The 288,358-nt window shown below is 39.0% G+C and overlaps 7 protein-coding genes across 19 annotated transcripts; 1 reads left to right on the top strand and 6 right to left on the bottom strand.

Moving 5' to 3' along the window:
* Positions 1-3,662: 3,662 nt before the first annotated feature.
* Positions 3,663-51,158, bottom strand: PPEF2 (protein phosphatase with EF-hand domain 2). Of its 3 annotated transcripts, XM_053217236.1 has the most exons (19): positions 51,018-51,158; positions 44,366-44,507; positions 37,646-37,747; positions 32,816-32,932; positions 28,003-28,130; positions 27,779-27,836; positions 26,416-26,585; positions 25,000-25,114; positions 22,458-22,504; positions 21,290-21,456; positions 20,773-20,809; positions 20,531-20,680; positions 16,606-16,989; positions 14,669-14,854; positions 13,422-13,564; positions 10,018-10,124; positions 8,514-8,677; positions 7,700-7,787; positions 3,663-5,018 (listed from the first exon to the last, which is right to left on the bottom strand). In XM_053217236.1, the coding sequence occupies exons 4-19, from the start codon at positions 32,868-32,870 to the stop codon at positions 4,795-4,797; spliced, it is 2,223 nt and encodes a 740-aa protein (XP_053073211.1). In that variant the 5' UTR covers positions 32,871-32,932; positions 37,646-37,747; positions 44,366-44,507; positions 51,018-51,158; the 3' UTR covers positions 3,663-4,794. The 3 variants fall into 3 exon arrangements, with proteins under 3 accessions (XP_053073211.1, XP_053073212.1, XP_053073213.1); XM_053217237.1 differs by lacking the exons at positions 44,366-44,507; positions 51,018-51,158 and adding an exon at positions 38,280-39,596; XM_053217238.1 differs by lacking the exons at positions 32,816-32,932; positions 44,366-44,507; positions 51,018-51,158 and adding an exon at positions 38,280-39,596.
* NAAA (N-acylethanolamine acid amidase) lies at positions 51,124-74,194 on the bottom strand. 2 transcript variants are annotated; one of them, XM_027058486.2, is made up of 11 exons: positions 73,905-74,194; positions 73,095-73,259; positions 70,768-70,894; positions 66,235-66,325; positions 62,911-62,987; positions 58,333-58,505; positions 58,128-58,190; positions 56,850-56,916; positions 56,195-56,223; positions 52,399-52,476; positions 51,124-51,802 (listed from the first exon to the last, which is right to left on the bottom strand). In XM_027058486.2, exons 1-10 carry the CDS (start codon positions 74,105-74,107, stop codon positions 52,401-52,403), a joined length of 1,071 nt encoding a protein of 356 aa, XP_026914287.2. In that variant the 5' UTR covers positions 74,108-74,194; the 3' UTR covers positions 51,124-51,802; positions 52,399-52,400. The 2 variants fall into 2 exon arrangements, with proteins under 2 accessions (XP_026914287.2, XP_053073215.1); XM_053217240.1 differs by lacking the exons at positions 51,124-51,802; positions 52,399-52,476 and adding an exon at positions 52,529-53,104.
* A 7,744-nt stretch (positions 74,195-81,938) lies between these two features.
* Positions 81,939-106,720, bottom strand: SDAD1 (SDA1 domain containing 1). 2 transcript variants are annotated; one of them, XM_027058489.2, is made up of 22 exons: positions 106,467-106,720; positions 104,685-104,789; positions 104,079-104,177; positions 101,308-101,418; positions 99,638-99,709; positions 99,458-99,558; positions 97,739-97,796; positions 97,062-97,136; positions 95,590-95,691; positions 94,963-95,032; positions 94,238-94,341; positions 92,178-92,235; positions 91,037-91,095; positions 90,364-90,440; positions 90,096-90,193; positions 89,709-89,785; positions 89,120-89,246; positions 87,751-87,845; positions 87,425-87,615; positions 87,231-87,315; positions 86,232-86,393; positions 81,939-82,126 (listed from the first exon to the last, which is right to left on the bottom strand). In XM_027058489.2, the coding sequence occupies exons 1-22, from the start codon at positions 106,554-106,556 to the stop codon at positions 82,079-82,081; spliced, it is 2,064 nt and encodes a 687-aa protein (XP_026914290.1). In that variant the 5' UTR covers positions 106,557-106,720; the 3' UTR covers positions 81,939-82,078. The 2 variants fall into 2 exon arrangements, with proteins under 2 accessions (XP_026914290.1, XP_053073210.1); XM_053217235.1 differs by lacking the exon at positions 106,467-106,720 and having other exon boundaries at positions 104,079-104,250; positions 104,685-104,774.
* Positions 106,721-122,925: 16,205 nt separating this feature from the next.
* Positions 122,926-128,120, bottom strand: CXCL9 (C-X-C motif chemokine ligand 9). The gene is made up of 4 exons (XM_015079801.3): positions 127,966-128,120; positions 125,703-125,829; positions 124,270-124,354; positions 122,926-123,214 (listed from the first exon to the last, which is right to left on the bottom strand). Exons 1-4 carry the CDS (start codon positions 128,114-128,116, stop codon positions 123,110-123,112), a joined length of 468 nt encoding a protein of 155 aa, XP_014935287.3. The 5' UTR covers positions 128,117-128,120; the 3' UTR covers positions 122,926-123,109.
* Positions 128,121-132,124: 4,004 nt separating this feature from the next.
* On the top strand, positions 132,125-271,706 carry ART3 (ADP-ribosyltransferase 3 (inactive)). Of its 9 annotated transcripts, XM_053217228.1 has the most exons (13): positions 132,150-132,280; positions 213,378-213,536; positions 237,933-238,010; positions 243,300-244,011; positions 261,658-261,690; positions 262,628-262,660; positions 263,641-263,670; positions 265,599-265,631; positions 266,716-266,748; positions 267,364-267,396; positions 268,288-268,320; positions 269,641-269,673; positions 271,301-271,706. In XM_053217228.1, exons 2-13 carry the CDS (start codon positions 213,492-213,494, stop codon positions 271,438-271,440), a joined length of 1,236 nt encoding a protein of 411 aa, XP_053073203.1. In that variant the 5' UTR covers positions 132,150-132,280; positions 213,378-213,491; the 3' UTR covers positions 271,441-271,706. The 9 variants fall into 9 exon arrangements, with proteins under 9 accessions (XP_026914304.1, XP_053073209.1, XP_053073207.1 ...); XM_027058503.2 differs by lacking the exon at positions 213,378-213,536 and having other exon boundaries at positions 132,125-132,280; XM_053217230.1 differs by lacking the exon at positions 267,364-267,396 and having other exon boundaries at positions 132,140-132,280.
* On the bottom strand, positions 151,761-154,048 carry CXCL10 (C-X-C motif chemokine ligand 10). The gene is made up of 4 exons (XM_015080280.3): positions 153,906-154,048; positions 153,272-153,398; positions 152,964-153,053; positions 151,761-152,508 (listed from the first exon to the last, which is right to left on the bottom strand). Exons 1-4 carry the CDS (start codon positions 153,964-153,966, stop codon positions 152,490-152,492), a joined length of 297 nt encoding a protein of 98 aa, XP_014935766.1. The 5' UTR covers positions 153,967-154,048; the 3' UTR covers positions 151,761-152,489.
* CXCL11 (C-X-C motif chemokine ligand 11) lies at positions 183,867-185,872 on the bottom strand. The gene is made up of 4 exons (XM_027058558.2): positions 185,719-185,872; positions 185,015-185,141; positions 184,827-184,899; positions 183,867-184,595 (listed from the first exon to the last, which is right to left on the bottom strand). Exons 1-4 carry the CDS (start codon positions 185,777-185,779, stop codon positions 184,554-184,556), a joined length of 303 nt encoding a protein of 100 aa, XP_026914359.1. The 5' UTR covers positions 185,780-185,872; the 3' UTR covers positions 183,867-184,553.
* Positions 271,707-288,358: the final 16,652 nt, after the last annotated feature.

The raw sequence follows: 288,358 nt of genomic DNA, 5'->3' as shown, positions 1-288,358 counted from the left end.
ATTGGTAGGATGAAACTGACACGTAATCAGATCGCAAAGATCATATAAGAGGAACAGATTTTGGGGGTAATACAAAGAGCTTGTTTTGTAAATGTTAAGTGTTGAATGCCCATTAAGCCTCCAAGTGAATTATCTGTTTGGTCTGTCTCCATCTGTCTGTGAATACTACGTGGGGATATTTGCAATTTCCTCATCTTAGATCTAAATTGTTAGGTTTCTGAATTGGCCTCTCATACTTACAGTTAATGTAAAAAGCAGGTAAAGTCTTACCAAGTAATCACCCTTCACTATTGCAGGATAAACCAGTTAGTTCAGCAGGACTCAAGCCTGGCTGCAGGTAGAATCACCTAGGGGAACATTTATAACATACCCATAGCATGGCCTCTTAACCCAGAGATTTTGATTTAACCCATCTGGAGCAGGGCCACAGGAATCCTATGTTTTAAAAGCTCCCTAAATGATTTTAATTAGCAGTTAAGGCCACATCACTGGATAAGAGGCATGATTTTGCTATTTCTTCCTAGCACAATTTAAAAATTCCTTTTAAATTGAAACTCCCTTGAAACCAACTCCCTATTAATCCACTATGCTAATCAAGAAAGGAAATTTTTAGCAGCACTATCAACAATAGCCAAAGTATGGAAAGAGCCCAAATGTCCATTGATGGATGAATGGGTAAAGAAGATGTGGTATATATATATATATATATATATATATATATATATATATATATATATACAATGGAGTATTACTCAGCAATCAAAAAGAATGAAATCTTGCCATTTGCAACTAGGTGGATTGAACTGGAGGGTATTATGCTAAGTGAAATTAGAGAAAGACAAAAATCATATGACTTCACTCATGAGGACTTTAAGAGACAAAACAGATGAACATAAGGGAAGGGAAACAAAAATAATATAAAAACAGGGAGGGGGACAAAACATAAGAGACTCTTAAATATGGAGAACAAACAGAGGGTTGCTGGAGGGGTTGGGGGAGGATGGGCTAAGTGGGTAAGGGGCATTAAGGAATCTACTCCTAAGATCGTTGTTGCACTGTATGCTAACTTGGATGTAAATTTAAAAAAACAAAAACAAAAAACAGTCGCATCTTAAACTCACCAAGTTGTGCACATTAAATGTGTACAGCTTTTTGTATGTCAATCATTCGTCAATAAAGTGGTTTAAAAAAAAAAAGGAAATTTTTTTCTGAGCCTTGAGTGTGCGCATAAGACTTGCCCACTGAGACAGCGCACCAGAAGGGTGTAAGGCAGCAAATAGTTAGCACCCCTGAAGAAGGAGCCAGGGCAACTGCTTCCCAGAAAACTGGTTAGAATGAGAATAGCCTGATAGGACTCTGTGACTGCTATCTATACTCAAGAAAGGACTTTCGGGTTTAGCAATCAACCCATTTTGGATCAACAAGCCAAGGACTTGTCTAAACTGACCCATCACTTGTGAAACTTTTTGGCTTTTGCCTTCATAAGCCCCTTTGTTTGGAGAGTGATCATCTCCACGGGCCATTCTCTGGCATATATCCCTATATACGAGCAAATCCCCAAAGCTCTATTTCGTTGTCGCTGAGTTAGTCTTTGCTTCTTTTCTGAGTTATTCTCTTGAAGCCTCAGAATATTTGAAGTGGGGGATGTCATGAAATGACACGAAGATAGCAAACCCTTGATTTGCTGATTCGAACTGTTTGCACAAACGTGTCAGACAGATATAAACATGAATTCACTAGTATGCTGGATCTCTTAGTTACTAATTCACACAAGATAAATGAATGGGTCATATGTATTCACTAAACTATGTTAACTTTTCTCTGGACTGGACTCACTAATGGAAATGCAGACTTTTCTAGAGTAGTGGAATAAGAAAATACAAAGTTTTCCAAGAAGCAAGTTATGTTAATTTTCTATGGTGTGCAGCAAATGACCATAAACTTCATGGCTTAAAACAACACACACGTATTATATAATGGTTTTCGTGGGCCAGGAGTCTGGGTGTGGCCTCACTGCATCCTTAGCTCAAGGTCTCACATGCGTGCCACCAAGGTGTTGGCCAGCTGCATTTCCATCTGGAGGGTCAATTACATTTGGAAGAATCTCCTCCCAAGCTAAAATTTGTTTCCTTAGAGCTCCGTGTTTGAATACCCTGGCTTTTTGTAGTCACTGGTTGGAAGCCACCTGTAGGTCCTATAAGCCACGTGTAGTTCCTCACCATGCGGGTTCCTTCAATATAGCCAGTTACTTCATCAGGCCAGCAAGGAGAATCTTTTGTTCCAGTCTACTGACAAAAAATTTTATAGAATGTACTATAATCACAGGATTAACTCTCATCATATTTGCCATATTCTCTTGGTTAGAAGCAAGTCACAGGTCCTGCCTGCATTCACTGGGAAGCATTACACAAAGGCATGAACACTAGGAGGCAGGAAATCATTGAGGGCAGGGATCACTGTAGACAGTTTGCTACACACAAAAAAGGACAGGAGAACCAGGACTTGCTTACAGTCAAACCAAACAGACGATATGGTCCTGGGAAAACTGGAAAGAACGCTGGGTGGAGCAGGGATCATGGGTTCTAGTCCTGGCTGTGTCATTAACTAGATCATTTATCCAGCTAATCTTTTGGACTCAGTTTCCTTACTTTAAAAATAAAATGAGGTGGGGGAGATACTATATAAGAAATGTAGATTAAAATAGCATTGAAATACCATCATTCGCCTTTAGCAAAAATTACAAATGATCACACTCAAAGCTCGTGAGTTTATGGGTATGCTCAGTCCTAAAAAGCAAGATGCCATTAAAATGTTCACATCTGGGGACACCTGGTGGCTCAACCAGTTAAGCATCTGACTCTTGATTTTGGCTCAGGTCAAGGATCTCACAGTTCGTGATCTAAGCTGAGCCAGCTCAGGATTCTCGCTCTCCCTCTCTCTCTGCCCCTTCCCGGCTCTCACTTGCTCTCAAAATAAATAAATAAAACTTAAAAAAAAATGTTCAAACCTGTGTCAGCATGGGGCAACCAGCTATTTGTTTAAACGTTATTTCTCAGTATACCTGATAAGGTTAACATCTGAATTGGTAGACTGAGTAAAGCAGATTGCCCCCCCTAATGTGGGTGGACCTCATCTTACTCATTGTAGGCCTGGATAGAATAAAAGGCTGAATAAAAGAGAATTCTCTCTCTCTGCTTGACTTTTTTTTAAGCTGAAACATCTTTCCTCTCCTGCCTTTGGATTCAGACTCAGACTGTTACTTAAATCATTGGCCCTCCTGGTACTGAGGCTGTTGGACTTGGGCTGGAACCACACCATCAGCTCTCCCCATCTCCAGCTTGCCGACTGCAGGTCTTGGGATTTGTCAGCCTCCATAATCAAGTGAGCCAACTCCTTAGGGTAAATCTAAGACAATACAATGCCCTTTGACAAAGTAATCCATTCCTGGGATTTTATCTTAAGAAAATGTAGAATTCAAAAGACTTTTGTAAAACAAGCTATACGCGGAAAGTTATTAACCATGGTGTTATTTATAATAATGGAAAACTAAAAACAATGCACATGATTAACAATTGGAAAATGGCTATAGTTCACCCATCTGGAAGAAAATTATGCAGCCATTAAACTAATAATCATGAGTACTATGTAGCAACACAGGTAAGTATTTACAATTAGGTATGAATTTATTTTTAAAAAAAGCAAAACATTAAATTATATAAAAACTATAGTTACAACAAGAAAAAGTAATAATGAAAACAGTCCATATGTTTCAGTCATGGGATTACATAAACAATTTTTCATAATTTTCCTTTATCAATGAGACATTTTTCGGTGGCCTGAGTGGCTCAATCAGTTAAGCGTCCAACTCTTGGCTCAGGTAGTGATCATGGTCCCCAGGTTCAGGCCCCACATAGGGTTTCGTGCTGACAGTGCAGAGCCTGCTTAGGATTCTCTCTCCCTTTCTCTCTGCCCCTCTCCCATTTATACTCACTCTCTTTCTCAAAATAAATAAATAAGCATTTAATTAAAAAAAATAAGGGGTACCTGGGTGGCTCAGTCAGTTAAGCATCTGACTTCAGCTCAGGTCATGATTTCCTGGTTCATGAGTTCAGCCCTGCATCAGGCTCTCTGCTGTCAGCATGGAGCCTGCTTGGGGTCCTCTGTCCCCATCACTCCCTGCCCCTCCCCCACTCTCCCTCTCTCAAAAATAAATAAACATTAAAAAAAATAAGACTTCTTCTTCTTCTTCTTCTTCTTCTTCTTCTTCTTCTTCTTCTTCTTCTCCTCCTCCTCCTCCTCCTCCTCCTCCTCTTCCTCCTCCTTCTTCTTTAAAGTAGGCTTCATGCCCAGCGCATTGCCCAATATGGGACTTGAACTCATGACCCTGAGTTGCTTAACTAACTGAGCCACCTGGGTGTCCCTCAATACAACATTTTAAAAACAATAAGTTAAAGGTATAAAATGAAAACAATGAGGGAGTTGAATTATCGGTGGTTCTTAACTGGGGTAGACTTCAGAATTTAAAAATATTTATACATGGGTCTTACCTTGTGAAACTTCTGAGACGAGGATGGGTTACCTATATATTTAAACACACACACACACACCCCACACACACCCAAATAGGTGATTCTGATGCACACTGGTAGGCAAATTCTCAGCATAAAATTCCACATATCTATGGAGAATAAAGGAGCTATTCCAGCGACAAGTGCAGTATTGGTTATGAGGCACCGTGGACGATGAACACCAGGCTGCTCTTAGTGTGTGCCTGGTTTGCTGCAGCCATTGTCATTAATTAGTGTTTGTGGTTTGTGGGCAATCTGAGGCATTGCCTTCTGAGCAGGATTGCTCCACAAGGCGGAAGGCCTCCAGGAATTCATTGATGTCGATGTGGCCATCCTTGTTGAAGTCAATGCTCCGTGCAAGGTCACAGATGCAGTCATCTGTGATGTTGATGTTCATATGAGAGCTGAACAGCTTCCAAGTATGCCTAAATTCGTCCAGTGAGATGAACCCTTACCAAAGAGAGGAAGTCACTTCAGTGAGTCAGTCTAGTTTTCTTCTTTTTTGCCTATTTTTTTTTAAAGTTTACTTATTTTGGGGAGACAGAGACAGAGCGTGGGTGGGGGAGCGGCAGAGAGAGAGGGAGACACAGAATCCAAAGCAGGCTCCAGGCTCTGAGCTGTTAGTGCAGAGCGCGATGCGGGGCTCGAACTCACAAATCATGAGATCATGACCTGAGCTGAAGTCAGAAGTTTAATTGACTGAGCCACTCAGGTGCCTTGCATGAGTCAATTTAGTTTTCAATGTTCATTGCCTCTGACATTCTTACAAGGAAACCTGCTCCTTACTGTTAAACAGGCAAAGATACCCAAGGCCTTGTATCTAGTTTAAATTCCCAAGGGAGTGGCATAAAATCAGTTGATCACCCCTGGGAGCAATTTTGTTTCCCTTCCTCTGGAAACATTTTTGATTGTCATGACTGGGGTGGGGGTGAGTGTTACTGGTATCTAGTAGGTAAATGCCAGGGATGCTGGTAAATATCCTACAGTAGTCAGGATGGACCCCAAAACAAAGAATTACTCAGGTTAACATGTCAGTAGTGCCATTGCTGAGAAACCATGCATTAAATCATCCCAAACATAATTTATTTTGCTTATAAAAAGCTTTTGGACCCATACACCTATGGTCAATTGACTTTTTTTTACAAGGGTTCCAAGATCATTCAGTGGAGAAAGAATTGTTTTTTCAATATCCTCATGTAAAGGAATGAAGCTAGACCCCCTATCTCGCACTACCAGCGGGAATTAACTCAAAAAAGGGGCGGCTGGGTGGCTCAGTTGGTTAAACGTCCTACTTTGGCTCAGGTCATGATCTCATGGTTCATGAGTTCGAGCCCCATGTTGGGCTCTGTGCTGACAGCTCAGAGCCTGGAGTCTGCTTCGGATTCTGTGTCTCCCTCTCTCTGCCCCCGCCCCCCCACTCACACTCTGTCTCTCTCTTAAAAATAAATGAACAATAAAAAAAATTTTCTTTAAATTAACTCAAAATGGATAAAAGACTTAACTGGAAGAGCTAAAACTTTAAAACTCTTAGAAAAAACCATAGGTGTAAATCTTTGTGACCTTGGATTACATAATGGTTTCTTAGATATGACACCGAAAGCACAAACAACAACAACAAATAAATTTGACTTTTTTTAAATTAAAAAAATTTTTGCATCAAAGGGAACTACCAAAAAAGTGAAAGGACAACCTATAAAGTTGGAGAAAATATTTGCAAACCATAGATCTGATAATGGTGTGTGTGTGTGTGTGTGTGTGTGTGTGTGTGTATATATATCAACAACAAAAAGATGAATAATTAAAAAAAATAGGCAAAGGATTTGAGCAGACATTTCTCCAGAGAATATATACAATTTTCCAATAAGCACATGAAAAGATGCTCAATGTCATGGGTAATTGAGGAAATGCAGATCAAAACCATGAGATACTGCACACTCAGTAGTATGGCTATAAAAAAGGGTGGGAAGTAACAAGTCCTGGTGAGGATGTGGGGAAATTGGAACCCTCAAACATTAGCAGGAATGTAAAATGCTTTAGTCACTGTAGAAAACAGTTTGGCAGTTCCCCAAAAAGTAAAACATAGTTTTATGATATGATTCAGCAATTGTACTCTTAGGAACATATTCAAGGGAGTATAAAACCGTATGTTCACATAAAAAGTTGTGCATAAATGTTCACAGTACCATCATGCATAACAGCCCAAAAGTGGAAACAATCTAAATGTCTATCAACTGTTAAATGGATAAACAAAATGTGGCATATCCATACAATGGAATATGGTCCAGCTATAAAGAAGAACGAAGATCTTATATATGCTACAACATGGATGACCCTTGAAAACATTATGCAAAGTGAAAGAAGCCAGACACCAAAGGCCACATATACTGTGTCATTCATTTATACAAAATGTCCAGATGAGGCAAATCCTTAGAGACAGAAAGTGGATTAATGGTTGCCAGGGGCTGGTGTAGAAGGGACAGGGATGGAGAGTGACTGCTAATGGGTATGGGTTTCTTTTTAGGGTGATGAAAGGCTTTATAGTTAGATAGTGATGATGGTTACACAACCTTATAAACATACCAAGAATCAGTGAACTGAATATTTTAAATGGGCACATTATATGGTTTGTGAATTACATCAAAAAACAGGTGGAGAAAGAGTAATGACAATGAAAAAAGCCTTTGGACCACTGGGGGGGAAAGGTGAGGGTATATAAGACCTTCCTATACATTTTTTCATAATTTCTTGTGAATCTGTAATTACCAAAATCAGAAATTTAAAAAGAATACGTTGGGAGTGAGATTGTAAAAAGCCTTTCTGCTCTAGACACTTTTCATTACTTCATGACTATCTTTGATGTGACTATAGGGATATTACATCTTCTAACCACTCTTTTTCCTGAGAAGTTCTCATTCAGTTTGTCTTCATTCTTTTCTGCCCTACCCCTCTTCTATATGGATTGCTCGTATTGTTCAAACACTTTACTAGTTTCTGCCATTTATAAGCATACTAATTATTTACTTTGTTCCCAAAGTGCTTGAGGAGAGAGGTAAATAGCCAGAAAGGAGACTGAGGCTGGGAGGTAAAGATTTGCTATGGGTCAGAAGTGATAGGATAATACATGCCTTTACCTGAATGATCACTGTCTATGATCCTAAAAATGGTCTCCAGGTTGGATCGGTTTCGATACAGTGTTTCCAGCAAACTTGACTGTATGTTCTACAAAAGAAAAGACATTTTTCTTTCTATATCTTATTGTTTAGGCTTGTCCTAATATATAAGGAACACAGAATCAACCCTGACAATAAGATACGGTTGAAAAAACTGAAGATATTTTATCCCCAACCCTTTCAGACTACCAAATAGCCCAAGGGTTTAAGAAGTACCTAGACCATGATGAAACTGTTCTAATATTGACCATGGGGATGGTTGCACATACCAGTGAATATACAAAAAACAAACAAACAATGAATTATATACTTTGAATGGATGAATTATATGGTATGTGACTTATACTGAAATAAAGCCATTTAAAAAAGTACTTAGCTCAAGGCCTCACGTACATTAAACATTCAATATGTATTTATTGAATAAATCCTTCTCTTTATTCTAGTGGGAGAAGCAGCATAATGCCAAGGAAGTCAGCAGACCTGGGTCTGAGTCCCAGTTCTACAATTTAGAAGCTTCGTGAGAGGTGTTCTCATAGGTATAATGGTACTGATAATACTAGCCTCACGGGGTAGGTATTTTGAGGATAAACTGAGGCAGCATATGTAAGTTGCTTAACACAAAACCTGACATATAGAAACCCAACAAATAGTTCCTTTTTCTCATCCATCTTCTTTTTTGGGCTCTCAATATTTGACTATTTCTGATTCAAAGCTCTCCATAAGGAGATTCATGGCCCTCCATAAGGAGATTCATCCACCATTTTCACACCATTACCTCACGGTTCAGTTGTTCTTTGGCCAAATCCTCCAGCCAGGACTTGTACTCCAATGTGTTATCCGTTGAGCTGTTCACCAGCTGTGGCCTCAGCATCCGCCATGGCAGTCCTAGATGCAACACAGACTCCACGGCTTCTGCCCAGTCACTAAGGGTGATTAAACCTACAGGAAAGAGCTAATTTGTTGACTTGTCACTTATAAGTCTAGTGTCCTGCCCAGAGTGCATGCCTTTCTATCCTGACATACTTCTTGCTGTCTGTAGGTAATAGAGATAATAGGCACTCTCACTATTTTTGTTGGTCAAGGTCGAGTACACTGGAAACGAGGGTTGCAAGATAAAATACAGAATGCTCAATTAAATATGAATTTCAGACAGACCACAAAGTATACGGCCCAAATATTGCACGGGACATTATTAGACCTTAAAATTGTTTGTTGCCTATCTATAATTTAAATTTAATTAGTTACCCTGTTTTTATTTGCTAACCCTGGGAAAACAACTGAAAAGTCACACAACACTCCCATAAATAATATCCTAAACTTTACACACAGGCACACACAGCATTGGTTTTTGTTATGTATATGAATAGATATTATACATATATACGTATATCTGTATATACATATACAGATATTATACATGATTATATATATGAACAGATATATACATTATATATACACATATATATGTGTGTGTGTGTATATATATATATATATATACATATACACACAGCATTGGTTGTTGATATGTATATGAACACATATTGCTATGTATTTATGACTGTTACTAATTTTCTAATAAGGCTATGTGTGGTCAATGTATATTAGACATTCCATTAAGTTGAGCAAAGACAAAATTTCTAGCTTTAATAACAGAGCACAGAACAGATACGTACACACTAAATAACAAGAAGCCAAATCACTAACCTTTTGCAAATCTCGGATATGTTCTTCTAACCTTCCAAACCTGTTGCTTTTTGCTTAGTTCTGGCCTTGTCACCCTCCCCTTGACTCCATTTATTTTTACCATCTCCATCTATATTTAGCTACATTCACATTCTGTTAAAAGCTTGGAATTATAAAATTTAGAAAAGATAACTGGAACATTAAGTTGAATAAAATGAAGAAAGTAGTCAAAGAATGTCCTTTGGTTATCTTAGTTCATTATTATTTAATTTTTTTAATGTTTATTTGTTTCTTAGAGAGAGAAGGACAGAGTATGAGTGGAGGAAGGGCAGAGACAGAGAGGGAAACACAGAATCCAAAGCAGGCTCCGGCTGTGAGCTCTCAGCACAGAGCCTGATGAGGGGCTCGAACTCACAAATCAAGAGATCATGACCTAAGCCAAAATCAGGGCTTAACCAACTAAGTCACCCAGGTGCCCCAATTAGTTACCACTAATTCAACAAATATTGATTTGATAACTTCTGCAAGACAGATTTGTTGTTGTTGTTGTTGTTGAGCTTCCTTCTTCTATGAGTATTTTATTTTCTGAGTCTTACCAGTTTTATCTGCATCATGCTTCTTAAATTCACCAAGAAGATCTGAGGAATGAGCAAATAACTTTTCCCGCAGAGCTCTCAGAGCTGACTCCTCTACTCTGCTAATCCTGGGACAGGAGAACAAAAGAAACATTTTAAAAAGTTAACATAGAGGAAATAGTGAGGGGTTTTGTTTTGTTTTTACCACATTCCTCCTCTCTCTTTCTTAATGTCTCAACCTCCCTAGAACTCAGTTTTGGGGAGAAGAGCTCACTTTTTGAACAAAGAGTTTCATCTCTTATTTCTCCCCACTGCCCTCCCACTCCTCCCTGCCATGGACAAATAGGACCTACTGTGTCCTACCCAGTGCAGAAGAGTGGTTACAGCAAAAGTTCCGGAAAAAGACCACCTTTGTGGTAAAGTTAGCTACCTGCACTGCACCTCAGTTTCCTCAAGGGAAAAATAGGGATAAAAATGGTACCTACCTCGGGCCACCTGGGTGGCTCAGTTGGTTAAGCGTCCAACTCTTGATTTCTGCTCAGGTCATGATCTCACTGTTTGTGAGTTTGAGCCCCGCATCAGGCTCTGTGCTGACAGCATGGAGCCTGCTTGGGATTCTCTCTCTCCTTCTCTCTCTGCCCCTCCCCTGCTCTCTCTTTCTCTCTCTCAAAATAAATAAATAAATAAACATTTCTTAAAAATGTACCTACCTCACAGGATTATTGTGAAGATTAAAAAAGTAAATTCATATAAAGCACTTAGAAGAAAGCCCAGCACATTGAAAGCACTCAGTAAATGGTATCTTCTAATATAATCATATGCTTTCCTTACAATTTATTATTATGTTAAATAGGCACAAGGCCAGATTTTGAATAACAAAATAACATTAATTTAGTTTTCTCATTCTTATTGGATCAAAAGGGTAATTCTGGGCATAGCACTTTGCCCAAGTAAGTGTTCAATAAATATCTGTAGTTGAATCAATAAAAAGATACAAAGAGATAAAGGTAAATATATACTTTGTCATGCCTCATTTATAGCCATTCTATAAATTACGACCGGATATCCTGTCTTTTCAATGGCTAAAAGTTACACACACACACATGTGAGCACATACACGTGCACACACACACAGAGTTTTAATCATGCTTGATGAAAATTTTCCTTGCAGTTTAAGGTGGTTAGTATAATAGACCTTAAGTGGACTCTACCAGACCCCTAGCAGAGCGTGAAGTGCCCAAAACTCATCCCAAATCGTATGGGTACGTGAATTTATTTGTTTTTTTCTGGAGGGAGTTCACTGTTTCATCAAAGGTTAAAAGAAGTATGGGACTCCCTTCTCTCCAAAAGTTAACAAACCACTGGTCTGGCAAAGCATTTGCACTATCTTCTACTAACTTGCAGTCATCAATCATTATCATGCAGGGATGTAGTATAGTGATGCTCTCAGGAGCTGTCTAGATGTATAAGGCTCTCGGTTTCTACATCAAGCCAGAAACATTGAACACTAACTAAGTGCAGAGCTCTGCATGGTTATCTCAATCCTCCAACACCCACTGAGGTAGGTCTGATTATTATGCCCATTACAAAGTCAGTAATCCAAGGTCACATAGCTGATACAGGGTAGGACCAGGAATCAATCTTGACCTATTATTGTGAGACATGGGTGTAAACCCAAAGTAAATGGATTCTGAATGAGGGCTCTTCTAAGAAAAAGACATGATCTTGAGTTTATGGACATTGAGACATCAATCATAGATGGTCAGAGACATCTAACGTGTCCACTGCACTCCAGGGAGTTGAAGTTGTCGGACAAGTGACTTCTGGGTAAATTGGATGATGTTTACTTGCTTTAATATAATCAATGAACATTTATTTCAAAGAGCTCTTTTTTTAATATGTTTTAAAATGTTTATTTTAAACATTTAAAACATTTAAACATTTTAATGTTTAAACATTTTAAACATTTAAACATCTGTCTCTGAGAGAGACAGAGAGACAGAGCACAAGCAGGTGAGAGGCAGAGAGACAGGGAGACACAGAATCCGAAGCAGGCTCCAGGCTCTGAGCTGTCAGCACAGAGCCCAACACGGCTTGAACCCACAACCATGAGATCATGACTTGAGTTGAAGCTGGATGCTTAAATGACAGACACTCAGGTGCCCCTCAAAGAGCTCTTTGATTATATTACTAAAACATACTCTCTATAGGATTCCCTACAGTGACTTCATTTGTAGTGATTCCATATGTACCTAAACCATATGGAATTGTGGTATTCCAGTTGCCTGGGGCCCACCCCTGGAGATTCCAATTTGGTGGGGCTGCGGAGGCTAGGGCGGCTGATTTTTTTGTAAAGCTCCACAGATGATTCTGCTGCACAGGGGGTTTGACTATCACTTAATGAGTTTAAATTTTCATATAAAACTTCTTGAGTGAGGCTGGCCTTGATTTTTTTTAATAACTTAAGTGTTTAATAACTCTTCATATTCAGTAACTCAAGAGTGATTTAAAATAATGCACTTTTATAGCACTCACACAAGGCAGATGGTAAATATTAGTATGTTCTCTTTCCAGGGTTTATGTCAAATTTGTTCTGATTTCTAATTAGTTCCTCTGATAATTAGAGAAGCTTGCTCAGTAGCACTAAAACTGTATCTGTTGGCAGCTTATATACTCTGGGGCCATCTTCCTGGTAGGAGGCAATCCTGCGTGTCTGTTAAGTATGTGATTTCTGAAATAAGACTGCCTGTATCAAGGCTTGCCTTCACTGTGTTATTAGCTGTGTGACCATGGGCTAGCTGATTTCATCTGTGTTCTTTAACGATCTCTTCTATAAAACTGAAATTAGTATGAATTTCTTAAGTCCATTGTTAGATACTACATATAACTTCTTTATAATAGCACTTAGTGTGTGGTAAGCTCACAACTAAGGTTAGAATTCAGAAGCATCTCAACAGAAGCCATTTAAGTAATATTATATGCTTCCTTCCCAGGGAGAAAAGGGCATTGCTAACAAATGTGTGAACTGAAACCCATCTGTCAAACCCCTTGAAAGCAAAGAACCTTCGGCTCTGGCTTAGGGAGTAACACAAACCCTTTAAAGATGAGAGAAAACAGAGAGTGGCCCTGGAAAGACTTAGTGGCCTGGTACATGGACTTTACCCAAGATGTGCCCATTGAGAATAACTCCTGCAGGAAACAAATTTGTTACTCCCATTCATGACGGGTCGGTACAGATCTTCAAGTGTATGGAGGAGAAGGAAGAGGCCCCTGCTAGAATGTCTATTGTAGACCTTACTGCTAACAGGGCTACATTTTGAATTTTCACTTAGAATGTGGATAAATGTAATGATGTTTGACATTTCAAAGGCTCCACAAACACCGTCATTCTGGTTTTCGGAAAATCATTCATTAAAAAGTCTTGCCTTTGCCTCATGGTCAGCATGTGGGTCACCTTGTTAGCTTGATACTGCACGATGTACGGGGTCAGGGCTGGCCCCAGTTTGACATAGGCCCCTCTGTTGCTGCCAACTTCATAGTAGTTGGAGGCAGAAAAGATTGTTAACACCTAAATCAAAACAGAGAGAGAAAGGCGTTCAGGTTCGCTGAAGAACTCTTGACTCTCAATCTGATAGGGCCCAACCCAATTTCAGGAGCTGCTCTTCTTTCTTGACCTCACCTACAGATCTTTTAAATTTTTTTTAAAGTCATCAATGCTGGTAGGGCAGGAGTGGTGGCTCCAGTAATAACAACTTGGATTCTGATAGGACATCCACAACATGTTTTCTTCACATTTTTATCCCAAGTACAATAGCAGGGGTAACAGAAAACACTTCATTTGGTTCAACTTAGAGGCAAGCTGGAACCGATAAATTAGGAAGGGTCGTTACAATTGGCAAGCCAGTTATCAAAGCTGGTGTGAGGCCTCAAAGTAGAGTTTCCTACAGAGTACTGTGCCTCCTGAGATGCTCTGTGGAAAAAGTTTCCATTGTCAATACATTGGGAAATAGTAGACAGTGTATCTCTTCTTGGAGATTTACAAGGAATATAGGAAACTAATGGTTCTCAGAAGTCCTGCAGTAGAGAAACTTGTATAACTGTTTAACCAAACATTTCTCAGATTAGTTGATCTTTTTTTTTCCCCACACGGAAAGCTGTTATTCTCCTGCAGAGTTAGTTTTTGTGGGAATACTCTCATCCTAGTGGCATTGGGCTAGGCTAACATTGTAGGATTAAGATGTCCAAAGATCAGACAGGACATTAAGTACACTCCTGAGAAGACAAACAATCCTGAATCCCTGCCTGGGGCACAGTGCAGAAATCCTGTTACCCTGTACTGTTGTTTGAAATATGTGCCAGTGAGCAACGTGACTTACAGAATAGAGATGTGCCTGGGAAAGCACCAGGCCATATTTCTAGCCACAAGATGGGACAATATCTGCCCCTTTTTCTCCTCTCAGGGTATTGGTGAGTGGTGGTAGCAATCGAATTTTGAGGTTTAAAGAGGCGATGAGAGCCAAGGATAAATAACAGTAAAGGACCTAGTCGCTTTGAGCAAGTGGCTAACAAATACAAGACACAGTGGATTGTGGGAAAGCAGGAGCCTGAGCTCATCCAGGCCTGGGAGGAGCAATATGGACCACTCGTGGGCTTCTGCAGATGGCCCACCCACCTTGCGGCTGTGGCAGAACTCATAGCCTTCAGGTTTGCACTCGTGTGAGCGGATCAGGAATTGCAGGTTGTATTTCTGTAGCAACCGTTCTGTCACATTGGGTCCAAAATAACAGCCTCCTCCTCGAACAGTGTTGGCCTTACAGCCCTCCTGAGCCATGGGATCACTCCACAGTATATCTACCACCTGGAGAGACCAAGAGATGGTTTCTTTCCTAAAATCTAGACAGAGATTCAGAGTCATTCCTATGAGAAGAGGAGGAGGAAGAGGAAGAGAAGGAAAAGGAGTAACAGGAGGAGGAGGAAAGGAAGAGGATACAGATATTTGAATAAAAATAAGGGAATAATTTTTTGCATAATCAATGTTTGACATATGCTTATATTTTGAATCCCTGAGGTTTCAGAATCTTTTTATTATTCATGGAATGAGCGTGGGTATGTGCATATTGTTTGACAAGCTTGTACCCACTTTCTTGGAAGTAAGTCTCACATGAAAGCTCAACACGTAAAACAGATTAAAAGGGAACTGCTCTGGTAGATGCTTTGATCAGAGTCAGTTGTCTTCAGTGAGCCCCAGTGCTCCAGGCTCCTGGACATTTGCCCCAAAGAGAAGGCAGACATCTGGGCCTGGCAACACAATCTCTCCTCCAGCATCAGGTGTGGTCCTGAGAATGTGCAATCAAATGCTTCATTTCTTAAAGTAATGTCAGCATTAAAAAAAATTTTTGTTTGATGTTTATTTTTGAGAGAAAGAGAGCACAAGTGGGGGAGAGGCAGAGAGAGAGGGAGACACAGAATCCGAAGCAGGCTCCAGCCTCTGAGCTGTCAGCACAGGGCCCGACGCGGGGCTCGAACTCACGGACCAGGAGATCATGGCCTGAGCGGAATTCGGATGCTCAACCAACTGAACCACCCAGGCGCCCCTCAGCATTTGCAAATAAAAAATTAAAAAAAAAAAAAATATATATATATATATTTAAATTTCCATTCTAAGTTGATGTTGAAGCCCAGATCGATAGTGAAGGGAGAACGTAGCCTAAACTCACCATCTCTCTCTCTGAGGTTTCCAGCCTCAGAGTCAGCTGTGACTCCTCTTTCTCGCCACCCTCCATCTGGTCAATCAGCCCGTTCTGCTAATTTTAGCTCTAAAATAATTCTGAATTCCTTTTCTTTACTGGATGAACCATTAAAAAAAAAAAAAACTGCCATTTTTATAGGTCAAAAATGGTCGAACACCAGCAAGTTCACATCGTTCTACTAACACTACTACACAAACTCACCACATGGATTACAAGCTTCCCTGCCACAGTCTTGCCCCAGTGAAATGTGCCCTGCATTTGGCTGCCAGAGTCATAGTTAGGCAAACACCATGAGTGCCTACTCTGTATTTGTTTTCCTTCTTCTTCCTTGCTAACAGAACTCTGATGAGGTGTTTGAGGTGGCACTGTGCCTAGAAAATATGTGCTTTCCCAGCGTCCCTTGCAGCGAGGGGTGGCCATAGGACACATCTCTGGAGATCTTGGAAAAGCCTTTATTTACCTGATAACAGAGAAAGACAGAAGTTGCTGACCTAACCCTTTTGGCCTTGAGCTGCAATGGCCATCTTTCTGACACACGCAACACAAAACATCATATAATAGCACCCAGTAAATCATGGCTTACCTTCCTATCCCAACGATGCTAGGTCACTAAACCAAATTTGCTCAGGCAATAGAGCCCATCGGCCACATCACCCTGTGCTCTCTCAAACTCTAAAACATATGAGCCATTAAGCAAATACTAATGTTCTTCTGGGGGTGTTCTAACCCCAGGGGGAGAGTGAAGGGGGTGGGAAAAAATACCCCGAATTTACATTGAGGGAAGAGGCTTGTTCTGTTTTTTAAAAGCCCCTCCGGAAGACGGCCACATTCCAGGGGGCAGCACCCGGTCACAACCCACCTGCCTCCACTCCTCCTGCGTGGGCTCCAGCGGCTCCTCTGCTCCTGAATCCGCTTCTGGCGTGCACAGCGAGGCCTCCTCCGTCCCCCGGCTCACCGGGAAGCCTGCTTGCTGCCGGCACCTGTCCAGCTCCAGGTCCACGGAGTGCCGCACCTGCCGGGCTAGCTCCTTCGCGTCCCGGGGGGCGCCGCAGGGAATGCTGGACGAGCGGCCGGCTCTGTGAGCCTGGAGGGAGCCCAGGCGAAGGGGCGAAGCGGGGAGAGAGCGGCTCTGGGGGAGAAACCACGGGGTGGGTCTCCCTGCGGAGCTCTTCTGGTTGGCTTCCCCCTTCTTCATCTGTTTCCCGTTCTCCTTTCTCGTTTTGTGCCTCATGGTGGAAACAATCTAAAAATGTCCAGAGAAGACAAAGATGTTGAGTTGTTCTTGGGGCAAGAACAGGGAAGGACACTCAGAGAGGGTCAGCAGGACCTGAATGATATTTCGAGAGGCATCCAGATTGAGTAGAACGGAACAGAGGTGTTCTCTAACTTTGGACAAGCACTGGATGACTTCCCAGGCAGCCCCAGCCCCTGGCCATAGAGAGTGAAAGGCCACCAAATGTAAACAGAGTCATAATCCCCTCTCCTTCTCATCGTGTTGCAACTCATAGTGAGGGCCAGACCGTCAGTCCCTTTTTGACCCCCAGATAACTTTATTTCAAGGAAGTTATTAATCTATCCCCCAGAGGCATCCCTAACTTTGATTATTAAGGAGAATAATCGTGTTACTATGTATCGGGCCCTTGGTAAATAGGTGCTATCCTGGGTACTTATCATGAATTCACTGATTAGCTCTCAGGTCGCCACCATGAGATTGCATCCTCATTTTTAGTTTTACGTGAATTAACCGATTAGCCCTCACACTCCTGTGAGATAGCATCCTCATTTATAGTACAGATAAGAAAACTGAGGTGCAGAGATACTAAAACATTACCAGGACTGAACCCAGAAATCTGACTCCAGAGCTCCTACTTTGTGTTTTCCTCCCAAGTGGTTCCTGGACTTGGTACAAATGGCTACGTCACCCCTCCCCAGAGCTTTGCAAACTACTGCGAAGTCAGCTTTTTGCTAAGCTCCAGAAGGCAAACTGTTCTTTAGCATTCTTTCCCCCAAAGTTCCTACTTCTCCTGTTTACATCATTAAATGTGATTCTTCCCATGAGATCATCTGCTTTATTGTGACTTGCTGTCTCTACCTCCATACATAGACATAGATGCAGCAGAACAGAATATTTGAATTAAAAAAAAAATAAGGTGCCAGACATCACGCAGACTAAGAGCTGGTTTTAGGTCCCTTGGGCACCTTCTCTTCCACAAAGAACACGAAAGGGTTGAGATTACGGAGAAGCAGAAAGGGGATTTATAATGAAGGTTTTGGAGGAAGCTGTTGAAAACGTTGCAGGCGTCCCCTCCCCCACCTCTCTAAGGAGTTATCCTTTCCCCCTTCCAACACTGAGTTTTTGGGAGCAGGGACACAGAAATCATCTTTTAGTCACCAGACCCCAAAGGGCCATAGGCAGACCTTGACAAATAGGACTTGAATCCAGAAACCTTGGGCTTTGAACTGGATGCAATCATTGGATGAGACCTGAGTGTAGACTCCATTGGGGAGGGGATGAGCGGGGTGTGCATGAAAATGTGGGGAGCAACAGGGGCAGACTAAGGTAGTGTGTGGCGACCCTACCATCTGTCTACTCTTCTTCCTTAGCAATAGAAACCCAGATTCTTACAGATACCACCTAGAATGAGGACTACACTTGCCAACCTGCCTTTCAGCTAGATGTTAACATATGACAAAATTCTGAACAGAAATATGAACAAAAATTCTGTATACAACTGAATGTCCTTAGAGGGAAGAAACATGCCTTTCTTCTACTTTCTAAGTTATGCTGCTAGAATATGGTTGTGATGGCTGGAGCTCAAGTAGCCACGTTGGGCCATGATGTAGCATGGTAGAGCAACAAGAGAGCAGAACACTGGGCCTCTAGTGACTTTGTGGTATTACTACCAGCCCTGGACTGCTTGCTTCCAGTGTTTATTTACAGAAGGAAGAAATAATCACAAGGCATTGTTGTCTGAAGTTTTCTGTCACTTCAGCCAAATGTAGTTAATACTATTTCCACTTATTGAGTACAAATTTTGTAAGGCACATGCACATATATTTTCATTTAATCCTCACAACATCTATGATACAATCATTCACTCTCCTATTGTATAGATTCAGAAACTGAGGTTACAGTAAGTTAAATAACTTTTTCAAGGTATTATAACTATAAGTAGCAGGAAAAGAATTTTTATCCATTTCTAGCCTATCCAACCACTCACCATACCTACTCAAGGGAAAAAGAACACAGTTCCATACTTCAGTATCTGTGTGTCAGAGACTACCATTCTCCCCCATCTCTTTTCCCCTTCTTTGTCATAGGAATGGAAACCCTAACTTTTGTGCTAGGCATGTGGCCAGCCAGACAGAAGACTGCATTTCCAGCCTCCCTTCCAGCAAGGAGTAGTCATGTAACTACTTTCTGAACAATGGGATGAGAGCAGAAGAGATGTATACAACTTCTTTCCTGTGTCTTTAAAGAGCAGGGATATTCTTCCCCTCTTCCTCCCCCTATCCTATTGCTTGGAATACAGATGTGGTGGCAGGCTATCTTGGCCTACAAGATGAGGGCTCAGGAAAGACACGCTAAGGACAGCAGAATAACAAGACATAAGAAGGCTTGGTTCTTGGATAACCTGGTAAAACACAGCTGCCATATCAGCCAAGTGCTGCATGTTCCCAGATTCAAATCCAGTCTGTCTGATTCCAAAGCCATGCTCTTTCATTTATGTTCTCATTTCGCAAAGACTTGTATATTAATTAGAGTTGCCCAGAGCACACTAGCTTGTGTAGTAATTGCTTAGGCAAATGTTGTCAAAGATGTCGTAGTAGGGATTCCTGTGTTTTGGAAAGGGCAGCTGGGAGTTCAGAAGCCATAAGACACCATTCAAGTGTTAAAAGTCTATGATTAAAAGAAAATAGAATTGTTGTTTTCTAAATTTTTACTTCCAAAGTGAAACAGAAAATAGAGACGTATTAATATGGGAGTATAATGCATTCTGTCTCTCACTCCCTCCTCCTGCTGATTATTGTAAATTTCTTTAGGGCAGGCACCATCTCTGGTCATCTTTGTATCACCCCTACCACTTCCTTTGCACATAGTAAACACTTTAACCATAGTTGTTGAGTTTAATTCGAAATTGATCATCATTTTTCTGTCTGCCAATAGCATCCTCCCTGAATGAAGTACTCACTTAAAACATTTGTTGAGTTTAACTGAGTTATTTGGGAGGTAGAGGCTCTTCAGGTACATTGAATGGGGGTGTTTATTAGAATTGTCTAGGTCAGGGATAGCAAACAGATGGCTCTAGCTGCCACTCCCCACTATCATGTCCATAGAAACATCACTAATGGATCATAGCACACTTGCTCCTTGAGCCCAGATGTATATTCCTTGTTTGTTTGTTTGTTTAATCTTTTAATGTTTATTGATTTTTTAGAGAGAAAGAGAGAGAGACAGAGTGCAAGTGGGAGAGGGGCAGAGAGAGAGGGAGAACAGAATTTGAAGCTGGCTTCAGGCTCTGAGCTGTCAGCACAGAGCTCGAACCCACGAACCTTGAGATCATGACCAGAGCTGAAGTCAGACACTTAACCAACTGCGCCACTGAGGTGCCCCTCATGGCTTCCTTAACAGCCCTTATTAAGTCACCTGGAGTCAGCATGCAAAATGACATTGACTTTATGTAGGCAGTGACTGGGTTAAATTATTATGAACTGGGTTGTTATTATTATGAACTGGGTTAAATTATGGTGAAATATGCACTATTTCATTACTTGGCCAATACCTTGTGCCTGTCTAGTTTAGCCAAGAGTTCCAGGTCGGTCATGTCTGACACTCCGCCATGAAGAATCAGGACCTTTTCATCAACCAGAGTGGCCAGAGGAAGCCAACAGAAAACATCTTTCAGTATTTTTAGTATTTTCTTGCCATGTGTCTGAAAAATGATATTAAGAAGATAATAATTTTCAAGTGATACACTTAACTTATCTGAACTAAGAAAAACTTTTGCTTTTAAAGGCAGCATACCTTATATTTATGCATCACTTCCTTGGTAAAGCCGTATCTAGATTTAGAAGCAAAACTAGATATTAAATTTAATGACAACACTTATGGTATAATTGAATTTTTATAAGAATTCATATACTATATACATATACTCAAATATATAGAAAAGAGACTCAAATATATAGAAAAGAGGAATAATTGCTAAATGTTTACAATTATAGCATTAACTCTGGGTCAAGAAATTAGGGGATATTTTAACGTTCTTCCTTCTGTTTATCTGTATTTCTTAGTTTTTCTACAGTGAGTTTTATCGTTCATATGATAAAGAGTATGGATATGTGGAAAAACGTTTAATGGTTTTATTAAAGGTAGGATAATATGTAGGTTTGTAAGAAATATTTTAATGTTACATATTGTGTATTCCTTTAAAAAATTGGAAAACTACTTGAAAAGGTATCTAACAAATAAGAAGTTCTGACAAAGTAACTTTTCAATCACAAGTAAACATCAAATACCCAAGTGTGTTTGAGTTTGTTACCGTAAGTTCACCAAATGGTCCTCATGGTTTCCTCGATTAAGATGGAACTCTTTTGGGTAAACCAACATGAAGGCAAAAAGAACCATCAGGATCTCTACTGAATCCTTGCCTCGATCAACGAAGTCACCATTGAAGACGTAGGCCCTCTCTGGTGACGGGAGGCCATTCTTCCCAAAAAGAAGACAAGTCCAAGAAGTGGCAACAAAGGAAGGGAATAGGAAATCAGGTCAAGCCAATGGGCGTTTGACAGTTATGTCAGATCGAACACCAATTCTGTGCTTTCTGGCTCTTCTCCAAATGTGAATTGTCAATAAAAGATGGAAGTATTTTTTTATTGGTCTTATATTTTCTTTCTAGCGTGCTCATCAAAATAAGTGCTTTATACAAAGCCAGAGTGTTGCCATATGGTATTGCGCAAAGGACACCAAGCTTGTGATCCAAAAGCCAGTTTTAAATTCTGGCCACAATATCTTCAGTAATAATAACAATAGCTGTCAGTTTCCTCAGGATTAAAGGATACAATAAGTGGGAAAATGCTTTGGGAAGCACAGTATATATGTAAAGTAATATTACATTAATAGGACATTCATGTATGCTGTTACATGTTCTACATTTTATAACTAAAAATGGATAGGAAAATAGCTTTCAGTTGCTTTGATAATCAACAATTTTCTTTATTTGGAAAAAAATCAATCACTAAGTAAGGATTCTTTCTCTTTGTTAACCTCAGACTTTTAAAACAGTTTACAAAAATATACTAAAATATAATATAGTACTGACTTTTATATTATATATTTGCTCCTATGTATTATTTTTTAATGACTTAAAGTAATATTTTTGAGCGCCTGGGTGGCTCAGTCAGTTAAGCATCCGACTTCGGCTCAGGTCATGATCTCATGGTTCGTGGGTTTGAGCCCCACATCGGGCTCTGTGCTAACAGCTCAGAGCCTGGAGCCTACTTCAGATTCTGCATCTCCCTCTCTCTCTGCCTCTCCTCTACTCACACTCTGTCTCTCTCTCTCTCAAAAATAAATAAAAATAAAAGAAAAATTTTTAAAAATAAAAAGATAAAGTAATATTTAAAAAATCCAAGCAATACTTAAGCATTTTGTTAATAGATACTTCCAAAATAAGCCTCAGAGCAAGACAGGATCTTAAACATTCATACCTTATGAAATATAAATATTAGGTCATCCAACTGGCCATGTAAATCTCCTAACAAAGACAGAAAAAGAATATCAGTTTTTACTGGTCCTTACCACTGTGTCTCATTTTTACTATAAAAAGGAAAATACCCAGAAAAATCTGACAAAGTTATGGTTACTTTTTTCCATATGTAAGACTGGAATAAATATTAACTTCCCTTGTTGTAGGGATAGCTAATATTGAAAGAAGAAAACACAGTATATTTTCTCTACATGATTATCATAAATAAACAGTAAATGAAGCAAAAATAGGACAGAACAGTGCAGGGATGCAAACTCAAGTGAGAACTGAAGAGATTTTGTCCCATCTGAAGTAGGAAGCCGCTATTTATGGGCCAGTGTTAGGAGATTTTTCAAGAGGTGTTGGAAATCTCAATTTTAATATGAATTCTCCAATTTTCAAATGTTGGAAATTTATTAAAAAAATATTTTTCTGGGGCACCTGGGTGGCTCAGTCGTTTAAGCATCCAACTTCAGCTCAGGTCATGATCTCATGGTTCATGGGTTCGAGCCCCACATCAGGCTCTGTGCTAACAGCTCAGAGCCTAGAGCCTGCTTCAGATTCTGTGTCTCCCTCTGTCTCTATCCCTCCCCTGCTTGCACACACATGTGCTCTCTCTCTCTCTCAAAAATAAAATAAAAACATTAAAAATTTTTTTTTTAATTTTTTCTGTCAGAATGGCTAGAATTAACAACTCAAGAAAACAACAGATGTTGGTGAGGATGCGGAAAAAGAGGAACCCTCTTTTGCACTGCTGGTGGGAATGCAAACTGGTGCAACCACTCTGGAAAACAGTATGGAAGTTCCTCAAAAAATTAAAAATAGAACTACCCTACGAGACAGCAATTGCACTACTAGGCATCTATCCAAAGAATACAAAAATACTGTTTTGAAGGGGCACCCCATGCACCCCAATGTTTATAGCAGCACTATCAACAATAGCCAAATTATGGAAAGAGCCCAAATGTCTACTGACTGATGAACGGATAAAGAAGAGGTGGTACACACACACACACACACACACGCACACACACGCATACAATGAAATACTACCTGGTGATGAAAAAGAATGAAATCTTGCCATTTGCAACAATGTGGATAGAACTAGAGTGTATAATGCTAAGCAAAATAAGTCAGAGTAAGACAGATAGCATATGATTTAAATCGTATGTGTAATTTGAGAAACACAACAGATGAACATAGGAGAACGGAAGCAAAAATAAGATAAAAACAGGGAGGGAGGCAAATCATAAGAGACTCTTAAATACAAAGAACAAACTGAGGGTTGCTGGAGGGGGGTGGGGCGATGGGCTGAATGGGTGATGGGCATTAAGGAGGGCACTTTTTGGGATGACCACTGGGTGTCATAGGTAAGAGATAAATCACTGGGTTCTACTCCTGAAGCCAAGACTACACTGTATGTTAACTGACTTGAATTTTTAAAAAAATATTTTAATAAAAAAATAATAATAATTTAAAAAATTTAAGGGGCACCTTGGTGGCTCAGTTGGTTAAGCATCTGACTCTTAATTTTGGCTCAGGTCGTGATCTCATGGTTTGTGAGATTGAGCCCCATGTCGGGGTCTGCACTGATGGCTTGGAGCCTGCTTGGAATTCTCTCTCTCTCTCTCTCTCTCTCTCTCTCTCTCTCTCAAAATAAGTAAATAAACTTTCAAAAATAATTAAAAAATAAAATAAATAAAAATTTAAGAATATTTCAGGGCAAACAAGACCTAGCTGCAGGTTGCACGTGGCCCTCGAGGTGCCAGTTTACAATCCCGGCTGTGCGACAGTCTGCACCCCCTAAGTGAAGATGTGGGACCTCAGTCTGTAACAGATGTCTATTTTTTTAAATTAAATTTAATTAATTTATTTTGAAAGAGAGAGAGCAGGGGAGGGGCAGAGAGAGAGAGGGAGAGAGACAGAGAGAGAAAGAGAGAGACAATCCCAAGCAGGCTCCACGCTGTCAGCACAGAGCCTGATGCAAGGCTTGAATTCACAAACCATGAGATCATGACGTGAGCTGAACTCAGGAGTCAGACGCTTAACTGACTGAGCCACCCAGGTACCCCTGTAACAGGTGTTTAAACTTTACCGAAAACATAAGGATATGGAAAGAATCATCATGGACAGTATTTCTCTCTGGAAGAAGAATACATGTGGCTGGAAGGAATAATTTGCTAGGCATTAGGGCCTGCTGCTCAAGGCACAAGAAGTAAACTGTCTTTTGACAAGGGAGGATCTGGCTATTTGCAGGGATTGTGTTCTGAGTGAAAGCAGGAGTTTGGAGTCAAATCTGAATTGTTTGGGGAAATAAAGCAGAGTCTGGGCCCTCTTGCCCCATAATCCTTCACTGCACTGCCTCTACTCCAGTAAGCATGGAGCGAATAAGCAAGCTCTCAGCGAGAATCACATCTCCCGCCAGCCCCGCCCTTCCTCTTCCCCATCACAAGCGTTTTCTTCTTTGTGTCTAGCGTGGGAAGCCATTTCTGACTGACTCTCACCGCACACTGTGATCTCCTCACTGTAACAGGTGGAGACCCGGTTGATGTTTGGCAGTTGTATCAGGTGTTTCCTGGTTTCATGCAAAAGATTCAAGACATAGCGAGCATGGAGCTGCTACTAGGAGGAAGAGGGGAGAGGGAACAAAACAACACTGATATTCATGCAGCAAAATGGGCCTCACCTTTACTGCCTAATGATCCCAATCACCCAAGACCCCAAGACCCTGGTAAAGTGCCCCTGCGACCCTATGCATGGATCCTTTCTTTTTCACCCATCTTCTGCCCTTGTTTCTGCTTTTCAACATCCCCCAATATTGAACTAATTTCCTCTTTCCTTCCTTGCCTTCCGCTTGGGAGAAATGCTTGCTTGTCTCAGAGAGGTGTGAAGAAGTGCACGCATGTCAATGGTACTAAGTGATCCTGACATCCTGGGGGAAACCACCCCAACGTCTCCTGCGGTGAATTATCTTCTTATGAAAGAGACGAAGAGCTGGAGTCTGGCAGAGAACCAGAATGTGACCACTTCTTACCACCTCTGCCTCTACCACCAGGGTTTCGAGCCACTCTCATGTTCTGCCTGGACTGTTGCAGGACCTTAACTGATCATCCTGCTTCAGCCCTTGCTCCCTATGTTCCATTCAGAAAACGGAAGGATTATTTTAAAAAGCAAGCCTATGCCCAATGTCTCCCCATCTCTTTGAGAAGGTTAAAAGTCCACCCACCCTCCCCTCTGCCTCCATCCCCTAACACTCTTCCCTGACCTCCTCCTCACCAGCCACAATGGCCTTCCTGAGGTCCCTGAGCCATCCAGGCAAGGTCCTGCCTCCTGGCCTTTCCATTTGTTCCCTCTGCCTGGAACATTTTTCTGGAGGCATCCACATGGTGCGTTTCTTCACCATCTTCAACCTTTGCTCAGAAATCACCTTACCCATCGTGCTTTCCAAGACTACTCCATAAATTGCCATCTCTCCTACCCAGAACTTAGTTTATTCTCTTACATAGCTCTTATCTCCTTCTAATATACTGCAGAATCTGCTTATTTGTTGTCATTTATTATCTACTGTCTGTCTCTCCCTTAGAATGTTAGCCCTGTGAAAGCAGGAATTGGTGTCTGTCTTGCTCATTGCTATATCCCCAGTGCCCAGAACAGTGTCTGTACATAGCAGTGCTCAGTAATTATCAGTGAGATGAATGAACAAAGAAATATTACATGATGAGGAGGAGAAGTTTTCAGTGCATAAAAACTGGCTTATTGACTACAAGGTCCTGGCTAAGCAAAGGGGGCATGGAATCTCTCTGGTGGATCCATGACACTAACACCCTAAATCCAGGGCTATTCCTTCTGTGTTGGGTCTGGTCTCCCTCTCCATATTCCACAAAGTTGGTCGTGACCCAGGTTTCCCAGGGTGAGCTTACCTGTTTCAGTCTGAAAGCTTCTACCAGGGCAGTTGCGTGGTCAGGAAGGAGTGGGAAGGAGAGGCGTGGTCCCGTGTAATTGTCAGGGACTTCTATAGATTCATAGTCACCGAATTTCTCAGAGTCCTGGGGGAATCTGTCCTCGGTGAACATGCGGTCCAGGAAGTCCCCTGGTTAGGACAGAAAGGGTAGGACAGCTTATGTTCAGATGTGCAGTCCATGGGCAATACAAAACAGCCTTTCTCTGGACCATACTTTTTTGAGAGAGAGAGAGAGAGAGAAAGAGAGAATTCTAAGCAGGCTCCACCCTGTCAGCACAGAGCCTGATTCAGGGCTTGAACTCATGAATTGTGAGATCAAGACCTGAGCTGAGATCAAGAGTCAGATGCTTAACTGACTGAGCCACCCAGGTGCCCCAATTTTACTTTTATTTTAAAAGACCGAGATTTGGGGTGCCTGGGTGGCTCAGTCTGTTAAGCGACTGACTTCGGCTCAGGTCATGATCTCACAGTCCGTGAGTTCGAGCCCCGCGTCGGGCTCTGTGCTGACAGCTCAGAGCCTGGAGCCTGCTTCGGATTCTGCGTCTCCCTCTCTCTCTGCCCCTCCCCTGCTCGTGCTCTCTCCCTCTGTCTCTCAAAAAATAAATAAATGTTAAAAAAATTTTAAAAGGCTGAGATTTGTCAGACTTAGAACAGAAATTTAGCAGCTGAGGCTTGTAAGCAGAAGGAAAGGGAAAAACCTTGGTGAAACAAAAAAGCCCACAGGCATTTCTGGTGCTGTCAGTCAGTGTGCCAGAAGCCATCAGATCTTTCAAGGTCCTTCAGGCAAGGGCCAACCATCAGCCTCTGCATCTCTGGCCTGGGAGCTTTCTTCCTGGGTCCACAGAGGGCCCTGCTTGGCAGGCCAGAAATGCTGTGGAATTAACCACGCTTCCTATCATCCCTCCCAGCAGCCTTCAACTAATGAGTCTCAGGAGTTGACACAGGAAGACTCTAGTTCTCTCTGCCTTCAGGTGGGATCATTCCAGGGCAAGTGTTCTGCACTATTTCCCAGGCACCTTTTGTTGCTGGCTTAGTAGCCCCCACCCCTGCCTCTGCCTCTTTATAAGCTGCCTTCCCTTCCCTGAATTCCTTCCCCAGTCCCTCCCCACTGCCCAACTGTTTTCCCGTATTTAACAAACAAACTCCTTGCACACAAATTCTTGTCTCCAGGTGTGATTCTGGGTGAACCCAGAAGCTGCCATTTATCTGTCAGCCTCCTTACTCATTCCCTGGCCATCACGGGATCTATGCCCCCTGTGTCTCCCCCGCTCAGTCTGATATCTACAACCCTGAGGCCCTCCTGTATGGCAGCTCATACTCACTCTCATGGTTGCTGCTGGGGGTGAAGTGATCCACAAGGTAGCTGAAGAAATCATGGAGCTGCAGAAGAGTCGAAGACTTGGCTTTAGAGATGGGCGCAAAGAGAACCAGGAGGGGTCCGGGTCAGCTGCACCCTCTGGGCACCTGGCCCTTGCTGCCCAGAGGGTGCAGCCTGCCCTTGCTGGAAGGCAGAGCACGAGTGACTGGGGCCCACATCCCACCGCACCTTGACCTGATCTTGCTGTCCCGCATACTCTATAGACTGGAAGATGCGCCAGGTGCAGTGCCGCCTCATCTCCAGGCGCGCCATGTAGCGTCGGTACCATCTCTGGATTAGGGCTGCCGCCTTGAAGGCTGTGACACAGATGGAGAAGACAGCCTGTGAGCTGGGACTCCCTGGGCCAGGGCGGAGGTGAAGGGCACCGCTCCTGTTGTAATCTGGGGACAGGATGGTGGGGAAAGCACTACCCATTGCCCCTGGGAGGAAGGATTTGCCTCACCGCTGGCTGGGGTGCTCTCTTCCCCACTCCCTCCCCCACCCCACCTTCATTCTCACCTAGTGGTTATACTAATATCACTGTAGGTTTACTGGAACTCCTACTGTCTGCTGAAAACTCTTATGTGTGAGAGGTGGAAAGGTTGGATTGCCAGGATCATCGAGAGATCTAAACTGGACAGGTTGCAAGCATGAGGCATACTTGACGGGTGGGATAATACAGGGGTAGAGGGTGGGGAGGACATTTTGACATTCTAACAACAGACTGGATATCAAAAGATGTGGGTTCTAGGCCGGGAAATGCCCTGACCAGCTATGTGGCCTCAGGAGAATTACCTTCCTGGGACTCAATGTCCTCATCTGAAAAGGGAATGGGCTCTCTATGACCAGGGAAAACAAACAATGGGCAAACACACAAATTACTACATACAATGTCAAGTGGCAGTAAGTGCTTGCTGGGTTCTATGCTTGTGATCTCACCCCCCTCACCCACTATCAAATCTGCAGGCCGCCTTTCGGCTTCTCTTTTTGCCAGGGCCCGTGCTAGGTGACCGTGTTCCACAGGGTGGCATGAGTAGGTTTACTTCCTCCTAAGAGCTTTAGGACCCACGGTCAAGTCCTACTGCCAGAGAACAGCTGTTCACATAAATAACTAGATTCTTCTTAAGCTCCTGGGCCTGAATGTGCCACTGGTGATGAATGGAGTATTCATGGATAAAGCAGGATTAAAAAGGAAACCCTGCAGGTTAATTCAGGTCAACCTCGTGAACAGTAGACAGGTTGATTTAATATATTTAGCTTGCATTAGAGAGCTAGTAGAATTCTGGCTGATTTCCTTACAAGGAAGGTTGATGGTAGAGTGAGAAAAGAGAACCAGGGGGAAACTTAAGCAAAGCTGAATTTGATTTCCTCTGATAAAAAATGTCAAACTGTAGCTACTTCTCAAAGGCCCTTACCAAATGCTAAGGCTGAAGCTCTACCTATTGAATTCTGTAAATCCATGCTCAGAACCATGAATGAAATGTCTGGAGTAAGAGCTACAGACCCTCAAGGAACTAATGGGAAGCACAGATACATGGGCCTCGCTCACCCTAAACCTACAGCATTAGAATTTCTACAGGGATCTTCAGGTTTAACCAGCCCCACATGTGGTTCTTACATGCAGTGAAGTGTAAGCAATACTGAGGGGTATCGTGGCCACCAACGTTCTGTGAAAATGTTGTTTGCTAACACGTTGCTTCAACATTTAAAGGCAAAGGCTGCCAACTAGATTTTTCTCCCTCTCAGTCCTGGCAGGGATCTGGGTTAACTGAGATAGGGGCTGAGAGGTGCAGGATAGTCTAAGTCCCTCTGCCCTCTCCTTTCCAACAGCACAATACAACATGCTTGGGCTCCTCTTACTCCAGCTTTGTGTAGACTAGATCTGAGGGTACAAGACACCTACCTGTTAAAACCCCCTATTAACAACAAGGCAACTACATGAAGAGAGACAGAGGTCAAAGGTCACCAAGGCACCAGTGAGTGAATCAAAAGCTGACTTAGAAGTAGAACCTCCTTGGGGCACCTGGGTGGCTTAGTCAGTTAAGCATCTGGATCTTGATCTCAGCTCAGGTCACCATCTCATGGTTTGTGAGCTAGAGCCCTGCATCAGTCCCTGTGCTGAACGGGTGGAGCCTGCTTGGGATCCTCTCTCTCCCTCTTTCTCTGCCCCTCCAATGCTCTCTCTCTCTCTCTCTCCCCAAATAAATACATTGACGAAGAAAGAAAGAAAGAAAGAAAGAAAGAAAGAAAGAAAGAAAGGAAGGAAGGAAGAAGGAAGGAAGGAAGGAAGGAAGAAGGAAGGAAGGAAGGAAGGAAGGAAGAAAGAAAAAGAAAGAAAGAAAGGAAGGAAGGAAGGAAAGGAAAGATAGAACCATCAGGTGTCTGGCTGGCTCAGTCAGTACAGCATGCACAGTACAGCATGCAACTTTTGATCTTGGGGTTGTGAGTTCAAGCCCTACATTGGGTGTAGTGACTACTTTAAAAATAAAATTTTGAAAAAAATTCAAAAAGAAGTAGAGCTTCCAGCTCCAGCTGCCCACAGAATCATGGGCAAACCACCCAACTGGGCCCTCTGCAAATTCCTGACCCACAAAACTATGAGCAGATAAAATGATTGTCTCCAGCCACCAAGTTCTCCGATAGTTTGTTATGCTGCAACAGATAATTGGGACAGGAATTGTATAAATGCTTTACAAAGTTATAAACCAAATTTAAAACAAAATGAAAACAAAATGAAAAAAAATGAAACAAAATGAAAAAAAATAAAAAAATAAAAAAATAAATACATAAAATAAAACAAAATGAAAAACAAATCAATCTCCAAAGATTAAAAGCAAAAATTAAACAAGTGAATCTAACCTTATATAAGTTAGAAACACAGAAAGGAGTTACTTCAAATGACTTAAGAATTCAGTAATTTGTATGTCCTTAGTGGATATATATCCAAAGGACAAAATGAACTACAAAGAAATCTTAAGAAATTTTCAGGGGCACCTGGGTGAATCAGTCATTTGAGCATCTGACTTCGGCTCAGCTCATGACCTCACGGTTCACGAGTTCCAGCCCCACACTGGGCCTGCTGCTGTCAGCACAGAGTGGAAGATCCTCTGTCTCCCTCCTCTCTGACCCACCCCTGCTCACACTCTCTCTCAAAAATAGATAAATATAAAAAAAAAGAATTTTTAGTAATCACATTGTTTATACTAGTATTGTTATTATTCGGAAACTATTATTTATACATGGTAGGATAAAGTAAATAATACTATTTTAATGCTGTTAGGGAAAAAAGATTAAAAAAAATTTTTTTTAATGTTTATTTTGAGAGAGAGAGGTGGGGGGTGGGGTGAGGAGGGGCAGAGAAAGAGGGAGACACAGAACCTGAAGCAGGCTCCAGGCTCTGGACTCTCAGCACAGAGCCCAATGTGGGGATCAGACTCAGAAACCATGAGATCATGACCTGAGCTGAAGTCGGACTTAGTCAGTCTTAACTGACTGAGCTACCCGGACACCCCATGGACAAAAGATTTTTAATAAAGAGCTATATATAAATATAACATCAAGGTTGTTAAGTAAAAATACTGTGTTCCTAAATATAAATTAGTCATGCTGGGGTTTTTTCTAAATAATACATATTTCTGTATCTGTTCATTGAAAAATTATAGAAAGATATAGGCCAACTGGAAGCAAGGGGACACCCCACACCCTAAAGAAGAAGTTACTCCAGGGCCAAAAATGCGCAAGATGAGCCTGGGACATATTGCCAAACTAGAAAGTAAGGAAGCCACGAGCTTACAGACATGCGTCAGCCCATATAAACAAAGTGTTGTCATGATTTCCTTTGCTTCCCTCCTACGTCTTTGGCTGCCTGTCTTCAGTCTCCTTTCTGACTTATCCTCTTCCACCTGGTGGTTAGGCCCTGGAGTCCTTCATGGCTCTGTCCTAAGCCCAGGTCTCTGATCCATCTTTACTCTCCTTCTAGGCTACTTCAGAGACCCCCACGGCCTCAACCACCATGTAACACTCTGAATGTTTTCCAACGTTTATCTCTCCAGCCCAACCTCACCTCCAAAATCCAGATGTGAATACGCAACTGCCTACTCAGTCCTTCCACCTGCATATCTCACGGCCACCTCAACCCCCCGCATAAACTCACCATCTTCTCTCTAGTCAAAGTTGCTTCTCCTCCACTATCTTTACGCCAGTAATTGGCATTATTGACTGCCCGGTTTTGCTGGCCGGAAAACTGGAAGTCATTGTTGATCCACCCTTCTCCCTCACTCCATACATCTACTCAGTTGGGTCCTGTCAGTTCCACCTCCTAACTATTGTTAGAATTCACCTTCTCTCCATCTCTGCTGCCAATAACTCGGGACTAAGGCAGCAGCATCTCTTGCTTAGATGACTTTAGTAGCTTTCAGACTGTTCCTTCTTCTACTTTTACTCTCTCCCTTCTTTCTTCACAGAAGCCAGAGGTCTTTTAATACATAAATCTTAATATGAACTCCCTATTTTGAATTCATCAATGGTTCTTCATGCCCTCAAGATAAGATTTAAAATCCTATAGACCCTGAGTGATCTGGGCTTTGCCTACCTCGGCAGCCTCATGTTATGCTGTTCTCCATCTTGTTCACTTCAGACAATTCAGTTCCCCAAACATGCCTCACTTCTTTCTAGCTCATGATCTTTGTACATACTGAACCCTCTACCTGAAATGCTCTTTCATCTACTTTTTGCCCAACTTTATTTCAATCACTTGTACATGTATAATTTGGGATAAACCCTTGTGGACAACACTGATTCCCTCAGGTCAAATATAGTTCACCAACTCCTAAGATATTCAGCTGACATTCTGGTGATCTTGTCACAAGGAGGAGAAGCTGATTTTCAAGGGTTGCCTGAGGAGAAATAAAATGGTTTCCTTATTCTATTCTGAGAAACCCCTCCCCATGCAATGTAGATTTGGGGATACTCACAGCTAGTCTGGAAGATGGGAAACACATACCTTTCTCTGCATTCTGGAAAGCAAAATGATGTTGGGTTGAGGTACCACTTCCCATACTGTATGTACAAGGTTTCTGCAGGACACAGACAGCAGGTCTGAGGGAGAGTCAATTATTTGCTGACAAAAGGAAGAGGGAATCTGAAATAAGGAAATTCAGGCAGAGTATTAGTTCAGATAGACCAAGTCATCTATGGACCTCATCTCCCACATCGTAAAAAATGTGGGACTATCATATGACAGCACCCTCCCCACCTCTGTGATGTCAGTGCATGAGACGTTCCCCCCTGCAAATTCCCTCCATGTGTCATCTCACGTCTGTCCCATGTTCCCAGCCTTTCTACTAGCTTTTTCCTTTTCAATTTAGAAGCATACTGAAGTCTCTTTTCTTATAATCTCAAAGCACTTCACCACCACAACCACCACCACCGTCATTATCATCATCATCATTATCCTTTGACTCCTATATCCCTCTAGCTATAAGCCAGCCTCCCTTTTCTTCTCATTCAGATTTCTGTTAAGTAGACTACATATTTTCTGCCTAATCCCTCTTGAAACCACTTTTTACATCTTCTCTATTGATCAAAAACTTTCATGCTGGTGCCTCTAATTCCTTTGTCTTTTTAGTCCTTACCTTGCCCAAATAGCAAAGCCATGTGTCTCCACAAGTCCCACCTTGATCAAAATTCTACTCCTTGAGTTGCCACGATGCCAGATTCCCTCGAGTTTGCTCCTTCCTCTTTGACTACTCTTCCTCCTTCTTGAGCTGACTTTCCACTGTCAATCCTTTAAATGTCAATTTTTATTTGTATTCTAGTCTCAAACGTCAGGTCTCCTCACTTGGAACATACTTCCTGGATGATTGAATGAATATTCACACATTCAACTATTACTTCCTACTGCTCAAATCTATATCTCCATCATGGATCATCCATATACATCAGCCCCATATACTCAGCTTCCTGCTAACCTTTCACTGAGGTGCCTCAGACTCCATGTACCACAAACAGAACTCATCTTCCCAAAAGCCTACTCCTCAAGCCTCATCTCTCTTCTCTACTTTCCTCAAACTGCTCTTTGACCACAATGACCTATGTGTTTTTGTTCTGGCCTGGAATGTTCTTCCTCTCCCATCCCTCTTGGCTAACTTGGCTAACTTTACTCATTCCTTAAGGCTCACTTTGGGCATCACTTTAGGGAAGCCAGTTTGACAGGCCCCTCCTGTGAGTTCTTGAATAACCTATTCACATCTCCATTACTGTGGTAAGATATTATACTTCCCTATTTTGTGTCTCTCTACCATTAAACTACCAGTTGCTTGAGAGCAAAGGCTGAGTGTGAGCAAATTCATCATTATATATCTACAAATTAGCATGGGCTTGGCATGTGGCAGAGATTCAATAAATATTAATTGAATAAATTTATTTATTTATTTTTACCATTTATTTATTTATTGACACATTCATTTTTACACAATAAAGATCAATCTTTTCCTAGCTCTTCTTCAGGAAACAATCTGAGATGTACTGACTTAATGTTGAGAGTGGATTCCACTTTTTTTTTTTTTTTTACTGTTTATTTATTTTTGAGAGAGATAGAATGAGTGGGGGAGAGGCAGAGAGAGAGGGACATAGAGAATCCCACACAGGCTCTACACTACCAGCTCAGAGCCCGACACAGGGCTCAAACTCACAAACCATGAGATGATGACCTGAGCCAAAGTCAGACGCTTAACTGACTGAGCCACCCAGATGCCTATGGATTCCATTTCTATATATTTCCCCCTAACCTCACATCTACCCTACTCTACTTCCTCTATTTTTAAAGGTTATTGTCTTGGGGATTGTCAAAGCGTTGTTATCTTTTCCCTTGCAAATCAAAGAAAAGTCTCACCTTGCTTGTGTTGGTTAGCTTACTTTGACTAAATGATCAAAGACAAAAAGCCTATGATCTCTTTTGTGTGTGTGTGCAAAATGATTCCCAGATGTAAGAGATACCATAAAACCAGAACCTGAGTATGGGTCAAAGCGAATAGCCATCATGACCAAATCAACCCAACTTTCTCCAGATAACTTGCAGTTTTAGAGCTAAAAGGGGTATCAGTAATGACTGAGTCCACCAGTGACTCACTTACAACTTGTTTTGATCATTGGTAACTTGCCTGTAGAGCCATGTTGTGTCCTAAAGTGTTTTGGTTTTGGAAGCACACAGGTGCAGGTGAGAATTTCAGATCAGCTTCTCACTAGACCTTGGTCACTTAACCTCTCATAGACTCAGTTTTCTCCTCTGTATATATGAGAGTAATAAATAATGTATTTAAAGTGTTCTCAGTATATGGTAGAATCTCAATACATGTTGATAGATTGGATCTGATATATTTATTTTACAATATCAATAACCAAAAACTTGTCCCTGGCTCAGATTTAGGAAGCAGAAAAAGACATACTATCTCAATACAGCATTGTTATAAACTGTATGTGTCCCCCATAAATTCACAAATTGACTTTCTAACTCCCAGTGTGATGTTATTTGGAGGTGGAGCTTTTGGGAGGTTATTAGGTTTAGGTGAGGTCATGAGGGTGGTAACCACATGATGGGATTAGTGTCCTTATAAAAAAAAAAAAAAAGAGGAAGAAAGATTAGATTTCTCTCTCTCTCTCTCTTTCTCTGTGTGTGTGTGTGTGTGTGTGTGTGTGTGTGTGTCATGTGAACAAGGTGGTGGCCATCTGCAAGCCAAGAAGAGAGCACACAACACAAATCAAATCTGCTGGCATCGTGATCCTGGACTACTCAGCCTCCAGAACTGTGACAAATAAATGTATGTTGTTTAAGCCACTCACCTGTGGTATTTTGTTCCAGCACCCCTAGCTGACCAAGACAAGCAGAAACCGATAGGATGGATACTGATTATTTCTAGGTCAAAGATGGTTATTATTAAATTATTCCTCTTTTGCCCTTCAGGCACCTTGTTTCTTATGAGTTTATAAATCCAAAAATGGTGGCAGAATGAGACAACTTTGTCTATCACCTACCCTATAAAAAAAACGCCATTGAGATAGAAGTATGATGTTGCCATGGTGTGAGAGAGGAATAACTATCAGGGACCAATAAACTATTTGAAATAACCTGCAGGGGTGAAAGAAATGAAGGCTCTCCTCAGGCAGCACATCCAGTTATAATTAATTCTGGTCATCAAGGACAAAAAGGATGTGCCTTCATATATCGTGGAAAGGGACAGGGAGCACCCAGATATCAGGACGGGACTCCGTGATCTCATCTGTTTCTTGTCTGTGAATTGGTGGTAGTAACTCCATTACACGGTTATGACAAGGGGAAGATGAGGTTATATGTGAAGAGAACTTTGCAAATGTTTGTCATCGCCATTAAAAACCATAGATGAGGAACCTTTTTAAATGACACTCTCAGAATCTCTTAAAATATCTCTCTCCCCAAAATAATAAGCACCTTAAATATTTTATCAGCACAGAATTAACAAAATACATCATGGGGCATTAAAAGGGGAATGGAATAGCATTCAGCCATGACAAAGAACACAGCAAATCAGTATGTAATGGCATGAAAACATCCCCAAGATACATCAATGCATGAAGAAAAGCAAATTGCAGAATAGTATACCTAATATGATCTCATCTATATAAAAAAAGTATCAGTAAGTATACAAATTGTTAATAGTGATTGCATACACCAAATTGCATACACCAATTGCATACACCAAATTGTTAATAGTGATTATCTCTGCAGAATGGGCTTGTGTGACAAACTTTCATTTTTAACTTACTCTATTATAACTTTGATAATTAAAAATCAAGAAATCATATTTTTCAAAAAAATGTCCATATAAGAAAGAAATTAAAAAGTGGTTCTGACTAAATAGGTATTACCTATGGCTGTCTTAAGAGAAGAAACTGATATCATTTACAGACCTGTAAAGAGGATTCTAAAAGTAAGGAGTAGAAAGAAGAACTAAAATAATTCTCAAGGGAAAAAAGGAAAGTTTCGTAAAACCAAACATGAAAAATGAGCTTGATGTAGACTCAGACTGTTGAACTGACACCTTTTGGTAATGACTAATTACTTTTCCTGCTGCTGATCCCCCCCCCTCCTCCAGTGAGCCATCTTTTCAGGTAAATAGCACATGTACATCATATGGGTGAGACCCCTGTCCTTCTAGGATTTGCCTTAGTCCCATCCATATTTGACATTATCATTTAAAAAAAAATGTTGGTAATTGTTTATCTTCCCCCAAATGAACCTCAAAATACACGTAGCAAAGACACTCCCTGGGTGAGTTGATAATAGGGGCTTTCTCTTACCTCTATCCTCAAACCAAACCTGTATTATTTCCCGTGTAAAAACATACATTTGTTGCCCTCCTTTCTGTGCTTTAGGTGAGAAAGAAAGCTGTTACCTTCTTTGGTATTCTTTACTACAACACACAAGGAGGCAGAAATCTCTTTAACACACAGGAGTGTGGGGCGCCTGGGTGGTGCAGTGGGTTAAGCGTCCGACTTCAGCCAGGTCACGATCTCGTGGTCTGTGAGTTCGAGCCCCGCGTCAGGCTCTGGGCTGATGGCTCAGAGCCTGGAGCCTGTTTCCGATTCTGAGTCTCCCTCTCTCTCTGCCCCTCCCCCGTTCATGCTCTGTCTCTCTCTGTCCCAAAAATAAATAAATGTTGAAAAAAAAAAAAAACACACAGGTGTGACCCCCGCCCCCCCATCCTGTCTTCTGAGTTGGCTGAGGGATCCCTGGCTGATGTAGTTTCTTCCAGGCCTGTAAGTGTGATAAGTAAGGCCCACGCCCAGCCTGGCATACCTTCTCCCAGAAAGGCAGCGGTGACATCCACATCCGTGGCCAAGCCTTCAGGGCTCCCCACCTCACAGCAGTTGGCACCTCTTGACCTCCATCAGATCAGGCCTGTGAGGAGGATGTGAAGGGAGAGATGGCATAGTCAGGGTGACTCCCTCACACGTAGGCCCCACTCTTGAAGACAGTCTCTCCTCTGCTCTCTCCCGCCCTGGCCCCACGTCTAAGCCTTCTTACTCCCCTGGATTAGGAGGCTGTGTTTCTCAAGCCGCATCTGCGTAGCCTGAGCTCCTTAACCCAGAAACAGAGGAGTTCTGACAGCACGGGGCCTGGGGCTCAGAGCAGGTCTGGCACACGTGGGGGGGGGGGGGGGTCTCTGCTGTCCCACGGGCGTCCCACAGGAGATGGCACTCTTTCTCATGGCTGGCTTTCCTCTGTTCACAAAACATGATGGAAACACCTTGCCTTTTCCTGTTTACTTCTCCTACTCTTGCTGACTTTCCTTAAGATATAACATAAACTATTAATATACTGAAATATTAATCACTATTCCCAGGCAACTTACGTTTTCAATTAATCTAAGATGCTTATGTGTATGCTGGTAGGTACTAACTATGCCATTGGAATCTGCAAAGAAATTTACATTTTGTTTATCTGCATCCATTTTGTAGGTCAAGCTTGTTGTTATGCTATTCAAATCCTCTTTATCCTTATGGATTCTTCCCGATCTGCTCATCTTTGAAAAAAATGTTTCGAAGATTTCTGTGATAAGTACAGAGTTAGCAATTTATCCTTGTATTTCTGAATCTTTGCATTATAGTTTTTGTAGCTCTGTAGTAAAATATATATTGAATCATATAAAATTGCCATTATATATTTATATAATTATAATACATGAAGGCGTATGGATGTTTTATTTTCTTGCTAGAGGGTGGTTTATCAAAATAAAACATCACTCTGCCAAAATCCATTTTGGCTTGAATTCTCTTTTGTCTGATACTGGTATTTTCACATTGATTCACTTTTGTTAGGGATTGACTGCTAACATTTTTTCCCCCAAATTCGCTAAAAGTCAAAAGACTGATAAAATCCTGGGGGTGCCTGAGTGGCTTATTCAGTTAAGTGTCTGGCTCTTGATTTTGGCTCCGATCACGATCCCACAGTTCATAGGATGGAGCCCTGCACTGGGCTCTGTGCTGACAGCATGGAGCCTGCTTGGGATTCTCTCTCTCCCTCTCTGCCCCTCCCCCACTATCTCTCTCTCTCTCAAAATAAATAATTAAAAAAATTAAAAAATAAAGGTAAAATTAAAAAAACTTAAAAAAAGATTGATAAAATCCTGTATTATTGACAGTATGAGAAAAGGAGCCTCTCCATAGACTACTGATGGGAATGTAAATTCACTTTGTTGCAGTTAAGCTAGATTAAATTTTGTGATTTATTAAAGTATGCATTTAAATAATTTATTTTTAGCTGAAAATAGTACATTCTTTTAAAAACATTTTTTATCTGAATACCGTTGACGAACAATGTTAAATTAGTTTTAGGTGTACAACATAGTAGATTCAACTTCTCTATACATTATGTTGTGCTCACCACAAGTGCTGCTACCATCTGTCCCCATACAACACTATTACAATACCGTTGACTATATTCCCTATATTGTGCCTCCTCCTTTCATGACTCATTCATTCCATAACTAGAAACCTGCATCTCTTACTCCCTTTTACCCATTTTGCCCATCTTCCACACCTTTCCTCTCTGGCAACCATCAGTTTGTTCTTAATATTTATAGTCTGATTCTGCTTTTTGTTTATTTGTTTTGTTTTTTATATATGATGGAAATCATATGGTATTTGTCTTTCTCAATGTGACTTATTCCACTTAGTCCAATACCTTTGGTTCATCTATGTTGTTTCAAATGGCACAATCTCATTCTTTTTTTATGGCTCTGTAATATTCTGTCGTGTATATATATATACACACACACACACACACACACACACACACACACACACACTTATCTTCCTTGCCCATTCATCTATCCATAGACACTTAGGTTGCTCCCACATCTTGGTTGTTGTCAATAATATTGCAATAAATACAGGGGTAAATATATCTTTACAAATTAGTGTTTTCATTTTCTTTTGGGTAAATAGCCAACAGTGGAATTATTGGATTATATGGTATTTCTATCTTTTATTTTTTTAGGGACCTCCACAATGTTTTCCACCATGGCTGTACCAATTTACATTCCCAACAACAGGGTACAGGGGCTCCTTTTTCTCTACATTCTCACCAATGCTTGTTATTTCTTCTTTTTGATTTTAGACATTCTGATAGATGTGAGGTCACATCTCATTATGGTTTTGATTTGCAGTTCTCTGATTATTAGTGATGCTGAGCATCATTTCATGTGTCTGTTGCCCATCTGGATGTCCTTTTTGGAAAAATGTCTATTCAGGTCTTCTGCCCATTTTTTTTTAATGGGGGGGGTGGGGGGGAGAGTAAATGCAAGTGGGGGATGGGGCAGAGGTAGAGAGAGAATCTCAAGTAGGGTCCACACCCATCATGGAGCTGGCCACAGGGCTCAATCCCACAATGGTGAGATCATGACCTGAGCCGAAATCAAGAGTCAGACGCTTAACTGAGCTACCTAGGTCCCCCAGGTCTTCTGCCCATTTTTTAATTGGATTGTTTTTTTGGTGTTGAGTTGTATAAGTTATTTTTATATTTTGGATGTTAACCCTTATCAGATATATCATTTGAAAATATCTTCTCCTATTCAGTGAGTTGTTTTTTGTTTTGTTGATCGTTTCCTTTGCTGTGCAGATTTTTATTTTGATGTGGTCCCGATAATTTATTTTTGTTTTTGTTTCCCTTGCTTTGAGAGATAGATCTAGAGAAAAAAAGTTGCTATGGCCAATGTCAAAGCAGTTACTGCCAACGTTGACTTCCAGGATCTTTATAGTTTAGGTCTCACATTAAGGTCTTTAAATCCATTTCGAATTTATTTTTGTGTATGGTGTAAAAAAAGTGGGCCAGTTTCATTCTTTTGCATGTAGCTGTCCAGTTTTCCCAGCACCATTTATGGAAGAGAACGCCTTTTCCCTGTAAGTATATTCTTTTTTTTTTTTAAGTTTTACTTATTTATTTTGAGAGAGAAAGAGACAGTGTGAGTGAGGGAGGGGTAGAGAGAGAGGGAGAGAGAGAGAATTCCAAGCAGACTCTGCACTGTCAGCACAAAGCTTGACACGGGGCTTAAACCCATGAAACCGTGAGATCATGACCTGAGCCGAAACTGAGTCGGACACTTCTGAGTCACCCAGGCGCCCCACCCGTTAGTATATTAGTATATTCTTACCTCCTTTGTCATAGATTAATTGACCAAATAAGTGTGTATTTATTTCTGGGCTCTCTATTCTGTGCCATTGATCTATGTGTCTATTTTTGTGCCAGCACCATACTGTTTTGTTAACTGCAGGTTTGTGGTACATCTTGAAATCTGCAATTGTGATACCTCCAGCTTTGTTCTTCTTTCTCAAGATCACTGTGGCTGTTTGGAGTCTTCTGTGATTCTATAAAAATTCTAGTATTATTTGTTCTAGTTCTGTGAAAGATGCTGTTTTCAATTCATTGACAAATGAATATGTAATGAAATGCTGTTTTCAACTCATTACAAATGTAATATGTAAACCCTTTGATCCAGAAATTCCACTTTTAAGTATTCTATAGAAATATACACCCACACACCTGTTGGGATGAGCACTGGGTGTTGTATGGAAACCAATTTGACAATAAATTTCATATTAAAACAAATACACCCACATAAAAAAGTATATAAGGACTTTCATTACCATATTGTTTATGATCATGAAAAACTGGAAACTTAAAAATCCATAAATTGAAGAATGGGTAAACAAGTTTTTGTATATTCTTACAGGGGAATCCTATGTAGTCATTTAAAAAAATATAGCTCAGTATCCTCTGTCATGAAAAGATGTTCATATGTTTTGTTATGTGAACATGGCAAGTTGCTGAAATATATCATCTAACCTCATTTTGAAAAAAAAATTTGTTTTGTGAATCATGTTTTCTAGTTTCTGGATTGACTTTGACATCTTGGGACCTTGCTGTCCCAAGCAAGGCAATGCCCTTCCCAGGGTCAGCTAATTCCGGCCTATGGCAAAGGACTGTGAACTAGCTTTTCATATGCAGTCCACCCATAACAGAGTCCACATCCCCCAACCATGGCCTTCAAGAGCTTTTACACCCAGGAACACTATTCCCCTGTTCTCAATACCCAGAGCCACTACCCAGACAACTTAGGGTAGTTCCTATACCCTAGAGCTGATGAAATTATTCAAAATGGCCAATCCTAGACCTGTCTAACCTGCTCACCCTGTGTCAACATGCATTCCTTCCCTCAAAACCCACAAAAAGGCTCAACAGTTTCTCCATTCTCTCTGCCTGTGACCAATCTTGTTATTCTTTCCTGTGGCCCTGTAGGCACCTGCTGTGTCCTCTTCTTCTTGGGAACTGTAAGTAACATACTATCTAGTAGCAAATCATCCCCTGATCTGTTAGCCTCACCAGACATGAATAAAATCTACATTTAAAAATATATATGCATTGGGGCGCCTGGGTGGCTCAATCAGTTAAGCGACCGAGTCTTGATTTCAGCCCAGGTCATGATCTCACAGTTCATGAGTTCGAGCCCTGCATCATGCTCTGCACTCACAGTGCAGAGCCTGATTGGGGTTCTTTCTGTCGCTCTCTCTCTGCCTCTCCCCCGCTCATGCTCTCTCAAAAACAAATAAACATTAAAAAAATTAAAATTAAAACTATATATACATTGAGATTGCGATCAAGATGGCGGAGCAACATGGAAATCTTCAGCTTGTCTCGTCCCTAAAACGCAGCTAGATTAGCACCAAACCATTTTGCACACCTCAGAAATTGATCTGAGGATTAACACAACAATCTGCATAACTTGAGCCACAGAATTCAGAAGGTACATGGTGTGGAGAGGTGGACAGGGAAAGAGAAAAACCGTGGAGGGTAGGGGGCTATTTCTGCAGAGAAAGGACAGAGAAAGGGGGAGAGTGTGCTCATCAAGAGAGTGCAGGGAAACACCCCCCCAAAAGTTGCTGGAGAGAAAGAGAGTGAAAACACTTTCAGGGAACTGAACAAGAAATCAGTTCCCCCAAAACACTGATGGGAAGAAAGGAGAGGGTTTCAATACCACCAGGATTCCATAAACAGTGGAGCACAGAGTCTGAAGTTCCAGAGCCCAGTGCCTGCCAGTGCTTTGATGAGAAAGGAGGGTGAAACCCCGGGAGCAGGCAGCAGGTTCTGATGGGTCCATGTGCCACACAGGGAGATACGGTTCCCCTGCTTGGAGTGCATTTGGTGCAGGTCATACGGCCTCCCCACGGGCAAAAGTCCAAGTGGACCCCAGAGCGCAGCCACATTTGCTGGTATTAGGACAAAGACACCAGAGGGTGGTGAAACTTAGTGCTGGCTGTGTGTTGTGATTTGCCATAATCTCTGAATCTCTGCTGCTGTGCTATCACACGAACATTTTCTGGGGCAAGCCAGCACCAGGCCATTGCTCAGTGAGATCCTCCCCCAGAGTTGGTGTGGGTCCAAGCCACATTGGTCTCTGAAGTATGGGGATTTGAAACACAACCCCATCTGAGATGCAACTCTGGAGGGAGGTTGCCTGGCAGGTGACAGCTTGTACCTGGACAAGGCAGAGGCGGGGAGTGGACGGAGGCCTGAGACAAATGAGGAGTGCTTGACTGCAGGTTGGTGACAGCACAAAGTTCCTGTGCCAGAGACTAGGGAGCTGGGTGAGGCCATTTCCACCTGTCATGTTCATGTGCGCTACACTGATCCACCCCAGTAAGCTAAGCAGAGCCCCCTAGTGGAGAATGGAGCCATTACACCAAGCCCTGCCCAACTGCGCCCTCCAAGCACATCCCCTATAAGACCAGCACAAGTCCCTCCACCTGCTTAGTGTACAGACTCTCGAGTGCTTCATAGTTTCAATTATGGGGGAAACTGGATATAACTTCATTTGGGTTTTATTGTTTGCTGGTTCATTTATTAGTTCATTTTTTTTTGCTTCTCTTTTTGTTTAAATTGAAAAGATAAAGTTATTAATAGTAGAAAAAAATAAGGTCATATTTGTTCTATCTAAACTAACACTGAAATAATTCTGTTGCACTTTCACCATGTAACAGGATGCTAAATGAGATTTTTCCCATCTCACTTTTGGCTAGGTTCCTTAGACAACAGGTACCAACTACTCCTAAGGTCCAAGGTGCTGGTATGGTGAAAATATACATATTTGATTTTGTCCCAGGTTCCTGACACAGAGCTTCAAAAACCCTTGGATTTCCTAAGTCTCTGTTTGTCATGCAAGTCCCTTTGGACCATAGCAGAGTTTATACTAGCAAATTTTCTCAGGGGGTGGGAGGGGGGCTGGGCAGTGCAGCTAGCTAGATAGCTTCACGACAGAAAGTCTGGCTGCCAGAGAAACCAACCCCATGACTGGAAGTTAGAATTTTCAGTCCCACTCTCCACAACCTGTAGGGAGGAGAAGGGGACTAGAGATTAAGTTCAATGATGTGGCCAATGAGCTACTCCAGCATGCCTATGGAAAAAAACAAAAAACAAAAACCTTAGATAATAATTCTCAACAGTAAGGCTTAGAGATCTTACCAGTTAATGAACAGACTGATATGCTGGGTAAGTGGCATGCCTGGAGAGGGCATGGAAGCTCTGGGCTCAGGACTCCTCCAGACTCTGCCATCCTAAGTATCAGTCTATTTGACTGTTCATTTGTATCCTAATAAAACTGTCACTGTAAATAAAATAAAATAAAGTAAAAAGTAAATTAAAATAAAAAAGTAATAAAAAATAAATTACAAAAATAAATAAAATAAATTTAAAAATTACACACATATATGTATATATGTATACATATATATGTATGTAATTATACATCTATGTATAATTTTTAATTTATTTTATTTATATTTTATTATATATTTTATTATATTTTATATAATATATTCATATATTATATATTAATGTTTATATTTATTATATATTTATGAATTTTATATTTATATATATTTATAAATAGTATAGATTTATATTTATATTATAATATTTATATATTATATATTTTATATATTATATATAGAGAGAGAGTGAGGGAGAGAGACAGAGAACAGAGAGGGAGATAGGGAGAGTTATCTCTAGGGAATGCTACTGAGAAGAGCGCAATCTATAACTGGGGAAGACAGGTACAGGATTATACTATGTACTGTTTAATTTTTATAGGAGGTATATGTTACTCGTATAATATTTTCAAAATCAACTCTCTCCACCTCCTATGCAACCACTGCAGGCCAAGCCATGTCAATTTTCTAAAAACACTTTTTATTAAAATGTTTTTCAGCATTTAAAAAAAATTATTGTGACAAGGACACTTAATATGAGCTCAACCCTCTTAACAAATTTTTAGGTGTAAAATACAGTATAATTAAGTTACCATAATATAGTATATAGGCACAATGGTGTACATTGGGTCTCTAGAACTTACTCAAATTGCAGAACTTCCCCCTAGCCTTGGCTTGAGTCTATTTTTTAAATCTATCTATCTATCTATCTATCTATCTATCTATCTATCTATCATCTAACATCTTTATTTTTTTAATTTAAATCTAAGCTAGTTAACATATAGTATAATAATGATTTCAGAAATAGAACTTAGTGATTCGTCACTTACACATAACACCAAGTGCTCATCCCAACAAGTGTCTTCCTTAATGCCCATCACCCATTTAGCACATCACCCATCCAACACCCCGCCAGCAACCCTGTTTGTTCTCTGTATTTAAGTGTCTCTTATGGTTTGTCTCCCTCTCTATTTTTATATTATTTTTGCTTCCCTTCCCCTATGTTCATCTATTTTGTTTCTTAAATTCCACATGTGAGTGAAATCATGATATTTCTCTTTCTCTGAGTGACTTATTTAGCTTAGCATAATACTCTATTCCATCCATGTTGTTGCAAATTGCAAGATTTCATTCTTTTTGATTGCCAAGTAATATTCCGTTGTATATATATACCACACCTTCTTTATCCATTCATCTGTCGATGGACATTTGGGCTCTTTCCATACCTTAGCTACTGTCAATAGTGCTGCTATAAACATTGGAGTTCATGTGCCCCTTTGAATCAGCATTTTTATATCCTTTGGATAAATACCCAGTAGTGCAATTGCTGGGTTATAGGGTAGTTCTATTTTTAATTGTTTGAGGAACCTCCATATTGTTTTCCAGATGGCTGCACCAGTTTGCATTCCCACCAGCAGTGCAAAAGTGTTCCTCTTTCTCTGCATCCACGCCAACATCTGTCATTGCCTGAGTTGTTAATGTTAGCCATTCTGATAGGTGTGAGGTGGTATCTCACTGTGGTTTTCATTTGTATTTCCCTGATGATGAGTGATGTTGAGCATCTTTTTATGTGTCTGTTAGCCATCTGGATGTCTTCTTTGGAAAAGTGTCTATTCATGTCTTTTGCCCATTTCTTCACTGAATTATTTGGGGATTTTTGGTGTTGAGTTTGTTAAGTTCTTTATAGATTTTGGATACTATCCCTTTATCTGATATGTCATTTGTAAAATATCTTCTCCCATTCTGTCACTGCCTTTCAGTTTTGTTGTTTCCTTTGCGGTGCAGAAGCTTTTTATCTTGATGAGGTTCCAACAGTTCATCTTTGCTTTTGTTTCCCTTGCCTCTGGAGACATGTCAAGTAAGAAGTTGCTGTGACTGAGGTCAAAGAGGTTGTTGCCTGTTTTCTGCTCTAGGAGATTGTTAATTCTTTCAAGGAACCAGCTCCTGGTTTCATTGATCTGTTCTGTTTTGTTTGTTTGTTGTTTTAAATATCATTGATTTCTGCTCTAATCTTTATTATTTTCCTTCTGCTGGTTTTGGGCTTTATTTGATGTTATTTTTCCAGCTCTTTTAGGTGTAAGGTTAGGTTGTGTATTTAAGGCCTCTCTTCCTTCTTTAGGAAAGCCTGGATTGCTATATACTTCCCTCTTATGACTGCCTTGCTGCATCCCAGAGGTTTTGGGATGTCGTGTTTTCATTTTCATTGCCTTCCATGTAGTTTTTAATTTCCTCATTAATTTCTTGGTTAACCCAATCATTCTTTAGTAAGGTGTTCTTATCTCCAAGTATTCATGGTCTTTCCAAACTTTTTCTTGTGGTTGATTTTGAGTTTCATAGCATTGTGGTCTGAAAATATGCAAGGTATGATCTCAATCTTTTTGCACTTGTTGAGGGCTGATTTGTGACCCAGTATGTGATCTATTCTGGAAAATGTTCCATGTGCACTCAAGAAGAATGTGTATTCTACTGCTTTAGGATGAAATGTTCTGAATGTATCTGTTAAGTCCATCTGGTCCAGTGTGTCATTCAAAGCCACTGTTTCCTTGCTGATTTTATGCTTAGATATTCTGTCCATTGCTATTAGTGGGGTGTTGAAATCCCCCACTATTGTGGTATTATTATCAATGACTTTCTTTATGTTTGTGATTAGTTGATTTATATATTTGGGCATTGCCACGTTGGGAGCATAAATACTTACAATTGTTAGATCTTCTTGGAGGATAGACCCCCTTAATTATGATATAATGCCCTTCTTCATCATTTGTTACAGTCTTTATTTTAAAATCTAGTTTGTCTGATATAAATATGGCTGCTCCAGCTTTCTTTTGACAACCATTAACATGATAGATGGTTCTCTATTACCTTTCTTTCAACCTGCAGGAGTGTTTAGGTCTAAAATGGGTCTCTTGTAAACAGTATATCCATTCTTATACACTATGTCTTTTGATTGGAGCATTGAGCCCATTGACATTTAGAGTGAGTAATGAAAGATATGAATTTAGTGCCATTGTGTTGCCTATAGAGTTGGTGTTGTTCTCTGGCCCTTTCTAGTATTTGTTGCTTTTGGTCTTTTGTTTTGTTTCATTTTCTCTCCACTCAAAGAGTCCCCCTTAAAATTTCTTGCAGGGCTGGTTTAATGGGCCCAAAGTCCTTTAGTTTTTGTTTGTCTGGGAAACTCTTTATCTCTTCTTCTATTTTGCATGACAGCCTTGCTGGATAAAGAATTCTTGGCTGCATATTTTTCTCACTCAGCACACTGAATATATCCCGCCACTCCCTTCTGGCCTGCCAAGTTTCTGTGGAGAGGCCTGCTGTGAACCTGATCTATCTTCCCTTACAGGTTAAGGACTTTTTTCTTTTCCCTTGATGCTTTCATAATTCTTACCTTGTCTGTGTATTTTGTGAATTTGACTATGATATGCCTTGTTGATGGTCGGTTTTTATTGAATCTAATGGGAGTTCTCTGTGCTTCTTGGAGTTTGATGTCTGTGTCCTTTCCCAGATTAGGGAAGTTTTCTACTATAATTTGCTCACATAAACCTTCTGTCTCTTTTTCTCTATAAGTATATTTTAGATCTCTTATAGAGGGGCGCATGGGTGGTTCAGTCAGTTGAGCATCCAACTCTTGGTTTTGGCTCAGGTCATGATCTCATGGTTCAAGAGTTCGAGCCCTGCATCGGGCTCTGTGCAGACAGTGTGGAGCCTGCTTGGGACTCTCTCTCTTTCCCTCTCTCTCTCAAAATAAATAAATAAACTTAAGAAAGAAGGGTACCTTTGGGCACCTGAGTGGCTCAGTTGGTTAAGTGTCCAACTCCTGATTTCAGCTCAGGTCATGATCTCCCAGTTCATGAGTTTGAGCCCTGCTCCAAGCTCTGCACTGACAGGGGAAAGCCTGCTTGGGATTCTCTGTCTCCCTCTCTCTGCCCCTCCCCTGCTTATGTTGTCTCCTTCTCTGAAAAATAAATAAACTTAAATATATATATATCTTATAGAGGAGGAAAAACGTTCTTTTCCTACCCTCTTAGGATCCCTGGGTCTGACAATTAAACTGAGAAAGACAAATTAACAGGAGATAACCATATAAATTTGTTCAATATAATTTCACATGACACGGGAGCTTTCATAAGGAAATGAAGACCCAAAGAGATGGATCTGTGCATTTTTATGGGAGGTTTGATGAAGAGTAGGCAGACGTGGAAGAATACGATAATTCCTCCAAATTAAAATATCCACTATGCCAACATGCCATATTTTGGGGTAGTGTGTCCTGAAACCGTTTGACCTCAGATAAGTGGGATATACAATATTTGTCCTTCTGTGACTAGCTTATTTCACTTAGTGTAATGTCCTTAAGGTTGATCCATCTGTCACAGACAGCAGGATTTCCCTCTTTTTTGAAGGCTGAATAATATTCCATTGTATGTACATATCACATTTTCTTTATCCATTCATCTGTCCATGAACATTAAGGTTGTTTCCACATCTTGCAATCCATCTTAATTTCTTAACTGTTCTAATAAAATGTCAAGCTGATTTTCACCTTTCCATTATCAGCCTCCATCAATGCACTTTCCATAACTACACAGAATGAACTTAAAAAAAAAAAAACTGCTCATCAACTCTTTGATTTCTAGATTCTTTGGAGGGATAAATATCCTGAAAAAACATTCCCACTACAAAACTAAAAATGATAAACAAGCATCTTTCTTAAATGCTGAATACTTAGGTGAGCTAGCAAGTAAAGAGGTAAAATCAGAGGGGATAAAGGGCATATCTAGAGAATGGGAAATAATGAGGAAAATTGCAGGGGGAAAGCAGGCACATTAGTCATGGTAGCCCTAAGGACAGTTTCTGGTCCCAGGAACTTAGAACCTCAGGTTCTTTGACAATTGCCTTGGAAGGTGGGGGATAAAGAACACGGACTTGGATACACACAAGGTACAGTTAGAGTATCAACCTGCACAGGGGCCAGGCTCTCCTGTGTGAATGTGTAACCACAGGTCTGTCTTCATACAATATAAATCGAGCCTTCAATTTATACTGAGTGTTCTAAGAAACCACATGTTGAGAAATTAGCACATCCTCTGTGGGTGGTGCACCATCAACCCCGGCCTTCAGTATTTCCAGAGGAACACAATCCAAAACTAGAGAACACCACAGAAACTTCCATGAGAGAGAGTCAGTGAAAACAAACAGTGAAGCTGGACATCCGAGGACTTGATGATGGAATTGAGAAGCAGAATATAAAATAAGTATGGATTAAGAAGTTTAAAAAAAAAAAAGACCAAAGCAAAGAACAGATACTACTATCCAATAAAGATCCTAGCAGGTTTAAAAAAGTAGCAAATAGCCCATCCAAAATACAAGTATTATCCTTAAGGGGCACCTGGCTAGCTCAGTCCGTAAAGCATGAGACTCTTGATCTCGGGGTTGTGAGTTTGAGCCCCACTCTGGGCCTAGAGATTACTAAAAAATAAAGTATTTTTAAAGTAAATATATTATCCTTGATATTAAAAGCAACAGATCCACTAAAAAATATTTCTGATTTTACAGAAAAAAATAAAGATATTACCTGGACTATGTCATCAAGAGAGAAATCTGCCACCTCACTCTTCTTCCTTCCCCCCCCGCCCCGCCCCAAATACCAGAGGGGTGAGACAGAGGGTAGAAGCCATGATAATACACACACTTGGGACTTAAGGAGAGGAGAGAAGATGCAAAACAATGTAGGAGAGCAACAGAGAGCTGGTAACTGAGCACTTTCCAAAACTGAATAAATTTGAAATTTGAAGAGCATAACAAATCCCAAGTAGGCAAAATAAGAAGAAATCTATATCTAGACACGTTGTAGTGAAACCACACAGCACAAGGAACACAGGTCTTAACACGAACCAGACATTTGGATTACTTAAAACACTTTCCTGCTGAAAAGTCCTCTCTACCTCCATGTTGCCTGGTTAACATTAGGGTATTCGTCAAATTTCCATCCAAAGATCAGAGTCTACAGTTGAGAAAACAAGAACAGAAGTGACTGAGTAGAAACTTGCAGTCTCAATCACAACTTGACATGTCTGGCAAGAAAACTACCCTTGATGTTTGGTTTTAAAAAGGGCACTGGGTGATGGAAATTTAACAACGGTGATGCAACTCTGGCCAAGAAGATACATAAATATTGTGTGCTGCTAACGAGGTGGGCAGTATGGTGACGCAGCGGTGGCCCAAGCCTGGCTAACACTTCCCTGCAGCCATTCCATTTTCCTTCGTTCCTGCTGGAACACTAAACAGGAACATCCAATTGATTCATTGTTCATGCATTTTAACCTTTTCTGACTTCATCCTCAGAGAAGTTTCTTTCTTATACATATGAAAAAAAAAAAAAAGTCAAATTCTACAACACAGCTACGCACCCCTCTCAGTCCTCACGCTTAAATAACATCTCCCAGAGCTGCCTCCTCAGGACAGCTGTCCAGAACCACACAACGTCAGGGGTAAGAATGTAGAGAGAACACAATATTCAGTATCTTGGAAGACAATTTTATTCTTCTTGCTGACATCCCTTGCAACATTTTATTAACTAGTGAAAAGTAACAATCAGACGTAATTTTGTTTTCAAACTGCTTTCAAAAAGCAGTAAGAAAGTAGCTATTTAGAAAAAGGAGGCCCATCAGTCTGCTTAAAGAAACATTAGACAAATTATGAAAAGTGAGAATCCCATCACATTGGAAATACATGATCAAAGCTCAGGCTAACGAACATTCAAACAGGCTCTCTTCAAACCACATTTCTCCATTTCTTTTCGAATAATCTTTTTTTCTCAGACTCTTCCAGAAGCACTTCATAATAAGCAAAGATGTCTTGCCAGCTCATTTCTTCATAAGCTGAGGTATGACAACATTGCCACATGTTGTGCTAAGAAGCTGGAACTAAAGCCCAAGGATAGGGCTTGACCTCTGAGACCAACTATCTTTGAGACAAAGCTTAGAGAGGGTCAAGGCAAATGATGAAGGGAAGTGAATGCAAGCCTATTACCCACTTTACCAAAACCAGCTCCAGAGGGGCCTTCCTGCTCCCCACTTCACAAGATTGAAAACTTTAATGAGGAAAGAACCTGTATTGTTCCTAAAATAATACAATCCTTTTACTTTGTTTTTTAACGTACAGCTCTTCGAGAGTTTCGTTTTTAAAAAATCATCTGTAAGGGAAGAAGAATACATGTACTTAATTCAAACACTGGTTTTTAACACCCCCATGATAAGCAAATGACTAAAACATCAGGCCAGGTTTACAAGCTCCAGGCAACCCTTGCATTAGGGAAAACTGGGTTTGGTTTCAGGGACAGCAGGAAGGACTCCTGCTTTCTCATGTCCCTCCCCTCACCTATGGGCTCACCATTGCCTGAAATAAACTCTGCAGGTGTCCTTTGCCTTCATTATCTGTCTTCTCAGGTTGAAAATGCACTGGGCCTGCCTCACTATCACTCTTCCCAGATACTGTGTAAGTGAAGAGATAACACTTTACCCTGAGAATAGGTTTTAATAAGGGACAAAGGACACCGGGCAAGAGTAGATTAGCTCTCATACAAACAATTCAAAATAAATACCTAAGAGTGACGCGAGTCTGACACAAATGACAATCATTTGCCGGATGTCTGTCAGAACATATTCCGTACGTACAAATGTTAAAGATGTCACCATGTTCTGTGAGAAATACCAGCACACACAGACGTCGCCAACAATAAACTAGCAAAACTTTCACAGCATGGTGGAATCCACTCTTCTGCTTACTTACTTTTAACCCAGGTTTCTGATCCTCGTCGTGTACTTCTCTGGGTTAGCAGCACTCATTACTGTAGTATAAATTGTATAGCTGAAAATGATGAGAGGAATTTTTATATACATATCATTTCCTCTAATATTCCAAAGAGGAAAAAAAAACACCAAGCCCTTCCCTAATTGTCCCCATTGTCCTCAGGACCCAAGACAATAATACAAATAGAAGCCCATATATGTCAGAATATTTAAAATTTATAACGCAAGTGATCACACAGTGTCCTTCCTATTTTGACAATACTATGGAAGGCCAAGTTCAAATTTAAAATGCTCAGACTCCTCAGAGTTCCACACTGTGGCAGTGAGGGATGCCAGCTCTTGTGGCCCTCACCCTTTGCTCTGCCCGATCCCACAAGGCACGTATGTGGACACCTCAGCCTTTGCATTCAGGCTTCAAGCATGACCCCAGGGAAAAACCATCCCTTGGCCACCCACCAAGCACAGATATCCACAGTGGCTGCACACTGCCATCAGGAGAATACCACCCAGGACAGTGGACCACACAGGCCTGGAGCTCTTTGGGCTGAGAATTCCAGGGTACTAGGTAGTTGGGCCAGACTAGCTGGGCAAATGCTCCTGGCCCAGTGGACTCCTTATATCAAGCGACGGTCAGAGGAAGGCCAGAGTGGAGCCTCTAAATCTCAGGGATCACATCTTACCCAGATCTAAGGATGCAAAGTGCAATGTCATTTACTCAACATACTGCACAGCAAGAGACCTGAACAACATGAGCACACACGCATGCATGCACACACACAATAGGACCCCTTTCCCTGACTCCCTTCATCATCTACCTCTTGTCCCAATCACCAGCTGAGATGCATGCTCAAAGCATTTGGAGCTGGGTTGTTGCAGAACTAGTGGCCCTGGGGCCCACAGATAAATTGTACACCTGGCTGAAGACAGCACTATGAGTGCATGCCGAGCTAGTCCAAGGGAATTCAGCAGCTTATTTGCTTTGGCCATAATTCTATTCTCCATCGCTACTTTATTTATTTATTTATTTATTTATTTATTTATTTATTTATTTATAAGTTTATTTATTTGTTTTGAGAGAGACAGAGACAACACAAGTGGGAGAGGGGCAGAGAGGGAGACAGAGAATCCCAAGCAGGCTCTGCACTGTCAGCACAGAGCCCGACGTGGGGCTTGAACTCATGGAACCGTGAGATCATGACAGGAGCTGAAACCAAGAGTCAGATGCTTAACCGGCTGAGCCACCCAGGAGCCCCTCCTTCACTACTTTAATATTTTCTCTGCTTACAGCCACCTCAGAGGATGGAGATCTATTGCAAGTGAGTGTGATTTTGTAGCACAGCACAAGGTGGCAGCATAGAGTTAACGGCTTCTGTTCAGACTTCTTTCTGTTAACTTTACACAGGGAAGAGCTTCCATTGCCAGGAATCATTCTAAGCAAAGGGCCTGAGAGTCAGTGATCTGTGTTAATTCTGGCTCAATGGTGGTTATTCTTTAAATGCAGGTCCTCTCAGGTTTTCAGTTATACAACAGAGAAAAATGTTCCTTGGTTAACTGTTTACAATTTCTAATTCTATTTCGACAAAATATTTCCTAAGCCATTTAAACATTGATAGCCTTTAACTCAGTAACTCTACTCTGAATTCTGGGAATTCAGCCAGGGAAAAGAATCCAAAGGTGGGGCGGTGGGGAAGGGGGATGTACAAATACATGTATTTCAGAATTTTAATAGGGGAAAAACTAACAACTAGAGAATGCTTAACTCAACTACACTATATTCAGTTGGCTATGGAGCACATGTTTAAAATGACCAGGGCTGTTCATGGCATGAGCAATGTTTTTTTAAAAATAAATATAATTTTATTTTTATTTTATTTTATTATAATAGTAATTTTTATTATATTTTATTATCATAATAGTATTTTATTATAATAGTAATTTTTTAAAGATATAGTTATCATTTATATAATTATTTTTAAAACCATAAGAACACCCAAAAAAGAATACCCTATTTTACAAACAAATATTAGAAGGGCAAAATTGTGCCCTACTGGAAGGGATACAGTCAGCTGTATGTTGGAGCTGGCTCCTACAGGCTGGTGAGAGCCAATTGTTAAACATGTAGGAAGTTCAGGAGACCATCATAAGCTTGAAATACGCTATGTGGGAGTATTGACACCAGGAAGTCAATTAATGCTACAATTCATGGGGGTCTTTGGTTTGTTTTTTGGCCCCCCAAACCCGCTCCCACCCAAAAGCTAGTTTACTAGCATAACTCTGGGTATCACCTATTACCCAAATGGTTCATTTACTGGAGTGGTAAATTACTGGCTAATTTGTTTTTCTGTATTGGCTGTTAGAATATTGTTCACAGAATAAATTTTTTAGTGTTAATCTTTTTATCAGGCCCTACTTACAGAAAAAACTTCCAAGGGACAATTTGAAGATATATTCCTATTATGATACAAAATGAACCACCAGTTTTAAAAATATCATCACAGCTAAGGAATCTTAAAAGTACCTGTATACAAAAGTTATTCTAGAGGCCATCAGGAAAACTATTTTGTATTCGTGTAAAGGAGGATCATTTCAAAGAAAAAAAAATCAATTGGGTATTTGAAACTAAAAATCACTTTATAGGTTTTGCCTGTATTAGGCTATTTCCTGAAGAGGACCATTTTGATATTCTTGCCTTGGAGAAAGCAAATAAAATAACGATGGGAGGGTAGGAAATGCTGGGTTTGGGAATTTATTGAAGTAAAAGGAGATAAAACTGTTTTGACTTGCAGATGCTTCCTCTTTCATTTCATTAAATTAAGCCCCACCTCACTAAGCAAAAAAAAAAGTGTCTGCACCCCCATGAGCTAGTCCTGGGTGAGGGTAAGACAATAAAGCATCACCTTGAATGGTGATAAGAAGTAGGCTGTTGGTCTAGCCAGCTTTGCTATGATGGAGACAGTGGACCTTCAGAGTTTCCTGTATAAGCCTTGTGGCTGCCTCTTAGATTTAATGAAGAGCTTCCTGTGACAGTGGCAGCTACGGCCCAGGGTTTCACTTCAGAAGACTATGTGGGTAAAACCCTGGGTTGTTAGACCCAAGAAGCCAGTGCTCACAGGATGCTACTATCAAGGGCACAGGCTAACAAAGAAACAGTAGCATAGATGCTGATTTATCTGTGGACTGAGCATGGTGGTAGCAGAAAGTTTTAGGAAGTTAAAGGGAGGCCAACAGCGTCTACAGTTTAGTTTAGTTTTTTTTTTTTTTTAACTTTTAGTTTATTTATTTTGAGAGAGAGAGAATCCCAAGCAAGCTCCGTGCTGTCAGCACAGAGCCCAAAGCAGGGTTCAATCCCATGAACCATGAGATCATGATCTGAGCAGAGATCAAGAGTCAGATGCTTAACTGACTGACACACCTGGGGCCCCTAAAGTTTAGTTTTAACAGAGTGAAATTACGGCGCTCATAACCAGTGAAGGCAGTCCCAACTACCAGACTGACTTAGGATGAACACATCTCTGCCCTCTTCCTTCCGGATCCCTCTATCCTCTTTACCTTTGTTTTTCTTTATGGACTTCTCACCTGACTTATGATATATTTGTTTATCTCCCCCTCCCCACCTCCTCCCTACTTCCCCCCAGTAAAATGCTAGTTCCATGAGAGCAGACAACTTGTTTGATTCACTGCTGTGTCCACAGCACCTAGAAAGCCTGACTTGTAGAGGCCCCCAGAAACCCCATTCTGGGGTGACGTATGAACAGATGTGTTTAAGTGTCACTTACTTGTTACAAACCGGAAACACTGACAAAACCTGCATAGGAAACAATCATATTACAAAGACTATTAAAAAGGTAGAAGAAATACATGTAGAATATCCCTAGGAAGAATAAAAGCACTTAGCACTCTAGCATGTCTTGGGGTGTACAGAGTTAGACTTTTGAATCCTTTCTCCCTTTAAACAGTGAACATATATACAACTGTGTATTTTTTTAATTTTTATTATTTTTTATTAATTAAAAAAAAATTTTTTAACGTTTATTTATTATTGAGAGACAGAGAGAGACAGAGCGTGAGCAGGGGAAGGGCAGAGGGAGAGGGAGACACAGAATCTGAAGCAGGTTCCAGGCTCTGAGCTGTCAGCACAGAGCCCAGTGTGGGGCTTGAACTCACAAGCTGTGAGATCATGACCTGAGCTGAAGTCAGAGGCACCCCCAACTGTGTCTTTTTTTAACATGCAGAAACACTTGGGTGAAGATGAATACTTTTTAGTCCATACTGACGCAAGTTCACAAAATGTCATCTTTTTTTTTTTTAATTCATCTGGCTCTTAAAAAATGTTTTCAACCAGGTGAAACTGACTCCAACACTTTAATCACTATTAACAAAGACAACAAACATCCAGGGTAAAAGCTGGACATCATGCCCCATGGAAGTTACCTGGAAGAGCGTCTCCAGGCTGAGGTTTTCCTGGCCTGTGGCATTAAGTGCTTTCATGGCAGGCGTCCTGTAAGGAGAATGGTCAGAGGTTACTGGGCACCTCAGGTAACCCTGAATCCCATCAGCTCTCATACCAGGAGGCTCAAGATAAGGCCTGACTGCATGATCTCCTTTCACCAAAAAAAGGTTCCAGCCCTCAAACATGCTTCCTGCCTAATCTCAGACCACCATGGCAAAATTAATTCGACAGCCAGGCCTACTGGCACCATCTGCTCAAGGAAGCTGGGATGGTGGAAATGTGTGGCATAAATAGTTGTCCCAAACACGTGGGGCAGTAAAGCCAGGGGGAAATACATAACTACCTGCTCTTTGGGGATGCAATGACTTACAAAACTTTCGAAATGAAAAGGGCCAAAGAAAGCCCTTAACTGGTTTATTTATTTCATTAAGGGACATGTTTTCCTTCCAAAAAAGGCTTACATAGAAAACCACAAACCTTGTTCTGTTCTTTCCTTTTACACATGAGTAGAGAGAGTCTCAAGAGGCAACCCAGTGAGTCATTAACAGAGCTGGTGATGGAACACAGGCCTCCTGACCCTGAGGCCAGAGCAAGTCTTACCCTCCAACACCCAACCAACCGCTAAGACCCTTCATGACACATTACACTCTCCCATCCTGGCCAAGACACTGGTGAGGGGGCCCAGGTACATGTTCTGGGAGGGGACAGCACCTGCAGTCCTCTCCAGTTCTTGTCATAAAAATGGCATATCTGGGGTGCATGGGTGGCTCAGTCGGTTAAACATCCCACTTCGGCTCAGGTCATGATCTCATGGTTCGTGAGTTCAAACCCCACATTGGGATCTCTGCTGTCAGCAGGGAGCCTGCTGTCCTCCCCACCCCCCACCTCTACCCCTTTCCTGCTCTCTCTCTCAAAAATAATAAACTTTTTTTTTTTAAAGGACACATTCCGTTAAAAAAAATTAAAAAAAAAGAGGCGGGCGCCTGGGTGGCTCAGTCGGTTAAGTGTCCAACTTCCTCTCAGGTCATGATCACGCAGTCTGTGTGTTCGAGCCCCACGTCGGGCTCTGTGCTGACAGCTCAGAGCCTGGAGCCTGTTTCAGATTCTGTGTCTCCCTTTCTCTCTGACCCTCCCCTATTCACACTCTGTCTCTCTCTGTCTCAAAAATAAATAAACGTTAAAAAAAAAAAAAAAAAAAAAGGACACATTCTCCTGACCCCAAGAAAGCACTGTAAAGCAGAAAGTGTATAGATGCCTACCTTCGGTCATCTTTCTTAGGTGCTGGCTTCCAGTGGTCATAATTTGTCTCAACTCGGAACCACCTACAACAAAGCACATCATCTTGTCTTACCCAAGGTCATCTGGCACATAGCTGAAGAAGAAATATATGAAAACAAAAAGAATACCTCTAGTTTCATCAATTAAAAAAATTCTTGATACAAAATGAGTTCTCATTCTACTCACGCTCCATTTAAAGGATCTAGAGGCCAAATGTCTGCGGGGCCATTTCTGTTCCTCGTGATGACCACTCCTTCCCGAGGGGACACACCACCAACAATATAATAAACACCAGCAATAAGGGGTGTCTTGGCCAATTTATAAACAGCTGCGTCAAAGTTTTCCGACTCACTCAGGGTCTGAACAAAGAGACAAACCCACATTAGCATCACCACACACGGCAGTTATCTGCCACACCAGCTGATGGACAAATGGACCAAAGCACATTCTCCTGATATATTAAGCCATGGCTACCATCTTAACCCGCTCTGACCTCCTCCTCCTCCTGTCATCAGGGCTCCTGCGATGTCATCAGTGGGCAGCCAACAGCATCAGGATTTTTTCTCACAACTGGAAAGACCTGCTGACAAGTTCTAGGCCTGGCTCACCAAACATGGGCTGTGTGCTTTCTAGGCAGGTCACCTTCACAAAGGACTCCCCATGTTTCCTCATCCACTTGTTCTTTCAACAGGTACTTCTGAATACCTACTATGTGCTAGCCACAGTGCTGGTGTGGGGAACAGAGCAGTGACTATGACTGACCAAACCTTGTTCACTCCAAACTTCCAAGGATGACAGGAGAGTCAATGGGCAGTGCTGACACAAGATAAGGAGTGTCAACATAGGAGAAGGAGTTGCTACAAAAGCCATAGCAGGGGACCCAGCCTCACCCAGGGCATCAAGGAAGTATTCCAGGGAGGTATTGCACAATCTGAGGCCAAAGGGACAAATGGAAGTCAGGCTGGCGGAAAGTCATAGTTGTGGGGTTGGGCAGCTCTAGCTTGATGGAAGAGTTGGCAAAGTCTTGGAGATGAAAGACAGCATGCTGCATCAGAGCAGGGTGTGCTGATACTCCTACCCCCGGGGGTTCGTGAAGACTTCCAAAGGTCTGTGGCATGGACCATTAAGGGGATCACTTTCCATATCTTCAGCTTCCATAGGTGCTCCTTGCTTAAGCCGATCTGCTCAAGAACGGTCCTGTGGTATGGGGCCTGCCCTTCCCACCTGCATCTTCAAAATCACTCTGTACCACTTTTGGAAAGTACGTTTTCTGCTCACCCATCCCGAATATGGCCAAGGCACTGTGTCAGGGGTGGGGGTGGGGGTAAAGTCAAACAAAAGAACTATTCAAAATATTAGTGTCTGCAAAGGTGCCATCATTCAGCACCATAAACCATCAAGTCACGGCAGGGCTTTGTGGACTTTCCCCTGCCGTACACGCATTCCTGCTAGGGTGAGGTATTTAGGCTTGAACTGGTTTGTTCTGAACTCAGCAAAATTCTAGCGAGGCAGTGATGGAACATTGTTTTATGTTGCCTATACCATCCCACGATTACTATCAAGTAATTCGTTGCCTCTAACAGAGTCCTACGAGAAAAAAAGCAAAGAACGTCAGTAAGAAACGCCGGTGGCAGTGGTGACTTACTTCATTCAGGTGGCAAAAGTCAGGATGAAACATGTACCTCATCTGTTTGGTTCAGGAAATGAAGGAAATGGTCACTGACTGCTAAAGGGTAATGAAAATGTTCTAAAATTGATTGTAGAGATGGTTGCACAACTCTGAATGTACTAAAAACCAGGAAGTTGTATACTTTAAATACTTGAATCATACAGCAGGTGAATTGTATGGCATTGCACCTCAATTAAATACATCTACCTTATGACCCAGCAATTCTACTCTTAAGTACTTACTCAACTGAAATGGACATACGTGTTTACAAAAAGACTTGTACAAGATTTTCTACAGCAGGCTTACTCATAATAGCCCAATACTGGAAACAGCCCAATGCCCATCGACTGGAAAATGAATAAATTGTGTCATATTCACACAACTGAATAATCTTCAGCAATAGAAAGAAATGAGCTAGTGATACAAACAACATGGATGAATTTGAAAAACATTAGGCTAAGTGAAAGAAAGAGTCCCTACTCCAGGATTTCATTTCTATGCGTTCTAGAACAGGCAAACTTGTCTGTGGTGATAGAGGTCAGTGTGGTGTCACCTATAGAGGTCAGTGTGGTGTCATTGAGGGAGGGTGTCAGCGGAGGTTAGGAATTGGCTAGAATGGAGCCGGAGGGAAGTTTCCAGGGACTGGGGGATGTTCTGTACCTTGTTTTGTTGGTACTTACATGGATGGATAAACGAGTATGTACAGCTGTCAAAACACATTGAACCAAACCCTTAAGATCTGTGCATTTCACTGTATGTAAATTACATCTAAAACATTTAAAAATCATTTTGGTGTTTGGATTTCACCAGGTGGATGTAAATTCCAGTTTTATTTTTAAATGGCAACATTTACAATACACTGGATTTTTTGCAGCTTTTTAATCTTATGATGAAAAGTTTTAGAGGCCATCTTAAAAATGTGTGAAGGATGCATAGTTCGTCACCATTTTCAGGAAGCATCCAGGTAAGAAGTTGAGGAGCAATGCAAGTCCAGAGGGGCTAAGGTTATTTAAAGCAAGGGGAAGAAGGGCCAAAAAAGCTAAAGCTGGGCAGGACCAGATCTGTGCACCAGAGATGAGCTCCTGAAAATGTGTTTACTGTAGTGAAATCACAATTTATATGTGACCTGGAACTTTGGGGCTTAATAGGTCTTGTCAAGCAGACTTTCTTTCTGTTGTATGCAGAACTACTTTCTTAATGCCTTTCTTTGCTTTGCTAATTCTGATATTTGCCCTCTAAAAGGAGGGCACATTGTTATCAGCAGAAAAGCATAATGTCATCTTTTATCTCAATCAGCTATTTAGATAAAACTACAGACTAAAACCGTGGCCTACAACAAAGATTCTCTCCTTGACCAAACTAGCTAGGATCCTCTGAGCCCCCTTCTTGATAAGGCCTTAACCTTGGCCTATAAGGACTGAACAAACACTAACATAGTTTCTTTTATTTTTTTTTCATGGTATTATTCTTGGCTTTATTTTATATTTTTATTATTATGTTTTAAAAATATAATTTATTGTCATATATATATATATATATATATATATATATATATATATATATAATTTATTGTCAAGTCAGCTAACATACAGTGTATACAGGGTGCTCTTGGTTTTGGGGGTAGATTCCTGTGATTCATCACTTACATACAACACCCAGTGCTCATCCCAACAAGTGCCCTCCTCAATGCCCATCACCCATTTTCCCCTCTCCCCTGCCCCCCCATCAACCCTCAGTTTGTTCTCTGTATTTAAGAGTCTCCTATAGCTTGCATCTCTGTGTGTTTATAACTGTTTTTTTCTTCCCCTTCCCTTCCCCCATAGTCTTCTGTTCAGTTTCTCAAATTCTACATATGAGTGAAGACATGTGATAACTGTCTTTCTCTGACTGACTTATTTCACTTAGCATAATACCCTCCAGTTCCATCCACATTGTTGCAAATGGCAAGATTTCATTACTTTTCATTGCTGAGTTGTATATATCCCGTTGTATATATACACTACATCTTATTTATCCCCTCATCAGAAAATTAACATAGTTTCTAACAGCTCAAGGCTACATCCCTAAGGTGACCCTAGCCCCTCTTATAGCGCTGCCTGAGAAAATAAGGCTGCCCAAAGAATTTACTATTTGTTCCAGACAACACTTAAAACTAGGGCCCCTGTTTTCCAGTCTCTGCAGGAGGGTAGGAAGCTAACTTTGAAAAGCACCAGTTAGGAATCTCAGACAGGCTTCTCATGGACAACCCCTCTCTTCCACTTTTTGTGTAAAGTTTCACTTCTCTGACTCTACTGAGCCCCTGTTGACACCCCTCTCAATTCCCTTATTTTCCCTTTAAAACACCCAGTCACCTCTGTATAAGTCAAAGTTGAGTTCAGTTCACATTGGACACTTTTCCCTACTGCAACGGTATAGTATACTACTGATTAAAATCTATCTTGATCACTTATTTATGTCTTTAACTGACATATAACATTAAATTTTTTTAATGTTTATTCATTTTTTGAGAGAGAGAGAGAGAGAGAGAGAGAGAGAGAGAGAGACAGAGCGCAAGTGGGAGATGTGCAGAGGGAGAGGGAGACACAGAACCCAAAGAAGGCTCCAGGCTTGGAGCTGTCAACACAGACATATAACATTGTATTTGGTTTCAGGCATACAATGTAATGATTCAATATTTGCATATATTGCAAAATGATCACCACAATAACTAACATCTGTCACTATACATAGTTACCAATTTTTTTTCCCTTGTATGAGGACTTTTAAGATCTACCCTTAACAACTTTCAACTATTCAATACAGTATTATTAACTATAGTGGCCATGCTGCAGGTTGCATGCCCATGACTTATTTTATAATTGGAAATTTATAATTCATAACTACTCCTTTAATTAGTGTCCAGCCCTGTTTATCTTTGATACTTATTATCACAAAGTTTGATACGATTTTGTAATCCTTTTTATTTGCAAACCTTGATTATTCTTTTTAGGAGCTTTCTACATGAAAAATAATATTGTGAAATGACACAGAGCATTACAACACGCACACAGAGGATGAAGTTAGGGTGTGGTGGGCTCAACAGGGGAAGTACTCACAGTGCGGATAAGCCAGCTGATCAGGGAGTGTCTCCGAAAAAGGGCAGCGATCACATTCTCCCACCACCAGCCTTCATCTGCCGAGTTGAAGAAGGAACAATAAGTATATATATGAATTGTTGCCCACGTGCCACATTTTAAAATTCCTTAAGTCTTATTTCTTCCCCATAGTACAAGCTGATGAGAGAGAAAAGTTAGTGGATGAGAGTAATTTTATTGGTATGCAGCTTTCAAAGATAAAGCCCAAATTTCATGACACACATAAAAATATGTAATATATATATTACATATTACACATATTACAAATTTCCAGGGATTTGGAAATGTTCTGTGTGTATGTACATGCATACATGAACATTCTGTATATATATACTTTATATATATATAATCTTTCATGCCTAGAAACAATGATAATTGTGTTAAAGGAAATAATTCTACTAATTATCCCAAGCAAAACAGAATTACGTAGCTATCAAGAGAAGTGGCTCAATAAGGGATTAGAATATATATCTTTCAGAACTTTAAGTTTGATTTGGGCTCACATTTGAAAAAGTATACAAATTTACAATCATTCTCCAAAATTATTTTTTTAACATCTTAAAAAATCATTGAGGATTTATTTCCTAAGAGAGCTCTTCATTCAAGACATAAGCACTGATCATTTGCTATGTGCCATATTGTGATCTAGTCCAGACCCCTGGAATTTAACAGTGAAATTAGTGTGCTGTTAAGCAAACAAGATTTTGATAACTATTATAAAAGAAATAAAACAGAATAATATAATCATGAGTGATGAGGGAGGATTCTTTGAGGAATGTTAAAGATAGCCTCTCTGTGTTGTAGACATTTGCTCCAAGACGGACAGAACATTCCAGATAGAAGGCTTGGTTGGCTGTCAGGGCCCTAAGGCGAGGACAAGCTTGGGAGATATCAGAAAAAGAAAATTGCTGGTGCCGTGAGGGAGAAGGAGACAGGCACAAAATAAGGTGTAGCAGGTGGCCACATAGAGTTTTGAGGGTAAGAGTCGGGACTCTGGATTTGTTATAAGTGAAATGGAAATTCATTATGGGTCTTGAACAGGGGAACAACCTGATCATGCCCTCTGTTGGGAAGAGAAAGAATTATAGGACAGTGAGAAGCAGTGAGACCACACGAACCTCGACTACAGCAGTTCAGGTGTGAACCTGAATGGCTAGCTGAGCAGTGGAGGTGGAGAAAATGGCCAGGGACAATCTACTTTTGTTGGTAGAGCTGACAAGACCCAGAGAGTGAGGGATCAAAAAATCCTCCCGGTACAATCAGTGCAGTACAATTGCCATATCCTGAAGCATGGAAAACCAGGGGAGGAAAAGATTTGGGTGGAGCCAGAGTGAGAGCAAGAAAAGGGGAAAAGAAAAAACAAGAGATTGGCTTAGCAAGTCAAGTGTGAGACACCTCGCACCTCGCCGAGAAGGCGTCTCCAGTCTGGGGCTCAGAGGTCAGACCCAGAGATGTGACAATGACAACAAATGCATCCGTGGCCCTTACTTTGTGCCAAGCATCGCTCTGGGTGCTTCACGTACATGAATCATTTCATCCTCACAGCAGCCACCATCATCCCTGGCTTTCCAGGGGAGGAAACTAAAGCACAGACAGGTTAAGCACCTTGGTTGTGGTCACCAAGCTAGCAAGGGACCGCACCAAGACAAACTGGGCAGGCTGGCTCTGGAGTCAGATCTTAACTGCCAGGTGGTTTGTTAAGCCTCCCCAAACTCTATGCCATTTGTTAGCCCCCCTCCTATCCATACCTTTTCCCATTATGGCACTCTCCATAATGTCCAGAAACCTGAGTATCTCACTTCTATTAACCAAGAGATGTTATCTTATTGTTCAGGAATTTTAACTCAATCTTAGCAGATTAAAATATAACTACTTTTCATTAAAATGATAAAATAAGTTTTGAAAAAGCAGTTTGACAGTAGTTAGTTAAACGTACATGTCACAAGAATAACTCAGTTATTTTTAAACTACTTGTACATTAGGTTCTACCAATCAGTTTGTTAAACAATTTGAGTCACAAGATGATGGAAACAAAGCCCAGCTTTTAAATAAATATACACTTGTTTACAGCCGTTCTTACTAAGGTAGAACCTTAGTAAGTGTCATGCTGTGGTTTGAGTACCACTGATTGAGAACCTGTCTCACTGATAAAAGACTTTTGGGAAAATGCTGAAGAAACCCATTAGGATAAAGAACTAACTACTGAGCATTGATAGACTCAACCAGCATCTTCCTGTTAGAGACTTATGTAAAAAGGTAAGAACAGACCTAACTAAAGGAAACAACAACGTGAAGTCAATCAGGGTTTCATCAGATGACCAACATTAACTTTCTTTCTTCTTAGCTCAGCTGCACGTTCCTGAGGACAGAGACATGAGTTTGTTGAACTGTGGGTTTCCCAGAGAACTGAATGAGATCCCCCAAGCCTTGGGGAACAGCAGTACAGTCATGTAACAAACAGCAACTGGGCAGGACCCAGGCGATCAGTTTGAGAAGCACCTCTCCTGCTTACCAGCTGTCACTTCACATCACAGCCTGTTTCTTCCTCCGCATAATGAATGGGGCTAATAATATCAGCCCTGCCTATCTAACAGGACGGTTGTGAGGTCTACTGAGAAAATGTACAAGAAAATGCACAGTGAACTACAGAGTGCTTTATAGATGTTGCCTGTACAACACCAACACATACCCTCTGGATTACCATGACAGCTTCCTAACAGTCTTCTGCTTCCACGTTAACTCAACACAATCCAGCTTCTAGATATCTAGCAGCCAAAGTGATAGTTAGAAATATAAATCAGATCTGTTCACGTCCTGGCCTAAAATTCTCCTCGGGCTTCCATTACACTTAAAATCCAAGCTCTTCGTCGTGACCCTCACCGCGGCCTCAGCCTTCATCTCCACCTCCAATGTCAGTCCGCCATGCTGTAACTACACTACCCTCTCTTGTTTCTAGAATCCGCCAGGGATGTTTTGTTTCTAGAATTTCCCCAGCTTCTGCAGACCTGGCTCCTGGATCCCATTACCCGTAATAACGGCCCAACCCCCTCCTTTGTTATCTATTACATCTTCTAGTTTTCCTTGCTTTGTAGCACTTAACACTACCTGAAATCATCTTCATTGCTTTTATGCACACTGTCTCTTTCCCCAACTAGAACGGAAGTACCGGTTAGGTAGTGTAGTAGGTGTTTGTCCATACTTTCAGGTGGGGGAGCAAATGAAGCATACTTGGATAGAATTGACCAGGACTATGGCTGAAAACGCTCAGGAATTTGTTTTGATTACCTCGTTCATCGCCAGAAATTGTAAACTTGTGTGGACTCTGACCGGTCCATAATCCTACATAGCCAATAAACGTGGTTCCCGTGAATGCAACCTGAAATCAAGAGGTAAGGTATCACTTTGCCAATCCAGCCAAATACACACTGAAATCATCTGTTTTGTCTCACGCATGGATTTTTTTTCTTATAAGTTCCAACATAATAAAATCTCTCAAAGAGCCTTTCGGAAGGTATAACCTTGGGATTCCATGAATACAAGTCAATGGATCCGTGATCTTGAATATGGGAAAAAAAGGTGCAGCTTTATTTTCACCCATTCCTGAGATTTCCCTCCCTCAGTAAGGGATGCATGCCAACAAATCATGAGGTCATAGCAGTGCCTAGGATTCTGCCAACTGTAGACACTGCAGATATTTTCACATATATAATGGTGTCATACCTATCTTGATATAATTACATATCCTGAAATACCACTCATACCTCTCACTACCCTGAAATTATGGTAGTTATTAGATACACTGCTAACATTTACTAATTAATGTGTTGAGAAAAATTTTTAAATGGCTTAAAAAATTTGTTTTAATGTTAAAATGGCTACATTTTAATGTAACTGGTTTTCTTTGTAATCCATGCATTTTATTTTATGTACTATAAGACATTCTGAGAAGGGATCACAGGCTTCACCAAAGGGGATGATACCCCAAAAAGACTGGGAAACTCCAACCCTGAAATGGCAAATGGGCTCTGATTAAAAACTTGTGTTGATTTGATTATAAGAGATAAATATCATGCATCTTGTAAGCTCTGTGAGGTAAGGGGAAGTGAAACTGTTTGTAATAATCATATTTACATTTTAAATATTAAAAAATTTATTTTATATGTATCTCTCATTTAATCCTCATGATTATCCCATGAATTACAGGGATCACTCCCACTTTAAATTTAGGTAATGAGTTCCAATGATTGCAAGATACCACTCTATTACTATAAGGAGAAAAATCAAACTCTAGCAGTTACTACACATACCAGATTTCATTTTTTTAAGTTTATTTATTTATTTTCAGAGAGAGAGAGAGAGAGAGAGACAGAAAGCATGCAGGAGAGTGGAGGAGGGGCAGAGAGAGAGGGAGAGAGAGAGAATCCCAAGCAGGCTCCATGTTGTCACCATGGAGCCTGATGTGGGGCTGGCCTCCATGAACTGTGAGATCATAAGCTAAGATAAAATCAAGAGTCAGACATCCAACCAACTGAGCCCCCCATCTGTCCTTAACTTCATTTTTAAAAGAGATAGAATAGTACCCGTTCAATAAAGGTTAACTAATATTTTTATATTTTGAGAAACAAACAGGCCTAGGTTAATATTTTTCCTTAGAAAGCTAAATCTTAAGGGGTGCCCAGTGGATCATTTGACTCTTGATCTCAGGATTGTGAGGTCAATCCCCACATTGGGCATGGAGCCTACTTAAAAAAAGAAAAAAAGAAAGAAAGAAAGAAAGCTGAATCTTAAGTCTGTAATTTTTAAAATTTCTTATTTCTATCTCATCTGGTTGGGGTTTTTTGGTTTTGTTTTTATTTTTTAATTATTTTTTAATATTTTATTTTATTTTTGAAACAGAGAGAGACAGAGCATGAACGGGGGAGGGTCAGAGAGAGAGGGAGACACAGAATCTGAAGCAGGCTCCAGGTTTTGAGCTGTCAGCACAGAGCCCGAGGTGGGGCTCGAACTCAAGGACTGTGAGATCATGACCTGAGCCGAAGTAGGAAGTTCAACCGATTGAGTCACCCAGGCACCCCTATTTTTAAATTTTTTTTTAACATTTATTCATTTTTGAGAGACAGAGCGTGAGCGGGGGAGGAGCAGAGAGAGCAAGGGAGAGACAGAATCCAAGGCAGCTCTAGGCTCTGAGCTGTCAGCACGGGGCCCCGGGGGGGGGGGGGGGGGGGGGGGGGAGGGGGCTCGAACTCACTGACTGACCTGACCTGAGCCGAAGTCTGACGGTTAACCAACTGAGCCATCCAGGTGCCCCATCTACCGTCATCTGGTTGTAAAATTAATTTATGATAGCTAAATTGCAAGGGAGAAATGCACTGGCCTTATAAATGACCTTTTCCAGACTCATTGAGGGTTTTCCATGAATTCTCCCCATTTCCATTCATGGCAGTAAAAGGGGAATAATCCTACCTCGCCACTAAAAGCCTTTACAAAACATAATTATATGAAGAAAAAAAGTAATTATATTGTCACTTCATTCACATGATACACTGACTCTCACATTAGTGTCATTCTTGAAGGGCTAAGCAAATTAAAGTTTGAAAATTAAAATCACATTGTAGTTTCCAAGGTATTTTATAATACATGATACACTCATGTAATTAAATGTAATACATTTTCCACTCATCTGGAAAATGAGGATGAAAATGTTGACTGTGGCTGCTCACAGGGCTGTGGTGAGGATCTAATGAGAAACGGTATGTGAAAATGATTTAAAAATTATGGCTTGGTTGATTAAGTGTCCCATTTCCACTCAGGTCACGATCTCACAGTTCATGAGTTCGAGCCCTGTATCAGGCTCTCCACTCTCAGCACAGAGCCTGCTTCAGATCCTCTGTCCTCCCACCTCTCTCTCTGCCCTTCTCCCACTCTCTCTCTCTCAAAAATAAATAAACATTTTTTTAAATTATGAACAGACAAGAATAAGAGATTAATTATTTTGTGGATAACCTGTTCTTAATTTAGCAAAACAATTTCTTGGCCATGAGCCCCTAGCAGAAAGACAATGCTCAAGGGTAAACTGTTTGACTTGGTAATCACAACTTGAGCACTAAGAGTTGAGCCACACCTGTAGGCTAGTTCTCATGGGAGCTCCAGGATACATAGGAACAAACAAAGCAGTAACAGGGTGAATTCTAGAGGGAGCAATTGGAATAATCTATTTTTGCTGCACTTATTCCTTTGTCTAACTAGAATTTTTGCTCACTGTAAATAATGGAGAGAAGCAGAAAGTAGTCAATGAAAAGAATTATGGTCCCATCATCCAGTATTAACTGCTAACATTTTAGGGGCACTTGTTGGATCAATTGGTTAAGCATCCAACTCTTGATTTTGGCTCAGGTCATGATCTCAAGGTTCATGAATTCAAGCCCCACATCAGGCTCTGCACTGACAGCGCTGAGCCTGCTTGGGATTCTCTCTCTCTCCCTCTCTCTCTCTCTGCCCCTCTCCTGCTCTCTCTCTCTCTCTCAAAATAAATAAATAAACCTTAGAAAACATCTTAGTAGATTTGGAATTCAGTATGCATGTATATTGTCATTGTTACAACTTAAAAACATTTTTGAAGTAATTCTTCAGCTATAAATCAAATTGTTAACAGTGGTGAAGGGATGAAATGAAAAAATGAGAAACTTTCGCTTGAAGTATTTCTGCATTTTTTTTGCCTTTTTTTCAGTTTATTCATTTATTTTGAGAGAGAGCACGTGTACATGCGTGTGCATGCAAGCAGGGAAGGGGCAGAGAGAGAGGGAGACACAGAATCCGAAGCAGGCTCCAGGCTCTGAGCTGTCAGCACAGAGCCTGATGTGGGGCTTGAACTCACAGACAGTGAGATCATGACCTGAGCCGAAGTCAGTCGGTTAACAGACTGAGCCACCCAGGCGCCCTGATCCAAGTATAACTTTTAAAGATCATACTTAACAGAGTGCTGTGGAAGTACTTGTAGAGTGAAGGGCCATTTATTATTTGGCCACTATTTATCAATCATTTTCACATGCTTTGCAGACATTACTTCATGTAACCTTTATAACTACCTCCACAAAGTAATCATTAACCTCTCTGAGCTGTGTCTGCAAAATGGGTCTAAATAATTTCCTATGTTCTCAAAGGAAGAAGCAGAATTCAAACCAGATTCAAATTCAGACTTCAAAGTTGGCTGTTTCTAGCCATTACATCACAGAGCCCCTCCCTATTCCAGAAGCAGTCTGAACAAAGAAAGAGCTGACTCAGCAGGGTAAGTGGATGAGGGATCATACCCCAAGAGAGATTTCCCTAAGGAAAACTGGTTGACCTCTTTAAGTAGATGCTCAATAATCATAAATGACCCTTCTTCCTAGGAGCATAATTGACACAAACCTCTTGCGGTTTTGTTTTTCCAGGAGTTTGATGTCTTTTGTGTCTTTGTCTTTTCTTCTTCTTCTTTTTTTTAACATTTATTCATGTTTTTGAGAGCGAGAGAGAGACAGGGCGCAAGCGGGGGGAGGGGGGGGTGCAGAGAGAGAGACACACAGAATCTGAAGCAGGCTCCAGGCTCTGAGCTGTCAGCACAGAGCCTGATGCGGAGGCTCTCATGAGGCTCTCATGAACTCATGAGCAGCGAGATCATGACCCAAGGTGAAGTTGGACAGTTAACAGCCAGCCACCCAGATGCCCCTGATGTCTTTTGTGTCTTACACGTTAACCAGCAGGCCATCCTAATGATTGCTGACTTTGGTTAGCAAGTCTCTCTGACTTCTGAATCTGAATCTTATACTGTACGAACTATACCTGCCCATTCTTTAAGAACTGCACATCCACGGTCAACTTGCGTAAGAAATCTCCAAAAGGATAATCTAGATTCCGGCCATGGTAAATGTGGCCTTTGGAGTCTTGAGCCACAATACTGGTGCAGAATCTGAAAAAATAGAAAAGTACAGTATGAATGAATGAGAAAAATAAGACAAAGGAAAATGAATTTTTCATTAAAAAGATAGATCCTTAAAGTAAAACAACTTTTCTCCTTGTAATAGATACACATGATATATGATCCTTATATAAGAATATGGATCCAGAATTCAAGATGAAAAGCACAACTGGCACAATTCATCAGTGTTCATTTGGTGTTACTAGACCTTTGCCTTCAACACAAATGGCATTGAAAACATACTGAAGGAGAATTTCATCCTAAATCTAAATTTGAAACTGATCCATTCTGGGCTCAGCTGGACCCCTGAACTTCGCTTATTCCTCTGCTTGGCAGTGTGTGATCTATTTAACATACCATTCAAAGCTAGTTCAAACTTACTTCTCTTCTATGAATTTCTCAGAGCAAGTACAATGGTCCTTAAACCATTCTGTGCTTGGTCTTTTTCCTGTCCCCTCGGGGCTCCCAGCACAGAGCTAATAAGAGAAAAGGATCCTTTAAGAACCCCCAGCCAGAGAGAAGTATTCTGAGGAAAAGAGGAACAGCTTTGTTAAGATATCTAAATGTCCAATTCCTCTGAGAATATGTAATGTACCTTAAATTACATACAGTGGAAAATACTTACACACAGCATGCCCAATTCTGGGAAAAGATACGTATATCCACACAAACAAAACTGAGAGGAAGTACTCTGAAGGGCTTTTGGTCATTTCTAAGTAACAGGATTGTAGTTAATTTTCTTTATACTTTTCTGTATGTACTAATTTTCTATATTGATTACATATTACTTTTATAATAGGAGAAAATAAATGTTACTTAATTTTTTTGTTTGTTTAAAAAAGGAAGTGTGGGGGGGCGCCTAGATGGCTCAGTCAGTTAAGTGTCCAATTTTGGCTCAGGTCGTGATCCCGCGGTTCATGGGTTCAAGACCCATGTCCGGCTCTGTGCTGACAGCTCAGAGCCTGGAGCCTGCTTTGGATTCTGTGTCTCCCTCTCTCTTTGCTTCTCCCCGCTCAGCCTCCGTCTCTCTCTCTCTCTCTCTCTCTCTCTCTCTCTCAAAAATAAACATTAAAAAAAATTATGTGGTGCCTGAGGGCTCAGTTGGTTGAGCGTCAGACTCGGGCCCAGGTCATGATCTTGTGGTTCACAAGTTCAAGCCCCAAATTGCACTCTGTACTGACGGTTCAGAGACTGGAACCTGCTTCAGATTCTGTGTCTCCCTCTCTCTCTCTGTCCCTCCTCAGCTCACACTCTGTCTCTCACTCTCTCTCAAATATTAAAAAAAAAAAAAAAAAGCAAAAAAGTGTGTGTCTCATCTGTGTGTTTCCTTAAAGAGGGAGGCACTCAGTGCTTCTTAACCTAACCTGCCTAGGTGTTCAGGGAAGATGCCAGAGGGCGGTAAAGCTTGGTTATCCCAAGAATACACTCCTCCCCACCCCCCGCCCCATCATCTTTTGGCAGTCAGAAGCCATTAAGTATGTTGCTAGATACGGCTGGTCTGGTGGCAAAACAGTAAATCCTGAAGACAGAAACCAGGTCAATTCCAGGACCTCCTACTAATCCAGGAAAGACTTAAGACTCTCCCTGAACTTGGTCTGGGATCAACCACACACTCTTAAGTGCTTTCACTTCTGTGTGCCATTTTATCATGCCCACCCTGTGAACCAAATACTGGATCTCACTATTAGCCAGAACAGTGTTCCCTATGACCCTGACCCTGGAGGGTCCAGCCTCTGACAGAGGAGTCAGGATCTCTAACCATGACCAACACGGAGGGATAAATGCAGAGGGACAAATAAGGACTGGGATGACCCCCTGCATTATAAGGCTGCAGGGTCGCTTGGTTAGACAGTCTGGATGAGAGTGGGGTTAGTTGTAAAAACTTCCTGTTATAGTACCTGTTGAGCAGAGTTTGTAAAGTGGAATAATACCGGTTTGGTGGGGGGTAGGAAACAGGGGCTTCAGTTCGAGGAAAAGTTCAATGCTGATTCAGAGAAGCGGCCTTCCTTCTCGAAGCCCATGATCTGCTGCTCAGATTTATCCAGAGAGGCAAAGAGGAAGCACTGGAGGTTTCAGGACAGCCCAGTCACCACCCTGTTTTTATCGCACTGGAAATATGTCTCCTCCCACCCAGATGTGACAGGAGTCCCCGGTGAATCCCAGTTAACCCACGCTAGCGCGGGACACTCACGCGGTGGTCTCGTAAACCAGGTTGAGAAGCAGGCAGTCGGCCAGGTCGTAGTTCAGGACTTCGCACATGCCCCGGATCTCATCTGTGAAGGGCTGGGGCAGGAAGGCAGCCAGCTCCCCGACCACCTTTCCAATCAACGCGTGGACCCACTTGGGGACCCTATTCCTAAAAACGAAGAGCCGCGAGGGTGTTTGACCTGCTCAGAGGCCGAAGGGGTGTCAGTGTGTGTGTATCGGTGGTGGGGTGCTTCCTAAAGCTCTTATCGTTAGGGGTGAATGCTAGGTTCCTCCCTTTCCCAGAGGGGCCGACGGCCCAGGGTGCACATCACCCAACCCGCAGCATCCCGGAGGGAAAAAGAAAACTCGGAAGGGGAGGTAGGGCGAGAGAGCGTGGTCCCCAAAGGGGCGGACTTGGGGGGCGAGCGAGGCTTGCAAGGAGGGTGTGGGCTGAGCTCTCTACTCTGAGTTGAGCAAACGGGTGACAACCTGAGCACCACCCTGATCCAGAATGGCTGGAGGAAGGGCGTACCACTGGTGACACCAAACTTGAAAGTCAAACCAGCCGCCCCGATCATCCTCAAGCCAACTCAAGCCCGACGCCTCCCAGAACAGCAGCAAATGCCAGTTCTCGTCACCGCTGCCCTTGCACCCTGCTGAGGCCAGTGAGGAGGTTGGGATAGAGGGCAAGACCGTCACGGAGGGGAGGGGTAAAGCGGCTCGGTTTACAGCCTGGTGGGCAGAGCGCGTGTGGGCTTGCGCACGCGGACCGGTGTCCCGAGGGTCCCCCCCGCGCCCGCGCGCCCGTGCTCACCCAAGAATGTGTGCCATCGCGGCGCGCACGAAGTCCAGGTCAAAGTGCCGCAGCACCGGCAGCCAGCGCAGCTCGGGCGCCGCGTCCAGGCTCACGTTGAAGAGCGGCAGGGCTGGGGGCGAAGCAGCCGTCAACATCCCGACCCCGGCCAAAAGTAGAGGCAGCGCCAGCCCCGGGAGCGCACCCAGGCCGGCGACTCGCATGGCTCAGGCTCCGGCGGCCGCCACTAGGACCGCTGCGGCCGGCGTGCCAGGCGCGCCCGGGGAAGAGCTGACGGAGGAGGGGCCGGGGCGGTGCCGAGAGCGCTGGAGGCGGAGTCCGCGCGCGGCCGGGCGGGCCCGGTCCCTCCCGACCGCGAACCGCAAAAGAGCTGTGGGCGCCCCCTAGCATCCGCGCTTCCGGCCCCCCATTCCTCCAGCCGCGGCCCCGAGTCCCGCCCGGCCGGGCGCCAAACGCTGCAGGCTGCCGGCTTCTCACCCCTCTCCCCGCCGCATCCCACCCACGTGGGCCCAGGGAGTGTAAACTCCGGCCTGGAGGGTCTGTAACATGATTTTCAGTAGTGAAGAGGTAGCGGGAAATCCTACGGTTGTAAAAAGGGATCTATCCCTCCCTCTCCGCCTTGCTTGCTTATATTTACATTCTTCAAAAGTTTATCTGGATTTCATAAGGGCTAGGAGAATTATTTTATGTTCAACACTCCCACGTCTTTTCAGTTAAAAATTTTTTTAAAAAGCTTAAAGTCAGTTAACATTTATATGCCAAATGTTTTTGCTGACTCTGTCTGATTTAACCATAACAACAAGCCAGTGATAGGTTCTACTAACTCATCCCCATTTTCCTGATGAGGAATATGAGGCTTGGAGAGGTTAAGTAATTTTTCTGGATGTCACAGCATCGGTGGGCCTCCACTCCAAGCCAAGGTGTCAGAGTCCAAACTCCTTACCTTCATAATCATTAATCTCACCTCTCCATTCCCAATATCTGAGAGACAGAAACCTTGTCTTAGGAAAATCACCTGACTCAGCAAGGCTGGGACATCATTATTATTAAAAATTTTTTTTATTTTAATGTTTTTATTTATTTTTGAGGAGAGACAGAGTGCCAGCAGGGGAGGGGCAGAGAGAGAGGGAGACACAGAATCTGAAGCAGGCTCCAGGCTCTGAGCTGTCAGCACAGAGCCCCCGAGGGGCTCAAACTCATGAACCGTGAGATCGTGACCTGAGCTGAAGTCAGATGTTTAACCCACTGAGCCACCCAGGGACCCCTCAACTTCATGTCACTTTAAGGTTGATATTAAAAAGATAAAAATTAAAAAATATAAGACTTGTAGGGATGCCTGGGTGGCTCAGTCGGTTAAGCATGACTCTTGATTTCTGCCCAGGGTCATGGGATCCAGTCCCGAGTCTGGCTCTGCTCTGAGTGTGGGACCTGCTTGAGATTCTCTCTCTCTCTCTCTCTCTCTCTCTCTCTCTCTCTCTCTCTCTCCCCCTCTCTCTACCTCTTTCTCTCTCAAAATAAGCATATTAACCCTCTTTCTGCTGCTTCTGTACTGTGCAGATTCCAGAGATGGTACACACTGATTTCATGGTTTATCTATGGATCAGAACCTACAGTTTAAAAAATACTTCTGTAGAGAATGAATGAAGGTAAATGATTATATCAGAAACATGAAGTATGATGTCTTTTATAGCTGGCATCTCGTTTTGTTCAGTTTAAAAGCAGTGTGGTAGTTTTCAAAAATAGCCACTTATTCTTCAGTACTCCTCCCTTCTAATGGTGAAGCCTATTTTCCCTCCTGGACTATGGGCTATACTTAATGACCTGCTTCTAATGAATACAGTACAGCTTTAGTGATGGTGTCGGACTCCAAAACTAGATTACAAAACACACTGCTGCTCCTCCTTGCACTGTTAGATTGCTCATTTTGCAGGAAGCCAGCTATCACGCCCTGAGAACACTAAAGCAACTCTGTAAAAGGTTCCTATCTTGAGGAACTGAGACCTTTACCAAGAGCCAGAGAGGAACTGAGTCTTCTTACTAATAACTATGAAAGTGCTATCTTAGAAGTGGATCCTCTAGCCCCCAGCTAAGCCACCCCCACACTCCTAATCCACAGAAACTATGGAACAATGTTCCTTGCTTTAGCTATTAAGTTTTGTGACAAATCGTTATGCAGCAGTAGATAACTAATACAGAGTTGGGTAACACAAGCAGAATGCCACCACCCTAACAACACCTTAAGATGTAGGCATGGCTTTGGAAGTGAGCAGTAGGTGGAAGCTGGAAGGACTGTGAGCAGTGTTAGTGAAAGCCTAAAGTTCCTGCAGTAGGCTATTAGAAGTCTGCTGGCCTTGAAGGAGACTGCCAGTAGTAGCTTCAGGTCAAGTGAGGAACATGTTACTGGCAACTAGAGAAAAGTGTTTGTTATACAGTGGCAGAACATTTAACACTGTCACCTACAGTGATGTGTAAGGTAGAACATGTAACTAAAGAACTGAGTAACCTAGCTAGATTTCTGGTCGGAATGTTGAAGTTGCCACCTACCTTCTTCTTGCTGGTTATAGTAAAATGCGAGAGGAAAGATGCTAGAAAGACTGTTACAGAGGATCCAGCAAAATGGTGCAGCCACTTTGGCAGTTTCTTACAAAACTAAACATACTCCTACCATATGACCCAGCGATGGTTCTTCTTGGTATTTATCCAAAGGAACTGAAAACATATCCATACAAAAACATGCATATAGATGTTTATAGCAGCTTTATTTATAATTGCCTAAACCTAGAAACAATAAAGATGTCCTTCAGTAGGTAAATGGATAAACTGTGGTATACCCAGAAAATGGAATATTATTTAGCACTAAAAAGAAATGAACTATTGAAACCATGAAAAAACATGGCGGAAACATAAATACATATTACTAAATGAAAGAGGCCAATCTGAAAAAGGTATATACTGTTATGACTCCAGCTCTGTGATGTTCTGGAAAAGGCACACTCTAGTAAAAAAATCAGTGGTTGCCAGGGTTAGGAGGAAGAAAGGGATGAATAGGCAGAGATGATTTGGGAGGCAGTGAAACTACCCTCTATAGTACTGTAATGGTGGATAAATGTCATTATACATTTGTCCAAACCCACAGAATATATAAAACTAAGAGCGAATCCTAATGTAAGCTATGACTTGTGGGGATAATGATGCAGGTTCATTAACTGTAACGAATGTACAACTCTGGTGTGTACCAGTTTTGTTGTGAACCTAAAACTGCTCTTAAAAATAGCCTATTTTAAAAAAAGGATCCAGGGGGTGCCTGGGTGGTTCAGTAAGTTAAGCATTGGAATTTAGCTCAGGTCATGATCTCACTGTTTGAGTTCAAGCCCCACATCAAGGTGAGCTTAAGGACTCACCGCTTCTCTCTCTCCCTCTCTGCCCCCTCGCTCACTTGTGCCCTTTCTCAAAGAAAAAAAAATGGTGCTGGAACAACTAGATAATCACATGCAAAAAGAAAAAAAAAAAAAAAAAAGAAAAGAGGATCCATGACTGGTTTTGAAAATTCCCAGACCCAAGGTATATGTGGGAACTTAGTTTATCACAAAGATGACACTGCCTATCTGTGGAGATATGTGTAGCATAAGTAACTGACAAAGAATTGATATCCAGAATATATAAAGATCTCCTGCAAATCAATAATAAAAAACCCAAAAAGTGGGACACCTGGGTGGCTCAGTTGGTTAAGTGTCTGACTTTGGTTCAGGTCATGATCTCATGGTTCATGGGTTCGAGCCCCATGTAGGGCTCTATGCTGACAGCTCGGAGCCTGGAGCCTGCTTCGGATTCTGTGTCTCCCTCTCTCTGCTCCTCCCCTGCTTGCTCTCTCTCTCTCCCTCAAAAACAAATAAACATTAATAATAATAATAATAATAACCAAAGAGCTATAAAAAGAAAGAGCCAAATAGCAAAAATCTACATGAAGCAATCTCAACCTGTCTGGTAATCACTGAAATCTAAATTAAAACAATACCGTTTTATAAACAAGAGTATTTCCTCTTGGGCTTTTATTATTAATTTTCTTACATGTGTAGTTTGATTATGCTATAAATACTTTTGTATTTTGTTCTTTGCATTTATAATAAGCGTTTCCTATTATAAACATTTTTATAGCTTCAAAATATTTCGTCATGTGGATAAATCAGTTTAACCATTTCCACACTGAGATTGGATAACAAAACAATGAAAGCCAAATTTGCAGGGTAAGATTACCATATAAGTAGTGCCTTATACAAATGTTTGGTATTTAAATAGTACAGAATTAGATGTGCCCTGTTCTTATCTACATTTTTTATTTTTAAACTTTATTTCTTTAGAGAGAGACAGAGCACAAGCAGGAGAGGGGCAGAGAGAGAGGAGACAGAGGATCCAAAGCAGGCTCTGTGCTGACAACAGAGACTGATGTGGGGCTTGAACTCATGAATGGTGAGATAATGACCTGAGCTGAAGTCTGACACTCAATTGACTGATCCCCCCAGGCACCCCTATCTACATTTTTAAATAAGTACTGACCAAAGACTGTACTAGGAGAGAAAACTTTATTTCCTTATAAAAGAGAAAAGGCTCCATGTCAGTGCCTTACTTTTCTATTCATTTTCAAGATCTTTAAAAAAAATCTCATAAAATACATTCTAAAAAAAAAAAAAAAGAATTATTTTTGTTTTTATTTTTATACAATGAAAGAATTCACTTGGTAGAACTTTATTATCCTTGGCAACACAGTTTAAATATGCTTAGCTAAAATAGTTTGAAGAACAGAATATTCTAATTAAACATTCTGATTAATTCTGAGTCTCCATGTGACACTTTAAGTAGATTATAAATTCTCAAAGAATTAGAATATGAGGTAATGAAGACAAAGTTTATGTTAACTATAACCTTCAAGAAATTATATACCACTTTTTTTTAATCTTTATTTTTGAGAGAGAGAGAGATACAGAGTGTGAGTGGGGGAGGGGCAGAGAGAGAAGGAGACACAGAATTCGAAGCAAGCTCCAGGCTCTGAGCTGTCAGCACAGAGCCTGACACGGGGCTCAAACCCACGAATCACAAGATCATGACCTGAGCCGAAGTCGGACGCTTAACCAACTGAGCCCAGGCACCCCTATACCACCTTTTAAACTGTAACTTTTCCTTTATGATTCAGTAATTTATTTCCTACTGCTTTCCTGTGTTCATCATAAGCATCAGTTTGTTAGTAAATAGCCTTTCACCCTCCTGCCACCTGAACTTCCCCCTTTTTAGGATGCCCTCAGCCCTATGCTGTGCCTTTTTTGATAGTTCCATAAGCAGCTTGCATTAGATAGTCATTTTGTAAGCCTATTTCCTTAATTGGATCAAAGGTTTCTATATGGCACAAACGTGTTTGCCACCCATACCTCATGCATTTTACATTTTTTATATTTCAAACAAACTCTCCCCAAAATGGATGAATGGTAAAATAAATATTTATAGCAACTGTAATTGTTGTTTCATTTCAAGATTAAGCCAAAAATAAAAATAAAAACTTAATATCTATCTTTGATGAGAAATTTACCGAATGCTTATTTTGTGGCAAATATGCTAAGTGCTTGTAACATTCTCAAAATTGTCAAAACAATGAGGTGGGTGGTATTATACTTAGAGAAAACTGACAGGGAATAAATCACGTATCCAAATATTTGCTTGAGCACCTAACATACTGTGCACTGAACCAGCACTGGGATATGGCAGAGAACAGATTCTGCCTTTCGTGGAACTTGCTGAGATCACATGCAAAATATATCAGTATTCTAGATTTATACATCACTTTATATATATAGTATGAGCTTGGAAATGGGAGTTCATCCCCGAAATGGATCCATTCTTAGTACTGACAAAAAACTGACATTGAAAAGTTGAGGCTCAGACTCTGATGACCTCTTCAAGGTCAAAATGACTCTGGAAGGTCACTCTGCCTTCATGGACAGCATCGAACCTTGTAAGAATCTGATCTTCAGGTTCACAGAAAATATTCTCAAGGTAAAATTTATAAAATAAAAGGAATCAGATAGAATTAAGATACTTTGGGATTAGAGAAATAAGACTTTCACCTTTTTTTTTTAATGTTTATTTATTTTTGAGAGACACAGAGCATCAGCGGGGGAGGGGCAGTGAGGGAGACACAGAATCCGAAGCAGGCTCCAGGCTCTGAGCTGTCAGCACAGAGCCCAACGCGGGGCTCAAACCCACAAACCATGAGATCATGACCTGAGCCGAAGTTGGACGCTTAACCGACTGAGCCACCCAGGCGCCCCCAAGACTTGCACCTTTTTAAACCAGGTATTTTTCTGTCTTGCATATAAACCTCAGTTAAGAGCAGGGTGAAGACACAATAGATAAGAAGTCAGAGCACAGAATGGATGTTTTGGCCTCCCGGCCTCTACGTTGGGTAAGAAAATCCAGAAGGATGAAACTTCCAGGCACAGTCACAAGTCATGCAGCAAAGCTGTGAACCCTGACTGCTATGACAGTTTGAATTTTTTTTTAAGTTTATTTATTTGAGAGAGACAGAGAGAAAGAGAGAATTTCTGCTGACAGCGCAGAGCCTGGGAGGGGCTCAAACTCACAAACCACGAGGCCACGACCTGAGCTGACATCTAGAGTCAGACACTTAACCAACTAAGCCACCCAGGTGACCCAGACATTTTGAATTTTATTTACCTCTCTCTGGAACTAGACACATGAGAAGACACCCAGTTCTAAAGTTCAAAGAAAAAGAAGGAAGGAAGGAAGGAAGGAAGGAAGGAAGGAAGGAAGGAAGGAAGGAAGGAAGGAAGGAGAGTCAGAAAAAAAGAGAAAGAAAAAGAAAGAAAGAGAAAAAGAAAGTGAGAGAGAGAGCAGTTTCAGGTCTGGTATATTCAAATTTGACTGGACACTTCCTGTCAAACACTGAAGCTGCCAAAGTTGACTCCGAGAGCCCCTCTCACCAGGCCAGTACAATTTGATCATTAAACTTCAAGATTTTCACAACTATCTCCAGTTATCTGGGGCATCTTTGGGGAAGGTCATGGAATCTCTTCCAAGAAACCAAAAGTGAACTCGGAAAGTGAACAAGAGAAGTGGTTTTAGAAGCTACTTTCTAATTCTGGGTGGGCAGAAAATTGTCTTTTATTCTAAAGTAACATGGAACAATTTTCTCATCTACCACATCTTCCTATCTAAGAAATCTGAGGCAAAGGCACCAAACTATTTCCAAATGCAACAACTTGCAGAGAGAGACTGACCAGGGCTCTGTGTCCCCTGAAATCTACTCAAACATGCCCAGGGAAGGGAGACCAACATAGCGCTCAACACACACAACGGAACCTATCTGACATTAGGAACTTTTGTTGAGACAAAGCACAGTAGGCTGAAAATATTACAGCATGATGGCAGGCTGAAGAAACCAATCTGATTTCTTTTTCCTCTGTGGCAGCTCAAATGACAAACTAAAAAAAACACTCCCAAGATTACTATTTAGACTTAAGGCAATTTAAAAAGCGAGGTCTTAACCAAAAAGCCTATACCTGGCATTCAAAAAAATACAGTTTTTTGGATGGACTAAAAGAGCTAAATTGTCTACATAAAATCTGTACAGCAAGGACCTGTTTTCAGCAGGTAAGCCTATATACAAGTAAGAATCTCTTACTCTTGTAACATTGTCCTGTTTTAAGAGAAAATGTAACTCCCATGCCCTGCAGAGTCCTCTATGACCCCAGAGAAGCAGGAACCTATCTCTACTAGAGAACTATTTACACTGCGCTATAAATACACATACAACACACATCGGCCCCCTCCTATGTCCCAAATAGGCTGTGAATGCCTTCTGTGAGGGGTTATGGCTCATTCATTTTTATATCTACAATGACAATTAGTAGGCACAAAACATTTTTTTTTTTTGCATGAATGCCAAATGGAAATGAGTTTACAACACCACCACTACTGTTTACATTTCAAACATTCCCACCATTCCCTATCTCCAAAACAATAATGCCAAGTTGCTACCAAGTTTACTGTGTTTTTCACAATACAGTACTTTGGGACTTTTTAATGTAAACAATCATTCTTGATTAATTTTCAAAATAACGATACAAATGTAGCATTTTTCTTGGAATGGAAAACTTGCTTGGAGGTTACTTCATTCTTTTTCTCTTTTTCAAAAGTGCATCTCGTAGTGCCAGCTGGAACATAAGAAAAAATATCTAAACATGGGAACTCTTGGGTACCCCATTATACTAATTTGGTTATATGGAGACGTACAACAATGGACTCCGGTCAACAAATCCTCCTGAGATGATTAAGTGTGTGTGTGTCTTGGGTGTGTGACAGATACTATTTCACGAACTCTCAAGCACTATTCTTTGGTTCCTAGAAATTTTTAAGATGTCTTTTGAATTTCAACAAGGTATGTGTTTTTGTTTGTTTGCTTTGTTAAAGCATGTTTGGGGCGTGGAAGTTACTCTACGTCTTAAATGTTCAAGCTTTTTGGATTTTATGATTTTAAGGTATTGACTCCTTGCCTTTATTTATATCTGGGTCTTGGAATGTCTTTGTAGATAGAAGAGATCAAGGATAGATACTGAAGGTAGAAAAATTAACAAGCTCATTTTAGCCTAACTTTCATGGCTGAGGAGGTATTTCTCAGACTCATCTGTCTTACAGTCTCATCTGTAAAATATAAAATATAAGATTACAGTACCTGCTCATATTGTTGCACACTGACTAACAGAGTTAAAAAATGGAAAGCTCTACAGTAAGAACTGTACATTAGCTAATGATGTTGTTGTAACCCAAGGTTACACGGACTTAATTCTGCTCATTAAACTTTGTAATAAAGCACAGGCTACTCGCTATTCTCACACGTATCTCAGTTTCCTTCTCCCTTCAAATGCCATCATTTGAAAAGTATATTCTGCCTCCTCTTCCTTTACCTTTCCTAAGGCTTCACTGGAAGATCCATCCTCCCCTCTTTCTCTGCCATGTGCTTCACCTGCCTTTTCTAGTCTCACCTCTTTTTTACATATTCTATGAGAATATTCTAAAAATTTACAGGAAGACCTCATGTACACTTTGAAGCCATGTAAGACCCTTTTATTTAGAATAAAATGTCACCGAGGGACAGAAGGGGTATGAAATGTGATGCTCCGTTCCCAGAGGAAGCTTGGGTGTGTAAGATAATAGAATATACATATTGGTCTCTGCCCCTGGTTCCTGGCATAGAGCTCCTCAAACTTTGGTAATTTCCTAAGTGATAAGAGCATCTCGTTTTAATATTTGTTTTTGACCCTCTCCCTGACACACAGCTCCCCAAACCCCTGTAAATTCCCAAGTGATAAGAGCCCTAAGAGCATCTTTTGTTCTAATGAGGCAACTAGGTGGGCTCCTGGATGGGGGCTGGTCCAAGAAAGACCAAGCCATGATTAGAAACTTGGAATTTTCAGGGCTCCTGGGTGGCTCAGTCAGGTAAGCAGCCAACTGCAGCTTGGGTCATGGTCTTGTAGTTTCGTGAGTTTGGGTCCCGCATCAGGCTCTGTGCTGACAGCTCAGAGCCTGGAGCCTGCTTGGATTCTGTGTCTCCCTGTCTCTCTGCCCCTTTCCCACTAATGCTCTGTCTTCTTTCAAAAATAAATAAACATTAAAAAAAAATACCTTGGCATTTTCAGCAATCCCTGCCCCCCAACATACAAACTTCTCCAGAGAAGAGAAAGAGGCTAGGTACAGAATGAATAATCGATCATACCTATGTGGTGAAGTCTAAAAAAAAAAAACCCTGTAGTGTGAGGTTCTGACAGCTTCCAGGCTGGTGAACACATTCACACCAGGAGGGAGATGTACCCCAACTCCACAGGGACAGAAACTTCTGCATTTGGGGCCCTCCCAGACCCTGCCCTATGTATCTCTTCATCTGGCTATTCATCTGTATCCTTTATCATATACTTTAATAAACTGGTAAACTTAAGTAACGGTTTTCCTGAGTCCTGAAAGCAGCTGTAGCAAATTAATCAAACCAAGGAGGAGGTGACTAGTCAGAAACACTGGGCTTGAGACTGGTTTCTGAAGTGTGTGCATGTATGTATGTATGCATGCATGAGGTGGGGGAGGAACACTTGGGGAGGTGGCAAGTATAGTCTCATGGGGCTGAGCCCTTAACCTGTGGGATCTGACACTATTTCTAGGAAAACAATGCCAGAATTGAGTTAAATTGTAGGACACTAGCCAGTACTGCAGAGAACTGCTTGTGTGGGGGAAAAAAATCACCACATATTTGGCGACCGTAAATGTTAGAAGTGTTCTGTGTGAGTAGAAAAAAAACACACACAAAAGGTAAACTGAACTGAGCTTTTCTATTTTAGGGTCACAGGTCAGTTTTGGGGATGCTCTAAAGTTGCACTGCCCAATACAGTAACCCGTAACTGCATGTGGCTTTTGGACATTTGAAAAATAGCCAGTCCAAACTGAGATGTGCCACAAGTGTAAAACACACACTGGATATCAATTAGTTCAAAAACAAGAAGGTATAGTATCTCACTCATAATTTTCATATTGATTACATACTGAAATGATACTATTTCAGATATATTAGGTTAAATAAGATCTATTACTAAAATTAATTTCACCTTTTTCTTTTTACTTTTTTATTTTAAAATTATACATGTGGTCTGTATTGAATTTCTATTGGGCAGTGCTGGTCTAGAGTGAAGGAGAGAATAAGAAAATTAGGAACCTAGAGTTAAGTTTTGTAACAGAGATACCTTGAAGAAAATATAGAGCAAGGACACATAAACAGAAATTCAGATTAATTTTTGGTTCCAAATGGCAAGAAAACGGGAGAACAAGGAAAAAACATTCTTGAACCAACAAGTGCATATGTCCAATGAACTCTTAAATAAAAAATTCTTTAGTCTTTGAGAGAGGAGCTTCATGACTCAAGAGGTGCTGGCAAGGAACAAAACTAAGGCTTCCAAATCAAGGCTTCCAAATCATGCCAAAAAAGGCTCAGTAAAACAACAGAGGAAGTAAGAAGCAGGGGAACACTGTCACAAAATGTAGCAAGGTCACAAAAACTGCATAATGAAAGAAGGAACAAACCATGGTGCAACTCAGTGATTCTATTTCCTCCACCCTCAAATCTTACAAAGGTCTGCTGAAGGATAAGCTAATGGACTGAATCAATTCAACAATGAATTTATTTATTTATTTATTTATTTATTTATTAAAAAAAAATTTTTTTTTTTAACGTTTATTTATTTTTGAGACAGAGAGAGACAGAGCATGAACAGGGGAGGATCAGAGAGAGAGGGAGACACAGAATCTGAAACAGGCTCCAGGCTCTGAGCGGTCAGCACAGAGCCCGACGCGGGGCTCGAACTCACGGACCTTGAGATCATGACCTGAGCCGAAGTCGGACACTTAACCGACTGAGCCACCCAGGTGCCCCGGTTCAACCATGAATTTAAATTGAATTGGCAAAATTCAGGTATTTATAATCTGAAACTGCACCTTTCTTTTCACCTTGATTTCAACAACCTCTGTTCAAAATGCTGGCACTTTGTTATTTACATGATGTTGTTGGACATAGTTTAGAACTAGAAAGATTAAATAAGCAAATAGGTAGATTTTAAATGGCACCTTAATTCAGTTACTACTGCCTGGGTGGCTGCACAAATGAAACACTGCCCTGGAAAGCTGGCCATTAACATGTCTGTCTGGCACACTCATCTTTGGCTAGCAACTTAGGAACACTTGTTTCGTCCTAACTTGATTTCCTGGTGATCCTTCAGAATATATTTAAAATATACTCTGGTACACCCTCCGTAGAGAAAGAGACGAAAACATGAATTTGTTTTATTATAGCAAATAAAATAAGCAAGGCAACCGAGTCACACAGGACTACATATAAAAGACCACAAATGGATAAAATGAAATCCCCAAAACCTGTAAACATAAAAGTTTTGCAAAAGGGCACATTAGGAAGGATCTTGATATTATGTTTCACAGATGCAATGTCAAGAATTTTAGCATAGGGATGATCTTACGGGCCATCTAGCTTCCACTCCTGCAGTTACAGAGGAGGAAAATAGACTCTCCTTTGGTCACACAGCTGAATCTCAGCCAAGTCAGGTGTAGGATTTACATGCCCTGACCACTTGTCACCGCTCCATGTTCTCTAATAATGCTCCCCATTAATCCTAACACAAGGTCCTAAAAGGCACAACTCTGTTTGGAGTAAAGAAGTGTTAAAATGACAACAGTATTCTAACCAATCAAGCTTCAAGTTGAACTCACCTGCTTTTCTCGGAAGGAACGCTTGTTCTTTGACCGGACATTATGGCTATATCGCATCATCATGAAGTTCTTCTGTTTTTTCTTCTCTTTATTTGTGGAACTAGAAAATGGGTTCATTTTGGTTTTCTTCCTCACAAATTCTTTTCGGTCTGTCTTCCCAGCCTATTAGCATACACAAAAAAACACTTCAAGAGTTATCTAATCCACATATGTGTCTCCTCCGTGCCAGGCACTCTCCTGGGTGCCAAGGACAAAAAAAGATTGATGTAACTCAGTCCTTGCTCTCCAGTGACTCAGTCCAGGGGAGAAATGACCATTATATATTGTAATGGGGCAAGGGAAGCTCAGTAGAAGAAAAGGTCATAATTCAGCTGGTCAGGTCAGAGAAGCTTCCTAGAAAGGGAGATGGGTAAACTGTTTATTATAGGATCAAGGCATTCATGGTGGGAGAAAGGAGGGGAAGGGTAGAGCATTTCAGGAAGGAGGGATAGAATACGAAAAGGTGGGGAAGAAAGAACATGGATTTTTAAACTTATCTAATCAGGTTTCAGTACAAATGGGATGAATGCACAGGGTGACGTGGAACCAGTATGGGATGGTGCCTAAAACAAATGTATAGAAAAGAAAGCGGAAATAGTAGGCAGTAGGAAATGTTGGAAATGTGCAATCATAGCCACAGCACTTGCCGGAGGCTTTTCATTAGTGACTATTAAACATTCCCCTGCTTTCCTAATAGCTTGGATGCCTCCCAGATACCAGAACACGTACTATTGCCTTTCTGTGTTCTACATCTTGTTTTTGATGGTGGCTGCATGGTTATCTAGTTGTTAAAACTCATCTAACAGAACACCAAATATCTGTGCATTTTACTCTACGTTAATTATACCTTTATTTAAAACATCAAAATAAAACACTGCCGTTCTGTGGCTATTCACTTTATTTAATTTTTCAGCTTATTTGCTTTTTGTTTGAAGGGAACGATATGTATGCCTCACTTACCATTGCCGTTGCTAGTCTTGTCTCCTTGTCAGACTTTGGTTTTTTATGAAGGCGTTCAATGTCCCGAAGAGAAAGTAACTCACCCCTGAGGTGAAGAACAAATACAATATGAAACAAGGGTGGAACTCCTTTCCGTAACCCTTTCATCGTCACATGAGCTGACTGAAGAAGACTTGGTGTATGTGTCGTTTTACCTGGGCTCCTCATCACTATCTATTTCAATGTGTTTCCTCTTTTGGGCCTTCCCTGGCGCAGCGTCAAGTTCTTTCCTCATTTGGGCCATGCGGATTTTCTGGAAGTCTTCCTGAGTTAAAACTCGGCTAGTGCTAACGGCCGCAGCTTTGGCTCTCCGCTCGTCCATGGGCATGCTGTTGAGCTTCTTGGACTTGAAAACACACAACAAAGGTTTAAAGAGCTACTAGCTCAAGTGAGAGCTTAGAACCCCAACAAGGCCCACCATGAATTAGGTGTTAATAAACATCCAAGTGACGTACTTGCACAAGGTAATTTTAGGACTTACAATTTCTTGCTGTTCTTCATCAGAAGAGTGGTGCACATCAACCCACTCACCATCGGCATCTTCCTCCTCACTGAGACTGGTGGTCTCCCACCCATCTGTGTGAGAAGCAGCACACTGTTAGTACTCAGGGGGAGTTGAAATAAATCAAGCAAAAGTAAGGTAATCAAAGTCAGTGGAGCTCTATTGACCAAGAATCAAGCAATATTTATTGTTAAATAAGCCACATCAATTTAATTACTTTATGGAATGCATAATAAACATTGACCATGATCTACCATGAGCTAAAATCTTATAATCATTTACCTCTCACAACTCAACAGAAGAGGAACAGACCATACAAGTTACCTGCCCCGAGCCACACTGCTAGAAAATGCAGTCTACGATGAAATGAAAATCATGTCTAACTGTAGAGTCCATGATCCTTCCACCAAACCATGTCCATCAAAATTGCACCTGTACATTTATCTTGGCCACACAGCAAGTATCTGACAACTCATCTAAGCATATTTATACATGTTTTTAGAAACTAGTGAGCAACAATCATTCAGACAACTGAAGTCATAGATTCTGGATGTGAAGGAACCTGGTAGATACCTCAATGAAGAGATATTAGTTCTTAATGGAGTCACAGTAAGCTTTCAAAATCACAGACACTTGCAATTTTTCAGTTGTTCCCCATTAGAGTGTCTCAGCTCTTTGGTATAGCATATATACAACCACACCCGATAAGACCCCAATTCTATGTCTAGTCTGGTATCTTGCTATATCCCACCCTGTATCCTACATTAATAATAGTTTCCTAAATACTTCAGGGCTTTGCTCATGCAGAGCTATTTATGAAAAGCCTTCAAGAGCAGGGACCATATCATTCTTCTTCATATTGACAGTGGCTAGCTCACAAGTAACTCTTTAAAAAGTTCTGTTAATATAACAAATGAACTAACAGGAAGAAGATAGGACTCTAGCAACCAAGGTAATAAACACTAACTCTGGAAATTAAGTATTCTTCAAAAAGTTCACCAAGTGTTCTCCTTCACCAAGGAGTCTTGGAGGACTGTTTATGACTAACCTTCATTATTTTTTTCTAGGCAAAAACCCGAAAGCCATTATCGTTCCCAAGTGCCCCGTATGATCTTGATAAGGAGCAGCTTCCCTGGAGGATATGAACAGACATCTACACTACAATGTAAGTTTCCTAAGTGTAGGAACGATGGATGCCCTTTGATCCCCAATGCTTGTAACAGTGCTTAGCACACAGTCCTTGCTCAATAAATATCTGCTGAATGAGTGTTCAATCAACATAAAGATTTCAAGGTCAATAAAGTACAGGAGTGATTTTATCCTGGAAAATGGTAAAATGAAAATGAACCTTCATCATTTTCAGCATTCTCTTCTTTTTCAACTTCTAGAACTTCTGCTCCTGGAATGTAATCTTTAGCATCTAATTCTCCATATTCTTGCACTCTTGCTTCTATGGAGGCCTCTGTAGGCTTACCCTAAAGGAAAGGAAATTGTTTTTAATAAGGTTCTTAGAAGGGCACTCAGGTGGCTTAATCATTTAAGTGTCTGACTCTTAATTTCCGCTCAGGTCATGATCTCACGGTTGTCAGATTGAGTTCCATGTTGGGTTCTGCACTGACTGCACAAGGCCTGCTTGGGCTTCTCTCTCTCTCTCTCTCTCTCTCTCTGCCCTTCTATGCATACATGCTCTCTCTCAAAATAAATAAATAAACTTAAAAATATATATATTTAAAAAAAGAGTCAGCATCAAAGAGCACATGCCAACTACAAAATATTTGAGACAATGGTATTCAATCAATTGTATTCTGAGCTTAAAGAATACAATTAACCAATACTCATAGCCGAAGCATCACAAACACTAAAACTCATCCTGTAGGAAATTATTCTCCCCTTCTAAGACCCTGACCTTTAGATCAACATATGCATATTTCACCTACCCGGAATTTCTTTTGCAACATCTGAGGGTTCAGTGTTCGGAAGAGCTGAATCAAAGTTCTAGCAGACATCATCACATCTGTGAAATAACACCTTTAATTAGAAACTCCAGAGCGGGGTGGCTCAGTCGGTTAAGCATCCGACTCTTAATTTAGGCTTAGGTCACGATCTCATGACTCACAGATTGAGTCCTATGTCAGTGCAGAGCCTGCTTGAGATTCTCTCTCCCTCTCTCTCTGCCCTCCCCCACTCACGTGTGAGCGCATGTGCTCTCTCTCAAAAATAATCATTTTTTAAAAAAGAAAAGAAAAGAAACTCCAGAGCAAAGAGGCTACTGAGAAAAAAGAGTCACTCGATATTTGATCTACAGAGAATAACATGCAACTTACTCTTATCTTTGTGTGTTTTATACTGAGCCAGGTCTTGGAGAAGTTCTTCAGTCATGGCTAGAGGACATCGAGCTGTTATCTCTTTTATAGCATTGATTCTAGAAAAGGAAAATGAATTTAAAAAACCCAAACAGCAATCACAGATGGGTCAGTCTAAGGTTTCCTAAAAAAGACCAAATCAAAGGTACATAAGTTGGGTTTTATAGGGCTTCCAGGGCCAACCGTACATTGAAAACATACCCACTTCCTGCAGGCACGTTCTACATACCCTACTGTCATGACCTCTCCAGAGTTCTTGTCGGTGACAAAATTGTTGGCCACAGTCATGAGCAATGACTGAATGATCTGAATTGGGAAAGAAAGGAAAGATGAGAGCTGATAAAATGTCTCCACCAACTCAAACACTTGAGGATTAAGGGACAACAGACGATTCACAGTGAAAAACCAGCCTTCCATCTTCGTTTTGGGAGTAGGAAGGAATCAAGACTGAGGAAGACAGATAAAAGTACGTTGGGTTGCAGGCTTCTTGGTTATCCTCAGATTAAATTTTGCTCCCCTTCAATATTATTTTCCAATATGGATTTAAAAAATTGTTTTGACCCAGGACAATTCAATGCTATTTTAACCAAAGAAAGGAATGATCAGCTTTGAAAAATATTCACTATAAATTTACCCATAACTCTTGATCTCCCAAGATTTGGCAATTAAAGTGAGAATTCTCAACAACTTCTCTAAACAAACTTTGCTTTTCTATAGTAAAAATTTTTTTTCAGTTTCTATAACTAAACCTCTGTATCTATCTCCTTAAGAGTTAGTGTCTCTTCTTCTCACTTTGAAGAAAAGTGACACAGGGGAGCAGTAATCTCTGTGGGAATAGCCACCATGATATACTTAATAGTGGCACTGCTATGCAGACAGAAATAAGGTTTAAGAGTTCTCACCTCTGGGGGTACTAAGTGATGAGATGCTTGGGCAGCAAACAGAAGAATCTTTGTTACCTCTAAAAATGTAAGAGATCAGAAAGATCATAGTCAGTTTATTGCTCTGCCTCTCAGGACTAAGAGCAAACATGGGAAGCATATTCTGGCTCTTAATCCTATTGCTAAGTCTAGCTGGAACGCCCAACCCTCAGGTGTCTGCATGGCTCACTCTTTCACTTCCGTCAGGTCCCTGCTCAACTGCTGCCTTATCAAAATGTCTTTCCTGACATAATCTAACTAGAATCTACCCCAGTGCTCCCTATCATCTTAACTCTGCTTTCTTTTTACTCAAAAGACTTATCTTCACTTGGACACTGGACACATAGTACTCTCTGGATCTCCCTCTAGAATGCAAGCTCTACAAAGGTGAGGGCACTCTTTCATGCTCACTGTGAAATTCTGAGTGTCTAACTCAGTGCCCAGATTAGAAATCACTAAATGAATGAATGACTACGAACATAAATACATACACACACTCTCTTTGAAAGGGGCAGGCAGTATAAATTAGGCAAAAGAAAGAAGTGAGGTGAATCCTAATTTGCTATTTATTTGCCTGGTCTTTTTTATTTCTATACCTTGCAGGATTGAAGTGAGGATCTGATGAGATGCTGTATGTACAGCACTTTGCACAGTGCGTGGCACGGCACTGAGCTTGGCTCAGGTTAGATGTTTAACAAATGCTGGCTTCCCTCTTATCTTGGTTTAAGTTTAAAGGCAAAACAACCATCTCTTCTTTCCTGCTCTTATGTTGTTTTTATGTGCAAATACACGAGGGCAATGATAACAATAAGACAAAATCCTGATATCTATTACAAAGTTACAGTAGAAGGTCAGATTTCTTTTTTCACAATTTTCTACCTGAGTATTCATGGTATTACAAAAAGACTTGCTTTAAGAATCCAGTTTTTTGTTTTCCAAAAATAACCTTGTTAACTTGATGAGAACAATTAACCCACAGCAGATTGTGGGAAAGAACACATAAGGGTTTCTCTCTCCTTCTCTGAAACACACTCCTAATTCTTTAATAATTACGGAACAAAAGACTGGGATGGCTACTCTAAACCCAAGGCCACCAAAGGAAAATGGCAAGTGGGAGGCTTACCTCTTTGGTGGGGCTGCAGAAATCTTTGCACAAAGGGATAGAAGTTGAAGAGAAAAAGCTGCAGGAAGAATGCACTGACTTTAATATTTACATAACTGCAGCTATAGTGTTTCATTTCTCCCTAACACAATTTTATCATCACGTTCAACTAACTGGGGATCATTTTTTACTTTTGATTTTTCTCAACAAGCATTCATGCCCCAAGATGATTTGATGTGCTGTATTACCCAAGGAAAGGGAGCCTATGCTGCTATCCTCATTATATCAAGAAAGAAGAAAGTATATGCAGAATAAACCAGAGGAGGGGAAAAGTCAACCCAATGTAACAACATTCTTCTACTTTTAAAACTGGTGTGGCTGCAGAACGAATTTTTTTTAAGTCTTCAAAGATAAAAAGGATTACCAGAAGGAAAAGCAATGATATTAAGGCTTCAAAGTAAGGGATAAAAGAGTAATTCAAATCTGAATAGCGCCCCTGGTATAATTTCATCACCCAAACCCTACAGTTCTCATTGTATTACTGGACATCAGTCCAATCACACTGGAGGAATTACTCTGAGATCTATATTTTAGGGAGAAAGCACTAGCACTCTGGAGTCTACCTAAATAAAAGTGACAGGATCTAGTTATTAAAGCAACTGTATTCTTTTTTTAAAAACAGCAGTACAGTTCACGAGCAATATTATATTAGTTTCAGGTGTACAACACAGTGACTTGACATTTAAATATATGACAACATGTTCACCAAACCAGCTGTAATCTTGAACTTCAGGAAGAGAAACTATGGAGATGGACTGCTCTTTCTCAAAGTTCATCATATCAGAACAAATTAATTAATTTTTTCTATTTAGCCACAGAGCAAAACCAAGACCGGACAAGTAACAAGGAAGATTTACGTTCAATATAAAAATGGACGCTCAATTACAGTCAGTTGTGAAACTCTAGTTATCATTTCTAACAAACCATGCTTAAGTTACACATCACTTCTGCTTTCCAATCAAGCTCAAATTCAGGTCTGACAGGAAATTTCTGCACAAACATAACATAAATTGACCTGGTAATCCTGCTGTTGGACTACAGCTCATGGAAAAAAAGCATTCTATTCACTAAAATGTTAAGTCTTAGGAAAAGGGAACAAGTGCTTTCATTCATGGGTACTTTCATCTTTAACAATGTATGTCGACACGGCTAGATTTTCAGTAAACCTGTTTTACTTTTTTTTCCTTAAAAAAAAAAACTTTTTGAAGAAAGTAACACATCCCATGATGTAGAGAGCAGTACATCTCAAGAGCAAAATGATAGGCAACAACCTCAATGGCCATTTCTTCAGTGGTCTAACTTTTTGGAAATCTCTCCTTTTCTACAACAGCAGTCTATGAGTATGTGTGAAGTTTCCATGTGTATACCATATGTATGTATGCATGTGTGTGTGTATATATATATATAATGTGTGTGTACACATATACGTGTGCATATGTATCTATGTGTGTATGTATGTATGTGTGTGTGTATAGATCTACACACACAATATGTGTGTGTGTGTGTGTGTGTGTGTGTGTGTGTGTGTGTGTGTATAGATACACACACACAATACCACCAAGGAGCTCCTGTAATTTAATTCAGTATGAAATAAATGACAAGAGAATTCAACTCTGCAAACATGACAACCTCCTTACCAGAGTGGTCTGAAAGTCAGGAAAGCTATAAAGAGGTAAACAAACTGCAAAATGTAGTAATAATCAATAAAAATATCCAGTTTACATTGGCTCAGAAAAATGTATATGCAAAACAAATAAATAGTAGAAACACAGAACACAAAACAGTCTGTCCATAAACTGAATATATGTACAATTTAACATCCGTACTTACTGATAAGAAAACAAAATTATAAAAACAGCTATTTTCAGAGTGAAAGATTTTATTCTTCTGTAAATTATATGGGTTTAAGTGGTTTTAAGAGATAAAAGTAAGCCACAGTTCTACCTTAATGGCTTTCCTTTTACCATGAATGATTCTACTTCTAATATTCACCAAAATGAGAAACATAATGGAATGCAAACCTCATGAATTCCCACCAATCTGGAGATGAGGTTCATGAGCATCATTTTCACCTCAAACCTCTCCTTAGAGCTCTCTAGCTGCTTTAGTAGTTTTTCTGCAAAATCTGGAAAGGAGAGTATCAGAGAAGTCCACTGTAAGTCCGCAGTCTATACAACATTGTCTAACAGGTGTAGAGAAAGGTAGCGGTTAGATCAGTGACTGGTACAGTTGAACCTGAGAACACTCTGCTAAACCAGGATGGTAAGAACAGCAGCATGACGGAAGGTGAAGAGATTCACACACAGGTGAATATACTGTCAATGGTGCTCAAAGTCAAGTCTTAAGTCCCCCAAATTTTAGCATCAACATCTTGAATGACTGTTTGGAGCTCCACTTAACAGTTCGCTAGAGCGTGCCTCCCAAAGCGTGGTCTGCAGACCAGCAGTAGTGGGTCCACCTGGTAGCTTGCTAGAAACACAGAATCTCAGGCCCCACCCTAGACCTACTAAATCAGAATCTGCACCAACAAAAGACTATCAATTTTTCATTTAGTCAAGTACAATGTCCTAGCGCTATGTTGTTGTTAAAGACATGAAGCAAAGAGCTATTCTTCCACATTGGTTACACCCAACCAGTAACAACTAAACAATTACTGATTGTCTAGTAAGTGTCAGGGATCTTATATTCCCTGGTAACAGGCAGAGATAAGGCCAAAAAGGAACTTGGGAAGTCATAATTATAATACCTTGGGGATCATGAATCAAATGAATAGCTGAAAAGTTAAACACCTCTGGTTTTTTCTTCCTTTTTTGTTTCTGCAATAAAGTGAGAGGAAAAACATTTACATTACATCAGACTATTGGGGGCGGGGAACCCACAACAAATCTGTTCCAAAAACCTTTCTTTCAACTAGAACAAAAGGTGGTTTTTTATCTTTTAACATTAAATCTCAGGAATGTTCCAGCAAATAGCACCTGTTAAGACTTAAAGGAATTTAGAAATATAAACAAAAAAACACAGAAGGGCCAAATTAATGAGTTTTCAGAATAACCAAATATAACAAAATTTAAAATGTATTTTATTTGTGTACTCTCCTGAGAAGGTAAGTTTAGCAAAAATACCCTAATATAGGTCATCTTGCTTAGGACAAGTGAAAAGTGAATTTAAGCAAATTAGTTTATTCAAGGTATAGATTTTGCTAGAGTTGAAAACATTTAGTCACCTAAAAAACTAGTACTTAAAAATTCATCACACATTTCTAAGTCTTTCAGAAATGCTATTTCTTCATTTCAAATTCTTAACAGCTTCCACTAAAAACCCCATATTCTATAGTCTAATCACTCCTACCACATTTTCCAGGTATGAGTCTCACCTTGAGCACTTTCATAGCCTTTTCCAACCTTTTCTTGTTTTTGGAACTTTTTTTCCCTGTGGCATATTGCACTAGCAGGTCTCTTGCTGTTGGTCCTTCATCCTGAAGAAGAGACTACTTTGTAAACAAGGAAAATCTGCACAGAAGCAAATGGTAAACCTTTCAAAGACTTCTGTGTACTTATGCTCTGCAACCACTATAAAAAATGAGCATGACTTAAAATTCAATAAAAAGTATCTGCTCATGTGTACAAACAGGTACATACAAAGATTTTCACTGCAACACGTATTTTTATTTTATATTTTGCTTTCAATTTTATCAAAGTATAGAATACAACTTTGTTTTTAATTGAAAGAAATTGGAAATAATATCATGAGGAAAATGCTTAAGCTATAATACATTCATATTCTGAAATATGTGAAGGTTAAAACAATGAGGTAGATCTGTATGTACTTAGAAGATCTAAATGCATCAGTATATCTATATATATGACACAAAGAAAGCAGTTGCAGAGTAATATATATGTTATTTATGTATATTTCAAAGACCTAATATATACATAAGACAATACACACACATCCGTATATAAATACACAGGAAACAGGATGGTTATCTGTGAAGATGGAACTAGGAAGTGGAAATAAGACAAGGTTAAGAAAACTTTTATTGTATCTAGAATATCTGAAATCTTTTACAATAAGAATATATTGTTCATACATTACTTAATAAAATAATAAAATGAATTAAAAGATCTTAATTATAAATTCCAGTATTCTTATTACCAAAATGCTAAAATGGGAAAGGGTATTTTTTCTTAGAATTTCTCCATTTTGATTTTAATAAAAAAATATTAAGTTTATTTATTCATTTTGAGAGAGCGAGTGCGCAACCAAGTGAGGGAGGGACAGAGAGGGAGAGAGAATCTTAAGCAGCCTCCACTCTGTTAATGCAGAGCCCAATGTGGGGCTGGAACTCACGAACCGTGAGATCATGATCTGAGCAAAAATCAAGAGTTGGACACTTAACCGACTGCACCACTCAGGCACCCCTAAAAAATATTTTTTAATAAAAAAATTTCATGACATCATAAATCTTGATTTTGCCTTTTAAAGATGCCATGATATTATTCCTCTCCTTCTCTGAATTCTCTATAATGTTGACATAATCTCAAAAAATATGCTGGCAGCAATTTCCATTCTAAGTTTATATAGTGAGATAAAGGTTAGCTTTGGAACTAAGAACAAGGCTGAATGAGTCTAACTTTTATTAGTTCTTTAGCCAATCTTAGTGAATGTAAGTGACAAATTCTAAACGATAAAATCTCAGCATGGCAGAACACAATAAAAGATAAAGGCGACATGTAAGTTTCTTTCTAACTTGAGCAGTCATGGATTTTACAATCTGTACTGAGAGCAAAAATGAAATCTGATAGACTGTAAACCTAAGAAAGCATCTACTGTTGAACGTATAACCTCAGACTCTGAGTCGCTGTCCTGTTTCTCCTCTTCATCTTTCCCAAGGAAAAATGTCAAAGCAGCAACTAATATCTAAAGACCAATCAGAACAAAAGTCAGTGACTCACCCCAGCTTACAACAAAGAATAAATACTTTTGTTTACACATTATTCATGCACAGAACTAGGATCTGAAGGAACAAAATCAGACTGGTGGGATATGGGCTCATTTTTCTCAATTAAAACAATGTTTTAATAATGCTATTTGTCCTAAAAATATAAATAATTTTAAAAAATCCAGGCTCTACATAGTTGTTATCTTTCAAGTAGATTGCCAAGAATTTATTTCTATATCCAGCCACCAACCCACCCCCCCCACCACCAAAAAAGTGACATTGTAGCCCTTCTAACAGAAAGTCTAACATATTCTTAAATTTCTTTCAGCTGTGCTTTCGCCCAACAAAAGAACAGTCAAGAATTATAGGATGAAACAAAATAAACACTAAGGCATCATTTAGTACAAAGCATTTAAAGAACTCCTAACTTTATTTGCCGCCTCTAAAGCACAGATGAACCACGGAAGCAGCCCAAGCACAAAGAGAGCATTACTAAATACGAACTGCATGCCCTACGCTACCTCTTCCCCACACAGTCATCTCCTCCACTTTCCATCTGGAAATGACTACAGACACATACCTTAGTGACCTTAGAGAAACACGCGGTTGTTATCACATTGACAGTTTTGGCATCATTCCTGGGGTAAGACAAATGAAGATTTTCAAAGTGAATTTTCATTCTACTGCATTTCATAGCATTGACAATGGCACAAAATAAACAATATGTATTTCTTTCTTTTGTTTTTGAGAGAGAGATAGATCATGTGTGCAAACGCACGTAAGTGGGACAGGGACAGAAGGAAAGAGAGGGAGAATCTTAAGCCAGGGTCCACGCTCAACCCAGAGAATGATGGGTTCAATCCCGTGACCCTGGGATCATGACCTGAGACAAAATCAAGAGCTGGATGCATAACTGAGCCACTCAGGTGCCCCTAAACAATAAAATATATTTCTGACAGGTTAGAATACACAGTTTAAATAGTCATGGGTTACAAAGGAAGAAAAAAAAAGTCATAGATTGCTAAATGCTAAATAGTCAACCACAGGTGAACATTTAAACTTTAGCCCAGTCTTCTGTCAGAAAATTATGCAGCCATTTTTAAGATAGATTTTTTTTTGAAGAAGTTTTAATGATATAGGAAGCTATTTAAGATAAGTGAAATAAAAAAATGAATACAGGGGCGCTTTGGTGGCTCAGTCGGTTAAATGTCCAACTTCGGCTCAGGTCATGATCTCATGGTCCATAAGTTCGAGCCCTGCGTCAGGCTCTGTGCTGACAGCTCAGAGCCTGGAGCCTGCTTCAGATTCTGTGTCTTTCCCGCTCTCTGCCTCTCCCCTGCTTGCACTCTAAGAAATAAAATGAAAACATTTAAAAAAATTAAAAAAAAAAAAAGAATAAAAACTTATTAGTGTAGCAAAATTCCAACCATATTTAAAAATTCACATTAAAGAAAAGACAGGAGACAGTATCATAAACTGTTAACAGTGATCATCTCTGGGTGGTGAAACTATCAAAAAATTAAAAAAAAAACCTTTCTAGCTTCTCCAATTTTTTTTGTTGCAATGAATATTACTTTTATAGTAAAATAAAAATTAGCAAATAAGAAAAGCAAAAAACATGAATCAGGAGCAATGTATCAATAAACCAAAGTTTACAGAACATGGTATTTCATACAGAGGATAAAGTGACTTAAAAATTTTCAGAGTGGCAGAGTAGAAACAGCACAGATTTGAGAGTCTGACATCCAAGTTTTTTTTTTTAATGTTTATTTATTTTGTGTGAGAGAGAGCAAGTGAGTGAGTACAAGGAAGGGGCAGAGAGAGGGAGAGCGAGAATCCCAAGCAGGCTCTGTGCTGTCAGTGCAGGGCCCAACATGGGGTTTGATCTCACAAACCATGAGATCATGACCTGAGCAGAAATCAAAAGTCAGACACTTAACTGACTGAGCCACCCAGGCACCCCCGATATCCAGGTTTTAATTTCAGCTCTGTCCTTGGCTAGCTACTAAGCTTAAACTCTATGAACTTTAGTTTTGTTACCTATAAAATGGGGATAATTCCAGATAAGCTGAATTATGTTATTCTAAAGGTTGAACAAGGTAACATGAGATATAGGTGCTCAAGAAATGGCAGCCAATGTTACTAGTTATTTGGATTGCTCTATATTTTTATTTCCAACTTAATTTATGACAGATATATTAAAGAGCTCAAGATCAAGAAAAATATTTGTGTATGTGCTCTGTAGTAATTCTAAATGAATATGAGTCTATTTCTCAAGAGACAATTACGTATATATTACCAGATGTTTCTTCTGTAGAGTTCAATCATCACATCCAAAGATATCTTGGCTGCAGTTGCATTGCTATCTCTTAACATGGTATACATGAAATTCTGCAACACCTAAAGAAAATGAGGAGAAGGAAGACTCAATACACTGCTGGTACAATGCTGCAAACATGGGAAACAAAAGGGTACTTACTATGTTCACTTTATTATTCTTGTGTTTTGCATTTATATTCTTGATATCCGTGACAATATGTGTGTATAAAGTCTGAGGAAAACAAAAACACATACACGTTAACCAACGTTTCTAGTCTTGCTCATGAGTAATTTGGAAAAAAGTACAAATGTAGGGGAAAGTTTAATTTTATTCACTTTTCATTCTATAGCAAGACACCATAAACAAAACAAAAAGCAACAGCTAAAATGTAAAAGAAAGTTGCCCTGAAAAGTAAACATGGAGTTACCATATAACCCAACAATTACACTCCTAGTTATAAATCCAAGAAAAAATGAAAATATATTTCCACACCTATGTCCACACAAATATTCACAGCAGCAGCATCCACAATAACCAAAAAGTGGAAACAACCCAATAGTCCATTAACTGATGAATGGACAAACAGAATGTGGTATACTCACGTAATGGAATAAATTTGGTAACAAAAAGGAATGAAGTACCGATAAATGCAACAGCATAGATGAACCTTGAAAGCATTATGCTGAGTGAAAGAAGCCATACACATATACTACATATTGTGTGATTCCATTCATATGAAATACTCGGAGTAGGTAAATCTGTAGAGACCGAAAGTAGACTGGTGGCTGCCTAGGCCTGACAGAGATGAGGAAATGGGACGCTACTGCTAATGGGAGGAGTGTTTCTTTTTGAGGGGGGATAAAAATATTCTAAAATTGATTGTGTGATGGTTGCAAACTCTGCCAATATACTAAAAATCATCAAACTGTACACTTTCAATAGATGAATTGTACGTGAATTATATCACAATAAAATTGTTATTTAAAAAAAGGAAAGTTGCTCTACTTACTTAGCCCCTAATGCATGCAAGATGATACTGGCAATACAAATATCACCGACACTTGGAAAAAGTTTATTTATTTGAGAGAGCAAACAGCACAACCAGGAGAGAGGGGCAGAGGTAGAGACAGAAGCTTAAGCAGGCTCCAAGCCCAGTGCAGAGTGAGCCACGGGGCTCAGGGTGCGCCTGGGACCGTGACCTGAGCCGAAATCAAGAGTCATTTGCTCGACCTACTGAGTCACCTAAGGGGCCCTCCAGTTAATAAAATGTAAACTTAAATTCTTCTTTCGTAAATTTCTTTCACAAACCTTCAGCTTCTAGGCTGGCTTATACAAGCAAATACTAGTCATAGGGAAATATTTATAACAAAAAAAAGTAGTGTTTTGGGAGATCCGTTGGGGGTTGTTACAGCTATGAGTGTCCAGTCCATGCTCTGATTTAGCTAGTCAGTATAGTACAGTGGGAAAAGGCTTGGGTTCTGGAGCCATATTGCCTGGGTTTATACTCCTGCTTCCCCACTAACATGTCCCATGATTCTAGGATATTACTCTCTCTTTGTGCGTTAGCCTTTTCATCTGTAAAATAACAGTAATAATGAACCTTCTCTCATTTTGTAAGTAAACAAGTATATAAGAAGCTCTGAATGGTAGCTGGCAAAAAGCAAGCACTCATTAAATGTTAGCTATTACCACCATATTGTATGCACACAAGCATCAATTTTTTTCCTATTAAAATTATTAACTATACCAAGAATTCACTCTACAAGCTTAATGTTACTGCAAGGGAAAATGTGGAGATATAAGGGGGGGGAAGCAATTTTGCCCTTTACCTTTCGCAGAAGCTTATCATGGCAACGCAGAAGTTCAAAGAAGAGTTCTAGCAAACTTGATGGATTGATGAGATTCTTGTTTCTCAGCAAGATCAAAGCTTTGCAAAATGTCTAAGGAAGGAAAAGAAAACATACTATAAAATAATGATGATGACATTAAAATGAGAAAATGGAGTACATATATCCCAAGAAAGTGTGATATCTCCTAACTAGGCACCATTTTGGGCATCAGAATAGTACAGTCAATAGTACAGTCTTTGCCCTCGCGCACCTTACACTGGGAGTGGGACAGACAAGCAAGGAAGCACCTAAACAGTTGTATCTCAGATAATGATACGTGTCATAAATAAAGTAAAACAGGGTAATATAACTCATACAGTGACTGACAGAGGGCTACTTAAGGAAGTGTCAAGATATGACAAACCCTTACGTGATCAATGAATGCACAGAAGTAAGAAAGGTGTGGTAACAAGAACAGAATAATCTGGAATCATCAACCTGATTTGTGACCTTACAAGGCGTTCCTTGGAAGTATCATTAGTACCAAGAATTGCCCAACAGCACTTGCAGCACGGCTGCTTACCACCGACTTTCACGAGTACCCTTATCGCCCAAGGTTTGGTTTCTACCAACTGTTCTCCATTAATGGAACAAGTAATCCTTGGAGAATTATTGATTCCAAGTCTTGGGGCAGGAAAAGCAGTAAAAAGGGATTTGGAACTATTTCTGCCAGAATGTAAGGATGCTTTCAAAAATATCAGGGGCTTTGGTAAAAGGACTGAGAAGCTCCCACTGGCCAGGTGATAACAATTTGGACTAAAAATAATTAAGGCTTAAAAAAAGAAATGAACAAAAGGCATAAAAAGGTTACAGTGTCAAAGAAAGATAAAAAAAATCATTTTACTGATTTTATTAAGTGAAAGTTAATATACATAGATATTTTGTTTCTTCCATTAAGAAACACAGTCAGTTCTAGCTGTGTAAGCGGGAAAGAGTGAACAAAAACTTGGGAATGACTCAAAAAGTCCTGGGGAAGAAACAAACACACTAGGTAGTAAGTCCAGTAATTGATAAGGACTGGTGGTTATCACCATCACCAATTAAAATGAGGATCCACCAGTTTGTTCCAAATGATTCTTTTAAAGAGGAATGCTAATTACACAGACTCAATCCTTTGTGTCCTAGCAAAGGAAATCTCTATTATTTTTTAAGCCTATTAATCATCATAAGAAATGACAAAGAAACATACACACATTACTTATTTAACAACGCCTGCAGACCAGTTTAGTTGGTACTGTTAGACACACAAAACTTAAAGAAAATCTAATTATAGTACTTGGAAAGACACTAGGTCTCTATACTCAAAATCTCAAATCTGTATCATCTATAAGGACTCAAAAAGTTTCATGACATAAGTAAAAGTCTTTTGACTAATAGTTTGAGTTTGAAGTCTCTTGGGCTGTGCTGCCAGGTCCCACAACCCAAGTGAGAGTCATTCAGTTGGCAACCCAGAGCCTGAAACCTTGGCTTGTCTGAATGGTATTCTTTTTCTGTTGGGCCTAATCAAATTAATAAAATCCTAAAGATTTATAAAAATGGTAGAATTAGAAAAATCCTGGGAAAATGTAAGAGTAAGAAACAAAGCTGAATCTCTAGACTTAGCATTGTACAAGTTTTGGCAAAGGATATTAATATGTTTTGTGATCATAATATTTGTGTTAAGTTCTACCTGCTGTAGAGGTATCTGAAAAGCAGATGTATGAAATCTGAAAATGTCTTAGGCTGAGTTCCCTAGCAGCAGAGCCAGATTCATTGCAGTGATTTGTCCAGGGTATGATCTCTTCTAGAAGGGAAGTAAAGGAAGCAGGACAGGGCAGAGAAAAGAAAAGCTGAGGAAGGATATGTCCTTGGCTGAAGACCAGCTTTAGTCCAATCACAGAGAAGCCCTGGAGCACAAACTGCAACATGAAGTTGGACCCATGTTGAGAGAAGAGCCAGGCTTTTGTATCTCTGGGTTAGTCAGGTACAACCTGTAGGCTGGGAGGGCAACCTCCCAGGTGCTAGGGCTCTCATTTAGCTGAAGACAAGACACCAGAGAGAGGGCAGCTGGGGGCCATCGGCGGCCAACATTCACCACCAGTGACGGAAATGGGAGCACTAGGCTGGTAAGGGGGAATCTCAGCCAGGACCCAATAACAACCACTACAGTGACAATGGCTTGAATGCTCCAACTGGCCAGTTAATGAATAAATTTATTACATTCAGCATTACGGGATTGCTCCTAATCAATTCCAGCTTGGCATTGCCCAGTTGGAACTGAATTTTACTCAAACTCTTCCAATTAAAAAATAAGTAAATCAATAAAGCATTGTAAAAACCATAAGTTATAATTAGGGCTCTTAATGCATTTGAGATTTGAATGACTAGACGGAATGAACCACGTGTTCAGAAGAGGGAAAAGAGCTTCCTGGCAGGGTTAGCATGCTGGAAGAATAGAAAGATCACAGAGAGGAGAGCAGCATTCTGCTACAGGAGACGAGGTCAAAAACACTGGCAAGAAGCAGATCATGTAGGGACTTATAGGCCATGTTAATAAGTTTGAGTTTTACTCTAAGTATAAATGAGAAGCCACAGAAAGATTTTAAGGAATTCGTGACACATTCTGATTTATGTTTTAAGAAGATATTTAGCTGAGGCTGTTCTCATTTAAACACATAATACATGCACATATAAACACAACACAATTTATCAAATCCAAATACTAGACCCACCATTCGAAGATCTGGATCCAAGACAGTGTGATTATAGGAAAGAAGATCTTTCAGCTCTTGAGGAAAGTTACTTAAATGTTCTGGATAGCAGTGACCAATCTGTAACAAAGCAAAGGCTCTTCTGAAGTTTCTTTATCTCTCCTACAATTCATATGCACATATTTATGACATTCTGAAAAAGGAGAGTAAAAGGCTATGTTTCATAGAAGTAGCTAGTTCCAAATCATTTCTTTTTTATTCTACATGCTAATCTCTCTGACCTCTTTCATTGTTCTTGCAGTATTAGTAAAATATGTGTGATGTTGTTTAAAATCTGCTCTTATGATGAATTTGAAAAAAAAAAAAAAAACAGTCTGAAAGTTTTGCTTTGGTTGGTTCTGCAAAAAGCTCTAGTGAAATCTTCTAATTCAACTCAGGAAGAAAATAACATTTGTAAGAAACAGAAACAAAAAAATATTTTTTTACAGTAAGTTTCCATTCCTGAATGGAATAAGGTTGGGTACTACTGGAAAGATATTCTGCAAACTGTGAAACAACTGGTCTTTGTTTTAGAAATTGTTTGTTTTCAGAATTATTATTATTTGTTTTCAGAAATTATTATCTTACCTGTGCCATAAACATCACCAGCTCTGCCAGTTCTTTGCTGGGTTTATTTGGTTGTAATTTGAAAATCTCCACATTGGATTTGTAGTGATTATACTGCTGTAGAAACTGTAGGAAAATAAGATATAAGTTAGTCACCTCCTATTATATGACTTTTTCAGTAAAAAATGAGAAATTACTTAGTACTAAGACATCTCTGATAGTGGCACGGAGAAAAAGACATGGCAAAGGTGTCCAGAAACATCTTTTCCTTATCTGCATTCTTCAAAATAAGATTCCAAAAAAACTGATACATCAAATTTTTCTAAAGACCCTTTCCCTTATCATTAGAAATTTAGGTGGTATGGTGTAAAGAACATTAAAGCAAGAGTCAAAAACTCAGATTCTGGATCTATTCTGCCATTTATTATCCAAATGACCCTTACTACATTTTCTGTGTATATGAGCACTCGCAGCAGCAGAAAAATATTGGGTCAGAAAGTGTAAATTATATCACAACTATACAACTCTGCCGTCAAAATTACCATCTTCTTTTAAGGCACAAAAATAATGATAATAGCTTCCACTTACTCAGCAATTGCAATATGCCAAAGTCATTATGTGCATTTTCTCATTTAATTATGTTTAATTCTAACAACACCACAATCTAATGTTGGAACTTACCAGGCCTCAGTTCCATACCCTACATCTACTCATCATTCCTAGACCATAGCTTTAAATTGTGAGTGTATGAGAGCGACACTATGAATATTTCTTTATATTAGCAGTCCTTACTGGTCCAGTGAACTCCAAATCCGTAACTCCAACTGCCTGACATCTGTTGTCTCGATCTCTAATAGACATCTTAAACCTAGCATGGTCAAAAAACCTAACTTTTGATTTCCCCAAACAAAACTCTTAGGTCCCCAGCTTTCTCCAAGAGCAGGAATCAAGAAAAGGAACTACCGCCCCTCCATGCTTCAGATAAGACCCTACTCTCTTGACTCCATACCGCCGTTGTGACAGGAGTATGGAAAGAGCCCCAGAACTCGGTGTGCTGCTGCTAAGATCTTTATCTCACTTCTCCCCCCTTCCTACCCGTGGCTCAGCCACTAATATATGCCTTAAGATGATGAGAACTAATATCATTACACCCTTTATGTTCATCAGTCTCCACAAATATACAAGGCTCCCAGGACATCCCTTATTCCCCTCTAGTCCCCAGACCAAGAACTCTTCGGTGGGGTCAGGGCATTATATTTTTTAAAGTAGCCCAGTCATTCTGATGCTCTATTGAAACCTGTTTCTCTCCTAACACACTGCTACCTCGTTTTCTTCCGCCCAGCATTGCTGAGCCAGTAGGTGTCCTCTCTGCTCCTCGGTGCTACTTCCAGAGCACTGGCATCCCTCCAGACCAGTACCCTTTTCTGCACTTAACTGTCCCCACTGCCAGCTTTGAATCCTATGTCTGGAGGTCCATTTCCGGCTCTCAGAAACAGAAGTTCGACCCAAGACGTTCTAACATACAATGCATCAAGTGTTACAGACTTCCTCAACTTAGGGGTTTCTGAAAGGAAAAGGCTGATAAATCTGCATGGAAGTTGGAGGTTGGGGGGCGGGGCTGTCTGTCTCTCCACCTCTGTGAGGTTGGGAGATAAACCCCTTTTCTTTCCTCCCGAGGGACTCCTGTACCTAGCAGGAGAACTTTGGGCGAACCAGGATCCCAGCTTCACTCCACTCCTTCCCCCTGCTACTGTCTAAACCAGTCACACCCCGGTCTGTAGCGGCGCCGCGTCGCACTCCCACCTCCTCGATGTAGGCCGGCGGATCCCGCTTGATCAGATTCTGTAACTGCGGCAAGTTGCTGGGCAGCTTGTTATTGTTTCTGTTAGACATGCTGGCTACTGACTGGATCCGCCAGGAGCAGTGTTAAGAAACCTCACACCGCCTGCCACCACCAACCGAATCAGCTACAGGTGGGAATCCTGCTTCCGAGTACGACCGGAAATAGCACATGGGACACTCGGTAGGCAACGCCATCTTGGTTCTTAAAAAAAAAAAAAAAAAAAGCCAGACTACGGGAGCCTCCGAGTGTCAAACTTACTCCCAGTCCCGAAATGTGCTGCAGTGGTTTACGCGAGGATTTTGGGGGGCGTGGAGGGGGGTTGGGGGGGACGTTTTCCACCCTTGGCCAAACACTCCTACTTAACGTTTTGAAATATTATGAAATGCAAAGATTTTTTTTTTTACCACACATATTAGTTTATCTCGTCATTCTGACACTCCTATGAGACTGACACATGAGGATTAATCGTTTTTTAAATCCCACAGCCTAAAAAGCTTTTTCCTTTGGGAGTAGATAGCACTATCCTATTTTAGAGTTGCGGGGGTGGTGGGAAGGAGGGATGAGGAGAGACGCCTGGGTGGCTCAGTCGGTTGAGCCTCCGACTTTGGCTCAAGTCAGGATCCAAAGGCCGGTGAGTTACAGCCCCGCCTGGGGCTTTGTGCTGACAGCTCAGAGCCTGAAGCCTGCTACGGATTTTGTCTCCCTCTCTTTGCCCCTCCCCTGCGCGCGCTCTCCCTCCCTCTCTCTCTCTCTCCAAATAAACATAAAAGAAGATTAAAAAAAAAAAAAAGAGCAATGAGGAGCGTAAGTTATTTTTTTGGTATAACTTTAAATACTGTTTTTGTTTTGCTTTTGGTTGTTTCAACTCCCCCCTGAGCTACACAAGGTAAAAGGGCAAGACCTGGATTAATTGTAACATGTTGATTGATTTTAAAATGCAAATTAATTTGTGAGGCGCCTGGGTGGCTCAGTCGGTTAAGCGTCCGACTTCAACTCAGGTCACGATCTCGCGGTCCGTGAGTTCGAGCCCCGCGACGGGCTCTGGGCTGATGGCTCAGAGCCTGGAGCCTGCTTCCGATTCTGTGTCTCCCTTTCTCTCTGCCCCTCCCCCGTTCATGCTCTGTCTCTCTCTGTCTCAAAAATAAATAAACGTTAATAAAAATTTTTTAAAGCAAATTAATTTGTATTTAAAGGACCACCTTTATAATCTTTATAAGTACTCTTCAGTCAGAGTTTTTGCTGGTAATTCGAAGAGAATACATTTGTACAATTTCACTGTGTGCAAAGACAAAAAATGTGGTGAATGAATGAACAAGCTAGGCTGTTAATACAAATATACATGTGATCACTCACTCTGTGCCAGGCACTGTTCCAAGCACTTCACTTGCATTACTCATTTAATCCTCAGAAAATCCCTCTAAATTAGATAATATAATTATCTGCACTTTACAGAGGAGGAAATTGGCTCAGACAAATTGACTGCCCAAATACATAGCTGGTGTGGGAGCTGGGGATTTCAGTCCAGGCAGTTTTGACTGTAACTAGTTGAGAAAGGAAAAAGGAGTTTCACAGTTGTCACCTAGTAAATGGTATAGCATTAATTGAAGGGCAGCGGTATTCTTCTGCTTAATATAAACAGTTTCACAGAACATCAACTTTCAGTCCAAGTCATCACAGAACTCTGTGGAATGAGCCAAAAACCAGATAATTGTGTGATCACACCTGAGCACAAGCAAAATCAAGACTGCTGTGCAAATTACCATTAATTTTTCAGCTATGTTTGGAAAATGACTATTCTATTTATTAATCATTGTGTTGGGTACTTGTGAAGTTATTAAGAAGAAAATGTAAGCAATAAATATTTTTTAAAAATCCATTCATAGGGTCATCAGCTGGCTTAGCCCATGGAGCATGAGATTCTTGATCTCAGAGTTGTGAGTTTGAGCCCCATATTGGGTGTAGAGATTACTTAAATGCGTAAATAAACTTAAAAAATTCATAGATTTAAATTTTTAAAAAATCGGTTAGGTTGTATTAGGAAAAAAATATTTCCAAAATGAAATATATTGAATTTTTTGAAATTATTTAATATAATTCAAACTCATAAGCTTATATACTATGAATATTTATCTTTAAAAACAAAAACATGACACGAATGAAACACTTAGGCCATGTCACAAACTTTTCTTTGCAATCTACATGTCAGGAACTAGGGTAGGTGCTAGGAATACAAAAATAAATGAGGCATAGACATTTGCCCTTAGGAATCTCATAGACTAAAAAGGGAGACAAAGAGACAGACACATTTAAAATGAATAAAAATGGGGGCAACTGGGTGGCTTAGTCAGTTAAGCATCCAACTTTGGCTCAGGTCATGATCTCACGGTTCATAGCTTCAAGGCCTGTGTCCGGCTCTGTGCTGACAGCTTAGAGCCTCGAGCCTACTTCAGATTCTGTGTCTCCCTCTCTCTCTGCCCTTCCCCACCCTCAAAAATAAACATTAAAAAATAATAAAATGAATAAAAATGTCCCTTTAGTAGAGCAGTGGAAGCAATGGGAAGGACAACCCAGCCTAGAGGAACCAGAATGTTTCGGTTATAGTACTACTTGATTGAAATCCTGAAAGATGAGTTTCAATGGAGGAGGGAAAGAAAGGCTTTCTATATAAAGAAAATAACCTGTATAAAGGAATAAAGGCTTGAAAGAGTCTGGTGGACTTAAGGATGGCCAGAATTTTGGTGTAACTCAATGTTGGGAGGGGAGTGTGCAGCAGGGAAGCAGCTGAGAAAAATGAGTTGGCTGAGATTATGCAGTCCTAATGATGCTAGACTTTCTGTGCTCTTCTAAGGAGGACATATAGCTTTGTTCATTTTACCCCCAAACATGCTAAAAGCAGGATTTTTTTTTATCCATGAGAAAACTAAGGCTGAGAGTGGCTGAGTATGTACTTTTAAATATATTAAACAATATATTATGTGTAACATAATCTACATATATTTAATGTATATTAGCCAGATCAATGACAAGAAAACTCCATATTCATTTCTATATTTAGTCTTTAATTGGCAAAAGAACTTTCCATCTTTTTCTGATCCCCAAATAATTTTTAACTGGAAGAGAATTATTCTAAAAATCTCCTTTATACCATTGCAAAAGAGATGCTATAATAATTATAAAATGGATCATATCATCTAGATTCAAATGGAGTAAAAATTTCTTTAAAAACAGTTTTTTACATGCACCCCCATGTTTATAGCAGCACTATCAACAATAGTCAAAGTATGGAAAGAACCCAAATGTCCATCGATGAATGAATGGATAAAGAAAATGTGGTATACACACACACACACACACACACACACATACACACACACACACACACACACAATGGAGTATTACTCAGCAATCAAAAAGAATGAAATCTTGCCATTTGGATGGAAGTGGAGGGTATTATGCTAAGTGAAATTAGTCAGAGAAAGACAAAAATCATATGGCTCCACTCATATGAGGACTTTAAGAGACAAAACAGATGAACATAAGGGAAGGGAAACAAAAATAATATAAAAACAGGGAGGGGGACAAAACGAAAGAGACATAAATATGGAGAACAAACTGAGGGTTGCTGGAGGGGTTGTGGGAGGGGGGATTGGCTAAATGGGTAAGGGGCATTAAGGAATCTACTCCTGAAATCATTGCTTCACTATATACTAATTTGGATGCAAATTTAAAAAAATAAAAAAAATAAAGTTAAATTACAAAAAAACCCCATATTTTTAAATGTTTATTTATTTTTGAGAGACAGAGAGACAAACTAGACAGAGCACGAGTGGGGGAGGGGCAGAAAGAGGAGACAGTTCAAAGCAGGCTCCAAGCTCTGAGCTGTCAGCACAGAGCCCAATGAGGGGCTTGAACACACAAACCATGAGATCATGACCTGAGCCAAAGTCAGACGTTTAACTGAATGAACCACCCAGGTGCCCCTAAAACTCTCTTTATTAAAGGGGCCTAGACTAGAGGCTATTTTAAATCTTGATTGCATAAGATGCACACTCTTATATCTTTATTTGGGTTGCCTTTTGTGTGGAGGAGGGTATGATAGTCCAGACAGCAGCTGAAGCACCAGTCTTGAGCTATTAAGTATTAGAAGCAGTAGGAAGAAGGGAAGTGGGGAAGGGCAAAGGGTGCACCTTCTGCCTGAATTAGCCTTACAAAAAAGTTCCAAACAGTGTAATACTAATGCATTTATCTCCTTCGTTAGAACTTGGTGAGATGGATAGTTTTGGCTGGGTACAATGAAGCTTTGGATAAAGGGAGGAGAAATTATGTTTGTTTTGAAGAATAAGGAAATGTTTCATGAAGATGGATGTACCTGAGAAAGGTCTTGAAAGCTGTGTAAAGTTTTGATATGCGGGTTGGGGGGGGATACATAGAGGACAAAGAAACAATAACTCAGTTGAGACAGGTAGTAACCTCCATGAGGGTTTATTAGTATCATTTATGTAACAGAACTTTGTGGCATTCCTTAGGGAATATTTCCTTCTTTGTAAAATGAGAGTGTTGAACAAAGCCAATTCTCATGCCAACCTCACGACTATTACACTGCCATATCGTATGATCCACATGATGATCAACTGAAATTTTCCGTTAAATTGATGCTAAATATAGCAATAATAGCTGGGAATGATGGGTTTGATGTGCTCATGATATTTTTTAAGCCTATCTAACGCCAACACCCCTGCTTCCACGTGAGATCCCATCCTTGATTTTCTAATAATCATGTATTTATTTTACAAATTTATTAAGATGTAATTAATGTATGAGAAATTGGCCATAAAGTGTATAATTTGATGAGTTTTGATATGTGCATGCACTCATGAAAGCATCATCACCATGAAGATAATGAATATATCCATTATTCCCAACTTCCCTTGTGCTCCACTGTCCCCAGACAAATGTACAGTTTCTTTCTGTCAACACAAGATTTCATTTGCAGAAATGTTATGTAAGAGGAATGGTACATTAGTCTTTTGTGTCAGACTTCTTTCATTTAGCATAATTTTGAGATGCATCCATGTTGTGTATATCAATAGTTTATTCCTTTTATTCTTGAGTAGTATTCCATTGTATGGATATAATGTATTTTGTTTATCCATTTACCTATTGTTAACTATTTGAATTGTTCCCATTTTTGACTATCGATATTTGTGTTCAAGTCTTTATGTAGACATATGTTTTCATTTCTCTTGGTGAATGCCTAGATCAAATGATAAGTTTTATTTACATTTTAAGAAACTTGCCAACCAGTCCTTTGCTTCCACCATTCCACTAAAACTGTTTTTATCAACGTCACCCACTGCTGTGATGTTGCTAAGTCCAATGTTCAGTTTTCATTCTTTATCTTATCTGCAGCATTGGATACAGTTGGTCTCTCCCTCCTTCTGGAAACATATTCAGTCACTGGCCTTTAACTGGTCTCTCTGCTTCTTCCCTTGCCATCCCTCCCCCCGCTTATGTTTGTTATTTTTTTTTAAGTTTATTTATTTATTTTGAAGGGGGCGGACGGGCAGGGAGAGAGAGAATGAGAATTCCAAGCAGGTTCTGCCCTGTCAGCGAGGAGCCCCATGTGGGGCTCAAACTCAGGAACCATGAGATCATGACCTGAGCTGAAATGAAGAGTCAGACGTTTAACCAACTGAACCACCCAGGTGCCCCATGTATGTTCTTATAGTGGTAATCAGAGGGACCCTTAAATGACTCAGGTTATTCCTCCAACCTCCCTTCTCACTCAGATTTAAAGCTGATATCCTTCAGTGGCATAGAAGGCCATACATAATAATCTGACACCACACTACCTCTCTCCTCTCCCATCACATTCCCTTTCCCCACTCTGCCCCAGGCAAAATAGCCTTCTGCCTTCAATGCATCAAGCCTCAGGGTCTTCATACTTGCTGTTTTCCTCTGATGCTCAAGTGACATCTTATTGGGGAGGCCTTCTGTGACTTCCTGCCTCTCCTCCACACTCCCTTCTGCTTTATTTTTCTCCACAGTTCTTATAAGCCTCTGGCCTACTATGTATATACTAGCTTAATTGTTTATTGTCTGTCTTTCTTCCAATAAAATATGAATTTCATGAGGACTTTGTTTTGTTCATTGCTCAAACCTCCACACATGGCACATACTAGGTAATCAGTTAGTATTTGTCGAATGAATAAACCACAATCTCTAGTGTCTTCTGCTTCTTCAATTGTGTGATTTGATTTATTGAAGTAACAACTTAAAATATCTTAGACATCGACAGGCAAAATTTACCTCGAGATCAGTAAGTGACTAACATGTGAATTCTAGTTATTGTCTCTCTTGTTAGAAACCCAGTAATATTGACTATGTTCAGAAAAGCCAGGTATATTTTAGTCCTTTTCTAGTTAAAACAGCTTGTTTTTAAAAACTGTTAGATTAGCCACTGGAGGGAGCTCGTGCTTTTTTTTAAACAAGAAAATTCTATCATTTGACAAAATGACCACATACAAACTCAACAGCAAAGTTCTTTTTAAGGCTAATTTAATTTTTTGTTGTTCTTTATCTCCCTCCCTCCCCCCCCACCCCAGCTTTATTGTTAGTTTTGCCCAGAATTCCATTCATCCTTTCCTCCTTGTGGACAATGAGAACTGTTGGGTCTGCCCTTGGACAAATCAATCAACCCTAGATTCAACAGGGACTATTTCCACCATCATTCTCTGCTATTTTTTTTTTTTCTCTGAAACCACCACAGCCAAGTTCTTATGTCAAAATGTTTCTCAAGAACCATCTGATGGTTTTTACTTTTTATGTCTTTATACTTAACATTTCAAAGGGTTTGTATTTTTTATGTCTTTATACTTTAAACTTCAAAGGGTGATAACATTTTAGTTGGCTTTGAAAGATCTTCAGTGATTTTATGATAGTGGGAAAGTAGCTCCTTTGAAGATAGGCCACTGCACATTTTATCAATATTTAATCTCATAAGGGGTAAAGAAATAAAGGCTTGCTCTTATCCTTTTCCCAGATTTCTTGGGTATGCCAGATGAACCCAATGCAGTTCATTGCCTTATTCTGTAAGATCTGCTTTACTTGCTGGATTAATTTAGACAATGTAAAGACGATTAATGTGGTTTAGTTTGGGTATTCCTGATTTTCATTGTCATGGGAACCCATTAGGAAAATTTCCATTTGGGGGCCCAAGATGTTCTCATACCACTATATAATTTTTCCACCTCATGAGAAATATGATAAACTGGGGCTAGTTTTTTGTTTTTGTTTTGTTTTAGCAAGGTATATAAGGATTTTGGGGTCCCTTTTAAGAAGACAAGTTACAGGGCACCTGGGTGGCTCAGTTAGTTGAGCATTCGGATCTTGATTTTCAGCTCAGATCATGATGTCGCGGTTTGTGAGTTTGAGTCCTGTATCGGGCTCTGTGCTGACAGCTCAGAGCCTGCTTGGGATTCTCTCTCCCTCTCTCTCTGTCCCTCTGCTCATGTGCGTGCTCTCTCAAAATAAATAAATAAACATAAGAAAAAAGAATACAAGTTACAATAGGGGGAGAGAACATGTAATGTGTATAAATTACCCATTTCTTTGCTGATAAATCATCCTTGTTTTTTTTTTCTTTCTATAAATATTAGGAAGAAACATGTTTCTCTGTGGCCCAAATGATATGAAGGTTATGGTGAAATATCCTCAAGCATCCACAACCTCAAGGATCTTATTTATTTCAGGAAATAAATAATATTCAGGAGAAGATTTTTCTCGTTTCCTATTGAGGAGGGTCATTGAAAGATGAAACTGCCAGTGGACCTGTGAGCTGGACCTGGGAGATGGGATGCTCCTCCCCCCTCCCCTGTTCTTGAAATATGGGTTCCACTTGCCTTTCTGGATCCCAGAGGCTGCTGCAAGGACATAGTCTTGAGATAATGATGTGATGTTGGGAACACCTGCACGGTGTATGTGACTGAACTCTGTTAATGCCTCTTGATAAACTTTTAGGATTTGGCAGGTGGGTGCGGGATCCATTCATTTTGTGCCACACAGCACAAGCCTGGGTGTAAGTTCCATTTGCTATTATTAAAACTACCACCTTACCAACCTGGAGTGGCCTGCCTCTTTCTTTGGTCTCTCCCTGACCTCTGCGTGAAGTGGCCAGTTTCAGATTATACCAGGGATGCTCCAGGGAGAGTTGTGAACCTACACCTCCCCCAGAATGTTCTTCTCAGTTATGAAAGGAATAGCATCCCCTCTGTTGTCTACCCCCAAGTTGAGGGACCCACAGAGGGTAATGGACAATTGGAGAATCTCATCTTCAGGCAGAGGAATGGAGCAGTGGAGGAACTACCTGGATATTACTCAGCATTACATTCGATAGGAAATAAAGAAATAATGAAACTCTTTCAGAGTCTTCTAATTCCCATCTCATTGTTATCAGAATAACCTAAGACCAGAGAAGTTGTTTCCTCACATTTTGGCTGCCCTAGATTAGTTCCCTACAGTGCTTTATTTTCAAACATAAACATACTCAAAGGAGTACAGGGAGCGTCATTGTAACATGTGGCCAGGTTTAGTCATCAGGTCTCCATTACACAAAAACTGTGGTGTACTGGACAGAATACTGAACACTGAATGCTTTGCAAGAAACTTAGAGATCGTAGTCCCTTACGCTTCAGTTTACAGATGAGGAAACTGCTACTCAGAGAGGCCATAACACTTGTCAACACTACTCGGCCAATGTGTGACAGACCAGTAATGTCTTTATTTCCAGACTCTTGGATGTATTTCCATCTGTAAGTTTTCTCCCATTGGTAGAAGTCTGTGTTTGTGGCTATGGGAGAGAATAATAAAGATAATAGCAGCTAACACTTAGTGATCAAAATAAAAAGTATAGGGGAGCCTGGGTGGCTTAGTCAGTTAAGTCTGACTCTTGACTTTGGCTCAGGTCACGATCTCATGGTTTGTGAGTCCAAGTCCCACATTGGGCTCTGCACTGACAGCACGAAGCCTGCTTGGGATTTTCTCTCTCCCTCTCTCTCTGCCTCTCCCTTGCTCATCCTCTTTCTCAAAAATAAATAATAAACATTAAAAAAAATAAAAAGTATATGTAACCTGTGTCATTTGGGTTCTCCGGGAAGCAGGCACTGAGGTAGAATCAGATGTGCAAGAAGTTTATTGGAGTTAACCCTTCAAAAATAAAATAGGAAGGGAGCAGAATTGGGCAGAGACTGCTTCAGACTGTGATACAGACTGTGATACAGATTGATAAAGTCTTAGTCAATCTAGTGGGGAGCTCCCAATTAAAGACTGTCCGTAAGGGGAGTCCTGCACTTGGCAGACATGACCAGGTCCTAGTATTCTTTGGAAGCTGCCCAGTAAGACCATGGCCTGAAACCTGAGGGGAGCCAAGCTGCACCAGCTAGAGGCGGTGGCCAACTGCCCTCTTTGTGGCTGACCAGCAAGATCTTTGTTGCAGGGCGATTCGAGCAGCACACCTCCATGGCTGCTACATAACCCAAGTGGCCCCAAAGTTCTCTAGCCTTCTGGAGTTACCTTCAATATCCAAGTAGAGTGACTTAAGCCCCTATTCCATCAATGAGAAATCCAAAACCTTTCCCAATATTTCCAGAGTCTCAAGAAGGCTCACAATTAAAACCAAATGTTACACAGCAATGTTTTAAAGCTGGTCTCCCCACCACAGGAAATTTCCCACTGGCCTTCTTTATCATTTTACTTTGGCATGCTGTCCCCTTTCCCATTTCCCTCTCCTGCCTCTCTTTTTGCTGTTCCAGGATCCCCAACACTCTCCCTAGCTGCCAGAGATAATTCCTGTTTTCTCAGTATTCAGAGAAATTTAGCTCCCTTTTGCCTTTTTAAAAAAATATATTTATTTGAGACAGAGAGAGCGAGAGAGAGCGAGCACAAGCCTGGAAGGGGCAGAGAGAGAGAGGGAGACACAGAATCCAAAGCAGGGTCCAGGCTCCAATTTGTCAGCACAGAGCTGGACATGGGGCTTGAACCTATGAATTGTGAGATCATGACCGAGCTAAAGTGGGACGCTTAACCCACTGAGCCACCCAGGCACCCCTCACTTTTGCTTCAATTTCGATTCCATAAAAACTCCTATGTTAGTCTGGCCCTAATCAAAGGCTCCAAACAAGAGACATCTATCTTCCTTGATAGATGTTTATTTTATCAGATAGATGTAAATTCTGCTGTTTATAACATAAATAAAAATTTGTTTAAATTAATATAAAAATTGATGACACACATGTAACAACACTTTTTTCCTATTATATAGTTTATTTTGACATTTCTCATCTCATACTTACAGGTTTTGATTTTCAGTTCCTCCTTGTGGAGGAAATGCAGGCTGTCTACTCTGATGCTTAAGAAAGGCTGATGATAGGTGGCTGGGCCTAATGGGGCCTATGCTCTACACAAAAGGCAGAGGCCAAGGCCCTGTTCCCTGGAAATGGAGGTACTAGCAACTCTTCCCTTTTTCTTTTTTTTTTAAAGTAAGACAAATTCTTTATGAAAACAGTCAACTTGAAACAGTATAATAAAATACTGTATTTAAAAGATGAAATTTCTTTATTCGTATAGCAAGCTTTTAAAGAAAGCAAATAGTTATGGATACTTTGCTACCTTTCCCTCTAATCTTTTATCAGTTTGGTCCAGTCCATAATGTTATTAACACACTTAGATTTGACAGCTCCTTTGTGATTTACTAACTTCCTTAAAATGTAGGGTCAAACACCCCTGTCCCCTTGGAATTTTAAAATACTGTAATTTGGTATCAAAATGCCTCAAGAGATGTCTCGGCCAGGTGACTACCTAGGAGCTAGCTAACTCCTTATCAGCAAGGAAGGTTGCTGTTTTCTCCTATCACTTAATTTCATCTTCTCTCTACACAGGCCAAAAAAGAAAGTGATAGTATCCTAAAGCTTCTGTAATTGCAATCTCTCCCTGTATCTTCCTTTCTGTTAAGAAAGCAACTTTCTTTTTTCCCTGAAGGGATGAAGAACCCTCAAATAGTTTTCCCGATTAACTCACCTAGAAATCACTGGCATTTAAATTCAAAAGTACAGCTTACAGACTAAATATTTTACTGATCTCCTTAACAGTTGCTCTAATATAAAAAGCTTGTTCAGCTACAGACTGCTTTCTGGTATAGCAAAATAATTTAAATTTTAAATTAGAGAACAATTCTTATGGTTAAAGTTTCTGACAGAGTACTCACAGTGGGAGGATTTCAGTGTGCCCAGGAGCATTCTGGGATGGAGTACTGGGTGGGATGGAAAAGCAAGATTTGAATCATGAATAGGTGGGATTCAGACGGGGTTGAAGAGGGTGGGTGAAGGGAGCAGATGAACAAAAGACCATCAGTGAAATTGAAGGCAGAAGTGAGCATGGTAAGTTTAAATGATTGTGGTAAGAGTGGTTGAGATTGATTTGGGAAAGGCCTGGAAGAAGATTTAGGGTGAAGGATATGTCATTTAACTAAAAAAAAAAAAAAGACATATTAAGTGCTTCCAAAGTGACAGGCACTGCTCTAAGCACTATGGATGCCAAGGTGAAGAGTACTTTCTGCAGTCAAGAAGCTTAATGTTTGTGGTGGAGTGGGGGATAGGAAATAACTACATAAATATTTTCAAAAGACAATTTCAGATTGTGATGAAGTTTGATTGATTTATCAGATTGTGATAAAAGAGAAACAGACTATAGATTTTGTGAATTGTGGGCCTTTCTAGATAAAATTATAATGGGCATCCTCTGTATGTGTGTTTTATTTTGTTAGTTTATGTTTGCATTATTATTATCTTCCATATGAATTTTTTTTAATGTTTATTTATTTTTGAGAGAGCGAGCGAGCAGGGGAGGGGCAGAGAGAGAGGGAGACAGAGGGTCTGAAGCAGGCTCTGCAGAGCCCAATGTGGGGCTCAAACTTAAAACTGTGAGGTCACGATGCAAGCTGAAGTTGGATGCTTAACCAAGTCACCCAGGTGCCCCTCCCCATATGAATTTCTTAATAGGAATCTTTTAAAGTCATTTGCCCATTTTGTGAAGGCTGGCTTGGTTAGCACTCTTTCTTACAATCTTCATAATTTTGATTGTAGTTTAGAGTTAGCCAGAGAAGACTGTGCCCATATAAGGGGCAACCCATTGTTGCAATGCACTGAAAGCCACTGACTGAATGAGGACACGTGTCAATGCCTCCCAGTTGTGTATGTCTCACTTTTTCTGCAGGAAATCTCCATGTGACCCACGACCACCTGACAAATGCATTAAGTGAAGCTGTCAGTATCAACTATTAGGTTCAGATTTATAGTAAATCTTCAGCCCTTTTTATTTTTTTAGACAAAAATATTCATGAATATTCTCATTTCATCCACTCCAGAGGGTGTACACAACTCGACTTTGGAAAGCACTATACTAGAGAGGGTCTGGGGACAAGATGACAATTTCATTACGGAGTCTCTGTGAAGTGACATTTAAGCTGAAACTCAAATAATGAGGTAGGAACAGCCATGCGAAGAAGGTGGCACAGGTGTATCAGTTAGGAAAACAGAGGCTCTCTGAGTATTGTGGGAATAAAGAATTTACTATAGGAATAACATACAGATGAGGAAGGATCTTTGGAAGCAAAAGTCTGGCAGAATATTTAAGGGGTTGGAGAAATATTCACCAATCAATCCTTCAGAAGTACTTCCAAGTATCTGGTGGAGGGTTTGGGACCATTGTTAGTCACAAGGCCAGCAGTCATGAAGATGAGGTAAACATGGAGGACTGCAAGGGCAAGCTGGAATCCCCTGGATATCACTGTGTCTGTCATTATATCTATTCAAGAGTAATGGTCATTCCCTCACTTCTGCCTTCCAAATCTCACGCCTCTTTGGTAAACTCTAACCTAGAACTACACAGGGAAGAGGATTCTGGAAAACAGAGTTCCCAGATTAACCAAGTTGATATAGCACAGCCCAGCACAACAGAGAATAGCATACACAAAGGCCCGGAGAAGGAAATGAACTCAGTGTACTTGACAGACAAAAAGGTGAGGCTGAAGCTAGTATTTGAAGGGGAAGGATGGAGGGAGCATGGTCAGAAAGGCACACAAAGCCTAAACTCATATGGGGCTTTGTAGACCCTGGTATGTTTGACTTAATTCTAAATTACAGGATTTTGAGCAAAGTGGTGGTATTCTATGAGTTATGCTTTGCAAGGATCATTCTAGCTGTCAGAACGGTAAGGAAGCAAGAGAAAAGTTGACCAAGAGAGACAGGAGGTAAAATAGGGAGGCTATTGTCATCTAGGAAATGGACAATGATGGTCTGGAATATGAGTATAAAAAATGTAGATACACAAAACTTGTCAAATGAGCTTTTGGTCTCATTTTTCCAACACATTTTTTTAGTCCTGGGAACATCTTTCCATGTATGAGATGTGGAACCCTCTGTTGCAAGGAAAGTGCAGCAGAGCTAAGAGGTCAGGGAAGGCTGGGACTGACATTGAGTACTTTCTATGCATCAGGTATATGCTGGGCCAGTTCCTCACAATAATCCTGAATAAGGAAACTGGTGTATAGGGAGATTAAACAGTATATTTGAACTGAGGTCACATAGCTAATAAGTGGTAGGCTTCTGATCTTAACCAAGATATCTCAGAATCCAGAATCTTAGCTCTTTTCACAGCATCCTGTAGTTTCTTAGGTTAAGGCCCTTGTGAGTAGTCATGTCCACCATCAGCAGCTGCTACCTGCCCAAACATCATACCTTTCTGGCCTCTCAAGTGTACTTCAAATATACAAGGCTGATATCCATTGTTCATTCTCAACCTTCTTAGTCTACACTGCATAATACCTCCAGCCTAAGTTTCCCGGGCCCTTTAAAGAAGTTATGTTTAGAGCTCCATCATAACTACTTGAGGCTTTATAATATTTCAATATATATACTTTCAGGATATGAAAAAGGGTTAGGACAGTTTTGGTTTCCTGGTTTACATCTCATTGGAATAGCATTAACTTTCAGGACTAGGAAATAAATTGCATTCTACATAACTCTTCAAAGTCAATGTTGTTATAAGGCATTGTTGTCATATTTTCCATAGAAGTTTTTCTTCTGTCTCCAAAGAGCTCTATAAAGGGTTTCCATGTCTTTATCTCAACTATAGCCTGACATGGAAACAAATGAAAAAGGACATCTAATAATTACTGTTAAACATGCAATGATTGAGGTGCATGTCCAAGATATTAAAAAAATCAGTATTTTTTTTAAATGCAGGTCTATTTTGAGAGAGAGAGAGAGAGAGAGCGAGCATGCGCAAAAGCAGGGGAGGGGCAGAGAGAGAGGAAGAGAGAGAATCTGAAGCAGGTTCTGTGCTGTCATGCTGTCCTATGAACTGTGAGATCATAACCTGAGCCAAAACCAAGAGTCAAACGCTTAACTGAGCCACCCAGGTGCCCCAATCAGTATTTGTTTTCTGATCAATGGTCTATTTATTGATGCCCTTGCCTTTAAAGAAAGAAAATATTTCAAAGTACAAGGTATATATGCCAGAACTGCTTTGAACTTAATAATTATTTGCTTAGAGAGTATACATATATATATAAATGATGAATGCTTATCATGTACATATATGTCATAGGTACTTAGTCAAAACATGTTGTCTCTGGTTGTTACACACTGTCCACTTTACCTGTGGGAACTGGGTCACAGACTCTCAAACTATGAAATGTTTAGAGTTTTCAGGGGTTTCATGGAAGGAGCTAAAGAGTTTCACAATTAGATATGATGCTGTTTGGGTGGGATCATCGCTGGGCAACACTAAAAATCACCTGCAGTGTAAGAAGTGACAAAATCTGGCAAAGTAGGTGTAAGTTTAAATTCTGGCCAAAGATGTCCTTTCCTACATAATTCACTGAACCTCCTCTTCAAGAGGGTTTCCAAGCCCTTTTGAGGCTAACTGGGCACCAGCCATGCCACCACTAACAGGATTTGCTACTCTCTCCAGCTCTTGGTTTTTTAATACCTTTCCCCCTTTTTCATGAGAGCTGGCATGGCAATTGATAATCACAATACTTTACAAACTCTGAAATAGGTTAAACTGAGAATGAAATTTATATTTATCTAAAATGAGTTTTCAAAAGGAACTTGGTGGTTTTCTTGTCAGACATAGAGAACTGAGGCTTGTCCCGGGAATAGTATTAAAGGAATTTTTGTATGAGGTGGGTAAAAGTTGGACAGGAAAGCTCCTTCCTATTGTAAGATTCTGTGATACTCAGCATCCTGTATTATTTTATGAAAATAGTTCAGAATATCCGGTGTTTTAAGCATTTTTGTTTGTTCGAGAGGTGAAGTTAACATCCTGTCATAAAACAAGAATGTTGCATCAGTTCCTATTCCTGCAGTGACAATGGCGTAAAGATAATGAGTAGAAGAGGTTACCAGGGGTTAGACATCATGGAGTAGCCAATATAGCCAGATCCTGCCCTGAGGAGGCAGTCTGGTTGCCCTCCTATTTGTAAAATTTGTAATTAAAAAATTATTCAAAACCTAGTTCATAGTATACTAGGCATGGTGACAGAATCAAGGAAATGAACTGTGGTCCCTGCCCGCAAGGGACTGACAATCTGGTTTGAGAAATAAACATGCAAAAAATAATCAGAAAACAATTGAGTGTTCACCTATGTGGTATTGAACACAAGTGAACTTGGAGTTTTAAAATAATCCAAGTGTCCAGAAGATTTTAGTTAAGAGGCAGGATTAAACTGAACCAAAGACTGGGTCAAATGAGGATGAGTGGGGAGGAGAAGGCATTCCTAAGGAGTGCTAGCATAAGAGTGAAAAGGAGTAGACCCAGGTGAATGAGAGCATGACGTTATAGCAGAGATAGGCACTAAATTGTGGTAGAATGGTGAGGACCAGGCTTGACTGAAGCAAAGGTGAACAATAAGGTCAGCGTGGGCAGGCATGATGGAGACTAATGTCCTCAAAAGCTGGGCAGAAGATTCTGAAAGCCAAGTGCTAGTGTTCTTCAGCAGTGGCCCCCAGAAACAACCAGCATGGGTCTGTCAGATACACTGTGAGGCCTGTGGGCAGATTCAAATACAGACGCAGATGGCCACGGCAGCTTGGTGAGGTCCGGCTCGATTCCAAACTGCTAGGCTTATTAGCATGCTGACGGGCTGGGGCTTGCCGACATGTGCCTCAGAATATTCTCTAGAGGCTGGAATTTGTGGCCTGGGAAGTGCAGGGCTGATCTTCTAAGCAGCTGTTGTGTGTGGGATGCGACTGTGTACAGGATGTGATTGTGTGCACATTTGTCCAGATGTGGGTGTTAAGACCGTGGTCTTAAGCATGATGAAATTCAGTTGGCTGGAGGTGGAAGAACAAAGTCAAACTATAGCCTGTAACAATTCTTAATGTTTAGATTTCAAAAGCAACTTTCTAGCTTTAATTACAATTTCATAATAATGCTTGAAAATTTCCAAATAAAAAGCTTATGGATTAAGATGCCATCTCCTTTTGGAATTATTTCATCATAATTAAGAAGAACCTTTTGGGTATAAGGTTGGTAAAGTGGTTGCTCATCTGGTCTTCTTTTGATGAGGATGCTGAGATTTTTTAACTTTAAAAATTTTCCTGCTTTTTTGATTTTTTTCCCCTTTTTTTTGCTTTTTCTTTTGGCTCACCTGTAAGGAGAAGGAAAACAAGGGTAATGTTTCTTTATCTTACCATTTTTCCTTCTTTATATTATATTTGGACTTTCCAGACTGTGGTTTTGTTTTGTTTTTAAGTCTTCAAACCTGGTTTAAAGTTGCTTCACTCTCAGAGGGGCTCCTTTTGCTTCTCTTTACATCACTGACTTTGAGCAGGAGGCCACAGCCTTGTAACTGATCTTCTTTTGTCTATTCTCTTGGCCTATTACTGCCTTTACTCTAATTCTGCTTACAACCCACCTGTCCAAACTACAACCTTCTGAGGCTGGTACTATTATCATCCACTTTTTACAGAGGAGGAGAGGGAGGCCTGGAGAGGGTGGCTTGCCCAAAGTTGCATAGCTAGTATGTGGCAGAACCACCAGACTGTCAGACTCCTGAAGCCAAGTTCCCAGCTACATATTCTGTGGCCCTCTTCAAATTTAACTCCTGAGCACATTACACAGGATTCTTCCCACTTTGTCCTGGTCTACTTTTCTACTTTTCACTCCCTTCATACAACTCCAGCCACATTACTTGAGGCTCCCCGAATACAGCAAGCTCTCTCATGGTCTATGCTTCTTTTTCATGCTGTCCTTACTCTCTTGGTGAACTACTTATTCTTCAAGACCCCAGTCATATGAAAAGTCTTCCTTAACACGTTCTCCCTGCCCCTCCTTCTGGCAAAATTAATTACCCCTTCTATAATCTTCAAGACTCTTGTACATATCTTTATTTCATATTTCTCACATTGTGCTATAACTGTTAGTGCATTTGCTACATCAGGGAGGGCTTATACTTTATTACCTTTCCATCCTCAGTGTCTACCTTTCAATTCAATACACATGTACTTCTAGTGGAGGAGACAGACAAGTGATACTACATGCAAAAATACAATTATACCTCACAGTGATGACATTATTCTAGGAACAAGATAGAAGCGCCATAACATAAATGAAAAACATACCCTTAAAGGAACCACATAAATTCTTTGTCTTCAAAAGTTAATTTCTAAAAGAAAGAAAACTTTGTTCCTCCTAGTCACTAACCTGTTTCTCCCACTCTTTAATCAATTCTTTCACATCTGCTGAATCTGGGTTTAGACACGTTTGATCCCCATTCTTCATTGTCACACTGCCAAGGAAATAGCAACAAGATTTATTTTACCTTCAATAATTTAAATTCCTCATCTTACTCTCAGAATGAAGTCCCCCAATTAGAATGTATTTGTGTTATCACAATAAGCATCTGAGACTTCCAGTCTTCCTTCCTGCCTTTTCGTTTTCTTAGTGAGTGAGGGGACTTGGGCAAATTTCTAGGATAGCACACAGCCCTAAATTAAAAAAATCCAACTGATATATGCAATAAGAGAAACTTAAACTTATATGTAATGACAATATTAGTGCTGCTCTGTTGGAAATAGTTATTTATGTTTAAGTGAAGAAGCAAAATAGAAAAGCTGTCAATATAGCTACTTTTTTTTTTGTAGAAACTGTGAAAATCAACATGAGTTATGCTAAATTTTCTAATGAAACTCCCTAAAACGTAAAATATTTTTCTGAAACACGATTAACAGACTGGTTGAATTTTTTAAATTACAGCAGACTCTCCAGGAACAATTAAAAATTTTTTTCTTTAATTTCTCTGTATAATCTGAGGGTACGAATACCTGTTCTATAGATCAGCCTTGATTTAGGTTTCAAAAGACTGAAACTAGTGATTCTAATCTTTAGAAATGTTATTATTGAGTTTTTATTTAAATTCTAATTAACAGTGTACTATTAGTTTCAGGTGTGCAATATAGTGATTCAACACTTCCATATAACACCCCATGAAAAGTTATTATTAATAGGAAAGAACTAAAGACACAATACTGCCACAGTAACAGTTTGATTTCAATAGCAAAATATTGGAAATAATCTACATTTAAGCATTGCTCATATAAATTATGGTACATCCATAGGATGGAATATAATTTGGCCATTAACAATGACATTATCAGAAAAAATGGTATTATAGAAGATTTACCGACATGAGGAAATGTTCATGATATAGTGTTAATAAAAAGGCAGTCTATAAGAGTACGTACTGTATGATTTTATTTTTGTGTATGTATATATATATATATATATATATATATATGTGGCATCTATATATGCACACAAATGCAAATAAGGGAAATTTGGAAGACAAGGGCAAGGAGTGACTAGCATTTATCACCGGTGGTAGAATTATAAATGATTTTTATTTTCTTCTTTTGGGTTATCTGCATTAAATATTTTCTACATGCTTGATAATATATTATCCTTGGTTCTAATCTCTACCAGAAGTTCCTTATTATTTAGAACTAAAAAAAGAAGTAGCTCAGATTTATGGAGGGGAAACCATCTGAATTTGAACCAGTGTTCTGAGGCTAATATTCACACTAAATTTAACGTTCCTGCCAATATGGTACATGTGTTTTGGATGAGTTGTTACTTACATGATTTCAGTTTTCTCACAAGAAGGGCTTGGGGCAAATTGTTTAAGGTCCTTTAAGGATTTTAGGTGGATTGTCCCTTGGCTGGTGTTGATGCAGAAACAGCGTCTATTCCTCATTATTAGGGTTCCTAAGGGAAAGAAGGTAGAGCATGTTGATTTAAGGCAATGTCTCTATTTATTTATTTGTTTATTTAGAGCATGTGCTAGAGTGAGGGACAGAGGGAGAGAATCTTAAGCAGGTTGTACGCTCAAGTGGAGCCTGATGCAGGGCTCCATCCCATGACCTTAGGATCATGACCTGAGCTGAAACCAGGAGTCAGATGCTCAACAGACTGAGATACCCAGGCACCCCAAGGCAAAGTCTCAATTTAGGTGATCCATCAAAATGATACATTTGACTTAGTCATGATTATTACTGTCACATTAGTGTCTGTCTGTTGGGGAAAGTGATTAAAAAAAAAAAAAAGGTTACTGCTAATTGACCTATGAGCTGGACCTGGGCCCCAGGAGACTCCTCTTCCCCTCTCCTGTCCTTGGAATGTGGGTTCCTCTTGCTTTTCTGGCTCCCAGAGGCTTCTCCAAGCCAAGGACACAGCCTTGAGATAGTGATGTGATGTTGAAAATACCTGCATTGCATACATGACTAAGCCAAGTTAGGGCCCTTTTATAAGTTTTTAGGGGTTGGTGGGCACCCAAGACAAGCCTCCTATGTAAGTTCCCTTTGATATTATTACAACTGCAACCTACCAACTTGGAATGGCCTGCCTCTTTTTTGATCTCTCCCTGCCCTCTGATTAAGGAGGCCCGTTTTAGATCACACCAGAAAGGCTCCCAAGCTGTGAACCCACACTGGTAATCATTTCCATAAACTCTGAAGGAGGTATTATCCTCATTTTATAGATAAAGAAGCTAAGGTTCAAAAAAGTTATGTAAAGAACACAGTAATTTAGCTTTTGGGGGCAGGAGCAGGATTTCAGTTTAGGTTTTTTTGAGTCCAAATGCATTGCTTTTAACTACCATATCTTACAACCTTAAGAAAGGAAATTAAAAAAAAATTTTTAATGTTTATATTTGAGAGGGCATGGGCAGAGAGAGAAAGGGAGACACAGAATCTGAAGCAGGCTCCAGGCTTTGAGCTATCAGTACAGAGCCTGATGTGGGGCTTGGACTCATGAACTGTGAGATCATGACCTGAACTGAAGTTGGACACTTAACCAACTGAGCCACCCAGGCGCCCCTGGAGATTTTTGCAATATTTAACAAATGCCTATCACAGGTCAGACACACACCTGATTCATGTGTGCTATATGGACCACAATTTCTTAAGCAACTCCCAAAGCCATTTATTACTGACATTAGGGGAATGGAGCTGGTTTTAGACAGAAAGCTATACTTATAATAACCAATTACAACCATCATCCTCATCCTCCCCACTGCCTTGCTTTTTGATAGTGCTTTAAACCTTTAGAAACCCTTTTATATACACTATCTTCATTCCTTAATTCTTTCATTCATTCAACATATATTTACTCAGTGCTTACTATATGCCACACATCGAGTGGTAGGTAGTAAAAGCATGACTATAAATCTCCATTTTACAACTGAGGAAACTCAAGCCTAGAAAAGTTCATTAATTTGCCCAATGGTAGTTAGTAAACAGATTAGAGACCTGATTATTGGACCCTTAATTGCTTAACCACAGACATACTTATCAAGAAACAGTATCAAGGGCTATAAAAAATGATTTAGGGGACAAACCTTTTGACCTCATTATCACCCCGTTCAACAGGCATTTATTGAACAGTTACTACATGTCAGGAATTCACACATCCAGACTGAGAAGATCAATGTTTGACTTAGCAGGTCTTAGAAATCAACTTTGTAGGGATGCCTGGGTGGCTCAGTAGGTTAGGCATCTGTCTCTGACTCAGGTCATGATCTCACGGTTTATGAGTTCGAGCCCCGCTCTGGGTGAGCCCAACTTCGTGTGAGCCCTGCTTCTCTCCTTCTCCCTCTCTCTGCCCTTCATGGGATTCTTGCGCTCTCTCTCTGCCTCTTGCTCACCTGCACCCCCTCCTCTCTCCCTCTCTCTCTCAGGAAAAAAAATCAACTTTGGACAATCAACTACATCACTGAGAACCTTTCATGAATGACTTATATCACTATCTGATGCATGTAATCAACTTTATTGGGCAAATCAAGAGACTTCAATAGCAATTTATATCTCTAACTTTACTAACCTAATATAACTCAGAACCCCTTACCTTGACCGCCAAGCAGAGTCAGGAAGATGATACTCAACAAAAGAGGAATACCACTTTTCTTCATAGTGATAGAATGGAGTTCTATTGAATCACTTCTGTATTGGATTTCAAGCCTGAGAATTTCTATAGAGAACACGCTCCTGGGAATCATATTTATTTGGGAAATCCAATTCTCTCCTAAACTCTGATTGGCTGGTATTTTTAGCTGATGTAGCTAAACTGACCACAAACTTAATTGTGCTGGGGGAAACCCTACTCTCATATCCGAGGGAATTTCTGCATGTTTTACTTCCATTTCACATAAATGGGTAGTTTATTATAAGGATATGAAACCAGCATCACCAGCAGCCTTTAGCAAAATCACAGCTACTCACCTGGGTGAAGAATAGGTTACATAATGAATATTACACAACAAGGGTTGGAGATGTGCTTTCCAGACAGAAAATACTAAAGTCCAGATAAATAATACACTTTCCAAATTTTCTTACTATTTATAATATCCTTCTGTATGGCTACATTTATTTTTTCTGTATTGTCTACCCAAAAATCTTAAACAGTCAGCATCTTAATATCCTTAGGGACCAGGTCATTTTCTACTGTGGCAAGCTCATTTTTTTTTTTGTATCACTCCTGCTACAGTTTATTATTTTTTAAAATGGTTAGACTAGTTAGTATAGGGACCAGTTGAAAAAAGATAAATGGGACTACATCAAACTTAGAAACTTTTACAATCAAAGGAAACAATAGAGTAAAAAAGGAACCAATGGAATGAATTCAAATCACATATCTGATAAGGAGTTAAGATCCAAATATATAAGGAACTTCTGTAACACAACAACAACAACAACAAAACTCCAATAACTGGTTTAAAAAGCGGGCAAAGACTTGAATAGACATTTCTGTAAAGAAAATATACAAAAGGCCCAAGCACGTAAAAAGATGCTCAACATCACTAATTGTTAGGGAAATGCAAATCAAAACCACAGTGAAATATCACCTCAAACTCATCAGGATGCCACTATCAAAAACCAGAAAATAACAAGTGTTGGAAAGGATGTAGAGAAGTTGGAACTTCTGTACACGGTTGGTAGGAATATAAAATGGTGTAGCCGTTACGGAAAAAAATATGGAGGTTTCTTAAAAAATGGAAAATGGAATTACCATTTGATCCAGCAATCCCACTTCTGGGAATATGTCCAAAAGAATCCATAGCAGGCTCTCAAAGAGATATTTGCACACCCATGTTCATCTTAGCATTATTTACAATACCCAAGAGGCACAGCAACCCAAATGTCCGTTTACAGTTGAATGGATCAAGAAAATGTAGTATATATACATAATTATGTTGTCTTAAAAAAGGAAATCTTGTCACATGCTACAACATGGATGATCCTTGATATTATGCTAAGTGAAATAAGCCAGTCACAAAAGGACAATATTCATATGAAATATCTAAAGTCAAATCTTAGAAACAGAGAGTGGGAAGGTGGCTGCAAAGGGCTGGGGGAAAGGGTGAGGTGAAATTAGTCTTTAGTGGGTGAAGAGTTTCGGGGTTATAAGATTAAAACCTTCTAGAGATCAGTTGTACAACAATGTGAATACAACTAAAGACTACTGAACTGTACACTTAGAAATGATTAAAATGGTAGATTTGATGTTATGTTTTTTTTAACCATAATAATAAATTAAAAAAGGAACAAGGGATTAGTTGCATATAATGGAGAGCCAAATTAATAGTGACTAATACAGAAGTGTATTTCTCCCTGACAGAGGCAGGTGGACTAGGGCTTGTATGGTGGTTCTGCTGCATTAAGTCTCTCTGAGAGAGACTGATTTCTGAGAGAGAGAGAGAGAGAGAGAGAGAGAAAGACAGACAGAGAGAGAGAGAGAAAGCATGAGCAGAGGAGGAGCAGAGAGAGGGAGACACAGAATCCAAAGCAGGCTTCAGGTTCTGAGCTGTCAGCAGAGAGCCCCATGCAGGGCTTGAACTCACGAACTGCGAGCTCATGACCTGAGCCAAAGTTGGACGCTTAACCGACTGAGCCACCCAGGTGCCCCAACTCAGGCTCCTTCTATCATTTGCTTTATTATCATCTCTAGGTTCATGTCCCCAGTATATGTCTAGGTATATGTTCATGTCTAGGTATATGGCTCAAAGGGGCTTGCCATCATGTCTACTTTCCAGGGACAGAATGGTGGTATGGCAGAAAAAGGGCATGTTTCTCATTTTCAGACCTATCTGGAAGTTTTACTCATCACTTTCCACGGGCCAGAACTTATTCATGTGGTCACACCTAGCTGCACAGGAAGTTAGAAAATGTGATCTGTATTTTGGTTGATCCACTAAAATTTGGAGGTTCCATTACTGCAAAAAAACAGTTCTTTTTTTTTTTAAGTTTTATTTTTTTAATGTTTATTTATGTTTGAGAGAGAACACAAGCAGGAGAGGGGCAGAGAGAGAGCTAGACAGAGAAACCGAAGCAAGCTCCAGGCTCTGAGCTGTTAGCACAGAGCCCGATGTGATGTGGGGCTTGAACTCACCAACTGTGAAATAATGACCTGAGCTGAAGTCGGACACTTAACCGACTGAGCCACCCAGGTGCCCCTAAAGTTTTAATTTAAAGCCCAGTAACATAGAGTGTAATATTAGTTTCAGGTGTACAACATAGTGTCAACAATTGCATACAACATCTGGTGCTCATCACAAGTGCACTCCTTAATCCCCATCACCTATTCAACCCATCCCTCACTCACCTTCCTTCTGGTAACCATCAGTTTGGTCTCCATAGTTAAGAGTCTATTTCTTGATTTGCCTCTCTGTTTTTTTCCCCTTTGCTCATTTGTTTTGTTGTTTAAATTCCACATATGAGTGAAATCATATGGTATTTTCTCTGACTTATTTCACTTAGCATAATACTCTCTGGCTCCATCCGTGTTGTTGCAAATGGCAAGATTTCATTTTTTTTAATGGCCAAATAATATTGCGTTGTCTATACCTCATTGTCTTCATCCATTCATCAATCGATGGATATTTGGGCTCACAACATTTAAGTTTTTTTTTTGTTATTGCCTCTCCTGAGATTAAATTAAAACGAACCCTTAAAAAATAAGATTTTGTTGGGTAGGATTAAATTTGGCTGGGCCACTAAATATGTGTAACATCTAAAATTTTTTCAGTTCCCCCAAGGACCAATTTTTGTTCCCTTGAGGGTAATCTCCTTCCCCATCCCATCCCCAATGCGAATGCATGCTGTAGAATAATGGGGAACATATATTAGGATTTTCTGTAACATGGTGTGCATTTTTTGACCGATTTTTTGATGACTTTTAATGCAGAACTCTTTTCAAAGAAAACTTGTGGTGACCTTTGATACAGCTTATTCACTCGGTAATGCTTAATTCTGGTAATGATTGACCGTGCATAACGTAGAGCTGGGTTTAAGTCCCAGCTTTGCTACTTAATGACTGCAAAATACTTAACTTCTGCAAGCCTCTGTTCCCTCTGCTGATAAAACTATTACTGACCTCACAGGTTGTTAAAGTTAATGGCAACAATTCATTGTTAACCGCAAAGTACCACAAAGCTATAGATCATTCTTTCTAGCAAAGAAAAAGGAGACAAAAATTTCTTAGGATAAACAATAAGATCCAGCATGGTCGGCCCTTGCCCACCTTTCCAGGCTCTGCCTCCAGGACTCTGCTCCCACACCCTTTCTTCCCTCCGTTCTTCAAAGGGACCATGCCTCTTACCCATCGCGCTGTTTTTGCTCGTGGCCTCCCTGCCTGGAATGCTGCGCCTGCGCTGCCTCGCTAGCCTAGTAGTAGTAACCTTACTCACCTTGGATATCCAGGATGGCATGAACTCTGGGAAGATTTCACTGACCCCCAGACTTGCTCAGGGTTCTTACAGATACTCTCACACCACCGAGTGCTGAGATCGAAGGCAATGTCACCTTCACCAGAAATCCTATAGTCCAATCTCCTTCCGCCACAGGAACGAGGAAGGCTTTCGAGCATCCCCGTCCCACCACCATGCCTGGCGCGCAGGACCTAGGGAATACAAGAGTGAACGAAGGCTCCCGGCCTGTCTCGACACTGCGCGTGCGTGCGTGCGTGGCACTGTCTTGTTTCGCGGGAGTTGAGAGGGGGGAGGCGGGAGGCCAGACCAGGTGACCTCCCTAGAGGCTGAGGTGCGAGCACTGCGCATGCCCAGCCAGCCCGCTTCCAGAACTTTCAGTGGAGAGGCTACAGGCGCAGCTCGCTCCCGCCTGTGGTGCCCGTGCTGAGGTCGCTGGAGGAACGCATCGAGAGAAAGGTAGTGGCCGAGCTCCTTGGGAGTTCTCCTCTCTGCCCCGTATCCGGCCCACAGCCCCCCGACCCCGGAGGCCACGTTTCCTTGGGGGACGCCAGGAGCGGGGCCTGTTTTGCAGTTTGCACACGAGGCTTGGGTTGACGCTGGAGGGATCAATGGCCTCCAAAGGGCTTGGTTATCGGGGCTGAGGCGGCCAGGTGAGGCTTGGGAGGGTCCTCCGATCATGGTTTGTAGTGACAGGGACAAGGCGTTTTGGACAAGAGAAAGGAGGCCCTAGGGTCAGGAGCCGCGGAAGGCCAGCCTTGTTTATATTACACAGAAGGGGCTAATTTACGCCGCCGCTAACAAGCCGGATGGGAGGGCTCGTGTGGAGGCCCCGCTGAGGGGTGGGACTGTACCCCCCCAAGCACCTAGGGGTAGGGGTGGCACGTGGAAATGAAGCCTGACGCTGTTGCCCTCAGCCCAGGCCTGTGCTGTCGCCTTTCCGAAGGACGCCTTTCCGAAATTGCCTTGAAAGCTCTGAGAAAAAAACCCCACTTTCCTGCCTGGGCAGAAGGACAGGGAAAATCCCAGCGAAGCGCTGTTTATGGCTAGAGAGGGCTTTTAGGAGAAACAGAAACTCAGCAAGAGGATATTGCAGGCAGTTCTCACAGTCCTGGGAAAAGAGCCAAGGATTATCAGCGCAGTTGAAATCAGCAGATAATTCCACTTTCCCTTTGGACGTGGTTTTAACCTGTTTTGCCCCCCAAAAATCCCCGACCCCCAAGGAACCAAATGCTCGGGTAACCTTCAAGAGCAGGATTGCAGGATTTTGTTTTCGTGTGTGTGTGTGTGTGTGTGTGTGTGGCAGGATTCTGCAGAGGCAGGGTTTTGTTTTCGTGTGCGTGTCCGGACTTCCGCCTTTCTCTTTTTGATTATGGAATCCGTGTGGTCTGTTTCATTATGGACATAGTTTTAGAGTCTGTCACAGTGACAATAAATCTTCCTTTTTGCTTGTGAAAGGGGAAGTTTCTTTTCATAATGAAATCCCCAGGCCTGTTTGAATTTTTGCAGGGTGGACTTCCCCTTCTCTCAGCAGGTATTGCTAGTTTTAAAGGACGCTGACTTGAAAAGGGTTTATTTCTTGAAAGTCTCAGAAGCCCCTACTTAGCATTCTGATTTTTTCTTTTTTCCTCTCCCCCCATGCAGGGAGTCATTTCTTCCTTCCACAATATTCTTGTATGGTAAGGTGACTGCAGGCAAATAATAGTTGTGGGGGGGTTTCAAGTCCTGTCCACTTCTCGGATAACAGAAGGGAACAAGTTTAACCTTTACTGATCTTGATACCTGGCCTCCTGGTTTATATTTTTTAGGTAAAGCTGGAGGATTGGATTAAAGCTATTAACTATTCTGAGAGGGAATGTTAGGACATCATTTAAAGGACAGCTGTGGCTAAATTCTGGCACTGATACATTTTTGCTCTGTGGTAGTCTGATGACCTGTTACCATAAGTATTAAGCTGCCGCCTGATTGAAGAAAAATTATCCTGAAGAGTGAGAAAATATTTTTGTTTAAAAATCAGTATTTATTTAAAGTGATTTACATTCACATTGTTTTGGTAAAATTACAAGAAAAATTCGTATTCTTCATTTACTCTTTATCATTCATTAATTTCATTTATCAAGCTGTTATTCTGTACTTTTAGGACACAAATAGGAAAGAAAATCTGCCCTCAAAGAGCTCGCAGTTTTGTGGGGAGAAAGTGTAGCGAGTCCTGTAGAGGAAGTGGTATGATAAAGGACTGTACTCAATTATTGGAGGCACAGAGAAGGTCACACCTCTGGTTGAATTAGGTGTGGAAGGGAGAGTTGGTTGGAATTTGTTACTAGAAGATGAGTGGGGGAGGCATTTTGAGCAAGAGGCATGAGAAAAAGGATGTCAAAATTTGGAAACTGCAAGAACTTTGGTAGGATGAAGGGTACAGTGATAATAAAATTGGAGTGGTGAGAAAGGAGGCTAGAAATACAGTAGCCACCGGACAATGAAGGGCCTTGTACATCTCTATGTGCTGAGCAAACCTTGAAGAGTTTTAAACAAGGAGTGAGGTGAGGAGATTCACAAAGACCCCTGTTTACTCTTATATCCACATCTGACCCTTGTCATTAAGCAGTATCTTTAAATAATCTTATTTTACATAAACATTTCCTTATATCTACGTAGTTTATATTTTAAAAATGTTTTTTCTATTTGTAGCCTGTTTATTCTGTCATCCCTGAAGTTGTTTCTATTGGAGTTGTTTCTATTTCAGAATTCAAAAAATACCTCTTAATAGTTTTTGAAAGATTTTACTTTCTTGGGATATTTTCCTTTTTGGGAAGTATAGAGACAAGGGTTAAAACACCTTTATATCTTCTATAACATTTTAACAGATTCACATGCCAGAAAGGGTAGATTAATTTTGTAATGCCCCCATCGATATGTACATGTACCAGTTTCCCAATTCTTTTGTCATTTGTATTTATTTTGTTTATTTAATATGTGAGACTTGGCACCTGAGATCAGTGCTTATTTCAGTTTCTTGTTGACCTTTTAGTTTGTGTTGGCTTAATACCTGAATCTGCTACCTTTTCAAGATCCCTTGTCAAGTGGAGTCAGAGTATTGACTTTCTAAATGTATGTCAATTCTTTGCATATTTTATAGGAAACTTTAATCCATTTTTAGTTAAAATATCTGCTTTTTTGTTGCCTTCATTTCTCGCATAATTTTTATTGAAGTGTATCACATGTTCTAAGCAATTCTCTGTCCAGTCAAAATATGATATGTTGAAGTTCTAACCACCAGTACTTCAGAATGTGACTGTGTTTGGGGACAGAGACTTTAAAGAGGTATGAGGTCATTTGGTGGGCCCTAATCCATTATGACTGATGCCCTTATGAGAACATAAGGATGTAGTGATGTACAGAGAAGACCATGTGAGGACACAGGGAAAGGAGGCCTGTCAACAAGCCAAGGAGAGAGGTCTCACAAAGAAACCAACTGAGTTCACTCCTTGATCTTGGAATTCTAGTCTCCAGAGTTGTGAAAAAATAAATTTGTTGCTTAAGCCACTCAGTCTGTGGTATTTTGTGTGACAGCCTCAGCTAATTAATATAACCAATAGACGGGGAAATAGGTATATGTATAGAAAAGTGTATCAGCATTGTGGCTCAGTGGATTTTCACCAAATTTCAGTGGCGTGACAGTACTTTTCTTCTTCCCTAAAGCTATACCGTCAATGAATTTGCCTATTTTTGAACTATATAAATGGTACTGTGTATGTCCTATTTAGAGTCTCATCCCTATCACTAAACGTTTGTGAGATTCATCCGTGTCATGTATGGAAGAGTGTTCATTCACTTTAATTGCCCTGTTATATTCTATTGTATGACTTACCACAAGGTATATATTCAGTGAATGGACATTTTGATTTTTTCCCAATTTTGGGCTAAACTGAATGTTGCAGTTATGAATGTTCTTGTGCATATTTTTTGGCGCATATATGTATGTGTTTGTTGAGTGTATTATTAGGAGTGGAATTGCTGGTTCTTAGAGTGTGTGTATATACAACTTAATTGGTACTGCTTATGCTTCCACCAGCAGTGAAAGAGGGTTTCATTGACCCTATATCCCCATCTATATTTAATATTATCAGGCTCATTGCCTTCTTTTTATCTTAAGTTTTTGCTATTAACTGTTGAGAAGTTTTTCATTTTTACATAATACTGACCTGTGTTCACTTCAGATATATTTTTTCCCCTTTCTTTTTTAAGTAGGCTTCACACCCAGCATGGAGCTTGAATTCACAACTCTGAGATCCAGAGCCACATGCTCTACTCACTGGGCTAGCCAGGTACCCCTGTAGGGTATAGATATTCAATAGTTGATGGTTTCAAGCTATAAATTATTGTCTGATATTGTATAAAGAGTAGATGTAAGTTTCTTTTTTTTTTTAATGGTCACGTTTTTATTTAAATTCCAGTAAGTAGGGGTGCCTGGGTGTCTTGTTAAATGTCTGACTCTTGATTTCAGCTCAGGTCATGGTTTGTGGGATTGAGCTCCACATTGGGCTCTGCACTGACAGTGTGGAGCCTGCTTGAGATTTTCTCTCCCCTCTCTCTCTGCCCCTCCCCCACTCATGCTTGTGTGTTCTCTCTCTCAAAATACATAAATACACTTAAAAAATATTCCAGTTAGCAAATAGTATATTAGTTTCAGTAGTAGAACCCAGTGATTGATCATTTACATGTAATACCCAGTGCTCATTACAACCAGTGCCCTCCTTAATACCTATCATCCATTTAACCCATCTCTCTGCCCACTTCCCCTCCAGCAACCCTCACTTCTCTATAGTTAAGGGTCTATTTTATGGTTTGCCTCTCTTCCCCCTGCCACCATGTTTATCTGTTTTGTTTCTTAAATTCCACATGTGAGTGAAATAATATGGTTTTTGTCTTTCTCTGACTAATTTCACTTAGCATAATACACTCAGGCTTCATCCATGTTGTTACAAATGGCAATATTTCATTCTTTTTTATTGTTGAATAATCTTTCATCACGTGTGTGTATGTGTGTATGCCACAAGTTCTTTGTCCATTCAGTAATTGATGGACATTTGGGCTGTTTCCATAATTTGGCTATTGTCAATAAAACTAAAAGGCAGCCTTTGGAATGGGAGAAGATATTTGTAAATAATGTATCTGATAAAGGATTAGTATCCAAAATCTATAAAGAACTTACCAAACTCAACACCCAAAAAACAAATAATCCAGTTAAGACATGGGAATAAGATATGAATAGACATTTTTGAAAAGGAGACATATAGGTGGCTAGCATAACATGAAAAGATACTCAACATCACTTATCAGGGAAATACAAACCAGAACTACAATGAGATATCACCTCACACCTATCAGAATGGCTAAAATTAACAACACAGGAAACTGATGTTGGCAAGGATGTGGAGAAAGGAGAACCCTCTTACGTTGTTGGTGAAAATGTAAATTGCTGCAGCCACTGTGGAAAACAGTATGGAGGGCCCTCAAAAAGTTAAAAATAGAATTATCCCATAATCCAGCAATTGCACTACTAGATATTTACCCAAAGGATACAAAAATACTGATTAGAAGGGGTACATGCACCCCAATGTTTATAGCAGCATTATCAACAGTAGCCAAATTATGGATTTAAGTTTCTTGATCTCCAAATTAATATCTAATTTTCCCACCAAAGTTTGTTAAATAGTGATTTTTCTCCAGTTGCAATCAAGTAGTAGTGCCTGGGTGTGAAGACATCTGGAGGGTTGGCCAAAATAGCATCATGGACTGCCTCCATGTGGCCTCCTTCCCTAGCAGTATAGCCCAGGGGTTAAATGGCCCCTGAACACTTCACCTTGTGGGCTCTCTCTCCAACAATATAGCCTAGGTAGCTGTAGTTCCTCCTATTCCTCCTCCTCCACTTTTTTCTGCCTTCATCCTTCCTTCTCCTTTTTCTCTTCCTCCTCCTTCACTACGTAGTTACCCACATTGGGCTCTGCACTGACAGTGTGGAGCCTGCTTGAGATTCTCTCTCCCCCTCTCTGCCCCTCCCCCACTCATGCTTGCATGTTCTTTCTCTCACAATACATTTTTCTCTTCCTTCATACTGCTTCAGTTTACTGACTAGTGTTCTTTCATTTTAGCCTGAAGGACTCCTTTTAACATTTTTTTGTAGGGCAAGTCCAATAGTAATGAACTCTCTTAGCTTCTGTTTATCTTGAATTGTCTTCATTTCTCCTTCATTCTTAAAGGGTAGCTTTGCCAGATCTAGAATTCTTGGTTGACAGATTTTTTTACAGCAACTTAAATATGTAATCCTATTCCTTCTGGTCTCTAACATTTGTGAGAAATTGGCTGTTAGTCTTATTGAGGATCCCTTGTATGTGAGGAGTCCCTTCTCTCTTGATGCTTTCAGGAGTCTCTGTGTTTTGACCATTTGACTACCATGTGGATCTCTTTGGGTTTATCCTTCTTGGAGTTCATTTAGATTCTTGGGTGTGTGGATTCATGTAGTCCATCAGATTTGGGAAGTTTTCTGTCATTTATGCATATATTCTCTCTGTTCCTTTTTATTCTCTTTCTGGGCCTTGCATTATGAGTATACTGGTTCATTTGATGCTATTCTAGGTCCCTTAAGCTCCACTTTTTTTTTTTTCCTTTCTGCTTTTCAGACTCAGTATTTTTAGTTGTCCTGTTTTCAAATTGCTGATTCTTTCTTCAGCTGGCTTACAGCTGCTGGTGAATCCCTCTAGTGAATTTTTCATTTCAGTTTTTTACTTACCTGCTCCAGAATTTCTATTTGGTTCCTTTTTATAATTTGTGTCTCTTTATCGATATTCTCATTTTATTCACACATTTTCCCAGTTTCCTCTTATTCTTTGTACATGGGTTCCTTTAGCTCTTTGAGGATACTTAATGCAGTTGACTTAATATATTTATCTAGTAAGTCCACTGAATGTCTGGGCTTCCTCAGGAATGATTTTTTGTCAATTCTTTCTTTTGATTGGGCCATACTTTCTTGTTTACTGTATGCTTTGTGATTTTTTGTTAAAAACTAGACATTGAGTATTGTGCTAACTCTGGAAATCTGATCCTCTCACTCATCAGGGGTTGTTGATTTTGCTTGTTGACTGCTGGAACTATCCATTGGTAACTTTCCAAAATATTTGTGCAAAGTAGATATTTCTTGTGTGTGGTTACTGAAGTTTCCGTTTAATTGTGGTCAGCCAGTGACTTGACATACCTGTATAAATATAGGTCAAGAGAAGTAGAATGACACACAAAGCTTGCTCTTGTGTGATAGGATAAAACTTATTTGAAGTAAATTTCAGGAAGTTATCTGTGAAACCTGAATCAAAGTTGAATTCCGAAAATTACCTTTGTGTATCTTCTCTCAAACTGAGGAAATTACATCTGTCTTTGCAATATATACTTAATGCATACCTTAAGTAAAAATTTTTCCTTTATCTACACATGTATGTTCACAACCTAATAACCATCCCCTCAAATCTTACCACTAACTGGTACTCAATTCAGAATTAAATGGTGTTGTTTTGAAAATGTGCTCATATTCTACCATTCAGAGGACCTGCAAGTCGTGAAATACAGGAAATAGCAACAAAAGCTAGCTTTTGGGAACTAAAAGCCCCTTTTGCATTGTACTCTGGTACCAGAAAAATCAAACTTGAATTTAAAATAAAACATATACTTCTTTTGAAACCAAAAGTGCCTATTAGTGTTTATAGCAAACAAATGTTAATATATCGCATTAACAACAAAGTTTATTCCAAATCTTTCTCTTTTTCTTTTTCTTTTCTTAGAATCTCTGTCAGCCATGAAGATTGTATACGCTTTTTTTTAAAATAATTTTTAATTACAAAAATAATAGTTGCTACTGTTTTTCAGATTATAGAATTGAATGTGTATTTTCAAACCAAACTTGCCACTTACTGCAAGATGCAGTGTGCTTCTGGTAGGAATGGTGGTAGTACTCCCAGCTGAAGTTGTGCTCTAACATTCTTAACTCATGTTATTATGTCCATCATTGTGTATATGTTCTATTTTACTTTTTTCTTTGGTTTTGTGGTATTTGTTACTAGGTTTTGTGGTTTCTTGTATGTCATTGTTGAAAATCCTTTGTTCTTAGTTTGATAGTAAGTTTTTTTTTTAAGTTTATTTTGAAAGAGAGACAGAGCGCACACATGGACAGGTGAGGGAGGGGCAGAGAGAGAGAGGGAGAAAAAGAGAATCCCATGAAGGCTCCACACTGTCATTGCAGAGCCCGATGTGAGGCTTGAACTCATGAACCTTAAGATTAGGACCTGAGCTGAAGTCGGACACTTAACTGACTGAGCCACCCAGGTGCGCTGATTGTAAGTTTTTATTTTGAGTTATTTAGCCAGATGTAGACATATTATTAGTTACATTTGTTCCCTAAAAATGTATAATTCCAATTTAGTTTTTGCTTATTCCAAAAAAATACAGAATATGCTTTTTAAAATATAGTCTCAAATCTGTGACTTGAGATTTTAATGTTTCTAGTATTTGTTTTTCCTCAATCCGGTCTTTCTCTAAATAGCTAAATAATACTATACAAACTAAATAATACGTTTGTGCCATAGGTATGTTTATTTATAGAAGTCTGTATGTGTACATAGACAGTGTATGTCTACAATGCTGATTCTATGATTCTTGCCCCCTGGCTAAGCTGAACTTCTCTGAATGCTCCTTAGTAAGTTTCACTTAGATTACTTTGAGCAGACAACTACAAATTCTGCTTACTTTGTCAAATCTTCCTTGACTATACCACGGCTCTAGGTCATCTATTCCTTTCCTGAATCCTTTACATTTATTTCCAGCATTTATAATATTGAATCATTTGCCCTATTCCCATTAGCATTCCTTGTGAGTAATCATGGGGCATTGACAAGAATAGGTGAGACAACATGTGTCCACACACATTTCATTTATTTGTATTGATAACCCATCATCAGGAGATACAACTGCTCTACAAGATCTAAATTCATGAGCAGTATGCTTAGTATAATTCTTTATAACTGTAATTGAAGATTTCTTTATGAACTGTTGAAATAAATAAGGAGGCTGTTAGATTGAGGTTGCTTGGAAGCCTACGCAAGCAAACCAAAATCTAAGCCATAGTCAATACACTTGAATCTGAGAAAATAAAACTTAGGAACAACCAATCACAGATAGACAAGTAGGCTTTCCCAAATAAGGCACTTATTAAAGTCATAGCCAATCGGATAATTTCCTTGATTCATTTCAATGTCTTTTCTATAAAAACCTCTCCCCTAGCTCCTGTCAGTGGAGTGTTCCTAACCACCTTTCGTTTGGTGCTGCCCATTTTGAATTGATGTATGCTCAAATAAAGTCTTGACAATTTCAGTGTGCCTCAACTCTTCCTTGCACAGAAGCTTTCCAAGCTCCTCCCTAGAACTGCTTTTAAGGTGGAGCTAGCTAGATCATATATTATTCTGCTCCTACTACGGTTGACTTTATTGCTCTGTGAAATTTTTTCTTTTCTTTTTTTTTAAAATTTAATTAATTTAGAGAGAGTGCATGCATGCAGGGGAGGGGCAGAGGGAGAGAGAGAGTCCCAGGCAGGCTCTGTGCTATCAGTGCAGAGCCCATGTGGGGTTCAGTCTCACAAATTGTGAGATCATGATCTGAGCCAAGACCAAGAGTTGGAGGCTTAACTGACTGAGCCACCCACACACCCCTATGTGTGTAATTTGTTTACTATCATTGACAAGATGAGAAGTTCTATTACCTGCATGGTGAGTGGCACATTCATGGTTTAGTCCTGATTTTACTCTTTATTCATTCCATTTTGTCAAGTTATAACTTTGACCTTTGTTCATTTCATTCTCATGATTGCAAGAATATAAGCATTCTCTAATGTTATCTTTAAAACTTTACCTCGTTTTATATCCCTACAGAGCTTTCATTATATTTACATGTTTCTCTGATTTAACACCTATTTCTACTAACTGTATCCAACGCCTTTGTCACTTCCAACATGCTAGATTTCTTTTTTGATCAGTTTTATTTACAAATACCACTTATCTGAGTACTGGTATGCTTATCTTTTGTTGTTGGCGACATTTGAATTACATATGTTTTTTGTTTCCTCAGCTAGATTATTATAATTTTATGGCCAGGCATCATGTGTTGATTGTCCTTGTTTGCGCCATTGGATCTTGAAGTTAGGAGGGGCATAGCAATTATTTATTAAGTTGAACTTGATTGCATTGAGAATATTCTAGGCTTAGTTCCCTTTCACCTCATATAATTAAAGGTCTCTAATTTCTAACAACAGAGCCAAGTTTGTGCCTTAGTGGTTCTAGAGGTAAAAAAAAAAAAAAAGTGTGTGTGTGTGTTATTACTATGATTAATGCAGTAGGTCAGATGGTCTTGCAAATTTTAGGAATACTTGGGAAATAACCATTAATGTCTCCTTTAGGACCCAGATCTCTGAGATGAGCTTAGGTTTGTTAAATCCCCACACTGGCCTAGTATTTCCAGTATTTGAATGTAAGATTACATAGATATGAAGTACATATATCAGTATCCATATGGTCTAAAGTGACTGCTCTACAAAGTGATGTGGTGTGTTGAAGGTCTGTGATGAATTAGGACAGACTTATGAATTTTAACCATTTGAAGGTTGTAGAACTGAGACTCTGGTAAAAAACTATGGATACATGTATGTTTATATATTTTGCTTATAATTTTAGGGAAGTTGCTCAGCCCTAAAAATGACACATCCCAAGATCATCTGCTCTGGGAATAACAGCATTGCAGGTTCAGACTGATGTTGAACTTTTTTCAGCTGTCCTTTTTCTTTTCTCCCCATTTCCCATTCTACAGTTAACTAAGGGGATTTCTTGGATCTGAGTCTAGAGAATGAGATAGCCATGCTATTCTGGCTTTATTTAGATTTGAGTGTCCTGGGAAAATGTTGCATAATATGTAAACAACATGCTCTTCTCTATCTCAAGTGAAAATAACACAAGTTATTTTTTATTTTGAAAGAATCATCTTTCAGGATGAAACTTGGGGTGGAGGGGACTTTCCCCTCCTCTGAACAGCTGTTGCTACTATTAAAACATTAAACTTAGTTTTGAAACATTTTTATTTTTGAAAGTCCTGTAAGCCCCTGCTTAAAACCTTAATTCTCTTCCCACGGGGCTCTCATAGTCTAGTAAACAGTTTGCCAGTGCACATGCTGGATATTGTAATGGGAGAAGGTCATAATTTCTTCTGTGGGTATATGGTGATTCAACAAAACTAGTAAGCTCTTTATTTCTAAGTTTACTTTCTTCTAAGGTTTAAGAACTATCTAATGTCTTTGGAAAGTGGTCCTGTCCTTGGAGTGAATACCAATTTCCAACGGATTCTAGCTATGGCAAATGTCAGTAACTTATTCATTCATTCAGTGAGTATTGAGCATTACTGTGTGTCAGGTACACCGGTAGGTACCAATGATACAGTGGTAAATAAGACAGGTGTAGTTTCTGCTCTCGTAGACCTTTTTGGGGATATGGAATAAACATGAAATAGTATGTAATATATTTACAGATAGTGATAATGGCTATAAAAAGGAGGGTAAAGAGATTGAAAGTGATAGAAGTGATATTATTTTCAATAGATTGGTGAAGAAAGCCGCTTCTGAGAAGGTGATATTTGAGCAGGGACCTGAATAAAGTGAAGGAATCAACTATGGAAATGACGGGAATGTGTTTGCTGTGCTTGAGAAGCAATAAGAGGCTGTGTAGCTGGAATGGAAACATTGAGGGGAGAATGGTAGGAATGAGGTGGAAGAGTTATGTAGAGCTTTACAGACTATAAGGAAACATTTTGGGTATCATTTAAAGTGTGATGGGATGCTTTTGGAAAGATGAAACCAGGGGTATCCATAATCTCATTTATGTTTTAAAACTACATTGGCTGTTGTGTAGAGAGTAAATGGTAGCAGGCAAGAGGGTGAGCAGGGAAACTAATAATGACGTATTATTGTCTGGTGACCTGAAATATATATCTAGTAGTTGTTTAATGATTTTTTAATATAAGCAATTAAATTTTAGTACAGCATTGGACAAAAAAGTTCTGAGGTATATGTGTGTATATGTGTGTATGTATATGTACATATACATGTGTGTATACATACATGCATACAGTGGCAAATTAGGTGTAGTTTCTGCTCTCATAGACCTCATTTTGGGAGACTGTGTTTATTTCAGATCTTTCCCAGAGATGCATCATTTCATGAAGGTCACTAAGAACGTAAATCCTAGTCCTTTAAGATAAGCATGCATATATATAGTGTCTTTGAAAATTGGTTTTCACTTAATTTTTTTTCTCTCTGATTAGAAATGATAGAAATATTCCTTGTAGAAAACTCGTGAAATAAAAGTAAAAAATAAAAATCATCTATAATTTTATCACCTGTAAATAGTATTTGAACTATTAATAATTTATTTTAGTGACATTTAGTAATATTTCTGGAGGATTCCTTTTTTTTTAATTTAAAAAAATTTTAATGTTTATTTTTGAGAGAGAGAGAGAGAAAAGGGGAGGGCAGAGAGAGAGGGAGACACTGAATCTGAAGCAGGCTCCAGGCTCTGAGCTGTCAGCACAGAGCCTGCTGTGGGGGTCAAACTCACAAGCCATGAGATCATGACCTGAGCCAAAGTTGGATGCTTCACCAACTGAGTCACCCAGGTGCCCCTGGAGGATTTCTGTTTCTCCTTATATAAATGAGAAAACAGGCGCAGGAAGGCTTTAATGACTTGTGCGAATCACCAGAGTAATCATTGTCATATTCTTACTGCTTTAGTGAGGTTCTTGACCTGCCCCTGAATGAAGCAAGAATGGTGGTATCAAATTCTAAATATGAACAGTGAATTAACTTAAGTACACTATGACAAAGAAAATTAAGAGACACAATTACAATCACTTTCCCCTTTTCCTTAAGGCCAGTATTCTTAGATCATGTTGCAATATATAGATCATTGTGGGCCATGTATTTTCCTAGAAAAAGGAGATTTCTCTCCCTCGGATTTATAACATGACCATACTACAGTAGACGGGTTCATTTGTTCCCTGTGTATCTCAAATTTTATTTACTTCGGACATTGGTGAACTTTCTACCCAGAAAAGGAATTCTTCTTCACCTCTGATCTAATTTATTTAAGAAAATAGACTTAAAATCTGTTTAGACTTCTTTTTCTGAGCTGGATTTCTGCATGAGCCTTGGTTTTTGTCTTACAATTAAAAAAAAAACTTATTTAAGAAATTACCTACTTATGCAGAGACAAGTGCACTTCCCCTTCCAGTTTCTATCCCTCATTTAGATTAGGGAAGGCAAGACCTTGTTCAGGACAAGGTAATGTGGGCTGTAGCATTTAAGAGCCAGTATGCCACTTCTGCCTTTGTCTTTTCTGTCATGACAATGTTCAGTTGAGACAGGGGGGACTGTATTATTGAGTCAACATAGAGGCATTGCCAAGCTACATGGAACTTTGAGCAAAAAATAAACTTTCATTGTGTTAGATCTTTAGTATTTTGGGAGTTTGGTCTAACAATCTATGTTATTTTTTGTGTATATTTTATAACATGCATACAGCTTATAAATATACATTGATGGTGATGGCATACCTAGCAAAGAAAGGCTCTCATAATGTAATTCTTATCTGTCTCTCCATCATTTTCTACAATATTCATATCTCTAGTTTTATATTTACATTATTCCAGGTTGAAAACACTGTACTATCTCACCCCTATGTCTTTGATCACATTCTTTGCACTAGAATTCACTTTTTTCCTTTTACCTATTCTCTCTCTCTTTTTGGTATTACATTAGGTTTTTTTTCTAAGTTTCTCCCATTGACGTATAGTTGACAAATAACATTATGTTGGTTTCAAGTGTATAACATGATTTGATGTTTGTTATGTTGTGAAATGATTTCCCACAATAAGTCACTGTAGTAAGAATATTTTTCTTTTGATGAGAATTAATTTTTACTTGATTTGACTTTATTTTTTATTTTTTAAAATTTACATCCAAATTAGTTAGTATATAGTGAAGCAATGATTTCAGTAGATTACTTAATGCCCCTTACCCGTTTAGCCCACTCCCCCTTCCCACAACTCCTCCAGCAACCCTCAGTTTGTTCTCCATATATAGGAGTCTTTTTGTTTTGTCCTCCTCCCTGTTTTTATATTATTTTTGTTTCCCTTCCCTTATGTTCATCTGTTTTATCTCTTAAAGTCCTCATATGAGTGAAGTCCTATGATTTTTATCTTTCTCTGACTAATTTCACTTAGCATAATACCCTCCAGTTCCATCCACCTAGTTGCAAATGGCAAGATTTCATTCTTTTTGATTGCTGAGTAATACTCCATTGTGTGTGTGTGTGTGTGTGTGTGTGTGTGTGTGTGTGTGTGTGTGTATAAACCACATTTTCTTTATCCATTCATCCATCGATGGACATTTGGGTTCTTTCCATATTTTGGCTATTGTTGATAGTGCTGCTCTAAACATGGGGGTCTTGTGATGAGAAATTTTAAGATGTATTCTCTTAGTAGCTTTCGGATACTCAGTACAGTATTATAAACTGTAGTCACCATGCTATACTTTACATCCCCAGTGATAGCTCTCTTTATTCTTCTATTTTGCTGTGTAAAGTTGTTTGATATTCATGAAGATATCTCACAATTGGTTATATCCTGGAATTTTTCATTTCTTTGCTGGTTTGTTATGCTCTTTTAATGTAAAACATAGCATTTTTAAAAAGATATATTTATAAAGTTATTTTGAGAGAGAGCAAGCGTGCATGCAAGAGTGAGGGAGGGGCAGAGAGATAGTCCCAAGCAGGTTCCTTGCTGTCAGCACAGAGGCCTAAGTGGGCCTTGATCCCCTAAACGGAGCCCATATCAAGAGTCAGATGCTTAACTGACTGGGCTACTCAGGCACCCCTATATAAGTTTTTGTTTAAATTCCAGTTTGCTAACAGAGTGTAATATTAGTTTCAGGTGTACAGTATAGTAATTCAGCACTTCCATACAACACCTGGTGCTCATCACAAGTGCACTCCTTACTCCCATCACCTATTTAACCCATCCCTCTACCCACCTCCCCTCTGGTAACCATCAGTTTGTTCTTTATAGTTAAGCGTCTGTTTCTTGGTTTGCCTTTTTCCCCGTGCTCCTTTGTTTCTTCAATTCCATATATGAGTGAAATCATGTGGTGTTTGTCTTTCTCTGACTTCACTTAGAATAATATTCTCTAGCTTTGTCCATGTCGTTGCAAATAGCTATATTTCAGTATTTTTTGTGGCTGAATAATAGTCATGTGTGTATATACTTACATCACATTTTCTTTATCCATTCATCTGTCATTGGATCCTTGGGCTTTCCATAATTTGGCTATTGTTGATAATGCAGTTATAAACGTCGGGGTGCATATATCCCTTTTAATTTTTTTGTATTCTTTGGGTAAATACCTAGTAGTGCAATTCCTGGATCCTAGGGTATCTGTTTTTAACTTTTTGAGGAATCTCCATACTGCTTTCCAGAGTGGATGCACCAGTTTGCATTCCCACCAGCCGTGCAAGAGGGTTCCCTTTTTCCACATCCTCACCGACATCCTGATTTGTATTTCCCTGAGGATCAGTGATGTTGAGCATCTTTTCATGTCTGTTTGTCATCTGTATGTCTTATTTGGAAAAATGTCTATTCATGTCTTCTGCCTATTTTTCAATTGGATTGTTTGCTTTTTTGTGTATTAAGTTGCATAAGTTTTTTTTTTTTACATATTTTAGATGTTAATTAACCCTTTATCAGATATATCATTTGCAAATATCTTCTCCCATTCTGTAGGTTGCTTTTTAGTTTTGTTGATTGTTTTCTTTGCTGTGCAAAAGCTTTTTAGTTTCATGAGGTCCCAATAGTTTATTTTTGCTTTTGTTCCCCTTGCCTCAGGAGACATGTCTAGAAAAAAGTTGCTTTGGCTGATGTCAAAGAGGTTACTGTCTGTGTTCTTCTTTAAGATTTTGATGGTTTCATGTCTTACATTTAGGTTTTTAATTAATTTTGAATTTATTTTTTGTGTCTGGTGTGAGGAAGTGGTTTCATTCTTTAGCTTGTTGCTATCCAGTTTTCCCAGCACCATTTGGTTGAAGACACTTTTTTCCATTCGATGTTCTTTCTTGCTTTGTCAAAGATTAATTGACCATATAATTGTAGGTTCATTTCTGGGTTTTCCATTCTGTTGTATTGATTTATGTGTCTGTTTTTGTGCTAGTACTATACTGGTTTGATTACTACAGCTTTGTAATAGAACTTGGAAGTCTGGAATTGTGATGCCTCCAGTTTTGTTCTGCTTTTTCAAGACTGGTTTGGCTATTTGGGGTCTTTTGTGGTTTCATGTAAATTGTAGGATTGTTTGTTCTAACTCTGTGAAAAACGCTGGTGGTATATTGAGGGGGATTGCATTAAATGTGTAGATTGCTTTGGGTAGTATAGACGTTTTAACAATATTTTTTCTTCCCATGCATGAGTATGGAATGTCTTTCCATTTCTTTGTATCATCTTGGATTTTTTTCATCAGTGTTTTATAGTTTTTAGAGTATAGGTCTTTCACCTCTTTGGTTTGGTTTGTTCCTAGGTATCTTATTGTTTTGGTATAGTTATAAATGGGATGGATTCCTTCATTTCTCTTTCTGCTGCTTCATTATTGGCACACAGAAATGAAACCGATTTCTGTATGTTGATTGTTTTTCTGCGACTTTACTGAATTTGTGTATCAGTTTTAGCAGTTTTTTGGTAGTCTTTCTGGTTTTCTGTGTAGAGTATGATGTCATCTGCAAATAGTGGAAGTTTGACATCTTCCTTGCTAATTTGGATGCTTTTTGTTTCTTTTTGTTGTCTGCTGTGGCTAAGACTTACATTACGATGTTGAATAAAAGTGGTGAGAGTGGACATCCCTGTCTTGTTCCTGATTGTAAGGAACCTACTGAAAAACTGAGACCTCTCGGTTTTTCCCCATTGAGGATGATATTAGCTGTGGGTTTTTCATATAAGGCCTTTATTATGTTGAGGTATGTTCCCTCTAACCCTACTTTGTTGGGAGTTTTTATCATGAATGGATGTTGTACTTTGTCAAATGCTTTTTCTGCATCGATCCAAATGATCATATAGTTTTTATCTGTTCTTAATGAGGTGTGTCATGTTGAGTGGTTGATTTGCAAATGTTCAACCATCTTTGCAACCCAGGAATAAATCCCACTTGATTGTGTTGAGTGATTTTTTTTTTTTTTTACTGTACTTGATTTGGTTTGTTAGTATTTTATTTAGAATTTTTGCATCTGTGTTCATCAGGCATATGGGTCTGTAGTTCTCTTTTTTGGTGAGGTCTTTATCTGGTTTTGGCATCAGGGCAATGCTGGCTTCATAGAATGAACTTGGAAGTTTTCCTTTTTTTCTCACTATTTTTTGGAATAGTTTGAGAAGAATAGGTATTAATTCATCTTGAAATGTTTGGTACAATTTGCTTGTGAAGCCATCTGGTCCTTTACTTTTGTTTGTTGGGAGTTTTAAAATTACTGATTTAATTTCTTTGTTGATAATTGGTATGTTCAAGTTTTCTATTTTTTTCTGTTTCAGTGTTGGTAGTTTATGTATTTCTAGGAATTATCCATTTCTTATAGGTTGTTCAGTATGTTGGCATACAGTTTTTCATAATCTCTTATCATTGTATTTCTATAGAGTTGGTCGTTATTTTTTCTGTCTCATTTGTGATGCATTTGGGTCCTTTCTCTTTTTAATAAGTCTGGTTAGAGGTTAATTTTTTCAAAGAACCAGCTTCTGGTTTCATTGATCTGTTCTGTTTTTTAAGTTTCTGTATCATTTATTTCTGCTCTAATCTTTTTTACTTTATTCCTTCTACTGGCTTTAGGCTTCACTTTTAAAAAAATTTATTTAAATTCAAGTTAGTTAACATATAGCAAGTATTGGTTTCAGGAGTAGAACCCAGTGATTCATCACTTACATATAATGTACAGTGCTCATCTCCCTTTCCTCCCCTCCAGCAACCCTCAGGTCTCTGTATTTTTTATTTTTTTCCCCTCGTTTCTTCAGGTGTAAGGTTAGGCTGTCGGATACTTTTCTTCTTGATGTAGGTGTGTATTGCTATACACTTCCCTCTTTGGACCACTTTTGCTGCATCCCAAAGATTTTGTACGTTTGTATTTTCATTTGTTTCTATGTATTTTTTTATTTCTTCTTTGATTTCTTGGTTGACTCATTCATTATTGAGTAGCATGTTGTTTAATCTCCATGTGTTTGTGGTCTTTATGAATTAAAAAAAATGTGTAGGTACAGATTAAAGAACAAATTTTCACGTACTCACTACCTAGGTAAAAAATAGAACTTTACTGTAATTCAGAAGCCTCTTATGTGCCCCTCCCTGATTGCATTCTTTTCTCACTTTCTGAAGTAGTTACCATCCCGAATTTTATGGAAACCATTCCTTTTTTGTGTGTGTGTGTTCATCATATATGTCTTCATTCCTAAATCCAGTGTTAAGTTTGCCTGTTTTAGAATTTCATAGTAAATAGAACTATGCTGTATGTACTATTCTGTGACATGCTTCTTTTGTGCAAGACTGTTTTTGAGATCACCCATGTTGATGTATATAGTTCCATTTTGTGTATTTCTACTGTTGTGTAATACTTCATTGAATTAGTATACCCTTATTTACTTATCCATTCTATTTATGGACATTTGGATTGTGCCCAGAGTTTGCTATTATAAACAATGCTGCTGTAACATTCTTTAATATATGTAATATACAAGAATTTATCCGTGGTGTTTGCATAGTAGCAGAATTGCTAGGACATAGAGTGCACACATGTTAAATTTTACAAGATAATACCAACCTGGTTTTCAAACCAGTTACGGTAGCTCTTTCCTCTTTCACCAGCAGTAGAGGGGCATTCCTCATTGCTCTACTCTTCCTGTCTCTTGGTATTTATCCAACTTAAAGAATTTTGCCAGTCTTGTGGTGTCAAATGGTATCCCAAAATGATTTGAATGTAGATGTCCCTGATTACTAATGATGCAGAACAATTTTATATGTTGAGGACTTGTGCATTTTTTTTTCCTGTGACATTCCTATTCATTTCTATTTCCCATTTTTTGCTTAGTTATCTATCTTTTCCTATTTTTCTTTTTATATATTCTAGATACAATTAATTTGCTGACTAAATGCATTGTAAATACCTCCTTAGTGATTAATTGGATGTGGGAGGTGAGAGAGGAATGTAGAATTACTTCCAGGTTTCTGGTTCGGGGAACTGAGTGGATGATATTGCTGTTAAACTAGGACATTTAAAAGAGGCAGAGAACTAGATCTGGGGAAGAAGAAAATTTGAGATATTTTAGAGTTTTGATATTTCTGTAGGATATTCAGGTGGAGATATCACATAGATCTCTCCCTATAAGGGTCTGAAGCTCAGGCAAAGTCTGTTATGCCACATCAGTCCTGAAGGAATCTTGGATGATGGGTCTTTCAGCAGACCGCAGTTGGAAGGAATATGGTAATTCTCAAAGTCGTTTGTCTTCTACTGTGGGATTCTTTTATGAAATATATATTAGTTATTATTTTAATACCTTTTTGATTTGTTAACAATTGTATAATCTTTCTTAATGTTGCCGAGGGAGGGTGTCTGGGTGGCTCAGTCGTTAAGCATCTGACTTTGGTTCAGGTCATGATCTCATGGTTCATGAGCTTGTGCCCCTCTTCCTCACCTCCCTCCCTCCCCTGCACCCCCTCCCTCTGCCCCTCTTGGGATTCTCTCACTTTCTCTGCCCCTCACTCACTTGCACACATACTCTCTCAAAAAAATTACTGCTAAAGGAGTACAGCATTTTTATTTTGAAAAACATCCAGTGTATGCCTTACATAACATGCATAGTATATATCTAGACTTAAAAATTTTTATTCATTCATGTTTAGTACTTCATTACACAAGTTATTCCATACACACCGAAAACAATATAAGACATATGTACATCTGAGAACTCAACTTTGTGCAGTTTTCATTAAATAATAGTATTTTCACATACATTTTCAGACATTTTTAGGTTCTTTTATGTATTTGGAATTGTGTATATATAACCACTGGAAGAATATGGGCCCCTTGGGAGGATAGCAGTAGAATCCCATGGAGTAAAGATCTTTCTTAAAAAAGCAGATTGTATTATGGCTATTTGTTTTTTTTAAGTTCTGAGAACTTTGATAAACCCAGAGGTGGGAATATCTTTAATAACCTTTAGAAGATATGAAAGGTGAGGAAAGTGTTAGTAGCAGGGCTAGGACCTGGTACATTCACTAAAAATGTAGCGCCTTTAGCTTACAGTGCCAGAGCAGAGTTCGTACTAAATAGCTCAGGGTAATGAACCACCCACCTCCCTCAAGGAGTAGTAGCAGCTTATTTGGTGACAGTGGTTGGTCACCTTTTAGGAGAACTGCAATCCAGGGACAATTAGGGCTTGACAAGTATGTAGGGAAATGATGGCAGAGGTAGTCTCTTTCTGGTCCATCTTTGTCAGTACAGTGATTATGCTTCTGTGTTCAAGGAGATCTTTTAGACCTGTAGGAAGAGAAAGGGGGTGTGAAAGTGTGATATGCTCAACTCTGGCTTCAGCCTGGGTTCTGCTTAGAACATTCTGAGTTCATAGGTAACTGGCAAGTCCCCAGGCAAAGTGTTTGGTGAGCTTTCCTGATGCTACATAGTCATTGTGGATTGCAAGAGCTGCTTTTTTAGGGACAGGAGAGGCTTGGGGAAAATTTGGTAGCTTTGCTTGGATAGTTCTAGCTCTGCCTCAAGGTTAAAATGACCTATTGACACTTCTAGGTAGGTAGCTAACTTTTGATACCACAGACGATGGCAATCTCAGTATAAAAATAAATACAGGTAGTGGCAGGCATGGTGGTAAACACACTTTTAAGCCAAGGGATCCTACAGGAAAGCTCACTGCAAATATTTCTGACTTCCCCAAATTGACATTTCTTAAAGAGAAATTCTGCAAATAACAGCAAACCTACCTTTCCTTGCTAATTGCTTTCACTAAATTCTTGATGGTCTTAGACTCTGGATTCAGGCATGTTTTCTCCCCATTCTTTTTCATTGTAGCACTGTAGAAGTAAGAGGGAAAATATTTAGAATGATGTTGGGCCAATAAAACAGGTGTAATATACAGTTTTTAAGCCAGATGTTTACGTTTCACTCTAGATGTTTCCCTTTGCTATGTAGAAGTCTTAGAATCATACAAAGCATTTATTGATTTTGTGATCATACATATTTAATATATGATTACAACTAGAGAGGTGACTTTCAGAAGGCATTTACTCACATGATTTCAACACGTGGACAAAAGTGACTTGCAGGAATCACTTCAAGTTTTTCTAAGGACCTTAGATTTACAGATAGTTCACTAATCTTGATACAGGTACAGCGTGGTGTTCTAGAGAGAGGTATTCCTGTGGGGAAAAAAGACAAGTACAGTAGGGGAGGTTAGTGCAGTTTTCGTTTTAGTCGTTTAGTGTGGATTGGCTACTACTTAGCAGAACCTATATCCCCATGTTATTTGAGGTAATCTGAGAGGGAATGATCCCATTATAATATAGCTCTGAATGATTGATTAGTTGATTATCTGAAAGAATGGAATTGCAACTTGTGAATTGTAAACTTACCGCTGAGCCCAGTTCTTATGGTTAATTAAGTGAGTTACTTAAGAAGTATATGTCTCATCCTCTCTGTCCTCATTCCCTTACGTTTTCTCTGTCTATCCTCTTACTCTTCTGTTCCCCCATCCTTTTATTCCATTTGCCTTTCTGACCTGTGACCAGAGAGAATCTCTGCTCATTTGGCCTTCATTTATAGGCAGGCTGTAAAACTTTTGCAAATATGCTATTCCTGTAATTATAGAACTTCTACGCAGTCCTATTTCTGACCTTAGAAATTAAATATCCTTTCATGTTCCTTACCTTGAGTTCCACTCAGAGTCAGAAAGATAAGACAGAAAATAAGAACACCTCTTTGGTTCATGGTGCTGTGACTGGAGGTTCCTCTGTGGTAGGCTCAGAATGTCTAAGCAGTTGAGTGTCTCAGAAAACGTGGGGTTGGGATGCAGTATTTATTTGTAAAGGCACTTTCCCTCTCTAACTCTGATTGGATAACATTCTAGTTGACTAAGCAAAACCTGATGCCTGTTTCTTGGGGAAGTCCCATGTTGCAGAATCAAAGGTATTATTAGTATTTATTGTGGTTCAGAGTTATGGAATTTCCCTCCACCCCCATTTTTCACTAAGAGTGAGTTAGGTTTCACTTTCTAAAACATGAACTATTTCTTGAAAAACAGAACTTCATTGCATATGTGGTTATTTTTAATGAAAAAAAATTTAATGAAACTTTTTATTTTTTTTTAACGTTTATTTATTTTTGAGACAGAGAGAGACAGAGCATGAATGGGGGAGGGTCAGAGAGAGGGAGACACAGAATCGGAAACAGGCTCCAGGCTCTGAGCTGTCAGCACAGAGCCTGACGCGGGGCTCGAACTCACAGACCGCAAGATCATGACCTGACCTGAAGTCGGCCGCTTAACCAACTGAGCCACCCAGGCGCCCCTAATGAAACTTTTTAAATGAAACTTTGATTCTCATGTTTTGCCTCCTGCAAAATAAAGATGTCAACTTAATCTTCAAGTCAGAATCCTGCCTACGGGTTTTTTTTCAAGTTTTTATTTAAATTCCAGTTAACATACAGTGTAATATTAGTTTCAGATGTAGAATTTAGTGATTTATCACTTGGCATATGGTGCTCACCACGAGTGTCCTTTTTAATAGCCATCACCTATTTTTCACCACCCCCTCCCCCTTGCCCTCCAATAACCATCAGTTCTCTGTAGTTAAGAGTCTGTTTCTTGGTTTGCCTTTTTTTCCCCCTCCTGTGTTCATTTTTTTAAATGTTGGTTGTTTTCAGCGGGGGGTGGGTACAGAGGAGCTGAAGTGGGCTCTATGCTGACAGTAGACAGCCCTATGTGGGGCTCAAACTCAAGAACCACGAGATTGTGACCTGAGCCACCCAGGCACCCCTCATTTGTTTCTTAAATTCCACATGAGTGAAATCTTACTGTATTTGTCTTTTTTTATTTATTTTGTTTAGTATAATACTACCTTCCTCTATTCCACGCCATTGCAAATGGTAAGATTTTATTCTTTTCTATGGCTGAGGAATACAGTTTTAAAATGAGTATGTCTTAATACTGTGTTTTGAATCTATCTTAATTTGCAGCAGTAAGGCGTGAATATGGATATATTCACTTCATGAGTTTCAGAGATGTCATTTTTTTTTTATTTTTACAATAGCTTGTTTCTAAAAATTTTTTATGTTCATTTATCTTTGAGAGACAGAGAGACAGAGTGAGAGTGGGGGAGGAGCAGAGAGAGAGAGAGTGACACAGAATCTGAGGCAGGCTCCAGGCTCTGGGCAGTCAGCACATTGCCCGACATGGGGCTTGAACCCACAAACTGCGAGATCATGACCTGAGCCGAAGTCAGACACTGAACCGACTGAGCTACCCAGGCGCCCCTATTTTTACAATAACTTGTAAGAAAATAGGAAAGTTATTTTCATTTTGTATGTGGAAAAAGAACCTTAGGGATGAGATAATTGTGTTAGGTCACACAAAGGTTGTCATCTATTTAGTATACCTATAATGCTTTTTCTCAGCATTTATCTTACATTTCTGTAATTACTTTCAGAGGGTAAGAAAAATTTTTTTTTAATTTTTAAAACGTTTTAAATATTTTTTATTTTTTTATTTTTTAAATTTTTTATTTCTTAAAATGTACATCCAAATTAGTTAGCATATAGTGCAATAATGATTTCAGGAGTAGATTCCTTAGTGCCTCTTACCCATTTAGCTCATCCCCCCTCCCACAACCCCTCCAGTAACCCTCAGTTTGTTCTCCATATTTATGAGTCTCTTCTGTTTTGTCTCCCTCCCTGTTTTTATATTATTTTTGTTTCCCTTCCCTTATGTTCATCTGTTTTGTCTCTTAAAGTCCTCATATGAGTGAAGTCATGTGATTTTTTCTTTCTCTGACTGACTAATTTCACTTAGCATAATACCATCCAGTTCCATCCACCTAGTTGCAAATGGCAAGATTTCATTCTTTTTTATTGCTGAGTAATACTCCATTGTATATATATACCACATCTTTATCCATTCATCCATCGATGGACATTTGGGTTCTTCCCATACTTTGGCTATTGTTGATAGTGCTGCTATAAACATGGGGGTGCATGTGTCCCTTCAAACCAGCACACCTGTATCCCATTGATAGATGACTAGTAGTGCAATTGCTGAGTCATAGTGTAGTTCTATTTTTAGTTTTTTGAGGAACCTCCATACTGTTTTCCAGAGCGGCTGCACCAGCTTGCATTCCCACTAACAGTGCAAAAGAGATCATCTTTCTCCAAATCCTCGCCAACATCTGTTGTTGCCTGAGTTGTTAATGTTAGCCATTCTGACAGGTGTAAGGTGGTATCTCATTGTGGTTCTGATTTGTATTTCCCTGATGATGAGTGATTTGAGCATTTTTTCATGTGTCAGCTGGTCATCTGGATGTCTTCTTTGGAGAAGTGTCTATTCATGTCTTTTGTCCATTTCTTCACTGGATTGTTTGTTTTTTGGGTGTTGAGTTTGATAAGTTCTTTATAGATTTTGGATACTAACCCTTTATCTGATGTGTCGTTTGCAGCTATCTTCTCCCATTCTGTCGGTTACCTTTTAGTTTTGTTGATTGTTTCCTTCACTGTGCAGAAGCTTTTTATTTTGATGAGGTCCCAGTAGTTCATTTTTGCTTTTGTTTCCCTTGCCTCCGGAAACGTGTTGAGTAGGAAGTTGATGCAGCCAAGATCAAGGAGGTTTTTGTCTGCTTTCTCCTTGAGGATTTTGATGGCTTCCTGTCTTACATTTAGGACTTTCATCCATTTTGAGTTATTTTTGTGTATGGTGTAAGAAAGTGGTCCAGGTTCATTCTTCTGCATGTCGCTGTCCAGTTTTCCCAGCACCACTTGCTGAAGAGACTGTCTTTATTCCATTGGATCTTCTTTCCTGCTTTGTCAAAGATTAGTTGGCCATAGGTTTGTGGGTCCATTTCTGGACTCACTATGCTGTTCCATTGATCTGAGTATCTGTTCTTGTGCCAGCACCATACTGTGTTGATGATTGCAACATTGTAGTATAGCTTGAAGTCCAGGATTGTGATGCCTCCTGCTTTGGTTTTCTTTTTCAAGATTGCTTTGGCTAATCAGGGTCTTTTCTGGTTCCATACAGATTTTAGGATTGTTTGTTCTAGCTCTGTGAAGAATGCTGGTGTTATTTTGATAGGAATTGCATTGAATATGTAGATCGCTTTGGGTAGTATTGACATTTTAACAATATTTGTTCTTCCTATCCAGGAGCATGGAATCTTTTTCCATTTTTTTGTGTCTTCTTCAGTTTCTTTCATGAGGTTTCTATAGTTTTCAGTGTATAGATTTTTCACCTCTTTGGTTAGATTTATTCCTAGGTATTTTATGGTTTTTTGTGCAACTGTAAATGGAATCGATTCCTTGATTTCCCTTTCTGTTGCTTCATTGTTGGTGTATAGGAATGCAACCAATTTCTGTGTGTTGATTTTATATCCTGAAACTTTGCTGAATTCATGAATCAATTCTAACAGTTTTTTGGTGGAATCTTTTGGGTTTTCCATATAGAGTATCATGTCATTTGCGAAGAGTGAAAGTTTGACCTCCTCCTGGCCAATTTGGATGCCTTTTATTTCTTTGTGTTGTCTGATTGCAGAGGCTAAGACTTCCAATACTATGTTGAATAACAGTGGTGAGAGTGGACATCCTGTCTTGTTCCTGACCTTAGGGGGAAAGCTCTCAGTTTTTCTCCATTGAGGCTGATATTAGCATTGGGTTGTTCATATATGGCTTTTATGATCTTGAGGTATGCTCCTTCTATCCCTGCTTTCTTGAGGGTTTTTATCAAGAAAGGATGCTATATTTTGTCAAATGCTTTCTCTGCATCTATTGAGAGGATCATATGGTTCTTGTCCTTTCTTTCAGTGATGTGATGAATCACATTAATTGTTTTGTGGATATTGAACCAGCCCTGCATCCCAGGTATAAATCCCACTTGGTCGTGGTGAATAATTTTTTTAATGTTTTGTTGGAGCTGGTTGGCTAATATCTTACTGAGGATTTTTACATCCATGTTAATCAGGGAAATTGGTCTGTAGTTCTCCTTTTTAGTGGGGTCTCTGTCTGGTTTTGGAATCAAGGTAATGCTGGCTTCATAGAAAGAGTTTGGAAGTTTTCCTTCCATTTCTATATTTTGGAACAGCTTCAAGAGAATAGGTGTTAACTCTTCCTTAAATGTTTGGTAGAATTCCCCGGAAAGCCATGTGTCCCTGGACTCTTGTTTTTTTGGCAGATTTTTGATTACTAATTCGATTTCCTTACTGGTTATGGGTGTGTTCAAATTTTCTATTTCTTCCTGTTTCAGTTTTGGTAGTGTATATGTTTCTAGGATTTTGTCCATTTCTTACAGATTGCCCATTTTATTGGCATATAATTGCTCATAATATTCTCTTATTGTTTTCATTTCTCCTGTGTTGCTTGTGCTCTTTCATTCATGATTTTATTTATTTGGGTCCTTTCCTTTTTATTTTTGATCAAACTGGCTAGCGGTTTATCAATTTTGTTAATTCTTTCAAAGAACCAGCTTCTGGTTTCATTGATCTGTTCTGTTTTTGTTGTTGTTGTTGTTGTTTCAATAGCATTAATTTCTGCACTAATTTTTATTATTTCCTGTCTTCTGCTGGTTTTGGGTTTTATTTGCTGGTCTTTTTCCAGCTCCATAAGGTGTAAGGTTAGGTTGTGTATCTGAGATCTTTCTTCCTTCTTTAGGAAGGCCTGGATTGCTGTATACTTTCCTCTTATGACCGCCTTTGCTGTGTCCCAGAGGTTTTGGGTTGTGGTGTTATCATTTTCTTTGACTTCCATATACTTTTTAATTTCCTCTTTAACTTCTTGGTTAGCCCATTCTTTCTTTAGTAAGATGTTCTTCAGTCTCCAAGTATTTGTTACCTTTCCAAATTTTTTCTTGTGGTTGATTTTGAGTTTCATAGCGTTGTGGTCTGAAAATATGCCCAGTATGAGCTCGATCTTTTTGTATTTACTTAGGGCTGATTTGTGTCCCAGTATATGGTGTGTTCTGGAGAACGTTCCATGTTCACTGGAGAAGAATGTATATTCTGCTTTAGGATGAAATGTTGTGAATATATCTGTTAAGTCCATCTGGTCCAGTGTGTCATTCAAAGCCATTGTTTCCTTGTTGATTTTTTGATTAGATGATCTGTCCATTGCTGTGAGTGGGGTGTTGAAGTCTTCTACTATTATGGTATTACTATCGATGAGTTTCTTTATGTTTGTGATTAATTGATTTATGTATTTGGGTGCTTTCACATTTGGCACATAAATGTTTACAATTGTTAGGTCTTCTTGGTGGATAGACCCCTTGATTATGATATAATGCCCTTCTGCATCTCTTGATACAGTCTTTATTTTAAAGTCTAGATTGTCTGATATAAGTATGGCTACTCTGGTTTTCTTTTGTTGACCATTAGCATGATAGATGGTTGGTTCTCCATTCCCTTACTTTCAATCTGAAGGTGTCTTTAGGTCTAAAGTGGGTCTCTTGTAAACAGCATATAGATGGATCTTGTTTTCTTACCCATTCTGTTACCTTATATCTTTTGATTGGAGCATTGAGCCCATTGACATTTAGAGTGAGTACTGAAAGATATGAATTTATTGCCATAATGATGCTTGTAAAGTTGGAGTTTCTGGTGGTGTTCTCTGGTCCTTTCTAATCTTTGTTGCTTTTGAGATATATATATATATTCCCCCCCCCCCATATTTTCTCCTCTCAGTCCCCCTTAAAATTTATTGCAGGGCTGGTTTAGTGGTCACAAACTCCTTTAATTTTTGTCTGGGAAACTTTTTATCTCTCCTTCTATTTTGAATGGCAGCCTTGCTGGCTAAAGAATTCTTGGCTGCATATTTTTCTGATTCAGCACACTGAATATATCCTGCCACTCCTTTCTGGCCTGCCAAGTTTCTGTGGATAGGTCTGCTGCCAACCTGATCTGTCTTCCCTTTAGGTTAGGGACTTTTTGTCCCTTGCTGCTTTCATGATTCTCTCCTTGCCTGAGTATGTTGTGAATTTGACTATGATATGCCTTGCTGATGGTTGGTTTTGTTGAATCTCATGGGGGTCCTCTGTGCTTCCTGGATTTTGATGTCTGCGTCTTTCCCCAGGTTAGTAAAGTTTTCCTCTTCTGGGACCCCTATGATTCTGATGTTCCTTTTTAATGAGTCACTGATTTCTCTAATTCTTACATTGTGCTCTTTTGGCCTTAATCTCCCTCTTTTTTTCTGCTTCATTATTCTCTATAAGTTTGTCCTCTGTGTTGCTGATTCTCTGTTCTGCCTCATCCATCCTTGCCACCGTGGCATCCATCCATGATTGAAGCTCAGTTACAACATTTTTAATTTCGTTCTGGCCATTTTTTACTTCTTTTATCTCTGCAGAAAGGGATTCTAATCTATTTTTGACTCCAGCTGGTATTCTTATTATCATGATTCTAAATTCTGGTTCAGACATCTTGTGTGTATCTGTGTTGGTTAAATCCCTGGCTGTTGTTTCTTTGTGCTCTTTCTTTTGGGGTGAATTCCTTTGTTTTGTCATTTTGAAGGGAGAAAAGGAATTAATGAGGTAGAAAAATAGAAATAAAAAAATTTAAAAAATTAAAAACACACACAAATCGAATAAATGATGCTATATCTTAGGTGTGTTTTGGTCTGGGTGTTTGAAAGTGGTTTGACAGATTAGAGAAGAAAAAGGGGGGGCAAGAAAAGAAAAAGGAAATCGTTTGAAAATTTGAAAAAGTGAATACACTGTAGTAGACTAAAATAAAATGATGGAAGTAAAATAGAATTTGAAAAAATTTACATAAAAGCAAAAAATATAGTGAAAAAATTAAAGAAAAATATTTTTAATAGAAATTGAAAGTAAAAATTAAGCTTTTCTCTTTCTGCATTCGAGAAAAAGAAAAGAAACGAAAAGCAGAAAAAGGAAATTGTTTGAAAATTTGAAAAGGTGAATACACTGAAGTAGACTAAAGTGAAATGATGGAAGTAAAATAGAATTTGAAAAAATTTACAGAAAAAAAATATAGTGATAAAAAGAAAAATACTTTTAATAATAATTGAAAATAAAAATGAATTTTTTCTTTCTGTATTCAAGGAAAAGAAAAGTGTAGAAGAGAAAAAAAAAAGAAAAAATTGAATAGATAGACCTGCTAACAGATTGAAGTAGGACTGAAATTACTTCATTTTCCTCTAGAAGTCAGTCGATGTAGTGCTTTATAGTCCATAAACTAAGCTGGCGGTGAGACTTGTGTTCCTGAAGAGCCAAGTTGGCCCAGTTGGGCAGGGCTTGGTGTAATGGCTCTGCTTTCCACTAGATGGCGCTGCTAGCCTCCTGGGGTGGATTGTTGCTGCGCTTGTAGGTGCATATGCGCGGGAGTGGTGAAAATGGTGCCACCCAGCTACCCAGTCTGTTCTCCCAGATCAGCAATCGTGTACCCGTCTTCTGTCTTCAGCTTTCGTCCACTCCCCACATTTTCACTCTCCGTGACCAGGCCCCAGGCAGTACCACTCTCCTGAGTTTTGTCTCAGATGTGGCTGTTTTCCCTGGCCCCTTGTGAAGGACTGCAGCTTTGACCTGTTCCGCCCCTCTGCAGGAGGGTCTCATCAACCAATGGCCAAATGAGCAATGGCTGAATGTCAGCTGCTCCCAGGAACGCTTGCTGGACCCTGCTGCTGCTGGTGCCCCAGACTGCGGCCAGATGCCAGCCGTGCCAGAAAAAGTTCACGAGATAGTGTAGCAGCAGCATTTCAGGGATTATGGAAAATTACAACACACATCTGGCACCAGGCTTCACTCTTAACGACCTTGTTCCAGCACCAGTGAATGTGGCCGTTTTCTGGGGTCTGCTGGGACCAGGTGGCTTCAACAGTTTCCACCAAATGTCCTTCCAGCAGTGGAGCTGCTTTTCCCCATGTGGCCGGAGAACCTCCCGGCCCCCACTCTGTTCCTGGGGATTCGCCCTTCCCACCAGAGCACCGCCAGGTATCGAGCTGCAGGGTTGCAGACTTTGCGCTCCCCTTGTTTACAGTCTTAATGGCATTTAGACCCTCTCCTTTCTCCCTTTTTAGTTTAGTCCCTGCAGCTGTTTCCAATTTTCCACTTTCTCTCCAGCTGCTTTTGGGGAGGGGTGCTTTTCCCATATTCTCATCCCCTCCCCAGTCTCCATCCTCTCTCTGCCCACAAAAGCAGCTCCCTACCCTCTGCAGCTTTTCACTCCCCAAATTCACCTCTTTGTGCCGTGTACCTGCTGAATTCTGTGGTTCAGGTTGTGTTAATCCTCCAATCAGTTTTCTAGGTGTGTTGGTCCGGCTGTATATCATGGACGCAAGACACACAAAAAACTTCCATGCTGTTCCACTATCTTGCCTGCTCCCCTGAGAGTAAGAAAATTTTTAAAATTCTTCAGTAATAGCAATATTTCATCCTTTGTAGGTAAATCCAATTTTTGGAAATAGTTCAGCCAAGCATTGTCTTTTTATCAAATACTGTAAGTAATAGGTTTGCTCTTCTTGGACAAGGTCAAAGTTATGGAACTGGAAAGTTTTAAAGAATTCCAGATACAGGGTAAGCATCTGACTTTGGTTCAGTTATGGTCTTGTGGTCGGTGGGTTTGAGCCCCGTCTCTGTGCTGAGAACTCAGAGCCGGGAGCCTGCTTCAGATTCTGTGTCTCCCTCTCTTTCTCTGCCTCTCCCCCACTTGTGCTCTGTCTCTCTCTCTGTCTTCTCAAAAATAATGTTAAAAAAAAATTAACTCCAGACATGTTTTGAACACTTGTAACATCATTAGAATAAGTGAATAGTCTCCAACATGTAACTATTTTGACAGAAAACATTACTCATTTGGATATCTGATTACTGTTAGTAAACAGAGTCTGATTTTTGTTAGTGTTAGTAAACAGTTTTTGTGTATTACAGGAAAGTCCCTGAATGAAACATTATAAGACAACATCTAGACTGGCATAGGAAAATGATTAATAGCTGTAATAAGGTTATTTCAAAAAACCAAAGGATTTCCTTTTTGAAGAAAACTTGTAAAAGGGTTCATGAATAGAGAGACCTTGGTGGGAGAACAGGATGGAAACAGGTTGACTTGACATTGATACAGCTCTAAGACATTGTCAAATGCAAAGCAAAGGGGAAAAAAGGTATTCAATTAGTAGCAGTAATAACAACTTAGCATAATTTTAACTGGGCAAATAGGGGCAAAAACTGATTTCTTAGTATTCGGTAGCACTTGGCAGATTATTCATAGCAGACAACATCAGTAGGAGGCAGATGATACCCATATAATGTAACATGTTGGGCCTAACAGTGGAAGTTCAGTACCCAACTGATAGAACAGTCTGATTAAGTTCTTTGCAAGTGATTGGCAACAGGGGATCCAAGATGAAATGCTGTTCAAAATACAGGCATTACACTGCAGTGGGAAATCTGTTTAGGTGAATACTTGGAATCTAGGGAAATATCTGGGGAGGTCTTTTCATAGTCAGCTAAGCTACAACAATCTTTAGATAAGCCAGGGAAAGGCAAAACTTCCATCCTAGGATTAAACTAATTTAGCTGGTACATACAGGTTTAAAACTTGGCATAGACACCAAGATAAAGCCTATATCTGCAAACTGGGCACACGTAAAACTTGGAACCTCAAATGTAGGAATTTCGTCATCAGAACTGTGTCTGAGTTGCTTGAGGCAGGCCAAGATTGCTGGAGTGCTGAATCCCAGGTCAGTCTGTTCCAGGGATAAGCTTTCCAGTCAGTAAGTCAGGGGATTTGTGGGAAACTGGAAAGACAAAAGGGAGAGAAATGAGGCAGGAACTGATAGGACCCAGAAGACTTTCACCCAGCAAAGAGACTTTCGTCTGATGAGGAGGGAGAGGCTTATGAGAGACAGGGACAGAAGGGGACCTCCCATAGCTGTTTGTGCAGAATTACAAATTAGACTGTGAGTAAAAATGCCAAAATTTTCAGAGAAATGTCTGACATGAATGGAAGAGGCTTTGAACAGTTCCAACATCAAACAAACAAAAAAGTATGTGGTGATAATTTCACTTTTGTTAGGATCTAAGTTCTCAGATAAGATGCTCTCTGTTTAGCAAAAGTAAAGAGAGTTTGAGGCACATTACATATGAAGTGGACCAAGTATCTCTTATTAATGAGAAAATATTTTTTATTTAATATTTTTTATTTAGTTAAACATTACATAGCAAAAACTGTGGGTCAGGCTATGTTTGAAGTGCTTTATGATTATTGACTCAGTTATTCTTTAAATAATGACTCATTTAACCCAGTAATTCTAACTCTAAAGTCCATGTTCTTAACAGCTCTGTTATGCTACCTCTTTACAGAGAGTATTGTTCTCGATTTTGATTTCTGATTTCCGTTTTCTCTAAATGGCTAAAGCCATCTTTGTAGTTACTTTGGGTGCCTCAGTAATTGAACACTCAGAGAAAAAGTTTAAGATGGATCTTAGACTGGATTTAATATTAAACTGAAAGATGGTATTGTACATATAGGTTATTCATGTAAACATACAGATACACATGAATGTTAGCTAGTAAACCATTAGATAGTGTGTATATACTTCAAAGTACTTTTATTCACTTAATTTTTTAAAGTTTTTAATTTTAATTCCTCTATAGTTAGCATAGTGTTATATTTCAGTACAATATGGTAATTCAACAGTTCTATATATTACTCAGTGCTCATCGTGATTAATATACTCTGTAATCCCTATCACCTATTTCACCCATCTCCCTACCCACCTCTCCTCTGGTAACCGTGAGTTTGTTCTCTATAGCTGAGTCTGTTTCTTAATTTGTCTTTTTTCCTATGCTAGTTTGTTTTATTTCTTAAATTCCACATACAAGTGAAATTGTACACTATTTGTCTTTCTCTGACTTATTTTGCTTAGCATTATACTCTCTAGTTCCATCCATATTATTGGAAATAGTGGAAATGGGTGTACACACACACACACACACACACACACATATGCACACACATACACACCCCCAACATTTTCTTTATCCATTCATTTATTGGTTGATACTTGGCCTGCTTTCATAATTTGACTATTGTAAATAATGCTGTGGTAAACACAGGAGTGCCATGTATCCCTTTGAATTAGTGTTTTTGTATTTTTTGGGTAAATACCCAGTAGCATGATTGCTGAATCCTAGGATAATTCTTTTTTTTTTTAATTCATTTTAATTTTTAAATTTTTTTTGAGAGAGAGCACACAGGCAGGGGAGAGGGGCAGAGGGAAAGAGAGAATCCCAAGCAGACTCCATGCTCAGCACCAAGCCCAATGTCGGGCCTGATCCCATGACCCAGGTGTAAGTCGGGAGTCAGACACTCAGCTGACTGAGCTACCCACGCACCCCCTAAATCTTAGGGGGACTGAATCTTAGGGTAGTTCTCTTCTTAATTTCTTGAGGAATCTCCATATTGTTTTCCACAGTGGCTGTACCACTCTGCATTCCTACCAGTAGTGCATGAGGGTTCCTTTTTCTCCATATCCTCACCAACACTTGTGTTTTTGTTTTTAGCCATTCTGACAGTTATGAGGTGATATCTCATTGTAGTTTTGATTCGCATTTCCCTGATGAATGATGTTGAGTGTCTTTTCATGTGTCTGTTGGCCATTTGTATGTCTTCTTTGGAGAAATGTCTATTCATGTCTTCTGCCCATTTTAATCAGAGTATTTGTGTTTTGTTTGTGGAGTTGTATCAGTTCATTAGGTGTTTTGGATATTAACCTTTATCACATGTGACATTTTCAAATACATACTCTCATTTAGTAGGTTGTTTTTTAGCTTTGTTGATTATTTCCTTCATTATGCAGAAGCTTTTTATTTTGATGTCCCAATGGTTTATTTTTCTTTTATTTCCCTTGCCTCAGGAGATACATCTAGAAAAATGCTGCTATAGCCAATGCCAGAAATTACTGCCTGTGTTCTCTTAAGGATTTTTATGGTTTTACATCTCATACTTAGGTCCTTAATCTGTTTTGAGGATTTTTTTAATGTGGTATAAGAAAGTGGTCTAGTTTCATTCTTTGCATTTGGCTGTCCAGTTTTCCCAGCACCATTTGTTGAAGAAACAGTCTTTTTTCCATTGCATAGTCTTTCCTCCTTTGTTGAAGATGAATTGACCATATATTTGTGTGTTTATTTTTTGGGTTTTCTATTCTGTTCTTTTGATCCATCCGTCTGTTTTTGTGCTAGTACTATACTGTTTTGATTACTGCAGCTTTGTAATACCACTTTGGAAATCTGGGATTGTGATGCCTCCTGTTTTGTTCTGCTTTTCCTTTTTAAAAAATTTTTTTAAATGTTAATTTATTTTTGAGGGTGGGGAGAGGGGGGAGGGACAGAGAGAAATGGAGACCCAGAATCCAAAGCAGGCTCCAGGCTCTGAGCTGTCAGCACAGAGCCCAATGCAGAGCTTGGACCCATGAGCTGTGAGATCATGACCTGAGCCAAAGTCGGATGCTTAATCAACTGAGCCACCCAGGCACCCCTGATTGTTTTTGTTTTTGTTTTTTTTTTTTTACCAGAAATCTAGATCCCTTACAAAAGTTCTTGATATTATTCTTAACTATTGCAGCTTGTTAAATCGTTACAAAATGTCATTCTTTATCTCTAACACTTTTTGTCTCATCTATTAGTGTAGCTACTCAGCTCTCTTTTGGTTACTATTAGCATGATGTTTTTCTGTTCTTTAAACTATTTTGTCTTTGAATCTAAATTATGTCTTGTCTAAAAAGTGTACAGTTGGATCAGGTTTCTTTAAAAATCCATTCTGCCAATGTCTGACTTCTGATTGGAGTGTTTAGTCCATTTACATTTAATGTAATTAATAATAAGGTAGGCTTTACATCTGACATTTTGCTATTTTCTTCCTCTATGTCTTGTCTTTTTTACTTCTCTTTTCTCCTATTACTGCTACCTTTTGTGTTACACAGATATTTTTAGTTCATTATTTGATTTCAATAAAGAAAATGTGTGATTAACTCATTTAAAGTATATAGTTCAAAGGTTTTTAAGTATATTCACAGAGTTGTACAACAGTCATCTCTTTCATTTTGAAATATTGTTTTGCAGGATAATTCTTGGTGATAGTATTTTTCTTTTTATACTATAAAAGCCAGAGGGCAGGAATGTGACATTTTCATAGTTTCTGATGAGACCTTAGTTATTAATCTTTTTTTAAAATTAATTAATTAATTTATTTTGAGAGAGACAGTGTGTGCAAGCAGGGGACGGGCAGAGAGGGAGGAGGAGAGAGAGAATCCCAATTAGGCTCCACACTGTTAGTGCAGAGCCCAGTGTGGGCCTCAAAGTCACAAACTGTGAGATCATGACCTGAGCTGAAATCAAGAGTTGGACACTCAACCAGCTGAGCCACCCAGAAACCCCTACTTGTTAGTCTTATTGAGGCTCCCTTGTGCATGCTAAAGCACTTTTCTCTTGCTGCTTTAAAGATTCAGTCTTTGAATTTTGACAGTTTGACTATAATATTTTAGTTGTAGATCTCTGGAGTTTGTTGAGTTTCTCAGATACTCAGGTTAATGTTTTCATCAAATTTTGGAATATCTTGGCTATTATTTCTTCAGATATTCCTTCTGCCCCTTCTTTCTCTTTCCTCCTATTATGTATATGGTGGTACGCTTTATGGTGTTATGTTCATCTCTGAGTCTCTGTCCATTTTTCTTTATTCTTTTTTTTTTTTCTGAAAATTTCAGTTACCTTGTCTTCAGGTTTACTGATTTTTTTCTTTTGCAAGTTTAAATTATCTGTTGCACCTTTCTAGTGAATTTCTTACATCGGTTATTATACTTTTTAAAGCTGGAGATTCTTTTTTATAATTTTTTACTGATACTCTTTATTCAGTAAGGTGGTGTTCTCATTCTTTCTTTTAATTCTTCAGACATGGGCTTCCTTTAGTTCTTTGAACATGTTTATAATAGCTGGCTTAAAGTCTTTGTCTAGTAGGTCCAGTGAAGAAGTCCCTGGGCTTTTTCTGGAATGGTTTCTATTGAATGCTCTCTAAGTGTGTATGAGTCATACTTTCCTCTTTCTTTGCATGTTTCTTTGTATTTTTTGTTGTTGTTGTTGTTAAAACTGGATATTTTAAATAATGTAGTAACTTGGGAAATCTGGTTTCTCCCCTCCTGGGGATTTGCTGTTGTTGTTGCTGTTTCTTTAGTGATTTTCCTGAACTAATTCTGTAATGTCTTTATCATTTATTGTGTATAGCCACTGACATCTTTGTTTAGTTAGCTTAGTTGTGAGCTAATGATTGGGCTAAGATTTCTTTTTTTTTTTTTTTAATGTTTACTTATTTATTTTGAGAGAGAGAGCACATGCAAGTAGGTGAGGGGCAGAGAGCGGGGAGAGAAAATTCCAAGCAGGCTCAATGCTGTCAGTGTGGAGCCCATCGTGGGGCTCGATCCCACGAACTGTGAGATCATGACCTGAGCTGAAATCAAGTGTCGGACACTTAACGAACTGAACCAACCAGGCACTCTTGAACTAAGATTTCTTTAAATGCCTTGAACCAATAAATCTCCCAGCCTTTAACAAGGGCTCTGTGTATGTGTTGGGTTATGCCTTCAGGGCTCTGAGAGGCTGTCTACAGTTCTGCTTTAGCCTTCATTTCCAGTTTGTGCAGAGCCTCAGGGTCACCTTGAGGTGAAAGATTAGGGCCATTTCAGGTTTCTTCTGAGTGTGCACACAGCCCTGCACTAGTGTGTGAACTTCTAGATTCTTAGGACTATATTGGAGCTTTTCAAAGCCCTCCATAGACCTCTCATTCCCTAGTCTTTCCTTTAAAATAAGTTTCAGTCTTTTATTAGACCCACCTACTTCAGGCATTTAATAATTGTTAAACAATTACTTTTTCACAGTAAGTGAGTCCAGGGTCAAGTTAAATAAAGACAAGCCATGTGAGGTTTTAAGAAAGCTTTTAACCAAGTCACTAGTGATAATCATCTAGGATGGGCTTTTTGAGAGCTCCAAACTGATTCCCCCTCTCCATTGGCGTTGAGGCAGCTTTTCAGAGATACGTAGTTGTGAGGCTGTTATTTTTCAAAGCTACTGGGAGAGGGGAATGAGAATAGGACAGTGAAAAGTGCCAGAAAATTTTCTGTTCTTACTGAGATCAAGCTGTTTCTTAGATATTTTCCCTACTGCTGCAGACTGTTGGTTAATTTCAAGAGTTTTGAAAAATAGGGTTTTGACAATTTTTTCCAGTGCTGTTTTTGCTTTTACAGAGGTCATTACTTCATCCTCCCAGAAGTGCTTTCAATAGTTAGGTTTTATAGTTCTTTTTTTAAAATGTTTATTTTTTTTGAGAGAGAGAAAGAGAATACAAGCAGGGGAGGGGCAGAGAGAGAGAGGGGGACACAGAATCTAAAGCAGGCTCCAGGCTCGGAGCTGTCAGCACAGAGCCTGATGTGGGGCTTGAACTCATGAACTGAGAGATCATGACCTGAGCTGAAGCCAGGCACATAAGTGACTGAGCCACCTAGGTGCCCCTTATGGTTCCTTTTTGAGGTAAAATTCATGTATGTTGAAAAGTTCAGATCTTAAGTGTACCATTAAATCAATCTTAGAATTACACACACTTGTATATCCACGTTATCCAAACCGCTATCAAGTTATAGAACATCACCACCACTCCAGAAAGTTCCTTCACGCTACCTGCCAGTCAGTCCTCACCCCATCTCCTCTACTCTTGACACCACTACTCTTTTGAATTTTTTAGTATATGTGCTGCCGAAGCGAGCACACTTTTGAATTTCTTAAATATAGATTTGTTTGTCTCTTCTAGAACTTCATATAAACAGAACAATTTTAGTATGTATTCTTTGGTTCAAGGCTTTTTCTCAGCATATTTTTAATATTTACTTATATGTTTATGTATTTTATTTTTTCACATTTTAACTTAATTCTAGTTTTAATTAAATTCTAATTTTAAATTCTAGTTAGTTACCCTCTAGTTAACATAGAGGGTACAATTGGTTCCATGGATAGAATTTAGTAATTCATCACTTACATATAAACTCAGCTCATTACAAGTGCCCACCTTAATACCCATCACCCATGTAGCCCATCGCCCACCCACATCCCTTCATCAGCCCTCAGTTCTCTATAGTTAAGAGTCTCTTACAGTTTGCTTTTCTTTCTCTCTCTTTTTTCCCTTACCCTGTGTTTATCTGTATTGTTTCTTAAATTACACATATGAGTGAAATTATGGTATTTGTTTTTCTCTGCCTGACTTATTTCACTCAGCATAATACACTCCAGCTCTGTGTTGTTGCAAAAAGCAAGATTTCTTTCTTTTTTTTTTTTTTAAATTTTCGAGCGACAGAGAGCAGGCAGGGGAGAAGGGCAGAAGGAGAGAGGGAGAATCTTAAGCAGGCTCTGCATTCAGTGTAAAGCCTGACACAGGGCTCAGTCTCATAACTGTGGGACCATGAACTGAGCCAAAATCAAGAGTTGGTGGCTCAACTGACTGAGCCACCCAGGTGCCCCAAGATTTCATTTTTTTGATGGCTGAGTAATATTCCATTGTATATATATACTGCTTGTTCTTTATCCACTTAGCAGTTGGTGGACATTTGGCTCTTTCCATAATTCATCTATTGTTGATAATGCTGCTGTACACATCAGGGTGCATGTGCCCCTCAGAGTCAGTATTTTTGTATCCTTTGGGTAAATACCTAGTAGTATAGTGCAATTGCTGGGTCATAGGGTAGTTGTATATTTAATATTTTTTTCTTTAGAGAGAGGATGTGAGCAAGGGAGAGGAGCAGGGGGGAGGGGGAGCCTCAAACAGGCTCCATGCTGAACATGGCATGATGCAAGGCTTGATCCCACAACCCTGGGATCATGACCTGAGCCAAAATCAAGAGTTGGATGCTCAACCGAGTCATCGAGGCACCTCTATTTTTAACCTTTTGAGAAACCTCCATACTGTTTTCCAGAGTAGCTGCACCAGTTTGCATTTCCACAAACAGTGTTAAGAGTGTTCCCTTTCACCATGTCCTTTCCAAAACCTGTTGTTTTATTTGTTAATTTTAGCTATTCTGACAGGTGTGAGGTGGTATGTCATTGTGGTTTTGATGTGTATTTTCCTAATGATGAGTGATGTTGAGCATCTTTTCATGTGTCTGTTAGCCAGCTGGATGTCTTCTTTGGAAAAATGTTCCTGTATTATGCCCATTACTTAACCAGATTTTTTATTTTTGGGGTGTTGAGTTTGATAAGTTCTTCATTTAAGTATTCATAAGATACTTCATTAAGTAAGATACTTCATTAAGTATGCATTAATTTTGGATACTAACCTTTGATATGTCATTTGCAAATATCTTCTTCCATTTTGTAGATATTCTTTTAGTTTTTTTGATTGTTTCTTTCACTGTACAGAAGCCTTTTATCTTGATGAAGTCACAACAGTTCATTTTTGCTTTTGTTTTCTGTGCCTCCAGAGACATGTCTAGTAAGGAGTTGCTGCAGCCGAGGTCATACGAGTTGCTGCCTGTGTTATCTAAGATTTTGATGGTTTCTTGGGTCACATTTAGGCCTTTCATGTAGTTTGAGTTTATTTTTGTGTACAGTGTAGGAAAAGTGTCCATCTTCATTCTGCATGTTCAGTTTTCCCAACACCATTTGTTGAAGAGACATTTTTTTTTTCCCATTGGGTATTCTTTCTTGGTTTGTCAAAGATTAGTTGGCCTATAGTTGTGGATCCATTTCTGTTTTTTTTATTCTCCTCCACTGATCCAGTTTCATTGGCAGTACTATGGTATCTTAATGATCATAGCCTTTATAATATAGCTTGAAGTCCAGAATTGTGATGCCTCCAGCTTTACTTTGCTTTTTCAAGATTTCTTTGGCTATTTGGGATCTTCTGTGATTCTGAAGATCCCAAATTATGGAATTGTTCTAGCTCTGTGAAACATGATAGTGGTATTTTGGTAGGAATTACATTAAATACATAGTTTGCTTTGGGTATTATAGACATTTTAACAATATTTTTTCTTCCAGTTCATGAGCATGGAATGTTTTTCCATTTATTTGGGTCATCTTCAGTTTCTTTCATAAGTGTTCTATAGTTTTCAGAATGCATATCTTTTGCCTCTTTTGTTAGGTTTATTCCAAGATACCTTATGGATTTTTGGGCACTTGATTTCTCTTCTTGCTGCTTTATTGTTGGTGTATAGAAATGTAACAGATTTCTGTATTTTCATTTTATATCATGAGACTTTGCTGAACTCGCATTGCATATCAGTTCTAGCAATTTTTTGGTGGAGTCTTTTGGATTTTCTATGTAGAGTTATCACATAGTCTGTGAATAGTGAAAGTTTGATTTCTTACTTGCCATTTTGGGTGTCTTTTATTTCTTTATGTTGTCTCATTGCTGAGGCTAGGACTCCCAGCCTAGCCCTCTCAGTGGATATTCCTGTCTTGTTTCTGACTAGAGGAAAAGCTCTCATTTTTTCCCCATTGAGGATGATATTATTTGTGGGTCTTTCCTATGTGGCTTTTATGATCTTGAGGTATGTTCCCTCTATTTCTATTTTGTTGAGGGCTTTTATCAAATGGATGCTGTCTTTTGTCAAATTCTTTTTTGCATCTAGTGAGAGGATCAAATAGTTCTTACTGTTTCTTTTATTAATGTGGTGTATCACGTTGATTGATTTGTAAATATTAGATCACCCTTGCAGCCCAGGAATAAATCTCACTTGATAGTGGTGAATGATTCTTTTAATGTACTATTGGACTTGATTTGCTGATATCTTGCTGAGAATATTTGCATCCATGTTCATCAGGGATATTGGCCTGCAATTCTCCTTTTTAGTGGGGTCTTTGGTTTTGGAATCAAGGTAATGCTGGCCTTGTAGAATGAGTTTGGAAGTTTTCCTTCCATTTGCATTTTTTGGAACAGTTTGATAAGAATAGGTATTCACTCTTCTCTAAATGTCTGGTAGAATTCCCCTGGGAAGCCATCTGGTCCTGGACTTTTGTTTGTTGGGAGATTTTTGATTACTGATTCAATTTCTTTGTTGGTAATGGGTCTGTGCAAATTGTCTATTCCTGTTTCAGTTTTGGTAGTTTGTATGTTCCTTAGAATTTATCCATTTCTTCCAGATTGCCCAATTTGTTAGCATATAGTTTTTCATAATGGTTTATATGATCTCACAATGGTTTGTGTTTCTCTGGTATTGGTTGTGATCTTTAGTCTTTCATTTGTACTTTTATTTGGGTCCTTTCTCTTTTCTTTTTGGTAAGTCTGGCTAAAGGTTTATTAATTTTACTTATTCTTTTAAAGAAGTAGCTCTTATTTTCGTTTAGCTGTTCTACTGGTTTTGTTTTTGTTTTGTTTCTGTATCATTTATTTTTTCTCTGATCTTTATTATTTCTCTTCTCTTGGGCTTAGGCTGTATTTTCTGTTCTTTTTTTAGGTCCTTTAGGTATTAGGTTAGATTGTATATTTGAGAATTTTCTTCATTTTTGAGGTAGACCCATATTGCTATATACTTCCCTCTTAGTACCACCTTTGCTGTATCCCAAATGTTTTGGACTGTCCTGTTTTCATTTTCATTTGCTTCCATGTAAATTTTAATTTCTTTTTTAATTCCTTGGTTAACCCATTCATTCTTTAGTAGGATGTTCTTTAACCTCCATGTATTGGTGGCCTATCCATATTTTTTCTTGTGCTTGACTTTAAGTTTCATAGCATTGTGGTCTGAAAGTATGCATGATATGATCTCAGTCTTTTTATACTTGTTGAGGGTTGATTTGTGTCCCAGTATGTGATCTATTCTGTTCCATGTGCACTTGAGAAGAATATGTATTCTGCTGCTTTAGGATGAAATATTCTGAATGTGTGTGTTAAGTCCATCTGGTCTGGTGTGTCACTCAAAGCCATTGTTTCTTTGTTGATTGTCTGCTTAGATTACTTGTCCATTTCTTAAGTGGGGTGTTAAAGCCCCCTATTATTATTGTAATTATCAATGAGTTTCTTTATATTTGTTATTTATTGATTTATATATTTGGGTGTTTTCAAGTTGGGGGCATAAATGTTTACAATTGTTAGATCCTGTTGGATAGACCCTTAATTATCATATAGTACCCTTCATCTCTTGTTTCAGTCTTTGGCTTAAAATCTAGTTTTTTTGATAGAAGTATGGCTACTCCAGCTTTCCTTTGATGTCCATTGGCATGATAGATGATTCTCCATTCCCTCACTTTAGATCTGCAGGTTCTGTAGGGCTAAATTGAGGCTTCTGGGGAGCCTTGTGGCTCAGTCAATTAAGTGTCCAACTTTGGCTCAGGTCATGATATTGGGGTTCATGGGTTCAAGACCCGTGTTGGGCTTTGTGCTGACAGCTCAGAGCCTGGAGCCTGCTTTGGGTTCTGTGTCTTCCTCTCTCTCTCTGCCCCTCCCCTGCTTGCACTTGGTCTCTCTCTCAAAAATAAAAATTAAAAAAAAATTTTTAAATGAGTCTTCTGTAAGCAGCTTATAGTAGGTCTTGTTTCCTTATCCATTCTGATACCCTTTTTCTTTGGTTTGGAGCAGTTAGTCTATTTACATTCAGGGTAATTATGGCTAGATAAGAATTTAGTGCCATTGTGTTATTTCTAAAGTTGCTGTTTCCAGAGATTTTTTTCTGTTTCCCCCCACCCCCTAGTCTTTGTTGCTTTTGGTCTTTCCCACTCAACATGTCCCCTTTAATATTTCTTGCAGGGCTGGGTTAGTGGTCTCCTTTTTGTTTGGCTGCCAGTGAAACTCTTTATCTCTCCTTTTATTCTGAATGACACCTTTGCTGGATAAAGCATTCATGGCTGCATATTTTTCCCCTTCAACAGGTTGAATATATCATACCACTCTGTTATGGCCTGCCAGGTTTCTGTGGAGAGAGATGCTGTGAACCCTATTTTTCTTCCCTTGTAGTTTAGGGATTTCTTTTCCCTTGTTGTTTAAGGATTCTTATTTCTATATTTAAAAATTTTTACTATGGTGTGTCTTGGCATTGGCTGGGTTTTGTTGAATTTAATGGGAGTTCTCTGTGCCTCCTGGAATTTGATATCTGTTTCCTTCTCCAGATAGGGAGTTTTTTAGCTAATTTGCTCAAATAAACCTTCTGCTCTTCTTCTCCTCTTGCTCCTTTTAAGACTTTTATGATACAAATATTATTATACTTTATGGAGTCGCTGAGTTCCTGAAGTTTGCATTTGTGATCCAATAATTGCCCTTTCCTCTTCTTTTCAGGTTCATATTTTATATAATTTTATCTGTTCTGTTACTAATTTATTCTTCTACTTTGTCTATCTTCATTGTCATTATATCTAGTCATTTTTGTATCTTTGTTATAGCATTTTTTATTTGGCCTGACTAGTTTTTAGTTCTTTTATCTCTGAAGTAAGGGATTCTCTAGTGTCTTTTATGCCTTTCTCAAGTCTATCTAGTATCCTTGATTGTTGTTTTAAATTCTGGTTCAGGAATATTACTTACCTATTTTGGTTAGATCCCTGACTTAGAGCTCTTCCTCGTCTTTCTTTTGGGGTGAATTCATCCATTTTGGCATTTTGTCTGTGTCACTGTTTTTTTGTGTATTAGGAAAGCCTAGTATATTTCATTCTCCTGAGAGTAACGGCCATATTAAGAAAAAGATCTATACTGTCTAGGGCCTTGTGTTTCGGAATTGTTTCAAAGTGTGCACTCTTTTGTTGTGTTTTGGCTGTTCTTTCCCTCAGGTCAGTTCACTGCAGAGTTTCTCCTTGCCTGCACAGGGAGTGTTTGGACCTTGTCCACTGTGTGGCAAGTTTTAATTAGGTGTGTTTTGGTTTGCTTGTTAAAAGAGGCTAGATCCTATTTCCCCTAGAGCTGAAGCTTTGCGGCACTCTATGATCAGTAGCCTTTGTGTGTGCAAGGGGTTTATGCTGGTCTTCTGGTGGAGGGGTTTGCTGAGCTGGTTCTCAGGCCAACTTGCCCTAATAAAGATGCATGCACAGGGTGCAGGGAGATGGGGCTTGGTGTAAGTGCCTCCAGCCTCCACTTGGGGATGCTGTGTTGCTCACTGAGGTCTGTCAGTGCTAGTGGGTGGGAGTGGGGAGGGTGGGGAGTTGGGAAGGGAACGGCATTAGCCCACTCTCCTCCCCAGAGATGGGAGTTTGTACCCACCGCTGTTCAGGAAGCCCTTCATAGAAGAGTGAACAATTTCCCCTTTTGTCTCCCCAGCTTCCATCAGATCCCTGCCTTCACCCAGTGTCCAAGCTATCTGCATGTTAGGAGGCACACTAGTCCCATGTTTTTTTCTTAGGCATGCACCTGGGTTTCAGAACTCCAAATTTTGGGGACCTGGCCAGGTTGGAACAGGCACTGATCCTCGGGGGGGAGTGTCTTACCACTCTGCAGCTGGTGCTGGTTAGTCCAGAAAAGCTGTAGCAGCTTTTGCACAGGTGTTGGGGTTGATGGTAAAGCACAGCAAAGAGCTGGCACCAAGTTTGGTGCTTTCAGCAGGTATCTCTGTTCCTATGCTAATTCGCACATTGGTGCCCATCAGCTCTTTTGTCTCCTGAAAGGCCATGCCACTTCTCCCAGGTGCACTCCAGGAAGAGAAACTGTCTCTCACAGTGTGACTTAGGGGATCCTCAGATCACGTTGTCTGCTCTGGGCCTTTGTCCTCCTTCCCCACAGGAGCACCGCTGTGCCTGCCAGGCTCTACCTAGTGGTGGTGCAGACTTTTAAAACTTCAGACTTTGAGCTTCACTGCTTGTTAAAACTTGGGATAATCAGGCTCTCTAGTTTTCCCAGTCAACAGTTTTTGGGAAATGTTTCTCTTATGCAATCCCTTGTGCTGCTTTCTGTTTCTCTTTCTCTCTCCTCTCTCAGAGAGATCAAGGTTCCTTCCCCTCCACGGTAGCTGCAATTCTTTTATCCCCAGAATCACATCTCCATACCTCCTACCTTCCACGATGTGACTTCTTTTCTCCCTCTAGTTCTTCAGTTTATTCTCACAACATTCTTATCAATTTCTTGGGTGTTGGGAATTATTGGATATTTATCTAGCTGTGTTCAAAAGTTGAGGCAAGCATAGGGTCCCCCTACTGCTCTGCCATCTTAACTCCTCCTCAAACCCTCTCGGCATATTTTTTAGATTCATCTACATAGTTGCATGAGTCAGTATTTTGTATGTCTTTACTGAGGCATAGTATTCCATTGAACAAATACACCAGTTGGTTTATCGATTCTCTTGTCAATGGACACCTCATCTCTTTCCAGATTTTAGTTCTTATATATAAAGCTACCACAAACATTTTTGTAGAAATATTTTTCTAGATGTATGCTTTCATTCTTCTTCATTCCTGTAACAGAGCAGAGTGATTTTTTTTTTCTCATACCCTGAGATCAAGACCTGAGCTGAAATCAAGAGTCAGATGCCTAAGCCACCCAGGCACCCCAAGAGGGATATTTTTAAAACATAAGTCACATGGCACTCCTCTTCTTATGACCCTCTGGCAACTTCTAGTTATGTTTAGAATTAAACCTAATTTTGTAACTGACTTTTTTAACGGAGTTCTCTGTGATCTGTCCCTTACCTATTCATCCGCCTTCATCTCATATTGTTTTCTCTCAGCTACTATACTCCAGTCAGTGATTAGCTGTTTTCTTTATCTGGAATGCTTTTTCCTGTTTATGCATGGGTGATTTCCTTCTTGACATCTGGAGTTTAGTGCCTTTTCTTTTTTAAATTTTTAAAAAATATTTATTTTTGAGAGGCAGACACGCAGAGCATGAACAGGGGAGGGGGCAGAGAGAGAGGGAGACACAGAATCCAAAGCAGGCTCCAGGCTCTGAGCCGTCAGTACAGAGCCTGATGGGGGCTTGAATCCACTAACCATGAGATCATGACCTGAGCTGAAGTTGGAAGCTTAACTGACTGAGCCACCCAGATACCCCTTTAGTGCCTTTTCTTAGCATACGATCTAAAGCAACCATGATCTTACTTTAATTCTCTGCCTGGTATTTCTCTTTATCTGATATTTGGTTAGTTTGTTTTTTATTAGTTTAGTGTCTATTTCTCCACAATAAAATGTAAGGCCCAAAAGAGCAGGTACCTTATCAGTCTTATTCACAACTGCATCCCTAGCCATTTAGAATATCACCTGGCATATGGAAGGTATTCAGTAAACACTGGATAAGAAGATGGATAGATGGATGAATATAAACAGACTTTAAGAAACAACATAAATAAGAATTGTATGTCTTGAAAAAGAATTTCCATTGACTCACATTTCTACATTAGGACATGGGTATTATTGATTTTTCTAGATTGAAGAACGAAGTTTAAGACTGTAATTTCCCCAGAAGTTAGTATGGATTCAAGTAGGTAGAATCAATACAAATATTCTCAGCTAGCTATAGTCCAGAGTCTTCATTCCAAGGACTATGGGGTAAATATACAAAGGGTGATACTCCTAAAAAGCTTCTTAAGTAAATGAAGGAATGCAAACTCTTCCGTGTACATTACATATACGGCCATGGATGGTGTTGGAGGAATAATGAGGAGAGTTGTGCTTGTTCTCATTGTTTGTGTACTTTATGTTAGTAATCAAGCTAATCCCAGGGGATATATCGATCCAGTGTCTATTGTTAATGGTTGAATTCTAATTGCAAAGAGCAAAAATTATGAAACAGTATTAATAAAAGAAACTATGATCAGTACCAATTGAGTGGTTCAGACAATAAATAATATGGAGGTTCATTGAAGAATGTACTCCTTATGATCAGGAGTGTTCACATGAATATTGTATTTATTTAGAAAGATGGCCAGGAAGGGAAAGCAGCATATGCAATTAGAGAAATGTCACAACAAATGGCAGGAAGCCAGCCAACCAGTCAGGCTGGTTGGTAGAATCTCATGGGAATGGTAACACCTTTTCGGGATTCTGTAGGACCTAGTTCTCAGTTTTACAGTCCAGAAACTCCCATTTTTTTTTCTAATCATCCAGAGTAAAGAATTAATTTTGTTGAATAATTAGTTCAGTTGACCAAATCTACAGGAGACCATTTATTTATTTATTTATTTATTTATTTATTTATTTATTTATTTATTTATTTATAATTAGGATCTCCCAGTGACTGGGAATATTCAGTCTGGTATCCATGTCACTCTTTTCCAGTATCACGGTATATAGAAAGTTGAATTAGCAATCAGAGTGTTGTCTGGTGAGCATAGAATCAAAACAAAGGATCCTTCTATTCTTGTTTTGAATGGGGATTTGCCTCAGGGGAGAGAAACTTTGTGTTATCAATATGAAGAAAAATTAGGGGAAAAAAAAATCAACCTTTTAGGGACAATAGCAAGCCAACTCTTCTTGTTACATCCACAGCCAAGACTACATGAATCATTTGAATAAAAATCTAAATTACAATTTTCCTTAAATTCATATTCCAGTTTTTTCAAAGCTTTGGATATGTTCTCTTTCTTTGTATTCATTGATCTGAGTCCAGTTTTTAAAGAAAACAAGAGTTAAGGAAATATTCTGTCTTTAGTTTCAGTTTCAGATGCTGCTGATTGATCTTTAATCCTCTAATTATGGCATCAGGCCAAAAGAAACAGAGCACTCTGACCTATTTGTTGTAGACCAAGAAAAAAAATGCTTTCCGAGAAACCAGTGTGCTTAGAAGAAATTTCCTAAAAAGTGAGCAGGAGTTCAGTGATTTCTGTAGACTTGGGAATTCCCTCACTTGATGTATAATATTCCTTGGACAGTGTGGGAGAGGAGGGCATAGCTTTCCCTTTCATAGTTTTGATTGAACTCCCATAAGATTCTCTTAGCTGATGTTTGGTAATACTGGTTACACACTTTTAAATTATTTATATGTTTCATCATTCATAGCCAGCATGAGCAAAGTGCAAAGTGGGTGGGTAGATCCTTAAAATCATCATGATTGGGAAGGCTGAGAATAACTTCTGTTTAGATGCATTTTAGACCATATGGTGTTTTGCTTTCTTCACACTTGATGGGATGATGAGATGGGCTAGACATTTAGATATATAATATATAAATCTGCCTCTCACTTGCTCTGTTATCTTAGACAAATGTTACATCTGTATGCATTACAATTTTCTTATTCTCAGGTACTCCTTGTAACACCTAACCCATCCACTTTTCAGGCTGTTCTAAAGATGACAGCAGATTAGAAGGGTATTTTAACAAATCTAAATGAGTTTTTCACCAGCCAGCGTTTCACAAATGTAGCCGCTCTCTGACCAGTTTTCAGCTTTTCTCCCATGTGCAACAAATAGTATTTCCTTTCTGGATGATGAAGTTATTTGTGTTGTCAGATGTTTCTGTTAGTCTGCAGCTAAAGGTGTGACTCTCCTGTTAGAACTGGGGGTTGGAATCATGCAGCAGATACACTTAGGAAAGGGCTTATTTAGCTAACTTGTCTTACCTATTATAAAGAATACTGGGAATTTACAAAACAAGACAGATGCCCATTTTCCACTTCTTTTTTATTGTGCTGTAGGTCCTAGCCTGAAAAATTAAACAAAAAAGAGGAATTCATAAGAATTGGGGGGGGGGGGAAGGAAGAAATAAAATTTTGCAGAGAAGATTGTCTGCATAGAATACTCAAATAGAAATTTATTAAGTGTTGGAAGTAATACCAAAGTGGATAGGTAGAAGGTCAGTGCATTATGCTTCCTTTTTCTTTCTTTAAGTTTATTCGTTTTGAGAAAGAGAACCAGTTGGGAGGGGCAGAGATAGAGGGGGACAGAAGATCTAAAGTGGGCTCAGAACCCGATGTGGGGCTTGAACTCACAAACTGTGAGATCATGACCCGAGAGATCATGACCCGAGCTGAAGTTGGACACTTAACCGACTAAGCCACCCAGGCACCCCTAGATCCAAGTCTTAAAACTATCCAGGGAATTGATACAGAGGTCTCATTTCAGTATGGAAATTTATATAAGTTTATGATCTATACTTAAATCTATATGCTGTATATCTATATTATATATTATGTCTTTATACTGTGTATATATTATATATCATAGTGTAAATATGTGATATGGATTATAGAGACTTATATACAAATATCTTGGATAACAGCTGACTTCTCATTATTGCTTGTGGGCACCAGTAAAAAAGCCAGTCATTTAGAGGGCTTGTTTGGTGTCAGGCACCCTGCTCTGCTATTTACTTTTCTGTCCATTCTCTGATCTTCTTTATGGTTGGCTCTTCGATATCAATGGGAAAGATACACAAATGATACATTAAAATCTTTGTTTTTAAATTAACAAATACCTGATGATGATAATTCTGTAACAAATATTTTCATTTTTCAAATGTATAGGTGTCTATATAAAGTGCTGTATCAGCTGAGATTTTTAGTTACATGCAGAGAAACCAACACTGTTTAGCTTCAGGAGAAAACAAATTTAATTGTTAATTGAAGAATCTACAGAAAGACTGAAGAATCAGGCTTGGAAAATAGACAAAAATCTAAAGGGAACTAGGTTGCAGGAGGGACTATCCATAGTCATGCTACAGGAATATGTCTTAGGAAGCCATTATTCTGATTTACACTACTACTACTGTCACTTTAAATACTTTTCTATTGATAGTATCTTTGTGGTGGTAGCTGGAGTTCAGAGTCTGGGATCAGAGTGGTCTGGCTAAGACCTTGCTTTGGTTACTGGAAGGATCTTCGTTTGGTTTTCTCTTGGGCCTCCAACCCAGACTCCAGGGGTTTGAACCTAGGAAGACCCCTTTAAAAAAAGGAGACAGTTGTTTTTCACAACTACCCATTATAATATAGTTGTTAACAATTCTGTGTGATGCCAGGTGACTGTATATTTCTTGAAATACAAGTTAAAAATTTTAAAGGCATTTTAATTTTTGGAAAACATAAGATTGTTTCTGTTTTAAGAAGGGTTGTGGGATTTTGGTAGAAAAAAACTGATTTGGATTCTTTTCAAAGTAAAACTGTGTAGGTATCCCAAAATTTTATGGTGTAAGCATGACTAAAAAAGTAGGTTAGGTGTTTTTCTAAGAAAAAGAATCCCAGATTACAGATCTTTTATCTCTTTTGTTAGGTTTATTCCTAGATATCTTATGTATTTTGGCACAATTGTAAATGGGATTGATTCCTTGTTTTCTTTTTCTGCTGCTTCATTATTGGTGTATAGAAATGCAACGACAGTATGGAGGTTCCTCAAAAAACTAAAAATAGAACTACCCTACAACCCAGCAATTGCACTACTAGGTATTTATCCAAGGGATACAGGTGTGCTGTTTCGAAGGGACACATGCATCCTCATGTTTATAACAGCACTATCAACAATAGCCAAAGTATGGAAAGAGCCCAAATGTCCATCGATGGATGATGAATGGATAAAGAAGATGTGGTGTATATACATATATATATACAATGGGAGTATTACTTGGCAGTCAAAAAGAATGAAATCTTGCCATTTGCAACTAGGTGGATGGAACTGGAGGGTATTATGCTAAGTGAAATTAGAGAAGGACAAAAATCGTATGACTTCACTCATATGTGGACTTTAAGAGACAAAACAGATGAACATAAGAAGGGAAACAAAAATAATATAAAAACAGGGAGGGGGACAAAACATAAGAGACTCATAAATATGGAAAACAAACAGAGGGTTACTGGAGGGGTTGTGGGAGGGGGGGATGGGCTAAATGGGTAAGGGGCACTAAGGAATCTACTCCTGAAATCATTGTTGCACTATATGCTAACTAATTTGGATGTAAATTTTAAAAAATAAAAAATAAAAAGAATGCAACAGATTTCTGTACATTGATTTTGTATCCTGTGACTTTACTGAATTTGTGTATCAGTTCTAGCAGTTTTTTGGTAGAGTCTTTCGTTTTCTATGTAGGGTATCGTGTCATCTGCAGATAGTGAAAGTTTGACTGCCCTCCTTGCTGATTTGGATGCCTTTTCTGGTTGTTGTCTGATTGCTGTGGCTAGAATTTCTAGTACTGTGTTAAATAACAGTGATGAGAGTGGACATCCCTGCCTTGTTCCTGGCCATAGAGAAAAAGCTCTCATTCTTTCCCCATTGAGGATGATATTATCTGTGAGTCTTTTGTATATGGCCTTTAGTATGTTGAGGTATGTTTCCCCCTAACCCTACTTTGTTGAGGATTTTTATCATGAATGAATATTGTACTTTGTGAAATGCCACATTATGGAAAGAGCCCAAATCCATCGACTGATGAATAAAGAAGAAATGGAATTATTTCTCCAGAGGAATGAAATCTTGCCATTTGCAATGGATGGAGCTAGAGAGTATTATGCTAAGCGACATAAGAGAAAGACCAATACCATATGATTTCACTCTTATGTGGAACTTAAGAAAACAAATGAACCTGGGAGGAAAAAAAAAGGCAAAATGAGAAACAGACTCTTAACTCTAGAAAACAAACTGATGGTTACCAGAGGGGAGGTGGGGGGGGAGGCTAAATAGGTGATGGGGAGTAAGGAGGGCACTTGTGATGAGCACTGGGTGTTGTATGAATCACAGAATTCTACACCTGACACTAATACTACACTGTATGTTAATTAATTGGAATTTAAATTAAAAAAGAAAAGAATCCCAAAAAGTAAAGGTGATTGCCAGACATTTGCATATATTTATTTTTCAACATTTTTTTGGTAGACAAAAGTGTTGTATATTTAAAATGTGTCCAAAATATTGCTACAGTTTACAAGAATAGATAAAATACACAATAGACACACACACAGCTTTATTGCATTAAAACATCTCAATGAAAAGTTGCTGAAAAAAATCAAATTAAGACCAAAGCTACTAATTCAGTTATGAAATATTTGCACTCATACCAGTTTTCCTTAGCTTATGTTTTTCATAGTACATTTCATAAATTATAGCCTTTTATAAAATGGAAATATATATAAGGACTTTTTCCCTAGATATATATGTGCTGTATTATTTTAGGGTAAAAAATGGATTTGTATTAAAACTATTTGGGAAATATTTATTACACACATGTATGCTTTTGACTTATAAGGTCTTCTTGAGTCCAGTAATGTTATGTCTCCATTGTAACTAAAGGTTGTAATATGGCAGATAGATCAAGTACAGAGACATAACTTCTAGAGACAGAAATGTTTTCATTGTCCCAGAATAATTATAACCATCAGAACTCTGAGGTTCATTGACGCAGAAATGCATGAATGTACATTGCAACAGGCAGGAGAAAATCACTTTCCTCTTGTGGAATTCTTACCACTTCAGTTGTCACGGTTAAACTTGTTCTAGGTTTTCAAATTTTCTTTCCCAGGACTTCATACATCTTGATATTTTAAAAAATTCATTCTTTTAATTTTCTGAAATGAGAAAATGAGAGTTTTAAAAACATTGTGCTATTCTTGTTTCCAAGTGATAGAGGTGACATGTAAAATATATGGCAGGAGAGGAAAACTAGTTATAACCAAAGACCTCTTATCAAAATGCTTCACATAAAATCATAGCAGAATCCTATTTGCAGCTGTCTGTTTTTTCAAAAGATCTGTCGTGGGTAAAACCAGTTATAAAATGGAAGTAATCTGGTACCCTACCTTGATTATAATGTTTGCTTGCTTCGATTTGGGATTTAGGCATCTTTGTCCTTTATGTGCTTTCAAGGTGATACTGTTAAGGAAGATCCAAAACAGTCTTAAATTTTGGATGGAAAAACATAAGTAAAACAAAAACACAAAACAAAAAAGCTTCTACCACTGTCATCTTTAGCGAGTTCATTACTTACATCACTTCTATTTTGTTACAGTTGTTACTTGGGTAAATTATGGTGGCTTTCTCAATATCTGCCACTTTCACTGCTTTTACTCCAGGGCCTATGCAAAGACAGCGTCCCCCTTTGAACATGGGGAAACCTAGAACAGATCATAGCATCGGTTACTAATACATCTGATTGCAGCAGATCACTGTAGTTTATAATCCTGGTGAAAAACATAAGCAGGGTTTTCATTAAGGATAAAGATAGCAATTTGTCAAATAGCACTTGACACTGCTGTCACTGGGAAAGGAACTAAAGTCAGGTGTTGATTTTTCTCTTTAAATTTGTGAACAAACCATTCAAGAATAAAGGGAAACATGAAGGTTTATTGGAGGTTAAGCTTATTTGCCTCTTGCTTTTAGGCTCAAGAATTTTTCCAGTAAGCTAATAACATTACCTCATATAAATCTTAACAGACATTTAAGATTATTGCTTCAGGCTCTTGGCAGATATTGTAGCCAAATCAAAAATTCCATGAAGTATATCATTTCTAGTTTCAATAATCATCTCTAGTGCCTTACATACTTCAAACATTTTCTGTCAAAGCAGTAGTAACTTCTAATGTATGAGGTTAAATAAAAATTGACTGAATCTTTTAGGAAAAGATGGAAGAAAAGACATTTGAAGCACTAGAAAAGAAATTTATAGGTTAAGAAATAAAAAGTACCATATACCTTGAACACTTGTAGCACACAATATCACAGCCAAGACTATAACCATGCCCTTCACACTCATGTTTGTCTTTCACTGCTGTTGCTGCTGCTTCAGCATTAATACTCTTCTTGGAGGGAATAGAAATGCTGAACATGAAAGGCAGTTCTTTATCAGCATATGAAGGGCATTTTTATACACGTGCATTCCTCTTAGGGCAACAGGAATTCCCCTCCTTGAGTCATGGTGCTTTTTCCTTCCATGAGTTTCTGTTTTGTTATTTTCTAAATATCACTGTCCTTTCCTATATGTTACAGTGCTGCAAGTAATAGGAATGTGAAAGCACTTTTTAAAGAGTAAAGAGCTATATAAATATAGAATAGGGGCACCCAGATGGGAACTAGCCTTCTCAAAGTAGCATTTCCTAGAAATGTATTTCATTATGGAACTAACAACGAACAATGAATTCTGATTGCCATTCAGGAAGATTGTCTTCCTATTTTCAGTCTATTCATCCTCCTTTCTTCACGTAACTGTATAAAAGAACATTTTTTTTTTTTATCACTTTACTTTTGCTTTTAGGTCCAGATTGTCACCTGTAAGGGTACCTTATTTGACATCAAATGACATTTATTTAACCTTATTTATATTTATGCTGACTGTAATTGCACATTTAAACAAGTGTCCTTGTACTTCTGAATTTATATCCATTTCTTTTTGCACATTTAACAGTTTTTACTTTATATATATTTTAGCACTGTTATTTACTGTATAAAGTTGTGGGACTTGTGGATTAAAAAAAATGACCATCTTATGTATCTTTACCTTTTCCACTTAAGCTTTCTAGAGCTTTTTGTTTTAAATGGGTCATATATGCTGGGGTGCCTGGGTGGCTCAGGCAGTTAAGCGTCCAGCTTTGGCTCAGGTCATGATCTCACGGCTTGTGAGTTCGAGCCCTGTGTTGCGCTCTGTGCTGACAGCTCAGAGCCTGGAGCCTGCTTCCGATTCTGTGTCTTCCCTCTCTACCCCTCCCCTGCTCACTCTGTGTGTGTCTCTCTCTCTCTCAAAAATAAATACTAAAAAAAGAATAAATGGATCATATGCAGATACTTTAAAATGTCATACCTAAAGGACTTTTAATGGGTGAATTTAATTATTTAGTGGATAACTGGTTGTCTGTAAACTTTTAAAAATGCTTTCCTGCTATTTTTTGTTTTCTTTTTTCTAAATTACAGTACAGTTAATAGTGTTCTATTAGTTTCTGGTGTACAATATAGTGATTAAAAAATTACTTAACTTTTACTCAGTGTTCCTCATGATAGATGAATTCTTAAGCTTCTTCACCTATTTCACTCATTCCCCCCACTCACCTCCTCTCTGGTAACTGTCAGCTTGTTCTCTATAGTTAAGGGTCGGTTTTTTGGTTTGTGTCTTTTTTTTCATTGTTTTTCGTAAATTCCATATAAAAGTGAGATCATATGGTATTTGTCTTCTCTGAGTGACTTATTTCACTTAGTATTACACTTTTTAGATCTATCCATGTTGTTGCAAATGGCAAGATTAAGATTTCATTCTTTTTTATGGCTGAGTAATATTTCGTGTGTGTGTGTGTGTGTGTGTGTGTGTGTGTGACCTTTATCCATTCATCTCTGGATGGACACTAGGGCTGTTTCTGTGACTATTATAAATAAGGTTGCATATATCCTTTTGAATTAGTGTTTTTGTATTCTTCGGTTAAATACCCAGTAGTGTGATTATTGGATCGTATGGTAGTTCTATTTAAAAATTTTGAGGAATCTCTTATTTTTTCCATAGGCACGGCAGCGGTTTGCATTCACAGATTGCTTTCTCATTTAAATTTCTTTTCTTTAACATTTTTCTTCGTGACTTGAAAAGAATACATTGTTTTACATTTTGCTAGTAATCTTTAAAATTTTTGTTACCTTTTCTATTTACATCAACTGTAAATAGTAGCTTGTAGTTCCTCCTTTTGTAAGATGAGAATATAGCCTAATTTTGTTACATAATCTGGGATATGTAGATAGTTTAGTGTTTTCAGGTGATTATTTTTTATTATTGAGCTTCTTTTTGAGAATTATCATTTACATTTTATCCTGAAATCACATACTTATTTACATATATTCCACATACAAAATTCTTTTAAAAACTAAAAATTTTTAAATTTAATCTTTATTATTTTCACAGTCTAATTTTTATTGAGATATAATTTAGATCTCCCAAAATTTACCTTTTTAAAGTATACAGTTTAGTGGTTTTTAGTAAGGTGGTATATAATATCTGATAATAAAAACTATTTTGTTTTCATTCCATTAGTCTTGGCTTCAGGAGTAGATTTACTGGATTCATCACTTACATACAACACCCAGTGCTCATCCCAACAAGTGCCCTCCTCAATGCCCATCACCTATTTTCCCCACCCCCAACCCTCCACCCTCATAAACCTTCAGTTCTCTGTATTTAAGAGTCTCTTATGGTTTTCCCTCCCTCTCTGTTTGTATCTTATTTTTCCTTCCCTTCCCCTATGGTTTTCTGTTAAGTTTCTCAAATACCACACATGAGTGAAATCATATGGTATCTTTTTCTGACTTATTTCACTTAGCATTAATACCCTCCATTTCCATCCACATTGTTGCAAATGGCAAGGTTGATACTATACATGGAAAACCAGAAAGACTCCACCAAAAAACTGCTAGAACTGATACATGAATTTGGCAGAGTCGCAGGACATAAAATCAGTGTACAGAAATTGGTTGCATTTCTATACACCAATAATGAAGCAACAGAAAGATATCAAGGAATTGATTCCATTTACAATTGCACCAAGAACCATAATATACCTAGGAATAAACCTAACCAAAGAGGTAAAAGAAAACTGAACACTGAAAACTATAGAAAGGTTATAAAAGAAATTGAAGAAGACACAAAGAAATGGAAAAGCATTCCTTGCTCATGGACTGGAAAAACAAATACTGTTAAAATGTCGATACTACCCAAAGAAATCTACACATTCAGTGCAATCCCAATCAAAATAGCACCAGTATTCTTCTCAGAGTTAGAACAAAGAATCCTAAAATTTTTATGGAACCACAAAAGACCCCAAAAAGCCAAAGTAATGTTGAAAAAGACAGCCAATGCTAGAGGCATCACAATCTCAGAATTTAGCCTGTATTACAAATCTGTAATCATCAATACAGTATGGTATTGGCACGAAAACAGACACATAGACCAATGGAATAGAATAAGAGAACCCAGAAATTCCTTGAGGCTTCTAATGTGTCACCTGTTATTTACTGCCTTTGCTTCCAGCTCATGTCTAACTGACTGCCTACTCTGCCAGTCCTTTCTTCTCTTTCTGTCATGGTTTCCTGGCTTTCTTCAGTGTTACATTTGCATTTCTTTTTATTTATTCTTTGCATGTCTATTACTGGATTTTGATTTATTGTTACCATTATGGTTGTATGTAATCTTTTGTGCATATAGCTATCTATATTATGTTGATGATCTTTTAAGTTTGAAACCAGTTTTTAGTCCCTTTATCCCCATGTTTTAGGTATATGGTGTCATATTTTACATCTTTTAATTTTGTGAGTTCCTTGACTGATTTTTTTAATAGAAATATTCATTTTTGCTGCTTTTGTGTTTCTTATTTTCATACTGTCATTTTGGTCTTTCCACTCAGAGTCCTCTTTAATATTTCTTTCAGGTCTAGTTTAGTAGTCCATGAACTCCTTTCATTTTTGTTTTTCTGGAAAACTCTTTCTCTCTCCTTCTATTGTGAATGATAGCCTGGCTAGATAGTGTATTTTTGGCTGTAGATTTTTTCCCATTCAGCACTCCTGTTAGGCTTGCCAGCTTTATGCTGAAAAATCACTGATAGAGTTAGGAGATTTCCCTTGTATGTAATTGTTTTCTTTGGTCTTGATGCTTAATTTTTCAACATTCTGCCATTTTAATTACAATATGTCTTGGTATGGATCTGCTTTTGTTGATTTTGTTGTGGGTTCTTGGTGCCTCCTGGCTCTGGATATTAGTTTCCTTCTCCCAGATTAGTGAAGCTAGTAATTTCTTAAAATAAAATTTTCTGCCCCTTTTACTCTTCTTTTGGAAGAATGTTATTTTATTTACATGTTATACATTTGATGGAATCACTGAGTTGCCTAAGTCTGTTCCACTTTGTAGATGTCTTTCTCCTCTTTTGTTCAGCTTGATTACTTTCCATTACTCTGTTTTCTAGGTCACTAATTCATTCCTGCGCTTCTTCCAGCCTGCTGTTCATTCCATCAAATGTGTTTCTCATTTCATTTAGTAAACCCTTTGTCTCTGTGTTATTCTCAGTAGCCATCATCACCATACTGACCTTCCCATGCTTGAGAGAGCCACTGCTAGCCATTTATCTTTCTTTTCCTTCTCAGAATGCCAGAAATAATGGAATCAGAATCTTGGCACACCTTGTATGAAAGATTACTGAACTCAACCAAAGTTCTGGTTTTAAAGGAAAGACATCTGAAAGATAAACACAAAGAGAAAAAATAAGCTTTAAGTTTCCAGTGATTGAAGATTTGAAAAATAGTTACAGTTCAGTTTACTTTGCTTCTTAACTATGCTTGTTCATCATCAGATACAGGCTATCTATTGTATCTTGTTCCTGGAGTTGAATGGTGGTTTTCCATTGTCTTAATTAAATTTATTGCAAAGGAGAGGGTTTCCAGGAATAGCTAAGCTACAGGTGATTTATTGAACTACAGCTTTTTCATTTTCTTGAAATTAGTCAATTAAGATTTTGATCTACCATTCCTTGTCGGAAAGGAAGGCTAATGTTTACCTTCTTGGAATGAGAGTTATCAAATAACAATCATTATTTGCCTTTTAAAATCTGGCAAAGCATAGCATATAAATATTGTTTGTGTTTTTTAGGGCCAAATTTACTTGCCTTGGCATGTTACTTTTTGCCAGGTTTACTGCCAAGTTATTTTAGTAGGTTATAATTAACAAGTGTCAAAGAAACTACTTGATTTGTTTTTTCAATAATTCAGAAGGAAAAAAAGAATAGGGGTTTACAATGAATTACTTCCCTTTAAAATTAAGGTAAAATTTAAAAACCTCAAATGTTAAAATTTAGAACCCAGAAGAAGAGACAATCAAGTTCTATTATATCATTAAATAGATTAACCCTCTTTCCCATATCTTCTCTACTCCTCACAGAATGCTGCCAGTAGCATGTATTGGGCCAGGAGCAGTAGGTTGTACAGAGCAACTTCAATATCACCATAAACTTCAGAGAAATTATTTTTCTCACAACAAAGGCAGCTTTGTGCGTGGCCTTCAACTGGCCGCCTGGAAAATGACTGCAGTCTACAACTGCCAGGTCAATGTGGATGTTCATGTTAATTTTCCAAGTTGGGAAACAACATGCCCTATTGTTAAGGGATAGAAACATGTGAGAGATTAGCAATGAACAACTACAAACAACTAACTGAAAAGTTTCATTCAGTAAGGGAAAATTGTGCAGTAGCTTTACTTATCATTAGTTTATTTCCATTGCTCTTTAGAAAAGTTGGAAAAGAGAAGAAAATAGATCTGGCTGGTATTATTTCAGGGCTGGTTGGAAAAAGAGTATTGCGCAAAAGGATTGTTCCTGGAGAGATGAGCCCCGCATGTGCATGTTAGAGGAGCTATGTGTGTAAGGTATGAAGCTGCATTGGATTTATTTGTACTGCATATATTTTTTAGTAAGATAAGTAAAATAGCCATTTATAAGGAGCATTTTGGTACATGTGGCTTGCCAGTTGCAGCTAAAGGTTAGTCAGTGTAATGTTTTAAATAGATATAGACAAGACTATAAAAACAGAAGGACTGGAAGGATATTTTTGTTACAAATATTTCTTAGATTATCTTGATACTTAGAATAAATGACTTTCTTTTGGAAAGGAAACAATTGTTTAAGAAAACAATTCTTAAATATTTAGATGGGCTGTGTATTATTTTTATTTTGTATATTATGCTGAATGCCATTTTCCTTTTTTATAAAAAGCCAACAAAACTTTATTCTCATTTCTAAGATTTTCCTAACTTCTTGAAAGGTTCCATCTTAGAAACATATCTATCCTACCTTACTTTCTATGTTTCCTAACTGCCCTATTCTTATTTTTAATGTGGGGGTAGGTGAGCACTCAGAGGTGTGGTTAGGGAAGCATGGCTCACTCATCAGCTCTAGTTCTGCCTTTCACCTTGCATCTGTAGCAGTTATGGGCTGAATAATGGTAACAGGATTGGCGATAGAGACCAAAACTGCCGTCATTTGTTGGATGCCTGCCATATGCTATGTATTGTACATAGTGTCTCACTAGTGCTCACAATAATCCTGCAAGAAAGGGTACTACCGCCTGCTTTTTAAAGAAGAAAATGAGGCTTCAAGAGATTATGTAACCCTCCTTCAAAAAATTTAACACATTTAGTAACACTTTAGTACTAAAGTTGCAGAGTTGAGACAACAGCAGTGATAAAGCACACTTGCGTTCCCTTCTTCTGTGATGGAAGAGGGGAGTGAAAGGCAATCTCAAAGGTCTGACTTTGTAACTCCTAGATACAGGCCACCTTCGAAAATAGAAAACTCCAAAGAAGATTGAAGTAGAAAACTAAGTATGGAACAGTTTTGAATAAATGGAATCTGAGAGTCCTGGTGAGAAAGCAGCTAAGAAAGCTTGAGAATGTCTAGAGCTCCATTTAATTTACACTGTGAGACTTCTTAAAATTTCCCCTTTGTTAATGTTTATCCTCTATTTCTCCATCATGGGTAGCAGTAGTGACCCTTAGAAAACTTCAGTACAACTGATACTCCAAGTATAGAGAAAAAGGAAAGAAGCCTATGTTCTTTTAACAATTAGCTGAGATGGACAGAAACTCTGGTCTTAGGTAGTAAGTAGCTAATGTCAGTGCAGTAGGCCATTCTTCGCCATTTGAACCCTATTTCCGAACCCTCAATTTTGGCAATATGATCAAGGCTCTGAACATATTGACAAAATTGAGGGTTCGGAAATAGGGTTCAAATGGTGAGGAATCCAAGAGTTATGGAAAAGAGGCAGTTTTAGAGTAAGTGGAGAGCAGTCCTGGGAATTGCTAACAACAAGTATTATTACTTAATAGCAGCTGAATAATGAAATGTTGAATGTATTTAGATAGACCAGGAAAGAGACAGAGTTCCTGTTGCCCATCAGGTTGGGGACAGAGTGAATAAGAAAGAAATGTATTCCTGACATTTTAAGTTGAGACCTGTAGTATATTTCTCCCTAGAAAAATAATACATATTAGATTAGTTGGATTTCTAGGCTAGTCTGCTAAAGTAGAGTTACTTCATAAGCCTGCTAAAATAGAATTACCTCTTGACTTGAAATATAGACCCTGTTGTGGGGGAAAAAAATCATCTCGATCGAAAATAATGAGTCTTCAGGGTGCTTGGATGGCTCAGTTGGTTGAGCACCTGACTCTTGATTTTGGTCAGGTCATGCTCTCATGGTCGTGGGATTGAGCTCCTCACCGGGCTCTGTGCTGACAGCCTGGAGCTTGCTTGCGATTCTCTCTTTCCCTGTCTCTGTCCCTCCCCTGCTCATGTGCACACGCTCTCTGAATAAACATAAAAAAGAATAATGGGTCTTCAAATGAATTTTTGAATTAAGTTCCACTGATAAGTGGAGAACTACTTGTAAATTAGAATTAAAGAAAATGTAGTCAAACTTTGGGAAGTTTTCATGGCTTACAGATATTCATTAACATGATAGTTTACTCTTAATTTTTATCAAATCAAAAATAATAGTGACACTTTTGAGTAATACTGGTCAGTTATTTTATAGCATGTTTCACAATTTTGGCTTATTTTTATGTCAATGAGGTTATGCATTTTTTTGGCAAGAAAACTGGAAAATGTGGTTGTGTGTTTCTCAGTGTATCATACAAAGGAATTCATAATGTTAATATGTGTTATTACTATTAATACTCATTTTAATCATTTTGTTAAGTTTGTGTTTGCCAGGAAGAACTGCCACAGACTGGGGCAGATTAAGAAGAAATAATGAAATACTTGGATTTTAGGTCTTGGATAGGATCCTAGCAGAAAGGACATGGGTGGAAAAATCGGTGAAATTATTTCTTCAGTAATGTGTGTAGTTTAGTCACCAATGTTCATTTTCTTTTCCTGATAATTGTACTGAGGTGACATAAGATGTTAACAGTGGGAGAAGAAGAGTGAGGGAGATAAGGATACACTGTACTATTTTTGCAACTTTGTAAAAGTCTAAAATTAACTCAGAAGTTAAAAATAGTACCTAATACTATACATAGTGCCTACTATGTACCAGACTATGCATCTGTTTACTCTTTGATTCCTCTCAACAACCTTGGGAGGGGAGCTATTATTATGCCCAGTTGGCAGATGAGCAAACTGGATACAGAGAGGGGCACCTGGGTGGCTCACTTAGCTGTCTGACTTCTGCTCAGGTCATGATTTCACAGTTTGTGGGTTCAAGTCCTGCATCGGGCTCTGCGCTGACAGCTCAGAGCCTGGAACCTGCTTCAGTTTCTGTGTCTCTGTCTCTCTCTGCCCGTCTCCTGCTCACACTGTGTGTCTCTATCAAAAATAAACATAAAAAAAAAAAAACTCGACACAGAGAAGTAAAAAAGCCCAGTGTTATGTGGTTATTAAGATGTTACATAGTGATTCAAGAGGAAGGGAAGATGGCAGCATAGGAGGACGCTGGGCTCACCGCAGTCCTGCTGATCACTTAGATTCCACCCACACCTGCCTAAATAACCCAGAAAACTGCCAGAAGACTAGCAGAATGCAGTCTCCGGAGCCAAGCGCAGACGAGAGGCCCACGGAAGAGGGTAGGAAGGGCGGAGAGGCAGTGCGCGCTGCACGGATGGCGGGAGGGAGCCGGGGTGGAGGGGCAGCCGGCCAGCAAAGCAGAGCCCCCGAGTCTGACTTGCAAAGGCAGAGGGGCTGGACGGAGTGTGTTCTGACAGCAAGTGGGACTTAACATCTGGAAGGTTATAAGTTAACAGCGCTGCTCAGAGAGTGGGAGGGCTGGAGGACAACGGGAGGGAGAGTTGTTGAGCCCCGGACAGATGACAGAACTCAGCTTGGTGGGGAACAAAGGCGCTTGCCAGCGCCATCTTCCTTGCCCATCCCTCAGCGAAAATCCCAAAGGGAACCAGTTCCTGCCAGGGAACTTGCTTGCACCGAGCAAACACCCAACATTGTGCTTCTGCAGATCCATCCCTCCAGCGACAGGTCTGACTCCCTCCTGGTGCCACAGGGCCCCTCCCGAAGTGGATCTAAAAGGAAAAGCAAGCTGAGCCTGCCCCTCCCGCCCCTGTGCACCTTGCCAATCCACCCCAGCTAATACGCCAGATCCCCAGCACCACAAGCCTGGCAGTGTGCAAGTAGCCCAGACGGGCCACGCCACCCCACAGTGAATCCCACCCCTAGGAGAGGGGAAGAGAAGGTACACACCAGTCTGAGTGTGGTCCCAGCGGTGGGCTGGGGGCAGACATCAGGTCTGACTGCGGCCCCGCCCACCAGCACAGGATACTCCAGACAGCACAGAGGAAGAGCCCTGCAGTTCCGCACCACTCCAGGGACTATCCAAAATGATGAAACAGAAGAATTCCCCTCAAAAGAATCTCCAAGAAATAGCGACAGCTAACAAACTGATCAAAAACGATTTAAACAATATAACAGAAAGTGAATTTAGGATAATAGTCATAAAATTAATCTCTGGGCTTGAAGACAGTATAAATGACAGCAGAGAATCTATTGCTACAGATATCGAGGGACTAAGCAACAGCCAGGAGGAGCTAAAAAATGCTATTAATGAGCTGCAAAATAAAATGGAGATGACCACAGCTTGGATTGAAGAGGCAGAGGAGAGAATAGGTGAACTAGAAGATAAAATTATGGAAAAAGAAGAAGCTGAGAAAAAGATAAAAAAAATCCAGGAGTGTGAGGGGAAAATTAGAGAACTAAGTGATGCACTAAAGAGAAATAATCTATGCATAATTGGTATTCCAGAGGAGGAAGAGAGAGGGAAAGGTGCTGAAGGTGTACTTGAAGAAATAATAGCTGAGAACTTCCCTGATCTGGGGAAGGAAAAAGGCATTGAAATCCAAGAGGCACAGAGAATTTCCTTCAGACATAACTTGAATCGATCTTCTGCACGACATTTCATAGTGACACTGGCAAAATACAAGGATAAAGAGAAAATTCTGAAAGCAGCTAGGGATAAACGTGCTCTAACATATAAAGGGAGACCAATAAGACTCGTGACTGATCTCTCTACTGAAACTTGGCAGGCCAGAAAGGAATGGCAGGAAATCATCAATGTGATGAACAGAAAAAATATGCAGCCGAGAATCCTCTATCCAGCAAATCTGTCATTTAGAATAGAAGGAGAGATAAAGGTCTTCCCAAACAAACAAAAACTGAAGGAATTCATCATCACTAAACCAGCCCTACAAGAGATCCTAAGGGGGATCCTATGAGACAAAGTACCAGAGACATCACTACGAGCACGAAACCTACAGACATCACTCTAAACCCATATCTTTCTATAATAACACTGAACGTAAATGGACTAAATGCGCCAACCAAAAGACATAGGGTATCAGAATGGATAAAAAAACAAGACCCATCTATTTGCTGTCTACAAGAGACTCATTTTAGACCTGAGGACACCTTCAGATTGAAAGTTGAGGGGATGGAGAACTATTTATCATGCTACTGGAAGTCAAAAGAAAGCTGGAGTAGCCATACTTACATCAGATAAACTAGACTTTAAATTGAAGTCTGTAACAAGAGATGAAGAAGGGCATTATATAATAATTACAGGGTTTATCCATCAGGAAGAGCTAACAATTATAAATGTTTATGCACCGAATATGAGAGCCCCCAAATATATAAAACAATTACAAACATAAGCAACCTTATGTTGAGATTGATAAGAATGTGGTATTGATAAGAATTGGTAATTGCAGGAGACTTTAACACTTCACTTACAACAATGGATAGATCATCTAGACACATGATCAATAAAGAAACAAGGGCCCTGAATGATACATTGGATCAGATAGACTTGACCGATATATTTAGAAGTCTGCATCCCAAAGCAACAGAATATACTTTCTTCTCGAGTGCACATGGAACATTCTCCAAGATAGATCACATACTGGGTCATAAAACAGCCCTTCATAAGTATACAAGAATTGAGATCATACCATGCATACTTTCAGACCACAATGCTATGAAGCTTGAAATCAACCACAGGAAAAAGTCTGGAAAACCTCCAAAAGCATGGAGGTTAAAGAGCACCCTACTAAAGAATGAATGGGTCAACCAGGCAATTAGAGAAGAAATTAAAAAATATATGGAAACAAACGAAAATGAAAATACAACAATCCAAACGCTTTGGGATGCAGCGAAGGCAGTCCTGAGAGGAAAATACATTGCAATCCAGGCCTATCTCAAGAAACAAGAAAAATCCCAAACACAAAATCTAACAGCACGCCTAAAGGAAATAGAAGCAGAAGAGCAAAGACAGCCTAAACCCAGCAGAAGAAGAGAAATAATAAAGATCAGAGCAGAAATAAACAATATAGAATCTAAAAGAACTGTAGAGCAGATCAATGAAACCAAGAGTTGGTTTTTTGAAAAAATAAACAAGATTGATAAACCTCTAGCCAGGCTTCTCAAAAAGAAAAGGGAGATGACCCAAATAGATAAAATCATGAGTGAAAATGGAATTATTACAACCAATCCCTCAGAAATACAAGCAATGATCAGGGAATACTATGAAAAATTATATGCCAACAAACTGGAAAACCTGGAAGAAATGGGCAAATTCCGAAACACCCACACACTTCCAAAACTCAATCAGGTGGAAATAGAAAGTTTGAACAGACCCATAACCAATGAAGAAATTGAATCTGTTATCAAAAATCTCCAATCAGGTAAGAGTCCAGGACCAGATGGCTTCCCAGGGGAGTTCTACCAGACATTTAAAGCAGAGATAATACCTATCCTTCTCAAGCTATTCCAAAAAATAGGGAAGGAAAACTTTCAGACTCATTCTATGAAGCCAGTATTACTTTGACCCCTAAACCAGACAGAGACCCAGTAAAAAAAGAGAACTACAGGCCAATATCCCTGATGAATATAGATGGAAAAATTCTCAATAAGATACTAGCAAATCGAATTCAACAGCATACAAAAAGAATTATTCACCATGACCAAGTGGGATTCATTCCTCGGATGCAGGGCTGGTTCAACATTCGCAAATCAATCAATGTGCTAACATCACATTAATAAAAGAAATGATAAGAACCATATATATGATCCTGTCAATCGATGCAGAAAAAGCATTTGACAAAATTCAGCATCCTTTCTTAATAAAAACCCTTGACTAAGTCGGGATAGAAGGAACATACTTAAACATCATAAAAGCCATTTATGAAAAGCCCACAGCTAACTTCATCCTCAATGGGGAAAAACTGAGAGCTTTTTCCCTGAGATCAGGAACACGACAGGGATGTCCACTCTCAATGCTGTTGTTTAACATAGTGTTGGAAGTTCTAGCATCAGCAATCAGACAACAAAAGGAAATCAAAGGCATCAAAATTGGCAAAGATGAAGTGAAGATTTCACTTTTTGCAGATGACATGATATTATACATGGAAAATCCGATAGACTCCACCAAAAGTCTGCTAGAACTGATACATGAATTCAGCAAAGTTGCAGCATACAAAATCAATGTACAGAAATCAGTTGCATTATCATACACTAATAATGAAGCAACAGAAAGACAAAGAAACTGATCCCATTCACAATTGCACCAAAAGGCATAAAATACCTAGGAATAAATCTAACCAGAGATGTAAAAGATCTGTATGCTGAAAACTATAGAAAGCTTATGAAGGAAATTGAAGAAGATATAAATAAATGGAAAAACATTCCGTGCTCATGGATTGGAAGAATAAATATTGTCAAAATGTCAATACTACCCAAAGCTATCTACACATTCAATGCAATCCTAATCAAAATTGCGCCAGCATTCTTCTCGAAGCTAGAACAAGCAATCCTAAATTCATACGGAACCACAAAAGGCCCCGAATAACCAAAGTAATTTTGAAGAAGAAGACCAAAGCAGGAGGCATCACAATCCCAGACTTTAGCCTCTACTACAAAGCTGTCATCATCAAGACAGCATGGTATTGGCACAAAAACAGACACATAGACCAATGGAATAGAATAGAAACCCCAGAACTAGACCCACGAAAGTATGGCCAACTAATCTTAGACAAAGCAGGAAAGAATATCCAGTGGAAAAAAGACAGTTTCTTTAACAAGTGGTGCTGGATAGCAACATGCAGAAGGTTGAAACTAGACCACTTTCTCACACCATTCACAAAAATAAACTCAAAATGGATAAAGGACCTGAATGTGAGACAGGAAACCATCAAAACCCTAGAGGAGAAAGCAGGGAAAGACCTCTCTGACCTCAGCCGTAGCAATTTCTTAATTGACACATCCCCAAAGGCAAGGGAATTAAAAGCAAAAATGAACTATTGGGACCTCATGAAGATAAAAAGCTTCTGAACAGCAAAGGAAACAATCAACAAAACTAAAAGGCAACCAACTGAATGGGAAAAGATATTTGCAAATGACACATCGGACAAAGGGCTAGTATCCAAAATCCATAAAGAGCTCACCAAACTCCACACCTGAAAAACAATCCAGTGAAGAAATGGGCAGAAAACATGAATAGACACTTCTCTAAAGAAGACATCCGGATGGCCAACAGGCACATGAAAAGATGCTCAACGTCGCTCCTCATCAGGGAAATACAAATCAAAACCACACTCAGATATCACCTCACACCAGTCAGAGTGGCCAAAATGAACAAATCAGGAGACTAAAGATGCTGGAGAGGATGTGGATAAACGGGAACCCTCTTGTACTGTTGGTGGGAATGCAAACTGGTGCCGCCACTCTGGAAAACTGTGTGGAGGTTCCTCAGAAAATTAAAAATAGACCTACCCTATGACCCGGCAGTAGCACTGCTAGGAATTTACCCAAGGGATACAGGAGTGCTGATGCATAGGGGCACTTGTACCCCAATGTTTATAGCAGCACTCTCAACAATAGCAAAATTATGGAAAGAGCCTAAATGTCCATCAACTGATGAATGGATAAATAAATTGTGGTTTATATGCACAATGGAGTACTACGTGGCAATGAGAAAGAATGAAATATGGCCCTGTGTAGCAATGTGGATGGAACTGGAGAGTGTGATGCTAAGTGAAATAAGCCATACAGAGAAAGACAGATACCATATGTTTTCACTCTTATATGTGTGGATCCTGAGAAACTTAACAGAAACCCATGGGGGAGGGGAAGGGAAAAAAAAAGAGGTTAGAGTGGGAGACAGCCAAAGCATAAGAGAGTCTTAAAAACTGAGAATGAACTGAAGGTTGATGGGGGGTGTGAGGGGGGGAGGGTGGGTCATGGGTATTGAAGAGGGCATCTTTTGGGATTAGCACTGAGTGTTGTATGGAAACCAATTTGACAATAAATCTCATATATTAAAAAAAAGGTCACATAGCTATAAAATGTCTATGTTGGGGTTTAAACTGAGGCGTTTTGGATCTGGAAATCATTGCATCATACTGGCTTTCACTGTGCGCCTATGCATGTGCACAGATTTCCCCCTACCCTGTTTCTCTTCCCACTCCCCGTATGTATGGTTTAAGACTAATTTATAAAGAGATGGGTTCAAGATGGCCATATAGGAGGATCCTGAACTCACTTCCTCTCATAGACACAACAGATTTACAACTACATATGGAATAATTTCCTCTAAAATAAGACCTAAAAACCAGAGGAACAGAATCTCTACAACAAAGGATAAAAGGTCAGCATTGAAAACAGGTATGAGAGGCAGAGACACAACCTCTCAAAAAAAAAAAAAAAGAAAGAAAAGAAAAGAGAAAACAGACCACAGGCAATCCACAGCCAGGAAGGATCTGAAAAATATGGAACTTTTCCTTGAGAATCAAGGATCTGTGCTGCATATCAGGCACTGTAGCTTTCATAAGAGAGATGAACCCTCAATATGCCTGGCTTTGAAAATCAACACGGATTATGTTCAGGAAAACCACAGAACTTTAGGGAATAGAGAATTTACTCTTAAATAGCTTGTACATAGATTCACTCATCCTTTGACCCAGTGCTAAAACACCAGTTTGGAAAGCACCTAGATTATAGGTGAAGAACATCTACTTAATTAATCTTAAGGTGTCTGCCTGAGATGCAGGAACTTGTTGGGATTCTGCTGACATGGAGACACTTGTAGGTGCCATTTTTGCAATCTTATTCTAATATACTGGTGCTAGCCCTAGTGGTTGCCATTTTGGAACTCTTTCTCTAGCCTGTGGGTCCAGGAGGGTACAACCTGCTGAGGGTACAACCCGCACTGCAGCCTTGCATCACAGCCAGACCAGTGAGAGCTCCAGCCACCTTCATGTTGTCGCCCCACCAAGGTAGGTGGGTGTGCACAGTTCCCACAGGGGGTGTCCCTACAGTGCTTGGCACAGGTGGCCAGAGGATATACCACTTCTGAGTTTCATGGGATATCTCCTACACAAAACTACTTCAGGGCTGGGAGAGTTAGCTGATTTGCCTAATACAAAACACAAAGACAGGCAAAATGAGGAAATGGAGGAATATCCAAATGTGAAAGAATGAGACAGAACTTCAGAAAAAGACCTTAATGAAACAGGTAATAAATCTGCCTAATAAACAGTTCAAAGTAACAGTCATTAATATACTCACTAAACTTGGATAAGAATGGGTGAACACAGTGAGAGCTTCAAAAAAGAGAAAATATAAGAAATTAACAAACAGAACTTACAGGGCTGAAGAATACAATAACTGAAAAATTTACTAAAATTCAACAGCAGATTGTAGTGAAGCAGAACATATCAGTGAGCTAGAAGACAGAGCAGTGGCACTCATCCACACAGAGCAACAAAGAGAAAAAAAGAGTTTTAAAAATAGTGAAGATACCTTAGGGGCTTTTGGGACAATATCTGGAGGAATAACATTTACATTACAGGGATCCCAGAAGAAAAAGAGAGAGAGATAGTAGCCACAAAACTTACTTTAAGAAATAATGGCTGAAAACTTCTCTAATCTGGGGAAGGAGACAGACATTCAAGTTCTGGAAGCCCAGAAAGTTCCAAATAGGATGAATCCAAAAAGATCTACACCAAGATACATTAATAATAAGAATTGAAAAGTTAAATAGAGTCTTAAAAGCAGCAAGAGAAACAACTTGTTGTGTACAAGGGAAATTCCATAAGGCTATCAGCAGATTTTTTTCAGCAGAAACTTTGCAGAGCAGAAAGGAGTGGGATGACATATGAAAAGTGCTACAAGGAAAAAACTTCCAATCAAGAATTCTTTAACTGGCAAAGTTATCATTTAGAATTAAAGAGGAGATCTGATGCGTTTTCCAATAAGCAAAACTAACGGTGTACATCACCATTAACTGGACTTACAAGAAATGTTAGAGACTTCTTTAAACTGAAAAGAGATGACACTAATTAGTAACAAGAAAACATACAAAAGGGTTGGAATGGAAAAGGTAAATATATAGTAAAGATAGTGGAATAACTTATAAAGGAATTATGAAGGTTAAAAGACAATAGTAGTAAAAGTAAAACTGCAATAGTTAAGGGATACATAAAATAAAACGATGTAAAATGTGACATTAAGAATATAAAACATGGGGGGGTGAATAAAAATGTAAAATTCTGGAGTATGTTCAAATTTCAGCTCCTATGAAAACCAACTGTTATATACATAGTATGTTATACATGAACCTCATGGTAATCATAAGCAAAAACTTACTGTAAATACACTAAAGAAAATGAGAAAGAAATCTAAATATAACCCTGAAGAGTACCGTCAAATCACAGTGGAACAGGGGTGTCTGGGTGGCTTAGTTGGTTAAGCATTCGACTCTTGATTTTGGCTCAGGTCATGATCTCACAATTGGTGAGATCGAGCCCCATGCTGGGCTCTGCACTGACAGCATGATGCACATGTGTGCATGTTCTCTCTCAAAATAAATAAATATACTTAAAAAAATCACAAAGTAAGAGAGAGAAGAAGGAAGGAACAGAGAGGAACTACAAAAACAACCAGAAAACAGTTAACAAAATGGCATAATTACATACCTCTCAATAGTTAAGTGTAAATTCTCTAATCAAAAGATAAATAGTGGATGAATGAATTAAAAAAAGAGACCCATTTGTATATGATGCCTATAAGAAACTCTCTTCTGAAGTAAAGACACACAGATTGAAGTGAAGTGATAGAGAAAGATGTTCTATGTAAATGGAAATTTAAAGAAATCTGGCATAGCTATACTTACATCAGACAAAATAGATTTTCTTAAAAAATTCATTTTAGATAAAATAGACTTGAAAACTGTAATAAAAGACAAGGGCATTACATTACAAAACAATAAAGGGGTCAGTCCAGTGAGAAGAGATAATGTAAACATACATGCACCCAGCATAGAAGCACCAAAATATATAAAGCAAATATTTACAGACCTAAAGGGAGATATTGACAATATTGACAGCAATACAAGAATAGTAGGGGATTTTAACACTCCACTTATATCATTGGATAGATCAGCCAGATGGAAAATCAATAAGGAAACATCAGCCTTACGTGGCAAATTAGATCAGATGAACTTACAAGATACATACAGAATACTACATCCAAAAGTAGCAGAATACACATTGTTCTCAAGTGCATATTCTTCAGGATAGATTGTATGTTAGGCCACAAAACAAGTCTTAATAAATTTAGAAGACTGAAATCATGTCAAGCATCTTTTCTCACCACAATGGTATGAAACTAGAAATTGATTAAAAGAAGAAAACTGGAAAAAAAAATCCCACAAAAATCTGTATTTTAAACAACATGCTATTCAACAACCAGTGGATCATGAAGAAGTCAAAGGAGAAATCAAAGAATACCCAGAGACAAATGAAAACAGAAATATGGTATACCAAAATCTGTCAGATGCAACAGAAGGATTTCAAAGGCAGAGGGGTGGGGTGGGGGTAGGGGGGTGAAGTTCATAGTATTACAGGCCTTCCTCAAGAAACAAGAAAAATATCAAATAAATGGGGGCGCCTGGGTGACTCAGTCAGTTAAGCATCCGACTTTGGCTCAGGTCATGATCTCACGGCTTGTGAGTTCAAGCCCTGCGTTGGGCTCTGTGCTGACAGCTCAGAGCCTGGAGCCTGCTTTGGATTCTGTGTCTCCCGCTCTCTCTCTGCCCGTCCCCTGCTCACTCTCTGTCTCTCTCTCTCTCAAAAATAAATAAACATTTAAAAAATTTAAAAAAATCAAATAAAGATCACACTTTACACCTAAAGGAGCTAGAAAAGGAACAAATGAAGCCAAAGATTTAGTAGAAGGAAGTAAATAATAAAGAGCAGAGCAGAAATAAATAATATAGAGACGAAAAAGACAAGATTGAAAAATCAGTAAAATGAAGAGCTAGTTCTTTGCAAAGATTTAAAAAAAAAAAAAAAGACATTCCTTTAGCTGGATGCACCAAGAGAGAAAGAGAAGGTTCAAATAAATAAAATCAGAGATGAAATTAATTAAACTAATGTAACTCTGTATTCTAACTATACTAGAATTAAAACTTTAAAAGTCAGAAAAAAAGGAGAAATTAACACAGAAATACACAAGATCATAACAAAGTACAGTAGACTCTTGAAGAACACCAGAGTTAGGGACACTGACCCCTTGCTTAGTCAGAAATCCACATACAACTTTTGACTCCCCCCATCATTAACTACTAATAGCCTACTGTCAACTGGAAGCCTTATTGATAACATAAGCAGTCAATAAACATACTTCATATGTCGTATCTGTTATATACTGGATTCTTACAATAAAGTAACCTAGAGAAAATAAAACATTATTAGGAAAATTATAAGGAAGAGAAAGTACATTTATAGTACTGTATTTATTGAAAACAAAATTCATGTATAAGTGGACCTGCACAATTCAAACCCATTTTTGTTCAAGGATCAACTGTATTATGAATATTTATGTGCCAACAAATGGAATACCTTGAAGAAATGGATAAATTCCTAGAAACATAATCTTCCAAGACTGAATCATGGAAAAATAGAAAATCTGAATAGACAGAATTCTAGTAGAAGTTTGGGTCATAATAAAAAACCTCCCAGCAAAACCCCAGACTACACAGTTTCACTGGTGAATTCTACTAAACTTTCAAAAAAGATTAATACCTATTCTCAAACACTTCCAAAATTTGAGGAGGGAATGCTTCTAAGGTCATTTTATGAGGCTGGCATTACCTGGACACCAAAACCAGACAAGGAAACCACAAAAAAAGAAAACAAAAGGCCAGTATCCTTAATGAACACAGATGCACAAATTCTCAATAAAATTGTAGCAAACTGAATTCAACAAGACATTAAAAGGATCATATGCCACAATGAAGTATTTATTCCAGGTATGTAATAATGGCTCAACATCCACAGATCAAACTGCAGTACACCACATTAGCTAACCAAATGAAGGATAAAAGTCATATAGGCATCTGAATAGATGTTTAAAAAAACAGTTAACAAAATTCAACATCCATTTATGATAAAAACTCTCAACAATGTGAGTATAGAGGGAACATACCTCAACATCATAAAGGCTATATATGACAACCCCATAGTTCATATCATGCTCAGTGATCAAAAGATGAAAGCTTTTCCTTTAATATCAGGAATAAGACAAGGATATATACTCTTACCACTTTTATTCAGCATAGTATTAGAAGTCTTGGTGACATCAGTACAGCAAGCAAAAAGAAAAAAGCATACAAAGTGGAAAGGAAGAAATAAAGCTGTCACTATTTGCAGATGACATAATACTATATACAGAAAACTTTAAGGTCTCCACTAAAAAACTATTAGAATAAACTAATTCACTAAAGTTGGAGGATACAAAATCAATATACAGAAATCAGTGGCATTTCTTTACACTAATAAACTATTAGGGAAATTAAGAAAGTCCTATTTACAATTGTGTCAAAAAGAGTGAAATACTTTGGACTGAATTTAACCAAGGAGGCAAAAGATCTATAGAGTGGAAGTGTAAGACATTGATGAAGAACACAAATAACTGGAAAGATACTCTGTGCTCATAGATTAGAATTGATGCTGTTAAAATGTCCATATTATCCAAAGCAATGTGCAGTTTCAGTGTAATCCCTATCAGAATTTCAGTGAATAGTATTTTTCATAGAACTAGAACAAGTAATTAAAATTTTATACAGAACCACATAAAATACCAAATAACTAAAACCATGTTGAGAAAGAACAAAGCTGGGAGTATCATGCTCTGTGGCCTCAAAATATACTATAAAGCTATATTAATCAGAACAGTATGGTGTTAGCATAAAAACAGACACAGAGATCAATGAAACAGAATTGAGAACCCAGAAATAAATCTGCATGTATATGGGTAATTAATTTATGACCAAGAAGCCAAGAACATACAACGGAGAAAGGATGTTTCTTCAATATGTGATGCTGGGGAAATTGGACAGCCACATGCAAAAGAATGAAAGTATAGTACTATCTTCATACACAAAAATTAAAATGGATTAAAGAAATGATTTGAAAATATAAAATTCCTAGAAGAAAGCATAGGTGGTAAGCTTTTGGACACTGATTTTAGGGATGTGTTTGTTGGGTCTGACTCCAAAGGCAAGAGAAACAAAAATAAACTAAAAACCTTCTGCACAATGAAGGAAACCATCATCAAAACAAAAAGGCAACCTACCAAATGGAAAAGTTCTTTGCAGATCATATATACAATAAGGGGCTAATATCTGAAATCTATAAAGAACTCCTACAACTCAACAAAAAAATTAGCAGATAACAAAATTGACAGAAGATCTGAATAGATGTTGTTCCAAGGAAGATATACAGGTGGCCAACAGTCACATGAAAAGATGTTCAGCATCACTAGTTATTAGGGAAATGAAAATCAAAACCACAATGAGATAGTACTTCACACCTGTTAGAATGATGGTTATCAAAAAGATAAGAAATAACAAGTTTGGAAGGGATGTGGTGGGACTGTAAATTAGTACAGCTTCTACTTGGAAACAGGATGGAGATTCCTCAAAAAATTAAGAATAGATGTAACTAAATGATCCAGTTATTCCACTTTTTGGGTGTTTATCCAAAGAATGTGAAAAGACTAATTTAAAAGGATATATGTACCCCTGTTTTCATTGCAGCATTATTTCCAATAGCCAAGATATGGAAACAACCCAAATATCCATTGATAGATGAATGGATGAAGAAGCTGTGGTATATGTATAATGGAATATTACTGAGCCTTAAATAAGAATGAAATCTTGTCATTTGCAGACATGAATGAACATTGAGGGTAGTATGCCAAGTGATAAGTCAGATGCAGAAGGACAACAAATACCATATGATTTCATTTGTATAGAATGTAAAGAAAAAAAAACTCCCAACAAAACAACAAAACAAACAGTACAAAAGCAAACTCATAGATACAGAGAACAGATTGTTGTTTATCAGAGGGGAAGGGGAGTGGAGAGTTGATGAAATGGGTGAAGGGGGTCGATTGTATGGTGATAGATGATAACTAGACTTTGTAGTGCATAAAGATATCGAATGTTGTACACCTGAAACTGAAAAATGTTATATATACCTATTTTATCTAATTAAAAAAATGAAGGGGCACCTGGGTTGCTCAGTTAAGCATCCGACTTCGGCTCAGGTCATGATCTCACGGTCCGTGAGTTCGAGCCCCGCGTTGGGCTCTGTTCTGACAGCTCAGAGCCTGGAGTCTGCTTCGGATTCTGTGTCTCCCTCTCTCTCTGCCCCTCCCCTGTTCATGCTCTGTCTCTCTCTGTCTCAAAAATAAATAAACGTTAAAAAAAATGAAAATAATTCATACTTAGTAAAACAGGTCTTTGCTCTCCTGAGGCAATCTCTGTTAACTAGGTTTTTTTAATCCTTCAGAGGATTGAACATTGATAACAACCCACTTTGGTTTTTGTCCATGATATTCAGAGCTATGCTTTGGCATGGTTTTGTTCTCTTTTCAGAAACTTCTTACAGCATGTTGACTAGTATAGATAGCAATTGTGTTGGAAACTAGGGAATCCCATCAGAGATGGTCCAACAAGAAGCCTATCTCAGTACAACTGACCCTTGAATAATAAGGGTTTGAACTGTATGGGTCCACTGATATGTGGATATGTTTGGATAAATATAGTACTGTAAATATATTTTCTCTTCCATATGATTTTCTTAACATTTTTTCTGTAGCTTAAGAATACAATATATAATACATATAACATACAAAATCTGTTAATCAACTGTTTATGTTGCTAATAAGGCTTCTGGCCGACAGCAGGCTATTAACTTTTTGGGAATCAAAAGTTACACATGAATTTTCAACTATCTGGGGATTCAGTGCCCCTAATCCCTGCTTTGTTCAAGGGTCAGTTGTAAAGTGTTCATTGCTCACAAGTTATGGGTGCAGTCTGCACAATAAAATTAAGTAGGATCAAACTTTTTTAGAATTTAGCCAAGAAGTTCTGGCTATTCTCATAAATGTTTCAGTTAATATGAATGCCCATTTCATCTTAATATTGAGGTTACCTATTTCTTTAAAAAACCCAACTTGGTAGCCATGTAACAATGGCTTTGTTTGTATTCTTTAAAATGAAGGGAGGTTATGATGTGTGGAGTACTGTAGATAGGAACTTTGGGAGTTTGAATGAATTACTTGAGTCTGGTTACCAGTTAATGTAGAGACTGAACCTGAGCTGCTTATAACTGCTAGAGCTAGATGTTTCTACAAGGTGTGTATTGCTCTGAAGAAAAGATTCTTCCAGTGAAAGTGAAAGTTGATAAAATGTCTGAGTTGATAACTCAGACAGTTATCTGAGTCAGTAAGCTTTATAATTCGAGGAATTAATCACTACTGATGCATTTGTTTAGAGAAATTCATTTCTTTCTGTCATCTGGGACAAAAAAGAAAAAAGAAACTAGTTATTTAAAAGGTGAGAAAAAGAGCAGAAATTTCCTATTTATGTACATATAGACAAACATAGCAACTATGTAGTCTTTGTTGCAGAAGCAACTTATATTTTTCCTTTCCATAGTTAGGGTATTTTTTCTTGAGTTTCAAATTAAAATTTGTAAACAGCAGCAATAGTGATCTCTCCTGACTTTGGATTCACGGTGCAGGGGAAAAAGCTAATTGCAGACATTTGCTTTAGAAAGTCCAAAGGCCAGAGTTCTTTTAGCTTTCTGCTTCTTTTTCTTTTGCTCCTTTACAAATTTTTAGGGGTGCCTAGGTGGCTTAGTTGATTAAGCGTCTGACTTCAGCTCAGGTCATGATCTTGCGGTTTGTGAGTTCAAGCCCCGTGTTGGGCTCTGTGCCTGCTCAGAGCCTGGAGCCTGCTTCAGATTCTGTGTCTCCCTCTCCCTCTCTGCTCCTCCCCCGCCCATGCTTCTGTTTACCCCTCTTTTTCTCTCTCTGTCTCAAAAGTAAATAAACATAAAAAAATTTTTCAAATTTTTATTCACATCCCCAATTTTTTTCTATTTCTTCATTCTTTCTTTTTAATTGATTATAATATGGAATGGGATTTTTAAAAAATGTCTATAAAATTTATTTTTAAAAGGTTATTTTGTGGTTTTAAGTTTAAAAGATTGTTAGTTGAACCTTTGAACTTTTGTTTCTCTAACTAAAAACTTGAATTAAGTGGCTTTTAGCTTACATTTTCAATTTTTCTCATTTGATGTTTCTCCTTGTAGGTACCTCAGAAGAAAATAAATGTTTTTTACTTGCCATTTACTCCCATTACACATTCAGACAGTCCCTAATTGTGTGGACAACTCAGTTAAACTACCAAATGACTTTGACATTAACAAAAAATGAATTAGTGAAATTCAGTAGCATTAAGGGTAGGAGAATTTACTTGAAGAAAACAAACAAACAAGCAAGGGGTGCTTGGATGTCTCACTCAGTTAAGTATCTGACTCTTGAATTCGGCTCAGGTCATTATGTCGTAGTTCATGGGATTGAGCCCTGCATTGGGCTCTGTGCTGACAGCGTGGAGCCTGCTTGGGATTCTCTCTCTGTCCCCCCACATCTCTGATCATTCTTTCTCTCTTGATATCTAAATAAATAAACATTAAAAAAAACAAGCAAACCACATAAATATGAATTGGAGAACTACCACATTTTTATACATGTCTGACAAAGAGAGTTGAGGGATACCGAATAAACCATTAGCTAAATATGAGTTGGATATGTAGCACTAACACTAATAAAATAAGCAGAAAGGTTGTTGATGGGGATATAGTCAAGAAATCTGTGAGTTATGGGTTATAGATGTTAAAATGATAGTGTAATTGTTAAACTTGAGAGGTCCCTCCAGGACAGGAACTTTGATTTATGTAATTCCTCCTAATTGTCTTATATAACATTTTTTTTCTTTCCATATACACACAGATACATATATATGTATATGTATATGTATCTGTGTGTATATGGAAAGAAAAAAATGTTATATATTCATATATATAAATACATATATACACACAGATACATATATATGTATATGTATATGTATCTGTGTGTATATATGTATTTATATATATGAATATTTCAGTTGAGGTATAATTAACATACAATATTAGTTTTAGGTATACAGCATGAGTTGGTATTTGTAAGTATTGCAAAGTGATCACCACAAGTCTAGTGAATGTCACAATACATATAGCATTTTTTTCTTGTGATAAGAGCTTTTAAGATCTACTCTCAGAAACTTTCATATATGCAATAGTGTATTAACTATAGTTGCCATGGTATGTTTTACATCCCATGACTCATTTTATACTGGAAGCTTGTACTTTTTGACTCCCTTCCTCCATTTCACCAACCTCCCAACCCTCCATCTCTGGCCATCTGATTTCTCTTTGAGCTTGGTTGTTTTTTTTTTTAGGATTCCACATGTAAGTGAGGTCAAGCGAAGTCATTTTTTTTTTAAGTTTACTTAGTTAATGAGGGAGAGAGAGCACGCAAGATAGGGAGGGGCAGAGAAAGAGGGAGAAGAAAGAGAATCCCAGTTAAGCTCCAAGCTCAGTGCAGAGTCCGACTCAGAGCTCGATCTTACAGCTGTGAGATCATGACCTGAGCAAAATCAAGATTTGGATGCTTAACTGACTGAGCCACCCAGGTGCCACACAAGTAAAGTTTTAATAAATATATTACGTGATTCTTGGCTTACAAAATCTAGTTAATTTCTAAGGTACCTGAAATTCAAGCTCAAGAGTACTTTAGAACATAGCCATTAAGTAATAACATCTTACAGAGTTGTTGTAAGGTGTTGCTCAAACTTCCTCACTCCTTTCTTTCTCTTTCTGGCCACTAGCCACTGTAGACCTGTACCTGAATCTGTCCTAGGGCAAGGAAGAGTAGCTTGAGGATGGCTGTGATCTCAGGAAAACCTGGTATTTGCAATGGACAAATGGGGAGGCATGAAGGAACAGGAAACCTCAGAATCTCATGCAGTGCTTCTGGATTGGGAAAGGGTGTCTTTCTGGTTAGTGAACCAGTCTGCTGATGCTGAGCTATAAAGGATATGTAATAATCAGTTATGCTAAATGGTACATTAGGTAAATCATGGGGGACCTGTGAGTTAGAGTCAAATATCTATGTCCAAATTTTATTAGTGTTGTCATATATTCTATTTAAGTCTTTGATACAGGTGTACTTCATTTTATTGAGTTTCACTGTATTGCACTTTGAAGATAATGTGTTGGGTGGTTTTTTTTTGCAGATTGAAGATTTGTGGTAACCCTGTATTGAGCACAATTGTTTCCAACATTTGCTAATTTTGTGTTGTGTAACATTTTGGTAATTCTTGTAATATTTCAAACTTTTTTCATTATTATTATATTTGTTATTGTCATCTGTGATCAGTGATTGATGTTACTATTGTAATTATTTTGGGGGGTCATGAGTTGTGCCTATATAAGATGGTGAACTTAATACATGTTATATGTGTTCTGACTGCTCCACTGTTCTATTTTTCTCCCTCTCCCTCCCTATTCCCTGAGGAATATTGAAATCAGGCCAGTTGCTAAACCTACAATGGCCTCTAAGTGTTCAAGAGAAAAGAAGAGTCACACATCTCTCATTTTAAATCAAAAGCTAGAAATGATTAAGGTTAGTGAGGAAAACATGTTGAAAGCCAAGATACACTACATCTATACCTCTTTCATCAAATAGTCAAGTTTTAAATGCAGAGAAGACGTTCTTGAAGGAAATTAAAAGTGTTACTACAGTGAACATATGAATGATAAGAAAGTGAAATAGCCTTATTGCTGATATGGAGAAAATTTTAGTGGTCTGGATAGAAGATCAAACCAGCTACAACATTTTCTTAAGCCAAAGCTTAATTCAGAGCAAGGCTTTAATTCTCTTCAATTCTGTGAAGGTTGAAAGAGGTGAGGGAGTTGCAAGGATGTGTTTGAAGCTAGCATGTTGGTTTATGAGATTTAACCAGCAAGTGCTGATGTAGAAGCTGCAGCAAGTTTATTTGGAAGGTCTAGCTGTGACAATTAATGAAAATGGCTACACTAAACAGTTTCAGTATAGACAAAATAGCCTTCTATTGGAATAAGATGCCATCTGTGACTTTCATAGCTAGAGAGAAGTCAATACCTGGCTTCAAACTTCAGTGGACAGGCTGACTCTTGTTAGGGGCTGATGCAGCTGGTGATTTTAAGTTGAAGCCAGTGCTCATTTTTACCATTCCAAAAACCTAGGGCTTTTACGAACTATGCTAAATGTACTTAGTTTGTGCCCTGTACAATAAATAAAACAGCAAAGCCTCGGTGACAGCACATCTGTTTACAAAATGGTTTACTGAAGGGGTGCCTGGGTGGCTCAGTTGGTTGAGTGTCTGACTCTTGATTCTGGCTCAGGTCATGATCCCAGGGTTGTGGGATTGAGCCCAACGTCAGGCTCTGCACTGAGCCTGGAACATGCATAAGATTCTCTCCGTCTTTCTCTCTCCCTCTCCCCCACTTGCATGCACTCTCTCTAAAATAAAAAATATTACAAATTAAAAAAAATTCAAAGTGGTTTACTAAATATTTTTTAAGTTTTTATTTAAATTCCAGTTAACATACAGTGTAATATTAGTTTCAAGTGTACCATGTAGTGATTCAGGACTTCCATAGAATATTAAAATATTAGAATATTACATAAACTGAGTTAATATAGCAGCCACAGGGTTTGATAGCATTGACCCCAATTTTGGAAGGCAGCTATGCTAACCACTATACCACCAATGCAGTTGACCCCAATTTTGAAAGAAGTTCTGCTGTGGGTAAAATGTTCTCAGACAACATCAGATGTTACAGAGAAATTGTTGATGAAAGGAAGAGTTGATTGATGCAGCAAACTTTATTGTTGTCTTATTTTAAGAAATTGCTACAGCTACCCCAACCTTCAGCAACTACCACCCTGATCAGCAGCCATCGACATAGAGGCAAGATCCTCTGCCAGCAAAAAGGTTATGACTTTCTTTTAAAAGCTCAGATGATACTTGGCATTCTTTTAGCCACAAAGTATCTTTTAATTAAGGTATGTACATTGAGTTTTAAGACATAATGCTATTTTACACTTAATAGACTACAGTGACTATAGTAGAGTGTAACCATATTTTTCATATGCACTGGGAAACCGAAAAATTTATTTGACTCACTTCTTTGCAACAATTTGTTTTATTGCGGTTGTCTGGAGCTGAACCTGTCATATCTCTGAGGTATGCCTGTACAAGAAGAGTCTTAATTCAAATCCTACAGAAATTAAGAAGGGAAGTGTCTTAAATAAAAAAATCTCAATTAACTATCCACCCCAGAGTGGTGTAGACAGTGTGAAACAACAAGGATGTCTACAGGTATAAAACAAAAACAGAAAACCCAGCAACTGTGTTGAGACCGTGCATTAGTTTGAAATGTGATGGTATTCATACAGAGAATGGAGTTAGAAGCAGGATTTGGGACAGAGACTATGGAGATCTTGTCTTGACAGGATAGTTCCTTATTTTAAAGTATTACGGGTTCCTAGATTATTAAGTCATAAGCCAAACTCAGATGTAAAGATTATTTTCTAGATACCACTACTTCCCCCAACTGAAATAATTTTCCAAAAACAAATTAATTTTGAATTACCCACCATTGGATTGCTTATATATGGAATATGTTTACCTCTGTATAAAAGATAATTTAGAATTGACTATAGGGTGCTCATAATAATTACCTTAATTGCCTCTGCCATGTAAAATTACATAGGAAAAGGAAAGAGACTGTGCCCCATGTTCCTACCTTTCTACCACCTGTCCCTTCCTTCCCACCCACCCCCCTTTTTAAATTTTTTGTTTGTCTGTCATCTCTCTCTGGTGCCGAACTTTTAATACTACCCCAGCGAGAGAGGATAACTGAATATGCCAACTTGACAGTCAAAGAGTTATGTTCCATACCTCTCTTCAAGTTGTTTCTCAGTTAAATAGTCCTTTGAATGAATACAAATAATGTAGGATGCTATTCTGAAACCGTGATGTGTAATAACTTTGGTTAGGGGTGGTGGGGATGGGTGGGGGTAGGGAGTGGGTGGCAACTTATTTTCTTGCTGCAGTTTAATTTAGAGTTGGTGAAGACTTCTCTAGAATGGATTATGATTTAGGACTTGGAGAAGCTTTAGAAATATGACTTTAAAACATTTTTTTAATGTTTATTTTTGAGAGAGAGAGAAGAGACAGTGCAAGCTGGGGAGTGGCAGAGAGAGAGGGAGATACAGAATCTGAAGCAGGCTCCAGGCTCTGAGCTGTCAGCACAGAGCCTGATGCAGGGCTCAGACTCACAGGCCGTAAGATTACTTAACCAACTGAACGACCTAGACACCCCAGCCTTTTGACAGTTTTATGCAAAAGCTAACAAAAGAGCATTTGTATTTGGTATTTGGGTTAGGAATAAATAGGAACTCACTTCTTTCAGAAGAGAAAGCAATTATGGATGAAGAGACACATGTAAGAAAGCTACCAGACTCATTTATGTAATCAACTCCTTTCATCTACAAAAGGAACTACCCCTTTTAGTTTTGCTTCCCTTTTTTTTTTTTAAAGGAAAGATTTCTTGTTCTAGAAAGGAGTAAGCTTAAATTAGCAAGCATTAAATATCTTCAGTTTTCTTTTGAGTTTGAATGGTGTTCTAACCAATTACTTCATGGGGGTTTCCAGCTTTGGGAGAAGAGTTAATAACTAAACTCTTGAATACAACATTAGCCAGGCCCAGGAGCAGAATGTTGCTCTGTCCTTCATGTTATATAAAGTGCTCACCTTTTTAATAGTGTTCTTTATGCATTTAAAAATGAAATGTACAGGGCAAAAATAAAAATTCCTTTTTTCCGCTCTCTTACTTAGAAGGCATAACATCCACAGGGCCTTTCCGGTTAGTAAATCAGATCCTGTTTACTCTTTGTATTCCTTTTTAAAAAAATGTTTACTTACTAATTTTGAGAGAGTTTGCATGCACAAGCATGTGCACGAGCAGGGTAGGGGCAGAGAGAGAGAGGGAGAGAGAGAATTCCAAGCAGGTTTCAAGCTGTCAGCCCTGTGCCTGACCAGTGCTTGATGTCACAAACCATGAGCTCATGATCTGAGCCAAAACCAAGGGTTGGGTTCTTAACTGACTGAGCCACCCAGGTGCCCCTATCCTTGTTTTCTTAATCCACAAGATCGCATGCAATTTTGGACATTTTACAGTTGATGAATGAATGAAAATAGCATATTTTTAATCCCACTTAGAAGCCTTTTTTTTATCCCCAAATCTATGTTAATTAATAAATTTTGTATCATATGGAGAAAAATGAACAGGAAAGTACAGCTATTGTTTCCAACTGCTTTAGAAAAATAAAATATTAACAAAAATACATACAGCTATTGCATAGATGATGGTGATTAATATGGTATAAGAAAGGAAATACAAAGAGCTGTTTCCTAGTTGAGGAGAAGCAGCCTTGGATGAAAGGAGATAATGATGTGGAGAATGAAGGAACGGTGGACTAGGTCTGACCTGACACTACTAGAGTCTCTGTGTCTGTGGGTCTGGGACCATGGGAACTGGGTTAACCTACTTGTTGAAAGCTGTCCAGTCCTGCTCACCGCCAAGATTTTAATAAGGCTTGACTGTTACCCCTTTCTTCTCACCATTGTCCTTTATGTCATGTTACAGTGCATCGGCATGATAGGGACACAAAATGGTTTTATAGAAATTTCTGACACCTGGTTTCAAGTGTCAACTCTGCCTCCAACCTTGCATTTTCAGTCATTGTCATTGTTATCAGAGAAAGGTTTGAAAAGTTTAAGAAGACCTGCACCTCTCTGACCTCATCTTATACTATATTATTCACTCACTCAGTTCAGCAACGTTTACTTTTGAGCTGTCTTGGTTTTCTTCAGACCTAGCAGGAAGGCTTCTTGTTCTAGCTCAGTGTTGTTCAAAAGAAATGTGAAGCAATTCACATGTGTAATTTAAAATTTTCCAGTAGCAATACTAAAAAAGATAAAAATAAACAAATGAAATTAATTTTATTAGTATATCTTATTTAATCCAATATATCTAAATAAGGTGTTTTATATTTTTCTTACTATGTGTTTGAAATCTGAATATCTTACACTGTTCTAGCACATCTCATTTGGGTGCTGAATTTTTATCAGATATTTGACCTTTATTTAGATTTTATAAAATTTATAGTTGAAACAGACTCACATACTTGAGTTGTTGCACACATACTTAAGATTTTTTTGAATAAATCAAGTATCATTTAAAAAACTTAAATAAAATGAAATACAATAAAAATTTAGTTCCTTAGTCGCTAAGTCACATTTTAAGTTCTCAGTAGCCATAGATGTTATTGGACAATGCAGTTCTAGCTATTTTCTCTGTAAAGATTGCTTTGGTACAGATAACCACTTGGCTGACTCCTTCATCTCCTTCAAGTATATACTTATATCTTACCCTCTCTCAGTGAGGCCTTCCTTGGCCACTATTTAATACTACAACCTGCCCCTTCCCACATTTCACACTTCCAATCTGACTTACTCTGGTATGCTTCATCTCTCTTCACTATATAACGGCTAATTTATTTTCGTTTTCACTTGCCTCCCTCCCTTTCTTCCACTGCTTGCTAGACATAGGTTTCCTGAAGGCAGAGATCTTTGTTTTCTTCATTGATACACCCCACACCTAGAATAGTATGTAACCTATAGCAGGTCCTCAGTAAACACTTAGGATAAATTGGTTAAATGAATGAATCATGATAAAAACTTTCTGAAATCATTAATATATATTAGATTCTGGATATAATTCATACAGGATTAAAAGTATCATTTATTAAATCCTTCATAAATGTATCTCAAACTCATTCTGTGTACCTTATACTGTTTTAAACTGAGAGTAGTGGGGAGAGGAATGAGTACAAATGAAATATATAATCTAGTTAGGCAATATTCACAAAAAGAGAAGAGAAAATATGAAAAATGCTGCATTCTGTTGCAAACACTAGAAAAATGACTTAAAATACAGTGCCTTGGAATTGCTGCATGTATTCCTTAGAAAATTTCCCAGTAAATATCTAAGTAGTTACATGTTTGTCATTAACTATTTGGAGACTTGGGGAACACAAAAAATAGGAAAACTAAGTGTATTATGAAACTACACTTGAAAACTAGTTTAAAACCATGCCAATGTTTATAGTGGTGTTATCAACAGTAGCCAAACTATGGGGAGAGCCCAAATGCTCCCCCACAAAGTAGAATATTACTTAGCCATCAAAAAGAATGAAATCTTGTAATTTGCAATAACATGGATGGAGCTAGTGTGTACTATACTAAGCAAAATAAGTCAGAGAAAGACAAATACCATGTGATTTCATTCATGTGGAATTTCAGAAACAAAAACAGATGAACACATGGGAAGGAGGGTCAAAGAAGAGAGGGAAACAAACCATAGGAGACTCTTTTTTTTTTTTTTTTTTTTTTTTAATAATTGCCCCCTAACTTTTTTTTTTTTCAACGTTTATTTATTTTTGGGACAGAGAGAAACAGAGCATGAACGGGGGAGGGGCAGAGAGAGAGGGAGACACAGAATCGGAAACAGGCTCCGAGCCATCAGCCCAGAGCCTGACACGGGGCTCGAACTCACGGACCGCGAGATCATGACCTGAGCCGAAGTCGGCTGCTTAACCGACTGAGCCACCCAGGCGCCCCTAAAATAATCTTTTTAAGATATGGTGCTGGAACAACTGGACATCCACATGCAAAAGAATGAATCTAGTCACAGACCTTACACCCTTCACAAAAATTAACTCAAGATGGATCATAAACCTAAATGTAAAATGCAAAATTCTAAAAGATAAGCCATGTAACTATGTATAGTTTTAGTTATATAAATTAGATAACTATAAAAGACATTCTAGAAGATAACATATGAGAAAGTCCAGATGACTTTGAGTATGGTGATGACTTTTTAGATACAACACTGAAGTACAACCCTTGAAAGAAGTAATAAGCTGGACTTCATTAAAATTAACAACAATTTCTCTGTGGGACACCTGGGTGGCTCAGTTGGCTGGGTGTCCAACTCTTGATTTTACCTCAGGTTACAATCTCATGGTTCATGAGATTGATCCCTGAGTTGGATTCCACACTGAACGTGGAGCCTGCTTGGGATTCTCTCCCTCTCTCTCTCTCTCTCTCTCTCTCTCTCTCTCCCCCCCCCCCTCTCCCCCTCTCTCCCCCTCTCTCCCTCCCTCCCCCCCCCCCGCCCCTTTCCGGCTTGCACATGCTTGCTTGCTCTCTCTCAAAATAAATAAATGTAAAAAAAAAAAACCCCACATGGCAAACTAATCTTTGACAAAGCAGGAAAGAATATCCAGTGGAATAAAGACAGTTTCTTCAGCAAGTGGTGCTAAGAAAACTGGACAGCAACATGCAGAATGAACCTGGACCACTTTCTTACACAATACGCAAAAATAACTCAAAATGGATGAAAGAGCTAAATGTAAGACAGGAAGCCATCAAAATCCTCAAGGAGAAAGCAGGCAAAAACCTCTTTGATCTTGGCTGCATCAGCTTCCTACTCAACACGTTTCCGGAGGCAAGGGAAACAAAAGCAAAAATGAACTACTGGGACCTCATCAAAATAAAAAGCTTCTGCACAGTGAAGGAAACAATCAGCAAAACTAAAAGGCAACCAACAGAATGGGAGAAGATACTTGCAAATGACACATCAGATAAAGGGTTAGTATCCAAAATCTGTAGAGAACTTATCAACCTCAACACCCAAAAACCAAATAATCCAGTGAAGAAATGGACAAAAGACATGAATAGACACTTCTCCAAAGAAGACATCCAGATGGCCAACCGATGCATGATAAAATGCTCAACATCACCCATCATCAGGGAAATACAAATCAAAACCACAAATGAGATACCACCTTACACCTGTCAGAATGGCTGACATTAACATCTCAGGCAACAACAGATGCTGGCGAGGATGCAGAGAAAGAAGATCTTTTTTGCATTGTTGGTGGGAATGCAAGCTGGTACAGCCACTCTGGAAAGGAGTATGGAGGTTCCTCAAAAAAACTAAAAATAGAACTAACCTACAACCCAGCAATTGCACTACTAGGCATTTATCCATGGGATACAAGTGTGCTGGTTTGAAGGAACACATGCACCCCCATGTTTATAGCAGCACTGTCAACAATAGCCAAAGTATGGAAAGAGCCCAAATGTCCATCGATGGATGAATGGATAAAGAAGATGTGGTATATATATACAATGGAGTATTACTCAGCAATCAAAAAGAATGAAATCTTGACATTTGCAACTAGGTGGATGGAACTGGAGGGTATTATGCTAAGTGAAATTAGAGAAAGACAAAAATCATATGACTTCACTCATATGAGGACTTTAAGAGACAAAACAGATGAACATAAGGGAAGGGAAACAAATAATATAAAAACAGGGAGGGGGACAAAACACAAGAGACTCATAAATAAGGAGAACAAACTGAGGGTTACTGGAGGGGTTTTTGGAGGGGGGATGGGCTAAATGGGTAAGGGGCACTAAGGAATCTACTCCTGAAATAATTGTTGCACTATATGCTAACTAATTTGGATGTAAATTTTAAAAAATTAAAAAATTTAAAACCCCACAACTTCTCTGTGAGATACAGTGTTAGAGAATGAGAAGACAAGCCATAGACTGAGAGAAAATATTTACAAAGACACATCTAATAAAGGATTGTTGTTCAAAATATATAAAGAACTCTTAGAAGTCAACAATAAGAAAACAAAAAACCTGATTAAAAAATGGGCCAAAGATCTTAAGATACTTCACCAAAGAAGATATATAGATGGCAAATAAGGTATATGAAAAGGTGCTCCACATCAGATGTCATCATGGAATGCCAATTAAAACAACAATGGGGATGCCTGGGTGGCTCAGTTGGTTAAGCTTCCGACTTCAGCTCAGGTCATGATCTCGCAGTTCATGGGTTCAAGCCTCACATTGGGCTCTGTGCTGACAGCACAGAGCCTGGAGTATAAGCCCTCTGAAATAATTAATGTTTAAGCTGTATGTATTACTTACATAAAAAATTTTAAGATAATATATACTTTTAAATAGATATATTTAGAAGAACGGTAATTATAAGCCAATATTCTTTAGAGGAAAACCAAATTATATATTTGTAAGAAAGAGACTATGCTTCTTATCAGGACTGTTCCTTTCTAACAATATAATGATACCCAAACTTCCTCATGTTAAATCTATTACCATCACCAGACAACATCATGAGGCCAGAAATTCTGTCTTAAAAATGTTAAGATTCCTCACCTGACTTAACCATAGCTCTCAATAAATATTTGTGAATTGTTTGTGTAAACCTTCTGTGCACTTAAGTTTCAGGTCACCCTACTGAAGCAGAGTGAGATATAAAGGTGTCACATTCACATGGCATTAGTTTCCATCCAGCACCTAGGAAAATGCCAGATAACTCAGTGCTTCCTACTTGCAAGTATTCCTATCACAGTAGTGAAGAAAATAAAGTTAATTTACAAGTATTATAACATTGACATTGAGCTCTGGTCTGGCCCATAGTAGACAACTCAAGATTTAGTGGGTTTTTTTTTTTATAGTAAATGAATAAATGAATGAATGACTGCCTTTGCAGAATTATATGGATACAGACAATTCCACTAAAGTCTGTCTTTAGAGTTGCCCATATAACCAGTCAGTCACTTAAGATTGGGCTCTTGTCTAGAGAAGAATTCTGATGTTGTTGACTCCTATGTGCTGTGTATTTGCATCTCCTTTTTAAGTCTCTGTTCCTAGATTTTTTATACTTCTCTTTTTAAGTACTTTGTGAATGCAAGGGATCCCCTAATTTTACTAATGTCCTATTTCAGTTTTTGGTTTTCTTTCTGACTTAGTGTTAACATTGTTCTCAGTAAGAAGTTTCAGTTACACTCCATTGTCCCAGAATTTGATTTGCAAGTTTGGAGTATTCTGAAAGGATGGACTGCAAGTGAGAATGATCATATGCCCTATTTCTTTTCCTCAGAGGTGGTCTGTTATCCAAGTCACTGATGGGTGTATGAGAAACCAAATCCTCAACAATTACCATTGGTCATTCATATTTGTTGAGTGGTGTCTGCCTAGAACATTTGGGGGTTATTTAATAAAATGATTCTCTAGTTTGCTTTTAAAATTTCTGCCACATTACTCTTAGTTCTTCTGTTTCTGTGGTGAATATTTATAGATTGGACTCTGCAGCTTTATTCCACAGAAAAGAGAATTGCTGACTTTGTGGTTCTTGTCTAGATTGCTTGACAAACCAGCCAAATTACCCAATTTAAATAATAACATAATAGATGACTAGATTTCAGTGTAGTAAAAAATTTGTAGGGTGAAATACAGGGCTGAAAAAGAGATTTGTAAGACCATCCAGGTTAGCTAAGAGTGGTCACAATTCACTAGGCTTTAGCCTCCATTCAGCATCAGCACATAGGAAAATACTCATGTGATGACTTAGCGCTTCCCATTTGCAAACACTTCTATTACAGTGGTGAAGAAAATAAAGTTAGTTTACAAATATTAGAGCACTAACGTTGAACTCCATGGTTTGGCATATAGTGTTTGTGAATTTGTGACTGAGTTTGTGTAACATGTTCCAATAGTACAAGATTGCTGAGTCATAGAGGGATATGGTTTCCAGTGGTAGTTCTAATTGTTCACTGAAGCCAAGATTATAAATCCAGGTGAGCAGAAATAGGACACCTTACCACTTTCGCTGAAAGTTCTTATTAATTTCTTCCCAAGGTAGTAGACACATTAGATCTAGTTGGAAAGACTAAATTGTTGCCTCTGGTAACTGAGGATTCTGATACTGTTCTGCTACTGTTTGTCCTGGAAATTTAAGCCTAGTGAGGCTACTGGCCTTCTTTACTCCCTCTTTCCATCCTTTTCTTTGTTCATTTCATAAATATTTATGAAGTGCTCACAGTGTGAAAGACGTAAGTATTATAGGAGATGCAAAGATATGCTGATGACATATATAATGAGGGACATATGAGAAGTTTCTGAAGTTACACTTCTTGCACTCTTACTTACTTGCACTCTTACTTACTTACTCCACACATATACATACACACTTTGAAATCATTGCCATAGAAACCCATTGTCCTTGATAAGAATGTGTTTCTCACTGTGGGAGAAAAAAAGTTGAGAATTAAAGCCTAGAGGCTTAAAATCTACCAAGAGAGTAGTGTCTCTAAATATTACACTGTAATCATTATATGTTGTATGTTATAGGGTAATATTCTGAATTATTTTTAAAATACTAGTAGATTCTATAAAGTTTGTTATCTCTGTATTCTGCTCAACTCATCTTTAAGATTAAGTCATTAATAGTAGTCCAAGAGAAGGAGTAAGTAGATAATGCCAGAAAAAGGAGGTTCATAGGATAGAGGAGGAAATAGCCTATTAAGAAGTACCCCTAACTAATATTGGGATTAGAAGAGTTGGTTCCCAAACAAAAAGAAAAGGAGTCAAGATTAGACTCCTGTGTCTTGGCTTCTCTGGACTGAAACCCTGGAAAAGGTTGATGTAGTTTAAGAAATAACGTGATAAGTTTCAAGGAATGCTTGAACAGCAGGGATTGCCTCTCTTTGAACAAGAGGCAGATGGTCTCTTTGGACCATTTTCAAGGTCTCTTAGAAAAGCACCAAGTCTAACATGGAACCACCTAAGCAGTAATTTGGAAACACCGAAGTAGCAGAATATGTTGAGAACAAAGATTCCTCTCCAGTTTTCTACAAAATCAAGGTTATTGTGATGGAATTCCTAATTCCTAGGTTTGCCTTTGGGCCTAGTTAAGGTAACAGCACAAACCAGTTATAATTTTCTGTAGGAAGATGCCCAACAAAGCCAAGGAAACTCATCTGTGGTAATAGATGAGTAATAATTTAAAGAATAATTTAAAGAAATAAATAATAATAAAAGAAATAAAGTAATAATTTAAAGAAATTAAAGAAAATGTTCTTTAGAATACTCAATGACAACTGGGCCCCCAAAGCAATAGAAAATACTTAGTACTGAACCAGATATTAAATGTCACCAGTGCTAGAGACCAGCCTAACCACTAGAGCTAGCAGAGAACAGACAACAGTTTCCCCTAACAGAAGAGTGCCAACAATGTAGAGGGGAAACCATATGCAACAAGGAAACCAAACCGTATTTCTCTGTATTGGAACTCAACTTAATTCACAAACCCTTGTGTCCACTAATGGTAGAAACGTTAATCTTACCAATTAAAATTTAGTCATTTATAAGTCGAAATAGTCTTCTTTGAGTAAATATTTAGTTCAATTTAGAATTTTTTCCTCCCCTTCTGTCCTTCCTAAGAGCAATTTAAAATCCTGCCATTGGAGGAAAGGTACTTGTTCTGGTGCTGACCTCTAGTGGTCACTGGCCTGCACTGAGGCATCTGATCCTGCTTGGTTTTCTTTGGATGATGGTAATTTGCTTTTACTGCTGTAATGCCCCAGCTTGGCCTCCACTCTCTAATACACATACATATACTTTGCATTATCTGATCACAACCCTGAGCTCCTTTCAGCCTCATCTATGGGCCATTACAATATTACAGATGCTTTCCAGTAGTAGTTTTCAAATTGGGATACAAATAACTCATGGGGTACCAAAGACATTCCAAGGAATATGAAAGAATTTATTTTTATTTTTAAAAAATGTTTATTAATTTTGAGAGAGAATCCCAAGCAGGCTCCATCCATGCTGTCAGTGCAGACCCAGTGTGGGGCTTGATCTTACATATGGTCAGATCATAACCTGAGCTGAAATCAAGAGTCAGATGCTTAACCGACTGAGCCACCCAGGTGCCCCTATTGTTGTCTATTTTTAAAAATCAGTTGCATTTAGGTATGATTTATACAAATTTATATATTGTAAGTGTACAATTCTCTGACTTTTGATAAATGTATATCATCAAGTAACCACTAAAACAATCATGATATAAAACATTTCTTTACCCCCCCAAAAGTTCTCTCATGCCCCTTGTAGTCTTCTCCCTCCATCCAGGTCCCTGGCAATCACAGATCTTTTTTTTTTTTTAATACAACTTATTGTCAAATTGGCTAACATACAGTGTGTAAAGTGTGCTCTTGGCTTTTGTGGTAGATTCCCATGGTTCAGCGCTTACATACAACACCCAGTGCTCATCCCAACAAGTGCCCTCCTCAATGCCCATCACCGATTTTCCCCTCTCCCCAGCCCTCATCCATGCTCAGTTTATTCTCTGTATTTAAGAGTCTCTTAAGGTTTGCCTCCCTCCCTCTCTATTTGTAACGATTTTTTTCCCTTCCCTTCCCCCATGATCTTCTGTTAAGTTTCTCAAGATCCACATGTGGGTGAAAACATATGATATCTGTCTTTTTCTGACTTATTTCGCTTAGCATAATACCTTCCAGTTCCATCCATGTTGCTGCAAGTGACATTATTTCATTCTTTCTCATTGCCAAGTAGTATTTCATTGTATATCTAAACCATATCTTCTTTATCCGTTCATCAGTTGAAGGACATTTAGGCTCTTTTCATAATTTGGCTATTGTTGAAAGCACTGCTAGAAACATTGCGGTACATGTGCCCCTATGAATCAGCCCTTCTGTATCCTTTGGATAAATTCCTAGTAGTGCTATTGCTGGGTCATAGGGTAATTCTGTTTTTATTTTTTTGAGGAACCTCCACACTGTTTTCCAGAGTGGCTGCACCAGTTTGCATTCCCACTGACAGTGCAAGAGGATTCCCATTTCTCCACATCCTCATCAGCATCTGTTGTTTCTCGACTTAATTTTAGCCACTCTGACCAGTATGAGGTGGTATCTGAATGTGGTTTTGATTTGTGTTTCCCTGATGATGAATGACATTGATCATCTTTTCATGTGTCTGTTGGCCATCTGGATGTCTTCTTTGGAGAAGTGTCTATTCATGTCTTTCCATTTCTTCACTGGATTATTTGTTTGGTGATTTCTTTATAGATTTTGGATACTAACTCTTTATCCTATATGTCATTCGCAAATATCTTTTCCCATTCCATCGGTTGCCTTTTAGTTTTGTTGATTGTTTCCTTTGCAGTGCAGAAGCTTTTTTTTTTTTTTTTTTTTTTTTTTTGATGAGATCCCAGTAGTTCATTTTTGCTTTTAATTCCCTTGTTTTGGAGATGTGTCAAGCAAGAAATTGCTGCAGCTGAGGTCAAGAGGTTGTTGCGTGTTTTCTTCTCTAGGGTTTTGATGGTTTCCTATCTCATATTAAGGTCTTTCATCCATTTTGAGTTTATTTTTGTATATGGTGTAAGAAAGTGGTACAGTTTCATTCTTCTGCTTGTTGCCGTCCAGTTCTTTCAGCACCATTTGCTAAGGAGACTTTTTTTCCATTGGATACTGTTTCCTGCTTTGTCAAACATTAGTTGGCCATACATTTGTGGGTCCAATTCTTGGTTCTCTATTCTATCCCACTGGTCTATTGTCTGTTTTTGTGCCAATACCATGCTGTCTTGATGATTACAGCTTTGTAGTAGAGGCTAAAGTCTGGGATTCTGATGCCTCCCTCTTTGGTTTTCTTTTCTTTTTTTTTTTTTTTAATGTTTATTCATATTAGAGACAGAGGGTGAGTGGGGGAGGGGCAGAGAGTGAAGGAGACACAGAATCTGAAGCAGGCTCCAGGTTCTGAGCTGTCAGCACAGAGCCTGATGCGGGGCTCAAACTCACAAACCGTGAGATCATGACATGAGCTAAAGTCGGATGCTTAACCAGCTGAGCCACACAGGGGCCCCTGGTTTTCTTTTTCAATATTGCTTTGGCTATTTGGGGTCTTTTGTGGTTCCATACAAATTTTAGGATTGTTTGTTCTAGCTTTGAGAAGAATGCCAGTGCAATTTTGATTGGGATTGCATTAATGTGTAGATTGCTTTGGGTAGTATTGACATTTGAATATTTATTCTTCCAATCCATGAGCATGGAATGTTTTCCCATTTCTATGTGTCTTCTTCAATTTCCTTCATAAGTTTTCTATAGTTTTCAGTATATGGATCTTTTACATCTTTGGTTAGGTTTATTCCTAGGTATTTTATGGTTCTTGATGCAGTTGTAAATGGGATCCATTTCTTGATTTGTCTTGCTTTTGCTTCATTATTGGTGTATAGAAATGTAACCAGTTTCTGTACATTGATTTTATACAACTTTGCTGTACAACTTTGCTGAATTAGTGTATCAGTTCTAGCAGCCTTTTGGTGGAGTCTTTCGGTTTTTTGATGTAGAATATCATGTCGTCCGCAAAAAAGTGAAAGTTTGGTTTCTTTGCCAATTTTGATGCCTTTCATTTCATTTTGTTGTGTGATTGCTGATGCTAGGACTTCCAACACTATGTTAAACAATGGTGGTGAGAGTGGACATCCCTATCGTGTTCCTGGTCTCGGGCAGAAAGCTCTCAGTTTTTTCCTATTGAGGATATTAGCTGTGGCTCATTATATATAAATGGCTTTTATGATGTTTAGGTATATTTCTTCTATCCCGACTTTCTTGAGGGTTTTTGTTATTAAGAAAGGATGCTGTATTTTGTCAAATGCTTTTTCTGCATCTATTGATAGGATCGTATGGTTCCCATCCTTTCTTTTATTAATGTGATAGGTCACATAGATTTGTGAATATTGAACCAGCCCTACAGCCCAGGGATGAATCCCACTTGATCATGGTGAATAATACTTTTTATATGCTGTTGAATTCGATTTGCTAGTATCTTGTTGAGAATTTTTGCATCCATGTTCATCAGGAATATTGGCCTGTAATTCTCCTTTTTTGGTGGGGTCTCTGTCTGGTTTGGGAATCAAGGTAATGCTGGCTTCATAGAATGAGTCTGGGACTTTTCCTTCCATTTCTGTTTTTTTGGAACAGCTTGAGAAGGATAGGTATTAACTCTGCTTTAAATGTCTGGTAGAATTCCCCTGGGAAGCCATCTGGCCCAGGACTCTAATTTGTTGAGAGATTTTTGGTAACTAATTCAATTTCTTCACTAGTTATGGGTCCCTTCAAATTTTCTATTTCTTCCCATTTGAGTTTTGGTAGCATGTGGGTGTCTAGGAATTTGTCCATTTCTTCCAGGTTGTCCAGTTTGTTGGCATATAATTTTTCATAGTATTTGCTGATAATTGCTTGCATTTCTGAGGGATTAGTTGTGATAAATCCATTTTCATTCGTGATTTTATCTATTTGGGTCCTCTCTCTTTTTGAGAAGTCTGGCTAGGGGTTTATCAGTTTTGTTTATTTTTTCAAAACACCAGCTCTTAGTTTCATTGATCTGTGTTTTTGGATTCTATATTGTTTATTTCTGCTCTGATCTTTATTTCTCTTCTTCTGCTGGCCTTGAGGTTTCTTTGTTGTTCTGTTTCTAGTTCCTTTAGGTGTGCTGTTAGATTTTATATTTGGGATTTTTCTTGTTTCTTGAGATAGGCCTGGATTGCAAGGTATTTTCGTCTTAGGACTGCCTTTGCTGCATCCCATTGGGTTTTGGGCTGTTGTGTTTTCATTTTAATTTGTTTCCTATATTCTTTAATTTCTTCTTTAATTGCCTGGTTGACCCATTCATTCTTTAGTAGGGTGTTCTTTCCAAACTTTTTCCTGTGGTTGATTTCAAGTTTCATAGCGTTGTGATCTGAAAATGTGCATGGTATGATCTCAGTTCTTTTATATTTATTGAGGGATGTTTTGTGACCTAGTATGTGATCTATCTTGGAGAATGTTCCATGTGCGCTTGAGAAGAATGTATATTCTGCTTTAGGATGAAAATATATCTGAATATATCTGTCAAGTCCATCTGGTCCAGTGTATCATTCAGGGCCATTGTTTCTTTATTTACTATATAGATGATCTGTTTATTGCTGTAAGTAGAGTATTAAAGTCCCCTGCAATTACCACATTTTTCCCAATAAGATTGCGTATGTTATTAATTGTTTTATATATTTGGGTGCTCTTGAACTCGGTTCATAGACATTTATAATTGTTAGCTCTTCTTGATGGATAGATCCTGTAATTATGATATAATGCCCTTTTTCATCTCTTGTTACAGCCTTTAGTTTGTCTGATATAAGTATGGCTACTCTAGGTTACTTGTGACTTCCAGTAGCATCATGGATCTCCATCCCCTCACTTTGCAATCTGAAGGTGTCCTCAGGTCTAAAATGGGTCTTTTGTGGACAGCAAATAGATGGGTCTTGTTTTTTAATCCATTCTGATACCCTGTGTCTTTTGATTGGAGCATTTTGTCCATTTACATTCAGTGTTCTTATTGAAAGATATGGATTTAGAGTCATTGTGTTATCTGTAGGTTTCATGCTTGCAGTGGTGTCTTTGGTCCTTTGTGGTCTTTGCAACATTACACTCACAGAGTCCCCCTTAGGATCTCTTGTAGGACTGGTTTAGTGGTGATGAACTCCTTCAGGTTTTTTGTTTGTTTGTTTGTTTGTTTGTTTTGTCTAGGAAAACCTTTATCTCTCCTCCTTTCTGAATGACAGGCTTGCTGGATAAAGGATTCTTGGCTGCGTATTTTTCCTATTCAGCACATTGAAAATTTCTTGCCACTCCTTTCTGGCCTGCCAAGTTTCAGTAGATAGGTCTGCTACTACCCTTATGTGTCTACCCTTGTAGGTTAAGGCCCATTTGTCGCTAGCTGCTTTTAGAATTCTCTCTTTATCTTTGTATTTTGCCAGTTTCACTATGATATGTCATGTAGAAGGTCAATTCCTGTTACATCTGAAGGGAGTTTTCTGTGCCTCCTGGATTTCAATGTCTGTTTCCTTCCCCAGATTGGGGAAGTTCTCAGCTATGATTTGTTCAAGTACACCTTCCACCCCTTTCTTTCTCTCTTCTTCTTCTTACTGGAACTCCTATGATACGGATATTATTACATTTCATTGAATCACTTAGTTCTCTAATTATTCCCTTGTGGTCCAGAATTTTTTTTCTCTCTCTTTTTCTCAGCTTCATCTTTTTCCATAATTTTATCTTCTGTTTCACTTATTCTCCCTGCTTCCTCTTCAGTCCTCACTGTTACTGCCTCTAGTTTATTTTGCACCTCATTTACAACATTTTTTAATTTCATCATGACTATTTTTTTAGTTCCTTGATCTCTGAAGCAGTAGATTCTCTGCTGTCTTATATGCTTTTTTCCAAGCCCAATGGTTAATCTTATGACTATTATTCTAAATTCTTGTTCAGTTATATTGTGTATATCTGTTTTGATCAATTTTTTAGCTGTCATTTCTTCCTGGAGTTTCTTTTGAGGAGAATTCTTCTGTTTCATTGTTTGGGCTAGTTTTCTGTCCTTTATGTGATTTAAAAGCTTGTTATGTGTCCTGCACCTGCAAGCACTACTGTATTAAAGAGGGATTATACACTGTCCAGGGCCTGGCCCTTCAAGAGGTGTTTTTTGGCATGCGTTACTTGCTCTCTGTTGTTGTTTTTTGGAGTTGTTACTTGCTCTCTGTTGGTTTATTTCCCTACTCCTAGTGATGTTTTGGACCCTCAACCAGGTGTGCTTTGATTTGTTCATAGAAGTAGCCCTGGAAAAGAAAACAAACACACAAACAAAAACACCAGCTACAGCAAAACAATGGTGTAGGGGCGTGGTTGATGGAAGAGGCCATACAAAGAGAGAAATGACAGGGGTGGGGAAAAAGAAATGAAAATTCACCAGGCAGAGAAACCAAATGGCTTAATCCAGAGTGAGAGAGAGGAAAATAAAGAAGGAGATATAGAACAGGTGTAAATAAAGAGAATAGATTAAATATGTCTGCTTAAACAAACCAACAACCAGAATAACCAGAGTAGAGGAGGGAAGAAATAAGGAGAATAGGAAGAAGGGGTGGGGAACTAAATATATATAATGTATATATAGTATATATGTGTATATATAATATGTATATATATAGAACATGAATTGTCCAACACTTAAATCAGGAAATGCAAAACCTCTGGGTGCCTTGGAACTGGCGGCCACACTGGTCTGGAGGAGGGGCTGTCTGGTTCATCAGCATCGATCCCATTCCTGTAGATATGCAGGTACCAGGCACGGAGGGGTGTGGTTTGTTGTAGGTGGGTCCCACCTTCACTGTGGGCCCACCTTCTGTTCCCTGAAGCCCTGCCTTGTTGGTGAGGGGGAGAAAAGTGGCCATACCCAGTCTCTCTTCTATGGACCAGGTGTCCCAATCCACTGTGTTCAGGCCATCCTTGCAATGCTTCAGGCATGAACCAGGTGGTCTGTCCCGCTCTGACGACTTCCTTGCTTCCCTGGCACTCAGCTGGGATTTAAACCCTGATGTCTTACAGATTCCTGCTCCATGAGTCCTGGTTTTGGGGAAATGCACTCCGTGCCACTGATCTATGGCCTCTGGCTGGTGGGAGCAGGCAGTGTTTGTCCTCCAAATGGTTATATACCTTCTTCCCACAGCACTCCAGGTTGGGGATTGCTTTCTCCCACTATGGACTGCACCTCTGAACTAGTTAGTCCTGGGCTCCTCTCCTCCCCAGGTGCTTGAACAGGGCAGTTGGCCCCAGTCCAGAGAAAGCCCCACAGTTAGAGATTGATCCGTGGTCCTGGTCCATGGTTTTTCTCTCATCCAGATACAGTCCTGTGCTTCCCCAGCCTCTCTTTCTCTTCCTTTTGTCTCTCCCCAGAAGGGGTCCCTTCCATCTGTGCCTATCTGGCGTGTTTTAACCCTTCCATTCTGCAGTCACACAGCTATGGCCTGCCAAGTTGTCCCCATGGGCCCCTGGAGACATCTTTGTCAGTCTGCAGCCTGGACTCTTGGAATTCAAAGTCCTTTGGCCTCCATACTGCTGTGTTTGAGGGACAAGGGAACCTACTTCTCTGCCTTGTTGGATCTCCCCCACAGATCTGCTTTTTGTCACAACAGTTTTGCCTTTTCTAGAATGTCATTTAAATATTTTCATACCATATATAGTCTGGTCATACCATATAGTCATACCATATAGTCATACCATATAGTCAGTTTGGTAACTGACTTCTTAGCATAATGCTTTTGAGATTCATCTTTGTTGTTGCATATATCAACAAGTCATGCCTTTTTAAAAAACAGCTTTATCGAGATGTAATTCAGATACCATACAACTCATCTGTTTAGAATATACAATTTAATGGTTTTGAGTATATTCACAGAATTGTGCAGCCATCACTGCAGTTTTAGAACTATAGATTAATGCAACAATGTGAATGGATTTCAAAGTATTGTGCTAATCCTTTGGACTCATGGAGCAGGAATCTGTAAGACATCAGGGTTTAAATCCCAGCTGAGTGCCAGGGAAGCGTGGGAGTGGTTGGAGTGGGACAGACCACCTGGTTCACGCCTGAAGCATTGCAAGGATGGCCTGAACACAGTGGCTTGGGACACATGGTCCATAGAAGAGAGACTGGGTATGGCCATTTTTCTCTCCCTCACCAACAAGGTGGGGCTTCAGGGAACAGTAGGCAGGCCCACAGTGGAGGTGGGACCCACCTACAACAAACCACGCCCCTCAGCACTTGGTACCTGCGTATCTACAGAAGCAGGATTGATGCTGATTGAACCAGACAGCCCCTCCTCCAGACCAGTGTGGCCACCAGTTCCAAGGCACCCAGTCAGTCACACCCTGACTACCATTACTGTCACTATCCTGGTTCAAACCACTGTAATCTCTGCTTTCATTATTATAATAACCTGCAAGCTGCTCTTCCTACTTCATCCCTACAGACTCTTCTCCCCATAACAGCCAGAGTGAGCCTCTTGAAAAATAAGTGAGATCATGTCATACCTCTGCTCAAACTTTTTCTCCCTTCCATTTAGCATAAAAGCCAGCATTTTTACAATGGCCTGCAAAGGTTTATATGATCTTTCTACAACCACCCCCCCTTACCTCTGTGACCTTATTATCTCCTACCACTCTGTGGTTACCTATTCTGATGTTCCATATTGACCTTTTGTATTTCCTCTGCCTGACTGCTCTTCCACCATAGTCTTCGTAGCTGACTGCCATACCTTCTCCAAATCTTTGCCCACATATTACCTTTTCAGTGAGTCCTCCCTAATAATTGAATTTAAATTGTAAACTCTTCATGTACTCCCAGTCTCCCTTGTAATACTTTTAAAAAACAGTAGTACTTAATATATTCTAACATACTCATATAATTTGCTTGTTTTGTTATTTGACTCCCTTCTGCCACAAGAATATAAACTTGACAAGAGCAAGGTGTTTATTTATTTTGTTCATTGATCTACCCCCTGTATCTCAGTGCCTGGAACATTGTGAGGACTTCTGGGGAGGTGCAGAGATAGCAGACTAAAACACACACCTAGTGTTTCTGAGAAAGACCTGTTTGTCCAGGAGCTTTGGACTGAGGGGCAGGCTTTCGGTTTGGCACACATGGGCGGGGTGTGCTCCATAACCGCTCTTAGAGAACAGTGGCCAATAGATGCATTCTTTGTTCTCTCCCTTGTTCCAGCTTTCCAGTATCTTCTATAAAGGAGCTTACATTACTCTCTGGTGCCCTGATTTTTGCTACCAGGGGATGCCTCTACATCACCTAGGTTTGGTGGTGGCATTCCCTAGGGCCCATGAGACTATACCTTACAGAGATAGAGTTCTTTTTAAAAAAAAATTTTTTTTTAACGTTTTTATTTATTTTTGAGACAGAGACAGAGCATGAACGGGGGAGGGGCAGAGAGAGAGGGAGACACAGAATCGGAAGCAGGCTCCAGGCTCTGAGCCATCAGCCCAGAGCCCGACGCGGGGCTTGAACTCACGGACCGTGAGATCTTGACCTGAGCTGAAGTCGGACGCTTAACCGACTGAGCCACCCAGGCGCCCCCAGAGATAGAGTTCTTAAATAGCTACTGCCCCACGGACTACCACAGCAAGAGGCAAGTCTTTCTGTGAGAGAGGCTTATTAGCTTACATATATGGTAAATTAAATTATGATAAAGGCACCAAGAATATACAGTGGGGAAAGGACAGTATCTTTAATAGATGGTGTTGGGAAAACTGGATAGCCACATGCAAAAGAATGAAACTGGACCACTTTCTTAGACCATACACAAAAATGCACTGAAAATGGTTTAAAGACTTAAATGTAAGAAAATAAACCATAAAAACTCTGGAAGAAAACCTCGGGAATAAGCTCCTTGATATCGATCTTGGCAGTAAATTTTGGATTTGAGACCAAAAGCAAAGGCAACGAAAGCAAAAGTCCACAATTGGGACTACCTCAAACTAAAAAGTTTCTGCACAGCAAAAGAAACTATTAACAAAAATGAAAAGGCAATGTACTAAATGGGAGAGAATATTTGCAAATCATGTATGTGATAAGGGGTTAATATCCAAAATATATTTAAAAAACTCCTACAACTCAACAGTAAAAAAATAAACAGTTTTAAAAATGAGCAGAGGTTCTGAACATACATTTTTCCAAAGGAGACATACAGAAGGCCAACAGGTAAATGAAAAGACCATCAAAGTCCCTAATCATCAGGGAAATTCAAGTAAAAACCACAGTGAGCTATTGCCTCACATTTGTTAGAATGGCTACAGTCAGAAAGAAGAAAGGGGTCAGGCTACAGGGGGAAAAAAAGAAACATGAAATGTTGGAAAGGATGTGAAAAAAAGAGATCTCTGTGTACTGTTGGTGGTAAGTATATATTGGAGCAGCCACTACGAAAAACAATATGGAGTTCTTCAAAAAACTGAAAATAGAACTATCATATGATCTAGCAATTTCACTTCTGGATATTTATATGAAGAAAACAAAACACTAACTTGGAAAGATACATAGGCACCCCCATGTCATTATAGCATTATTTACAGTAGCCAGGATATGGAAACAAACTATGTGTCCAACAACAGATGAATGGATAGAGAAATTGTGTGTGTGTATACATACACATACATATATACACCTATGTAAATAAAATGGGATATCATCAGCCATTGAAAAGAATGAAACCTGGCCATTTGTGAGAACATGGATAGACCTTGAGGACACTATGCTAGGTGAAATAAGTCAAAGACAAATATCTTATGATCTCACTTATATGTGGAATCTAAAAAAACAAAAAAAACCCACCACAAAACAAAACTAAAAAAACCAAGCTCCCTGATACAGAGAACAGATAGGTAGTTTCCAGAGTTGAGGATTGGGAGTGGTGGGCGAAATGGGTGAAGGGAGTCAAAGGTGCAAGTTTCCAGTTATAAAATAAATGTCCTAGGGATGTAATTTACAGCATGGTGATTGTAGGTAATACTGTATTGCATATTTGAAAGTTGTTGAGAGAGTAAGGCTTAAAAGTTACCGCATACACAAAAATTTATAACTGTATGGTAACATATTAACTAGACTTATCATTTTGTAATATATACAAATATCAAAACATTATGTTGTTATACTTAAATCTAATATATCGTATGTTAATTATATCTTAATTTTAAAAAGGTAATAACTGGAATAAAATAGGAGTGGAGCAAAACCGTATTGGGCATAAACAAGGCCAGTCCTGCCTTGAACTTCCTGTGGTGTTTGTTATGTTCTTTTTGGTGAACTTTGTCTTTTGTGTGATATGTAGATGAATCTGGAAGGTTTCAGCTTCAAAGACAGGAAAACTCCACTACTGCATTTCCCATAGGCTCACATGCCTGAGACTTAAAACAGTGTCAGTGTGAACATAATGCTTGAAACGTGTACAAACCCTCTTTTTTCCTTCTGACCAAACTTTTTTCTTTAATGATGTTATTGCTGGGAGTCCATTCAATGTATTAAATTGTATCTTAAATTGCTTAGGCAGTGGGGTGGGAAGAGGTTAGAGGTTTTGAAGGCTGAAGATTAGAGATGGGTTTTGTAAAAATGGGTGCACTTTATTTAAAATGTTTACTTGAGTAATAATATATGTATACATGTATACGTACAGAGGAAAATACACATAAATGTATAGCTTAGTAATTTTCACAAACTGAATATATCAGCATAGTCAACACCCAGAACTAAAACCAGCATCCTAAATGCTCTCCTTGTTCCTCTTCAAGTTAATACCTCCTACTCAGAGTAACCGTATTCTGACTCTAATGCTATAGATGTGTTTTGCTTGATTTTGTTACTCTGTATGAATTAAGTCATACAGTCACTTAAATGCATAAATGTTAAGATTTATCCACATTTCTTACATATGGTTAGAGTTTATTCATTTTCAGTGCTATACAAAATACCATTGTATGAAATATAACGATGTATCCATTCTACTGTTGTTAGCCATTTGGATGGTTTCCAGGTTGGGGCCATTATACATAGTGTACTATCCCAATACATTCTTTTAATGTATTTTGATTTATATATATGCATTAATTTCCTAGGACATTTCACAGTTTTTTATCTATAGTCCATAAACTCTAAGTGTTCTTTGGCGTTACAGTCAATATATTTACTATGTGTACCATACTCAAATGAGAGCTACAGTTCCAAGTATTACCAAATCCTTCCCTTCTTGGTGTTCTCACTAGACTTTTTCTAAAATTCACTTAGGTTTTTAACATGTATTTTGGTTAAGTTTGCATATTAATGTGTTTTATCGCATCGTGAGTACTTTTTAGTACTTTGTTTTACGTGCTTGTGTATCCCAGCAGCTGGCACAGTATCTGAAAAATAGTAAGCTGGGTGAGTGAATGGTGATAGTCATCATTATTGCCAGAGATTAACACAGCAACTTCCCCTAGTTATGTGAACCATCTTGCTAGGGTAAAATCCTTGCTTTAGTTCGACATCTCAGAGTCAAAGGGTTAGGAATGGGAGGTGATCACACTCTCAGAAGCCTACAGTAGGGTTCAGAACTGAACATGGTGTGTGGTTAGAGGGAATTGCTGTGGCTTTACAAGCCTCTTGGAGATTTCATGTGTTAACAGCAGTGATTCCAAAGGATAGTGTGGGGGCCAGATATAAATAGCAGGACACAAATGGGGTAATGTGCCACTGCCAGGCTACTGCTGGGGGTGTTTATAAAAAGAAAAGTATTCCCTTCTCAGCTCTCACTGTCAACAACCTCCTATCCTGAAGACACGCTTACCACAACTGAAAGAGTGGGGAAACAGTTTGAGACCTAGCATCATTTAAACTTCCTCCACAGGCAGAAAAGCCAGGTAAACATTTTGACTTATTTACACTCAAACTACGGAAGTAAAGAATTTTCAAGAAAACCCTAATTCAGAGCTTGCTTGGCACGTACTGCCTCATGACAATTATCTATCAAGTATTATATTTTGAATCATTTTTAGAAAGTGAAGTTTAACACAAAAGTGACATTTTGGTAGTATATGTTAGTATCTCTAGTGAAAGAAGCTGCTCCTGAATAAAAATAAAAATAGGAATGTGGGGCCAAAGGGAAGACTTTCCTTTCCCCCGTGCTTTTCATTCCCATTTGCAGATGCCAGAATATGGTGAATGGTAGGATAAAATAGAGGTCTCGGTTCAGTTCCAGTAATGTCAACTTTGTTGTAGGTATGTGGAAGGAACTGTAGACCGACCTTTAATTGACTCATTTAATGGCTGTGAGAGAGCTTCAGCTCTTGAGGGCCTCTTACCCTCCTGTTTACCCCCTTTCAGTCTCATAAACATCGGGACAAGGATTGGGCATATGGCCAATAGAGTTGTATAATCTTATTAGAATTGTTGCTTACCAAGTTTTTTCTTATTTTCATTCCCACCATCAGAAATGTATGCAAGACACTTGTTTTATCCTTGAGCTTCTTTTGAATGTAAATATTTGGGGGAAGGAGGACCCCTTGGTAACTCTCTAGTTTGTACCACTACTGGGCTCATCATGCCTTCCATCCTACCCAAATATGTGTGACTTGGCTTGCAAAGACGTTAAGAGAATGCATGATGTGCATGGACAGTAACTACTGGAGACCTTTTGGAAACTGGGAACTTGGAGATCACCAATCTAAAATGGTGATTTTTAGTTTATATTATTTCTTGTGTATGCTGAGGAGAAACTGAGAGACAGGAAGAAATTATGACTACCAGTGACTGACTATGGTAGAAGAGACAACATGACTGGAAATGGATAGATTTAATTTTGAGCAAATTGCTAAAGTTCTTGGAGCTTTTGCTTCCTCATCTGTAGAATGAGAGTGTTAGACCACCAGACAAATTATAATGGCCCTTACATCCATTGGAAACTTACTGATGATCACTTCCTGACCATCATGATACTCTCACCGCGAATGAAAATATATATAGTGTGTCATCCTGCTGTACATACCTAAACCTCTTTTTTAAGACAACTAAATTGGAATTTCTCCCTTTTAATTTAGAAGAGAAAAATGAAGACAGGACATTTTGATATGGTCACCATGCTGCTGGCAGCGGTGATTCTAATGGACATTTTCCAGGTAATGTTTGGAATGGGAAGTATGTGGTCATTGGAATGGGAACTCTTGATATAATGTTGCCTGAGGCATCCATGTGGGTTGATGATGGAAATGAGAGCGGATAGAATAGGTAAACTTGTTTTTTACAAGTAGCTTTTATTTTTTCATTTTACACTTTGATACAGGCTGAATGTAGAAAGTTGAAAAAATTAAAATGAAGCAAACAGAGGAAACTGAAAATCATCCACAGTCCCTCTACTCAGAGGAAAAGAGTCTTAATCTGTTGGTGTATAGTCTTCTTGGTTTTTTTTCTGTGTGTGTGTGTGTGTGTGTGTGTGTGTGTGTGTGTGTGTGTAATTTAGAAAAATGGGTTCACAGTGTGCATACTGTTTTTTTTGCTTTTTAAGTTACTACTGTGCTACAAATGTCTTTGTCATTAAATATTCTTAAAATATGTATTTGGTTCAAATAAGACGACAGTGCAGTGTTTGGTTATGTGTATTTTATTGAACTACGTAATGACCATTTTCTCACATCTAGTGTTCTTTTTTTCTGATAGTACTTTCATGATTTTATTTTTTGCAGTTGAATCTTCAAGCATTCTGTAACATATTTTTATGTATATATGAGACTGATATCTCATTTGATTTCTTTCCCCACCATGCTTGCTTCACATCGCTACTGAATACCTAATGATTTGAAGTCTTTTCTTTAAAATATGTTAAATTATTAAAATGTTATTTTTGAATTTAATATTCTGATCCCTTGTCTGTGGAATCATTGTATATTCTGTTGCCTGTGCTTCAGTATGATTTTTTAAATTGAGGAATAATTCACATGTCATTAAAAAAGCACACTTTTAAAGTGCATAATATATGGTGGTTTTCGTAAATTCACTATGTTGTACAATGATCACCATTATCTCATTACAGAACATTCCCATCACCCCAAAAAGAAGCCCTGTAGCTATTAGCAGTCAGTCCCAATTCCCTCTTCCCAGCATCCACTGGCAGCCATTAATCTACTTTCTGTTTCTTTGGATTTGCCTATTCTGAAAATTTAACCTGAATGGAATCATGCAGTATCTGGCCCTTTGTGGGGCTTCTTTCACCTAGTATATTGTTTTCAAGGTTCATTCATGTTGTAGCATATACTAGACTTCATTACTTTTTAGAGCTGAATTATTCCATTGTGTGATTATGCCACATTTTGTTTCTCCATTTATATATTGATGGACATTTGGGTTCTCACTTTTTGGCTTTTATGAATGAATAATTCTGCTCTGAATTTTCATGAACTTTCATGTGAACATGTTTTCAGTTCTCTTGGATATATACCTGTGAGTAAAATTTCTGGGTCATATGGTAACTTTATGGGGTTTTTTTGTTTGTTTGTTTTAATTTTTTTTTAACGTTTATTTATTTTTGAGACAGAGAGCATGAACGGGGGAGGGTCAGAGAGAGGGAGACACAGAATCTGAAACAGGCTCCAGGCTCTGAGCTGTCAGCACAGAGCCTGACGCAGGGCTCAAACTCACGGACCGTGAGATTATGACCTGAGCCGAAGTCGGCCGCTTAACCGACTGAGCCACCCAGGTGCCCCGGTAACTTTATGTTTTAATATTTGAGAACTGCCAAACTGTTTTCCACTGTGGCTGCACTATTTTATATTCCTACCAGCAATGTATGAGGGTTCAGTTTCTCTACATCTTTGCCAACATTAATTCCCTCCCCCCCCCCATTATTATGGCCATTCTAATGGATGTGAAGTGGTATCTCCCTGGGGTTTTGCTATGCATTTTTAACATTGTGTTGTAACATAATTTTCATGTGTGTTCTGCGAATGTTCTGTAATTTGTTTAACCAATTTCTTTTTGTGAACATTCAGGCCATTTCCACATTTTTAATAATATTTTTGTAGGAAATTTGAGGTAATTAAATTTCCTTAGTTTGGGATTTTGTTTCAGTGGATGAATCAGAGGAAGAAAATATAATCAGTGTGTTCATGTAGCCTTTTGGACATGTCCATTCAGTTGTCCCTGAATGGTGGTGGCACTTGTGAACTTTTTCACTGCTCAAGGCACTCACTGTACAGAACACACAATCAACTGTGGCCTTGGGCCAGAAAGACTGGATGTCTAAAATTAAACCTGTGGAGACTGGTTAGAGGCATGCGGAAAAGACTGGAACATACTGGATATGATATGATGTGCCTCTGATATGATGTGAGGAATGTGGGAAGTCATTTCATGGTGTGCTGTCTTATAATATGTTAAGTCTTGAAGATAAATCAGGCATCGGTGCCCAAGATACCTTGTGGTACGTTCTGTGCTGCAGAGAAAAGTACCTTTCTTGGGTAGGAGATGGCAGTGATTTGATCTCCTGTAGCTCAAATTCCCACATCAGGAAACTGACCTACAGACCCAGGAGTTTAGGGGTCTCAAGGACTTCCCCAGAAGAATATTTTGTAGCTGGTAATAAAGACAGTTTCTGATGCTAGCACAGTCTCTTCATTTGTAAAGTGGTGTTATGAATTGTCTATCCTTTCATAAGAGTTGTTACAAGCAGAAAATTAAAGTCTTCTGAAAGAGCTGCGTCAATGTCAGTGGTTTTTATCACTGGAAACAGGACATTTTGTTTAAAAGGACAGATTCTGGGGCCAGATTTCCTGGCTTCAAATCTCAATTTCAGACAGGTTAATCTGTCTTACTTTCCTCCTCCTTAAGAAGGGACTATAACAGTACCTACCTCACAGGGTTGCCATGAAGATTAAATGAGTTCATTAATATACATGAACACTTCGTGATTGGCATATAGAAAACACTCTGGAGAAGTTTGTTAGGTCTTAGTGATGGAGTGATTCCAGAGGGTGACTGGGAGGAGGATACCTGGGAAAACTAAAAAATGAATAGATGGTTCTGTGTACGGACCAGGTTGTTGTTGGTGGTTGTAGTCAGTAAGATTATAAGTTTGGTCTTAGACTATTAACATTTGAAGGGTCTTTGAGCAATTCAAGTGGAATTACTAAGTAGGCAGTTGATAATACAGGTTTGGCATTTACAAGGACAGGTCAGAGGTATTTAGATGATAATTGAAACTATGGACATGTATACAATTGCCTAAGAGTAGAGTTGAGAGTTAAAAAATAAGTATCCCAGGAGCGCCTGGGTGGCTCAGTCGGTTAAGCATCCGACTTCGGCTTAGGTCATGATCTCACGGTTCATGAGTTCGAGCCCCACATCAGGCTCTGTGCTGACAGCTCGAAGCTTGGAGCCTGCTTCCGATTCTGTGTTTCCCTCTCTCTCTCTCTGTGTGCCCCTCCCCTGCTCATGCTCTCTCTCTGTCTCTCAAAAATAAATAAACATTAAAAAAAAAAAGTATCCCTAAAAAACTGCAGCATTTAATGGCTAGTAGGATATGTTGGGTCTTCAAAAGAATATAAGGGGTGTTCCTTTTTTTTTTCTTCTTTTTTTAATATTTATTTATTTATTTATTTATTTCCAATATATGAAATTTAATGAGAGCTGTTTGGGTGGAGGAATGGGAATGATAAGCCAGATTAGGAAGGATTGAGATATGAGTGGAAATGAAATGGAGATGACAAGGGTAGACATTTCTTTCAAGAAGTTTGTGAGGGAGAGAAGAGTGATGTTAGGAAGCAAATAGCCAACCTGGGTTATCTATTTTGCTTTCTTAAATCGATTATTTCTCTCTCTCTCTCTTCCCCCCCTCCCCCTCTCCCTCTCCCTCTCCCTCTCCCTCCCTGCCCTTAACTCTTTCCCCTCACCCCACCACAAACTTTCATGCACACACACTACTCACACACTTTATAAGACTCATTCACGTGGAGGATGCAGCTTTAACAGCCCCTGGCTAAGGATCTTTTTAACGTTTCAACTGAGGTCTCCAGCTTAGGTTGCAGCTTATGTAGCCAATGTACTATTGCAAGTATAGGATAGTGGAAAGAGAAAATGGTAAGGGCATTATCCTTTTGTTTGTAGATATCCTTAAATGGTGTCCGTGGGCATATTTGTTCATTCTGTGTTTTGATCTATAGGCCAGAGTACAGGGTTTTCATTTAGTTCACTTGAATATTTTGCTAGTTGCTATGCTAGAAGCTTGGAATTGAAAAGGTAAATGTGATACAAATCCTTGAGGAACATATAGTAGTTCATGTATTCCTATCATAAAATAATGAAGATAACCACAGTTTGTTGAAGGCTTAGTATGTGGTAGGCATTGTGGGTAGGGGCTTTGCATATATTCATTTTGTCATTAATTCTTTACACGACAGTCTTGCAGTTAAGATATTATTTCCTTTAGATGAAATAATTGAAGCTCAAAAATATCGAGTAACTTTCTCATATCCAACTAGACCTATTTATGGAATTTGAACTCAGATCTGTCTGGCTCTAGGCCAGTGCTAATTACATTTCACCACCCTGCTTATTATGTTATATGTATCATTTAAAGATATATTAGGCCCTTTTCAATTGTATATGACAGAAACACTATTCAAACTAGCTAAAGCAAATAGGGAATTTATTGATACTTATAACTGAGGTAGAATAAAGTCTTCAGGTACAGCTAGACCCAGGTCCTTAATTAATGTTATCAGGGCCTTGTCTCTCTACCTTTTAGCTCTGCAAACCTTCCTTTGTTGGCTTTATTTATAAACAGGATTCTCCATGGAACTAAAAGGATAACTATTGACTGCCCGAAGCCAATATTATCCTTAGAGCTTATGAATACAGAGGAAGAAAGCTTTTTTCCTCCCCACTGCGAGTGCCCTGGTTTTTAAATCTGCATCATTGCTTATCATTGGAGCCAAAGGTGCAGAATCAGTCCTACTCAAACCACATAGACAAGGGAGAAGGAATATTTACAATTATGTGTTTATCATGTATAGTATTTCACTCGTGATATTTGATTCATTTAGCAGTCTTAAGGGGTTGAGGCAATCTAGCTAAGAATATTGTTCAAAACCAGGACTGCCACTCATTTCTTCGCTTTCACACTCATTCTTTCCTCTGCATCATAAGGTTCAAATGAATGAGTTACAGGCATAATTGTTGCCATACTTCTCACTGCTCACATTTACTATTTAATACAAATAGGTCACAGCTGAGAAGAGTTATCAGTAGCAATGGAATATACTCCCTACATAAAAGTCATGTCCAAAGTTGTTTTCTAAGCAAGGGAGAAATTCTAGGCAGGGCATGAGAGGGTGGGGACAGTAAATGAGCGAAAATGATATGCAGCAAATATCTTCTTTCAAGGGTGTTAATTTCCTTTTCCTTTTTCTTTGAAGGTGAAGGCTGAAATGTTAGACATGGCAGAAAATGCATTTGATGATGAATACCTGAAATGCACTGACAGAATGGAAGTCAAATATGTTCCCCAGCTGCTCAAGGAGGAAAAAGCAAGCCATGCACTCTTGAAGGCTGTGTGGGAAAATTCAGAAGTGAAGTGGGAAGCCAGGAAGACGCAGATCTTTCTCCCTATGAGTTTTAAAGATAACCATGGAATAGCACTGATGGCATATGTTTCGGAAGCTCGAGAGCAGACTGCTTTTTACCGTATGTTCAATGAAGCTGTGAGGATGGCTGGTCTCTCTCGAAAAGAATATGTCTATGACTTCCAGTTCAAAGCTTTTCATTTTTACCTGACAAAAGCCCTGCAGTTGCTGAGAAGACCTTGTGAGGAAAGTTACAAAAATGTGGTGTATAGTGTAAGCCGGGACACCTCATTTAAATTTGGAGGGCTCAACCAAGCCAGATTGGGCCATTTCACTCTGGCATATTCAGCCAAGCCTCAAGCTCCTGATGACCAACACATTCTGTTAACCATCCACGCGTGCTTTGGAGTTGCCATTGAAAATTTTTTTGATAAAGAAAGTGAAAGAATTATTTTAATACCTCTGAATGAGATTTTTAACGTGTCACAGGATGGGACCAGCAATAACCTTATCCTTCAAAGCACAAACAAGACCTGCAGCCATTACGAGTGTGCATTTCTAGGTGGTAAGTATCTCTGTTCTCTCTGTGCTTGTCTGGAAGGGAAGGAGTGGGATTCTTAGCCCCAGGGAAAGGTCAGAAAAGAAACTTTAAGGTATTTTAAAAGAGAAATGATGCTGATGGTCTTCAGTCTACCTCCTTTCGTATAATTAGGTTTTTTTTTCCTGAAATGTAATTTTATCAAAAGAATACATTTCTAGCATTCTAGAAGGTTAAAGAAATAAAATACTGTAGGGCTCCGGTTCTTAACCAGGGGCAGTTTTGCCCTGCTGGGTCATTTGGCAATAACTAGAACTTTTGATTGTCACGGTTATCCCTAGTTGCTACCAGTAGTATCTGATGGGTAGATGCCAAGGACACTGCTAAACAAAATGCACAGAACAGTCCTGCTGACAAAGAAGTACCTGGTCCATACTCCTGCTTGTAAGGCTTACAATGAAAAATAGCAGCTCCCTGCCCCACCACTCCCTGTCCCCAATTTTCACTCCTCAGTGGTATCGATTTTTAATTTTTCCACCAAAGTTTTTAATAACAGGCTTCAGAATGTTATCTCTTGATTGTTAGATTTTTAGACCTCATCAGTTACATCATCAGTAATTCAGACTCTCTTCTGTTCCACCAATCTTAGCATGTTGGGTTTATGGATTCATATTTGCAGTATGACTGTTGCAGCTGTAGGCCTCAATCCATGTTCAAGACAAAAAGAAAGGGAAGGGATCCGGATGGCAGCTAAATCTGCCTGTTTAATAAGGAAAGTAAAAGCTTTCCCAGAAACTGCTAGTAGATTTCTGATTCTGTATCATTAACCAGAATAGCTACTTGGTAATTTATAACTTGAAGAAAAATGTGGAAAGAAGGTAATTAGCTTTTCCTCTCAAGGGTAGGGAGGCAAGAGAGAAGGGAGTTTGAAATAGCTGTTATAGCAGTAAACCAAACATATGTGATAACCACCATCCTCCTCCTCAGTGTTTGTGTATGTCCCCTTTCCAGTCTTCCACTGTAGTAAAGACTGGTACCTTTTGAAATACCTCTTTTACCCAGAGTTATTAGTTTTTTTGTATCCTTAGTTTTTAATATCCCATCAATAATTCATCCCCAAATCCTTAGAAATATAAATCTCTTCTTTTTTTTTGTTATAAAAAAATTTTTTTTAATGTTTATTTTTGAGAGAGAGAGAGTGAGAGAGTGCGAGCAGGGGAGGGGCAGAGAGAGGAAGATACAGAATCCAAAGCAGGCTCTAGGCTCCGAGCTGCCCCAGAGCCAGATGTGGGACTCAAATTCATGAACCATGAGATCATGACTTGAGCTGAAGTCAGACACTTAACTGACTGAGCCACCCAGGTGCCCTGAAATATAAATCTCTTCTTAATACATCAGACATATCAGACACTCTTATGGGTTTTGTTTTTTTTTTTGAATATACTCCTTCTGGATTCTCCCATCAAACTGCTCTGTGGTATACTCTTTAGGCCTGCTATTGAATAGTCTAAAATCTCTCCTCACAATTATTGAGACTTTCTTTTGCTTCTTCCCTGTGAGGAATCCTCTATATCTTAGATTTTTCTCCTCTTTCTTGAATTACTCCTTTGTTTGGCAGGGGTATGGGTTCTCTAAAAGTTTTCTGAGAAAAGGGACATTGAGGGAAATTTTTAAGACTTTACATATTTGTAAAGTCTACTTATAGGCTTGAATAATAGTTTGTGTAGGTTTCTATTTCTGTTTTGGAAATATCTTCCTTGGAATTTTGGAGTTATTCTTCCATTGTCTTCTGGTTTCTGGTGCTGCTGTTAAAAAGTATGAAGCCATTCTAATTACTAAAGCTTTGAATGAGACCTTATTTCTTTTCTCTGGATGGTTTTACAATGTTTTCTTTATCCCCAGCATTCTGAAATTTAATGATGTTGTGGCTTGGTGTATGTGAGTGAAAGGTTAACAAAACCCTTTCTCCATTATCCTGTGGGAATGACCTCCTGTTGCTCTTCTCCTCACACTGTTTCTCTGTAATCTGTTGAAGGTCGAATGGCAGCTGTGTAAACATGGAACACTGTGTAAGGGTAAACATAGCCCTTGATTGGTAAAATGCATCTGAGCTGGGAGGGTTGTGAATAAACTATAAATACTTGGGGGAAGCCATAGTTTTGGGCATTCCTGAATGTGGTATGACATACCCAGGTGTTTTTCTTGCTGAGTCCTGAAACTGCACTCATGGACTGGTCTCAGAGATATCATCGTCTTTATGTGGCATGAGGCTACTAAACTAGAATGGTTCCTCTAACCACTTGTATAAATGTGTTTCCTTGTACCTGAGCTATAATTCTGGGATTAAAGAATAGCCTTGGGCAGCTGTGAGGACTTGCGCCAAAGGTATGTATCTGCTGCTGCCCTGCTGCTAAATAGTGTGCAGTGTTCCTTGCCTTCTATTCTTCTGCCAAACTAAGTAAACAGGTGGGAGGAGAGCCTTTTTGGGTCTTAGCAGTGTGATGGTCTAGCTGAACCCAAAACCAGAACCACTGATGAAGCAGAATGAGTATTACTGTAGGGCTTCAGAAGTGGGATAGACTTTTAGACTTTGATTCAGTATGTTCAAGGCACTATGAGATAAAAAAGAACAGGTAGGGAAGCGCTGATAAGACATCATGCCAGGGTGGGAGGCTGATCTGCTTTTGATTTAATGACAGAAACTGTGTGGTCATTGAGGTGCCTGGGGCACAAAATTTAAGGAAGGTAAAATTCTTCTTATTCTTAGGATCATACACTTGTGCCATCTGCAAACTTGCATGATCCTGAGTAAGTGCCTTTTAAATTTTGCACTCATAGGCACCTCATTTGCCTCACCCTAATCCTGGACCTGAGTTGCAAGTCAGTGAAACTAACTATTCACCTTAAGAGGACAGATGAAGACTAGAGCGAGTAAATTTGCATTGCGGGGAAAAGTACCCATTCCCCTCATCAACCATACAATGGACCTGTCCAAAAACCAAGCCAGTTAGAGCTGGTTCATACCAGCTCTTGGGAGCTGATTGTGGGCATACATCTCTTCCCAGTTCCTCATATATCACAGGAGTTTGAAGTTAACCATGGTTGAGAGTTTTACCATGGAAATCAGTGAATGCTACAAATTAGGACCCCACCACCCACCCCAAAACCTGTTCACCTAAACCACATTATAGCCAAGAAACCCATTTGAAGCTAGGCTGACAAAATGATACCACTTTTGGTGCTCCTGATGCATTCAGCCAAATGCCATTTGTGGAGGCATTGGTTACACAGAAGCCCTGGCTGCATTAGCTATATGCCAAATTAATCACTGATATCTGGTTGATAGACAAAAGATGGGCAGTGGAACCCACAGAGTTGGTTGTGAATTGGATTATAAAGAACAAAATGGGTGGAGCCGTTGGGTTGACTAAGAATGAGCCAGGGCTCAGATCTGCATGTGGAAGTGCAATATGAGCTCCTGTGAGGAGGGAAGAGAGGAATATGCCTGCCACTGTGGGCATCCCCACAAGGTCAGGCAGAGGCTGCACAGCAAGTTAATGTTCAAACCAGCCACAAGGAGAGACATTTGTGGAGGCTCACAGGCACGATTTCTTTGGAGAGCTCTGACAAAGGCCACTGCAAATGATTGTATAGATTTAATGCTAAACTGGAATCTAACCAGCATCCTCTGCTGCTATCTAGAAACAGCTAATGGGATCTCAGGGACAAAACCTCTCAAAGTAATAATTACAGGTAGGCTGTTTTAGAAAAGGTGAAGGCAGGTATCTGATGGAAGCCTGAGACACCAGAAGGGAGATTGTTCGCTCTTCTGTGAGGGCTTCCTGAGCAGCAGCAGGTGCACACTCCCCTCTCTGGTCATGAGAATAGGCTGACACCATTTTTAACCCCTCCTGTCAGCACCAGTGGGCTTCAGAGAGAGGCACAGAAACTAGTGGAGGCTTGAGGTGCTTATACCAAGCCCTTGCCTCCCTGTACTCTGAATGTCTTTTTTTTTTTTTTTAAACTGTGGACTTGAGAGCCAGAGCAGCAGTGGGCCCCTACCCCAGAAGACCAGCACGAGTACCAAGTCTACTAACCATAGAATGCTGCAAAGCTTCAGCTCTAGGGGAAATAGGATCTAGCCTTTTTTTTTTTTTTAAGTATTTTTTTTTAATGTTTATTTACTTTCTGAGAGACAGACAGAGTGTGAGCAGGGCAGGAGCAGAGAGAGAGGGAAACACAGAATCCGAAGCAGGCTCCAGGCTCTGAGCTGTCAGCACAGAGCCCGATGTGGGGCTCGAGCTCACGAACCGTGAGATCATGACTTGAGCCAAAGTCAGACACTCAACCGACTGAGCCACCCAGGTGCCCAAGGATCTAGCCTTTTTAAACAAGCAGATCAAAACACACAGGGTTAAAATTTTCTACACACTAGACAAGGCCAAACACTCCCACTGTAGGCAAGGAGAAGCACTGCAGAGAACTGACCTAAGGAAAAGAACAGCCAAAACACAACAGTGCACACAACATATACCGAAAACACTTCCTGAGGTGTATCCTGAAGCCCTGAACAGCCTATGACTTCTTAATACAGCTATTGCTCTCAGGAGCAGGAAACATAACAGACTTTCCTAACACACAGAAGACTGAGATCTAAACAAAATGACAAGCTGCAGGAATTCTTCCCAATAGAAAGAACAAGAAGAGGTCATGAGCAGGGATCTAATCAAAATAGGTATAAGTAATATGCCTGAACCACAATTTAAAACAGCAGTCATAAGGGTACTACCTGGACTTGAGAAAAGTATAGAAGACACCAGGGAGTCCTTTATCATGGAGATCAAAAGACCTAAAAACTAGCCTAAATAAAAAATGCAGTAACCGAGATGCTAAACAGACTGTAATGACCAGGATGGAGAAGCAGAGGAATGAATAACTGATATAGAAGATAAAATAATTTGGGTGCCTGGGTGGGTCAGTCAGTTAAGTGTTGGACTTTGACTCAGGTCGTGAACTCAAAGTTCGTGAGTTCAAGCCCTGCATTGGGCTGTCTGCTGTCAGCACAGAGCCCACTTGAGATCTTCTGTCTCTCTGTCTCTTTGCTCCTCCCCTACTCATTCCTTCTTTCTCTCTCTCTCTCTCACAAATAAACATTTAAGAAAAGATAAAATTATGAAAAATGATGAAGCTGAAAAGAAAATGAAAAGAAAATTACTGGATCACGAATGTATACATATGGAACTCATTGTCTCCATAAAGCATTATAACGTTTGTATCATAGGAGTCCCAGAAGAAGAGAGGGGGAAAGGGGAAGAAGGTTTATTTGAGCATATTATAGTTGAAAACTTACGACATCTGAGGAGGGAAACAGACATCCAAATCCAGAAGGCACAGAGAACTCCCACCAAAATCAACAAAGGCAGGCCAACACCAGGACATATCATAGTAAAATTTGCAAAATACGGAGATGAGCAAAGAATCCTGAAAGCAGCAAAGGAAAAGAAATCCCTAACCTACAAGAGAAGACAAAAAAGGTTAGCAACAGATCTCGCCACAGAAACTTGGCAAGCCAGAAGGGAGTGGCATGATATATTCAATATACTGACTGGGAAAAATATGAAGCCAAGAATCCTTTATCCAGCAAGGCTGTCATTCAGAATAGAAGGAGAGATAAAGAGTTTCTCAGACAAACAAAAACTAAAGGAGTTCATGACCACTAAACCAGCCCTGCAATAAATAGTAAAGAAGACTCATTGAATAGGATAGAATGGCCAAAAGCAACAAAGACTAGAAAGGAACAGAGAAAATCTCCAGAAACCCTGATTTTAGAGGTAGTACAGTGGCACTAAATTCTTACCTAATAATCACTGAATGTAAATGCACTAAATGCTCCAATCAAAAGACATAGGGTATCAGATTGCATAAAAATATTAAGACCCTCAATATGCTGCCTATGAGAGACTCATTTTAGAACTAAAGACACAGCCAGATGGAAAGTGAGGAGTTGAGAACCATTTCTAATGCTAATAGATGTCAAAAAGAGCCAGAGGAGCCATAGTTACATCAGACCAATTAGATTTTAAACCAAAGACTCTAAAAAGAGAAGAAAAAGGGCACCATATCATAATAAAGGGGTCTATCCAACAAAAAGAGCTAACAATTATAAATACATATGCCCCAAACTTGAAACACCCAAATATAGAAATCAATCAAAACATAAACTCATTGATAATAATACCATAATAGTAGGGGACTTCAACACCCAACTTACAGTAGTGGACAGATCATCTAAGCAGAAAATCAACAAGGAAACGATGGCTTTGACCGACACATTGGACCAGATGGACTTAATATATATTCAGAACATTTTATCCTAAAGCAGCAGGATACACATTCTTCTTGAGTGCACATGGAACATTCTCCAGAGTAGATCACATAGTGGGACACAAATCAACCCTCAACAAGTACAAAAAGATCAAGATCATGACATGTGTATGTTCACACCACAATGCTATGAAACTCAAAATCAACCACAAGAAAAAATTTGGAAGAACCACAAATAGCTTGGAGATTAAAGAACATTAAAGAATGTTAAAGAAACATTAAACAAACATTAAAGAAACATTAAAAGAAACATTAAAGAAACATTAAAGAATGAATGGGTTAACCAAGAAATTAAAGAAGAAATTAAAAAGTACATGGAAGCTAATGAAAATGATAACACAACAGCCCAAAACCTCTGGGATGCAGCAAAGGCAGTCATAAGAGGGAAGTATATAGCAATCCAGGCCTTCCTAAAGAAGAAAGGTCTCAGATACACAACCTAATCCTACACCTTAAAGAGCTGGAAAAAGAAAGCAAGTAAAACCCAAATCCAGAAGAAGATAGGAAATAATAAAGATTAGAGCAGAAATCAATGCTATCGAAATCAAAATAACAGAACAGATCAATGAAACTGGGAGCTGGTTTAAGAATTGACAAAATTGATAAACCCTTAGCCAGTTTGATCAAAAAGAAAAAGGAAAGGACCCAGGGGGTGCCTGGGTGGCTCACTCAGTTAAGTGTCCCAACTTCAGCTCAGGGCATGATCTCCCAGTCCATGAGCTCAAGCCCCGCGTTGGGCTCTGTGCTGACAACTCAGAGCCTGGAGCCTGCTTCCAATTCTGTGTCTCCCTCCCTCTCTGCCCCTCCCCCCCTCAAATAAACATTAAAAAATATATATATTTTTCAAGAAAAAGGAAAGGAGCCAAATAAATCAAGAATGAAAGAGGACAGATCACAACTAACACTGAAGAAATAAAAACATTAATAAGAGATTATTATGAGCAATTATATGTCAATAAATTGGGCAATCTGGAAGAAATGGACAAATTCCTAGAAACATATAAACTACCAAAACACTTGTTGAGATGAGCACAGAATGTTATATGTAGGGGATGAATCACTGGATTCTACTCCTGAAATCATTTTTTCACTATATACTAACTTGGGTGTGTGTGTGTGTGTGTGTGTGTGTGTGTGTGTGTATGTGTATATATATGTGTGTATGTATGTGTATGTATATATATATATGTGTGTGTGTGTGTGTATATGTGTATATATTTAAATCAGTAACAAATACAAAGAAACTCATTGACAATAATACAATAATAGTAAGGGACTTTAATACCCCCTACTATGGGTGTTATAGACAGATCATCTAAGCAGAAAGTCAGCAAGGAAACAATGGCTTTGAATGACACAGTGGACCAGATGGGCTTAACAGAGATTCAGAACATTTCATTCTAAAGCAGCAGAATACACATTCTTTTTGAGTGTATATGGAACATTCTCCAGAGTAGATCACATCCTGGGTCACAAATCAGGCCTCAACTAGTACAAAAAGATTGAGATCATACCATACATATTTTCAGACCACCGTGCTATGAAACTTGAAGTCAACCACAAGGAAAAATTCTGGAAAGACCACAAATACATGGAGGTTAAAGAACATACAACTGGAGAATGAATGGGTTAACCAGGAAATTAAATAAGGAATTTAAAAAGTACATGGAAGCAAATGAAAATGAAAACATGACAGTCCAAAACCTTTGGGATGCAACAAAGGTGATCCTAAGAGGGAAGTATATAGTAATACAGGCCTACATCAAGAAACAAGAAAAGTCCAAAAAACAACCTAATCCTACACTTAAAGGAGGTAGAAAAGGAACAGCAAATTAAAGCCTAGAAAAGCCATCAGATGGGAAATAATAAAGATAAAAAAATGATATAGAAAAAAATCCCAGTAGAACAGATGAATGAAACTAAGAGCTGGGTCTTTGAAAGAATTAATAAAATTGATAAATTCCTAGCCAGACTTATCAAAAAGGAGAGAGAAAGGACCCAAATAGATAAAATCACAAATAAAAAAGGAGAGATCACAACTAACACCATAGAAATACAAACAATCATAAGAGAATGTTATGAAAAATTACATGCCAACAAATTGGGCATTCTGGAGGAAATGGAGAAGTTCCTAAATATACAAACTACCAAAACTGAAACAGGAAGAATAGGAAATTTGAACAGACCCATAACCAGCAAAGAAGGTAAATCAGTAATCAAAAGGCTCCCAACAAACAAGAATCCAGGACCAGATGACTTCCCAGGGGAATTACACCAGACACTTGAAGAAGAGTTAATACCTCTTCTCAAACTATTCCAAAAAAATATAAATGGAAGTAAAACTTCAAAACTCATTCTATGAGGCCACATTTACCTTGATTTCAAAATGAGACCAGAACCCCACTAAAGCAGAATTACAGGGAATTCATCCCTGATAAACCTGTATGAAAAAATTCTCAACAAGATACTAGCAAATTGAGTCCAACAACACATTAAAAGAACCATTTACCACAGTCAATTGGGATTTATTCCTGGGCTGCAGGGGTGGTTCAGTATCCACAAATCAAACAATGTGATACACCACATTAATAAAAGGTAAGAAACACATTATCTTCTCAATAGATGCAGAAAAAGCATTTGACAAAATACAGTGTCCATATTTGATAAAAACTCTGAAGAAAGTAGGGATAGATGGAATGTACCTCAACATCATGAAAGCCATATTGAAAAGACCCACAGCTAATATTATCCTTAATGAGGAAAACCTGAGAGCTTTTTCTCTAAGCCCCATAGTAAGACAGGGATGTCCACTCTCACTCCTGTTATTTAATATCATACTGGAAGTCCCAGCCTTAGCAATCAGACAACAGGAAGAAAGAAAAGGCATCCAAATTAGCAAGTAAGAAGTCAGACTTTGATTTTTCACAATGACATGATATTCTTATGTAGAAAACCCGAAAGACCCTACCAAAAAACTGCTAGAACTGATACACGAATTCAGCAAAGTTGCAGAATATGATATCAACGTACATAAATCTGTTGCATTTCTATCCACCAATAATGAAGCAGCACAAAGGGAAATCAAGCAATCAGTCCCATTCACAATTGTACAGAAAACCATATGATACCTAGGAATAAACCTAACCAAAGAGGTAAAAAGATCTGTACTCTGAAAACTAGAGAGCTTATGAAAGAAATTGAAGATGACAAAATAGAAATGGAAAACATTTCATGATCATGAATTAGAAGAACAGATATTGTTAAAATATCTATACTACCCAAAGCAATCTACACATTTAATGCAATCCCTATCACAATACCACCAGCATGTTTCACAGGGCTAGAACAAATCATAAAATTTGTAGGAGCCAGAAAACACCCTTAGAGTCCAAAGCATTCTTGAAAAAGCAAAGCAAAGCTGGAGGCATAACAATTTCAGACTTCAAGCTGTATTACAAAGCTATAGGTCATCAAGACAGTATGGGATAGGCACAAAAATATACACATGGATCAATGGAATAAAATAGAAAACCTGGAAATGGAGCCATAACTCTATAGTCAACTAATCTTTGACAAAGCTGGAAGGAATATCCACTGGAAATAAGACTGACTCTTCAACAAATGGTGTTGGGAAAATTGGACAGCAACATGTAGAAGAATGAAACTGGACAACTTTCTTACACCATACACAAAAATAAAAATGGATAAAAGACCTAAGTATGAGACAAATCAAAATCCTAGAGGAGAATACAGGCATCAACCTCTTTGACCTTGGCCACAGCAACTTCTTAGTAGACACATCTCTGGAGGCAAGGGAAACAAAAACAAAAATGAACTATTGGGATTTCATCAAGTAAAAAACCTTCTGCACAATGAAGGAAAGAACAAAACTGAAATACTACTTACAGAATGGAAGAGGATATTTGCAAATGACATATCTGATAAAGGATTAGTATCCAAAATCTGTAAAGAACTTACCAAACTCAACACCCCAAGGTAATCCAGTTAAGAAATGGGCAGAAGACATGAACAGGCATTTTCCCAAAGAAGACATTCAGGTAGCTAACAGACACATGAAAAGATGCTCAACTTCACTCATCATCAAGTTAAAACCACAATGAGATACCACCTCACACCTGCCATAATGGCTAAAATTAACACAGGAAACAACAGACGTTGGTGAGAATGTGGAGAAAGGGGAACCCTCTTAACACTGTTTGTGGGAATGCAAACTAGTGCAGCCACTCTGGAAAGCAGTATGGAGGTTCCTCAAGAAGTTAAAAATAGAACTACTCTATGACCCAGCAGTTGTGTTACTATGCATTACCTAAAAGATATAAAAATACTGATTTGAAGGGGTACATGCACCCTGATGTTTATAACAGCATTATCAACAATAGCTAAATTATGGAAAGAGCCCAAATGTCCATCACCTGATGAATGGAGAAAGAAGATGTGGTGTGTGTGCGCGCGCGTGTGTGTGTGTGTATACACACACATATAATAGAACATTACCTATCAAAAAGAATGAAATCTTCCCATTTGCAATTACATGGATTGAGCTAGAGAGTCTTCTGCTAAGTGAAATAAGTCAATCAGGGAAAGAAAGAAATACCATATGATTTCACCTGTATGTGGCATTTAAGAAACAAAACAGATGAACATAGGGGAAGGGGGGAAAAAGGGAGGCAAACCATAAGAGACTCTCAACTATAAAGAACAAACTGAGGGTGGGCTGGTGACGGAGGGTACTTTTTGTGAAGAGCACTGGGTGTTATATGTAAGTGATAAATCGCTAGACTCTACTCCTGAAACCAGTATTACACTACATATTAACTTACCAGAATTTAAATGAAAACTTGAAACAAGAAAATAAGTAAAATAAAAAATAAAAACAGAAATGTGTATAAACTAGTTTGAGCTAAGGAAAAAGAATAATAAAGGTAGGCTCTTTTTTAAGTTTTTTTGTTTTGTTTTTTAATTTTAATGTTTATTCACTTTTTGAGAGAGAGAGAGAGAGTGTGCGCGCACACGTGCGTGGGTGGGGGAGGGGCAGAGAGAGAGGGAGACACAGAATCCAAAGCAGGCCCCAGGCTCTGAGCCATTGGCACAGAGCCCAACGCGGGGCTCAAACTCGGAATAGCGAGATCATGACCTGAGCCAAAGCCGGACACCCAACTGACTGAGCCACCCAGGTGCCCCTTAAGGTTTTTTTAATGTTTATTTATTTTTGAGGGGGGGGCAGAGTCAGAGTGTGAGCAGGGGAGGAGCAGAGAGAGAAGGAGACAGGGAATCTGAAGCAGGCTCCAGGCTTTGAGCTGTCAGTACAGAGCCTGACATGGAGCTCAAACTCATGAATCCTGAGATCATGATCTGAGCCGAAGTCAGATACTTAGGTGACTGAGCCACCTAGGCGCCCCAAAGCTAGGCTTTTTGGATAATAAGCAGGGATTTTAAAAACTCAAGCCAGACAGATATAATCAGAACCTTGTTCCAATGTCACTGAATATAACTCTGGATGAAAAAAATGTATTTCTAGAAGGGATAAAAAATTATACTAAATTTAGCTCTAATATAGTTCTGTGTTAATGGTTTTAAACTTGTGTATGATTTCCAAGGTAAAAATTTATTGTGGGCCTTACAAAAACTAGTTATCCCCCCCCACCCAAAAAATAGGTCAGTTGGTTATGGATTGGAGAAAACATTGGTTTTCTGGTGGTCAAAAGTACTAATTTTGGTTTTAATCAAAGATTGTATGAGTGAACTGTGGGGTAAATGGGAACAAAATCCTTACTCCTTTCTCATGGGGAAATTACTGCAGGCTAACCTTCTTCTGTACCGTTTTCCTAGAAAACTTGATAAAGGTAGAATGTGAATGTGAATGGTACAATCATGCTACATTCCTTATTTTTAAAAATGACCCATTGGAAAATTGTACCTGGATTGAGAAAACTATAGATGAATTATGATACCTGGTAGAAAACCATAGCTTTGGGATTCCCTGTGCCTTATAGTGCAAATATAAGATTTACTGGAAGGAAACTTCCTCGAAGTTTCCTTCCAGTAAATATACATCATACTCTGATCTCTCATACAATATACATCATACTCTGATCTCTCATTATTTTACTGAACAGGCTAGGCATAGATCATCTGGCATTCTGGCCAGTGTTTCTATAGAGAGGGTCAAGATTGTATATATGTAAATATGTTCTACATATTAGTAGAGTCATGGGGGCAGGGAATATATCAAGGTTCTTTAGGTGGAAAAGTAACCCTGTTACTTTTACTCCAGAGGAGCCCCTGGATTCCAGTGACTGGTTTTAGTCTATTTTATTAATCTTACTGAGACCTGTTGAGCCAGTTCTCTGCTAAGCCATCAAAGGAGGGAAGGAAGATAAACCTGTAGGACTGTCCAAATTTAGTTTTCATAAATCCACCCCTAGCCCTTGAGGGCTCATTAAACATAAGTATATTCACTGGTTCTGATTAACACTCCTTTTTAGCCTCCCCTGAGAGGAGTAAAGTTCCAGTAAGTCATAGTCTTTCACAGCCTAATCATGGAAGTAACGTCTCATCACCTTTGCTGTATTCTGTTTGCTAAAAGCAAGTCATTAGGCTCAGTCCACATGCAAGAGGAGAGGATTATATAAGGGCGTGAGTACCAGGAGGCAGGATCACTGGGAACCATGTCAGAAGCTGCCTACCATAATCCCATCCCGTTACAGTTGGTCACTTCCTCTTGAGGATGATCCAGAATGGCTGTCCTTTTTCCACAATAATCAGTTCCATGGTGACCTCTGTGGCAAAGGAGTCTAGCTACAGAACCACTGGAAGCAAAGTCAACCTCCAGTTTCATGTATTCATGGTTTTGACCTAATCAATATGATCTATTTGTTTGCTGAGGTCATATGAAATATGTATTGATTTACTGAAGTAAAAGCAGGTATTGTGTGAATGTCTGTCCATCCACTGAGGTCAGAACAAGCACACCCACACAGTTCACCTCATTCTTTAACACCTAATTCCTTGATACTTGGAAAATTAGCTAACAGAGGTTAGCATGGTTTAATGCAACTTATAAATATCTCAAGACAGCCAACCAGTCAGTCTTGTAGAGATCTTCATTGGAAGGCTAATAGAATTTTTCATTTGAGGTCCTAATCCTTTATAAATGACTTCCTTACTGTGGTAGATTTGCTTAGAGAGCCAGAAGCTATAGTAGATGATGGCCTCACATGCCTGATTTGCTTTGCCAGTCCCCAGGTGCTTTTCTCTAGGTGCATTACTTCATATAAGCATGTACACATGTAGCATAAAGCTTGAGTTCTTGAGTTGTATTTGATGCATTTGTTTATGTAGAGAGGGACTACATATGGCTTTCTCTTTAGTAATCCAGTTCTCAGTGTCTCAGGGGCCTGATCATACAGTCTAGAGCATTAGGATTGGCACATGAATGTATATAAAGGTAGATTTTAGTCAGTCCCAGGGCAGTGTACTTCCTGCCAGGATCACCATTTGAAGTTCAGCTACTCGCAAGAGCATCCAAGAAAATGAATAAGTTCTTATAATGGATGGATGCAGCGCTCCATTGGGTGTGCCCAACCTGGGGGAAGGCTGTTTTCTTAGAGAACTGTGCTGTCTTTTCAGGTGTGAAGTCTTGTAGCTAAGGTCTCTGTTGAGCCAGTAGTTCAGGGTAAAGGAGTACATAAGGCTTTTGTGATGTCTGATGCGGAGGTTCTCAGATTTTCTTGGTTCATGGTGTTCCTAGTGTTGTCATAATTGTTTTGACAGTGTCCATATGCTAAAAGAAATACCTAAAAGGTTCCATTTATAGAGTCAAACAACTTGGTGTTTATGTTCTAACACCTTAGTGTTTGAAAAAGTAATATACATAAACAATTTTCTAAAGATTATTTCATTCTTAGCTACAGTAACTTGCTAATGGGATATATATGCCTGTTTAACACTGCACAGTTTGTCAGACTTTGCAATCCGATTAGACACCACTTATTTCCTGATCCACATTGATTTTTCACATATATTTGCTTTTTGTCATAATTGCTGAAAACCCAGCCTTGCAAATATGTCCATCAAACAGAATATTGACATGGGATGACTTTGCAACTGAGTTCCACTTCAAGTTGTAGTTCTTGCTGTGCCTGACAGATACCAAGTACATCTGCGTTTGTCCTGAAATTTTAAAATATCCTTTGGTAGCCCTGTGAATTTGCTATAGCATTCACGGACACCTCCACCACTGTTTGGAGACTGCAGGTCCCATAGACAGCCACTTGTTTGTGAAAGTGGTCAAGGCCTTAGGAGTCAGGTTTGGCTCTTAATTGGAAGTAAATCTCCATGAACCATGGAACTTCTGGGGTTTTATCTTACTGGTGGAACTTAAATTCAGGGAGAGCCCATCGCATGATAAGATAGTGGGTTGGAGAGACATGACTTTTCTTGCAGTGAGACAGTCTCAGTCCCAGTAACAGGCAAGCAGTAGCAGCTCCCAAAGGGAAGAAATGCTTATGTGCAGAAACCCAGTGATTAACAAATACTGCCTTAGTCTTGTTGCTGGAAATTCCAATCAGCTCTGAGTTTGGTTACAGACATCTGTAATTTCTGGGGATCTGAAGGAGAAAGGGAACTCCGGAGAGGGCTTTATTTACTGTTGTCTGGACTGTTTCTAAGTCTTCTTACTGTAGAGTTCTCTGCTAAAATGGCAGTTTACAAGGTTTTCTAGTGTGACTGGTAGAAATAGGCACCATTTGTGTTCTCATGGACTCTTTCCCTGGCCTCAGGTAGTTTCCCCATACCCGATCACATAAGTTGATCCGTATTTTGCTCAGTATTCAAAGGAAACCCTTTGAAGATCTCTGGGGTTCTCTCTGTACAGCACCCTCCTCTTTAGTACTCTGTAAAAACCAAATTATCTTTGTATTTTTTTTATGGAAAAAATTTAAACTACTTAATGGTTATAGTACCATTCAAGTTTCTATTTATTCTTGAGTTTTAATAAGTTCTGTTTTTCTAGGCATTTGTTCTATATTTCAAATTTATTGATGTAAATCTAGTCACAGTAATCTTGTGGGTTTTTTCACACCTATCAAATCTGTGGCTATAGTCCCTTCTTTAATTCTCTATATATTTGTGCTTTCTCCTGTTTATTTCTGCACCAGTCTCCTCTCTTTTAACCCAAAATAGTTTACTTTTTTGCTGTTGAAAAACTAATGGAAAATTAAGTTCAGTCAAATAGGGAAGAGAAATGCAGTCTTGAATAAATGGATCTGTGTTAAACATTAAAGAAGATACATTCTCTATTACTGGAGGCTCTCAAAAATTTTGTGCTTAAAAATCACTTGGGATTTCTTGTTTAAAATGCAGAATACAAGGCATCACCCCCAGAAATTCTGTATCCGTCCGTAGTCCTAGCTAGGGCCCTGGTGTACTTTTTAATAAGCACCCAGATGATTCTTAAGTATGTGATTAGAAGACTACACTTTGAGAAATATACTCTAATGTGTGGTACAGACGAAAGATAAAAGTTTTAAAATCCCCCAGTGTCTAGTCCCCTGGCTGAATCTTTCTATTATACCAATAGCTTTCTTATCCACATCTTCCCTCACCTTTACCTCACCCTCTGAGGTGAGTAAGGCCTCTGAGTAAGGCTTGCACTTACTCATTTCCTGCTAAAGCAGTATTTTGTATTAGTCTCTAGACTGTTCTTAAAAAATGTCTAGTCTAGGGGCGCCTGGGTGGCTCAGTCGGTTGAGTGTCCGACTTCGGCTCAGGTCATGATCTCGCGGTGTGTGAGTTTGAGCCCCGCGTCGGGCTCTGTGCTGACAGCTCGGAGCCTGGAGCCTGTTTCAGATTCCGTGTCTCCCTCTCTCTCTGACCTTCCCGTGCTCATGCTCTGTCTCTGTCTCAAAAATAAATAAAAACATTAAAAAAAAAATTAAAAAAAAATGTCTAGTCGAAGGGCGCCTGGATGGCTCAGTCTGTTAAGTGTCTGACTCTTGGTTTTGGCTCAGGTCATTATCTCACGGTTTGTGGGTGCGAGTCCCGTGTTGGGCTCTACACTGGCAGTGCAGAGCCTGCTTGGGATTCTCTCTCTCCCTCTCTCTGCTCCTCCCCTGGATGTGTGCACGTGCACGCTCTCTCTCTCTCTCTGCCTCTCTCTCAAAATAAATAGATAAACAAAAATTTCAGTCTAGTCAGACACCTGAGGTTAGCCTCAGGGCACCTTCCAGATTTGAACAGATCCCTACCATTTCCTTGACCAGTGGAAACTGGACCAAGACACCTAGATTCTTGGTTCAAATCCTACACAAGATGGTACAGGATTTGAGAGCAGATTATGGAAAAGTGCATCTCTCATAGTGAAGCCAGACATCTTGGGGATCCCCCCCCCATTTTAGATGGAGAGATTCATCCGCAGGTAGCTGAATATCCAGATTAGATCAGTGAGTTAACCAAACATGGAGAAGAGGCCATGGGACTCTAGATCCTCATGTGACTTTCTAGGAAGCCCTCTGTATTTCATGGTGGCTCTAAATCTAAACATCCTCTCACTGAAGTTCTTGCCATAACCATAGTTGGGCATATCAGAGTTGTTGCTGCAGCACTGGTGACTTTTTCTAGGGCATCACCAAGGAGATGGACTAGGACCTTATAAAGATACACTAGTAGGTGCCATATTCCTGCTCTCCAAAAACTGTAGAATTTTCTTATATATATAGGTCAGTGTTCTGGAACAGACCATAGATTAATGTTTGGGGTAGACCAACTTGTTACCTTATATGAATGTGAAGGATCTTTATTTATATATTCAAGGATCTAGAAGACCTGATTGAGATTCTCTTTCTCCAGTGAATAGGAATTGTCATAGTAAAAGGATAGGTTTGCTGTTGAGGACATTTAGTATCTGAAGAGAAGATTAACTGAACAGATGGGTAAATTTTTTCCTAACTTTTGCAGACTAATCATAAAATAGAATCATAAAATGTTAGCCTTGGATGGGTATTTAGAGGTCATTTGAAGCAAATTCCCAGTAAAAGGTACAGCTAAGGAAACTTAATTCCAGAAGCATTAGATGTTTTATCAAAGATCATACTGTTTGGTGGCTGTAGTATAAATACAAAAATGTAATTGTTCTGCGTTTTGAATCCCACCAAATTATGGATCTGATAGACTAAAGCTGACAAATTAGGTTATCAGTAGCCATAAAACCAATTTGAAATCTTTACTAAGGCAGATTGTGTCTAACAAAGCTGTATCTTCATATTTCAGGACTAAAAGCTGAAAATTGTATTGAGAACATGGGTAAGATATGCTTTTAAAGTATTATCTTTCTAAGGGGAATTTTATCAGTGTTCCTCTCCCAGGCATGCGGCAGAGCCACCCCACCATATTGTCATACCATCAGCCATCATTTTCTTGAGGCTGAGATGTGCTGCTGCTGCTACCACTGCCACCGCCGCCACCACCACCGTGTCAGGTGGAGGGCCCAGGAGCCTTGCTGCTTACTCTCCACCCCTAGCTACGCCTGGGGCTGTGCTCTCAAACACAGCATTTGCCTTGGGTATGCAGGGACCATGCTACTCTCACCGTAGCCTGTCCATGTAGGAGCTTAAGGACTTCTAAATGCCCCTACATGATTCCTATGCACAGAGCTAGATTCATAGTCTTCTATTTTGATATCTTAGGAAATAACATCTGGGAGACTGACAAAGGGAAGAAGTAGAGTGCATTTGGCTTAAGGAGGGAATCGGGGGGGGGGGGGGACAGAATGGTAATATGGTTTGTTTGTCTCTGCTTCTCAGTGAAAAATAAGAGGAGGTAACAAAAATAATCTTTCTCAGAGGACCATAGGAAAGATTGGGAAGAGAAACAGGATTTCTACGAGGAATAGCATTATCAGATAAGCCCAATAGATTTGAACCAAGGTTTCCAGAAAATGCTTTAGGCTAATGCATGCTTTGGGTGGATCCTTTTGAAGATTTCCTTGCTAAAAAGTTTGAGAATAACAGTCTGCTTCTAGCTGTCTTCCTGGCCAGTTTTTCTATGAATTCTTCATGTAATTAAAATAAATCCATATCCATTTGCTTTGAGATTAAAATCTTAAATTTCTCATATTACTGTATTTTTGTAAGCCAACCTAAATCTTTATTATTAACAAGCATTTAAAAATAGAGTGAACCTGACATTTATTTAAATCTGATGATAGTACTTAGGTAATGAAAACGTGTTTGTATTTCAGAATATTCTCAACCCATCTATATCTACAACCCTGGTAAGTGTGCTCTAATTTTTAAAAATAATCTTTAAATGGATGTTTAATATTTAGCAGCTCTTTCCTGTTAGCAAATTCACTTCTTAGCTGAAGAAAGAGTACTTTGCAGACAGGAAGGGAAGTAACTTGAGAGATAAGCGGGGGGGGGGGGGGGGGGTATCTATTTTGGGGAAACTTACCTTCCTACAAATGAGAGGGGTTGGGTCTTTGGAGATCTGAAGAATATGGAAACGTTCAGGGGAGTAGACCTGAAGAGCTAGTTGCTTTTGACAGGTCTGAGGACCTCTTATGTATAGTTCTATATTTAGTCATTGAAATTAGCCTGTGTGGCACCACACATCCAGATGAAAGTAGAAAAGCTACTCATTTGCATCTGTCAGAGATGCTGATATTTGCTATCATTTGACTAAAGTATCTAGGTGATTAGATGCTTTTCCTCCCTAAGTTTCCACTTATGGTGATATGACTCAGATCACTTCTTTGCATTTAAGTTCCTTATTATGTGTTTGGCCCATGTAGCTACAGTATGTTTTTCTTTATTGATGAGAGAACAGCATCTGGCTTTTTCTTAAGTATGCCATTTACTTGATTTTTAGCAGATATTTCCTGTCCTGATGTGAAGCATTTTATGCCCTTGAGGACTTGCTTTGCAACACTTCTTATTGGCCCATTGCAGCCACAAGTTTTACTGGTCATTTCACAGAGATTTCAGCTAACTCTTCAAGATAGACATTTTTCTAGCTCATTGAGATCCCCCAGAGATTTGCTATATGTGATGATTTTTCTTTATAAAGGGGGCCAGAGGAAGGTTCCAATTAGGTACATTTAGACTCTGGCTTACATTTAGTAGCTTTAGTTGACTGGATGTACCAAGTGATTCTTTATGGCTATCATACCTGAAAATAGTTTGTTGTAACTATAGTAATTCTCAGTTATTTTGTTTTATCACTAAAACGGATAAGTTTCTTCTTATAACTTAGGTGAGAAAAACCAGAATCTTGAAGACTCTGGTAAGACATTTTCATAAACTCTGGGGGTTTTCATTTGCAATATGGCTCTCTTAGTGATGGAAACAGGTAAGCATGGCATGGTAAGGAAAAGTCGGAAGAAGGCAGAACCCACTTTAGCGTACTCGTTTGGTATATCAGAGCCCTCCTGAGTTACAGATGGACCTTCTTTGTAAAGATGACACAGCAGCTCTCTCTCTTACCTATCTGTCTTATCTCCAAGATGACCCACAGAGCAGTTAGAGACATGACATGAGGAATTAGTTCTAAAGAGCATATTTTCTGCTTTTATATAAGGTTAGCTGTTACATGGGTAGAGGAAGGTATGACTAATTACTCACAAACTCTTGTGACCTAGGGTTAGGGTGTTGGGCAGGAGCATTAAAAAATGGCATTATTCTTTTCTAAATTAAAATGATTTTGTGTATTTATTTCTGCTTCCAGCAATCTGAGTAATAAATGCTGTTAACTACATACATCTGATTGTTTAGTGTATTTCAAAGTACAACTCATTTCCAGGTTTTTGTTTTGTCTTTTTTTTTTTTATAATGATATTACTCAAATGTTCTCAAGGGTGCTGAGACAGGGACCCTCATAAATTAATGATAAGATTGTAAATTGGAACTTTTTTGAAGGGCAGTTTGATAGTATGTAGCCTTAAAAATGTCCATGCCTGGGGCGCCTGGGTGGCACAGTCGATTAAGCGTCCGACTTCAGCCAGGTCACGATCTCGCGGTCCGTGAGTTTGAGCCCCGCGTCAGGCTCTGGGCTGATGGCTCAGAGCCTGGAGCCTGTTTCTGATTCTGTGTCTCCCTCTCTCTCTGCCCCTCCCCCGTTCATGCTCTGTCTCTCTCTGTCCCAAAAATAAATAAACGTTGAAAAATGTCCATGCCTTTTAACCTAGTTTTAACACTTTTAGATATTTGTCCTAAGGAAATATAAAGATTTGTGTGCAAAATGTTTACACTGTGATGGTAGCCAGAATTTATAAATAACCTTAGTGTCCAACAGTGGGGTATTGTTAACTAATATCCATATTATGAAACACTAAGCAACTTAAAAATCATGTTTTTGAAAAATATTTAAAGACATGAGAAAGTGCTTATAGTGGCAAGTAAAAATATGATGTAAAACAGTGTACAGACTGTAATGGCAACTTCGTTTTAACTGTCAAAAGATACAAACATCCACTTATAAATAAGTACTGGGTATGTAATGTAAAGAATGATGACTAGACTACTACTGCTGTATGGCACATTTTAAAGTTGTTAAGAGAGTAGATCTTGTCACAAGGGAAAAATTCTTTCTTTTTTAAAATAACTACATGAGATGCTTTTTTAAATTCTCCATTCTTTCTTTTTTTAAATAACTATATGAGATGCTGGATGTTAATTGTAATCATTTCACAATATATATAATTCAAATCATCATGCTGTACACCTTAAACTTACAGTGCTATCAATTACATTACCAATAAAGTTGGGAAAAATGCTTAAAAATGTATATGGACATACATTATACATAGCAAAGAAATTGAAAGGAGATATACCAAAAATGTTGAGCATGAGTAGCTCTGAAATCTAGTATTTTGAGTAATTTTTAATAATTTCCTGTGTTTTTCCAAATTATCTGTAATTATAATGTATGTAATTGAGAAGTTTTATTTTTAAGAAATAAATCTAGGTCAGAGTCTTTGGACTGAATCTTAAAAAAATCAACAAGAGCTGAGAGGAAGTTTTGCTTACTTTCAGAGAGCTCCTGGGTCACTAGCCATAGTTGTTCTCACCATTAAGTCAGACTCCAGGCCCCTGTCCCCTGCCACCTCTCAGAGCTTTTAGTTTTCCACTGTGAAAAGCCATATAAATATAAGGTTACATTAATTTTCAAGTTGATTGTATTTTTCACTAAACAATTTCTGCTCTCATCTTTAGGAACGAAAAGCCAGGAGACCACTGTCTTACCTGGTAAGTGATCTTTTTCTGTACCCTCTGAGACTGGCTATAAGGTTAGGAGGTGACATGAGGACTGACTCCTAGGACTAAGGCCATTGTTGGACATGGAAGAGTTTGAGGAATGAGTTAAGCCAGAACAGAGGGACTCCGTTAATTGAATGTTTAATATGTTCCACGCAGTGTACTAAGCACTTTTATGATGTATCTCCTTTAATTATCATTTACTACAAACCTACAGTGTAAGTATTTTTTGGCATAAATAAGGAATTGAAGCTCAGAGGGATTAGAAGCCTGCCCAATCACAGAACTAATAATTATAATGACAATAGTACTAGACCAAGCCGACTCTTAGACCCAGCACTATTTTGTTTAAAAGCCAATGTGCTAGGACTGCCTTATAAAGATTGATTGAAGATATATGGGCCATATCATGAAAGTTCTTGAAGACCAGGCTAAAGAGTGGGCTTGCTTTGTCAGAGGATGAAGAGCCATTGAAAGGTGTTTGGGGGGGGGGGGGAGTACCTGGGTGGCTCAGTTGGTTAAACGTCCAACTCTTCATTTCCACTCAGGTCATGATCTCACGGCTCGTGGGATTGAGCCCCGTGTCAGGCTATGCATTGGCCGCACAGAGCCTGTTGGGATTTTCTCCCTCTCTCTCTCTCTCTGACCCTCCCCCACTTGTGCATGTGCTTGCTCTCTCTCAAATAAATTAAAAAATTAAAAAATAAATAAATAATTAATTAAAAAAAAAAGACGGGGTGCCTGGGTGGCTCAGTCGGTTAAGCATCCAACTCTTGATTTTGGCTCAGGTCATAATCTCATAGTTTGTGGGTTCCAGCCCCATGTGGGGCTGTGCACTGATAGCATGGATGCTGCTTGGGGTTCTCTGTCTCCCTCTCTCTCTGCCCCTCCCTTGCTCTCTTTTTCTCAAAAATAAATACAACTTAAAAAAACAAAAAGGTGTTTTTGTTGATAGTTTTCTTTTCCCTTTTTTTTTTTTTTTTTTTAAGGATTGGAGATGGGGGAGGTGTAGACAGAGGGGACCATTCACAATGCAAGGCAATTGATTAACACTAATATTTATTTCTGTCTTGAGGTATGATGAGCCATGAACCCACGCAAATACCTGGTAAGACAGCTTTCTTTTTACTCTTTGGGTCCAAGTATGAGGTGAGAAGAATTCCCCCAGGCATTAAGAAATATATCTTCATGAGACTATTATTCATTAACATTTCCCTTACAGCCTACTGCTAGCCATTCTACTAAGATTTAGCTGGGGAGGAGAGTAGAGAGGAAAAAAAATGTCTTTCTTCCCTAGCATTCATATGTTCCTAGAGCAGGAAACTTAGCTTGTCAGGGGCATGGCTGAAGGCAAGGCTGCTGGGACCTGGAGGCATGCAGGCCAGCACCTTCTAGGTTCTATAGCTTAAGTTACTCAGAAAATTCAGCGTCATGAAGACGCTGACTATTCGCTTTGGCTAACATTTCGGCATCTAGAATTTCCAGGTAACAAAATACAGTCTTCTAGCATACAGACAAGCCATGGCAGAAAGCTTCTCTAAGCTTGAAGTGGATTTGCACAGTGAGGGCTCTCATAGCCATAACTTTTAAATAAAAAGCCAGGAGTCACAGTGCAGTGGGAGCTTTGGCATTTGTATCACTTAAGCTCATCAGACAAGAAGAGTTGGGAGAACGTACTCATTGGAGCAAACTGTAAGTCACTAAAAACTTCTTTCTCGTTTAGGAATGAAAATTCCAGAAACTTTTTCACTACCTGGTAAGCAGTGGTTGGCATATGAGAGAATAAGTTGCCCATTTGGGGGGTTTAGTTAACAGTTGTCACCATTAGATATGCAGGGGAGCCTCAGTACTTTGCACAAGATCACGTAAGTGAGTGAAGGACCCAGGTCTCTTAACTTACGGCCAAGTACCCATTATTCCTGAAGACTTTGGTTCCTTAAGTGTTTTTCCAGTTTTATTTACCATGGCACATTTAGCCTACCAATAAAATATAATCATGAAAAAAGATATTTAAACAGTGTGAGGCTGTGGTGAGGATAAGGCTATTGAGGAGCCTTGAGCTTCTGTGACCAGAGAAACTGTATGGAGTTTCCTGTCAAGTTCCTCAGAAGGGGCTCAGAAAATATGCTTACAGAGGAGGAAAAATGTTGAAAGGCCCCCAAACTTCATTTTTTTTCCTGGATTTGCCGTGTTGTGTCACACATTTATTTGGTTACAACTTTGAAGTGAACCTCTAACAACACTGATGACACACCTTGTGTGTCTACAACTCTTCAGCTCAGTGGCCCGAGTTTGCATAGTATTTTCATTGGCTCCTTTGAGATACAGTGGTTATCTGAAAGGCAGCTGCTGAGCCAGGTGTCGGGAATGAACACAGGCTGTATAGACAGACAGACCCAGCTTAATGAAGTCTTTCCTCTGCCATTTTCACAGGGTAACTTTTTATGTAAGCTATTTCACTTTCCTGTGCTGGTGCTTCTGCTTCCGCTTCCACATCTGTAAAATGAAGAAAATTTATGTCTTGCAGGACTGATTAAAGTCATAATGAGATAAAGTTTGGCAAAATGAATGGTAGTTTAAAATAGTTAAAATAGTAGTAAGTTGTAGCTGTCTTTATTATTATTATCTGAAATTCTTTCTCATTTAGGAATAAAAGTGGTGCAACTGGATGAAAAACCTGGTAATAAATTCTTTTTTGGGGGTGGAGGTACCATGGGGTTCTGGGTCCTTTAATATGATCATTCAGTTAGCTCAGTCTTAAGGGGGCTAAGGAAGACACCTGGGCTGCACAGCTTCTCTGATACCCCAGTATGCAAGCCAGAGGGAGAAAATATTGAGAACCCCTTTCAGTGTGAGCAGCAGGCTGCTATTATGGCTCTCTGGGCTAAGCAAAGAAAAAGATAGTTGACTGGCAACTGGAAGAGTTGGCTTCCAGCTGCACATGTCTATTGCAGAATGGAACAGGAGGCTTCCCAGGGTCAGGTGGCTACTGTGAGGGGATCTGTAGTAACAGGAACAGCATCATCAGAGAAGTGTGTATGAGAAGCCTACAGCATGAGACCAGTCATTCTGTGTTCCTCACTGCACTTGCCATGTCCTCCAGAGAGGCTACTAGGTTTTGCTGGGAATGTTTTGTATTGTGCTCTCTCCTAGAAAGCTGTGTGTAGTGCAAGCTTTTTAAAAGTGTCAAAACATTTACACAGGATCTCGTTTAATCGTTAAGATAAATATTGTTATTGCCATTTCAGAGATGAAAGTATGGAATATAGGAAATTTAAGGAACCTGTAAAGGACTAGAAAGAGAAAACCAGGACTCACACTTTTCAAATTTTGTTCACTTTCTGTCCTATGACACACACTTGTCTTCCAGCCAGATTTAGTTATAAAAAAAAAATACGCCTCTATCCTGGGCTCCTGTAATGGGTATTTGGCTTCAAAACTATCAAAATATGGCAATATTGTAATATTTCAATGCTAGCACAGCATTGTAATTGAGGTGGTATATCATAGTAATGGAGAACAGAGGCTTTGAAATCAGACATTGCTACCACTGATTGCCTCTGTGATTTTGTGCAAGTTTTGAGGAACATCTGTATAATACTGATAATTCTATCTACTGGGACTGTAAGAAATCTGACAATTACATAAATCGTTTACACAATGCATGACACATAGAAAGCACTCAGTAAATAGTTGGTATTAATGTTGTACTTGGGGATCTTAGTTCAATGTGCAGAAAAAGTACTTTTTTGTAAATAAAATTTTAATTTTTCTTTTAATGGAAACACATGTACATACAAGGTAAACAAAATTTCAAAGAGCACAAGTGAGTAAAAATTAAACCCTTCCCCAACCCCACACATACATATAAGCCCAATACCCTGCCCTGCAGGCCCATTCTCAGAGATAACCATGTTTGCTTAATCATTTAGTCAGATTTTTCTCTTTCTGGATATATAGATGTACAATGCAACTAACTCAAAATCTGTTTCTATTTTAGAAGACCAAAGTCAGGAAGATATCGGCAATCCTAGTAAGAAATACTTCATTTCCTTAGTTGATAAGTGTCTGATCTGCAATATAAAAGAAGTGACAAATTTATTTTTCTTCAATAACAGGAACAAAGTTTCAAGAGTTTCAGGAATCATAATAACGGAATATAATGTCATATCCAAATGCTTATTGTGTGTATATGGTGGGAGCAACTGGGCTTTATTTCTTAAGCAGTCATTTTCAACTGTGTTCTGTTTAGAGTGGTGGTTCTCAACCCTATCAACCCACTTCTCCCTTTTTATAACAAGTATTTATAAAGCCTTTATACTATCCTGAAGTACCATTCATAGATAAGAAGACCCACCTGCCCCCATAAAAATATCAGTATAATTTTTTAATTATAATTTATAACAAAATTATGTACATTTCAATATGTAAGTGCCTACATTATACTAAAAGACATAATGGACAGATGATTGTATTTACTTAACACAAATTGGATTTAAGAGAAGACTGGAAGCTATTCTATGCAAGTATAAGAAAATGAAAGAGAAGAAGTAGAAACTAGATGGAAACTAATGTTTATTAAAACTATCCAAAAATACTTTGTTTCTACATAAAATTGATTTTGGTTCTGGGTTTAAGCATTATAAATAGATTATTAACTTACATGTGTGTCTGGCAGTGCATTTGAAGTTTGTGTGGAAGTGGGTTAATTTTTCATTGTGCAAACACTGTCCAGAGCATTGGACAGCATCCATCTTGCCTTCTGTACTTCTACCTCACTATTGTGACTATCAAAAAATATTCTGACAAGTTCCCAAACTGCCTCCTAGGGGACAGTACTGCTCCCTTGAGAACCACGGCTCCGTAGTAACAAACTAATGTATGAGTACACCTGCCTCTCCATTTCCCCATCTGTATACATACAAATGCATGGCAAGTAAATTGATAATATGAGTTAAAGACTTACAAAATTTATTGCCTGTTTCTCTGTGTTTCATGTATGAAATCTGAGTGGTGATCCCATTTGGATACTTCCTAGTTCTCCCTTGTATGGTCTAAACCAAAATATGGCCATAATTTAGTTAAGGGATAACTGAATTACCATGTGAAACATCATCCTCACATGGATGGACTGCACTGTTCCTCTTCACTAGTTCCTATGTAAGGGAAGCCATTTTCTACAGTGTTTCATGTACGGAGGGAAAAAGTTAATTTATTTTATCAGCTGGCAGGACTCAGCATTTAAAAGTGCAGCTATATTTAATCATTTATTAGTCGCTGGTGGCATATATATATTAGATATAGCCTTACTGGAAATAAACACAAAATTAAACTTTACCTTGCATGTATATACAGAAAATGAAAACAGAAAATTGCTATGAAATTCTAGAGAACTTGAACAACAACAACAAAGTATGGTGTCTGCATAGATATTAAAAAGGCTGTGGAATCCTCGATGAAACCTAGAGCAGCATACCCTGATGGTATATATGAAAATGTAGCCTGAAATCTGTAATGAACTATATTTATTTCAACATTGTTTCTGGTTAGAAGTATTTTAGTTAAGTTTGTGACTCAGGCTAAATGTCTGCATGGTTTAGGTGGATAAAACTCAGTATCAGAAATGACATGTGTCAGTCACTGTGTCTTCTCATTAACAGCTCCAGGTCCGGTTCCAGTTCCAGGTCCAGGTCCCAAAACCCATCCCTCTGCATCCTCTGGCAAAATGCTCCTTCCACCATTGGCGACGTTCATCATTTTAATCATTGCTTCTGCTGTAAATCTCTTTGTTGCTCTGTAGTCTGTTACATTCTTTATTACTTAAAATATCCTGAGGGATCCCACAGGAAACCATCAAAAGGAATGATGTATTTTTCACTTTTGGTCAAAGTCACTTGATAACATGAGGACTGCACATTTGTTATTTACTTTGCAAATTCAGAGTTGGTCCAGATATGTCATAGAATTCATTTTTCATTTATTTCTATATTAATTTATGATTGCAAAAAACTCACCTGTATAGTTCTGATTGAATTCAATAAAATAATTTAAGATTGTTGGATATAATTTCAGAATTGCCAGATTATTAAAATATCAATACTGTTAGTGATTAACATGAATTTAATTCCTGAATTAGAATTTTAAAGATTCTTTTACTCATCTTTCAGTGATCAAAAACTTTAACTTCAAATAGCATCATCCCTCAATCTCTTCATCTTCCCTCAATATATGAACACTTACATAAACACAGTCGTTAACGAAGTGTTTCATTTATAGTCCCTGAGTTAAATCTCATATTAACCCAGGAAAGTAGACAGTAGTGAATGAATATATGTGCTAAATAAGCAAGGAAAAATGCGGTTATACAGTGTAGTATCCTTTTCCCCAAGATATTGTGGTGGTTGAATAGTGACTTATTTAGGCCTGGGCTTTGATAACTGGCACTTGTTTACATTTTGCAATGTTTCAAAGAGGATTTAAGTCCACTTTGAAAGATCAGAGAAAAACTAAAAATGTAAACTAGGTGTTAGCGGTTCAATGTGCTTTTTTTAAAAAGTCTGTACACTTTTTTTCCCCCTTGTTAGGCTTACTTTATATCTAATTTTTAATTTTTTTAAAATGTTTATTTTTGAGAGCGAGAGAGACAGAGCACAAGCGGGGGAGGGGCAGAGAGAGAGAAGGAGACAGAATCCGAAGCAGGCTCCAGGCTCTGAACTATCCAAGAGACCCACACAGGGCTTGAACCCATGGACTGAGGGATCGTGACCTGAACTGAAGTCGGATGTTTAACCGAGTGAGCCACCCAGACACCCCTATTTTTAAAATGTTTAATTACAATTGACACAGAATATTAGTTTCAGGTGTACAACAGTGATTTAAGAATTACATACGTTATGAAATGCTTACCACAGTAAGTGTAGTTACCAGCTATCACTGCACAAAAGTTAATTACAGTATTATGGACTATATTGCCTATGCTTTGTTTTTCATCCCTGTGACTTATTTTATTTTATTTATTTATTTAAAAAAAATTTTTTTTCAACGTTTATTTATTTTTGGGACAGAGAGAGACAGAGTATGAACGGGGGAGGGGCAGAGAGAGAGGGAGACACAGAATCAGAAACAGGCTCCAGGCTCTGAGCCATCAGCCCAGAGCCTGACGCGGGGCTCGAACTCACGGACCGCGAGATCGTGACCTGGCTGAAGTTGGACGCTTAACCGACTGCGCCACCCAGGCGCCCCCCTGTGACTTATTTTATAACTGGAAGTTTGTACCTCTTAATCCCTTTCATCCATTTTGCACACCTCCCTGCCCCCACCTCTCTGGCAACCACCAGGTCTCTGTATTTATGAGTTTGTTTCTGTGTTTTGTTTGTTCATTTGTTTTGTTTCTTAGCACACATAAATGAAATCATATGGTATTTGTCTTTCCTTGTCTGACATAATTAGTCTAAATACCCTTTGGTTCATCCATGTCATCACAGACAGCAAGGTTTCATTATTTTTATGGCTGAGTCATATTCCATTGTATATATAAATACTGCAACTTCTTTATGCATTCATCTATCAGTGGACACTTGAGTTGCTTCCATACCTTGGCTATTATAAACAATGCCACAATGAACTTGGGGTGCATATTACTTTGCGAGTTAGAGTTTTGGCTTGCTTTGGCTAAATACCTAGTAGTGGAACTACCGGATTATATAGTATTTCTGTTTTTAATTTTTTGAGGAACCCCCATACTGTTTTCCATCCTGGTTGTGCCAATTTACATTCCCACCATCAATGCACAGTGTTCCCTTTTCTCTACATCCTCGCCAACACTTGTTACCTCTTGTCTCCTTGGTACTAGGCTTTCTGACTGTTATGAGGTGATACTTCATTGTGGTTTTGGTTTGCATTTTCCTGATACAGTGATCTTGAGCATCTCTCTTCATGTGTATGTTGGCCATCTGTATGTCTTCTTTGAAAAATGCCTATTTAGATCTTCTGCCCATTTTTAATCTGATTGTTGGTTTTCTTGGCATTTAGTTGTATGAATTCGTTCTTTTTTGGTGGGGGGGGAGGAAATTATCCCTTTATTGGATATATCATTTGCAGATACATTGTCCCATTCCATAGGTTGCCTCTTTGTTTTGTTGATGGTCCTTTGCTGTGCAAAAGCCTTTTTATCTTATGTAGTCTCAGTTGTTTAGTTTTGCTTTTGTTTCCCATGCCTGAGGGGACAGATCTAGGAAAATATTTCTGGGGCCAGAAATATATTTCTGATGTCCAGAATTACCTCTATGTTTTCTTTTAGGAGTTTTATGGTTTTAGGTCTCACATTTAAGTCTTCAATTCATTTTTAGTTTATTTTTGTGTGTGGTATAAAAAAGTGGTCCAATTTCATTTTTTTGCATGTAGTTTTCTAGTTTTCCCGGTACCATTTATTAAAGAGACTGTTTTTTCCTTGTGGTGCATTCTTGCCTTCTTTATCACAGATTAATTCACCATATATATGTGGGTTTATTTCTGGGCTTTCTGTTCTATTTAGTTGATCCATGTGTCTTTTTATGTGCCAGTACCATACTGTTTTGATTACAATAGATTTGTGCTATATTTGTAGTATATTTGTAGCGTGATACCTCCAGTTTTGTTCTTCTTTCTCAAGATTGCTTCGGCTATTTCGTATCCTTTGTGGTTCCATACAAATTTTAGAATTATTTGTTCTGTGAAAAATACTATTGGCATTTTGATAGGGATTGTACTCAATCTGTAGATTGCTTTGGTTGGTATGGAAATTTAACATTATCCTTCCAGTTCATTAGCACAGAAAATCTTTCCATTTATCTGTGTCATCTTCAGTTTCTTCATGTCATCAATATCTTAATAATTTTCAGAGTGCAGGTCTTTGACCTCCTTGGTTAAATTTATTCCCTAGGTATTTTATTCTTTTTGATGTAATTGTACATGGGATTGTTTTCTTAATTTCTTTTTCTGATAGTTTGTTATTAGTGTATAGAAACAATAGATTGTGTTTATTAATTGTGTATTCTGAAACTTTACTGAATCATTTATTAGTCCTGGTAGTATTTTGGTGGAGTATTAAGGTGTTCTTTATATAGTGTCATGCAGGTAGTGACAGTTTCATTTTTCTTTACCAGTTTGGATGCCTTTTATTTCCTTGTCTGATTGCTGCAGCTTGGACTTCCAATACTATGTTGAATAAGTGTGGTGAGAGTTTTATTAGTTTATTAGACCACTTAATTAGTTCTCAACTAGTAACTAACCAGTTGATCAGTTGATTAGAACAACAAAATAAGTTGTCTTGTTCCTTAGAAGAAAAGCTTTCATCTTTTCACCATTGAGTATGTTCGCTATAGGCTTGTCACATGTGGCCTGTTGAGGTACATTCCCTCTCTACCCGCTCTGTTGAGAATTTGTATCATAAATGTTGAATTCTGTCACATGCTTTTTCTGCCTCTATTGAAATGATCATACGATTTTAATCCTTCATTTTCTTAATATGTATCATGTTGATTTATTTGTAGATATTGTACTGTCCTTGCATCCCTGAAATAAATTCAAAATAAATTGATCATGGTGAGTGATCCTTTTTTTTTTTTTTTTAACATACTGTTGAATTCAATTTATGAATATTTTGTTGAGGATTTTTGCATCTATGTTATTCGGGGGTGTTTGCAATTTTTAATATTTTTCATACTATCTCTGGGTTTGGTATCAGGGTGATGCTGGTCTCCGAGAATGAATTTGGAATCATCCTCTAATATTTTTTTGGAATAGCTTGAGAAGGATAGGTATTAACTCTTCTTTAAATGTTTTGTACAAGTCACCTATGAAGCCATCTGGTCCTAGACTTTTTATGTTAGAGGTTTTTTGATTACTGATTCAATTTCATTACCTGTAATTGGTCTGTTCACATTTTCTGCTTATTCCTGATTTAATCTTAGAAGATTGTATGTTTCTGGAAATTTAGGTCTTTCTTCTAGGTTGTCAAATTTGTTGACATAACACTTTTTCATAGTAGTCTTGATCCTTTGTATTTCTGTGGGGTCATTTGTAACTTCTCTTTCATTTCTGATTATTTGGTTCCTCTTTCTTTCTTGAGGAGTTTGGTTAAAGGTTTATCAGTATTATTTATCTTTTCAAAAAACCATTTCAGGGGCGCCTGGGTGGTTCAGTTGTTTAGCATTCTACTCTCAATTTTGGCTCAAGTCATGATCTCACAGTTCGTGGGTTCAAGCCCCACATCAGGCTCTGTGCTGACAGCATGGAGCCTGCTTGAGACTGACTCTCTCTCTCTCTCTGTCTCTCTCTCTCTCTCTCTCTTTCTCCCTCTGCCCCTCCCCCCACTTGCTGTCTGTCTCTCTCTCTCAAAATACATAAATTAACTTAAAAAAAAAGCCTGCTTAGTTAGATTAATCATTTGTATTTTGTTTTTAGTCTGTATGTCATTTATTTCTACTCCAATCTATTATTTTCTTCCTTCTATTAACTTTGGGCTTTGTTCTTTTCTAGTTCCTTCAGGTGGAAGGTTAGATTGTGTGACATTTTTCTTATTTCTTGATAGGTTTAGTGCTATAGACATCCCTCTTAGAACTGCTTTTGCTGCATCCCAAAGATTTTGAACCATTGTATTGCCATTTTCATTTGTCTCAAAGTAATTTTTCATTTCCTCTTTGATTTCTTTCTTGACCCATTCATTGTCTATCGAGTAGTATGTTGTTCAGTCTTCATGTGGTTATGTTTGATCAAGTTTTCCTTGTAACAGAGTTCTGGTTTCATGCTGTTATGGTTGGAAAAGACACTTGATATGATTTCAGTCGCCTTAAATTCATTGAGATTTGTTTTGCGGCCTAACATGTGATGTGTTCTGGAAAATGTTGCCTGTGCACTTGAAAAAAATGTATATTCTGTTGTTGGATGGAATGATCTGTATACATCTGTTAAGTCCATCTGGCCTAATATATTGTTCAAAGTCACTCTTTTCTTATTGATTTTCTGTCTGGATGATCTGTTGATGTAAGTGTGGTGTTAAAATCTCCTATTATTGGGGCGCCTGGGTGGCTCAGTCGGTTGAGCGGCTGGCTTCCGCTCAGGTCATGATCTCGCGGTCCGTGAGTTCGAGCCCCGCGTCAGGCTTTGTGCTGACAGCTCAGAGCCTGGAGCCTGTTTCAGATTCTGTGTCTCCCTCTCTCTGCCCCTCCCCCATTCATGCTCTGTCTCTCTCTGTCTCAAAAATAAATAAACGTTAAAAAAAATTAAAAATAAAAATCTCCTATTATTGTATTATTATTGTATTAGAGATAGTTTCTCCCTTTAAGGTTTATTAATATTTGTTTAGGTGCTCCCACATTGGATGCACATTTACAATTGTTAAACCCTCTTGTTGGAAAGATCCCCTTTTCATTATTTAATGCCTTTGTTCCTTCTAACGGTCTTCATTTTATTTATTTATTTACCTACTTATTTATTTATTTTTAATTATTTTAATTTTTTTCATTAGGGTAAGTGTAGTTTTTCATCCCTACCCACTACTTTCCTCAACTCCTACCCACCTACCCTCTGGTAACCATCAGTTTGTTCTCTGTAGTTAAGAGTCTGTTCCTTGGGGCACCTGGGTGGCTCAGTTGGTTAAGTGGCGTCCAACTTCAGCTCAGGTCATGATCTCACAGTTCGTGGGTTCGAGCCCTGCATTGGGCTCTGTGCTGACAGCTCAGAGCCTGGAGCCTGCTTCAGATTCTGTGTCTCCCTCCCTCTCTGCCCCTCCCCTGCTTGTGCTCTCACTCTCTCTCGCTTGCGCTCTCAAAAATAAACATTAAAAATTTTTTTAAAAAATGGGTCCATTCCTTGGTTTCTCTCTCTCTCTTTATTTTCCTTTGCTCATTTGACTTCTTAAATTCCACATGAGTGAAATCATATGGTATTTGTCTTTCTCTGAATGACTTATTTTGCTTAGCATTACATCTAGCTCCATCCATGTTGTTGCAAATAACAAGATGTCATTCTTTGTTATGGCTGAATAATATTCTAATATATATATATATATATATATATATATATATATGGATATGTATATATGTAGTGTGTGTGTATGTATATACATATATATGTGTGTGTGTGTATATACATATATATGTATGTGTGTGTGTGTATATATATATATACACCGCATCATCTTTATCTAGTCATCTGTCAGTGGACAGTCTGCTTCCCTATTTGGCTATTGTAAATAATGCTGCAATAAACATAGGGGTGCATGTATCCCTTTGAATTAGTGGTTTTGTATTCTTCGGATAAATACCCAGTAGTGCAATTCCTCGATCTTAGGATAGTTCTATTTTTTAATTTTTTGAGGAACATCCATACTGTTTTCAACAACAGTTGCATCAATTTGTGTTCCCACCAACACAAGAGAGTTCCTTTTTCTCCACCTCCTCACTGACACGGTTTCATGTGTTTTTGATTTTAGCTATTCTGAGAGGTGTGAGGTGATATCTCATTGTGGTTTTGATTTGCATTTCCCTGATGATGAGTGATGTTGAGCGTCTTTTCAGGTGTCTGTTGGCCATCTGTATGTCTTCTTTGAAGAAATGTCTGATCATGTCTTCTGCCCATTTTTTTTCTTTTTTTCTTTTTTTTAACATTTATTTACTGTTCAGAGACAGAGCCAGAGCATGAGCAGGGGAGGGGCAGAGAGAGAGGGAGACAGAATCTGAAGCAGGCTCCAGGCTTTGAGCTGTCAGCACAGAGTCTGACGCCGGGCTTGAACTCACGAACTGTGAGATCATGACCTTAGCTGAAGTCAGACGCTTAACTGACTGAGACACCCAGGTGCCCCCTTCTGCCCATTTTTTAATTAGATTATTTGTTTTTGGGGTATTGAGTTGGATCCATTGTTTATATATTTTAGACACTGTTTATTGGATATGATATTTTGCAAATATCTTCTCCCATTCAGTAGTTTGCCTTTTAGTTTTATTGTTTCCTTCACTGTTGAAGAAGGTTTTCATTTTGATGAAGTCCCAACAGTTCATGTTTCCTTTTACTTCCCTTGCTTAAGAAGATATATCTAGAAAAATACTGCTACGGCTGATATCAGAAATTACTGCCTATGCTCTCTTCAAGGACTTTTGTTTCAGGTCTCACATTTAGGTCTTTAATCCATTTTGAGTTTATTTTTTGTGTCTGGTGAAAGAAAGTGGTTCATTGTCATTCTTTTGCATATTTCCAGTTTTCCCAGCACCATTTGTTGAAAGACTCTTTCCCATATTCATTCCTCCTTTTTGAAGATAAATTGACCGTATACTTGTGGGTTTATTTCTGGATTTTCTGTTCTTTTCCATTCTTATGTATGTCTGTTTTTACGCCATACTGTTTTAATTACTGCCACTTTGTAATAAAACTTGAAATCTGGAAGTGTGATACCTCTGGTTTTGTTTTTCTTTTTCAAGACTGCTTTTGCTATTCAGGGATTTTTGTGTTCCATACAAATTTTAGGATTGTTTGTTCTAGCTCTGTGAAAAATGCTGGTGGTATTTTGGTAGGGATTGTATTAAATCTGTAGATTGCTTTGGGTAGTATAGACGTTTTAACAGTATTTATTCATCCAATCCAGAGCATGGAATTTCTTTCCATTTCTTTGCATCATCTTTAATTTCTTTCAGCAGTTTTTCATGGTTTTCAGAGCACAGATCTCTCACCTCTTAAGTTTATTCCTAGATATTTTATCATTTTTTGGTGCAGTTGTAAATGGGATTGTTTTAGTTTCACTTTCTGATGTCTCATTTTTAGTATATAGGACAGCAACAAATTTCTGTACCTTGATTTTGTATCCTGTGACTACTGAATTAATTTATCAGTTCTAGTAGTTTTCTGGTGGAGTCTTTAGGGTTTTCTACATATACTGTCATGTCATCTGCAAATAGTGAAAGCTTTACTTCTTCCTTACCATGGATACCTTTTATTTCTTTTCGTTGTCTGATTGCGGTGGGTAGGACTTCCACTATTGTACTGAATAAAAATGGTGGAAGTGGACATTCTTTTTTTTTTTTTTTTAATTTTTTTTTTTTAACGTTTATTTATTTTTGAGACAGAGACAGAGCATGAACAGGGGAGGGGCAGAGAGAGAGGGAGACACAGAATCGGAAGCAGGCTCCAGGCTCTGAGCCATCAGCCCAGAGCCCGACGCGGGGCTCGAACTCACAGACTGTGAGATTGTGACCTGAGCTGAAGTCGGACGCTTAACCGACTGAGCCACCCAGGCGCCCCGAAAGTGGACATTCTTGTCTGTTCCCTGACCTTGGGGGAGAAAAGCTCTCCATTTTTCACCATTGAATATGATGTTGGGTGTGGCTTTTTCATAGAAGGTCTTTATTATGTTGAGGTATGTACCTTTTAGGCCGATTTTGTTGAGGGTTTTTATCATGAATGGATGTTGTACTTTGTCGAATACTTTTTTCTGCATGTGTTGAAATGATCATACAGTTTTCATCCTTTTTCTTCTTGATGTGACATATCATGTTGATTGTCCTGCAAATATTGAACCACCCTTGAATCTCTGGGATAAATCCAGCTTGATCCTGGTATATCTTTTAATGTATTGTTGGATTCAGTTTCCCAGGATTTTGTTGATGATTTTTTGCATCTATGAGAGTTATTGTCCTCTAGTTTTCTTTTTTGTAGTGTCTTTATCTGGTTTTGGTATCAGGGTGATACTAGCCTCATAGACTGAATATGGAAGTTTTCCTTCCTCTTGTATTTTTTGGAATAGGTCAAGAAAAATGGATATTAACTCTTCTTTAAGTGTTTGGTAGAATTTTCCTGTGAAGCCATCTGGTCCTGGACTTTTGTTTTTTGGGAGTTTTTTGATTACTGATTCAATTTCATTGCCGATAATTGGTTGCTCACATTTTCTATTTTTTCTTGATTCAGTTTTGGTAGGTTATATGTTTCTAGGAATGTATTCATTTCTTCTAAGTTGTCTAGTCTGTTGGCATGTAGGTTTTTAAAAAACATTCTGTTACAATTGTTTTTATTTCTGCTGTGTTGGTTGTTATTTCTCCTTTTTCATTAGAGGTTTTGTTGATTTGAATCTTCTCTTTTTTATGAGTCTTGGTAAGAGGTTTATCAATTTTGTTGATCTTTTCGGAGAATGAACTTTCTGTGTTCATTGATCTGTTGTTTTGTTTTTTAGTTTCTATATCATGTATTTCTGCTCTAATGTTTCTTCTTTTTTTTTTTTTTAATTTTTAGAAAGAGTGGGGGAAAGAGGCAGAGGGAAAGAGAATCTTAAGCAGGCTCCACCACGACCCTGGCATCATGATGTGGGCCAAATCAAGAGGATGCTCAACCAACTGAGCCACCCAGGTGTTCCTGCTTTAATCTTTATTATTTCCTTTCTTATGCTGGATTGGGGTTTTGTTTGTTCTTTTTCTAACTCCTTTAGGTGTAAGGTTAAGTTGTTTACCTGAGATTTTTCTTCTTAAGTAGGCCTGTATTGCTTTAAACTTCCCTCTTAGAACCAGTTTTGCTGCATCCCGAAGATTTTGGGCTGTTGTATTTTCATATTCATTTGTTTTCATGTAATTTTTAATTTCTTCTTTGAATTCTTAGTTGACCCATTCATTGTTCAATAGCATGTTATTTAACCTCAATGTATTTGTGGTCTTTCCATGTCTTTTCTTGTGATTGATTTCTAGCTTCACGGTGTTGTGGTCAGAAAAGATGCATGGTATGGCTTTGATTCCTTTGAAATTGTTGAAACTTGTTTTGTGTCCTAATACATGATCTTTTCTGGAGAATGTTCTGTGTGCACTTGCAGAGAATGTATTGTGTTCTTTTAGGATGGAAGGTTCTGAATAGGTATGTTAAGTCCATCTGGTCCAGTGTGTCTTTCAAAGCCACTGCTTTCTTGTTGATTTTGTTCAAATGATCTGTCCGTTGATGTAAGTGGACATACTGTTATTGTATTGCTATGATTTCTTTTATGATCATTATTATTAACTGTTATTAACATTGTTATTAACTGTTTTATATATTGGGGTGCTCCCAGATTGGGTGCATAAATATTTACAGTTGTTATATCCTCTTATTGGATTGTCCCCTTTATTATTATTATTATATAGTGTCCTTTGTTTCTTGTTGTAGTCTTTGTTTTAAAGTCTAATTTGTCTGATAAAAGTATTGCTACCCCAGCTTTCTTTTGGCATCCATTTGCATGATAAATGTTTCTCTGTCCCTTCACTTTCATTTTTTTTTTTAACATTTATTCATTTTTTGAGAGACAGTGTGTGAGTAGGGGAAGGGCAGAAAGAGTGAGACACAGAATTCGAAGCAGGCTCCAGGCTCTGAGCTGCAGCACAGAGTCCGATGCAGGGCCCGAACATAATAGGCTGGGAAATCATGACCTGAGCCAAAGTCAGACACCCAAATGACTGAACCACCCAGGCACCCCCTCCATCCCCTCACTTTCAATCTGCAGGAGTCTTTCAGCCTGAAATGAGTCTCTTGTAGGCAGCATAGAGATGTCTTATTTTTTTTATCCACTCTGTCACCCAGTGTCTTTTGATTGGAATGGTTAGTGCATTTACGTTCAAAGTAATTATTGGTAGACATGTATTATTGCCATTTTGTTACTTGTGTGATTTTACTGTAGATTTTCTCTAATTCTTGTCTTGCTCTCTTTCATGGTTTTGGCTTTCTTAAGTGATATACTTGGATCCCTTTATTACTTGCATATCTATTATTGGTTTTTGATTTGTGGTTACCAGTAGGCTTGTGTATAACATCTTTTGCATATAGCAGTCTATATTAAGTTGATGGTACTGAAGTTTTAACCTGTTCTTTATTCCTGTCCTCCCCACATTTTAGTTATATGGTGTCATATTTTATTTCCTTGTTTTTTTTTTTTTTTTAATCCCTTGACAGATTTTTACAGAAATATTTATTTTCACTGCTTTTGTGTTTATTTTTCATACTCTCACTTACGGTCTTTCTTTACATTCTGAGTCCCCTTTATTTCTTGTAGGACCAGTTTAGTGGGCATGAACTCCTTAGTTTTGTTTGAGAAACTCCATATCTCTCCTACTCTGAATGATAGCTTTGCTGGATAGAGTATTATTGGCTGCAGATTTTTCTCTCTCAGCACTTTGAATATATCATGCCACTCCTTTCTGGCCTACAAAGTTTCTGCTGAAAAATCCTCTGATAGCTTTAGGGGGGTTCCCCCTTGTATAGAACTATCTTCTTTCGCTGCTTTTAACATTTTTTCTTCATTGCTATTTTTTGCCAGCTTAATTACTACTGTGTGTCTTGGTGTAGACCTCCTTGGGTTGGAGAGAGTGGGAATCTATGCCTCCTGGATCTGGGTATCTGTTTCTTCCCCAAATTAGGGAAGTTTTCAGCTGTTATTTCTTCAGATAAATGTTCTGCCCCCTTATCTCTCTTCTTCTCAGATCCCTCTAATGTGGGTGTTATTACACTTGATAGAGTCAGTGAGTTCCCTAAGACTGTTCTCAGCTCACATAATTTTCTTTCTGTCCTTTTCTCAGCTTGGTCACTTTGCATTACTTGTCTTTCAGGTTGTTAATTCGTTCCTTTGCTTCATCTAGCCTGCTATTTACTCCATAAAGTGTATTAAAAAAATTTTTTTTTAACATTTATTTATTTTTTAGAGAGAGACAGCATGTGAGCAGGGAGGAGCAGAGAGAGGAGGAGCAGAGAGAGAGGGAGACAGAATCCGAAGCAGGCTCCAGGCTCTGAGCTGTCAGCACAGAGCCTGATTCCAGGCTCGAACTCCCGAGCTGCAAGATCATGACCTGAGCCGAAGTCGGACGCTTAACTGACTGAGCCACCCAGGTGCCCCTCCATAAAGTGTATTTTTAATTTCATTAATTGTATTTATCTCTGATGGGTTCTTTTTTTTTTTAATCTGTTTTAAAGGTTTCACTTATGTCTTCTGCTCTTTTCTCCAGTCCAGTGGGTATCTTTATGATAATTACTTTAAATTCTCTATCAGGCATATTACTTACATCCATTCCATTTTGGTCTGTTGTGGTTTGGTCCTCTTCTTTCATTCGGGAGATGTTTCTTGTCTCCTTATTTTGTCTGATTTTCTGTGTATGTGTTAGGAAAGTCAGCTACTTTCTTGTTCTTAACAATAATAGCCTTATGAAGAAGATGTCCTGTGGTGCCTTGAAGTGCAGTGTCTCCTGTTCCCCAATGCCTGGTGCTTTAGGGAGTGTCTCCCATGTGTGTTATGTGTGCTCTGCTGTTGAGTCTTGGCCTCTTTTTCCTTCAGTCCAGTTGTCTTCAGAGGTTCTTTGCTTCTTGCGGGTGGCAAGGTGTGCAGTGATCTGCTTGCAAAATGAGACCTACCCCCTTGCATGGGGAACTGAGGTCCTGGAAAACGGGTGGATCAGGACAGGTGGTGTTGGCAGGGTTTGCACAGGTCTTCTCGGGGAGGGGCCCATGGCACCAGGACTCAGGCAGATGTGACTGGGGAGGGCGGATCCACCCAAGCAATGGAGGATGGGGCTTGGTGCTAGTAAGTTAGGTAAGGAGTGTCAGCACCTTGCTGGTTTTCCCAGGTGGCCATTGTTTGGGGTGGGGGTGGGGGTGGAAGAGGGAAATGGTGCCTGCCAGCTCCTTTGTTCTTGCAGGGCTCTCCCTGTGATCCTTGTCTTTCCTGGCTATGATGAGATGATCAAATCATTCTCCCTCCCATCAGCTCCCCATTGTTTTTCAACTTGATAGTTCTAAGCTGTATCTGTGTAGGCTGTTGTGCTGTTTCTAATGTCCTAATGCCATCCAGGCTTTCTGAGCTGAACCCACTGATTTTTCAAATTTTAGGCTTTAAGTCCTGCTGGTTTTAAGAACTCAAAATATTCAGCACCTTTGACTGTTAGAGGCAAATATTATGGAGATTTGTCCTCCTCATTCATGGGCTCCCTGGTGTGAAAGTCTGTTTTCCGGCTTTCTCTGCACCACCAGCTGTGTGGATGGGCATGGTCCGTTTTGCTCCTAGACCACATCTTCACTCTTCTTTGATGTGGCCTGTTCCCTGCCTTAGTTGTGGAGTTTGTCCTGCCAAGTCTTCAGGTCATTTTCTGGGTTATTTATTCTGATATGGGTGTTATCTAATTGTATCTGGGGGACTAAGGAAGCTCAAGGTCCTCTTACTCCCCCATCTTCCCAGCCTATAGTCTTTATTTTAAAGTCTACTTCATCTGACATATGTATTGGTACCCTGGTGTGTTTTTTGGGTGAGGAGGGCTCCTTTTGCATAGAATATCCTTTTCTTGCCCTTCAGTTTCAGTCTGTATGTCTTTAGGTCTGAAGTGAATATCTTGTAGGCAACATGTAGGTGGGTCTTGTCTTTTTATCCATTCCATCACCTTTTGTCTTTTGATTAGAACATTTAGTCTCTCTACATTTAATTATTGGTAGGCATGAACTTAATTGCCATTTTATTGTTTTCTGGTTGTTTCATGTAGTTTTGTTCCTTTTTTCTTATCTTGCTTTCTTTTATGATTTGATGACATTCTTTAGTGTTATGCTTGAATTCCTCTTTATTTTTTGTATATGTATTACAGGTTTTTGGTTTGTGGCTACCTGGATGTTCATGTATAATATTGTGTATATATACAATATCTAGATTCTATGTAATCTAGATCTATAAGTTAATGGTCACTTAAATCCAAACATTCTCTAAAAGCACTACATTTTTACTTGCCTCCTTCATGTTTTAGGATGGCCTGTTTTACATCTTTTTGTGTATCCTTTAATTATTGTAGATATAACTTATGTTACTACTTTTGTCTTTTAACCTACAATACTAGCTTTATAAGTGATCTAGTACCTTTGCTATATGTTTGCTTTCATCAGTGAAATATTTTTCATTCAGAATTTTCTATTTATGGCCTTAAAGAAGTCCCTTTAACATTTCTTGTAAGGTTGGTTTAGCTTCAAATCTAAATGATAACTTTGCTGGGTAGAATATTCTTGATTGTACCTTTTTTTCCCCCTTGTAGCACTTTTAATATATTCTGCCACTCCCTTCTAGCCTGCAACGTTTCTGGTGAACAGACAGCTCATAGCCTTATGGGGGCTTCATTGTATGTAACTAGTTGCTTTCCCTTGTTGCTTCTAAGATGTTCTCTTTAATTTTTGATATTTTAATTATTATGTGTCTTAGTGTGGACCTCTTTGGGTTTATTTTGTTAGGGATTTCTTTGTGCTTCCTGGACTTGGATGCCTGTTTTCCTTCCCCAGATTAGGGAAGCTTTCTACTTTTATTTCTTCAAATAAGTTTTCTGGCTCTTTCTCTCCTCTTTTGGGATCCCTATAACACAAATGTTAGTACACTTGTTGCAGAGCTCACTTAATCTTAACTTCATTTAAATTTTTTTTCTTTTTGCTGTTCAGCTTCAGTGGTTTCTGCTACCCTGTCTTCTAGATTAGTGATCTGTACTGCATCCTATAATGTGCTGTTGATTCCCTCTAATGTATTTTTTATTTCAGTACTGAATTCTTCACCTCTTATTGGTTGTTATATTTTCTATTTCTTTGTTGAAGTTCTGAGTTCATCCACTCTTGTCTAAAGTCCAGTGAACATCTTTATCACCATGACTTTGAACTCAAGTAGATTGCTGTTTCATGTAGTTTTTTTCTGAGGTTTGTTTTCTTTCATTGTCTCATTTGGTCTGACTCTGTTTCTGAGTGTTAGGTAGGTCAACTGCATCTCCTGGTCTTGAAAGTAGTGACCTTATATAGAAGTCATCCTTTGGGGTCCAATAGCATAGTCCCGTTGGTCACCAGAACCAGGCATTCTGAGGGTGTCCCGTGTGGGCTGCATGCACCCTCCTGTTGTGACTGGGCCAGGACAGCTGAGGGTGTACTGGTGGGTGGTGCTGGCCCCCAGCACAGGTGGATGTGAGGCCTGGCTGCCGCTGCTGCAGGTACACTGGTGGGCAGGGCTGCTGCAATGACTGGTCATGACTGCTGTGGGCAGACTGGTGTGCAGGGCTCGTCCCCTGCTTGGCTGGCTAAGAGGTGTGGCTGTAGCTGTAATGGGTGTGCTGATGGAGTGGGGTTAGTTCCTGGTACGGCTGGCTGCAACTGCTGCATGTGTGGTAGAAGACAGGGCTTGGTCCTTCCCCCCACTTTCCTGGGGCAGGATAGGTTTTGGAAGGGCACAGGGCTACAAGGAGGCTGCCTGCTGAGTTTTGCTTGGTGGGAGCTACTGTCAAAGAGAGCCTGCTGGGGCAGGTCCACAGGAGAACACCAGGGCTAGGTAAGCAGTAATAGCCAAGTAGATGGAGTGTAAATACTAGCTCCTGCCAGCGGCTGGCCAGCTAGGCTTAAAGAGGAGGGCAAGAAAAATTGTGTCCACCAGCATGTCCATTCATGGAGAAAGTATCTACGGAACCCTTCCCCTCCAGCACATGGCCTAAAATTAGACAATAAAGACTTCAGATACAAGCCAGACACTTTAAACTGCTGCCTCTGTTTTGGTCTTGAACCTAATGATATAGGGTTCTGGCTCTTTAAGAGTGGAATGGGTTTCCTGTTGCCCTCCCAAGTCTCCCAGAGAGAAGTCCTGCTGATTTTCAAAGCCAGATGTTATGGGGGCTCATGTTCCCAGTGCATGTCTCCAGGGTTGGAAGCACTCCATGTGTCCCATGTGGGGTCTGATCCCCTCACTCCTCAGGGAAGACCTCCATTCCTTGTGGGTCACCACACTAGCTGTTTGGTTCTCAGGTTCATCTTCGCCTCCCGAACCCTTCTCAGTGTGGTTTTTTTATATCCCTAGCTGCAGGAGAGCCGTTTTGCTAGTCTTCAGGTCATTTTCAGAGTTAGTTGCATCCTCAGTGTGTCTGTGGGAGGAGGTGGGCCTGGGATCCTCCTGTGTGGTCATCTTCCCTGCAGTCTCAGTGTGCTTTCTTCTGTTCGCCTCTGTTCGTGTTCAGAATTTTGAGTCGACTGTCTGCAAGAACTGTTAGCCAGTTGAAGATTAAACACAGAACTTGTATAAATAGCGCTGGAGAATACAGCTTAGTCCTAAGGCCAAACTGGGTCCTTTCTCCTCCTATCCACCCAAACTGGAACTTGACTTACTTGCTTGGACCACACCTGTAGTTTGACCAAGTCCAGTTATCTAACAGCCTATATGAATAAGGGTAATAAGCCTGCCTTAACACATGAAGTTAGTGGGACTGAAACTTGGGAGGCTGACTGGCCCTGTCTAGGAGTATTTACCTTGTGAAATTAGCCTAAGAGTATCAGAGCACAAAAAACGAAAGGCAAGAGAAGTGAACATAGCATGCGTGACTCGCAGTCTGTCCACTAGAGTATGTGGCTCAGTGAGTAACAATTCTCATCCGTTACATCAACAACTCTCCCTACTGTAGGAGGGTATACAGAGGGCCAGAAACTCCTTCCATACTCTGCTACATGGATGAGGATGGGACTGACTGCCTGTTTTCTGGCTGAGGAAGAAAACACAGGAAAATAGACAAATTCCTCTTTTGGGACTGTTGGAATTGCCACAATGAGTAGGAAAGTATGATGGAAGAGAATATAGCAAGTTTGCATGGCATTAACTTGGCAAAAGTGGCTGGAAATTTTCAGCACCTAACTTGAAAGAATCATTCTTGAAGTTCCCAGTCTTCTACACAACTTTAACCTAGTTTACAGCTGGACAGAACTTCCTTCAG

This window comes from Acinonyx jubatus, chromosome B1 (assembly GCF_027475565.1).
Source record: "Acinonyx jubatus isolate Ajub_Pintada_27869175 chromosome B1, VMU_Ajub_asm_v1.0, whole genome shotgun sequence".
Classification (NCBI taxonomy): domain Eukaryota; kingdom Metazoa; phylum Chordata; class Mammalia; order Carnivora; family Felidae; genus Acinonyx; species Acinonyx jubatus.
This window is presented reverse-complemented; position numbering and strand designations above follow the sequence as displayed.

Coding starts and splice junctions, on each gene's coding strand:
- SDAD1 (XM_027058489.2), bottom strand. CDS start 106,556: ATGTCTAACAGAAACAATAACAAGCTGCCCAGCAACTTGCCGCAGTTA. Junction 95,033..95,589: donor AGGCTATGAAAGTGCTCAAG/GTGAGACTCATA, acceptor ACTTTATTGCAG/AAACAAAAAAGGAAGAAAAA. Junction 87,316..87,424: donor GATAGTGATGAGGAGCCCAG/GTAAAACGACAC, acceptor TCTTCACCTCAG/GGGTGAGTTACTTTCTCTTC.
- CXCL10 (XM_015080280.3), bottom strand. CDS start 153,966: ATGAACCAAAGAGGTGTTCTTATTTTCTGTCTTATCTTTCTGACTCTG. Junction 153,399..153,905: donor GACTCTGAGTGGAACTCAAG/GTAAGGAACATG, acceptor TTTTCCCCACAG/GAATACCTCTCTCTAGAACA. Junction 153,054..153,271: donor TGTCCACGTGTTGAAATCAT/GTGAGTAAATGC, acceptor TTACTTCTACAG/TGCTACAATGAAAAAGAATG.
- PPEF2 (XM_053217236.1), bottom strand. CDS start 32,870: ATGGGAAGTGGTACCTCAACCCAACATCATTTTGCTTTCCAGAATGCA. Junction 21,457..22,457: donor TAATATTTATATTTCATAAG/GTATGAATGTTT, acceptor CTTTTTGGGAAG/AATGGCCTCCCGTCACCAGA. Junction 20,810..21,289: donor GACCATTTGGTGAACTTACG/GTAACAAACTCA, acceptor TTCTAAATCTAG/ATACGGCTTTACCAAGGAAG.
- ART3 (XM_053217228.1), top strand. CDS start 213,492: ATGATACTTGGCATTCTTTTAGCCACAAAGTATCTTTTAATTAAG. Junction 266,749..267,363: donor TGAACCCACGCAAATACCTG/GTAAGACAGCTT, acceptor TTTCTCGTTTAG/GAATGAAAATTCCAGAAACT. Junction 269,674..271,300: donor GGAAGATATCGGCAATCCTA/GTAAGAAATACT, acceptor TCTCATTAACAG/CTCCAGGTCCGGTTCCAGTT.
- CXCL9 (XM_015079801.3), bottom strand. CDS start 128,116: ATGATTCCCAGGAGCGTGTTCTCTATAGAAATTCTCAGGCTTGAAATC. Junction 125,830..127,965: donor GACTCTGCTTGGCGGTCAAG/GTAAGGGGTTCT, acceptor TCTTTCCCTTAG/GAACCCTAATAATGAGGAAT. Junction 124,355..125,702: donor TGTGAGAAAACTGAAATCAT/GTAAGTAACAAC, acceptor TTTCCTTGGCAG/TGTGACAATGAAGAATGGGG.
- CXCL11 (XM_027058558.2), bottom strand. CDS start 185,779: ATGAGTGTGAAGGGCATGGTTATAGTCTTGGCTGTGATATTGTGTGCT. Junction 185,142..185,718: donor GTGTGCTACAAGTGTTCAAG/GTATATGGTACT, acceptor GATCTGTTCTAG/GTTTCCCCATGTTCAAAGGG. Junction 184,596..184,826: donor AAGCAAACATTATAATCAAG/GTAGGGTACCAG, acceptor TTCTCATTTCAG/AAAATTAAAAGAATGAATTT.
- NAAA (XM_027058486.2), bottom strand. CDS start 74,107: ATGCGAGTCGCCGGCCTGGGTGCGCTCCCGGGGCTGGCGCTGCCTCTA. Junction 58,506..62,910: donor TCAGCTGGCTTATCCGCACT/GTGAGTACTTCC, acceptor CTCTTTGTTCAG/ACCCTGAGTGAGTCGGAAAA. Junction 56,917..58,127: donor CCTAAGAAAGATGACCGAAG/GTAGGCATCTAT, acceptor TTCTCCTTACAG/GACGCCTGCCATGAAAGCAC.